Raw genomic sequence first — 234,396 nt, forward strand, 5'->3', positions numbered from 1 at the left:
ATTAAAACAACTAGAGAATGAGAACAAACTGATAAATGAGTCTTTAATCATTCTAAAAAAAATTAAAATTTTAATAAATCAACTTCAAGTCTAACAAGATTTTCTGTGACTTCCTGCGCAGACTGAAGGCTGCTGCGTCTCCTCATGCGTCCCTGGTGGGACGGACTGACGCAAGGAAATGAAGCAAGCGCATGGAGAGAGAGTTCGGATGCAACCAATATGTTTTCCCTGTTAGGTGACTCTATATGTGCAACATATGCCCCGCTGGTATTTCTCTCATTGACATCACAAGAAATGAAAGTAAAGGAAACGAAACCTAACTCCTTATCTGCAGCGCCACCCGCAGTGTCCTCCTGTGATCACCTGCTATTGTAGACTCAACACGAACAACTCATTTCAGTGTAAAGTCCATGCGGTTCTATTACTTTTAAATATTTCTTCACACGAGAGAAGAAGTTATCATCATCATGGCCACTCTGAACCAACAGTTTGAGGAGAAGGTGCGTCCCTGCATCGACCTCATCGACCGTATTCGCTCTTTGAATGTAGAGGAGCACTTTGAGCTACCTGCTATCGCCGTGATAGGAGACCAGAGCTCTGGGAAGAGCTCCGTGTTGGAGGCGCTGTCAGGGGTGGCTCTGCCAAGAGGAAGTGGTAAGACCCCCAGTAGCTATCAGACAATATTTAAAGCTGCAGATTTTGGCCATGATGCAGAACTACAACAAGCAGAAAAACACACACACCGCATTATTGCCTTATAAAGTCTGTTGTGTGATCTGTTCCCTAGAAGTTCATCAGACAGCACACAGCACTTAAGTGTTTTGACCTAAATACTAATGTCACCATGCCTACATGATACAAAGACTCACAATGTTGAGCAGGTATAGTGTTTACCATGTGTGCATGTAGAGCTGGTGATACTGGCCTTTTTTAACATTTGTGCTATGCCTGGAACATGTTTTTAGATGTTTTATAAAGATGATTTTCTAAGATAGCCCACTGCTTTTTATAATTTCATTGAGCATGTTGGATTTCACACATCATGTCCCCCTCATTAATTCAGGCATTGTGACAAGATGTCCTCTTGAACTGAAGATGAAGAGAAATGAAGAAGGACAGTGGTGGTCCGGGTGGATAATCTATCGGAACTATGAGGCAGACATAGAAGACTCTGAAACTGTGGCGATAGCAATAGTTGACCCTGAAGATGTGGAGGAAATGATAAGAGAAGGTGCAGTATGCAGCATTGTTAAAGGTCCAGGTCCAGGATTTAGGAGCGTCTATTGGCAGAAATGGTAATATACATAACTGTTTTTATGACTGCATACTCACTGGAAACTAAGAATTGTTGTGTTTTTGTTACCTCAGAATGAGCCGTTTATATCTAGATATGGAGCGGGTCCTCTGCCATGTTGTTCTACAGTAACCCAGAACAGATAAAGCAAACATATATGACCCATGGAAGCAGTTTCAGTTCTGCAACATCATGGCTAGAGGCCACTAAATCCTACACACTGGACCTTAAAATGTCACTATCAAAAGCCGAGTATCAATGGAATGACTATTTTTTTAGGTTTCAGTGATCTGCCCTTCCATCCTTCGTGATCATCAAACACCATGTCCTCTCTCTCCAGCTCAGGATAAATTGGCTGGGGACGGGCTGGGAATCAGTAATGACCTCATTAGTATGGAGATCACCTCTTCTGATGCTCCAGACCTGATGCTCATTGACCTGCCCGGCATTTCCAGGGTGGCTTTGCAGGGACAAGATGAGAACATTGGAGACCAGGTATGCTCATTAAGTGTCCCCAAAACACACTGTCAGTATCGACAGCAAGGTGTGTGGATTATCCATATTATCCTGAGGGGGGCAGTCACCCCCCCTCGTGGCCCAATTGTTGAAAAACGCTCCCTAAAATGCCCTCCTGGGAGCCAAAATGCGAGCTAAAGTGCCTTCCTGGGAGCCAAAATGTGTGCTAAAGTGCCCTCCTGGGAGCCAAAATGCGAGCTGAAGTGCCTTCCTGGGAGCCAAAATGTGTGCTAAAGTGCCCTCCTGGGAGCCAAAACGCGCGTTAAAGTGCCCTTTTTTTTCTTTTCACCCCTGCCCTTCAAAAAATCTGTGCACGCCACTGTAACTGGTGACTCTAAATTGTCCGTAGGTGTGAATGTGAGTGCGAATGGTTGTCTGTCTCCAACAGGGCAGGGTGGATTTTGCCATATTTTTGAAAAAAATAATGACACCATCCCTATTTAACACCAGACAGGGCTCCTGCTGTCCTATACTTATTCCTGAAATGTTTTTCTGAGTTCTCATTGCAATTGCTATTGGTTCGATGGCCAGGATGACTAACAATGGGGACACATTTGTCTTTTTATTTGTTTTTATTTTTGTTGTTTGCTGCTTTGTGGTGCTGTAGCCTACAGACAAAGTTAGTACCATTAATAGTCGAGTTTTAACTGACATGGATCAAAGATTTGTGGCAGTGTTTTAGTTGTTAAAAATACATTCATCCTCACAATAATTTCTAATCTATATTTCACATTTTATTTCACACAAAGCATTGAACAACTTCTGACTTAACATTGAACATGAATTAATACTTTCAGATAAAGCGACTGATCCACAAGTACATCTCAAGACGAGAAACCATCATTTTGGTAGTGGTTCCATGCAACGTGGACATAGCAACCACAGAGGCTTTGAAGATGGCACGGGAGGTGGATCCTGATGGAGAGAGGACTCTGGGTAAATAGAGCTGATTTTAAAAAAGAGCCGTCCAGCTCTTACGTTATGTTACACAATTCTTAGCCCCTCCCCCACACCCCACAGGTATCTTGACCAAGCCTGACCTGGTGGACGAGGGTACAGAAGAAAAGGTGGTCGACATTGTCCATAATGAAATCATCCCCCTGAAGATGGGCTACATGATCGTCAGGTGCAGAGGTCAGCAGGAGATCACAGAGAAGGTGTCTCTTACTGAAGCATTAGAAAGTGAGAAAGCCTTCTTCAGAGATCATGCGCATTTCCAGTAAGTTCATTCTTTTTAGGTGATTATGCAAAATCGTTATGTGGTCAAGTGTTTGATAGCTTGTGCAACATGTAGCTACTCTGTCACTTTTTGTTATTTTTGCTGTAGGATTCTCTATGATGAAGGCCATGCCACTATTCCTAAACTGGCTGAGAGCCTCGCCCTTAAGCTGTCGCATCACATCAAGGTAAATTTGTCTTCCTTCCTGTGTACCGTAAAAAAAATTGTCAATATAGACATGCTACAAGCTGTTAGCTCAAGCACCAAAGTATAATTCATTTAGATTTACGAACATGGTGCACAAGAGATTTGAGACTTCCTAAGTTTTAAGTATTGTCATGTGAAGTCCATTGCTCAACGTCAACAAGCATCACTGACTGTCGCAGAAGTGAATATCTCTGTCTACGATGTGCTGTCTGTTGGAGGTAGATCAAATTAATGATTTGGAATTGGCATGTTCTTCAATAGCCTAATTTTTATACTAATATCGATACTGGTTTCAGTAAACAGTTTCATTGTATTTCTCATCTTTCTCAAGAGTTTTGTTTGAAAGGAATTGAAGGCCTGTCCCATATAAATATTTTGTGATTTGAGCAAATAAAAGCTTGGGATACTGATTGAAGTTTTACAGTAAATTATGATTAGTCACCTTTTGTCACATTCTACCTCCCAGTCCTTCTCCTCAGCCACCTTTACCTTTCTCTGCCCTGTGCCCAAACATGCAATAGCCATTCTCCATTTATCCACTGAATGCCCTTGGTCTTTGCCTCATCTGCCTGGCTGTAATCCCTTATCCTGCAAATTGGAAATTAGCTAACCATTACCTGGAGGAGCTGTATTTAAAAGCACAAATGTCTGAATCAGTTCGATCAGACAGACTTTACCCTGCCAGCTTCTCGGTACGAAGTCCTAAACCAAACGGAGTATTTCCAGTAGGTGAGAACAGGTCTTATAAAGACAATCTCCTGTTGCTACATGTGTAAAAGGGAAACCTGATTCTCCAGGCGTTGTCCGGAGTTCATATGGGAAAACTGCGTAGGACTCTGCCCATTAAAGTTGTATTATTGTTTTCTGGCTTTGTATTATTGCTTACAAGCTTCTGTTACCTGAACCTGTACCTGGACCTGCCTGTAAACCTACTACATACCCTTGCTTTGACAGTAAATCATTGAAATATACCACGCTGTTTAAGTTTTGACCCATGTTTGATTCGCAGAGATCTCTACCTCAACTGGAAGAGCAGATAGAGGAGAAAATTGAACAGACTCAGGCAGAGTTGAAGACATATGGCAGTGTACCCCCATCTGATGAAGCTGGGAGGCTCGTCTTCCTCAGTGACGTGAGCTCCCTCACTATAACATTTACTTGGCTACAAAGACAAACGCTCACAACCATGCATACATTTTCAGTATTTAAATAAAACACCTGTAAACAACTGTTTCTGCTGCAGAAAGTGACAGCTTTCACTCAGGATGCCATCAGTCTGACTACAGGAGAGGAACCAAAGTGTGGAGACAAGCTCAATGTCTTTTCTACACTCAGAAGAGAGTTTGAAAAGTGGAACGCCCACCTGGACTACGCAGGAGAAAAGTGTGAGTGTATTATTTTGATCTGGTCTACAGTTGACCGTCAGCAGGACTGTGAAATATACTTTGTTTGTTGCAGTTAACAAGAGGATTGAGAAAGAGGTGGAGAACTATGAAGAGAAGTATCGTGGAAGAGAACTGCCGGGCTTCATCAACTACAAGACCTTCGAGGTCATGGTCAAGGAGAGGATCAAACAGCTGGAGGAACCAGCTGTCAAGAGACTCAGGGAAATAGGAGGTATATGATTGAATATATATGACAGATTTACTCAGTAATATGTTTTTCTTTAATCCTCAAGTTTTCTTTTCTTGCCATGCAACCACAAGTGAGTTGCTCGGTGGAGATCAAGCTGCTGTACCTTGTTGTATTTCTATTTCCTCCAGATGCTGTTAGGAAGGCGTTCATACAGCTGGCCAACAGTAGCTTCAATGGATTCATTAACCTAAAGAATAGAGCCACGGTAGTCCATGAGTTTATTAGTGACATTCTTATGATTTGATTTGATAGTTGTTATCAGTATTTCAATTTGCATCATTTTCTTGGCTGTGTTCAGACTGACCAGAATCTTGTTTTTCTAGGCAAGGATAGAAACCATAATGCGAGACACAGAGTCCACTGCTGAATCCATGCTGAGAACCCAGTTCAAAATGGAGCTGATTGTTTCCTCTCAGGACAGGATCAACAGCAGCAGTTTGAGTGAGAGGAAGAGAGAGGAAGATGAAGACAAACGGAATGGCACAGACTCCCATAAAGGAAGGAGTATTGTATACAACATGGATAATCATGCAACACTTCAGGAGCTGATGTTGCACATTAAATCATATTACCAAGTAAGTTTTAATTTAGAGGGGTAATTAATGATCAAAAGCAGTAACAACAAGGATTAGACAGAGGCTATGTCTTTCAGTTACTGGCCTCATCTGTCAAACTTTTCCTTTTCCTCCATCAGATTGCCACCCAGCATCTCGCTTACCAGATCCCGCTGGTGATCCGCTACCACATGTTGCAGCAGTCTGTTGTCCAGCTGCAGAGGGAGATGCTGCAGATGCTTCAGGATAAAAGGGATATGAATACATTGCTGAAGGAACAACCTGCCTATGGCAGCAAGAGAGCTGTTCTACAGAGTCGCCTCGAACGCCTCATGCAGGCCCGCGCACACCTGGTGGAGTTCTAGAGGAGGTCCAGGCCTTACAGCAAGATTTTGTTGTTCAGATTGTGTCATTCATTCATGACTGTGGAGTGGGCTTATTATCTGTCACACTGGGTTTTGAGTGTAGAATTACTATTATTATGTACAGCCAATATGTGAACATGTCATCATATCAGATCATGCTCTCAAAACCAGAAGTTACTAATAATAACTTGTTGTTATTGTGGCTGTCAAGGCATTTATGGCACAGTTGCTGAGTCCAAGACAAATTTCCCTTAGTGGGACAATAAAGTGTATCATGTCGTACTGCACTGTTTCATTATTTGGCCTGAACACTTGCCTGAACATGTACACAATCAGAGCATGGTGTCTTAAGTGAGTGCATTACAATGACTGAATTAGATTTATCTAGCATTATTTCTGTTGCTGTGATGCATCAAATCCATTATGTGAAAAGCACCAAGAATTAGAGAGTGGTTTGCAGCTGAGTGTGAAGCGGTCGGGATGAGAGTCAGCACTTTCAAAACTGAGGCCATGGTTCTCTGCCCGGAAATCGGTGGATTGCCTCCTCTGGGTTGGGAGACAGTTACTGCCTCAAACAAGGGGGTTCAAGTATCTCGGGGTCTTGTTCACGAGTGAAGGTAGAATGGAGTGTGAGATGGATCAGTGGTTTGGTGCGGCTTCTGCTTTGATGCAGGCGCTGCGCCGGACCGACGTGGTGAAGAGGGAGCTGAGCTGAAAGGTGAAGCTTTCGATTTACTGGTTCATTTATGTCCCAACCAACACCTATGGTCATGAGCTCTGGGTAGTGACCGAAAGAATTAGGTGGTGGATACAAGTTGCCGAAATGAGTTTCCTCCGTGGGATGGCTGGGCTTAGCCTTAAAGACAGGTTTAGGAGCTCGGACATCCAGAGGGAGCTGGGAGTAGAGCCGCTGCTCCTTCGTGTTTAAAGGGGTCAGTTGAGGTGGTTCGGGCATCTGATTAGATTGCCTCCTGGGCGGTGTTTTAGGCACGTCCCACTGGTAGGAGGCATCGGGGCAGACCCAGAACACGCTGGAGGGATTGCATATCTCATCTGACCTGGGAACGCCTTGGGGTCCCCCAGGAGGAGCTGGAAAGCATTGCCGGGGAGAGGGATGTCTGGGATGCTTTCCTTAGCCTGCTGCCCCCACGACCTGGCCCCGAATAAGCGGATGGAAATGGATGGATGGATGAATTAAAATGGCCACTGTGATTTTCATTCAGTTTTATTCCTAAAGACCCATCAGGTTAGTACATGTGAATTATTAACACAGGTGCCCTCATCAGAGACAGTGTTTTGTGTGGCAGCTCTGTTTCTGTTTTTATTGTAGGAAAAGCAGCAGTTTTCTCCGTGGCCTGAGCAGGAGCAGCATGGCAAAGTACTTGCTAGCTCTGGTCAGACTGGTCAACCAGTGACTTGTTGACCAGCTTAACCAGGTACTTAATATACATGACTTCAACGGGACTACAACTAAGTACAACAGTTTGCGCGCCGGTGACGTCATAGGTGATAGAAACATGGGATTTTGACTGTCAGCAGAGCTCTTCACACACATAAAGTGTAAATAAAGACAAATCAGTTGAGTCTTTCCCCATCAGGTGAAATGGCCAGTCAGGCTAAAAGCTACGGAGAGAGTTTAAGAGGTCCTGATCGCCTTAGGTACGACAAGAAAGTGAAAATGATAGGAGGAGTGTGCCCTTTTCAGTTGCCAGCCTCTGTGTGGACGAATGACCTTGTCAAGTCAGTCATTCAGTTCATGTCCTGTTGATTCATTACTTAACAGTCATTAGAATTAACTTCTTGGCTTTGAACATCTCATGTTATTGTTGAGATCAACTGACTTTAGCTAGCTAGCTAACGTTAGCCAACTAACCTGTGATGAAGTGCCTGCCACAGACATAATGTTAGGTGTAGTGACTGGCTGGATCCCACAGCTTTCCGTCTTTACCCTGCCGTTTGATGGCTGTGAGCCACAGATTTCTTCTTTCCCCATTCTTCACTCTATCCGGGAGCAAAGAAAATCAACTTTTTTCATTGTTTGCTGTGCAGTGAACAATGCAGCAACTTTTTGGCATTATGAACTCCTAGCGTCTCTTCCGGGTCGAGTTCAAAACTTTCACCCAAAAGGGGACGTGGCCATTATTATGGCAGTGAGTGATAGTGTGTTGAAGTCATGTATACTGCTTAGTGTTGTACTCACTGTGGGACATCTCAAATTTCTCACTGAAAACAGCCATGTTGTTGTTTTGACAAAAAGCCATGAAACTGACCATGGTGGGACTGCGCTGGCTACTGACTGCTCTTAACCTCATCCTCCTCTTGTGATGTTACACAAGGCTACCTAAAATACAAAAAGCACAAAAAACAAAACACAAAGACAAAAAAAAGAAAGAACATAACTAATTTCCCTTATGCCTTGTTAAAAATATGATTATCCAGGTTATGCACAATATGACCATCCTGCATCAGAGCTTACTATACAGTAGTGGACACCTGTTTAAGTAACTGTTACGTCTCCCTTGATGGCAAGGTAGAAAGGAGACATCAACACGACAATCAAAAATAAGATGGCGTCAGAGCGGGTGTATACACAAAGAAAATGGTTTATTGGATAATTAAATCTACTAACAAAAGATCACAATTGTGGAGGGTGGGACAAGGTGGTTGTGCCAAATAAACTGAAAGAGATACAATAAAACTGGACCTAAACTGAGTTTGAACTTGAAACAAAACTCAAACAAAAACCTGACTCTTATCTAAAAAAGAAGCTTAACCAAAAATAAATACAGAGGTGGCACCAACCTTAAAACCTAGTGTTTTACAACAATGGATACCTACGTGAATGAAGAAAGGTAAAGGGTACCCCGTCTTACCTATGTCCACAAACCTCACTCCACAAAACCTTGTTTTATGCACCCAAGTTCACTCAACATGTGCAGCAGCTCTAGCAGGCAGGGGAGAAGAGAGTGATCACTGCAGGCATGGTCCTTTTCTACAAGAGCTCCGGATGTGATTGGCCAGTCTGCAAGCACCCACACACTACAGGTGCAGGCCAATCAGGTTGATGGCACCTGGAGAGCAGAGAGGAGGAGGAGAGAGAGAAGACCAGGAGGGAAAAACACACACACAAACACAACTCCAACTTTGCCCCTGCCTGGCATGTAACAGTAACGAACACCTTTTAATATAGACCTATACAAGAAAGAATACAAAAAAATAGTAGGCCTACCGTTGTAACAGTAGCCCAAACTTACTCAGTTTAAGTCATACAAAATGGTTTCAGCAAAAACAAAATCAAGTGATGCCTCTTGCGTGTATGTGTGTGTGTGTGTGTGTGTGTGGTGAACAAACTGTTTAGAATGAAGAGGCTGATGATAATTGGTGGCAAATTGATACCTTAATTAATGTCTACAGCACTGTTCTACCTGCCAGGCCAAGTGCGTTATCATCCAACATCCTCCACTTCATGTCTGGTATTTCGTATAACAGGTCGTGTAAGGAATCGGCTCCGTGAAATGAAAGTCGAGGAAACGAAACCTAACCTAACTTTCACTTCCCTTCACCGCTGCATCCCTGAGGTGTCCTCCGTCGTGCAGCCACACTCTGTTAGGGCTTCCCAAGGAAATCGGTTGTCTACTGCTCTCTTTTAAACTCAGTTTCTTTACAGGAGACAAGAAGTTATCATCATCATGAACACTCTGAACCAACAGTATGACGAGAAGGTGCGTCCCTGCATCGACCTCATCGACTCTCTACGCTCCCTGGGTGTAGAGAAGGACCTGGCGCTGCCTGCTATCGCCGTGATAGGAGACCAGAGCTCCGGGAAGAGCTCCGTGTTGGAGGCGCTATCAGGGGTGGCTCTGCCAAGAGGAAGTGGTAAGTTGGAGCTGCAGTCATTGATTTTTGGCCATGGGGCATAACGCCGGGTTCACACTGGAGGCAGAAGAATTGGGACCTTGTGAATCGAAATCGAATCGATTCAGGAGATCAGTGGTGAAACCCAGCCCTATTTCTCTCCATGTGTGTCCAGTCAACTTGTCTGTACAGTGTAATAGCAGTATTACACTATTTCTCCATTATTACCATCTGTTATAGGAAATGTCCCCCAACCTCATCTAAAAGTGTAGCTATAACCATTTAGAATTGCTATATTTTGTGGCGGGGTGAGAAGCCTGTTGTCATAGCACCCTCTAGCTGCATCTGGCGACCTCTGCAATCGCTTACCAAGAACTTTGTGACTTCTGCTTTTGCATGTCTTTGAAGTATAGATGCAATGAATCCATTTGCTAACATGCTCACATTGGCTAACAGTGTTATATCACTGATGTTGAACAGGTATAGTGTTCATGTGTACATATAGAGCCACACTACATACATGTCCCTGTTTACATTTGGGTCATGGATTTTGCTCAGAAAATGTTGACATAGGTGTTTGATTTTTCTAGCACATGTACTATGCCTGGAACATATTTGAAGTTGTAATATTGATCCCATCTTTATAAAGATGCTTTTCTAAGATAGCCTACTGCTTTTATAAATCTCATTTACTCTTCATTAATTCAGGCATTGTGACAAGATGTCCTCTCGAACTAAAGATGAAGAGAAAGAAAGAAGGAGAGGAGTGGTACGGGAAGATAAGCTACCAGGGCTGCGAGGAAGAGCTAGAAGACCCTTCAGATGTGGAGAACAAGATTAGAGAAGGTACAGTATACAACATTTGAAATGTCACTAACAAGGCCAAGTATGGACTGATTTTTTTTTTCAGGTTTCAGTGATCAACACTTCTACTCTGTGATCATCAGAAATCCTGTCCTCTCTCTCCAGCTCAGGATGAAATGGCCGGGGTCGGGGTGGGGATTAGTGATGACCTCATCAGTCTGGAGATTGCCTCTCCTGATGTTCCAGACCTGACGCTCATTGACCTGCCCGGCATTGCCAGGGTGGCTGTAAAGGGACAACCAGAAGACATTGGAAAACAGGTATGCTAGTTAAAGCCCTGTTTCCACCAAACACTTTCAGTATGGTACCTCTGGAACCAAAAGTAACCCTTCAGACATGGTACCTAGACCCTAGTGTTTCCATCGCAAACAGTACCCTTAAATCTGGACAGGTGTTGTCACTCACTCCTCCGTCCAGCATTCACTGTATTTCCTCATTACCGGTGTCACAGAGGGAAGTCTGTGCCTTGTTTATCATCCACAGAACGAGGTTGCATGCTGACATTTTCAGAACAAAATAAAACAGGCTGCAGTGACAGTCTCTCTCCATGGGATATTTAAAAATAGCAGGTTTGTGCATTTAGTCCTTCTCAGGCAAGCTCAGGGTTTTAGTGTTGTAGCCCACAAGAACAACGCTCCATGATGCTTTTTTTTTTCCCTGAGTGAGGATTAGAATATATGCCGTCCCGGTCGAAATTAACATATATGTTATATAGAAATACTTCAAGATCCACTCATTACTAAAAGTGTATGTCATATAAAGTGATGGTCACATTGAAATTTAAGGTATGTTGAGGGATTCAAGTCGTCAACTCATGCATCAAGTAACAGTACAATAGGGCTGCACGATATTAAGAAACTACCGTTATATTATTTGGCGCTACGGACGCTTCATATCCAGGTCAATTCACACACTTGTGAGAAACCTTATAACGTGATGACTTATATTGTTTACACGACAGCATGTCATTTCTGTCTCTACATGGTTGCGCCTTTACAATTCTGTCTGTATCGCGCACGGCAGAATTGGGCCCCGATGCGCGCACACACACACACGCACACACACACACACAAACAAGTGAGCACACTAGAGCACGGCTCGGGACGCATTTTCCTGACCGAAGCGGACCCGAGTACGAGACAACGAGCCCGGCCCGAACCCGCAGCACGGCAATGTGCACCAGAGGTGGAAAAAGTACTGCAAAATTCTACTCTAGTAAAAGTACCTTTACTTTGACAAAATTTTACTTAAGTACAAGTAAAGCTACCCTTCTAAAAATCTACTCAAGTAAAAGTAAAAAGTAGTTCGTTTAAAATGTACTTAAAGTAGAAGTTACTTAATTACTTCCAACAACTTGATGTGGGTCACTCCTATGCAGTGCAAAAATGGTCCAGGGGTCATAAATCCAATCCGAAAACTGGTTATTTTTCTATGATGAACCATAGAATTCAATTCAGTTTAGGACTGCACAATATCATGAGAGCATCCTCCTCTGCTCTCTGTATCGGGCACAGCAGAGTTCAGTCCCAGTGCACACACACACACGCAGACACAGGTGAGCACACAAGAGCGTGGCGTGGATGGCATTTTTCTGACCGATAATTATAGTTACAGTCTACTAATAAAACTGTTATGAATAGTGGTTTCATGAACCTCAAAACCCGCCACAGCTCAGCCCTGAGCAGAGTGACTGTCCGCTATTGACCAATCAACAGACTGCAGTGTTCACAGCTCCACCTTTTAGTACCAGATCTGTGTGCTAGGTACCCCAACAGAGGGGGGACCAAAAATGGGGATGGTATGAAATGGTTCCATTGGCACCATCCACAACTTTTCACAGTGGAAACATAAAGTGTCCCCAAAACACACTGTCAAAGTTGTATACTGACAGTTTCTTTGGTAGAAAGTTGTTCCAAGGAAACAGTGAGATCTGTGGTAGCTGTACGACTTATAACTTGATATACAATATGGGTTAAATCTTTCAGATAAAGGGACTGATCCAGAGGTTCATCACAAGACAAGAAACCATCAGCTTGGTGGTTGTTCCATGCAACGTGGACATAGCAACCACAGAAGCTTTGAAGATGGCACAGGAGGTGGATCCTGATGGAGAGAGGACTCTGGGTAAATAGAGTTAACTTTAGAAAAGTACTTGGCCAAGTTACTCAACTTTTAGATTCACTGTCTGTTTGCCCTTTGCTCTCTCAGGTATCTTGACTAAGCCTGACCTGGTGGACAAAGGTACAGAGGACACAGTGGTTGAAATTGTCCACAATGAGGTCATCCACCTGAAGAAGGGCTACATGATTGTCAGGTGCAGAGGTCAGAAGGAGATCACAGAGAAGGTGTCTCTTACTGAAGCATTAGAAAGAGAGAAAGCCTTCTTCAGAGATCATGTGCATTTTCAGTAAGTTCATTGTTTTTGGTAATTTTATTTTCATGGTGATATACTACTGCTGAGGTTTGCGTTTTTACATGTAATATGACATGAACTCAGTGTCTTTTTATTCTTGTTGTAGCACTCTCTATAATGAAGGACAAGCTACTGTCCCCAAACTCGCTGAGAAACTCACACTGGAGCTGGTGCATCACATTGAGGTGAGTTGTTACTTTGTTGCCTTCACATATGACAGCCTTGGATATGACAGCTGTGGTAGATAATTTAGTAGAATGCTTAACAATTGAAATCTGCAATAAAAAAACCCAAGAATATCATTATTAGCTGTACATATACAGTACAGGCCAAAAGTTTGGACACACCTTCTCATTCAATGCGTTTTCTTTATTTTCATGACTATTTACATTGTAGATTCTCACTGAAGGCATCAAAACTATGAATGAACACATGTGGAGTTATGTACTTAACAAAAAAAGGTGAAATAACTGAAAACATGTTTTATATTCTAGTTTCTTCAAAATAGCCACCCTTTGCTCTGATTACTGCTTTGCACACTCTTGGCATTCTCTCGATGAGCTTCAAGAGGTAGTCACCTGAAATGGTTTCCACTTCACAGGTGTGCCTTATCAGGGTTAATTAGTGGAATTTCTTGCTTTATCAATGGGGTTGGGACCATCAGTTGTGTTGTGCAGAAGTCAGGTTAATACACAGCCGACAGCCCTATTGGACAACTGTTAAAATTCATATTATGGCAAGAACCAATCAGCTAACTAAAGAAAAACGATTGGCCATCATTACTTTAAGAAATGAAGGTCAGTCAGTCCGGAAAATTGCAAAACCTTTAAATGTGTCCCCAAGTGGAGTCGCAAAAACCATCAAGCGCTACAACGAAACTGGCACACATGAGGACCGACCCAGGAAAGGAAGACCAAGAGTCACCTCTGCTTCTGAGGATAAGTTCATCTGAGTCACCAGCCTCAGAAATGGCAAGTTAACAGCAGCTCAGATCAGAGACCAGATGAATGCCACACAGAGTTCTAGCAGCAGACCCATCTCTAGAACAACTGTTAAGAGGAGACTGCGCAAATCAGGCCTTCATGGTCAAATAGCTGCTAGGAAACCACGGCTAAGGAGCAGTCTTGAAGGAGTTCCCAGAGGTGTTTAGCACTTGTTGGCCCCTTTGCCTTCACTCTGCGGTCCAGCTCACCCCAAACCATCTGGATTGGGTTCAGGTCCGGTGACTGTGGAGGCCAGGTCATCTGCCGCAGCACTCCATCACTCTCCTTCTTGGTCAAATAGCCCTTACACAGCCTGGAGGTGTGTTTGGGGTCATTGTCCTGTTGAAAAATAAATGATCGTCCAGCTAAACGCAAACCGGATGGGATGGCATGTCGCTGCAGGATGCTGTGGTAGCCATGCTGGTTCAGTGTGCCTTCAATTTTGAATAAATCCCCAACAGTGTCACCAGCAAAACACCCCCACACCATCACACCTCCTCCTCCATGCTTCACAGTGGGAACCAGGCGTGTGGAATCCATCCGTTCACCTTTTCTGCGTCTCACAAAGACACGGCGGTTGGAACCAAAGATCTCAAATTTGGACTCATCAGACCAAAGCACAGATTTCCACTGGTCTAATGTCCATTCCTTGTGTTTCTTGGCCCAAACAAATCTCTTCTGCTTGTTGCCTCTCCTTAGCAGTGGTTTCCTAGCAGCTATTTGACCATGAAGGCCTGATTCGCGCAGTCTCCTCTTGACAGTTGTTCTAGAGATGGGTCCGCTGCTAGAACTCTGTGTGGCATTCATCTGGTCTCTGATCTGAGCTGCTGTTAACTTGCCATTTCTGAGGCTGGTGACTCGGATGAACTTATCCTCAGAAGCAGAGGTGACTCTTGGTCTTCCTTTCCTGGGTCGGTCCTCATGTGTGCCAGTTTCGTTGTAGCGCTTGATGGTTTTTGCGAATCCACTTGGGGACACATTTAAAGTTTTTGCAATTTTCTGGACTGACTGACCTTCATTTCTTAAAGTAATGATGGCCACTCGTTTTTCTTTAGTTAGCTGATTGGTTCTTGCCATAATATGAATTTTAACAGTTGTCCAATAGGGCTGTCGGCTGTGTATTAACCTGACTTCTGCACAACACAACTGATGGTCCCAACCCCATTGATAAAGCAAGAAATTCCACTAATTAACCCTGATAAGGCACACCTGTGAAGTGGAAACCATTTCAGGTGACTACCTCTTGAAGCTCATGGAGAGAATGCCAAGAGTGTGCAAAGCAATAATCAGAGCAAAGGGTGGCTATTTTGAAGAAACTAGAATATAAAACATGTTTTCAGTTATTTCACCTTTTTTTGTTAAGTACATAACTCCACATGTGTTCATTCATAGTTTTGATGCCTTCAGTGAGAATCTACAATGTAAATAGTCATGAAAATAAAGAAAACGCATTGAATGAGAAGGTGTGTCCAAACTTTTGGCCTGTACTGTATATAGAGCACCAGGCTCGAGCATAGAGAACTTCAAGGACTGGATGGAGGGCACGTTTTCAAAAAAGGGTAACAAAGCAGTTTTCATATGTGGAGATTTCAATATTGACCTGTTAAATCCAAATAATCACAAAACTACAGGTGAATTTATCAGTACAATGTACAGTACTAGCCTTTTTCCAGAAATCACCAGACCAAGCAGAATCACATCCCACTGTGCCACTCTAATTGATAACATCTTCTCTAATGACATCAATAATAGAATAATAAGTGGCTTATTAATCAATGATATCAGTGACCACCTGCCTGTTTTCACAGTCTTTGAAAGCATTGACAGGAAAAATAAACAAGCTAAATTGAATATGGAAGAGTGAGGTCTGACAAATCCATCAATGCACTAAAAAATGAGTTAATGCACAGAATTGGGATATGATATATCAAGAAAGAGACACTGATAATGCATATGAAACATTCTTAGAAACATTTAAATCATTATATGACAAACATTGTCCAGTAAACAGAACAGAAAACTAAAATATACTAACTGTCCATGGATCACAAAGGGATTACATAAGGCATGTAAAAAGAAAAATACACTTAACAGAGATTTCCTAAGAAAGAGGCAGAAAATATATACAAAACACATAAAAATAAGTTAACTCATATTATAAGGACAAGCAAAAAAGATTATTATAAGAAAATATTAGATGAAAACAAAAACAATAGTAAAGAAATATGGAATATACTAAACAGTATTATAAGAAACAGCTCCAGACAATCAAATTATCCTTCGTATTTCACTGACAAGGATAAAGAAAATTACAATTTGGAGGATGTAGCTAACAGCTTTAATCTTTTTTTTTGTAAATGTTGGACCTGATTTAGCAGAAAAAATCCCAGATCCAGGAACACCTGAAGAGGATCCATGGACAGAGAGTAATCCCAGCTCAATGTTTCTCAAAGCAGTGACTGAGAGAGAAATATTGGATATAGTTAAAAAATGTAAAAACAAAAAGTCTACGGATTGTAATGATATTGATAAGACTTTATTAAAAAAAGTCATTGAGGGGATTTCAAAACCATTTACATATATCTGTAACTTATCATTTCAAACAGGTTTATTTCCGAACAAAATGAAAATAAAGTCATACCTCTGTACAAAACTGGGAACAAGCACAACTTCACTAACTACAGACCTGTATCGTTGCTGCCACAGTTCTCCAAAATATTAGAAAAACTCTACAATAACAGATTGGACTCATTCATAGATAAACACAAATTACTTACCAAAAGTCAGTACGGTTTCAGAACAAACAGATCAACAGCAATGGCAATTATGGAATCAATTGAGGAAATCACTAACACAATAGAACAGAAGAAACATGCACTTGGGATATTGACACAATAAATAATGACATATTAATCAATAAACTAGAACGGTATGGGATAAGGGGTATTGCACTGAGCTGGATTAAAAGCAAGAGAAAGAGAAAGACAGCAGTTGGTGAGGTTGGGTTCTTTTAGTTCAGTATGTTTGGACATTGCTTGTGGTGTCCCCCAGGGGTCAGTGTTGGGACCTAAACTATTTATCCTTTATATAAATTACATTTGTAAAGTATCCAAACTATTTAGGCTAGTGCTATTTGCAGATGATACAAATATTTTCTCTTCTGGGGATGATTGAAAACAACTACTGGAGGACGTCACTACAGAAATGAGCAAATTAAAAGTATGGTTTAACAGAAACAAATTATCATTAAACTTAAACAAAACACAACTAATGTTATTTGGTAACTCTAGAATGAAAACACAAATTCAGATACAGATAGATGGAGTCAAAATTGAACAGGTTTAAGAAAATAAATTTCTAGGGGTAACAATAGATGAAAAACTCAACTGGAAATCACATATTCAACATGTACACAATAAAATCGCAGCGGTGCCTGGACAGCGTGACGTGTGTGGTTGTGCTGCTGCCGTGGTCCTGCCAGGTGCCTCCTGCTGCTGCTGCTGCCATCATTAGTCATTAGTCATACTTCTACTGTTATTATACACATATGACTATTGTCACACAAGTATACTGCCAGATATTAATATATACTTTCAACATATTGTACCACAGTAGCCAGAACTATAACTATAACATTATTACTTTCAATAATGTTGTAAGCTACTGTCATTACCTGCATCTCTCTCTCTCTCTCTCTCTCTCTCTCTCTCTCTCTCTCTCTCTCTCTCTCTCATTGTGTCATACGGATTACTGTTAATTTATTATGCTGATCTGTTCTGTACGACATCTATTGCACGTCTGTCCGTCCTGGAAGAGGGATCCCTCCTCAGTTGCTCTTCCTGAGGTTTCTACCGTTTTTTTCCCTGTTAAAGGGTTTTTTTTGGGGAGTTTTTCCTTATCCGCTGCGAGGGTCATAAGGACAGAGGGATGTTGTATGCTGTAAAGCCCTGTGAGGCAAATTGTGATTTGTGATATTGGGCTTTATAAATAAAATTGATTGATTGAAAATGTCAAGAAGTATCTCAGTATTAAATAAAGCAAAGCAGGTTCTTAATCACAAGTCACTCCACATTCTCTACTGTTCACTCGTGTTACCATATTTTAATTACTGTGCAGAGATCTGGGGCAGTAACTACAAGTTCTGAAACGGGTGTGTTTGTGGACCCAAATGCAGTACCAGGCTCGCAGGAACAGTTGGTAATGACTTTTATTAGCACCACAGCAAACAGGGAATGCAGCAGGCAGAATAAACACAGAATAAAGTTCGTTCTTCGGGCAAGTTGCCCTCACACAGTCTCTGAGGCTCAGATGAGGGAAAGAGATCAAGCTTACGGCAGCCAAAGGTGGCGAGGCAGACGCACCGTAGGCTGAAGTGCCGGCTGATCGTGCTGAGAAGCCGACGAGGAGTGAGCTGAGGCGAGGTCGGGAGCCGGTGGGGGGGTCGTAGCTAGAAGAGCCGTCAGCGAAGGCAGAAGCACCGTTGAGGAGCAGGCAGGAGGGTAGACGAGGCCGGGCGGAGGAGTCGAGACCAGACGAGCAGGCAGAAACCAGAGACGCTGAAGCAAAGCACGAGGTCGGGGACAGAAGGCAGGTGAGTTTACCGGGAGGCAGACGAGGGGAGCAGGTCGGGGACAGGCAGAGTTGGCACTGGGAGATCAGGCAGGAGAAGAACGCTGGAGAGTCTCGCATAATGCTAAAGAACAATCTGGCAGTGAGTGAAGATGCTGGAGAGGCTTATATGCAGGGCTGGTTGATGAGCTGCAGCTGTGTAGGCAGGTGAGCAGAGTTGGGCTGATGAGGTGGGCGCGGCTGGCAGGTAGAGTGAAGCAGAGGGAGGGGGAGTGGAAAAACACTGCAGCAGAGTGGCAGGAGAGGACTGAGAGACAGGGATTGTGACAAGTTCACTACATTCACTGTCTATTCTGCAAAGAAGAGTAATAAGAATCATTCACAATGCTGGATATCTGGAACACACCAACTCCTTATTCCTACAATCTCAGGGAAAAACACAACTTCAAACTTTACAGTGCTCGTACAAACTGGAAGAGATTCTGTACATCCATCTGTGGAGTGAGACTATGGAACAGTTTGAATGTGGAGTTAAAGCAATGTCCAAACATACGCCAGTTTAAGATACAGTACAAGTACAAGGTATTCACACAGTACAGGGAGGAAGAAGAGGGTTGACAATCACAGGGTGGTTATAGGGGTTCTTTTTTTGGGTCATCGTTTGCTTTGTATTTCTTTTGTTTACTGAATGTGTTCTTTATGAATCTATCTTATCTTTAGTATGAACATGCGTATATGTGTACATGTTTATGCAAGTATGTACGTAGGTATGTACAGTATACAGTATGTGTGTGTATTTATGTGCACATGTACAGGAGGTATAGGAAACCAATGATCATTAATGAATGATGGAAAAGGGGTGGGATTAAATAACATTTTTGCTTGTTCCCTCTCCTTTTCGAATATGTAAAATTGAATCAATTGTGAGAATATTTCTTTTGCTTTATGCCTATTGTTTGCTTCAAACATGAATGCATGTATATGCTTCTTATTTTTTAATTGTGTTGTGTATTTTGGTATTGACTAATATTCTGTGCTTCATGTCAATTTTCTGTACATATTTGAAATCAATCAATCAATCAATCAAAACACTTTAGGATTTGCCACCACTCTACTTACTCTAGTTGTTAAAGCTTTGACCTGTGTGTGATTTTCAGAGATCTCTGCCTCGACTGGAGGAGCAGATTGAGGACAAACTTGAACAGACTCAGGCAGAGCTGGAGAGATATGGCAGTGGACCCCCATCTGACGCAGCTGAGAAACTCTTCTTCCTCATTGATGTGAGCATCCTCACGCTATATAACATTTACCTGGCAAAATGCTCACCATCATGCATGCATTTTAAATACTTATCAGATAAATATAAAACACCTGTAAACAACTGTTTCTGCTGCAGAAAGTGACAGCTTTCACTCAGGATGCCATCAGTCTGACTACAGGAGAGGAACTCAAGTGTGGAGACAAGCTCAATGTCTTTTCTGCACTCAGAAGAGAGTTTGCGAGGTGGAACGCCCACCTGGATCTCTCAGGAGAAAAGTGTGAGTGTATTATTTTGATCTGGTCTACAGTTGACCGTCAGCAGGACTCTGAAATATACTTTGTTTGTTGCAGTTAACAAGAGGATTGAGAAAGAGGTGGAGAACTATGAGGAGAAGTATCGTGGAAGAGAACTGCCGGGCTTCATCAACTACAAGACCTTCGAGGTCATGGTCAAGGAGCAGATCAAACAGCTGGAGGAACCAGCTGTCAAGAGACTCAAGGATATAGGAGGTATATGATTAAATATGTATGACAGATTTACTCTTTATTCCTCAAGTTTTCGTTTTCATCATTCAACTGCTACAAAGTTGCTCAATGGAGATCAAGCTACTGTATCTTGTTGTATTTCCATTTCCTCCAGATACTGTTAGGAAGGCATTCATACAGCTGGCCAACAGTAGCTTCATTGGATTTCCTAATCTCATTAAAACAGCGAAGGTAGCCGTCTTCTATGAGTCTCGCAAAATGTATTTAGCATCATTTTCCTGGCTGTGTTCAGACTGACCAGAATCTTATTTTCTAGGCCAAGATTGAAGCCATTAAGCAAGAAAAAGAGTCCACTGCTGAATCCATGCTGAGGACCCAGTTCAAGATGGAGCTGATCGTCTACACTCAGGACAGGACCTACAGCAACAGTTTGAGTGACAGGAAAAGAGAGGAGGATGAGGAAGAAGACAAACGGAAAGGCCCAGTCTTTGCTAAAGAAAGGAGTATTGTATACAGAATGGATAATCATGCAACACTTGAGGAGCTGATGCTGCACATTAAATCGTATTACAAAGTAAGTTTTAATGTAGACGGATGATTCATGGACAAAAGCAATGACAGTAAAGTTTAGACCCTACCTTTGTCACCCATCTGTCAAACCTTTCTTTCCTTTTCCTCTTTCAGATTGCCAGCCAGCGTCTGGCGGACCAGATCCCACTGGTGATCCGCTACCAGATGTTGCAGGAGTCTGCAGCCCAGCTGCAGAGGGAGATGCTGCAGATGCTTCAGGACAAGGAGAACATGGATTACTTGCTGAAGGAGGATTGTGACATCGGCAGCAAGAGGGCTAGTCTGCAGAGTCGCCTCAAACGCCTCATGAAGGCCCACGCATACCTGGTGGAGTTCTAGAGAAGGTCCTGGCTTAACAGCTTGAGTCTACTATACCTCTTTTATTGGTCATATACAGGACTGTGGTTGTCTGTTGCTGTATTATTATTCTTTTTTACAGAGTCCGGTGTAGAATGGACACATCTGTAAGTCAAAACAGGTTAGTGTTGGTGCATGGGGACTTGTTTTAAATGTACTGTAGTATCTTCTCCTGTTGTCATTCCCAATAAACAACTCCAACGCCTGTTATTTCATACTGTATGTCAAAAAACAATCATAGGAGCACACCATGTTTCTGAGATATACCTTCTCTTGACATACCATCCCCAGAAAAGATTATTAACAGTGTGCCAATACTGTGATGCTTTGCCAGTGTTTACAGCTCATGACTGGACCTCTTTAAAGAAAACAGGTAGTTAATGTTTCTTAATGTACAACCCCAGTTCCAAAAAAGTCGGTACACTGTGACATAAAAACAGAATGTGATGATTTGCAAATCGTTTTCAACCCATACACAGATACAGTGTAAAGACAAGATTTATAATGTTTTGGTAAATATACTCTCATTCTGAATTTGATGCCTACAACACATTCTGCATGTGTTACAACAGCGTGACTTTGTCGTTAAAGAGTGCAGGTATCACACTGGCCTGCCTGCAGTCCAGACCTGTCTCCCATTGAAAATGTGTGGAGCAACTGAGGTCGTATATCAAGCAAGAACAGGAAAGAGTTTGATTTTCAAAACTTTGACTACTGGTGTCTTCAGTTCCCAGTTTTGTTTAGCTGAGTGCTGTCAAAAGAAAAGGTTTATCAGTTTAAATATTAAATATATTTTCTTTCTTCTGTATTCAGTTGAATACAAATTGAAAAGGATTTGCCAATCATTGCATTATGTTTTCGTTTGCATTTTACACAGTGCCCAAACCTTTGTCGAGTCAGGGTTATATAATCACAGACTTAAAAATGTTCCAGATGCATGTTTTTCGAATTTATTTGTTTAAATAAAGAAAAAATGGACTTGGATTTATTGATTATGTAATTTTGCTACTCCAATTTGATTTTACATGCAAGACTACTTCAGCTAACAATCTGTTTTCTTAAGGTGTCACACCCCAGGTGACAACATAAGTTTTTTCAACCACTGGTCAGTTTTGAGATTTTGGGCTATTTTGCGTCCATAACATGTTTTTTTTTTTTTTGTTTGGTTTTTTTTCCAGACAAGTGGGAAAAAATGTCCAAATTACATATTCAGTTGTTATTCCGATTTCTGTAGTGGAATTGTACATTAAATGCACATATTTAATTAGATAATACCTATTTTTTATATTTAAACATAAAACTTCTTAAAAAAAAATCTTAATGTAAGTAATCAAATTGGGAAATTTAATGTTGATATCTATATGTTAAAATGTTACCCGTATCAACCTGGTGTGTCTGGCTTTAAATAAAATACTGTCATTATGTACTCAAGAGTTACATATTCTTGATATGACCAGTTAGTTACTTTAAAGAAAACAATACATGAAGTGCTCTACTACTCCACAATGATCAAAATGAGAATTGGTACAATCCAGTCATCTTTTAGGACAGTGCTGCAGCTTCATGTTCGGCTGACCTGAGACCTGTTTCTGCAAATAGAGCAGTAAATAATGCTTTCTTATGAGTCTAACTAAAATCCATTATGCTACACTTTCTCAGGTTGTCTTACTGCAGCCTATACTGTCCCTAAGCCGTTTGAATGTTGATGGATGTGGTAGACTTTGTACATAAAACTTGCTCCTATCTATGCAGAAATACCGTGTATCAGTATGAAACTGTGTACTTTAGCTCCCCCTTGTGGTGTAAAATTAAATAGTAAACAAAATCCCAGTGTGACAGTAAAACACGAGTTGTAACATAAACCTGAAGTATTAGGAAAACTAAGAACAGATATTCTATCTTATTCCAAGCACACAGACATAACATCACTTCCTCCATGTCATCAAAGAGCTAATGGTGTCTTCCACCCTCAGCAGTGAAGGATCTGCATCAGTGATGTAAATACAAAGCTGATTCAGTTCTGACGTCCAGTCCGGTAACTGTCCACCAATCCCTAATAACCAATAATCATTGCTTTCCTGTCCATCTATAATCTCAATTTAGTTCCATCGCCAAACGCTTGTAAGCAGATTTTATGAGCTGTACAGACCAACATACATTTAAAAATCCACCATTCTGGTAAATACTTGAACAACACAGATATGGACAAGTCAGCTTTATTCAAAAATACATACAAAAAGTCTTCTTAGGCAAAAACAAAATCCTCTAAAAGCAGTTAATTTATTTCAGTCACGATCTCCACGAGTTCATTCTCCATTCTCTGCAGGGCTCTCCTGGTTGTTGTCGTCATTGTCCGATTTCTCGTCATCTGGGAAAGATAAAAATGAATTAGCGAGGCATAGGTTCCTCTACTTTTTGTAAACTTAACCCATGAAACGGTAATTAGAATAAAGGACATGATACAGGGACATCAACAGGTACAAACAATGCTGAGTATCACTCACTCTCAAGTGTCTGCTGTAGCTCCTGTATGGTGCTGAGGAGCACATGGAACTGCTTCTTCCTTAACTCCAACTGTGTCGCAGAGAAGAGAGGGAAAAATAAAGGAAATTATAACTACTGATAAGGACATTAGAGGTTAAAATAGAAGATGTGATCCGTTTATTTGGCTTTACCTTTGCATCTACGTTCTCCTTGATTTGAGAAAGTTGCTGGAGTTCTTTGTCAAGTGCCTCCAACTGCCTGTGAGTGATGAAACCAACATTGAGCGCTCAATACGGTTATCATTAAAAGCCAAACACTGCTCTAACACGAATGAGCACAACAACTCAGTATGTTGATGAACCAAAGGATAGGCTGACTCACTTTAGTGTTTCATGTCGGTCTGGGTGTTGCTGGATAACCTTAGCTAAAGCATCATACTCTGGAAGAAAAGAAAAAAAGTGAGAATGACAGACAAGCAAAAACACAAACGGGTCAGCTAAGCTATTCTGCAAAAGTTTATGTACACAGTGAACATGCAGCAGCCTAAAACTGAAAATAAGTGAAAGCAAGTGTTGGCTTATGGCTAAAAACAAATAGTCAACACTTACTCACACAGGACCCAAACCTTAATCGCCTGTGTAAAAGTCATGTGCTTAACCCATTCATCCACCACATCTTAGGTCCTTCACGGGCTGTGATGCTCTTAATACTACGTCGCCTGACTTTCTGGCAGTATATTTGAGTTTTTTTCAAACATAGATTGACCAGTTTAATTTCAGAGAATATCAAAGACTGGCTAGTACAAGCCCTGACCCTGACCTCTTTACCCTGATCCTAACCACTTCTGACTTCTGCGCATCACCATGACGAGTACTAGCCAACCACAGCAAGCAATGAGATCCATAATAATGAGTTTAGGGAGGGACGTTCATAGCTGAATTGCTGCAGTGTGACTATTCTCACCTGAGTGCAAACAGACACTCTGAATACAAATTTCTATTTCTACATTATTTTGACAAACTATACTGACACCAATTCTTCTGAAATGACTGACTCCAGTTTTTTTTTTCATACCTTTTGTACACTCAAAAATGTATGGCCTCGATTTAAATTGGCCACTTTCATTTTGAATTGCGTCCTCTGTCCATCTGTTACAACTGCTTAAACTCATTGGATGTCTGAAGGCTGCTGGGAAAATGTTGTGTGTACTGTTTTATTTATAAAAATTACAATAGTCATCCGTATGATTTATTATTTGTTATAACCCAATCTATGAGGAACTGTTACATGAATTAGAACTCATATTGAAGCAGTATACAAAATAAAATGTAATAACCTGTGTCAGACAGACATTACTGTGCTCCGCAAGGAAATACATTTTTCCATGTCAACAACAGATTTCAGTATTAATTTATCTGTCAATATTTTAATTAATAAGTGTAAGAAAGTAGCGAAAAATGCCTACCACAAGTCCCCAAAGCCCAACGCTAAGTTTTTAGATTGCTTGTTTAGTCCAGCCTAGAGTCTGAGCATCCAATCCTTATATTAAAGAAGCTGGCTGCAGAAAATGGAAGTTTTCCTTGATAAATGACTTAAATGACTCATCCACTGTTAGAATAATTGGCAATTATTTATTTCAAATTATTTGTTTTATGTCTGAAACCATGGGTGACACCTCCAATATCGCTTTTGGTCTTTCACAATCTTTATATAACACCACAAGCAATAAATCTCTCCTGTCCACAATTGCCTAAACAATCAAATATCCTCACCTTGTCGATTTTTCCGTATTCTCTTTGCCCTCTGAATTTCCTTTTTGCACTCTGCTATCTTCTCGTGTGCAGATGTGATGTTTTGTTCTGCAATAAGGACAAGGTGGAGATAAGGTCATACTGCAACACCTAAAACATGCATTGTGTTGTGCCCAGATCTTCTAGGTAGCACACAGACAGTATGAAATGCAAGGAAATTTAAATATAAAAGAATATAAACACAACAGGTCAGGTCAGTGATAGAAACCCCTCAGTTCATACCTATATTAGAGTAGATTTTCTCATAATTCTCCATTTCCCGTAGATTCATGTCATAAACCATCAACGTCTTTCCCATGGAGAACTCACACTGGGCCAATGTGCCCATCATCCTCTGATACTGCGTGAACCTGAACACAAGTACAAAAAGGTTTACGACTCAAAGCAAGCTCTTCATTACACCTTTATATGAATTCTCGGTGGCAAAGTCCAAGGCTGGGGTCCGCAGGGCTAACCTACCCTTCCTCCGGGGTCCCAGGCGAGTTACACCATTTGGTGAAACTCTTCAGCAGTACGTTGATGCGACGGTCATCTCCAGCTCCGTCCCCGTCAATAAGAAGACGCTTCCGTATAACTTCATCTATGATAAGAGCGAAAGCAGGATGAAAACAACCTCCCAGATACAGCAGGTAAATCCAACAGCCGCTGAGCTAGCTGTTAGCTAGCTAGCGAGGCTACAGTATGCTAGCTGTTTTGAAAGCTGTCTGCTTCTTCGTGTAAATCTGGTTTGTTTTCGACGGTAAAGCTGGGTATGTGTGGATACTTTAAGAGCTCCGACACACATTTACATTGATGGCTTTTCCCAGAAAGCTTATCATTAAGACGTTTCTTACCGTCTGTAACGGCTCCCATGACTGTAGCGAGCTGCGTAAACTTTATTGAACAGCCGGACGTGAACAAAGTAGCTCGCCCCGCCCCTGAAGACGGAGGGCGGTGATTGGCTGCAGGAGCCAGCTCGGTCTGAATTCAAAGGGTTTTTTTTTAAAAGCTTTATCAATAATCCTTTCCATAGCAATTATGGAAGACGATTTAGACATGAGAAAAGAAGGGTAAAAGATACGTACACGACGGATATGTACATGTCACACAAGGTATGGATGAAATAACAAGCAAATGTCGGTTTTTTTTGCCTGTTTCCCCAACACTTATGTTTTTTTTTCATTTCTTTAACATGATATTTGCCCCGTAATAATATGAAATTGGCTAAATTCGTCATTAATACATAAATTCTGTTTTATAGTCTATATGATTTTTCATTCCTTTCAAAAACAGGGACAGTGTCTATTTCAAGATGTAATTTCAGGGCTTTATACATAGTTTATCCTCCCATTAAAAAAATCAAAGAAAATGGTAAGCAAATGGTAAATGGTAAGTAAAGAAATATACACTGTTCAGGGTCAAATTGAAACCTTTTGTTCTAAAGGGTCTGTCTTTGTGTTGTGATAAGGTATTTAACTTTGAAATTCATGTTAAAACTGTTTGTGTCATTAGTGGGGCTCTTACTGAAAATGTACCCTCTGCATCAGTTTTTGTATTATGATCCAAATGTCTTAGCCCTTCATATGATACTTTTATAGTTGTTTTTTAAAATTATACTAGCTATATATTCTTTAAGGAGGGTTGTAGGTAGGCTATACAGCAGGCTCACCAACTCCCTCGCTCCTTCACAATATTTTGTAATGGGTTTAATTTATTTCATTTGATTTTATAACATCTCCTTCTTATAATTAATTTTCAGGCTACATCTGATTTCTGCTTTTTGTACGGTAAGTTACATGTCAATACAGCCAGTACAAATTAATGCATCCCCATCTTCTATGAGACCATTCTCCTCACCACATGTCTCGTGACAAACATCAAACAATGCACATGATCCAATCCTTGATCTTTTTGGAGTCATTTTCTTAACCATCAGGCTCTGCAGAAGTTGCAGATGTCCCAGCCATCTTAGCTTTACCCTCCATCTTCATTGATTTTTCTTTTGTTTCTTTTTTTATTTTAGCATGCTTCGTTATTTAGCCTATTTATTTATTTTTTTTTTTTTTTCGAGGCAGTGTTTGAAAAAATGGGGTAAGGGTTAAATAAAACCTTGTTGAAATATCTAGCCAGCTAACTAAATTTGTGAGGGGCACAAAAAGTGAAGTCAACAGCCCCCCCCCCCCCCCCCCCCCCCAAGTGATGGGAGTATAAACATGTAAAGATAAAAATGATAAAGCTTAACTGTCCCACTATACCATTGTAGTTTTCTGAGGTATTCCTGGAGTTTTTGTACCACGATCCACAATGACCGTAATACTTCAGTTAAAAGCCTCATCCCAATTAAACGCCCATTCCCTTTTACAAGCCCGAACGCCCATTCCCTTTTACAAGCCCGGTGTGGTGACACATTCTGACAAATAAAGGCCTGTCTCAATTAGACGCCTGGTCTGACTGCCAAGCAGTTCAATTTTTTATAGAAGTTCTGAATAAAGCCAGGTTGTTGGCTACCTCAAATTATGTGTCCATTCCTGTAAGTTATTCATATTCCTTCAGTCTGTAAGGGTCCTCAGATCAAAAGAATCAAAAGGGTTTTTCATAAAAATGAATCCAAGTTGTGAGTATTGTTGTGTTGTTGGGGCAGCAGTAGCTCAGTCCATAGGGACTTGGGTTGGGAACCAGAGGGTCGCCTATTCAAGTTCCCGTCCGGACCAAAATATGGAGCATGGACTGGTAGCTGGAGAGGTGCCAGTTCACCTCCTGGGCACTGCCGAGGTGCCCCTGAGCAAGGCACCGAACCCCCCAACCGCTCGGAGCGCCTGTCATGGGCAGCCCACTCTGACATCTCTCCACTTAGTGCATATAGGTCCAGTTTGTGCATGTGTGTGTTCGGACCTGTGTGTAATTGACAACAGAATGAAAAATTGAATTTCCCCTCAGGGATTAATAAAGTATATTCAGTGTCAGTATGCTGGGTGCAGTAATCCTTAAGTGCCACAGACGCACTGTTGGAGCTAGATCAACTGAATGATTCATGACTGATAGATTATCTGAAGCCTAATTTTTAAAAAGGGAATATTCATACTGGTTTTAATAAACAATTTGATTATATTTCCTGATGTTTGCTGAGTAACAGTTTTGTGTGAAAGGAATTGAAGGCCTGTAGTCTTGTTGATTTCAGGGATTTAAGCAAATAATAGCCCAGGCTACTAATTGAAGTTTTATGGTAGTTTTGTTTTTTCTAGTTGTGAGCTGCTCCTTTTATATTTTACAGAATTGTACTGTATTGGATTAGCCTAATTTACAAAGTAATTTCAATTCTTTAGCAGTCAAAGGAACATAGAAAGTGAAATTTGAAGCCATGACAACATAAATAATATTCACATTGCCAGGGGTGTTGCATAACAGTCATAAGGTCAGCTGAAATGTCATGTTGTTCACAACATAAAACAAAACATGGAGAAGGTTCAGATGTGTTACAATGTGGTGCACCTGTCAAAAAGTTTAAATCAACCTTTAAAACCTGGCGCAACATAAATTTTCCTTTTGCTTTTGGACACCTTTTGCAAGTATTTAAACCTTGAACCCTGAGTAAATTGGTGCAGTTTCTTTCAAAAACATGGGTAAAAGGACAGTGAACAACTTGATGAGTAAATTGCAAAAAATGAATAGATTTAGAAAATTATTAAAAAAAACTGAACTAGGGAAAAAGTTATATTTATAGTTAATATTATTACATATTTAAAATTTAAATGTATTTATTTTAAATTGGTACAGAATTATTATAATTTTTACGCACCTTTTCCAGGTCATTCCCTTGTTTGTTTGTTTTCAATTTTCTCTTTTTACTAATTTCTTGCAATTTTTTGAGGGGTCATTTCGTCTTTTTGCCCATGTTTTTGAAAGAAATCAAGCCAGTTTGCTCAGGTTTCAAAGGATTAAGGAATAAATATATGCTGAAAAAATAAAGTGGTGCTTTCCTTGACAAATCCACAAAATTTACACTTGTAATCTTGCATCTTTCACAGGATTTTTCACAGAAAGTTAAACCTCCTTGACCTTATTTGTAAAATAGTGCTCATTACAAAATTTCCAAGTTTTATGCCATTGTTTTTCACTCAAGATAACACACCAAAAATACTTTGATGATGGAGAAGCTGCTTTAACCCATCAGAGTGCGCGTGTGTGCGTGCGTGCGTGCTGGCGCGGTGACGTCCCTTTCCCAGAATGCAGTCTGGTAAACAGACATGGAAGCACCAGGTGAAGACCTCCACAGAGGCTGAGCACTGCACTCGCTCTTTCCCACCGTCTCCTGTCTTCTTCGTCCAGTGCATCCAGTTGATACACACCTGCCTGGTGTCACGTCTACGCCTACAGCACCCAGAGCATCGGTAAGAGTGGAGTTTTTGTCGACCCGTGACGACAGCTAATGACTTCTGCTGTGCTGTCAGCCTCCTGCCAGCTTCCTCGCTAACGCTAGTCATGGCTGGCTCCAGCTAGCAGGCTAATGTAGCCACCACTGCTCTCTAGTAACGTTTGTACCAGTCACAGACCTATACTGGATGGAGCCTGTTTCCATGACACAACTCCTCATAGACATTGTGTCTTTTTCTTAGCGTCGTATTTACCGTCAACGTTTGACTTACTGTGACTTTACTAGTTTTTGTTTTAAATGTTAATGTGCGTTAGTAGATGTGGGAGCAATGTTAGCTAGTAAAAGATGGCTAGCTAATGTCAGCTAACTAACAGTTGTGCACCGAGTTGTCAATGACATGTACCTAGTTCCTAAAGAAATTACATAATATATTTTGCCTTTGCTATAATGTCTTTGTAGAGCTCAAATGACAAGTACTGACATGTTTATATTGGACTATAGCAAACTGTTTGGAAGAACAACATTACTGTGTGTTCAGTATGTTCACCCTGATGTCACTAATAGTCAGTGTGTGTGTGTGTGTGTGTAAGCTGTGGGTGACAATTCAATATGATGTTGTGCTTACTCTCAGTTGAATCATATCGAAATATTATTACGATCATATCATGTTATGGTTGTACACAACTCTGTTGCCCAAATTACTTGTTTCAAGCAATTAATCAAGCAGTTTTGATTGATATCAACAGCAAACAGCAGACCAGAGACCATGGCATTTAATGCTAGTTTACTGTGATTGTCGTATATGTGTTTTGTTTCATGAAAAATATCAGGCCGTAGCAATATTGTGACACTGATTTCCAAATCGTCCATCCCTTATTATTAGAGGAATGCATATGCGTCACACCACCCAGGCATTGTTTTCATCCTCATGACCACAGAACAGTCACCATTCAACAACAATCCAAAAAGCCCTCTGTAGGTTAGGTTTGTCATGTTGGCATCTGGATGTAAAATTATCAAATATCTTCATTCTTTTCTTTTAGTATTTGGATGGTGATATAAATGCATCAACAACACACAATGGCAAAAATGAAAGGTCTGCTATTGGATTAAAGTTTTGGCTCAAAGGATCATCGACATGTTCATATCAGTGTTGTCTGAGACGTCAGGGAACCAAAGCTATTTTATGCGTAGCTCCCCAGTTTGACGACAAAACTGACTGAGCTGTATATTTGGTTGTAGGATGTAACATTATTAATATTATTAGGTAGGTTTGTGTTTGCCAAGATAAACATCTGCCACGAGGTAGATCTGTTGGTTACCATTTGGTCATGTAACATCAGTGTAGTCAAAATAACGGAGCAGGACTTTTGATCAGTGACAGTGGTAGAGGTGGACCTGACAAGAATTTATGGAAGTGGTTAATTGAGCAGTATTCCTCTGTAGTGGTAGTACAGGGGATAACAGACCTGTCAAGAAAAAGCACAGAGCTCCAGTTTACTTTTAATGGACTTGACCACTTGAGAATGAAAATACAGACAGTACTTACTGACCCTCATGCCGACAAGAAGTCCAGTGTAGTTTATTAATCCACAAAACTCGTTTGGGGTATCGGAGGATAACAGCAAGCCAGATTTTTCCATACACTTGAAGTGCATGGAACCCACGTCCAAAATCATTTTGAAAATGTAGTAAAACTCCGCTAATGCGTTTCAAAAACGTCAGAATGGCTCGTCCGTCGTAATTCAAGTGGCCTGAAGCTGCGGCATGCAAAATTGACTTGAAAAGACGTAATTTACTCCACGAGAACAAGAACGTCTCTGAGCGTTCTCGAGTCTTGCACAAGTTGCCATGTAAACACAGCATGCCTGCAGGCTAACTGACCACGGTGAGAAATGATGCTATAGAAGTGGAGTAAATGATGTCTTTTCAAGTCAATTTTGCATGCCGCAGCTTCAGGGCACTTGGATTACGATGGACGAGCCATTTTGACGTTTTTGAAATGCATTAGCGGAGTTTTATTACATTTTCAAAATGTGGGTTCCATCCACTTCAAGTGTAGCTGTTATTCTGGCTAGCTGTTAACCTCCGATACCCCGAACGAGTTTTGTGGATTAAAAAACTACACTGGATTTCTTGTCAGCATGAGGGTGAATAAGTACTGTCTGTATTTTCATTCTAAAGTGGCCATTTCCTTTAAGCTTGGATTTTGATCTACATTACCCAAGCTTCTCGGAGAGCACCAGTTCACTGGCTGAAGCAAGATATAGCGATATGCAGTACCTCTGATATTCTCTGTCTCCATGATCTTACCAAAACAGGCGCTGAATATAGTCACATTCAACTGCATAGCAAATTATTGGTAATAGACTTTTATTTTAACTGCTAGCACTGTCATACAAAGAAATTCAGAGTCCTTGTTGTATGTTTTCAAAAGATAAACTGATCATTCACATTGATCAGGCAAAACTTGCGTAGTAAAGTCAAAAATATATCCCGAATTTTAACTGAAGCGATCAAGCTGAGTTTGAAGTTAGTTAAACTGGTACTGGGCTTTAGCACCCACAGCAAGAGACTTAAAAGGCCACAGCAAAACCTCTGACAAACAACTTCTGACACATGCAAACTGAAACAAATCTAAAGCAAGTGGTTGTTATTCATACACAACTGTTATCACTGCATGGCTTTGTGTTTTGCGTAAGTCATTATCTACCTCTATATCTCGCATCAGTTATGAGGACAACAAAAACAATCAGAAAAGGGTACAGTGTCAGTGTTTCTAAGAGATTACAGTGAGGATGGAGAGGGTGGTTAGGGATGGTGCTTAATGGATTAGATTGCTGCATAGTGGTGAAGAACTCCACAACAAGGCCCGGGGAGGACAGCGTTACCTTCCAGACATAATCTTAGAATTGTGCATTCACTCTGTCAATAGAAAAAGCAAAACAAAGAACCTGATACTGATTTGTTTTCTCTCAATGTGTGTGTGTGTGTGTGTGTGTGTGTGTGTGTGTGTAGAATTCCTCTCCAGTGTGTGTGGCGGCCAACGATCACCCAAACTGATGAGGATCGGCTGATTGAGTTAGAAATAAGTTCCTTTTTTCTTATTTTACCAAGGTAAGATCTCATAGCCACTCATTAATCTACAATCCACATACAATTACTGTTTTCTATAGCTGTATAATGATCATAAGTAGTTGTCAAGTGTTCACAGGTGTTAACAGTTGTTGCTTACTTAGAGACAAATTGGAATTCAGTATAGCAATTTTATAGTAATTGTTTTTGAGCTAACTCACTTTGGATTTTCTTAAGCTTGATTTAAACACATATACAACCCAAACATTTGTATTGCTTGTCTGTGGGTATCAGAAACTATGGTTTAAAAACACGTAGTCATGATAAAATGAGTGTTCTAGAGGAAAGGAAGCTTGTGTCTAGCAAAAGGAGAAGACTTCTCACTGTTACTCTTTCAGTTTTATACATTCACTTACTTAAAAATAGAAATTCCTGTGAATTCATCAGTCCTGCAGTTAACACTATTCCTGCTTTGTCATGTGTCCGCCATCCCCAGTGACCAATGAGTATCAATCTATTTTAGAAAGCCCACACCATAATAGTATTAATGAGACATCATCAGAGCTACTGTGTTGATGAGCCAATGACAAGAGGTTTAGTTTTAGTTTTGTTGTCGACACTACGACACTACTCTCCTGTTTTGTTTTCACCATTGCACTTATGCTATCTTTGTTTATTAGTGTGGGTAAATGCTTAAAGGTCAGTGTGTTGTTATTAATAGCTAAAATGTAGATATCAGCATAATTATTTGCTAGGTTATGAGGAAAATGGAAAGCAACGCCACCACTACACAAGGGCAGAATGTTAATACAGACTTTTGTATTTTACTGCCTAATATCATACAGGTGTCTAGTTGTATATCATCAGTCTGTGATGTTTAATCTGTAGTGATTAGTTCATACACTGCACACAAATATGCCTTGTGTGAGATTACAGTGCATGCCTAAAAGGGCGCCTGGGGAAATCCTGTTAATTCATTTTGTTAAACATTAAGATTTGAAATGCTATGAAAACAAAAACAAAATAAACACCAACTACACTTGTGGTCCCATCCCGCAAATAGTCACTGCTGCTCATCAAGATGGACTAGCATTAAGGCATCAATATGTCATAACTTAAATGTTTTGCTGGCGTAGGCTATTAATGAACTGATATTGCTAAACTGGTAAGTTAAACATTACAGTGGAAAAAAAGATTTGCTATGCATGCCTCATGAAAATGACTGTCAACTACTTGAGTTGGGCCTGTTTTGTCAAATCATTGATATGGTGTTCAGTTCTGTGTATACAATGGATTATATATAGAGAAATGCCATTTCAAATCCCTGTAGATGTATGTTGACACACATAATCCAATTTTAATTTGTATATTACTTCCAAAAGAAAATAACAGGGCACTGAAAGTTGAAATCTAAGTTTCCACATGTTGTCACCCTCAAGCAACAGCATCTAGCAACATGAAAATCTAAGTTGTACAATGAAATGTCATTGACCAACCAGGTAACCTCAACATAATATACTTGGGTTTACCCTTGGGTGCCAGTTTAGATCCCTTCAGAATGATAACTGATGTGAAAGATAGGGCTGGACGATATGGAGAAAATCAAATATCACCATGTTTTTGACCAAATATCGATATTGTGATGATATTGTACGATTGACTATTGGTGCTTTTACTAAATATTTACACAATGAGATTTGTGATCAATAATAATCAGCAATGTGGATATAATTACTTAATGGATAAAAATTACCTCACTTTACTATAATGCAGCCTCTAAAACCAGAAAAAGACGACACTTAGGATATTAGTTTCTAAAATCTAAGATGATATTTAGTCTCATATCACAGTGTTGATATAATATCAATATATTGCCCAGCTCTAGTTAAAGATGCTACATCTGTGTTTTTCTACAGTCTGTGGTTCGACCATTTTAAGAGCTCTCACAGTAGCCAGTTTTCATTACAAAGGCTGCATGCTGAAACTTAACGTCCTCATAGTATGAACACATGCAGCTAGATTTCCTAAGTCAATAGTGGAGTCTGGAGTGTTCATATCTTTTGGAACACTTTGATACAATGGATCAGTTTGTGACTGAGGTTTACGCATATGCAATAAATACAGGCTAGAGGAAATAAAACAGTGAGATGCTGGCAACATGTTCAGGACACACTGCTTAATTTGTATTTACTATATTTAGTGTTGGTCCAAAGACAAAGCCAAGATTCTGAAATTAGCACCAAAGGGGCAAGGTCACTTTTGCTCAAGGCTCTGCAGGGTTCATGCCAAATGGGAATTCATTCAACTTTCTTTGCCATTTATTAGGAGGTTTTTTTTTTTCAGATAACCTTCATTTAATATCAGTAAAACAGAGTAGATAGCTATTTAAACTGGCCTTGTTTTATGTCAAACTGACAGATGGCTGTGTCTTCAGACTTTCTGATGATTTGAGATGGAAAAGATAAATGGTTACACAGAATCAAGCGCTAAATCATTCATATAAAATAGGAATGACAGCCAGATGAGGACTAGAAGTGTTTGTGCCTTTCATAAGTCAAGTCAGTCAGTTTATTACTTTGTGTCTATACAATCAGGAGTCTTTATGCTAAATATTGTCTGCGGCAAGACGATGCAAAGAGCCTCCATTTCTTGTTTTCTTGCCTGTCATCTTTTGTCAGTTGACTATATGCCTGATCACAAACATTTCATCTTGAAAGTGAAAGTAAAGACAACTTGGCTGTGGATAAATCTGTCTTTAGACTTCCTAAAAGCTTAGGAGCCACAGGGGAGTTAGTCCAAATCTGTTACAGATCTCATTAAGTGTTATTCTTTTGTAGACATTTTGTGAGCTATATAATTTGAGTCTGACTTTATTTCAGTGGCAAAATAACTGCGACCAGTCCATCATCCATGAAGGTCAACTTATCTGTAAATGTGTTTCTCCTGTGTTCTTGTGTGTGGACCCGGATCAAGTTATTATCTACAGTAGGGTTGCAAAAGTATGAGATTTTTCACAGTATGATAACCATCTCAGAAAATATCAGTTTCACAGTATGTGGTCATACACAATTGTTGTTATTATTATAAGTTACATGACCCTTAAAGGAATGAAAACAGAAGGTTTTGATGTTTTGGTTTAACTCGTTCTTCATGATAATTGAACCTTGAAACCATTTAAAGTATGTGTAAAAAATCAGACAATGAGTTGAGGAGGAAAGTAGGTGCACTCAGGTGAGATTCTCCGTCCGTATTGTAGGCAAGCAAATATACCAGGTATCACAACTATTAATTTTCATACCAAGTGTATTTCATGGTAAGCCCTGACACTGGTACACCGCTGCAACCCCAATCTACATGCAAAGTATAATACAAATCATAGTATTACACTGTCACCAATGGTAAGTCTAAGTATTGATCAGTACATCTTAAAAATATTGGACATTTGTCCATCAGTATGTTGGTTTATATCTGCGAAACTGTGAAGTTTGAATCTTGTTCTGCGTATGGTTTTGCCTCTTCATGTCTGGTATGTGTTACTTTTTCTTTGCATGGAAAGTTAGTGAAAAAAATCAGTGTTTTGCCCCATAAAAGTGCCATTGCAAGAAGATGTGATATTCAGGATTTGCATAAGCATGGCACAGAATATCAGGCATCCACTAATGTCACACAGATGGTTTATATATTCAGGAAAACTCTCAAAATCAAGTCCTCATTTACTGACCAACACATATAGTCAAGTCAGTGATTTTTTAATTTATTTATATAGCCCAATATCACAAATTTGCCTCAATGGGCGATAATTGATAGGATGTTGTAACAGAGACAGTGAATTTTTACAACTCTGCTGTAATTATTCTAAAATAATAGCAGATATGATGCTTTTGCAACAAATGCTGATGTGCAGACTTTGTTATGCATTTTAAGCCTATATGCTGCTGTATGTATATATACATACATATATATATATATATATATATATATATATATATATATGTATATATATATATATATGTATATATATATACACATACATAGAGGATGGGGGATGATGTCTGTGCACTTCCCTAAAAAGTTATGTCACAAACAGACTTTGACACAGCACCGGCAGCAAAGACACCCGAAACCACCAGCAGGTGCGTTACCATTTAATGTCATAATGTGATTCAATTCAATGATAAACTAAGTATTCAATTCTTTGTGTCAACACAGTGTTGGGAAGTTTAATTTTGAATATAAGAGGTTACAGACTACGAGTTACCCTGTTAAAAATGTAATAAGTAATGCAACTTTTTTAATTACTGACTTGATTACTTTTTGATTATGTCGCTAACAAACATTTGAAACTGGTCAATAAAGCTGAAAAGTCCTAAAAACACAAGTGCAGAAGTGTTGCAGTCAAATTCGTCCCAAAGGCTTTGCTTGCCCACATTGCCCGGAAATATGCAAAAGAAGGCCTTCCTGCATAGTAAAAAGATGCAAAGCAACACTATGAATGTTATATTCTACATAAAGTGAAAGCTTAAAAGAATACATTCAGATGTAACACCATTTGTATGCACCAATATTTTTTTATTAGTAACTGTATTTACTTAGGCTAATTTCTTATGTCAACTAGTTACTACCCAACACTATATATATTCACTTCTATTTAAGTCTATTTATAAAACCCAATATCACAGCATATGACATCCCTCCATCCCTCTGCCCTTGAACCCTTACAGCAGATAAGATAAAACAAACAAAAAAAACCTTTAATGGGCAAAATATGTATAGAATAAACAAAATTATTTAAAAAAAAAATCTAAAATAAAATTATATATAGCTGCTGTATAAATGAATCAGTAAATAATACCTACTACTAAATATTGCTGGTTAACCCGAGTGAACCAGAGTTTATTTATGTGTATGATCAATTTTATAAGCAAGCCAATTAGTTCAGTATTGCATGTAAAATAATAATAATAATAATAATAATAATAATAATAATACCCGTAAAGCCTCAGATAAACTGCCTCTCAGTTCGGTCCATGTCATATGTTGTATGAGGTGTGTACTTGTTGCTTGACCACACACACACACACACACACAGGTTACATTTTAAGGGGGCGGGTGTGGTGAAACAACACGCGTGTGCCCGTGTCAATCAGTGGGAAAGTCCTCCTATCCCGAGCGCGACCATCGCTGACTCTCGTGTTGTTACATTGTAGCGGAAAGAATGTCGGAAAGGGCCGAGGATGACGTCAGGGGGGAGCAGCGCCGAGCGGCCAGGCAGCAGCTGAAGCAGCAGCAGATCCAGCGGGGAGAAGGCTCCACAGCAATGGCGACTGTTGCGGAGCGGAGATCCTTGCCTAGTCCAGAAATAATGCTGGGACAGCCTTGGAGCAACTGGGTCGACGCCGCCAAACTCCACGGCAACGACGGTGAGTTCCCCCGCGTCCCGAATGTGCGCGAGGAGGCGAGGTAGAGCACGACAGTTGCCAGTCCTGTCCTGTTTTTTGGCCGATTGCATGCAGTTTTTGGTGGAATATGAAGAAACGCTACTGGTAGCAACAGCACGAGCAGGCAAGCAAGTGCAACTATTTATTTGTCTGTGTGTCGGATCGCCTCATTTTCAGGTGCTGAATCGGAGGAAAGTTTCAAAGACTTCGGGAAAAATCGAGAAGCCATGCGTTTGTGCAGAGAAGGTGAGTGTGTTTTTTTTCCTCTAGGGCCAAAGGTGTATTTTGGTTCTGGGGGTTTGCACACACACACACACACACACACACACACACATACATACATATGGATTGAAACACTTTACACGCGTCGTTCGGCCAACATGTAAACCCTACTGTATATCATGCGCATCATAAATCCACCGGACAACCGGATACAATAAGTGAAACATGTGTCTGTTATTCGTGTGGTGGCTGACATTTACATCTGTCCCTAAAATAACTTCACGGTTAACAACTTAGACTCGCTGTACTTTGGTACATGCCCAAACATAGTAATAACAATGGCATATTTTGTTGGGAGGATGCATTTAATGGACTTTATTTTAAGGAATCCACATTTCTGCCATTTTACACATGAAACCATCCACCATATTTACATGTGTCAGACCTTTAAACAACAGCAAGGATTGTTGCCTCGAGATTTTAAGGTAGTAAAGTTAATTAAATTGTGTGATTTCTCGAAATGAAATAGACATGTCACTGGTCAAACAGCTCTTAGTCATAGTGCTATTTAAATGGTATGAAGTTACGGTGTGGTGTGCTCCTGTTTTACATGCTCCCTCAACACAAAATATGACCGACAGTGATGTTTTGTGACCTCATATCTATAAAAATATGGCGAGCAAATTGACAAAATGCTAAATTTGAGATAGCCTCTTTGTGTCTTATGAAGCACTTGCCTACCAACGAGCATGTCAGTACATTTCTTTTTTTATTCAGGAAACAGTGATCAGTTACCTCAGGATTTCTCTAAAGCTAAAACATATCATAGGTTTCTCTACCGGCAGTAAAAGGAAAGGTTCATTCATAGCAAAGAAGACACTATTCGACACTGCTGATAAAACCTACAGTATCCGAAACACACATCATCTGGCTTCTGAGCCACAGACTGATGTTTCAGAGCAGTTTGAACTGCATTTTTATTTTTGGAAACACCTTGTTTAGCATTAGCTGATTTGTCCTGTTGGCAGGCCTGGATTTAGAATGAGCCACGCTACAAAGGTAAATTGTTATATCAATAAAATGGCATCTTGTTTCAATATAGATCAACAATCATGCTCTATTTCAAGGTTCGCCAAGCTCTGAGAGTGACATCAGAATGAGCAAGTCGACAGGATGAGTCGGAAACCTTTTTCGTTCAACTCGGAATTTAATGAATGACTAATGAATGAACTTCGGTACAGTAGTTATACAATGATTGTAGTGCTTCACTGAAAAATGTGTTTCTGTTTTATGTCCTCTAAAATGTCTGACCTTGATTGTACTGTCACCAGAGAGATTTTATTCATTGTCCTCCACTGAATGGGATGATGTCTGTGCGCTTCCCTAAAATCTGAGATTCAAACGTACGCTGGGCAGCAAGATTAGTTACGTCACAAATACGAAAGCCAGTCGCTGTCTAATACGGGGAACACATTGACAGGGAAACAGACTTGCAAAGAACCCTGAAACCTCCAATGCACTTGTCACCACAGAGAGTGAGAGTTAACGTTGCCATAGCGAAAGTTTTGACCGCAAACATGGTAGAGCATGTAGTATTTGGATGTAAACCAATATGAAGACGCAGTAACATCGTAGCTTATAGTATTGTATGTTTCACAGCCATTAACACTGTGTCAGTCACTGCAACTTACAAGCTAACAAGTAGAAGATGCTAACTACTCTTAGCATTCTGGTACGTCTGCTAGCCGCTGTTTTTTTTTTTTTTTTTTTTTTTTTTCCACTCAACGGGCTCCTCATCTGAGTCTGGGTCTGACAGAGGCTCAAACATGTAGAGTTTAACCTGTCAGTGTTCTTGATGCATGCTGCTCTTTCACCGGTCTTACACAGCCAGACCTCCCTTCACACTTTCTTTTAGCGCTGTGCCAGTGCTGAAAAAAGCAGAAATTGAAACCAAAACCTACCGTGCAGTGGTGATAGGAGAAAGCTCTCGGCCAGATTCAGATTCTCAATGTTAAACAAAGTATAAATTAATTACTTACAATTTTTACATACTTTAAAATATGTTGGGGGGGGGGGGGCGGGGGGCTTAAATGAAGTAGCTCCACTAATGTGCATTGTCTTCCACATCCACAGCTTCTTTGTATCACACTGTGGGAAGGATTTTTACCAATTGCTAAAGGACACATGAGCAAATCAAATGTGACCTTGCTGTTAGGGGACGCTGGTCGTCACAGCTACTCGGACTAAGATTAACATATAGGCGTTTCTTTGAGCTGTATTTCAGAACTAAGCACAGAGTGAAAATAATTGTATCCTCTGTTGTCTGTATAATTTGGCAGAGAAAAATGGCATTAAACAAAAACCTCAAGGATCATCTTCACCGCCATTAATTCTGCAGCCAACAACAAAGCGATCATTGTGGTGTAAATAATTGTCACTCAGTTTGACGGTTTTTAGACTTTGGTAAATCCTAACATAGAAACACCTTTGGACACTGATTTGTCCAACATTTTAGAGGCACACGTGTGTCGTTTCTGGATCTTTTTCATGCTGTCTGTTAACGTATTTGCAGAACAGGGAGTCTGTCTGAAGTCATGTCTCAATGAAAAATGACCTTTTATTAAAATTATTTTTTAGTTACAAGAATGCACAAACAATTAATTATATCAGTTCAATTGGTAAAGAAAGATTATTATTAGTTACATCAGCAATTAATATACTTAAATACATATTTTTCAGTGCTATTTATTAGTCTGGATTGATTTTGTGTGAGTTTCTGTGTTGGAGATAATCACTGTAGAGATGTCTGCCTTCTCTCAAATATAATGGAACTAGATGGCACTCTGCTTGTGGTGCTCAAAGCGCCAAAAAACTCTCTTTCTAGAAATCATGACCACTTACACAGGATAATCCACAGACCTTGTTGTGAGCAGTTTCATGTAGGGACTGTTTTCTCTCTACCTAATTACACCTGCCAACCGTATCACCATGCAGGAGTAAACAAGCATCAACTCATGGATGAGAGGCTTGTGCTCATGACAGCGCAAGATGTAAACATTAATGGCGTCCTCCTTGGCTAAAAAGTAACATTAGCTAGCTCAGTGGTGCTAGGTGAGCTAGCAGTAGATGCAGGCTTCCTTCTGAGCAGTGATACAGTTGCCAGATGCAGTTTGGAAAGGAAATAGTTCCTACATGAGACTGCTCACAACAAGGTCTGTGGATTATCTTGAGTCATGTCTTCTGGAAGGAGACATTGCTGTTGAGTTTATCAAATGTAATTTTTTGATGCTTGGAGCAACGTAAGCCAAGTGCCATCTAGTTTCATTACATTAGGAAGAAGGCAGACATCTCTACGGCCAACGCTTGACAAAAAAAAAATCAAGATTGATAAACAGCACTACAGGTAAGGGGAAAAACATGGATTTTTTATTTCTAGGTGAACTGTCCCTTTAATTATGATGGTTATACAAATAATATATATATATATTTTTTTATCACATTCAAAATAAGTAATAACATGTTCAATAACAATTACATGTGTTGATTTGCACAATGTATAATTCCTAAAGTCTTTCCAAAAATAAATCAGTATGTACAGCCATGCAGATAGTATGTTTGTTATCAACATATGTTTCAGTTTGGTCACATGATTTTGGCCCACACTTATGATATCATCATTGTGTCCAGTTTTAGTCTTTTCTCCCTCTGTCGCCACACGTTGCTGTAAAGGAAAGGGTTAATGCATTCTACTTGACAGGGCACTTATCTAATGTTGCATTTACATTGGTAAACAATGTGGGCCATGTGCATACCCTAAGACTGTTTCACAATGTGAGTAACACACGTCCTAGAGGCTCCCAGTGACAAGAAAAATAGAGCTTTCATATTTCATACTAAATATTTAAAACAGTGTGAGACACATGACACTGAGGTGGCGGCTCACCTCAAGAGATTTTGTCTGCTGTGTGCTGAAGAAGGGCTGTTTAAAAGAGGGTGAGATTGTTGTTTCTACAGGTCAAGAAAAGCATTTTCTAACAGGGTGGATGATTAAAATGTAAAATGTAAGGCTGTTGGGCCAACTGACGTGTAAGTGAAACATGTCTCTATCATGTAGCAGCGTCTGTTGGCAGTGTCTGTTGTTTGTGTCATGGGCCTGATCAACACATGCTGCTCGCGACAGAAGTGCGTGCTCATAGAATGTTATTCTGCGAGTCTGTGTGTGTGTGTGTGTGTCTAGTAGGGGTATTACAAGTGGATGACTACACCTCTCCGCCATGACTCACCACCAGATTCCTCTTGTGGTGTAACCGCCATTCTGACACACTCAGATGATTAGCACATTTTAAAAATGTATGGCAATTAATGACTGATGAATCCGCCCGTCGTTTGCTTCGCTTATTATACATTTTACAGTGGCTCTGTCACAGTCAGGGAAGCTGGGAAATGTAGTGCCAGTGTCAGCCACAGGTCAGATTCAGCCAGCGTGTGTGCTGCTCAGAGGCAGCCAGAGCTGCTACTATTCCACCTAGATCATTCATCACTGCCACGGATGAGGATGCTGAGATTAACTGGACTCTCATTTTCCTCCTCTGTCTCGTGCTCACAGGCTCTCTTTCTCCTCCTCGAGCTCAGGTCCTCTGCTCACTCTCGCTTTGTCTTGCCGACGCCTCGGCCTGCTTCCCTGCTTCTCTTTCTCTCTGCGTTTTTTTTTCTCAGCACTGCTTTCTTGGCCTCGCTCGGTTGTTCTGTCTCCTCTTTCTCCTCCACGGCAACTTCCTTTCTCTCTATCCTTTTCATCTCCTCCTTGCACAAGAAGAAAATGGAGATCAAGAATGGTGGCAGACACAGTGGTATTGGACCACTTTTCAAGTCAGGCTGTTTAAGTGGTACAGTTCAGACGGTGCCAGTGCGTTGAATGCAGAGTGGGGAGGCGATCTAGCCGGGCTGCTTTTATAGTTGAGCAACCCGTTTGGAGAACGCTCCCAAGTGAACAACAGCAGCAGTTTAGGAATGAATCTTGTTTGACCTTGCTATTGATCCAGCAAGGAAATGTGGTTGGCCTGTTGGACTCCGCATTTCTTGGCCTGTTTCAATAAAGGATCTTAGAGAAGGTGGAGTTTTAATGAAGAATACATGGGAAGTTATTGATTTAGCAAATATGTGTGCTCTCTTATTATAACTTCAATTTGTTCGTGGTGCAGGAGAATGGCTCATAGAGAGTTGGATGAAAACAGACATGTAGAACCGAAATGTTATCCAGAACTCAGGCCAGCCTCCAACTATTGCCTCAATGGCGTAGGCAAGTGGAGACCGCTGAGTGCCGCCCTCTGCATCACATTTCTGCACTTGTTCTCTTTGCATAGCAGTCCAACCCCTGCTTGTGCACATAAGCAGTGCGCTCCCCTACTCAAGTTCTATATAATTTACATGCCTTTGTCCGTTAAGTGAAGACTTTTGCCTTTTCTCCTTGGCAGACCCCAGCCACTGTGAAAAATGAGTCTTTTCACTCCGCTGCTGTTGAAGGAGATACTTAGCAGAGTGGCTTCAGACAATTGAAACGCATTAAGTAGCATCAGGCTTGTCAATTCATCCACACAAGACTGCCACTGACCTCCCTGAGAGGGAATCCCGCCAGGTAGGCCCTTTTCATGTGGTTTGTGCTTAATGGCCCTCATCCCTTCCAGAATCGTCCAGTAGTGTTTGAAGAACCCTTGACGGCCCTGGCAGAGTACATATTGAAGAGGGGCTCCACTTCTCTCCTCTTGTATCCTGTCTTCTGCTCATCTCATCATAACACCCCAGGCAATCTCTTAATTAGCCTCCCCAATTAGGTGGTTTCTGGTTCTTTGCGCCATGGTAAATTTTGATCACATTCTGGTGAGGAGCGGCTCTTCCCTCTGATTTTTCTGAGAGTGGCTGGAGTGGCTCATGAAGCACGGGACTTGGTTTGTACAATTGGGTGGCTCAAGCTGCTGGAGCTGCAGACACGGCATTCGTGTGCCCTGGCACTCATGCTTCTGTTGCTTTTAATTAACGTGCACCTGACAGCTGCATTGCGTAGTGGCACTACAGGACAGTTCACATCTTTGCACTTCCCTGAAATCGGCCGTGTCTTCCGGTGTCTCTTCATTTGAGTTAATCCAGACGGAGGCTCTACTATGAGTTGTATCCATGTCTAAATTGTTGGCAGGTCCGCTTTACATCAGCCAGTGTATGAAATGTCTGTGTGTGTGAAATGTTATTGTTACCATGCAGCAGTTTTTATATACTATAATAATTTGGTCACATCTTTCGCCTGCCTCCAGGTGCTTTCTCAGTCTCTCTTCCTCTCCCTACAGCTCTCCTACTCATACGACTAAAGTTACATCCGCTAACTTCTTAGACTGATTGTAGAACATTACCATCAGAACCGTTGGGTGTTTTTGCAATGTCAGTGTAGAGGATTATGATGTTTATTACAGCTTCAGTAATATCTGCTGTCTTTCGTTCATCAGGTGGCTCTGCTTGCTTGCTAGAGCAGCTCCAGTCTGTGTTCATCTTTGCTGTCTGTGGCATGGCAGCCTTCAGTGTTGAAAGGCTACAACTCGTGACATGTACCCAGTCAGATAGTGCTGTGGGCAGGACAGAGACAGGTGGTGAAATCAGAGCCAAAGTAGTGCATTTTTTAATGAATTTAACCAAAAATTGTGTTATTGTGGTCTTGTGGTTATTGTCACAGTCCTGCCCCCAACATTTGGAGCATGAAAGGGATTCGAGAAATTACCGAGTAGAGGAACAACATAGGAAGCATAAGGGGAAAAACAAATTGAGTTGAGTTTGTTAGTGATAGCCTCTTAACTCACAAATCATCTACAGTTGTGCTACATACATCCTGTATGTGCTTTGGAGAGATGTTAATTCTTTGCGAGCGGGTAACCTTTGGATTGCTGGCTTGGCCCTTTTCCTGCTTCTTATCATTAGGACGTTCTCAACGATAAATGGTGACTTGTACTTGGGAGTGATCTGTAGTTGCATGTGCAGGCTTTGCTTGTCAGTTTGCCTTGAGTGATCTCTTCAGTTTTTAATATTCTTGATATGGTTATGTGTTTTCATGTGTGTGTTGTGCAACGATGTCCATTTAATTTTATCCAGGAGGTGACCAATTTTCCCTCTCCATTTTAAGCACAAAAAAAAGGATGCCATAAACTGGAGTTACCCTACCTTAAGCTATTACGGTGTTATGACAACAAATGGATGTTTCAGTGAAGAGTCAGAGTCTGCTGCCAACTGGGGCACCAGGTGAATGTAGGTCTATTTTATTTGCCTCTCCTTGATTTGTGCCCTGTCTGGTTGAATCTCTTGTGTACAGACATGCCCATATTTGGCCAGTGTCCCGCACAGGACGACTTCTACCTGGTGATGTGCAGCCACTGCGGCCAGGTAGTCAAGCCCCAAGCCTTCCAAGCACACTACGGTAAGTGTCATGCACGAGCACACACATATATGAATATGCACGTATCGCATTTAGAGTCATTGGTCATGCAAAAGCCACGCAGAGCTGGCTTTTAAGAGTTTCTGAATCACATTGGATTACACCGTGCAAGTAGGGGAAGTAAACGTGAACAGTAGATGCAGTAGATAAGTTAAAAAAGGAAGTAACACAGTAGCCTGCATCTGTAGGAACCGTATACCACTTCAAGGCTGGTGGTGATATTTCACACATTAACACACTCTATGGCATTACCTCTCTCTCCGCCTTTGTCGTCCTCCACCACTTTTCCTTCTCCACACAGTAACCCGAGATGGTACGCCACAGACTTTGATTTATTTATTTATTTTTTTAACTCACTGTCTCACTTGTGTGTGTTTACAATTCCCCCGTTAATATTTGATGTGGCTCTCTTGTTCTTTGCAGCAATGTACTTTTTTTTTTTTACACTTACAGCTCAGATCAGATTTCTGTTAACCCTTAAGCAATATGTGTAATATGTGCTTCTCAGTGCATGGATTTCCACTGCTTAGTCGTTAAGCTGGATCTTTGACTTAAGGGCTAACGTAAATGGATGAATTGCAGATCTGTGAACAGACTGACTGCATCACTGTGGATCTCTGTAAAGTTGACAGTATTCACGGCAAGTTCACAAATGCCCACAGTCGCTGTAAGAAATAAGCCGTCTTTTCACTCCCAAACTCATTTGGTATTGCTAAAATGGTAAGGAAGGCTGCATGTTGGAGTGATACATATCATTTCCTGTCATTCAGGGCTGGTTGTTAAAAGTGAGAATTTTTTTTTTTTTTTTTTAGTTAGGGCTGCAACTAGCAATTATTTTCATTCTTAATTATCTGTCGATTATTTTCTTGATTAATCCATTAGTTGTTTGTAAAGCTGTCGCGATGACTGAATTCCCCCTGTGGTGATTAAGGGTGTCTCAAAAGTGTAATATGCGGTATTACTGCCATTTTTGTTTTGTTTTGCAAATTACTTCATCTATCCTATTTTAGTGCTTTGTAAATAAGCTGTATTGTCAGGCTATTATTAGGTAAATTGTTGCTTTTGAAATGACAGAGTTTTAAAACAAATTAAATACTCATTCACTGTTAAATGCAAAACACAAAAGAGCAATGAGGCAAAAGTGTTTTCAACTGAGACGCTTTGGTTGCTATGATACAGAACATCCCCGGAAGTAAAAATATCAGCACAGGGCAGAGTAGCCTACTTGCTCTGGATGAAGGGAGGGCTGAAGCATGTGTGGAGAGAGGATGGGCTGCTGGTCTGATTGGGATTAGTAGTATTTCTCCTCTGTTGTTTTTCAGAGATGTGATGGTTAGTCTTCGTGATGCTTGTCTCACCCCTCCACTGTGATTGGACAGCTAGGTAAAAAGTGACGGAGATGAGCGGCCACAGTTTTTACCCAAAGTTGAATATTTTACACCTCTTATAGACCAGAAAAAACTCCACGGTGCAGCCCTTAGTGCAGCGGCTTGTCGCAGACATGTTGGCATTTGTAGCAGAATGTTAATATGCCATGCTCCCGTGATAAAAAGAAAAAATATGAACATAGTGAAAGTGGTGGTTGTCTGCTCTCACATGCAATTGGCTTGTCAGTAGCTCAGTATAGCAATATTGTGGTTGTCGCAACAGCTGTAATTGTTTGGTCTATACATTTTCAGAAAATGGTGAAAAATGTCTGTTTCCCAAAGCCCAAGATCACATCCTCAAATTCAGTTTACTGTCAAAGAAGGATGGGGATCAATTTATGATTAATTGTTGCAGCTCTTATATTAGTCTTGGTTAGTGTTGTCACGATACCAAAATCTTTGTTTCGGTACCAATACCAATATGAATTTCGATACTTTTCGATACTCTTCTGTACTTTTCCTAAGGAAAAGTCCTTTTGGATACAGACCTTTAGAACAACAAATAGTAGGCGTGTAACGGTACCAAAAAAATCATGGTTCGGTAAGTACCTCGGTACGGATGTCACGGTTTGCTAACTCAAATGTTCCACCAAGTTTGTGTTGGCTCGTGTTGTCTCCCTTTGCGAGGCAGACTTTCTCTTGCCTTTTTTCACGTGCGCCAGCTGCGAATGTTGATACAGGTGTTGTCATACACACCACTTGCGCAATCTGTGCTCCAGTAGGAACAAGAAAGGCGTTTGCGTGCATAAATGAGTAAAATAAATTAACTAAATTAATGAATTGAATCAGTTTCAAAGTACCGGTATTTTCCAAATGCAGTATAGTACCGTTTGGAATACTCTAGTACCGCGGTACTATTTTAGTACCGGTATACTGTGCAACACTAGTCTTGGTAAATTCAGTTAATTTAAGAGGACAGGAATTGGTTGTGTGTTCACGTGAGAACCCTGAAGCCTTCAATCCTTCTTTGCACCAGTTTTTGTCCCATCCTACACTCTCACCCCCAGCCTCTGAATCACACATCTGATACCATCCTCTTCCTTTTAACTTGAGTTATAGCTTAGTCACTGAATTCCTTTCAGTGGCGAGTATTCCCCATGAAGTGTGACAGCAATTATAGTTGTTAGGGTCAGCCACAAGAGGGAGGTATAACAGCATATGGCCCCTACAGGAGCTGTCCTTGCTACTCTGTCAACAATATTCAGAGAAAGGGCTCCTCCCACACAGCTTAACAATACAGACTGATACAAACCTGTCTAGACCAGACTGGCACTCATGACTATTACAGTTGAGCTGTCATACCTACAAGGGGATTAAAGAGAAGTAGACAAAGATTGGAGGGCATTACAGTGCCTGTGAAGTAAAACAGTACTATAACAGCAGGTGACCTCCGTACATCTTTAACAGGGTGGTATCTGTGAATGCAGACTGTACAGAATCTGATATATCTGATGTCTGATTGATTAATTTATCTTTAATCATTATGATTGTTCACCATTACCTGTATGCGACTGGATTTTTGTATAGATTGAAGTATACTAATTGCTGAATGAGCAGCTAATGGGGTCTCCCTTGACTTACATTCAAGTACAAGTTCTAAGCACTGTAGTAGAGTTTTGGCATATGATCAGCTTGTTGTACAGATGGAGGGCAAGCAGCTGGAGGCAACGACAACCAACACTGCTCTCATGCTTATGGTTTGCGCTGTTTACAACTGTTGCAATTGATCAGATCAGGAAAGAATGAGAGTTTCTTTTGAGTCCCATAAAAAGGGCAGATGTGAATCAAAACATCCATGCTATGCCCGGAGGAGCGGAGTCAACAAATGTCAAATGTATATGGTGATATTTAAGTGTGGCATTATGTTATTACAATTTGCTGTGACAACTTCTCTGTGTGCTTTACCCAAGACCCAGGTTTTTACAGCATTTCACCAAACTTCTGGAAACCGCTGACATACTCGGAAGAAAATAGTACCTAAAGTTACATATCGTTGGTTAGCGGTGCATCCACGTACAGAGCTGAAATGTAAAAAAATCAGTAGTTCTGAAGCACATTTACTCACCTAGCCAAAAATACGGCAGTCAGGTTCTGAGGTTGCGGACACAACTACACACAAGTTTATTATCGTCCACTGGACTCTAGAACCTTTTCGTCTGGATAAATTAGCTGTATCGAAAAAGGGCTGAAGGATGAAGTAGTTTGTAACACGGATTGTATCCACACAAAAAAAAAATCACTTTCCTTCATTTTGTATGGATCACATCCAACATGTGTTTCAGTTTTCTGATACCTGCAGATTCGCCCAACCCTTCTATATAGTCACGTTACGCTAATTTTAATTCGCACAGTGTACAGATCTATCACTTCCCGCTTCCCATCTTATTTTCACCTATCATAACAGTCAAGTGCTTGCAAACAAGCTATAGATTGGCAGCTAATGATTATTTTAGTTATCAGTTAAACTGCTGATTATATTTTTTGATGCATGAATCCTTAAGTCTAGAAATGTCAGAAAATAGTGAGCCCAGTGTCAGGTCTTCAGATGTCTTGTATTTTCTGACCAACAGTCCATAGTCCAAAGGTTTTCCATTTACGACGATATAAACTAGAGAATGTTTGGCATATTATGTTTGATACTTAAACTGTTATTTCACTATTAAAATAGTTGTTGGTCCATTAAATTCCATCGAGTGAGATTGTATGGCTATGCTACTACACATGGCTTTACAGAGTAGGAGTGCTCTTGCAGTGATTTTCCTCCTGTCTTCCTCCCTCTGATGTCATCGTAGGAAGACCCCTTGTGGCGTGAACACGGGGCAGAGGCACTGATCTCAGCACCATTGAGATGGTCTCAATATGATTTTAGCGGGCGTCTTTGAGCCCATCTGTCTCCTGTTAGGTGTTTGTGCTTCTCGGTTGAGGCAGATCCCAGCAGGGGTGACACTCACCGCAGAATGGGAAGCTGCGAGCTCGGCAGCCGTTTTATGCTTTCGCTTATGAACTTGTGGAACAAAGACTTGTCTCCTTGCAGCACATTGCCTGGGCTGAGCAAAACACACATTTCTGGATCCTGCACCTTGAGCTTAAATAGCAAGAGAAACTAACCACAGTGTATTTGTTATTTTGACTAGAAGAACAGGTTTGTTATTGTTACACAAAGGCCAGGCTGTGCAACGGTTTGAACATGGTGCTTGTGGTGATGCTAGTGAGGCCTCGCGCTTGTACGTTAGGGTTTCTCTCTCACTCCCCTAGCCAGGGATTCCCCTCAGCACTCAGCCAACTGTTTGACAGTGCGAAAGAGGATATTAAGGCTCCTCCTATTCCTTGTGTTGGCTGTTTTTGTCCCCCCCCCCCCCCCCCCCCCCCCCCCCCACACACACACACACACACACACACACACACATTTTTTTTCAAACCCTCTTTCATTCTGCCGCTGGTGTTGGCTCTCTTTTCTCAGTGTTACTGCTTTGTGGACAGAGCACTGAGTATCACGCTGAGGTTTCCTGGTGTGAGTTTGTGTGCAGGGTGTGCTGTTGACTGTGACCGGGACAGGACAAGACAGCAGGGGAAGGAGGGGAGGGCAGAGGGGAGTCAAAGAAAGGCTGCTAAGTAGAAGGAGGAAAGATATCTGGTGTGTGTCATGAATGGGTGTGTAGAGAGAGGCCCTTAGGTGAGAAGAGGGCACTCTTAAAAGCATTTTCTCTCCATGAAAAGGGTCATTGGAAGAAGGCTGTACAGTTTGAAGGTGTGTGTATTTTGTATGTTTTTGGGGCTAAAGGAGACGGGGAGTGGCAGCTCTGCATGTGTGTGTGTCAGCATCTCATCCACTGTTTCTGCAGCAACAGTGTTGTTTGCAGATCACCTGCTGAGAGGGAGTTTTGGCCTACGGCCTGGTTCCCCACTACATCATGGAGTTAGCCCAGTAAAAGGTTAGCTAACCAGGCCCACGCCTCACCACATCAGCAGCTGCCAACACGAGGCTTTCTATGAAAACCTGATTGTTCTCCTGGAGCTGTTTCCTCTTAAATTTATTGTATGTCTGCTGGAAGGAATTTTTTTTTTGTTCTTTGCTGTTTTGCTCATGCCACAGTGTTGACAGGAAGAGGGTCAAGTTAACCTCCAGTCGCCTGTTTGTCCTCAGCTCAGCAGCGGACACCTCTTTCTCTCTTGCTGTATGTCTGTCGCTCTCTCTCTCCACTTATGGTCAGAGCAGCAGGAGTGTCTGTCTGTCTGTATGACCCCTCTGTGACCCCAGGGGCCCAGTGTATCTGTTAGGCCCTGTTTACACCTGGTATTAACATTCAACTTTGGTGCTCAGATCACAAGTGAGGCTTTAAGCACAGGTGTAAATGCACCAAACCGCACATGGCCACATTGTTTAAGTAGTGTCTGTGCCAGTGTGCCCTGGGCCACATTGAAGGTCTGGCTACTCTGCTGATGTCCTTGCTTATCTGACTCAAACTTACTGTTGCTGGCACTACACAGGTTAGACACAGCACTCAAAGACTGTTTCCACAGCCGCTTTCTTCCTGTGGCAGTGAATGGTCAGTTCAGCGTTTTGCCTGGTTAGCAAAAGCTAATACAGCAGCAGCTGTTAAACGGTCCCAACTAACTCATACTGACGCCGAAATGGCTCCCCTTCTTAATAATTGCTAGGTAGTGTTAGTCGTGTGTTTTTTCTGGTTAGCCCTGTCACTGTGTTTGTGCAGGCTTGTAGCACCGAGGAGGCGAAGGGACCGCTGTGTGCACTTGTCTCATGATAAACACAGAGAGAGCGGGGGCAAGGAGGGGCTTAGCAAATAAATGCAATGCACACAGTTCTACAACGAAATAAGATTTTTTCCATTTTAAGTAGTAAGGTTAAGGCTGTGAGTGTGCACATAGCATGACAACTGTCCCACTTGTTAGAAACAACAAGGCATTTGCTGTTTGCAAATGGAAATAATGTACATGTTTATGTCTATATAGAGTGGAGAAGTGAGAACCGATCACAAATTGTCACTCAGGATGCATTTGGAGGCGCATTACAATGCCAGGTGGAAAGAGACATACATAGAGTCATCTGTTTGTGATCCAGTCACCCGAGGCACATGTTAATAGCTGGCTTGAACAGACTTTTTTCTTGGGTAGTTTCTGGTGTGGTAGTGAATGAACTCTAGACTATGATGTGGAACTGTAGTGGTAATGTCAATGAAATTATTTTGAGTGTGCTATTTTGTTATATGCTGTTACTAAAAATAGCAAGTGATGAGAGCTTCCTTTGAAAACCCAAACCCTTGTATGATTATTGTGGGTGCACACGCAAGAGACCAATATTAAATGATGTTTGGAAACTGTAGTGCACTTCTTTTTTTTTCAGAGGAAATGATATTTAGTTTTGGATGCAAGCTCTTAGTGATGAGCTTTTTTTCTCCTTTAGTCTATTTTTGTCTTTCCATCCACATCTCCGTATCACCCCAACCTCTTCTGCTGTCATGCCGCCTTTTATCAGTTTGAGCAGTAGCTGTTCTTAGAAGCTCAGGCAGGAAATGAAGTTCTTGACCTGCTGGCTGCTTCTATTTCAGGCTGAGTTGGCATGAATCACAAATGCTGGTTATTTGTTGTCGGGGTAACCTGCTCACTACTGTCAGAGGAAAATTTCAATGCTCCCATGTGCCTTTTCTCCTGACTCATGGTCCAATTATTGCCACATTTACTCATATACATCAGTCTGTTATCATGTTTGCTCAAAGCTTTGTGATGCCTCATGCTGATCATCTTATTGAGCTAATTATTATGTTTTAATGCCTGCCTGGTATATCCTGTCACTCCAGAGAGAAGACACAGTTCAGCCAGCAAGCCAGCCTCCACCTCGCCCTTCCCCGTGTCGGGCAGGAACCGGAGCAGTGGCAGTGGACTTGGGCCTGGGCTGGGCTCGGGGTCTGTAGCTGGAGTGGCGAGTGGAGGCATCCTTAGCCGACCTTCCACCGCTGGATCCAGCTTATCGTCCTCTTCAGCGTCCTCCTCCTCCTCCAATCCCAAACTCCTCAAACCAGCCAAAGAGAAGCTGCCAGGCACTCCGCGAAGAACCCCCTTTACGCACTTCAGGACGCCGGACAAGATGTAAGTTCCACAGTGTGTTATTTGCAGTGTTGTGTGTTGCTAGGGTTGTTCAATATGTCTGTAAACACCACGACTGGGGCTGAACAATTAATCACTTAACATCAAAATAGTGATTAAACAGAGGGCGTTTAAGTCGATGATGGCTGATTTCACTGGCTGTAATGACAAATGTTTCCTGTTAATTTACTCAGCTGGAGCTAATTGACATAATTCCGTGAGTTCGCCAAGCAACAAAAAGTAAATCTTGGCTGTTGCCTGGTTATTATGCTCCCTGGTGACTGTACATTTACACTCAATCAGAAGTGGTTTTGTAGGAGAAGAAACACCACTCGGCTTCATTTTTAAAGTTTGAAAAAAAAAAGGAGTGAGCTGTTTTAACTGTTCATAAAAGACCAAACAATGCAGCACATAAATGTTCCTTATAGGGATGTCCCAGTCGAGTGTATTCAGCCCAGATTAATGGTCTTTAATATTAGGTATCTACTGATAGAGTCTGATCCACTTATTCTTTTTTTTTTTTTTTTTCACCTAAAATTAAACTATATTTATACCATGGTCTGGGTGAATATTCAGTTCTGAGTGTCTGTTAATTCCTGAGGTAGGACACCTACCAAGGAGTTCCACTTAAACCGTCTTGTCAGCTGTTTTAAGTTAATGTGCTGGCCACATATCATCAGCCTGTGTCTAAAACGAATAACCATAGCAACAGGGATGCAGTCAAAGCCTTTATAATTCATTCCCAACACTGAGTGTAGTCCGTCAGTGCCTCATCCTCTGAACACCACAGCATGGAGACTGCAACACACAAGCTCCAAGAAGTACACTGCCCCTCCTGCTGACATATGTCATTTGTTCATGAAAATCTTGATACTGATTTGGGCACAATAACATGGCTGGATAGCTTGCTCATCTTTGTATTAAACATAGTGTCAAATTATATTTAGTGTTTGTCAGCCGTATGCAGTGTTACTGACTTTGAATCTTGCTAGCATAACGTTGGATCTCTGGCTAATAATTGAGCCAAAGGCGTATATCTCCCATTGCTAAGTCATGTCTAAGGTTCATCCTGTTAACTGCAGCAGTGAACAATGTTTCCAAAGCATAAGAACCTTATGAGATGGTAATGATTGATCCAGGTTTTAGTCAAAACCTCAGGTGTTAGCAGGGAAACTGAGTTGCCGCTTGTGAAAGACTTTTTGATTGCACACACGTTCAAATATAAATGAATGGTTAATTTATTTCCTTGGCAAGCAACCATGGAGTAAGCATGATAATGCCCTTCAAGGTGTCCATAACCAGGAATTAAAGGATGACGGGGAGGCCAGAACATTCCGACATGCAGCCAATATCCCTTACGTATGACACATTCAAATAATAGTCTGCTATAGTCTGTGTCAGTTTACTCATCCATACCAAGAAGTGTCAGTCAAAATCACTGTCAGTCAAACACATCTAAGCAAATGTAATACCACACTTAATTTAAAACTCTTCCAACTCTTAACTCTGGTGTTCACATCACCTTGTACAGTTTTATTGTGATTTATTCTCATATTGATAATCATATTTACAACGCTGGCTTGTCTTTGATCAGCGTCAACGTGTGTTAGAAATGTTCCTACTCAAGTGATCGAAATGAAGAGTTGTAAATGCAGTGTGCCGTCATTATTGAGAAAAGAAATATATGTTGACACCTGTGCTTTTTTTGAGTCTTTGATAAATGATGGATCATGTTAGATTTATGTTTTGTCCCCCCAGCCCCCTCCATACGTGCACATCTGTCTCTTACCATGCGTTTCTCACCGGCTCCGTGTTTCTAACTCTCAGCTTCCTCCTTGCTGCCCTCTTCATCTCTGTAACCTTCTCTTCCAGCCTCACCCCGGCTGTCAAGGTGGAGAAGATGCATCTGAGGGTGGACTCGTCAGCTAAGCTGGTGCAGGCCCTGCCTGCCCCAGCCACCACCTCATCCTCCTCTACATCCTCCTCTAGCACCACTGTGAGCTCCAACACTACCACCATCACCACCTCCTCCTCCTCCTCCTCTTCCTCATCATCATCATCAGCCCTTAAACCAGGCCTTAACTGTCCCTCCATACCAAAGCCTCCATTACTGGCCCCGGGTCAGATTCCCAACGGCAAGGGCCACCTCTCAGTCCTCTCAGACAAGAAGCAGGACAGCAGCAGCAGTGCCAGTAGCAGACGCCACCTTAACAAGAAAGTGACAGGTCAGTTGGAGGGGAAATGGAGGGAAACTACTGTTCTAGTATTTTGTATTGGCAGATCTTATTTGTACAGTATTTTAATACTTAAATACTCATACTCTGTTTTTGTTTAAAGACCTCACATCAGAAATCCATTAAAGTTTACTAGTAAACACCACTTCTAAGAGTTACCAGCTAGAGCGGCTGCCTGTCGTCATTACGTCACACACACATCACCTTGAAAAGCTGAGGCCCAACTCAGCAAGTCACCAGAGCAGGTGATTTGTCACAGTGCATGTAAGTAACAATTTCTTCTCCTGTGCCTTCAGAACGTGAGTTCAATGCAGATATCCACTGTGGCGTTGTGGATATGACAGCTCGGAAACCATGCACAAGATCCCTAACATGCAAGGTAAGTGTTCTCTCTGCTTTGTGCCGTGCATTCAGAGTGTATAGACTTATACCTTTAGAATAAAAGGCTGGCAATGTTCTTACTGTCTTATCTTATATTCAGCAAATCCCATTAAAAGACCAAATCATTAAAGGCAAGCTATTTGTTTCTAATTGTCCTCACTTAACTATAAAATGTAGAGATACTGCAGCCATTGTGAATATTTTTCTATTTTTCAAAAGACATTACAACATTTTTGGACCCACTTGTGGAAACAATGTCTTAAGCATTATGTTTTCTATGGCAGTGGCTGACTGACATTTAAGGGCCAACATTTCTAGACACATTCTGTCAACTTGCGTGGTGCAGCACTGACTGTAGCATAACATAGTCCTTTGTAGTCTGCAAATGTACATACATAAGTTTCCCCTCAGGTTTTAACAATCCTGTACAGCACTGGTTATGCAGTGTTAGCAGTTTAATCCATCTGTCCCTTTATAACTTTCAGCATGTGGGAGGTCCTCTCCTGCTGTTTAGTTTGTATTCCTCACAGAATGTGAAGGCTAGCGAGCTAGGTTTATTGGCTTTCACTCGGAAAATGGAAACCTGTTTTCCACATGATGTCACTTTTTATTCATTTTACTTCAACACCTGCTGAGTCATTGGCTGCTCCTGCCTCAGTGTTGTTCGTCCTGCAGTATAGAAAGAAGGGAGTCTAGCTAGAGCTAGCTGCTTCTGTCACTGGTTCAGTTGTGGTGATGGCAAATCATGGCAGAAGTCACAGTAACTGTTGGTAACCTCAGCACTCCATATGCTACAGAGTTTGGAGTAATATATGGCATCACAGAGTAAAGCTAGGATGGCTCAAATCTCAGATGTGACCCAGCAATGGCTCTGTTTAACTGCCTTTATGGAGGTTGGAATTAGGATGATTTTGTGAACAAGTTCAAGAAAAAGGCTGAATAACTTCCTAAAAACAGCTGGGCACTGTGGGTTTTAGTAAAAGTTTCTCAAACAGGAATTAATTGCATTTGTTAAGGACTGTTTTACTACTAAAATATTTGAAACAGGAAAAACGAAAACTATTTTTGATGGACTTGTTGATCTTTGAAAGTGCCTTGACGGTGCTCTCTTTACAGTCATTGTCTCAAAGATGCCCCATATTAGATAAACGGTTGTGGTTGGCCTATCAGATCTCAAGTTGCTGGAAATCTGTCCAAACCAGAGGGGAACCAGACACAGCTACTGGAGCGAAAAAACAGGAGCTTGCACATTTATGTGGTTCTAACGTGTGCCAAATCCCCAAACATTTTCAGAGATGTAGTTGTCATGTACAAATAAAGAAAAAAAACAAACCCATCTACCAAAAAATAACTGACCTTTCTAATGTCCCACCAGACACATTCCTTAAGCCAGCGGAGGGCGGTGCCAGGGCGGAGGAAGCGCTTTGACACATTGCTGGCAGAGCACAAGAACAGAGCAAGGGAGCGGGAGAAGGAGAGAGAACTCCACCAACCCCATTCCCAGCAAAACCCCTCTCTCAGGGACCCACACCCCTCCTCCCACCTCAGCGCTGCCCATGACACCCACCAGGTCGCTCATGGCAACGGCCCCGCCCCAGACGCCACTAAGCCTTTGCCAGTCGGCAAGCCCAAATTTCACAGCCCTGGTCTTCCACGGTAAGTCCTTCTCCAGATCTATTTCTGAATTTAATTTTGTCTTGTATGCATGTATGGAGTGTAGTGACACCCCACATACTGGCCTTCATCACTGAGAGGAGAGGTCAAACAACAGTTACAGTTTTGCATTTGACACACGGTCACACTATTTTTCTGCCAGACTAAACAGCAGTCACGGAGGTGGTACCCCCGGAGACCCTGCAGTAGTCCACGAGTCACCACATCATGCCCAGACTATCCCCGATGGGTTATCCCGGCCCTCCAGTGATGAGGGAGAGAACGAGGAGCGGGAGGACAGCGCTGACAAACTGGACTGTCACTATTCAGGTTATCACCCTCGACCGGCAGCTGTAAGTGCACCCAGCCATCACTGGAAGAAACTGTACTGTAGATTTTTTGAAAGATAATATGTTATTTTTAAATACTATTTGCTCTGTATGATTGATTTGTACTGATAATTGATACCCCCTCTCTGTTCCCAGTACTGTACATTTGGAAGTCGACTGTTTGGGAGAGGCTGTTACTCCTTTGACCGGCGATGGGACCGAGTCCGATGTGCCCTAACCTCAATGATGGATAAGCATGTCAACTCTCAGATGTGGAAGTAAGTCTGTCCTGCTGAGATGTTATTATGACTGAGGGTGGGGCTTAGGGGTGTCAACCCGTTCACAATAATACCAGTATAATTGTTAATATCTGGCAATATTTCGACTTGTTGACATACTGGCGTCAAACTTTTACCACGGCAACAACAAGCATGGCTGAAAGCAGAACTATTACCAACTCCACAGAGGTTCCAAAAAGAGGAGCAGCTTCAGTCATGTTGAATAAACGGTTTGTCCCTGTTAGCGAGTTACTGCTCAGAGGGAACTCATTCAGCGGCTCCTCTGGCAGCAGCACAGCATATCGTTATCGGAAAAATACCCTGAAATATTGTGATTATTTTAGGGTCATATAGCCCACCCCCAGTAGGGCTGTCACGATGAGGGCAGTATTGTAATACGGCGCTATTCACAAGCCAACTGTAGCGGATGACGAGCAGCCCTCACTACTGTTATGTTCGTCTTTTCTTTATTTCATGGGGGCTTTGCGTACTTACACACTGCTACAAATGCCAACAGCATGACAAGGCGCTGAGCATCTATTCTGCTATAAGTGCAACTGCTCGTCACTGTCACTTTTTACTCAGCCGTCCAGTTGTAGTGGATGAGGGGCGGGACAAATACCACATAGAGCGATCGTCACATCGCTGAACAACAACCACGGAGAAGAAATTAATACTGAACCCACACAGACGGTGGGTCCGTCCTCTCTCCCTACGTGCTTTAGCCTTCCGTTCATCTAGAGCAAATACTCTACCTTTGCTAACATTTTTATTTCTGCGGATGTTCTGTATAATAGTAGTCTCGCCACCAGACAATCAGAGATCTCCGCCTTCTGATAGTCTGGGGACACTCCTTTCTAAAGTGTGTTTAACACACCGGCGAAAACGGCTGGCAACAAAGCAACGCCTCTTGCATTTTTGAAAAGGACACGCCTTCTCGGAAATGTGCGCTCCCCCTTTTCTCGTCTGCAAGGAAACAAACACTCAGAGAGCTTGAAAATGGATGCCGAGAGATTTAACTCCGTTATATCAAACGTGTGCTCATTCGTGAAGAAAATATTTTTTTCCAGCGGATGTCTTAGTTACAACATGATTGAGCTAACTGGAGTAGTTTCATGTCGTATCCGACAACGGGAGGCTTTTAACAGATGTCCCTGTCAGCTGCAGCCACTGATGCTTTCTAGGCATCGTGATTTCCCAAAACTGAATAAATACCTCACATAGCAACACAAAACTGCTTTGCTAGCTCAATCATGTTGTGACTAAGATATCCGCTGGCAAAAATATTTTTTTCACGGACCGTTTAATGAGTTATTACCTATTACAGACACCGCTAACGACTAAGAATTAGTAATGTTTGTTCAGTCATTGTGTTTATAGACTTTACAAACATCGGATTAGTCTAAACGGTGATACAGTGATGTGAAAAATGTGATATATATATATATATATATATATATATATATATATATATGTAGCTAAAAGCTCTGATGGTTTTCTACCCGGAAGTATTTGTAAACAACAAGGCGATTCCCTCTAACGTTATAGTCCGGGCGGACGGATGAGTCATGGCCTTGTAAAAGATTATGTTTGTTTCTTTTAGTTGTCGAGAATGTGTCACCGCAAACGCGACAAACATCCACTAACTTTGACGGCGTTTTCTGCGAGCACGGCTGAGCCATTTTGTACCGCTACACGTGTTTCTAGTGGGACTATGTTTACAAGCACAAGAGTTCAGCGAGCCACCAAAATACTGCCCTGCAGATTTACTATTGGTTCTGCAACGTAGGGAGTTTTTTTAAACTCTGAAATTGTATCTGCCCATCTAAACACAAAATCAGGGAGAAAGTCATCAGTCTTTAGTTAAGCAAAGCGTCTAAGATAAGATAAGATACACCTTTATTGATCCTGTCTAAAGAGTATAATAGCAACCAGGCGTAAACAAAGTGTTTCAGCTGAGAAAACCTGCCTTATTGCAGCTCAATGACCTTCTCTGTTCTGCATTTAAAAATGAACAAGTATTAAATGTGTTTCACACTGTGTCATCCTTGTCATTTGAAGGCAACAATTAACCTAATAATAGCTCAACAATAAAGCTTATTTACAAAGCACTAAAATCAGGTTGAATTAAGTAGTTTGCAAAAACAACAAAAAACGGTTTTAATACTACACATCACGCTGTTGAGCCACTCTTAATCACAGCAGGGGAAATTCCCTCGCCATGATGGCCCTAGCTGGGGAACATGATAATTAGCCTCCTTGTCTTTTATTGTCTTGACTTATTAAAAGCTAATGAATGAAATTATTCCTTGTTGCAGGAAAATCCCCTTGGCCTTGGAGAACTCCTCCTCTGTTGCACCTACCCATAGGACAAGCACAAATTCTCACGGTAGCACTCCCTCGTCTGGCTTCCTGGGCCCCCCTGCCACCCTGCCCCAGACTCCTTATAGCCAATCCTACGAGGGCAAGTCCGTGCTCTCCTATGGGACCACCTTAAATGCCCGCAGCTCCCCACAGGGCGGGGCTGAGCACCCGGCCTACGGCATTACGCAGGCCCGACAAGTGTCTTCGTCGCCGCAGATGCCTTCAGCCCACTCCTCCTCATCCTCTTCTTCTTCAGCTCCTTCCCTAGCCTCAGGCCGGGCGCTTAAGTCCCGTTCCTCCAGCAGCAGCACTACCAAGTCGTCGTCATCCTTCAGGCCCAAGGAGATCTCGTCTGGCTCCTCCACACCTGTCATCCCCAACTCCACTGGTGGGGGCAGCAGTGGAGCCAACAGTAATAGTAGCAACACTAGCTTCAGCTCGGGGAAGAAGAGGAAGAACAGCTCTATTCTCTCTTCGTCCCACGGTCCCTCTGAATCCTCCTCTTCTAATGCCAACTACTCTTCTTCCTCCTCCTCTTTCAAGAAGAACTGTGCAAACGTCGGCAGCTCAGGGAGCACCTACCACCATGGCTCATTAGGTCCTTCATCATCATTATCTTTCTCCCACAGTGGAGTCCACAGCATGGGGCTTAACTGTGGCCCCACTGTGCGGACCAACTCGCTCAGCCTCAAGGCCGAGCCTTCTGGAGGCTCAGCAGGCGGCTCCTCAGGGCCGCCAGCACGAGGCCCTCCCTCGGGCAGCCCTGCAGAATCTATCAAGCGCATGAGTGTGGTGATGAACAGCAGTGACTCCACCCTTTCCCTGGGACCCTTTGTCCACCACCAGTCCTCATCCTCGTCTGACCACCACACCAACTTCAGCCACCACTCCTCAGATGGGCGCCTGGAGGGCAAGAAGCGCAAAAGTTCTCCTGCCTCCAGCAGCATTAATAGTGGAGGTGGGGGAGGAGGGCTCGGAGGAGGAGGAGGAGGAGGAGGAGGAGGGGGAGGGGGACCAGGACCAGGACCAGGTAGACCCAAAGTGGCCAAGTCACCTGCCATTAATAACATCCATGGGAAGCATGGGCGGAGCATTCCAGGGACGCCAGGGCTACCTAACAACTCCCATTTACATCAGGTGGGTTTTGTACTCTATCAACTAACCAGCTGGTACCCCCTCACACACACACACACACACACACACACACACACACACACACACACACACATTCTCACTGACTAACTAATTGGCGCTGCTTACTTATATTATTGTGGCGTATTTGCAAAGGCAGCTGTAGCCAGTATCTCACTATCACTGTCCTTATTTATATTTTAAGAGGCAACAAATTATATCCAGCCACAAAATAGACCAGAAAAGCTGGAAAACAGAATTGACGTACAGAGAGTTGTAGCATTTAGACGATAAACTGCCGCAACTTGTTGCATCAGTGTGAATCGGCAGGTTTTTAGAAGGTTGCAGAGCGGTGCGTTGCTAGTAGTTACATGTTTCAACTTGTCTCTTCGCAAATCTGTGGTCTGACCTGGCATTCAATCCAGTATTACTAGCAATTTTTGGATCTCTACTAGTCAAATATGCATGTTTTGGCAGTTTAGAAAGTTAAACTTCATCTCTTTCAACCCATTTCTGTTAGACCTAGTTTACATTGAGCTCTATAAATGAAACAGACGCATCATTCCAAATATTATACTTAACACACCGTAATAGACTATCTCACATCAGGTAAATGATGAACATGTAGTGATATGCTAGAGAGGTGTTTTGAGCCTTAAAATGTATTAATATGATTTTACAGAATTTTTGCTTTTTATTGTAACAGCCATAAATCATACACCAACAGACAGAATGATAAAGAATACTTATTAATATTTTGGTTGTATGTTATAAAATGGGTCGTGACTTCATGGGCAACATCAAGTTTGTGTTCTGACATAAAACCAATTACAAAACCGCACAGATTTACATGTCAAGGTTTTTTTTCTTTGACCATGTGACCTCAGAGGAGCTCTGTAGGTTAAAGGGCGGAGAGAAACTCCCACTCAGCCGTCAGCAAAAAGTGGTGACATAGGTTACAGCCTTGTTGCCGTCCTCTCCAGCACACATGCCAAGTGTTATCTTGGAGGTGGAAGATGGCACCATTTTGTTAATATTAAACCTTTCATTTAACCGGATGAAGACACTTTAATAATACTGCATTTGTACTCTATGAACACATTTATAGAACCACAGTCACTATGTTACCTGATAGCTGATGTAGTCCCAGTTTGGAGAAGTAGACAGAAGACGCACACTGTAGCCTACTGTGGTAGATGTTGCTTTATTTCGGTTGCAAAAGTCACACAGTAACACAAACAAACTAATCCATCAGAGGCAGTAGTAACTAGTGTTCTGCAAGGTAAAGTTACTCTTTTGGTCAAAGGAGTCTCGCTGAACTGAAGTCATTACCGATGCTTTCTTCAAAGCCACCAGACCTCATTGACATAAAGATTAATTTTACCTCACAGCACACAGGAGTTGTCTACGGCTGACTTGATCATTTGTTTGTGTTATTGTGTGACTTTCAGAATCGAACTAACGTGGCATTTAAATGGACCTGCATTTGTATAGCGTGTTTCTAGTCATCCGACCACTCAAAGCGCTCTTTACACTGTCACATTTGCCCATTCACACACTGGTGGTTGAGGCTACCATACAAGGTGCCGCCTGCTACTTGTCCCCCCCCCCCCTTTAAAAACACACTCCCACACCAATGGAAGCCTAATCGGGAGCAATTTGGGGTTCAGTATCTTGCTCAAGGAGACTTCGACATGCAGGAGCTGGGGATCAAACCGCTGATCTTCCGATTGGTGGACAACCCGCTCTACCTCTGAGCCACAGTCGCCGCACACAGCAATGCTTGAGTTTATATGTAGCACTTGATATTGTGCAGATGTTTAGTCAGGTCACATGGGAAAAAAGTTTTTGGAAAGGTTTGGGAAAATAGCATTTTGATGCTAAATCATAGAAACATTTGTCAAAATGTGAATTCTTGGACTTGGATACAGAGGAAACACAACCTGAAACCTTAAAAAATATATAATAATAACCTTAAAAAATATATAATAATAATAATAATAATAATAATAATAATGATAATTATTTAGCCACCCTTTAAGCTTTTTCTACCAGGATAACTCAGACGTCAACTCAGACTCAGACACTGAAGTACAAAAAGATGAATTGATTAGATGACTTAACCATTTTGACATTGATTATTTTTTCTCCTTCCAGCCAAAGGCTCGTCCCTGACAGCGGTGTCCGGCTTCTGTGTATGGAACCGGCAGGCGGACGGGGAATAGCCCGGAGCAGTCCGCACACTGCTCTGGACTGCACGAGGCCTTCTAAAATCAAACCCACATTACTCTCAGCTTCCCACAATCCTCAGGGTGGAGATGATCTGGACTGCCCAGTGAAGTCAATGTGGTCCTTACTATTTCTCCCAAAGCCATGTGTGTGTGTGAGTGTGTGTGTGTGTGCGTGTAGGGGGTGCGATGGCACTGCGTGCACAGCATGGAGTGCCAGGGGTCTAATGAGCGAGCCAAGGACCCCCCCACGCAAGTGTTGTCCCAGTATTCTGGAAGGTCTTCCTGTCTGAAGTAGGAGGAACAATAGCAACAGCCATGGGTCTCTTGAGCTGCGGTTCCAAGCTCATCGGGTTCAGGTTAAGGGCTGCCGTCATGACGCTGAGCACTGGGGACACAACAAGTCGATCTCTTCCGTGTTTGTTAAAAGAATGAGTGTGCGAATGCGTGTGTGTGCGCGTGTGTACGAGTACTTTTCTCATGTCAGATTCTGCTGGACTACTGGAATTTCCAACTTAATTACACCCCCAGCGCCTGATCTCAGAAGCCTTGGACGGAGAGCAGGAGGAGCAGCAAACTGTTACTTGCAACACCTTAAACAACACACAATCACCTTGTCTCACTTGTCATCAGTCTGACTCTCTCCGGCGACACGTCTGAGTGACCTCGGGTTACACGCAGCAGCCCGGGAGGAGCCTGTAGGGACGATCTGGTCAATTCTTTTATTACCCAGAATAATTATGCAAGTGTTACCTTTTTATGATTTCTTATGAGCTTTTTACACTGAACTACAAAGAGTCTTTGTAGACGTGGTGAAGACAAGTTGTGCTTTCAAATGTGAAAAGGACGCCTGATGTGCCCATTCGATTGAATCCTTTGTCAGAGAGATAACTCGGTCCTGAGGACACCTGTTAATTTTCTGAATCTTTTCATTGTGCAAAACGATCGCCACAGTAGACCTACCCCCAACTGTGAACAGCACTAAATAACTACTTTCTCCACAGGCACTGCTTAGTTGTCCACAAGGCTAGCCAAAAGCTGCTATCAGCTTTGCCAACTACTTTTTTTTTTTAAAACTAAAAGGTGGGCAGTCTTGCTCATGAAGCGGTGATGGTGCATTGCCTGTGTGGATATGAAGAAAATCTGTGCAAACTCGTGTTATCGCCACAACTTACCTACTTTTTACCCACGCAGCTGTGTGGAATCCGCAGCCGTTGTGGGCAGATGTGAATTGTAATGTTTATTTTTCCTACATAGGGAATCAGGTATGGTACGTCTTAACTGGAGCAAACTTTTATGCACGTCACCTGTCTTCTGTGGGTTCGATTGTCCCGCCTGTGTGTAACCACTACCCAAGCTCTGGATGTTACAGTTTCAATGCCTCACCAGTAACACTATGTTGGTGTGTGTTGAAGAAAGATTTGTTGCAGTAGAACGTATAACCAGGCATTATACTCTATTCCTTTGTCAAAAATGGAGTCTTAAATCAGGCAATACTTGCCCATCTCGTCGGGATGTTAGCTTATTTCGAGCGGGTTTTGTAGTGCGAGATTCATGGAGATGGCTTCACGGGACTTTATTTAAACTTTTGGCAACACCTGTTGATTTATGGAACCGCCACTGATGTCAGTGTGGAAAAGTAGAGGAGACAATTTTTAAAAAAAATAATTTTAATTTAGCTTTTTTTTTCCCTCGTAGCCTAAGTATCAAACAAGTATTGAAGTATCCCTATTTGAGAATACATATTTTGTTAAATTGTACATAGTGAAATATGTATTTTTGCACAGGCATTTTTCGTGCACGCTGAATTTTTTGGTACAGTTTTAAAAGAAAAGTTGTTATTTATTTAGTAAAAAAAAAATTTTTAAAAAAAGATGATAAGTCAGAGAACTTGATTATTTGAAGTAGTTCACTGCCAAGTCTATATAATGCAATATGCCTACATGTAGAAGCCGAAGCATCTCATGAATCATGTACGGAGATCCTTTGAGGAACAAAAGGGTGAAGTGTTGCCACTGTAGCATGCGTCTGTATGACAGAGGATACCTTTATTCACTTTTCAAGGTCTCAATCACATGTGCTTTTACAAGACGTTTTATGTTGCCTATGAATCAACACAGAAAAAGTTACTCTATGACCCAATTAGCCTGTGATTTTGAAACGTCCTGCAGGCTTGAAGCTGTGCCCGCCATCTAACCCGGTTTCCACAGACTCTTCAGTTGCACACTTTGTAGACCTTAAACACATTTCACGATTCAAACGCTTACGTTTGTTTTTATAAAAGGCTGAAGGGACCTTAAGCAATCATTGCAAGGAAGAGGAACACTTCAAACAGTCCAACTGCTTGCATCATCGTTGCCAAACAAGTAATTTGAATCACAGCTTTTAACGAAATAGTTTCACAGCTTTTAAAAGAAATATCAAATTAAGAAAGTGCCTGAATTTGTTTCACCCTGACTGTTTGAGGACAGTATTCTTTGGGTTGTTTTACCTTACTTGAATGTTCAAAGTGTTTGAGTTTGCTTTTAAATCTGCCTATGAACCCTAAATATGGTAAAACCTGAGCTTGTCAGCTGCCCAGTATGAAACACTTTAGTGTTGTTTGTTTTTTTTGGGGTGGGGAGGGTATCTGAGTTTTCCAACCAAGATGTCGAGATTTTCTGTTAGCCTCAGTGTGTGGCTTAAGCCCCCTCTGGTTTACTGGGATTTTTATGTCAAAACAAAACAAAAAAAAAAACTTTCAATCAAGTGTTTTGTTTACCCTCAAACTCAACTGACATCTTCACATTTGTTCCCAGTAAATGGGAACATTTTTTTATTAGCACCATAGACTTGGAATGTGAACGTGAGAGAGGACACAGCTCGTGTTTGGGAGGGAAAAATAAATCCACCATTCATACTATGTAAAAGCGTGTATAGATTTTTTTTGTATACATTATCAGAATCATTTTCAGCTGGACTTATGTATTGGCTGCTATGTAATTCATGAACAAAACATAGGTTAGAATTAATATTTAAAGAAAAAAAGATTGTATAGTATATTTGTTTTGTAACAAGTTTCTGTAAATAAAATAATTTATACTGCTATTTATATGAAACGATGTCTCTGCCTCTTTCCTAAAATACAAAAAAAACAGCCTGGAGAAATGCAACAGTTAAACAAATTTTATTATATACACAATATAAGAGTCACTTTGTCAGACAAAGTACTGGTTCGGGTATACCAAGAAGAAGAATGCAAGCTTCCCTTGCGTGAAAATGTGGCCACCATGGTTACATGTTGATCACTCTCGACAACTTCTGGACTCTGTTCAGCAGCAAGTCTCCCTTCTTGATGGTCTCTTGGTACTGCCAGTTTTTGCTATCAGGTCTGGAAACAAGAACAGGAAGAGATTTAGAGTTCTGCCCAAGGTATTTCTGAAGTACTGAGGTTTGAGGAGTAGTGATATTACCTATTGGTTTCCACAATCTCATTCACTTTATCAATTTTACAGTGGAGACGGCCAGCAGCGATGAATCGGGACAGTTCCCTGAGGACAGAGGAGATAAAGTTTAGTTAATCAGAAGTCAGTGATAACATGACGCTTGCCTGAAATATTAACCTGAGCACATGGTGTACCTATAATAACAGGAATAGTTGAACTTTATATAATATGCTTATTCACGAGTGAGATGATAAGATCATTCATGAAATGTCAGTAAATCTTTGGGTAGATTTGCCCATAAAAAACCTTGGTACTAAAAACCTACTCCGGATTCATGAACCGCTGCGGAAAACTCATTTGATCGTAGGCACGTGCACATGTTTGTGATGCCAATCAATCGTGAATTGACAGCGCACTCCCGTTTGTCAATGCAATCGGCCGTAGCATCTCTGATGCAGAGGGGGAGAGCATTGGTTTATTTTATTTATTCAGAGAACAGCGTTTTCCAGTTTTGATTAAAGTCAACTTGAATAACTTATTCACGTTTTTAAGAGACCTTATCTGAAGCTCAAATCTGCTAAATGCCAACTAATTTAACTAATGTATTACATTTCTAATCTTTCGTCATGTTTAACCTTTAAATGTTTCAAAGACATCTGCATATTGTGAACGTAACAGAGCACAATGCAAAATAAAACTGTTATTTTTAATTATGACAAGAAACATTTATGTGCAATATCTTATTTACACGAGCACTACGAGCAGCCAGCAGCATGTGTAGATTTTATTGGTGCCTACAAAAACATCGGAGCTACTTATATATTAATGAATGCCGAAATACACGTTTCTTTCCTTCTGCCAACAGTTGACACACATATTCGTTCTGCTCTTGTTTCGTGAATGAGACCCAATGTGTTTTAGCACTATTTAGTTGTGCAAGTTTTCCAGTATAATGATGATGTTCAATTTGGGAATATATCAGCAGCCAGGGAAAAGTCATTTGAAAATCTGCAGGGAAGTCTGATGTTAGCTTTGTTTGCAGCTGTGCCAGCATCTTTGTAAATTGATGATCACAAAAAAATAGATAATCATCTCTGTTTGAAGTTACAGTTGAGCATGAGTTCTCCTGGAGGTTTAAATTTGGGGTTGAGGCAAAGATTAGGTTAATAAACATCTTTTTAGGTTATGGTTTTGCTAGCTTAGGAAAAAAGCGACAAGGAAACCCAATGCGAGCCAACGAGAATGCATCAGGCACATGACACTGACGCAGGATGTAAGACACAGCCCCCCATGGTGAAATACAAAGTTTTAAGGGAGCCAGGCGAAGCTACAGTCAGCAGCTTGTTAGCTAAGCTTAGCATAAAGACTGTAAATGTCCTTTAATGTTCCCAGGTAGCTTTAATAAAAACATGTCATAGTCACTGGTTCCATGTTGTTCAGACTCTATGCTGTTTTCTTTGTTTAGCTTTGACAATCCCTTCATAGAATTGGCCACTAACTCTAGCACTGAGTTTCCAACCTAAAGCTCAAAAATGCCAAAACAAAAAATATCACTTCACAAGATTTTTCTGGCAGAATTATGTACATGAACTCCAACATCACCTTGCTCTAAAATCTAAACTAGACTTCACTAGAACTCAAATGTCTGCAGTGACACTGAGGCTCAACCGGTGTACAAGATACATCTGTTAAGCTGTCTCCAGAGGATGTGGCGTATGGACATGGTGTACAGGAACTCACTGGTCGATGAACTCTGTGCTGACACCAAAGGCCTCAGCCATGTAGCCAAGGGTGAGGGAGCGGTAGGACTCTAGCAGCTGGCTGTAGGCCTGGATCCTCATCTCCCTCACGTAGTAGCGGTAGTGAGGTGCAAAGAGCCAGTCCTTCTTCATCTCCTGCTCCACCATGGCTGTGGCACGAAGAGAGCAAAGTTTCACAGTCGTTATCGGAGTCTCACTGTGTGGCACAGGAGGTAAAATACAGTAGCATGGAACACACATAAAGCCTATTCTGATTAAGAAATATTGTATCTTTAATAAACAGCACACTGGGAAGAACTGTTTGTGTTTGAAGTGATCAACAGCCAAACAACACTCTACAAGTGACCAGATGAAGTGTTAGGTTCGGCAGTTTTTCAATGTTTTTGGGTCAGTAAAAGAAACGGCTTCCTCACCCAGAGACTGGAAGAAGACAGAGTAACTGCACTCGTAGAGGGAGAAGAGATACTGGCGAACAGAAGGCAAACTGTGCAGCACCTCCAAGATCTCTGCACCCTTTATTACCTAAAGAGAAGCACATTTTATTGTAGTCACACTGCCAACATACGCATCACGTCTGTAAATATGTCATGCCAGCACCGTGACCTCAGTCTCCTACCTTTTCACGGAGGTCAGGCCTTTTGAGGGCGATCATGCACACGTAGACTGTGTAGGTGACGAAGGTCTTGTAGTCCATGAGCTCGTAGGAGGTGAAGGTGGACACTGTGTCGAGGAAGAGCTCGGCAGCTTGCTTGAAGTCCCTGATGGCAACGCAGTACAGGCCCTGGTAGACCTTCAGGCGATTCCTCCTGTCCCAGTCTCCACCCTCCTCAATGAGGCTGCGGAGAAAAGAGGTGCACAGAGAGATGAGCACTGAAAACATTACAGAGAGTGTTAGTGGAGATATTTGAGAACAAACATATCTGCGCATTTACCTCTTGGCTTTCTCTGAGTTGCGTGTGATGAGGTCGCTATCCATGTAGAAGAGTCCGATCCTCAGCAGGTAGAAGACGATGTCTAGTCTGTGACCCAGAGCCACTGTCTTGTCATAGGTCTTCCTGAAGGCTGTTAGGGCGCCCTCCTGTGGAGACACAAGACAGAAGCAGGCACTGTAAATTAATCTGCTACTGCAGATTTGTGCAACAACTTAGGCGGTCAAATGTAACCATTTCTCTGGAGGGTCAGTCGCAGCCTCAATGTAACATTTAAGCCTAGTTATTATAATCCTTGTGTGTCCTGCCGACTGATGTGCTTCAGTTTCTTTCTGAAATTTAATAATCATTTTAGTATTTTTTTAAAGCCAAAAAATCCAACATTTGCTGTTTTTGTGCTTTTGTGTGACAATTTGATGCTTTTCTTTGTCATACATGATAATAACCTCAATAGTTTTTGATTTTTAGACTGCTGGTCAGATAAAATGTACAATTTGAAGATGTCACCTTGGGCTCTGGGAAATAACAGAAAATGTTGCTGTTTTCAGACATTCTATAGATAAAACCATTCATCAATTAATTAGTAAAATAATGGGCAGATTAATCAATAATGAAAGTAATACATAATTGCTGCCCTAAAAATATGTTTAGTGGATTTTTAAGAGTGCAAACAATACATAAGAAATGTAACAGAAGTCATCGACCGGTAATCATGCTGGAGAGTGCTTGGATCTTGGCTCTGACACAAAGCAGTATTGATTTGGAAAAACATCAGTGAGTGATATGTTATTTAAAAATAAACTTGGCATTACCATGGTGAAGTGTTCGTGATATTAACTGGCACAAATACCAACATCAGACAAATGTAATATCTGAAAAGTGTATGAGTTTACCAACATTATAAGTGAGCATCCTTAGTGGATAATGTTGTTTAGTGTTATGAATTATGTCCATTATCTAATCAAGATAGAAATGTGTCGGTGCTAAGGAGACACCTGACACATTAGGTTTGTCTTAAAGGGAGTTTTTTCCTCTATACTGTCACCACAGTGCTCGCTCTTGGTGATTGTTGGGTCTTTGTAAATTAAAGGAGTATGGTCTAGACCTGCTCTATATGATAACTGTCTGAAGATTAGGGCTGCAACGATTAGTCGACTAATCGATGACTCATCCACTATTAAAATAATCGATGACTATTCTGGTAGTCGACTAATCTGTTTGAGTCTTTTTTTTTTTAGATTTTTTTTGGGCATTTTAGCCTTTAATTGACAGGACAGACAAGTGTGAAGGGGGGAGGGAGAGGGGGAGCGACATGCAGGAAATGGCCACAGGCTGGAGTTGAACCCAGGCCCCTGCGGCAGCAGCCTTGTACATGGGGCGCCTGCTCTACCACTAAGCCACCGACGCCCTGGTTTGAGTCATTCTTCATAGAAAAGTACTATAAAAGTACCCCAAATTACTCTTATTGCAGCTTCTTATGTTCAAATATTGGCAGCTTTACACACTGTCCCATGACGGTGAACTAAAACCCTTTGGCATGAGTACGAAACAAGACATTAGATGACATTATTTTGGGGTTTGGGAGAGACAGGCCAACATTTTCCAACATTTTAACACATTTTCGATAAAATGATTAGTCGACTAATTGAAGAAATAATTGACAGATTAGTCGACAATGAAAATAATTGTTATTTGCAGCCCTACTCATGATAACTTAAGTGATTTTACACTATATAAATAAAACTGACCTAAACATGTATCTTTTCAGTTCTGGTACTACAATGTACTTATCACAATGCAAAAGGTTATAACCTACTACAAAATGTGATGATACTAAAACTCTTATTGCTTAAAAAAAATGAAAGGCAGCAATATAGGTTTTTAAAGAAAGAAAAACAGTTCAGTCCTTCAGATAACTAACAATAATTTAGTCTGACTTTATGGCTTATTGGTTACTGACCTGGCACACACACACACTCTCCATGCACACCAAATGACCAATCAGTTATTCTCAGTATGGTGCAGAGATAAAGACAAAAGAAACATCATCACCTTTCCCAGATTAACAGATGATGATCTCTAAAATTAACCCTATTTTATTATTTATATCAACACGGCCATGAAGTTTAGCCTGGATTTGCTGATGAGTATCACTGTGTCATGTGTAAAAGCTGCAGTACTGAGCAGTTGTCTATCCTTCTCATATGTCTCTCGTAAAGGTCCAGTGTGTAGGATACAGGAGCATCTACTGGCAGAAATTGAATATAATATTCATAACCATGTTTTTATCCATTTATAATTACAAGAACTGTTGTGTTTTTGTTACCTCAGAATGAGCTGTTTACATCTACGTATGAAATCGATCCTCTATCACAGAGTTTGACATATTGTTGTATGCTAGCTCAGAACAGACAAATAGAACCCTGGCTCTAGATAGGGCCATTCACGTTTTCACATCGGTCACCGTAGTTCTCTTACAAGCTTGGTACACGGAAGAAATTTCAGTTCAGCAACCCCATTGCCAGACGCCACTAATCAGGGGTAAGCAACCTGCAGCTCAGGAGCCACATGTGGCTCTTTAACCCTTCTCCAGTGGCTCCCCTTTATCATTGTTGTAGCCCAGAAGTGATTATTACATTTTCCAACTGTATAAATGTGTAGCCTATACACTGAATTTAAAAACTGTTTTAACATCTCATTAAATATGTGTGTTATACATCCATGGCCTGGTGCCTTTTCCTACAATCTGCCAAATCTCAATGGCGATGGTAGGTCTTGAGTCTCTAGCTATTGATCCCAAATCCAAAAATGAAAAATCTTGGAGGAAAATAGAGAATTTCATAGTGAGTGGGCAGGTTTGTTTGCTTTCACCGTTAACACTGCAACGTGTAAGTACCAAACAGTCATACAAAGCCCACTGCAGAGTAGCTACTTTGTTGTTAAACATACATGAATGCTCATTTAGAGCTATTAGGAATAACTATAAGATAATTTAGATTAAATAAGCTGTGTTGCCATCACTATAAGGCATAAATGTGTATTGCTGCTCCAGACATATTTTTCCTTGGATAGTAAAGGTTGCTGACCCCTGCACTAAACCCTATAAATAGTGATTTGCTACACTAACTTAAAAGCTATTTAATACATGAAGCATATATAAAGCAATTTTTTGTTTTTCTACTGAATCCTACGTCACTGCATGCTGTGTTTCAGTGGTCTGAAGACAAAAAATGTTGCCTACAGGCTGATTTCTATTAGTCACTTACAGGGTTGGAAAGTAGCACCAGCCACTGCTGGTAAAATATATATGTGGCTGCTAGATTTGCTTTACTTACCAGCAAAAAAAAAACCAATTGTAAACTACTGAGTGGCTGGTAGAATTTGAAAGCCAACAGGCACAGTGGCAGGTGGACATTGAAGTTAATTTCCAACACTGGTCACTTCATTAAGACACATCAATAATACCTGCCAAACTGTCAGAGTAGACAGACATACTTCATTAAAAAAAACTCTCCCACGGGTGGCCAGTGTTAATTTTCACACTCTACAGGACATTATACCAAAGAAAGCATATGCACAGATGCTTTGAGTGTGGACTGAGGAGGACTTACCTTGTCTCCAATTCTGATGAGATATTCAGCTTTGGCCATCATGGCGTCCCGTATCTCGCTCTCTCCCAGGTTCTTCTCTGCATCCTCCAGGACATCATCCAGGCGCTTCAGCTCCTCCTCATTAGCCTTCTTCATCTTACTTAACAGGTCACTGTCCAGCTGCCACTTCAGGTCCTTACACAGACCCTCATAGTACGGTGCCATGTCTGGAGCAAAGAGAAACAACGATAGTTTAATCTGAAGACTATGACAGCCATTAGTCAAAAGTTTTTTCCTCTCACGTTTACGACACAGTGACGTTTTTAGGTTGATGTTTCTGCAAAAAAAATTACGTTACAGATTTTTATTTTCGATTTGTGCCTCGGTCATTTCATCCCATTTAAGTTTTAGTGGGAGGCCATATAAATAAAGCAGGACTTGAAAGTATGAAACAATATAACATAGTAATATTGCACAAAGTTTGACACACAACCCCTCATCAGCTTGTTGGTAGGATAGCTGACGCTTGCTGATAGCATTAGCTAGTATGCTAACTCATTGAGCTGAACGTCGTGTTTAATAGGGATGCATTTAGGGAATTTGTTAGTATTTAGGAAATCCTATCCACCAAGTGCAACACGTAAGTAACGTTAAGCACAATAATGTCAGCACCATGTTTATAATGGCTTGGCTTTAGAGGCTACCGTTACAAGTCACAGAGCACAGCGATATGCTAACTCACCGTTAGCTTTGATAGCGTCCATCAGCTCGGTCTTCACTTTAGCATCCTGTCGGTGACCGTCCATCGTGAGCAGGAACTTGAGCTGTGCTATCCTCAAGTCAGGGTTCTTGGGCAGACCCTCCTCCTCCAGGTTTTCCAGCGGCATTTTTGGTACAAAAAACAGAAACTAAGACACGAGCTGAGGTCTTCCTTTGTAGAGCTAACGTTAGTCAGCGATGACTACGGGAAACACTGGACTGTGTTGCTTCCGCCGGAGCGTCAGTCAGTGAGGGAGGAAAGAGCGGAGCACAGCCTGACAGTTAATGACAGAGTTATTGTTTACTGCCCCCTGCTGGGGAAGAGTCTGAACAACACCCCAGGCCAAAGTCAATACTGCACTCTTATTGTCTGTAGATGTGTGTACTGGGCTATTTACTCACCTTTGTTATATTTCCTGCTGCTTTTGCAAACATTATACAAAAAAATATATATTATACAATATGTGCTCTGAAGGATGTCAGTCAAATTGCAACTTTGAAATACCACTGCTACATAGGCCTATTTATACTTACTAAAGAATAGCTTTATTTGATGTTTGTTTTCTTCTTCTTTTTGTAATTCTTATTATTATAATTAATATTATTATTATTATTATTGTTATTATGTTTATTGCTTTTATTCCTACTATTGCATCTGTTTTTATTGGTACTTTTTTATCCCTTGTATATGTCTTTTTCTTATGATCACCTGTCTTTTTTTCTCATATGTTTGTTTGTTTGTTTGCTTGTTTAATTTTTTTTTAGTTCAGCTCCACTGTTCAGCTTTTATATTGTCTCTGTATCTTGCTTCTGCTGTCTTACTGTTCTTAAAGGTGCCATATAAATAAAGTCACTAAAATTCAACATAGATCCTTTTTTCATCAGTTGCTTCGTCAGTTATTGGTAATGACTGATGAAAGAATTGTGGGTCAGGGCATGAACTTTTATTTCAGAACCACTGCATTACACAAACCCACAAATCCTGATGGTAAAATCAATGAAATCCCTCAGTCACATCATGTGATTATGAGTATACATTATTACGACTGATTTCAGTTTTTGACAGACTGAGTGTACATATCATACAGTAACTGACTGTGACCAAAGCAAGCCTTATCAGACCAGCTGTCCTGCATGGTAACATCTGTGGACTCCACCGTGCAGTGACTCACACAGGCGAAGTGTCTGTCAGGATTGCGGGGGGATTTCTAGACACTTAATTTTTAGCCAGAAAGTCTGTAAAGTTAATAATAACCAACCTGAGATATGTAAGAAGAGAGGATATGCAGTCTGAGCAAGGTCTATGCCAGTAAAGACAGAATGGAGACGTTGCTCCAACAGCTGGTAGGCTTCTACTGAATTTTATTGACTCATAAATATCATTTTATATACATATATATTATACATATCAAAAATACCTGTATACAAATGTTCACAGAATGGTAGAAAAGATGATGTTAGAACTAAGATAATATATTTGTGTCAAAATCTTTAATACATGTTGCTTTCCTTTGTATAAACTTAACATTATGCTGTAGCAAACTTTTATCAATGGGGAAAATGAAGGACAAACAATTTCCTTTTGAGTTTGTGTGAGCTCAGAGACTCATCCGAACCACAGTTTTAGCTGAGTCATTACTACTCGTCAGGTTCTGACTTATTCTATAAAGTTGACATTCACCACAGGAAATAGAAGGGCACTCAGCACAAGTACAGCTGAGTGAAAGATGCAATTTATGATGTTTTTTTTTTAGCAAGATGTAGAAATGGGGTAATAAAGTTCCCAGTGTTGAGACTAAATGTATATTGATATAAATAATGTGACATTTACCAGGTAAAATAAATTAGGCTTTATTGAAACACTGAATTTATTTAATTCACTAGTGGACATTGGTCGCATGCAGATTGTTTGGCAGCAACTTACAGAACTGTGTGAAAGTAACACAAAGTGTTTATGTTGAATTGACACAAATACTTTGTGTTGAAACAAAGTTAATAAAATTTGATTCACCGTCCTACTTGATTGCCTAATTTATTTTAGTTGATAAATGTCATATAACCTACATCTATGTACATGTAGTGTCTTCTTTTGCTCAGCTGTAATTATGCTGAGTGTGTTGAACGTCAAGCTTAAAGAATAAGACAGAAACTGATGAGGTGTAATGACTCAGCTAAAACTGTGGTTTGGATGAGTCAACTCACACAGATACAAATGTTTGCCCTCTGCAGGGCACAATAAATAATTATGATAATAATACATGGATAATTTTACTCTGACACAATTTGTTCACTTTAATCCAACAAAATTCAATCAATTTTTTTCTTTCTATTTTAGTATTTTTATTTTAGTATATTCATAGGCTTGGTGTATATTATATTCCATATACTGTATATTTTACAGATTTTACATATACATCTTATTTTTACAGTTTATGCCAAAGTTTATTTTTCTGTTGAGACTTTATTTTCTCATCTGGTGATCTATCTATCTTTTATTCCAACACCATATTATCACTGAGCTCTAACAGTATCAATATGTATGATCAGTATGAATTCAAAATATTGCAATATCAGTGCAGTTTAAACAAGTCTGGGTTTTCCCCCTTTTTCTCCACTGATGGAGGGGACAGGTGTAAATATAGACTACTAAAACCTTAGAAAACACACTGAACCATCGGCCTTATGACAAATGCAAATTTTTTTACAGTCAAAATCAATAATTAAAGACAGATTAATGAGTTGCAAATACAAGTTCTGATTTTTCTTCCTCTCGTTTCATCATGTCACTGGACTGTTAAATGTCTCTCTTTGTAAGAGCCCTAAATAGAAATATTGTAATATACGTTACATATCTAACTGTAACAACAACACAACTTAAAAAACAGGAGGGAGGTACCAGTTCAAGTTCATGTCCAAAGCTGTTAGAATGAAAAATACATTGAGTCCACCATGAGCGATACTGTCCATAATCCAAGATGGCTAACATGGAATACTGTGTGTCCTCCTCGCCGTTTCACATTGATTACAGCACAGTGATAATCTTTGATCCTGGAGACTGTGTTTCTGTCCAGCTTCATGACAACCTCCCTTCAGGAGATCAGGAGGGTAGATTACCTTCAAACAAAATGACAGCCGCAAATGCAGTTATCCACATCTTGCAGCACCATCTTGAGGACGGTCCTGCTGTCCTCTGGTTTATACACTGGTGTCCTGGTTTTTAAAAACATGCCATCCCTCAGTGGTCTCCCCAGTGGATCCCTGGATGAGATCTCGGTGATCTGCAACCTGTAGAATGCACACTCACAGAATAAAACAATATGAGATCAAATAAAATACATGTATGCATTATAAATATTATACAAAATACCTACCTTCGCAATATATCAGATATAGTCAGGAATGTGCAGCTGCAAAATGAGGCGACAGGGTCTGAAGGGAGCTACTGTGAGTAAAACTCTTCTTAAACATAACACATGCTATATCCCTTTGTCACATGACTACTGTTGAGACATGGAGGATACAATCCATAGACCTCCTTCCAAAGTTCAAATGAAGATGAAATAATTTTAACATCTGCTGTCACCTAAAATGAAACTCTAATTTTTCCTCTGCTCTTTTTAACTTGTAAAAACGTATCACGGGGGTCAAACAGAGCTAATCTATGTCCCTCTGGAGAGAAAACATAAGTGTAAGACTTCCATAAACTACAAGTCTTCCGCACACATTTTGTTACACATTAACTTTAACAGATTTAAGCAGTTAACAGTTTATGTTTTAAAACATATGTGAGGGCATATGTTAGCATGTCTGGTAGGTCAGCAAACATTTGCATTAACATTACCAAAGGCTGGCTCAGGCTGTTTACTGGCATTTCAAGTTAAGCTGTGGTTTATTAAGACACAAGGAAGTGGGAAAGCAGTTCATCGTCTGTCTCTGTTCGCACCGGGCAGTTGGTGACCTTAATCAGCCAGAGAGTTGGAGTGAGACGGTGTGATTTAACGCCAGAATAGCTTACTTGATGTTCAGCTTAATGGTGGGTTATGTCCTAATTTAGCCTGGCTGTTTTGATAAGGTTTCATAGTGAATTAATGTCACAATAGAGATAAATAATGCCGAGGTTTAAGGCAAGCACTTTTGTTACCTGGATGTCCATGAAGGCAGATTAGGGAGATGAGGCTGCTGCTCCGCAGGGCGCTAAATTTAGTTAACTGTGGTGGCTGTGACAAGGGAAGTTTAAGAGGGGGGGCCAGGGGCTTGACTCAAATGCAGTTTTCAGGCATTCAACATGCTTTCGATTGAGAATCGATGCCATGGACCACGTGAAAAAAATAAAATGTAAAATTATTTCAACAAACTGAAAAAAAAAGTCTCGTAAAAAGAGCACTTATCTAGTCAGAGGCCAAAAGGGCAGGTGCTTGTGCGCCACCTGGGGTCTATCTGTGCGCGTGCCTGCTCGCCTGGATTTTTTACTACTGTATTTGGGTTCTTGTCAAATACACATAACTAAATATTATACCCAAAATATCCTGAATGATTAGGATAAGAGGATATTTTGAAAGCTACTTATAAATTTAGTGTGATTTTACAAAAATATTTTTTTTTATCTTTTCCACCATTTTATGCCAGACTATCACGGGCTGACACATAGACAGACAACCATTCACACTCACATTCACATTCACAATAATTCAAATACAGGATATAGGTGGGAAGTTACCATGGTGGAATATTTAAGCCCATTTACTCAAGTACTGTACTGTAGGTACAAATTAGAGATACTTGTGTTTTACTTGAGTATTTCTCCTTTATGCTCCTTTATATGTCTAATCCACTGCACACCAGAGGCAAATATTGCACTCTCTACTCCACTGCATTTGTCTGGCAGCTTTTGTTAATACTAATTATTACTCAGATTACAATTTCTCATACCCTTCCTGTCCGGTTAAAACAAACAAACTGAGGGATTTATCGTCTGTAGGTTTAATTGTATATAAAAAAAACCCTTGGATCAGCAGGAAAATGTTTCGTTACAAAGCTGAAAACAGGCAGTTTCTCTGACATATATATATGTCAGGAATACATTTTGACTTATAAAAATTGGTACAATCTTAGACATATACAGAGCAAAATGCAACATATACATTAATGCAGTGATAATATGAATACAACAACATCATTTGTAAAACACTGTCAGAGAACATTTCACTACAGGATGAGGTCTTTTATTTTTGATAGTTTAACTAAATATTGCTGATAATATTTACACACTTTAAAGTAAGGGTTTGAATGCAGGACTTTTACCTGTAGTGGAATATTGTCAGAGTGTGGTATGAGTACTTTTACTTGAGTAAAGCACTAATACTTCTTCCAACACTGCCTTTTGCACAACTTAAAAAAAGTCTGATATGTTGAAGTAACACAAAAAGAAGACTATGCCGTCATAAAAATCATGGAGGTTAAAGTGACTGATATTATAGACGTATCTGTGTCTAATCTCTGCTGATTTACTCTGCTTTGTAGACCCGGGGTAATGCCCTGTTCTTCATCCTTATTTTGGGAATTGGAGGAAGCTTTCATAATGGCTACCACATCAGTGGACTGAGTTCTCCCTCGCCGGTGAGACTCGCAGCATTGTTTTTCAATTTGTTGTTTGATACCTCAAACTCGTACACTAAATGTTCACCTGCAGTCACTGGTGGCTGCAGAGAGAGCATGTGTTTCAATGTGAGAGGTAAAAGTAGCTCTTTTTTCAACTTCTAATTGAGTTCAAGCTACAAAATGTTCCCTTTGCAGCACATTCAGCGCTTCATCAACAGCACCTGGTACAACAGATATGAAGAGCTTCCATCTCCACAGACCATCACAATGATCTGGTCACTTATTGTTTCCTTATTTGCTGTCGGGGGACTCTTCGGTAGCATCAGTGTCAAACCGATATCCAGCAAGCTGGGAAGGTGAGTACGAGAGACTTAATGCAGCATTCGATTCTGCCACCTTATAAAGATTTGAAAGGATGCGTTCCTCCTTCAGAAAAAAGTCCATGATGTGCAGCAGCTTTATCGCCATTGTTGCAGCAGGGATCATGTTGGCAAGTAAATATGCCAAATCATATGAAATGATTATTGTGGCCAGAATCGTCTACGGCTTCGCGACAGGTAAACCACCAGGATATATTTAACGCAACACATCATGTATTTACCTGACTGACTAGCATCCTCTCATGACCTGCAGGTTTGGCATCCAACACCCATGCAGTGTACCTGGGAGAAATCTCACCTAAAAAGTTGAGAGGGATAGTATGTCTGACCATGGTGACGTCTTTTTCATTTGGCAAACTGTCTGGACAGGTTTTTGGACTGAGGTATGCACTTACTGTCAACACACATGAGAAGACAACAGTTGCTCAGTGTATATTGAATGTACAAAGTATTACTGACACCACATGTGGTGGAGAATCCATGCAAAAGCATTGGCCTCTTATTCATTTTGCAGCCTAATAACCACAAAAAATATTGGCATTGTACATTTCTGCAAACCACAGGTATGTTACATCTGCATGTTCTTTTGTAGCAGATATGTTCAAACTTTTTAACAATGCCGGGGTTAAGGTGTGGCTATGTTTAAGCACGAAAACCACTTGGTTATGGTTAGGGAAAGGTCACGTTTGGGCTTAACATACCTGGTTCTGAGGAAAAGCAGCCATGTCTCAGATAAAAACAGCTTTTTGCACCGAAAATGTCAACACGTTCTCATCCTTACTCATCAAATACCGCTGCTTTGTCAGTGGAACCACGTGTCAAAATATGACGCTAGGTACCCTCCTGCGTCCGTTTGGACATTTGGGGATGGCATGTCAATTTACCTTCATAACATGCAATGTGTCTCTGCAAAATTAAGTTCCATTTTTATAGGAAGTGCAGTTTCTGCTTGTTACATACATTCAATCTAAGGTACACCTTGCTAGTACCAGGTTGGACCCCTTCTGCCTTCAGACCAGCCTTAATTCTTTGTGTCATAGATTCAACAATGTGCTGGAAACATTCCTCAGAGATTTTGGTCCATATTGACATGATAGCATCACACAGTTGCTGCAGATTTGTCAGCTGCACATCCATGATGTGAATCTCCCGTTCCATCACATCCCAAAGGTGCTCTATTGGATTGAGATCTGGTGACTGTGGAGGCCATTGGAGTACAGTGAACTCACTGTCATGTGAAAGACACTAGTGTGAGATGATCTGAGCTTTGTGACATGGTGCCTTATCCTGCTGGAAGTAGCCATCAGAAGATGGGTACACTGTGGTCATAAAGGGATGGACACGGTCAGCAACAATGCTCAGGTAGGCTGTGGTGTTTAAACCATGCTCAGTTGGTACTAAGGGGCCCAAAGTGTGCCAAGAAAATATCCTCCACACAGAATGGATCCATGCTTTCATGTTGTTTACACCAAATTCTGACCCTACCATCTGAATGTTGCAGCAGAAATCTGCTGTAGCCCATCTGCTTTAAGGTTGGACATGTTGTTGGTTCAGAGATGGTCTTCTGCAGACCTTGTTTGGTTACTGTTGCTTTTCTATCATCTTGAACCAGTCTGGCCATTCTCCTCTGACCTCTGGCACCTAGAGAACTGCTGCTCACTGGATATTTCCTCTTCTTCAGACCATCCTCTGTAAACTCTAGAGATGGTTGTGTGTGAAAATCCCAGTAGATCAGCAGTTTCTGAAATACTCAGACCAGCCCGTCAGGCACCAACAACCATGCCACGTTCAAAGTCACGTAAATCACCTTTCCTCCTCATTCTGATGCTCGGTTTGAACATCAGCAGGTCGTCTTGACCATGTCTACATGCCTAAATACATTGAGTTGCTGCCACATGATTGACTGATTAGCTATTTGCGCTAACAAGCAGTTGACCTACAAATTACAATGTGAGTAAGACCCTTCATCTTTAGGTTTACTGTCTTAGGTTTAAGAAACAAAAGTCCCTGGTTAGGTTTGAAAAAACCCCATCATGGTTTGACTTAAAATAATCATGGGACACACCTCATGTGACATGTCACTGGCATAGCATGCTACACAGGCACACTACCTTGTTATTAAATAATTCCATAGATTTTTGGTTTCACACAAATGCACAGGGGGCTCCTGGGTGAAAGACTGAGGTTTGTTTTTCATGTTTGGTGCCTAAAAAGCCACTGGAAAAACAAAATTGCAAGCAGTGTTGCAGGTTGGCAGGTGTCACTCACACCATCCACTCCACCTCCTGATGACAAATTAAGCTCATGCAACATCACTTCAGAAACATTTATATCATACATATGAAGCATGCAAATGTAATGTATTTGTGGTTTGCAGAAACGTACAATGCCAACATTTTCTTCTGGTGACTGGGCGTCATTTTTTACAAAACAGATATTTAGATAAAGAGAAGTTAAGGAACGATTCTCAAGCTTTGAGAATTGTGCAAAGAGAGCTTCAACACAGTATTGAATGTAAATAAAGATGTTATTTTCAGCACAAAAAAACCCCATTTAAATTATGCTGATATACAACACTTCTCTTTGTTTTTTGCAGTGAGATCCTTGGTCGCGAGGAGCTGTGGAACATCGTCCTTATTGTCCCTTCATTTTTCTCAGCGGTTAACCTTATAGTGATGCCTTTTTTTCCTGAGGCCCCCAGATACTTGTTCATAGAGAAAGGTGATGAAAAGGCTTGCATAAAAGGTTGGTATATTTCCCCATATTCATAGATTACTTGACCAAAACCGTCTTTTACAGTTTGAGTGTTAAAAACTAGATGAGCTAACTGTCTACAAAACACCCTAACTGGTAAAGAGCTTAGTTGGGAATGAAATGTTATTTTGTGGCATACAAATGACAACATCTGTTTTCTCCCTCTTATCACTGCATAAGAAACACCCATAATATATTAATTTTAAATGTCTTTGTCTGTGTCTCTGGTCTTTCTCACCCCAGCTCTCCAGAGTCTGTGGGGCCCAGGTGACTACAAACAGGAGATGGACGAGATGTTGGCTGAGCAGGCGGCTATTGAGGCAGCCCCGCAAAAAAGCAGTCTGCAGCTGCTGAGGGACAGGAATATGAGATGGCAGCTTCTCACGATCTCCTTCATCTACGGCTGCAACCAGCTCTCAGGCATTTCTGCGGTGAGGATGGAACTTATTTTGGGCATCTACTGACCACAATAGACGCCCCAACATGGCTTATTTCATTCATCCACATGACGAATAGCCTCTGAAAATCGAGTAAATGTTTCTCTCATTCCCAGATCAATACCTTCTCTTTTGACATCTTCCTGAAAGCAGGTATACCGAGACAAATAATCCGCTATGTCACTGTTGGTCTCGGAGTAACTGAAATCCTCACCTCCATCTCCTGTGTGAGTAAATCCCTCAGTCTGTATCTGAGCTCATCTCCACATCTAAAGGCCATCTACTTTCTTTTCTATTTCCTTGATTTTGCAAAGAGATGTTGTCTAATTCACTTCCTGGGCTGTTAATTCATAAACTGAGAAGGAAGAAAGGTGGCTTTTGTGATTTTTATTTTGCTTGTCGACTTAGAAGGAAGTGTGTTTTACAATGATAAAATTACTGGTTATTTAAATGGAGTCTGGTGGGTTTGATGATAACGATTTCAGGGCTGCTTCCGGTTAAAAAGGATCTTACTCTTTTACAAAGAATACAACATCTGTAGGAATCTTTTCCATAATGTCTCCACACACTTATGCCAGTCTGAGCTTGTCAATGGCAAAACAAGCACTTTAAGTGGACGTAAAACAATGCCTGTCACATCTTACTTTTAGAGATGGCCATCCAACCTTTCTATACAAGATGCAATAATGAGTAGAATAATGGTCCCCAGTAATAAATCTTTAGGACAGAGTGATAGCCTGAAACTAGTGGTTTATGAGTGGCAGAAGTGTGTCTATAAATAACATCACCATAATCCAAGACCAGAGGTTTGGACTTGAGACAAAATTTGAAGACTTTAAACTTGACTTGACAAAATCAATAAAGACTTGCAACTCCACTTATGACTTACAATGACTCATGACTTCACTTGGATTTGAAACTTTTGACTTTAAAACACTTCATACCTTCCCCAAAAGATCAAAAAGTATGCTGTTTAAAAGGTGTGCCATGAATCAATTTATTTCCCTCCATTTTGTGAATCAGCTGATGTTAACATTATTCACTCCCAGCAAGTCAAAAAGTTCCCATTGTTTGAACTAGATTGACAGCATCCAGTGAAACTGCAGAGGCAAACAATGAAGAACCAACATTACATTACTGAGCTACAGCTGGGAAAAAATTATAAGCTACCAAAGATAATTTTGGTCACGTGAAAAATGAATTGCAGTATGCAAAACATGCAGGTCAAAAGTAACGGAGATGCAATAATTTCCCAAAAAAAACCAAAACAGTTTTAACAAATAAAAACAAAAATTAAAAAAAACATGAATGAGTTTTGTAAATGTAATATATTATTATGATTTTATTAAAATGATATAAAATTTTGTTGGAGAGCACATTATCACTAGTTTAGGCCCTGAAACCCAAAGTTAATGACATGGGACTTGTCAGTCTTGACTTGAAACTTTACTTGCGACTTCATGTAACTTGCAAAACAAAGACTTGGTCCCACCCAGCCTCAATTATCTGCTTCCTACTAAGCATAGGAAAATTAGCTCTGCTTCTGTACAAATAATCATCTTTTGTCATTGCTTTCTGGCAAGTGGGACAATGTTAAATTTAAATGTTTTTTTCTTCTTTTTTTTATTCAGCCAGATACCACGGCATTTATACCCTGAGATCATCTCAACCCTCAGTTCATTTAGAGTGGTAATATGCAAACTACTGTCCACAAGTCTTTGGCTTTAGAGAATGCATACATTGTCTGATGGTACACCATTCTAATTCATATTATAGTCAAACAGTGACCTGAACACCCATAATAGCTCTGGTGAGGAGTGTTAGCATGGAGCAGCAGAACAAATGATCTAAAGGCACATTAGTGATTGGTGGAGTCAGCTGGGTTAATGAACTATCATACCACCAAAAACATTGTTGTTGTTGCTGCTGTTGTTGTATATGTTTTGCAAGAGAGGTGTTTTGGCAAAGATGACAATTTTTGGCGTATTTCTTTTAATAACCTTTCCCTCTCACAGGGGCTGCTGATTGAGCACACAGGGAGAAAGCCGTTGCTCTGGGGGGGTTATGGTGTCATGTCTGCCATCATGGTGTTGGTCACTGTCACACTCAACTTGAAGGTAAACATGTTACCTTTAAAAAATTCCTAAAATGTCCAAATTTTATGAGTGAATTGATTATAAGGAGGTGCTGTATTTTGATCCTGGTGGATCAAGGTGCATTGAAACAGTTTTTCTAAGTTCAGACCTAACATGTGGAGCATAAAGCAACATTCAGTCTGAGACATGAAGAAATTGTGAAAGGTAACATGGTATGGAGCTTTATCCCTATCTTTATTCAAGAGAGTAGTCTATCAGTTTGAGAGCATTATTTATTGATTTCACGTTCAAAAACCCTGCCCTTGCACTCAAATAGCCTCTGCTTGCGCTTGGATCTAACTGTGTGCTTGCACAGATTTCCTGCTCGAGCTTCGGCTTTTCTCCTCGCGTTCAAACTGTTTCTGTGCGCTCGCGGAATTTCTGCTCTCAGATTTCTGCCCTGCGCTTGGATTTTTTTGTGTAACAACCCTGTCAAAATCCCCCAATCAATACAATGCCAGATTTACTGTTGACCAGTGAAATGATCCCTGCCTCCTTGTGGGCGCACAACCAGGTTCATCCACTCCCACCCTCTTCCCCTGTCGGGAGTTATTTTTCAACAGTCACCGGCTCACTATACATTATCCCTTACATATATATATATATATATATATATATATATATATATATATATATATATGAAAGCAATATCTCACGAGAGGGAGTGACGTTATACTGTATAACGTCACAACCTCGAGTGTGATATTGCTTTTATACAACAGTTCAACAACAGCTTAAACAGCAATACTGAGTAAGGAAATGTTAACAAAAGGTGATGAAATAAATTATTTAAGTATGTTATGTAGCTCCGCGAAAAAAAAAAAAAACAGTTTCCTCGGTCTGTTGCCAGGCAACACAGCACACACGCCAGGAACTCACAAGCTACTTTGTATTTACATTGATCTGCAGCTGTGTAACTTCGTCCAGTTCGGCTGATTAAACATTGGCAAACCTGGATGTTGGCACGGCCGGATTCAAACACACCTGGAGGTCTGCACAGAAGAGTCCTGGCTTTCCTTTTCCTTGTTCTCTCCTGACGACCACTCATAATTTAATTCTAATGTAATTTGGGGGAAAATATCCATCTTCTTGGTGTAACGCTATAATGTCAGTTTGCGTCAATATAGCGAGTGTGACAGTTGGTGAATTAACGGTTGTATTTATATTTATAACACCTGTGAGCGGAGTGATTTTACTGTTACATGTTACATGATGGATGGATGGATAGATGGATGGATAGATAGATAGATAGATAGATAGATAGATCGATAGATAGATAGATAGATAGATAGATAGATATGGCACACGTGTGTAAATTAACAGTCCCTTTATTCCAAAAGTGGTAAAGAAAGCAAAGGAAGAACATTTAATAAAGCCCGGGAGGGTGGGAGTGGATAAATCCGGTTAAAGAGTAGATTGGCCAAAAAGAAACCCAACAGGGCTGGCAAGTGCCAACAGTGCCGAACACACTGCAAAAACTAGGGCAACAGACACTCACCAACAGCCCAACTTTGAACAATGGCTGACCGTTGGCTTGGTGTGTCGGGGCCCTTAGAGCTGAAGAGAATGCATGCCTTTAAATTACATCACAGCAGTCTGAAATAAAAACTGCTTCAGCAACACTTTTTTTCCTACAAAACATGGGGAAGATGGGGTTTTTTCAGCCAACCTTTGCCAACATTGGCACACAATGTTAAAGGAACGCTGTACGTTTTTGACTGCTCAATATACAGAATCAGCACTATGTCATCTGCGTACAGGTGGACATGACAGTTTGCCAGAGAAGAAACAATAGTGTTGATATAAATAGTGAAAAAGACTGGACCTAAAATTGAACCCTGTGGAGCACCTTTCACCACTGAAAAAACTCAGAATGGTAGCTTCCCAATTTATCAGACTGTTGTCTCTCTGAAAGGTAGTTCCTGAACCAATCACATGCATTAATATCAAATCCAGTCTTGCCTCTGCAAAAGCAGGCAATTGTCTACATTATCAAATGCTTTGGATTGATCAACAAAAAATGCCGCACAGTGCTTTTTTAAAAAATCCAAAGTGGAAACATTTACAACCAAAGTAACAGCAGTTGCAGAACTGTGCTCTGCTCAAAGACCAGACTGACATAGGGTCACAATGGAAGCTCTGGACACAAACAACTTCAACTGATCATTTACCAGAGAGTCCAGGACCCCTGCCAAGCAGTGCAGTGTGAACATGGGGCCACAGTTGTTAAGATTGCTCGTCACCTCCCATGTGCAGGAGTAAAACCAGACATGTGCAGAGGAAGAGGCTGAGGGTGCTTGAACACCTGCACTTTTGCCCCTTGATCTCCTAAGTGCCCTTTGGTCAAGGCATTTTTTGCAAGGGCCTTATCAAGAACATTTAACAGTTAATAATAATTTAGCCGTAAATAAAATTACCTTGCTGCTTACAGTCAGTTTACGCCACATAATCACATTTTACCTCGGGCAGGTGGTTACCACAGGAATAACATGTTAATTTTGATTAATTAATATCAGAAAAAATAACATGTTAATGGTGATTAATCATGTTCCGTGGTGCCCTATGACTCAGTGCGTCATTGAAGGCCATAATGGCTTTGTCACATGATGGAGGCAGATGAGATGACTGCACATTCCGCAGTAAGGAATTTCCGCACCACTGGAGTACTGGAAGTCTAAAATATCACCTCAACACAAAGCATTTAGCAGCGAACCCAGAGGTCCGAACCAGCACAGCCTCTGATACAAGCATTAGCAGCCGGGCTCGTCAAGCCACACTTGACTAGGCGTTCAGAGGCAAACTGAGGCCAGACTGCTCTGTTTTTTTTGCAGAATATTCACATATATAATATTGTCTCCATGCAGGACTTCGCCTACTGGGTTCCATACATTACTGCTGTTTTGGTCATCCTCTCCATCATCTTCTTCAACGGAGGACCTGGTGTGTGTCTTACAGCAGCTTGGTTCACATAGACAAGATGTTTGCATGCATAGAAAAGTAAGTGGATCACCTGTGTCATCTCTCTGCTTCACCCAGGTGGAGTTTCAAGTTCTATCCACAATGAGATCTTCATCCAGTCCGATCGGCTGGCGTCGTTTGTCCTCATGGGGATCCAACGCTGGTTTTGTCTTGGTGCTCTGAGCCTGGCCTTTCCATTCCTTATTGTGAGTGCAACAAACATAAAAATTAGCAACACACTGTAGCTTACACTGTAAACATTGCTTTGAAGGTAAACAGGATTTATTCATTGATAGTATGTTTTTTTTGTTGTTGAGATATCTTATGTATATCACAGCAGCTCTTTTCATTGACTAAAAGTTATGATCAATGGCAGAATATACTTACACTTTGTTTCTATTGTCCCAGAATGCCCTGGACTCGTACTGCTTTATGCTGTTCGCCTGTGTGTGCCTGCTGGCTTGTCTTGGCACCTTCTTCCTCCTGCCTGAAACCAAAGGGAAAACCCTGCTAGAGATCACCAAGGAGTTTAGAGCCATCACCGTCTGTGGGAGATCTTTCTCAAAGGAAAAAATAATGGAGACCAAGTTATGAGCCAGTTATGTTTCAAACTGTCAGAGGATTAATGAATGACTCTGAGTGTATATTTAAACGCTGCAGTTATGGTTGAAAAAGAAAACAGAAATCCCCAAATTTGCCTATTTCACATATCTCTGCAATTCAAATCGGTTTCCAGTTGTCTTTGGACGTTAAAATTGTTGTAAGCTCGACATTACGTTGATTTGGTCTATTTTTCGGCCATTTCCAGGCATTGTTCTTTAACGAACTCTTCCTTGATAATTAATCAGACTGACTTTAAATTTGGTCAGTACAATGCTGTTAGCTGTTATTCCCGGCTAGCTGTTATCCTCCGATACACCGAACGAGTTTTGCGGATTAAAAAACTACACTGGACTTCTTGTCAGCATGAGGGTCAGTAAGTACTGTCTGTATTTTCATTCTAAAGTGGTGATTTCCTTTAAGACCTTAATGTTGAAAAGTTTTTAAAATTCTAAGTGTTCGTGGAACAATGTTGTTGTGATATGGCAGCCATTTTACGTGTTTCATCATAAAACATGAAGTTGTTGTAACTTGAGCGTACATTATCCAATTCTCACCAAATTTTATGTTTTATAAGAATCCTGGCCTGATGACATCTGCATGCCAATATTGAGTCACACACATAGTCATCTACTGGCAAAAGGAAGTAGGCCTTGTGTGACAACATAAGTTGATTTACATGAATTTTACACTGTGTGGTCTTGATACGCAGCAGCATAATGCATGTAAGGAATGTGTATCAATCAATCAATCAATCAATCAATCAATTTTATTTATAAAGCCCAATATCACAAATCACAATTTGCCTCACAGGGCTTTACAGCATACGACATCCCTCTGTCCTTTGGACCCTCACAGTGGATAAGGAAAAACTCCCCAAAAAAACCCCTTTAACAGGGAAAAAAAACGGTAGAAACCTCAGGAAGAGCAACTGAGGAGGGATCCCTCTTCCAGGCCGGACAGACGTGCAATAGATGTCGTACAGAACAGATCAGCATAATAAATTAACAGTAATCCATATGACACAATGAGACAGAGAGAGAGAGAGAGAGAGAGAGAGAGAGAGAGAGAGATGCAGGTAATGACAGTAGGTTACAACAACATTATTGAAAGTAATAATATTATAGTTATAGTTCTGGCTACTGTGGTACAATATGTTGAAAGTATATATTAATATCTGGCAGTATACATGTGTGACAATAGTCATATGTGTATAATAACAGTAGAAGTATGACTAATGACTAATGATAACAGCAGCAGCAGGAGGCATCTGGCAGGACCACGGCAGCAGCACAACCACACACGTCACGCTGTCCAGGCACCGCTGCAATACGAGTTAATCTGAGAGACAGTGGAGCACAAAGGCTCCGGAGAAGAAGCCGAGTTAGTGACATCCAGAATGGCCGAGTTAGCAAGATGCAGTAATAGAATACGAGAGAGAGAGAGAGAGAGAGAGAGAGAGAGAGAGAGAGAAGGTGCCCGGTGTATTATAGGGGGGTCCTCCGGCAGACTAGGCCTAAGTCAGCCTAACTAGGGGCTGGTACAGGGCAAGCCTGAGCCAGCCCTAACTATAAGCTTTATCAAAGAGGAAAGTCTTAAGTCTAGTCTTAAATGTGGAGATGGTGTCTGCCTCCCAGACCGTAACAGGAAGATGATTCCACAGGAGAGGAGCCTGATAGCTGAAGGCTCTGGCTCCTGATCTACTTTTGGAGACTTTAGGGACCACGAGTAACCCTGCGTTCTCAGAGCGCAGTGTTCTGGTGGGGTAATATGGCACTATGAGCTCTCTAAGATATGACGGAGCTTGACCATTTAGAGCTTTATAAGTTAACAGTAGGATTTTAAATTCAATTCTGGATTTTACAGGGAGCCAGTGCAGAGAAGCTAAAACAGGAGAAATATGATCTCGTTTCTTAGTTCCTGTTAGTACACATGCTGCTGCATTCTGAATTAGCTGGAGAGTTTTTAAGGACTTACTAGAGCTACCTGATAATAGAGAGTTACAGTAATCCAGCCTAGAGGTAACAAAAGCGTGGACCAATTTTTCTGCATCTTTTCGGGTTAGGATAGGCCTAATTTTCGCAATATTACGCAGATGAAAAAATGCAGTCCGTGAGGTTTGTTTTAAATGAGAATTAAAAGACAAATCTTGATCAAATATTACTCCGAGGTTTCTTACGGTAGTGTTAGAGGCCAGAGCAATGCCATCTAGAGAAACTATGTCATCAGATAAAGAGTCTCTGAGTTGTTTGGGGCCAAGAACAATAACTTCAGTTTTGTCTGAATTTAACATCAGGAAATTGGTGCTCATCCAAGTTTTTATGTCTTTAAGGCAGTTACGGAGTTTAGTTAATTGATTACTTTCTTCTGGCTTCATCGATAAATACAACTGAGTATCATCTGCATAACAATGGAAACTTATAGAGTGGTTTCTAATGATGTTACCTAAAGGAAGCATATATAGAGTAAATAGGATTGGTCCGAGCACAGAACCTTGCGGAACTCCAAAACAAACTTTGGTACGTAAGGATGATTCATTATGAATGTCAACAAACTGAAAACGATCAGATAAATAAGATTTAAACCAGCTTAGTCCAGAACCTTTTAGGCCAATTAAGTGATCCAGTCTCTGCAGTAGAATTTGATGGTCAATTGTGTCAAACGCCGCACTAAGATCTAATAAAACAAGTACAGAGACGAGTCCTTTGTCTGAAGCAATCAGAAGGTCATTTGTAATTTTAACTAGTGCTGTCTCAGTGCTATGATGCACTCTAAATCCTGACTGAAATTCCTCAAATAAATTATTATCATGGAGAAAATCACACAGCTGGTCTGCGACTACTTTCTCAAGGATCTTTGACATAAAGGGAAGATTAGATATTGGTCTATAGTTGCCTCTGGATCCAGGGTGGGCTTTTTAGTAGAGGTTTAATTACAGCTACCTTAAAAGACTGTGGTACATAGCCTGTTAATAAGGATATATTGATCATATCTAATATATGAATGTTAACTAAAGGAAAGACCTCCTTAAGTAGCCTAGTTGGGATGGGGTCTAAGAGACACGTTGATGATTTAGATGAAGAAATCACTGCTGTCAATTCTTGAAGAGAAATTGGGGAGAAGCAATCTAAATATATATTAGGTTTTACAGCTGTGTTTGAGGTTAGATATGTACTATCTGAGGACAGGAGGTCATAAATTTTGTCTCTAATAGTTAGGATTTTGTCATTAAAAAAGCTCATAAAATCATTACTGCTAAGGGCTAAAGGAATACAAGGCTCAATAGAGCTTTGACTCTCAGTCAGCCTGGCTACAGTGCTGAAAAGAAACCTGGGGTTGTTCTTATTGTCTTCTATTAATGCTGAGTAATAGTTTGCTCTGGCATTGCGGAGGCCCCTCTTATAAGTTTTGAGACTGTCTGTCCATATTAAACGAGATTCTTCCAGTTTGGTCAATCGCCAATTCCTTTCAAATTTTCGCGATATTTGTTTTAACTTACGGGTTTGAGAGTTATATCAAGGAGCGAACTTTCTTTGCTTTTTTAACTTCTTTTTAAGAGGAGCTACAGAGTCAAGTGTTGTTTGCAGTGAGCCTATGGCGCTATCGACAAAATGATCAAAGTCGGTATAGGAAACCTCTGTTACTGAGGGACTTGGTATTGAATTTAATGACGGAGTAATCTTTTCCTTAAATTTTCGACAGCACTATCTGATAAACATCTAGTATAGTAATAAACATCTAGTAAAGTAATAAACATCTAGTATAGTACAGTATAGTATAGTATAGTACAGTGTAGCCTACTGTAGCGCCACATAGCTGACACAGGAGGTGGAACAACATTTCCAGCACCTTGCACTTCACCCAGGAAATAATGTCTAACTTGTGCGTGCAATTTCAGGTGCCCTGAATTTTTATCAGTTGCATCAGTCAATAAACGCACATTCATGATACAGGGAAAAACAGCACACTGAAAGAGCTGCAGTCTATCACATGTCTATTATTTATTCTTTCCTAATTAATCCTCGTCCTTACAATCTAAGTCACAGAAAAACCAAAGCAATTTTAAACAGCAGATTGTCATTATATATTGATGAAAATGTTTGTTTTGATCATTTTTACTCTCATCTCAAGCTGAGGTAAAGCTAAGTTTAAAGCTAAGTAAATTTAAAACTTGCAAAAAGAGAGCGACCAGCTCTAGATCACTGCAGCTGTGTTGTCATGTAGGTAGACTAAGGCATCCACACCTGATAAAACTGCACCTGCAGCTGCAATATGTTTGTCACTAAGAGGTCAGTGGTTTCCTTCCTGCAGCTCTCCAGTAATAAATCACCCACTGCTCCCTTTGGTCCCTTTGGGCTCTGCTGTCTGTTATTTGACCACAACAGGGAATGAAATTAATGGAAACTGTCCCACAACATTGTGAAACAACTCGCTTTGTCTCTCTCTTTTTTCTTTTGGTTTCCCTCAGGGCCAGCTGAGTGAGCTCAAAGAGGGGTGGCTGTTATTTTGAGGCATGTAGGCGACCTCGATGTTAATCGCTATCACTCTCACAAGTTCAGCTGTTTTTTTCACTCTTAAACGATATTCTTTCTTAAAGTGAGACTATGCAACTTTTGTTGAACAGCAGCAGCTACAGGTGATGGTTATGGGATAATGCTAAATGCTAAACTATTACTACTGTTTAGCAAATAGCTAAAATGCTATAGTATTGTAATGGTAGTGCAATTGGAGAAGAATCACAGAGTCATCAAACTGACAAGTACTTTATACAATAAAATTTAGTTTGCTAACATTAGCCACCATAAGCGAGTGTTCAAATCAGACCAAGTAAGGCTGAAGCAGCAAAATCTCTGAGAATATTAAATTGAGCAACAGTACATTTGATAGCTCATGAATTCAAATTTTCATTTGTTAGAGGAGGAATGCTATTTGTCCTCCCAATAGTTTCACTTTAAAGTGTACAGTGTCTGTGACACTTGTTAAAGGTCCAGTGTGTGGTTTAGTGGCATTTAGTAGTGACGTAGAACCTCTCCCCATGTGTAGGAGAACTATGGTGGCCGAGGCAAAAACGTGAATGGCTTTATCTACAGACAGTGTTTAACGGCTCATTCTAAGGATATGAAAACACGGTGGCTCTTACTTTCAGGTGATAACACACAAAAGAAAACATACTCATTACATTGCATAGTGATATGGAGAAATCCAATATTCGTCTTAATACCTCCCCAATTTCTGATGAGGTGGACATGATTACCCTTAACACACATAATGTTATTCATCCCTACAACAGAAAATACTGTTTCTCTAACCTGATTTGAAGTGTGCGCTGCACATGAAAGCACTGTTGATGATCGCCTCCATCCATTCCTTTCGTCTAATTGCATTTAACCATAGTTGTCTTTGTTTTGTTGACGGGCAGTGGCGGCTGGTATGTCATCAAACTTAAGTTTAGAGCCATGACTCCTTCTATTCAGGCTCCCAATAACACAAGAAGAAGACATTTTAAGACTTCTATGTAGCCTACAGCCCTGTGGTGGCCAGTCGTGTTTTGCTTCCAGCTAATAAAATGACGTCATTGTCACGTTGGCCCCAAAAGTTTCTATATGTCCCCCAAATCCTACATTGGACCTTTAACTAATGATGCACCTGATTCAGACTGAAGGATTTTACATGCTCTTTCTACTCTTTTAAGGACATCAGGTATTGCATTTCATGTATAGCCTTGCTTGCATAAGTATGCATTATGCTAATGTACCACACTGTGTCAGCATTTTCTACACCCTTACAACAAGAGCACTAGAAGCAGAATTGCCTACAGGGCAGTTTCTTCCTCTGGATATTTTCCCACTATCCATGTGCCTGTGTCTCATGTGGTCATTAGTCTTTCCTCCATCATTAGTGTGAATACTGCAAACTACAAGTCCTGGCCTGTGAGTCCTCCTCACTCTCTGTGGGATCCTTGAGTAGCTCACTGATTATAATTATATATATATATATATATATATATATATATGTAAATATACGGTATATACAGTCTTTGAAGGTCCTCCCTTCCTTATCACTAGCCAGCAGCTGCTAGCAGCCACAGGGGCTTCATTAGCTGCCAAACACACTCTGTCCACAGTTCAGCACTTTGGGGACGGGAGCTGTGATTGGCAGAGTCTTGGCTTGGCCGATCATCCTGTGCTGATGTCCTGCTGTGCCTTGTTAACACTGGAGGAGGATTAACTGGAGGATTAATGGGAGAAACCACCGTGAATGGTTTACTCTTGCAAACCTGGCCAGTCCCTGTTTCCAATTTGTGTTTTTAATGGTTGCAAAATGTCAAAAATAACAGCACAGACGATAAGCAGAAAAGATTTTGGTCCAATTTAAAGCTTGTCCAAGACGATCGCATGGATCTGTCAACACTCTTGAGAAACACACTGAATATGAATTCAGCATAGTGCTATTGTGTGTCTGGGTCTCTGTGGCTGTAGTTCACAGCTGTAATGGCGCCATGACATCAACAGATGGCGATGTTAACCTTCTGCTGAGATGCACCTCACTGATCAAGCTCTCACATGTACACTGACACATAAGGGAAATGAATCTAAACTCACCAATGCCACAGGTGGTGTGATCTCGTTTTATATTGATATAAAGGCGGTGAATGAAGCTGATAGAGTCCAAGTAATTAATTGCATCTACTGTTAGTTCTATTATTTATATTTTAACATTTAGCACGTTTTAACTAACACACCTACTTCAGAATATTAACTCTGCTGCCTTTCCATCACATTGTGTCAGAATATGTTGAGTTTTTATTTTATCTTATATCCCCCTTGTATGGCTTTTTTCTTTTATATTATTAAAGCAATCTAACATTTCCTTTCAGACATTATGTAAGGAAACCACCGATGATTCAGCAGAGGTCAAAAGGCAATTCAGTAACTTTCAGTACATGTACAGTTCTTAAATGTAATACTTCTAAGGCTTATTAACCAGTGTTTGTACTGAACTCTGCCTGGGAATATATAAGTATTCCATATATTTGCAAAAGACACTCTATAGTACCCTGAAACTATTTATTATCAGATTTTTTTTGTCTAATGGAAAAATATAAAAAGAGACTAACGTCAGAGGACTCTGCTCTGGGTGGTGCTTTAAAGCATCATTTCTACAGTGCCTAATGGTATTCTTGGGCCTTTTATATCTTTCATGCAGACTCCAAAAAAAGTAAAAAATCCTCCTCCAGTGGTGAACCCATGCATAGCAAAGAAAAAAGGTGAAATGAGGGCCATTATTCTTCTGTCTCTCCGCCTGGCAACACTGAGCTCACTAGCAGTGCTGCAAATCAGAGGAGAGCGAGCACAGTTGGATGTATTACAGATTAAATGAGTCACTGTTTCATAAGTCTCAAGTGTGTACATCAGTCTACTTGGAAGATTTCCGGACATGCAACAACTGTGCTGATTTCTCCGGTGTATAGACCTACACATGCAGCTCTGTGTTAGCCATGTGAATATGATTATAGAAGGACACAATGGCAGTCAGTGCACAGGATGCATGAAAAATTCTACCTGATTAAACTGTTCATTGTGTCTAAAGATTATCTACTTTGTCTAAGTGGAAGAGGATGAGTAGCAGATGTCAAGGGAATTAGCAGGTCACACTATTGCTAGTCAGCGGCCTCAGTGAGGGACGACTTCTACCAGTGAAACCTTTCTTGATGCTATAAGTAAAAAACATTTTATAGAGCTGTTAATTTGTGTGGGGATCCTCATAATAAACCAGTAACAATACCCATAGTTAGTCTGATATTCATCCTGAATGGCTATATTGTTGTGTTTAATCCACTTGTGGGCAACCATTCAGAGGTCTGCCACCAGGCTACACATAAAGAGAGTCATTTAAGGAGGGAAATACCTTGTGGTGAGCCTCGGTGTTGGGTGGACAGGCTGCAGGAATCCAGAGGGCGGAGTCAGGTTGTCAGGTAGAATTTGTCTCACCTGGTCTGATTGCTGCTGACTGGTATTTACATGTAGATAAAGCCAGCAATGTTTCAAATTTCATTTCTAAAAGGGGCTTTTCTCTCTCTACACTTGTCTCCACACTTTGGTTATGTTTAATATTTTTACCCTATCATTCAGTTTGGTTTAATTTAGATACTCTCTTTTCTCCTTTAGTAAGTTAAAAATAAACCTCATGTGTTCTCCCCTTCTTGTTCTTCAAATGCCTCTGCATTGAGAAAAATACCTGCCCACAATCTGTTTAAAGGTGACCCCTTTTCTGGCAAGATAGGAGCTGGCATGGGAATAAGATTCATTACTAAATATAGCAGGAGCTAAGTTACAATGCCTAAAATTTCAGTATGTCGCTGTCCTATAGATGTGATACATAATTTCAGAAATCTGGTCAAAATGAAACATGTATGAACAGCTGAGGGCAGAGAACAGCTTTTCTGTTGGAAATGCAACAGAAAAAAAGAAAATGTTTAGTGTTAAATAGTGCAGTCAAAGAAACTATAGGCTGAGAGAATGTCACATTGTTTAACAAAAAAAGACTAAGGAAGACAGCAGCGACCCAGTAATAGTGAACTTATGGCCATATATTGTTTTAGCCTTATGTGGCATGTATGTGTGCACAGGCTTTTATCTTATGTGTAGGCATGCAAAATTAATTCTATGTGCACTGAGCTGAACTGCCAATCAGAGTGATTTCATTCACGACTCACAATGCTGATTCAACTTGCTGAAACTGCCAAAAAAAAAAGCTGACAAGGGCCAACAAGTGCCAATAGAACCAAAAAATACATGAAAAAGAACCCATTGAGATTTACAACTTTTACATCTTTTTTTTTTGGAAAATAAAGCCACTGTAGAGGAAATGATCATCTTAAAATACAAAATAAACTTTTGTTAAATAACCAATAAACCTTCTCAAGTCGACATTTTCATGTATTTTGACCACTTTCTTCCGACATTTTTAATCTATTACAGCTACAACTGCAAATGTCGTGAAACAAAAAGGTCCATTTGCCTTTGAATAAATCATCATAAGTGTAATGATAGTTTGTAGGTCTTGGAAAGTCTTGTTAAAATGCGTTGCTGTAAAGTCAACATCACAGACCTTCTCTGCCTCATTTACAGCTGAAGGACTAATCGGTCCATCCATCATCTCTGCAAAAACACACGGACAGAGACAGAGAGAGGTGGGGGGAAGAGAAAGAAGAAAAGGCAGGAAATGAAGGGAATAGACATTTAAGTGATCTGCATGAGGAAAACATTGGAACAAATGTGGACGGTGTCCTGCGTTAAATGTTGCTATCGGTGGGGGTCTCGTACAGGTGGCACACAGATGGGACCCCTCCTGGGACCTGAGCTTGTTAATGAGCCACAGGGAGGAGGGGCAGAGTGGGCTGATATCATGAACCAGACGGAGCCCTCTGGCAGCGCAACACCAAGGCACCCAGCATGCCATTCTCCATTATGGCGAGGTGCCCCTCAGGCCATCGGAGCTGCGGATTAACCCAAACCTGGCATCATTGCACCGTGCCACGTGTCAGACTGAGCAAACACTGAAAATGAATTGTTATTTTCTCTCACTGTGGCTGAAAGACAACAATCAGGCCTAATGAGGGCCCCCATAGAGACTTATTATAAGCTCTAATTAATGGTGCAGAATGTGTTTCATGATTCCTATTTACAGTATTTAATTGCTTTTCAAAAAAACTTTGCAAAAACTTGAAGACAAGTCTATTGAAACAGGGATTAGTTTGAGAGGTGAAGCTTAGTCGGATACAAAGTGTCGAGCGGTCACATTTGAGGCCAGTGGAAGGGCAAAGGTCACGCTTAAGTGGGTGAGAATGCATTTTGAGATTAGCGGGTTTAGTCAAGGTCTACAAGTCTAATACTGTGCCTGACTGCTTAATCATTCACTGTCTTTTTTAGCGCACAAGTGGGAGCTGCTTGAATGAAAACAGCAGGGAACTTGTTGAAGATAATTACATTTTGGGTCTGGTATACAGGCTTGCAGTAAGAAAGTAGGAAGTAAAGGCATACTTCACCCCTCTAATGACCATTTATATGTCAATTACTCACCCCGTGTTACATTGAATTTGTGAAGAAAACTTTGCTTTTACTGCCTGCCTCCATGGTGAATGAAGAGTCCAAAAATGGAGAAAATTCGTAATAAATTCAAATCATAAGCGACCATGTTCAGCAACAGCAATACTATATCAAAACATCCATTTACAAACTCTCACACGACTCATGCAGTGTCATATATGTAGTCCCATGCTTAGTGCTACCTATAGACTGTTTAAAATAATTTACATGTATGTAGCTACTGTGATGTCACCCCTTGGTTTGTGGGCTTCTGTTTGGAAGCCTTGGGTTCTGCATTTCGACCGTCGCCATCTTGTTTTTTTTTTGGAGCCAGAAATGATCATATTTGGACAAGAGGTTGGAGTTGTTGAGGAGCAAGTGATGGATCTGACTCACACAGTGTAGTGACGCATCGCAGACAGGAAATGGTGAGTTTTATACAAATTCACTCCCCATATAGCTGTCACGACTGATTTAAAATAAGCTATGCTAGAAACTAAAACTGTTTTTGTACCATGGTGTAAACATGTTTATTTCTGATGTAAAGCTGGGCCTTTCAGCATGGGGGGTCTATGGGGTCTGACTCTGTTTTGGGGCCAGCCTCAATGTGATCTCACAGAAATACATGAAATGACCCCAATCTCTGAACCCCATATCATGTGATGACACGGCTGGCTTTAGGCACAAAAACCATTTGGTTAGGTTTACAAAAAGTGTGTGTTTTTGATTAAAATAGCTACTCCTTTAACATAACTACATCATAAAGTGATGTAAGTACATAAAGGACAAAAGTATTTCACACTCTTAATACTACCAGTGGGGTTGTAATATTAACTACCACCTATTGCGTGGTGTCACTGTGTGTCCGTCATGACAAAGGATCTTAATTGACTTTCCATTCAGTTTCAACACACTATATGCCACCACCACATGATGCAGTGTTTATCAGGTCATGGTTATTTCACGTATTTCTGTGAGACCAGGTTGAACTTACCTCCATTGACAAAAACAGTAATTTTCCCTCGCTGGACACAGGAAGTGCTGGTCTATCACTGCCTCGATCGGCAGTTTGTGTTATTTTGTTGAATCTGGACTGACCCTTCAGAACACCAAAGTGTGCTGCACAAGGTTGTGTGAGAGTTTGTAAATGGATGCTTTGATATAGTTTTATTGTTAAACTAACAGCCTATGACTTCAGTTCATCAAGAATTTTCTGTGTTTTTGGATTCTTTGTTCATTATGGAGGCAAATTCAGCATAACACAGGGCATGTCACTGATATACAAATGATCATTTTGGGGGGGGGTATTCCTTTAAGACAGTGCCGATGATCAAGAAGAGAAAAGAAGTAGCAGATGGACAACAGGGTTACTGTCACATAATATTAACACATCCACCTCAGGAGAGGAGTGAGCTTCCAGACATGTCTGGATATTGTGTCGGGGATATAACTCCCTCAGGTAAGAGACAGAGCCTCCCGAACACTGATAGTGATTTTGGAGAGTTGCTACGTTGCTTGAAAAAGTGATTATTGTCCCAGTCTCATGTATCTTAATGTCAGATTGTAGCTTACGGTGATATCTGTATTTGTGTATGTGTTGACATTGTTCTGGTGCATTCTTGCCATGGTAATTGAACACACATGATGTGGCTGAAGGAGGAGAGACTGCTGGTAAAGCCTCAGTCAGTCCTGTCACGCATCTCTTATTCACCAGCCCAGTATGTGTGTGTGTGTGTGTGTGTGTGGTGAGAGAGTTCGAGTGTACTTGCGTGCCTATGAGATCAAGCTGGTTGTGTATTTTTGTGTGCACGAGAACACACCATTGGCATTCTTCATTTGTAAATAATTGAATCAGGCTATTTTAGTTTGCTCATAGCGCAGCTGTAATTTGCAGCCGTTCTGCTCTTAAGGACCGGTAATTATGGCTTTTAGAGTCTCCCAAAACAACTCAAACGGCTTCAACTCATGACAGCTGTGCATCTGGGCCTTAACACACACACATACACACACAAACAGGCACCTAACATATGTGTGGCTGTTAATTAAACTTGTACATTTTCCAAATGAAGTGGATTTCAATACACAGGTACTACACACGAGTAGCACACTTTGTATACACACATTATATAAATGAATACAGTTTTTTAAATATATTTTGTAACAAATATTAATAACGATTTTTTAATTATTAGACTTTAATCCACAAGGCCTATGATATAGTCCACACAACTTCACAAAGTAGTAAAGATATGATTTTTTTTTCATGTCTCCAGTGAAATTGTGTCTCATTATTTCAGAAATGTCAGATTTTACCAAATTAAAACAAGCTGTTTTTTTTTTCCCTCAGAGCCTAGCAGCAGCCCTCTTTCTTTCAACCACCGTTACTTAAGTTGCTCCACTGTCCACCATTTCCACTACAGACGATAGTAACTGCAAAGAACTAAGTCTGATACTCTTTGGTAACTGGGGATAGCTGCTGATAGCTACCAGGTAAAATGAAAGCTCTGTCCTCTTCCTGTTTTGATTGTGCAGTGGTTAACACACTTCCTTTGTGCTTTAAATTGAACCTTTATTTTCCTGGGAGATTGTAGCCGGTGGCAGACAGAATTGCATACTAAAAGCGAGGCTTATAGAAACCAATTTAAACGCTCACGGTGTCATCATTCTATTGCCATCACATTGTCCAAACAACATTTACTTCAAGATAAGTTAAAGCAAAAAGCAAAGGACCTTTGTCTATTTTCACTTCATCACCTGATTTGCTTATTGTTTATCCAGTGCAGACACATACCTCTGAGTTAATGAAAAGATGGCTGCCTGTTCTTCAGACACTGTGCGTTCTGTCAGGCCTTAATACGCCAGAGAAGTCAATGTGATTCAATGGACCATTATTGAGGGGGGGAAAAATAAACAAAAGCAAATTCAGCCCTCTCAGTTGGTTTGTGTGACAGAACATCTTACAGTACAATGCGGTAATATGAGAACTTTATCATGTATCGTATTAGTTAGGAGACTGCAGCCTTAAAGACAAAAGGGAACAACCTTAGTTTTGCTTCACTGGATCGTAAACTAGTCTCTAATAAAAAGCTTCAGTCTGAAGCGACAGCTGCTTTTCAGGCTGAAAATAAAAATTTAAGACCCAACTGAAAATTAGCCTGCGATGAATTACACTGAACCGTGTTTCCATGCAACAGTTGTTTTATTCTGTTCAGAACGCTGCATTAATTCTCTGATCAGGCAGAACTTCTGCTGGGTAGCTCCATTAGTGATCCCAGTGGTTATTTTCAGTGTAATTAACGCCTGTGATTAAAATGCATACAACCCCCCTGCGCTCTATAAAAATACACAAGTTTTATACCAACATTTTATCATGCAACTGTCAGTATAAAGGAAGCCCAATGTAATAATTTTTTGAGGGGTATGTTGTGAAGAAGAATAAAAAGTGGCAAAAGCAATAATAAGGCTGAGGTTTGAAGACGTTAAATGTCCTGAATGCTGTGCCATTTTCTAAACACGATCATTGTACAATATTATAAGTTTAAAAGAAGCGATAGGCTGTGAAAATGTTCAGGTAAAGGACTTCAAACAGATAATACTGACAGTATGTTACACTGTCATTGTGTCAGAGTAGGTGTATCAGTTATAAAATGGCTTAAAAATGATTATCTTGTGTTGAAAAGAACCATGTCTTCAAGCTTCGTATCTCTCATATCCCCACGATCTGACAACAAAACCTCCTTTTCCTAACAATAACTTCAACAATATCACCAGACTCTTTGTGCATTATGTTAATCCTGGACCGCTCATGGATCTAATTTACTGGCAGTCACATCTTGGGTGACAATATGACTGTCACAACTGGAAGCATCCATGCAACTCGAGGATTATCTCCCCGTCATCCACCACCTTGAATATGGCACGGTCTGGGAAGCATATGGCTGCAATCTGTGGCACCCCTCACTGTATGGCCTTCATTTCTGTTTAATTAAACACATGGAGACACCCCACGCTTGGGTAAAGGCCTGGCAAGGGACTAATAAAGAAACAAACTAATATGGGTGAAGTTAATGATGATGTAAGCTAAACTCATGTGTCATGGTCAATATCCACATTACTGAAGACAGGAGTGTACGTGTTTCATTGTATGTCTCATTACACTTGGAGACACTGATTGCAGTAACACTCATCCAAACTCGCAGCTGATGTGAGTAACAGTCTGCAGCCGCAGTTTGAAGACTTGCTAAAAGCAGGGGGAAACTCCACATTTACAGACCAGGCCATCAGCAGTCTGACATAATGTATCTTATGTTTGTGCAGCTGGTTTTGTCGTATCATGGCCGACTAAATGAGGACTCTTTTCCTCCCCGTCTGGGAGCTATCAGAGTGTCCCAGAGTAAACATGAAAACTGGTGCACATGCCTTGGAAGTTGAGGTTAGGTGAAGTAAACGCACTAATGTGCCAATCATTTCAACAGCATTAGTGCTTGAATGTCTCTAATCAAGAGATTGGCGTTTACACACCTTGTTCCAAACGTGTGTGTGTTTGTGTGTGTGTGCGTGCGTGCCTGTGTGTGTGTGTGTGGATTATGGGGGCTAGCGGCAGTAATCCCAGGACCACATGGACGTCAGAGGCAATCCAATTTACAGTATGACACTGCTTAACTCTTACAGATACAACCTGTTATGCTGTATGCCAATATTTAAAGGGACAGTTCACCCCCAAATCAAAAATACATATTTTTCCTCTTACACGTAGTCTTATTTATTAGTCCAGATTGTTTCGGTGTGAGTTGCTGAGTATTGGAGATATCAACTCAAATGTAATGAAACTAGTTGGCACTCAGCTTGTGGTGCTCGTAAGCGCCAAAAATTACATTTGAAAAACTCAACAGCAATGTCTCTTTCCAGAAATCATGACCCAGTTACACAAAATTATCCACAGACTTTGTTGTGAGCAGTTTCATGTAGGAACTACTCTTTCGACTGAGCACCCATCACCTGTATCACTACACAGAAGGACCTACTGCTGCATCTACTGCTAGCTCACCTAGCACCCCTGAGCTAGTTAACATTACAGCTTAGCTGAGGAGGATGAAATAAATGCTTACATCATGCTGTCACAAGCATGAGCCTCTTGTCCACAATGCACACTTCCTTGTGTTTGGTGACATGGTTGATAGGTGTAGTTTGAAAATAGTTCCTACATGAAACTGCTCACAACAAGGTCTGTGGATTGTCTTGTGTAACTGGGTCACGATTTCTGGAAAGAGACATTGATGTTGACCTTCTCACATGTACCTCTTTTTTGACGCTTCGAGCACTAAAAGCTGAGTTCCATTTGGTTCCATTATATTTGAGAGAAGGCAGACATCTCTATAGCTGATATAAAATATCAAATATTTATTTATAAGAGGAGAGGTCAGCTTGTTTAGGATTTGACTTGATTCCTTCAAGTAGCCATGACTGAGAGGCTATTGCTATGCTTGCAGCTAACTGAGACTGTAAGTGGGAACAATGGTGCATTGAGCTAAATGTTAATGTAAGCACAATGACAGTGCTAACATACTGGTGATTAGCATGTATATTTTTTACCATGGTCAACATCTGATTTTAACATATTAGCATGCTAACATTAGCCAGTTAACACTAAAATGACAGCTGGGGTAGATGGGAATGTCCTAAGTTCTGAAGGTATTTGGTCATAACCCAATTTGACATGATGACCCTACAATAAAGAAGAAGAGGATCACCAAAGTAATTAAAGTTCATCCTTAAGGGAACATGAATATCTCTGCTGTATCGTATGGATTGCGATAGTTGTTTAGATATTTTCCTTAAAGCCACAAACAATATGAGGATGGTACAAGATGTTGTGCCAGTATTGCAGATGTTAAAAAATTTCAGAGAAGAAAAATGTTGACCTGCTATTGGTCCTACGGCAAAAGTTAAGTGATCACTTAAGTCATTACGATTCATCCTCTGGGCGTCATGAATGTTCATCCAAATGTTGAGATATTTCAGTCTGGACCAACATGGTGGACCCACAGACTGCCATCCCTTGAGCCAAACTGGTAGCATGCCTTACATACTTACTTATCCCTGGACCTTTGTCAGCTGTTTCCAACTTGTATAGGCTGATGCAATAAACCACAATGTCAGTGGCATCCGTTTCCAGGACAATGGAGCTCTGTGTGTTCGAACGTGATGGCATCCATTACCGTCTAAAAACTCAGTGGAGGGTGACTCTCCTAATCAACCTCTACACCACATTGTCATTCATTTATGCATTTAACAGATGGGGAAGGTGACTGTTGCTCACTCTCGTGAACACCAGACACATGTGGTCGTCCTCTGGAGAGAAACAGCAGCTGTCAGTCAAAAACACTCACTGAAATACTCCTTTATTCCAAATGCAGGACCAGGTCAGCCAAATAAAACATGCATAAGTTGTTTTTATCATTTTCTATCTCTACATCATAGATATTTAATACATAAATGATTCTATCCATACAAAATATAAAAATATGAGGCCTCATTTACAACCATATTTACATGGACTTCCTTAACTTAAGTGAAATTATTAATTCATTTATCTATGTACATACTATGAACTGAATACAATAGTACAGTATATCCTATATCTAAATCACATTGCATGAAAAGCTAAACTGTACCAAACCGACTACCTTGCACACTTGTTTGCCGCATTGAAATGAAGTTATGATTAAAAAAAAGAAAAAAATTGCACATCAGCTTTTGTTAAATGTTGTGACTTGATAGAACTGCGCATGTAAGTGTTAGCCTTAATACTCAGGAGATATTCCGAAACATTAAAATGAACAAACATGCAAACACTGTTGCTTTTTCACTGTTTACCGACTGTATTTCATCACTGACTTTCAATCACTTGATATTCAACACTCAACAACACTGAATAAATGGACTGTGAGTTTTATTTATTTTTTCTTTCCAGATGGAAGATGTTAGTGTACATAAGCTGGACAAAGAGTCATTTCCGTTGCCAGGCGACAGGATGTTAAGAGATAATGCAGTTCTTGCTTTTTCTGCGTTTGCGGGTGTGTAACTGCCCACTGCGGTTGGGTCCTCCGATCCCTGCGTTGTTGTACTTATGGACAAGCTCCTGGTTGCTGAGGTAGCGCAGCTGGATGGGTCTAGGGATCGGCTCACCCAGGAAGTAACCTTCATCCTCTGATTCGGAGGATGAAGAGCAAGTAGAGCACCAGCCATCATCATCATAATCATCCCAGGAGTATTGGTTCAAGCCAGTGCGTCGGCTGGCCCCAGGGTTCTGAAGAGTCAGGTCTGAAGTGGTTCTGGGGCACTGCCTGAAGGGTTGGGGCTGGTATCTTCCCCCTCCTCCTCCTATTCCGAACTGGTCCCTGGCACTCCTTGGCGGCGGGAAACGGTCATAATCCTCACGGACACACAACTGCGGTCTTTCTTGAGGTCTCACCCTTCGCTCTGCCACCAAGTTAAGAGCGTTTTCTGAACGAGACCGACGGGATCTCCGGGAGCGGTGGTGGTGGCGGCGCCTCTGGGGAGTATCATCCGGAGCATCTATCCGGATACTGGCTCCCCTTCCACCACCAACACCACCCATCCTTCGCTCACTGATGGGTGGTAGGCGGGCAGCATTGGCACTGCTCACCAAACTCACCCTGTCCTCCTCCTGGAAGGTGAAGCCAGGTGGTAAATGATTCATACCCATACCAACACCCATGCCTGGGGGGTCACAGTACTGCACCTGGTACTGGGAGGACCTGGGAGGATCCATTTCCATGTAGGGCTGATTAGCCGTGAGGCTGTGAATAGACTCAGAGCTACGAAACTGCACTGAGGAATTGAGGGTGTCCATGTTGCTTTTCTCTGACATGTTCATTCCAGAGTCTTTGCTCAGGTCCGGCATGGAGAAACGAGAAAGGTGCTCCTGACGCTTTCCTCCTCCATCTGCGGAGTTGCCTGCAGGGAAATCAAGTAGAAAAGTGTCAACTTTGCCTTTAATGTCATTCCATTAAGTTGAAGTCGATGCTTAAATACACAACTTCCCTTTGTCGTGCTTATTTGGCCAAGCAAAGGTCTAACAGCTACCACTGTACCTACCTGTTGCATTGGACAGGGCCAGGGACTCCATGGATCCTCTTGGGGTCTGCTCCAGAGGGGTCAGTTGCTCTGTGAAGTTAAGTGCATTGATGGGGTTCCTGCTTCTTGCCACCTGGGTTGCCGCTGGAGGCCCCACCTCTCTGTCCCTTTGAAAGCCGTGCAAACTGATGGAACGCTTGTCAGAAGAGAAGCCGTTGTGGTGCTGAGAGCAATGGGACACTTCAGTGAAGCTCTTTTGGGTCCTCAGTTTGGGTGGATAGTACTCCTCAGGAGCTGGCTGTTGGAACCACATCTCATTCAGGGAGTGTCCCTTCATGGCTGAGATGGGCGGTCTCTTTAAACCTCCGTTTTCCTTGATCCTGTGATCCTGCTGCTGATTATTCGGACCAGAGCAGGCGGGGTTATAGGCAGTCCTGACATTGCACTGGCTGAGGAGCTGGAGAGGGGTGGGGTTGGCAACTGGGTCTGATTGGGATTCATAATCATAGCCGTCACCTGCTTGTTCTTGGTTCTGCCAGGCAGGTGGCTCGCGAGTCAAACTGGGCGTTTGGCTGGAGAGACTCAGAAGATCCATTTGTAAAGACAGAGGGTCTACCTCCCCTGAAAATCTCTCAGTCTGAACTCCACCTCCTCCACTCTTCCCTGCTTTGGAGCTGCGTCTGGACTCTCTGGTGGAGCGAGCGCTTTGGAAGGCCGAATCCGAGGAGTCCGAGCCATTGGGCTCCTCCCCGAGACTGCAGGAGCGTGAGCAGAAGATTTGACCTTGCTTAGGCAAGAAAGGCCGACCCAGCAGAGAGCGTTTACAGCGGGCGCAGCAAAAGCAGCCCTCAGTGGCGTGCCAGTGCTGCCCATCATATGTCATCTGGCCTTGGTCAATGCCTGTGGGAAAGACACACATGAGTTTATGTAAAATGACAGGGGCCTTGTGTACAAATGCACCATTAAATTACAAAGCTTTATCAAAGAGCTTGAAATTAAATGTTTAATGTCTTTATTTAAAATGCTGTTTTATGTGCAAATAGTGGCATATTACAAGCTGCTTGTTGAGCTAGAAAATGGAGCTGGAGGCTGTAACTTAACTGCGCCTTGGGGCAAACTCATTATGGAGCTTTCCCAGCATTGTATAAACACATTGCATTTTGAGTATGCTTGCAGTTGATGCAGGAGGGGGGAAGAAAACCAGCTATTTGCTAATGGCTGCCATCTGGTTCCAGCATGTTTTCTGATGGTTTCAATTTATAATCAGTTGTGTTTTTTAGCCAAATACTTTTCTATATCCTGTCTAACAAATAATTACAGAGCAAATTTGTTGAGAGGTATGTGCCAAAATCACACCTGGGCATCCTGTCGGGGGATACACACACACACGCAGAGCTTTAACAGGAGGTGGCGTGGGGCCAAGAGGTGCTAATATGAAGTTTTCCCGCTGAAAAATACCCCAGTTTCTCCTCTCAGTGGGTTTGCTTCTAACACTACAAGTTGTGAGATGTTTAAATTAGCATATATCTGATGCCTGGTGAATGTGTCTGTAAAAAAAAAAACAGATTCTGAAAAGTATCTTGATGCAGTCATGCCTTTTCCCCAGGTGGGGTTCATGCTGCATGATATATGCTATATATATTTCTGCGGTCAGTAAGCTGAGGTGTGTGTGCTCCTCTGCTATGTGCCCGTGCTCCAAAAGCCTGACCATGACGTCATTCAGTGACAAACTGCTAAAAACCAGGCCACATCCTTTCTACTGTAGCTCTTTTCTCATCTGTGTTACTCGTTGCTAAAAAATGAGGTCACCCTTTCACACTTAAAAAAAACCTGCAGCCCAATAATGGTTGACTTAATTTTTCCATGTACCATGTATCTAGCATCAGATTTTTTTCCATTTACATGACCTTTTGGTGATTAATGCAGTTTGTATGAACAGTGATAGATGCCAGCAGCATACCAATGTGTTCCCCACAGGAGTCACAGTACTCAGCGTAGAGGGACTCGAAGCAGGAGCAGCAGTAGGGCCGTCCCTCCTTCATGATGTAGCGCTGGCCCCCCAGCACAGTCTCACACTCGAAACAGCAGAAGTGCTTCATGTGCCAGTGACGCCCCTCTGCCTCAGTGCACTCGTCCGCAAGGATGATCTAAGAAAGGAGAGATAAAGAGTATCGTTTATCATGGGTCCTCAGAGGTAAAACCTCGGTTGGGTTATTACTGCGCGCTGAATGACAGGACAAAGGCTCGCCCTCCCTCCCCCTCCATACGCACCACTTTCCCCTCTGCAGCTTAGTACTCTTAGATCATCCTCTTTGTCACTGACTTGTGTAGGAGGCTAATGTGTGTGGGGACTTGGTGAAATCTAGATGGTGCATTTACTTTTAATTACGCTGCTGTTAAAACACCGGGGTGCCTTTTAAGTAGTAACTGTGTCCTTGTCCCCATTTGCAGGGAGTGTAAGTCAGTGCTAATGGTTGGGAGATCAGGATATTGAGAGCCGACCCCATTAGACCAGAAAAACCCTTGCATGTGTTAACTGTGACAGTGTGTGTTGGGAAGCTTCTGAGTGTCATATGACAGCATGTGGAAAATCTGTGTGTAAATGCTTATTAGATAGCCCTACCAATACCGTCCCACATTACAGGCACAGTATTATCTGTGATAAGTGTGTCAACACATGATCACTTATGTGCAGGCATGTGTGCGTGCATGTGATGGGCATCTACCTCATCACAGGCTGTGCAGCGCGGCTTGAGCCTCTCAGCGTGGTGTCGGCCGCAGTAGATCTTCCCATCCTGGTAGAAGTAGATGAGGTCCACCAGGAGCTCGTTGCACATGCTGCACACGAAGCAGGCTGGATGCCAACACACACTGTGACCTGCCCGTGATGCGAATACAGCAATGTCGCCACCATTTATCTGGCCTCCGCACTAAAAAAAAGGAAGAAGAGGAAAAGAGTTCTTGAGTAACTGGTTGTCACCATACAGCTTTTATCAGTACTTGATACGACTTAGATCTCACTTTTTTTCTCCAATACCAATTCGGATACCTAAACTTAGAGTAGTGGCTGATACCAAATACAAATTCTATTCTGTGCTACTCTTTGTAGTTCAACTTGAGATCTGTACACCTGGGCACCCAGTGGCCACGTGGTGGAGCGTTCCTGCTCCCTATTTTTCCTGTCTGCCTCTTAGTGCTTTGATGTGCCAGTCCAATGGTCGGCGTGTCATTCTTTATCTGTCTGTCAGCGCCTCGTGCCCTTTTGTGCTGTGAACTAAACTGAGAGCACGAGGGTGTGTTGACATGTGTGGCCGAGGAGGGCAGCCACAGACACAGAGAGGAAGTTGAATTACTGCTGGAGGACGTTTGCGGGGCAAAGGCGAAAATAAAAACTGAGTGATATAGGGGAGGATAGAAGGGAGAGTGAGATCAGCACGGAGGTGTAAAGGTAGAGAAGCCGGAAAGATAAACGAGAGGGAGTGCTAAGGAGGCAGGGGGGAAAGGTCGGGTAGGCAAAGTAGATTTAGAGGGGTGGGAAGATGGAGACGAAGTGAGAGTTACAATCAGGTTATCTAACTGGAACGCAGCCTACTGCTGAAAGGAGGCCAAAGGGAAGGGGGGATTCAATCAATACACACTCTCCCAACAATCTGCTCCCTCAACGTGTGTGTGTGTGTATCTGCTGAATGAACACAAGCTATAAAGCAGCTATACACCGGGGGCACCAACACAACAGAGAGTGGCTCCATTTTGCTTGAGTTGTACGCACAGTAACAAATGACTAGTGGATGCTGAAGTGCGCTGGTTCATTGTTAAAAGAACACTCTCCACTGCACTCTGTACTCCCGTAAGACCACTACAAGAATAGATGTAAACAACACATTAAATATTTGATGGGACAGGAGGTACTACTGAAACACAGGAGGAGTTAGAGCAGGTTTAACTGTAGCTTAGTTCTCCGAAGTCTTATGTAAGGCTATGTTTTAAGACAAACAAACTGTTGACATTACTTGTTTGTCTTACACAAATATTATGTTGACAACTAATATGGCAGAGGGGGAACTGAGACACGACATACACATGCAACACCTCAGGATCCTCTCATGAACAACACTTTGAGGTGAGACTGACAAGGTCACAATGTTGTTATAAAAGCAGATTCTCTGCCCTTTATATGTCAACATGAAACACCTCTCATACATCATTACAAAGACCCGAAATGCCAGCAGGCTGTTCCGTATGTCTGTCACACAATTCATTGCTTTCATTCCACCAGCCACATGACACACCTTTGAACCCGACACACTTAATTTGCTCATGTCACGGGATGTGACACAGAAATGACATTTAGAAGTGAGACGACGGGCGGTTCTCAGATCATCTTTGATCTCGTCATGTCTCTTGCCTGCTCAGGGGGAAGCAGTACAAAAATGTATGTTTTTTGATATTTCTTTCAGCTACCTGTTCGCAGATTGCTCCCGTCATCGTCACGGGGAACGGACGGACGTTGCCGCGGCCCAGGTTCTCCCGTTTCCGTTGGTTACTGAAGAGCTTCAGTTCTCGCTTTTCCTCGTCATCCAGACCATTACAGTAGCGTACCTAGAAACACAAACACACACACATACACATTTGTAAATATTGATCTGTTACGCAAACACAGAGAGTTTATGATGGTTGTCTGTGTTTTTTAAACGCATACAGCATCGTCAAACTTGTCAAACTTTGGTATTGTTGCTGCAATAAAAGGCAGCACTTATTTCGAATCACTAGTGATAGCAGTTCATGATGAAGACAATTTTATTAATACTGAATGATGTTATTTCAGCCAAGAGTTCTCCATTCATTAGAAATAGAAATTAATTTTTCTATCAGCATTTTATTATTTCCATTATTTTCCATTTTTAGAAACGGAGATAGGTTCCATCTATTTTCTGAGTCAATTGTGAGTCACTGTTTGCATTGATTCAAATACGTCTGGTGTCGTGCTCATCGACACCATCCAATTAAAGCTAAATAGATGGGGTGACATCATCTTCCTACATCGCTAGCTAGCTACGCAGCTACACTCATGGAGAGCTGCAGAAAAATGGCCACAAAATAGAAACAAGTGTGGATGAGATAGACAAAGCTCTTGGAGTTGTTGTGAGCTAACTTACAGAAACAACAATTATTACATTGGCATGTTATCATGGAAAACATATAAAAAACATCAAGCTAACTTTTGCCATTTTGCCTTTCATGGAAAAGCTGACAATATAGTGGCAGACATGAAATAACAAGAGAGAGGGAGGTATGACATGCAACAAGGGTCTGCAGCTGTGGACTCTTAATGTTGCAGCTATGTGGTATTCATCTAAACTGTTTGGTGACCTCATGCTCACAAAAACATTAATTAACTGCTCTTGGCAACTGCTATCGCTGCGTCCCTGATTTCATTCCCTGCAAAACAAAATAAGCACCTTCTAAAACAGAAATTGGCCAACATGCTCATGATGTTACACTGAAGAGTGAAGTGAAAAAAGATGGCACCAGCAGATCTTCTTAGTGACACTGCCACATGTTTATGGCAATCACACTAATGTCTCAACATTAATTGTGGTTTATCTATGTAAACCACTTAAAAAGGAAGCAACACACACACAAACACCTTGCTATCTCTTTCCTGTCCATTAGGAAGACAGACTTCAGACTTTTTTTTTCTGTTTGTCCTCTCCCCTCTCTTATCTCTGTATCGCCCTGAGGGCGGGGAGGGAGGGAGGGAGGGGTAGATAGATGGATGGATGGACGGATGGAGGTGGTGGGGGAGGGGGTCAGATTGGACTCTCACCTCATTGTCGTGGGGTGGGAGCTGATGGAGCAGCTGTTTGATGCGGTATTTCTCTCCAGGGCTGTTCACATAGGGCACCTTGTCCTCGGGCAGGGAGCTGTAGTACTGGTGGACCTGAGACAGAGACGAAGATGAGGAGTGGGTGAGAGTGACGAACAACAAAATACCTGTAACATGTAAACTAGCTAACAAACCCAAATACACATGAGCTGCAGCCAGTCAGTAAAGCTCTCTGTTACTGTTTTTGATTTATTATTCAGTCTTTTAAATATCACAAAATGTCAAGAGCTCCCAAACTCTCTCTTCCAAATGCTTATTTTGTCTGTACAACAGTCATGGATACAGATTATAAGGATATGAGAAAGAGGAAAACTACAAATCTTCATTTAGAGAAGCTACAACCTGCACGTTTCTATTTGATAAATTACACAAAATGGTTAAATTATTATTCCAGTGCTGTCTATTACTCATTTCAGCACTTAAAAGGTACAACTGTGCAGAGACAAAATTAACAGGATCCACAACCTGGAGTGACCCACACACACACACACACACACACACACACACACACACACACACACACACACACACACACACTTAAAAGCACTTTGATTTATGGCCCTCCAGCGGAGACTTAATGGAACCTCACCTCTCTATCTTTGCACATTGACACGGGAATGTATTGCTGACCTGTCAAATGTGCACACACACTCACGCGCACACATGATTACCGCGCGGGAATGTATGCGACAGCAGGATTAATGCTAATCTGGCTATTTCAAATTGCTATAAACATTCCTTACATTACAGCGGCAGACAATGAGTGTCATCTCCGGGTTATTTATTGCAGTCTTTTTTATTACACTGTAACGGGGGGCTGGGGTATTACAGGGGTCAGGCGGTCATATATGAATGTGACTGGAAGGGGTGCAAACCATGAAAGCCACAGAATTTAAAATGGAGATTTGATGGAGAAAGAGGAGGAGGAGGAGGAGAGGTGTGGTGAGGGGAATAAAGATGAAAATGTTAGATGGATGAGGAGGGAGCAAAAGTAGAAGGATGGCCATGATAAAATTTGGTTAAATAATGGAAACAAAAACAACACAGCAGAAAACATAATGAATATAGAGAGACAACATGATCGATTCCTGCTGACGAGGTCAGGCCAATCTTAATGACCTATCTGTCTACAGAATGGATCTACTGACTAGAAGCCATCAGCTTTGTCCTTGGCAATAACACCGACTCTGTCACACAAAAACAGATTAACTTGAACAACGCAGACATGTGTTGGTACAGAGGGACCAAAATTGAAAATATACCTTTAAAAAACTCTTATATCTAAAAGTTTAATTGTCCTGATGCTGCTGTGTCACAGTCTACAAACATGTTTGTTGTTGATGATGAAGTTACAGCAGAACCTCTTGTTGTAAGTGTAACCTAATTCCTTCTGCCCTGCTTTTGTTGGCTTCCACCGGTGTTGGCGAGGGACACGGGATCCGTGTCCAGCAGCATGGCTCGGGACGCCAAGGGGGATCTCAGGATAGTCCATGAAAGACTGACTGTGGTCAAGCACTGATAAATCACACAGTGCCTATGCTTCCAGATACACACACACACACACACACACACACACACAGCTAATGATAAATTACGAAACAGGGTTCCAACAACAACAGGGTTACAATCTGGAGGTGAAAGGCACGTTGCCCCGAGGAAAAGATCTAAAGACAGATACACACGCGCACGCTTACATGCACATAATGGACACAGTCGCAGTGAGAGCCAGGAGGAGCAGCTTGTGATAATAACTGTAATCGAAAGCAGACGAAACTAAAGACAGGGCAGAATTTCTAACTGTACCGAAAGGAGTGTTTTTAAAAGCTAAAGCAAATGGTAGGACTGAGGCAACTGAGTGACAAGAGCGATCGCTTCACACAGCTGGTTTCTATTGCTGTTAATGGCCAGACAGCCAGAGGAAAAGACACCACCAGGCACCAGTCTAACATTCTCTCAACAAGCCACTTTACAGTGGTTAGTGGACATTGATATTATATTGTTGAGAAAACACTGGTAGCTACAGCCAAACATGGTGGGAAAGATGGTGTTTTCATAAGTGAAGTGAGCTGATTTAACGACCGTGTTTTGGTTCTCTGTCCTTCTCACGTCTTTGCCGAGTTGTGCCCATGGCTCAGCACTGCAGTCAGCACAGTTGTGGGAGAAAATTCAATGTGTTTGGAAGTTAAAAGGCCTGAGATTGGTTAATTAAGCACGAAAGGGAAGCTATACTGAATGTACTAAAAGTCTACAGCCCAGCTGGCAGTTCTGTGAAGTTGTATTTAGGACAGCAATGTGACTGCACCCTGAAAGTTGGAAGTCTGAATCATCAGTCAGAGACCCATCATTCGACTGAGATTCCATCATGTAGAGTTTTCTTTTATTTGTCAGTCAGTGTACTCTTGGGGATGTTTCAGTCTCCAGATTTAGCTGCAGAGTGAGCGCTCCTCGCTTTCATGCTGCTCTTTAGCACAGGTAGCTGCAGACACAGAGACAGCTGCCTGAAGGACGAGAGGCTTTGTACGGACAGGCTCGCAGATATTGTTGTCCTCTGCTGTCTGCTTAGAAATGGTGAATTTACAGCACACAGCAACATAATACGATGCAGTCTCTGGCTTTTGTTTGATATCTAGTGTTAGTGATGTTAACATGGTTAGCTTGTTTACTATATTATGTGAACATCACTGTCACACTGAACGTCCCCCTGAACCCCATTCAAACTCTCACACTCTATATGGGGACAAAAACGAATAGTTGAATATTTGTGCTGAACGGCAAAATCTGAATCGACTGACATAATTTGAGGCAGGTGCAGCCCTAAACATTAGCATGCTAAAATGCTCACCATTATTAAATTGTGGTGCTAGAGGAAGAGGCAGAGGATCACGTGAGTCACTGGACCTTTGCAGAGCCCCCCAAGGATTATGGCAAGTTTTTTTGTGTTCCCTTGCAGTATGTTTTGCATTATTCATTTATTTATTTTCAGTAGTATCCTGGTACAGCGTCGCAGGGAGCCGGGGCCTATCTCAGCTGTCACTGGGCGAGAGGCTGCATCACAGGCTGTCACAGGGCTGACACATAGAGACAGACAACCACTCATGCTGACATTTACACCCACGGGCAACTTAAAGTCACCTATGAACCTAACTTGCACATCTTTGGACTGTGTGTGCAAACTCCACACACAAGGGTGGATTCATACCAGGAACCCTCTTGCAGTGAGGTGACAGTGCTAACCACTGCAACACCATCTTTTGCCTTCTCTACCAATAAATATAGAATTCTCCCTTCTTCCATTCCTTCTGAGCCATATGTCTATTTCTGCTCAGCTGCTCCCAGCACAACGCCCCAGTGTGGATCAGCTCATTGAATTTTAATTTGAACTGGGCATTAAGCATGCTGATAGAGTACTACTGCTCAATATGCATGTTTAAGTAATTAGTGAAAGTAAACTTAAAACAAATCGGGCCGCCTGTCCTCAGCTTATGTGTAACTTTAGGCCGTGGCAAGATGAAATGACAATGTTGCATGGGAACGCAAAATTATTCCAAGAGAAAGCAAAGAATTGCAAGGTAACACAAAATGTAATGCGGGATAATAAAAAAAACCCTTAGGTGGCTCTGTACACTTAATCCTCTGGGGACCATGAATATCTGTTAAAAAATTAATGTCAGTTCATCCATTAGTTGTTAAGATATTTTAGTCTGGGTTAAGGTTGAGACATTTTCATCTCTTGAACCATGCTGCGAGCATGGATAAAATTTAGTTTGATTAATTTTCAACAGATCTAGTCTGACACGATCATTTAGTGGTGTGTGAAAGCATTTTTATAGCTCTATCATTTATCTCCCATTCACAGCTACTGGCTGTAATCAGGTCAGGGGCTGACAGTTTTGTTGGTCCTTGAACTCGGACGGGATTGAGTCTAATTGTATTTAGGTCCATTCTGGAACAGGTCAGGCCTCAGGTCCCTTTCAGACTGGCTCGTAATTTATCCACATCAAAGATGTGGGTCTCTCAGAACCTGGAAACACCTCTAGCTTGCATGAATAACCTTGAAGTCAATTTCCATTCAAATATCCTGCATGTTAACCGCCTGAAAAAGCAGACTTGATGCTCAAATGCAAATTTAAATCAGATCCTGGTACATGCTGAGTAGCATCTGCACATTAGACTGCAGCTCTCGCTACGTGATGAAGAAAAACATAAAATAAAACACCAGATACAGGCCAATGCTGAGTAACATTCTTGGCCTTGAAAAGCTGTAACTTGGCAACATTGGAGAATTTTATTTGTGAAGGATGGAGAGAGGAGAGCAAGAGGAGAGAATATTGGCAGGCCCCCCTTCACACTGCAGCTCAATAACATCTCCTCAGCACACTCAGTAATGGCCGAGTTTGGTGATAAAAATTCATATTCTTTTTATGAGTCTGTATTTCAGCGATTGTTGACAGAATTGCGAACACACACTGCAGAGTTAAACATTCCAAAGTGAGTGCTGAGCTATCCCTCATAATCCTCAGATATATCTGATTGAATACCGCAGTCCTGGTCTGAAATCTCTCGTTACAGAGTAGTGACTTTACACCACTGCTGGCTGAATAGCAGCCTCATACACAGCCTGGCTCCCTACGGGAAACCTAAACCCACAGTTTAGATCCTGGAGATTAGCTTTGTGTTTACCATCGCCTTCTATTCTCACTCTGTCTCTACCTCGTGCAGAGGAAGGCCGGGTGTTGAAAAGTCCCACATCAGGCGTACTTCCGCTCCTCCGTGAGAGGTCACACAACATGTTTCCACAGCTTGAATGACTTGGACGTCAAGTTGGGGAAAATAAAATTAACTGTAGCGAATGCACACTTTTCATCTAGGCTGTTAGAAATGCTCTAAATCATCACAAGTTTTCCACAAAATACAAAAATAGCCAATAATTTTCAAGGTCGTTTAGTATTGTGCTCATGCTACACTGCACAGTCCAGTTTTCATTTAACCCAACTGTTCCTGAGGTCCTATCACCGCCAGACGAGAACCTAATTGACTTCAGGGTTAGATGTGTGACCCTGGAGGGGGATGAAAAATAGCTGCGCTCAGTGCTTGGAGGTGAAAACAGGGGGCTGTGCTAATATTGTACTGACCAGTTCATTGCTTTCAGCTCATCAACAAAATGAAACCAGCTTCCATAAACGCTTCTATTGTCCTATAAAACTGGGAACCCTCCCACATGTGCACACCTATGGTTCAATGAGTATAGTAAAAGGGGATTTTCTTCAACATGCATGGGACCACTTAATGCGTTTGTGTATTACTCAGGCTTAGCTTAGCTGCCGTGAGGGCGATGAAACCCAATTTGAACATGTTTTCGGGCGGTGTGAATTGGAGATTAATTTGACTGCTGGAGCCACACGATCCTTGTTATCCATTAGCCTGCAGAAGGAGCAGTCAGCATAACTGGTGAGCTATCATATAGTGAGGTGCAGCTCTAACTGAACAATTACAGAATACAGGCATGAGGTGTTACATGATACACAGGAACTTTCATTAGGTTAACACTCTACTGGGATGTTTGAAATTATATAACAGAAATCTGTCCTTGCATATCACTGGAATCCTCCCCCCTTCTGTTTTTGGCTTTACATCCACACTAAATTGTTTTACACCTCTAAACGTGTATAAATTTGAACTCCCTGAACTCTCATTGTAGTGTGTACGGTGAAATCAGAGCTTTTTGATGATTGTGACTGTTATGTGACTCTCTATCATTTGATCCGTTTTTAAGAGTCTTGACGCACCACTCTGTTCCTAACACCTGCTGTTGGAAGACAAACAAACACTAACAAGCCTCAAATGCTTAAACTGAACCATTTTCTCGACTCTTAAGGTGTATTCACACCAAATCAGGCTTTGCAGTGATTACCCACAGGGCTGTGCAGCGGTGTGGGAGTGTCATTTAAATGGTGCATTTGTGGGGGAGTGGAGGGGGGACAGAAAGCCAATCTCACCATTTTTGCAACTGCAGATTTGTCTTCAGTTAGTTTGTTTGTGATGGCTCAAAAGATCTGAGAAATTTGTTTTGATTATGAGTTCTGTAACATCTTTGCTGATACAAAAGACCTGCTTATGCGCACACACATAAACAGAGCTAGTACACATGAGCTGTACTTTATTTCTTTTACTTAATATAATATTTAAAGACAGTCTGAGTCTTCCGGTCTCTTCGCCGGTTATGTGATTGGCCATCACAGCATGACATCGGTTTGAGTTTCTCCAAAAGTTGATTCTGTTTCAACTTTTTGCTTCAAGTTGCTGCATTTTTCCCACCGTCCCCCGTGGCCCCACTGCTGCAGCCTAGATGCACTAGCCACATTAAAATGAATGGGAAGAGTGGCATTTTTACAGCACGTCATTTGGTGTGAATGCAGTCTAAGTGCGGGCAGTCAAAGTTTCTGGTGTGGATGCAAAATTTGGGCACACAAACTGCATATTCAGATTTATTCACACCACAGCAGATAAGGCCTGAAGGTTGGGTCACTATGTGATGCCTACAATCCAGCTTGATTGCCAACAGCTGACAAAACTGCACAAGATGTCTGACATTAACCTCGGTAGTGCCGTCCAGTGTGACTGTGAGGTGGCCCAGATGAGTGTAAGATGCCAATACCTGCTCAGGTTTGAGTCCAGGTGGAACCCAGGCGTACTCCTCCAGGGCACAGCCGGAGTCGTCGTCCGAGGTGGAGTTCCTCTGGAAGTCGTACATCAGCTTGGTGACCGTCTTCTCCATCTCTACAGGCATGGCTGTCACAGCATGCTCCTCACGGCGACACTTACAGTGCACACAGATCTTCCTACCATGGAAAAACACAGAGAAAGAGCATCTGTCAAGCCAGTGTCGTATGTAGACTACACTTTTGTTCAACAGGCATACATTAATAAAAGGCTTAATGGAGTAAGAGACTCAGATTAGAATTGAAAGCTGTTGTTATTTGACCTCCTAAATGACACTGTTGAAAAGTGTGATTTGTGGCTTGCAAATAGCTTTCTTACACTTAAACTCATTATACCCCAGAATACACCACTGTTAGAGTGAAAACAAACCTTCAGTTTAATAGATCACTGTGTAAACAGAGATATATTTGGGCTGATAGAGTTTCAACAGAAACAAGACGTCATACTGCAGTTGCTGTTTGGGCCTCTGAAGCTGCCATTAATCACAGAAAATAAAAATAACCCAAATTGCTTCTTTCAAAGGCAACCTCAGACTACCTGTGAAAAAAGGAAAATCCGTCACCCAACCTTGTCTGTAGACATAATAAAGTAAAAATATGTGAAACTCTTGACTTTTGTTCAAAACCACATGGAGTCTGTTTGCCGAACCTCTACCCGTAAAGCATGTGAACTCCATTAAGTTCAGAGGTCAAGGTTTCCCACTGCAGCTCTCACAGTAAAATGAAGGTACCACAAATACAATGCTCAACAATCCTCCGGGGTTCCAAGAACAAGGATATAATCACAAACAGGCTATGGAAATTAGCAGAATACAGCCAATGACAGTGATGGAAAGCAGCACTGTACAAACACACTAACACACACACACACTCCCCTATGCACAAGGTTAGGAAGAAACACTAGCAGATGCTTAGCCAGGACAGTGCTCCACTCTCATTAGTCAGGCAGACCCACCCAGCTATAAAATGGAAAGTATCCATGTGTGACTTTCCACAGAAAAGATGGTTGGGAGTTATTTGACGTTGACACTCCTCCTGCTTGCTGCTCTTTCATCTCCAGTAGTGTCCAGAGAGTAATAAAGAGACTTGTTATATTTCATAGACTCAAACAACTATTCTGGAGTGTTGTTTTACAAAATATTGGGATTAAGAGACAGGAATTACTCCTTGGAGAATGACACCATGCCTGTGAGACGTCTCACAAAAAGCCAAAAGGGATGTGGGTTTAATACCTGAATGCATGGATTAAAATTAAAATATAGGCCACCTTCGCCAGGTCTGTGCTCGGATCTGGAGGGAGAAGACACTGCTTACATACAGATTCCCGTGTCCTTGACAGCTATAAGCTCCTGCATGAAGAGAAAACTCAGGGTGGCCAGAAGGTTGCATCCCACTAACCCTTTCTACCCCTCAGGCAGCCAAACCAGGGAGACAATCCCATTACCTTCCCAGACGGACGCCTGCTCGTCTCACAGACAGCCCTACGGAGGAGCTTAAGGACACTGAGGACACTGTTTGACAGACTGACAGCTTGGCCGGCTGAGGATCTGTTAGTATAAAGTGCTTGGAGCGCAGACAGCACCATGTGGAGAGCTGGCCAAGTCTCACCTTGTCTCCTGTTCAAAGGAACACTTCTTGTCCAAGGGTTGAGTCTTGCTTAACAAAGCACTTCAGTCTGTTTGGCTGAGCGCTGATGGATTTTGATGATAGAACGGACACTGGAAATACTTGTCGCTCTCTAAGCAAAACATCCCACTGACATGCCACAACGTGTGATCCTTAGAAAGAAAACTTACAAAAATATAGGCCTAAAGTTGAATTCTCCATCACCACTTGAGATTCTTTGCCATCCGCCAGGAACCTAAAAGCCTATTACTGTCAGCTCCAGCTTTCAACGCCGCCCTGCAGAGAGGCAGACCTCTGCAACTTCTGCGGTCATTGTGGTAGGGCAGGCAACAGGCTTCACAAACTGACTCCATGAATATTACGCAAAAAGTGGCCAGATATCGTCATAAATATTAATGTTATGATAAACAGAGCAGTGATACAGCTCAGCCAGACGAAGTCATCAAGCAGCTGTCAAGCAGGCCGACTGGTAAATCCCCGTCCCAGCGGCATGATGCTATAGCCAGGGGCGACACAGCTTGCCTCATTACAACCCAGCACCTTCACCATCATTACTAATTTAGGGCTGATTAACTGGCTGACACACACAAAGACGCGTGCATCCACAACAACACACACTGGCAGAGAGGATGATGATTGAAAGTGAAAGACAAAGACACCAAAGGTGAAGACAGAGAGGATTAAGCTCTTATGGACACCTCTTCCAGTCTTCTGACATTCTGCCAGGTGGTTATTTCTGCCTTGGGGCGAGGAGGGACTCTTGGAGATAAGAGTATACAAATAGCCAGAGCTGAAGGAAAGCATTTCACACCGCATTCCTTCTGAAAGGACACACTTTAACGTCCCTGCCCCGCACTCTGCCTGTACAGTCTCTGTGGGGTTCAGTCTGAAGGCAGAGACTTGATGGAGAAATGCACCTCTTCGACCCATTCTCTCAATCCAGATGTGCGATGATGACCTTCTCTTCAGTGATTCACCTCTCAAACATCTGATCTCCCCACATCAGCGCTGGCAGAGACACTGTAGGCCTACAGGGGCCTGTTGCTCCTTCCCTCCCCTTCTATCCTCATGATTTACGACACGCTTCATGCACATGCCTGGGATTTCCCCTCTGCGGAAACTTAATCCCCGAGCTTCCCCTTGTAATCTACATGATTTCAATTAGGGGAGATTTGGCGACTTTGGTAATACAAGTCAAGTGCATCACTGACGCCTCATAAATGACTGCGAGGTAAAGAGAAGGAAGTTAAAAGGCTTGTTCTTTAGTCAAACGTGACCGGGCTTTCATCCCCCAGGAGATGTAAATGCTGATGTATCACTGGTCGGTTGGAGTGTGAGGTTTGTTCAAGACTTGGGGGGTATTGTTGTTGGATAGTAATCCCTGTGACCATGATGTCAGTGGACAATGATTCACCGTGTCGGGTTAATTATCATCGGCTTGCTCCTCTAGATTAGCCTGTAACCCTGGTAACGTGTAGTTTTAATGCGTAACTAGAGTCTGTTAGGCCCCTCTGACAGTTACATAGACTTTGTTCAACTGCTTTAGGGCACTGCTGCAAGATCTTCAGCAAGCAAGTTTGGCCAAACAAGCTGTCTTAAAACTCGGATCAACTGTAGCATTTTAGTAAATGTGCTTCAAAGCAAAAGTTGTTTAAAAACTGCAGTTCCGATATCAATACTCGGAAATGCCTCCGATACTGCCTGGATTGGGTATGGGTGAGTATGCAAGTCTATACCCCAATCTGATACCACTTAATTTATCAATAAACTTTAAAGTAGTTTAACAGCCGGTCAAAACGGCAGTTGTTCACGGAAATCAAGTCTTCTTTGACGTTCTGAAACAGTAGCCTTCACAGCGAGTAATGCTGTACAGCATCTGGAAACTACTGTTTCAGAGCGGCACAGAAGAAGTGCTTTCCAGAACACCAAGTGGCTGTTGCACTTCTGTTTCACACTGTGTGAACTTTTACATGTCTTTTATTTACTAAGGTGTTGCTGTCACGAGTTAAGTTCTTATTTGTTCATGTTTAACAAAGGGTTGAACCAGAGACATGCCATACAACAACAGTTAGAAGTATACAGCTGCTATTTGTTTAGGGCAATGCTATTGAATCAGTACTCTATATCAGTTCAGGTATCAAAACCATTGTCACATAGGAAAAATGGTAACGGCACATCTTTCCACAAAACTGTCTCCGCAAGGCACAAACAAACAAACAAAAACTAGCGCAAAGGGTTCCTAGAGACTCTACTCAACCCGAGCTTTAGAAAAACATCTGATTCAACCATATCCAAGAGTCACCCGAGGAAGTGCAGCCTTGGAGAGTTTGCAGCAGACGTTTCATTCCACTCCCATTCCTCAGCAGCTCCCCAAAACCGCTGCAGCTTTTCCATGGCATCACTCTAGATGGTCAGATTAAAATCCCATCTTCAAATGGCAGCTAAGCGCAAAAGCGGAGGCTGGATGACAAGAGAGGAGAGCACAGAGAGGAGAACAGCTGGGAGCACGCTGCAGCCAAGTCTCGTCTTCTTTTTTCCTGCTTCTGCTTTTGTTTTCTCTGGAAGAAGTTTGGGGGGGAAGAGGAGGACAGACTCTTTTCTCTTTAGCGGCCTTTTTTGTTTGGTGAATAAAACATTTCCGTTCGGTGTTTTGAAGCTGTTGTTGGATTTTTCAGGTTCTTTGATGATTATTCCTGCTTTCACAAATGACCAGTACATACAAGCAAAAAAAGTCTTTGCAGCTACACCGGGCTGCACGTTGACTTCCAGACATTAGGAGCTAATCACAGTTGAACATGACTTGAGGTGTTCCCGACAAGGATCAGGCCTGACAAAGACATTTTCCATTAGTGGCCAATTAGTGAGAACCAGATGCAGTGTGTTGCAGAGGACAGAGATTAGGCCTGCATCCACCTGTCATAACAAATTATAGAAAGCCAAAGTGTTGCTCTATTTTCAGCTAGCCTCTGGTCAACTAGCCTCAACCTGATGATGTGTTTCCTCGCCTGTTAATGGACAACAACAAACAAGCATCTTTGCATGTTTATTTAAACACAACAACTACTTCATTACGGCCTTCACCTGCAAAACTTCGCTTAGGAAGAGACACAAAATGACCACAAAGAGTTGCAAACAACTGCAAGAGACACACAGAAAGAGGCAAGACGACCAAAAACAGACACAAAATGAGAAAACACACACACACAAAAACACCAAAAATACACAATATGACCATGAAGAGACACAAAACTCCAATAAAGAGGCACAAAGTGAGGTGGTGGGGCCTTCTGTGCAGCTGTGCCCAGGGGCCCACTGTCTCATAATCTGCCCATGACTCCACTAATTGTGCCCATGAATTGGAATTGGGCTTTAAAAGTATGTTTTTAACAGAAAGCCTACATTACAAACTGGTATGGGGTTGAAGAGAGGAGGGCATTTAGGAGGTCTAATTATAGATAATATTGAGCTGTATTGTGGTAAATGTAGGAGCCAGTGTTTTTGGAATTTGACTCATACTAATTACTAAAAAAAAAGACTGCAAATCTCGACCTCTGCTGCTTCAACTTCAACCACTCGTTTTTTAAGCCCTCTCTTGTATGCCCCCAACTGTATGGACATACAATGTTTCCTTCAAGCTCTAGTTGGGTAAATGAAAAAGTACCAAGTATCATAACTTCCCATATTAACGTTCTTGAAGAATTGAAAGTACTGGACTTATGCAGGAAGTGGGAAGAAGAAAGAAGAGAAATATAGGCTATTTATATGTAACATCAGACTGGGACGCTTTTCAGCTGCAGCCATGCCATGCTTCAGACTGGATCACATTACTTATTCATTCAGTGTTGACTTGTTCCATAAAGTGACACTACTTTGGATGGGAACACTGGGGAGTCATGGAAGGGACAGGCTTCCAAGGCAACCTCAGCACAGACTTCACAAGCATACTCTCATAACACAGCGCCAAATCACTGGGGATTTTTTTTTTTTTTTTTACCAGCAGCATATATTAAAAGGCTTTGGTCTAGTGGCTTATGGGGAATTTTTGAAGAAAATGTCTCAGGAAATCTGTCGGTCCTTCTAGGAACTTCATTGGAATAATATGTTGACATTTCTTCCTTGTCATTGGGAAAACCAGCAACCAGTACAGGGCTGATTTTTTCCCCCAGAAGCAGTTGCTGATGTCAGAAATAATGTTCACTTGGCGTTAGGGCTCCTGTCAGCCCAGTTAATGTTTGGGCTGCTCTCAGACCTAAGGAGCCCAATGATATTGCAGCCAGCTGCTGAAGCCACATTATTCATTATCCCCCAGTCGGTCCATTCATGTGCTAATCCAGTGACCCTTTACACTGCTAAAAAGTAGCCATCTAAATGGGTCAATTAGCCTGCATTGAGTCTTATAATGTTCTCCTTAACACAACTGGCATGGAGCTGCGATTATGCCACCTGTTTCCAGTGCAGTTTGCTGCAAACTTCAGGAAATAATTACAGCCGTTAAGAAGGAAGACTCAAATAATGACAACATAATAACACTTGGCTGGAGAGACATCATAAAACAAGTTGATTTAGAAGGCAGGCAAATGAAATATTATACTAAGGCCTGTTTCTTTTTATGTGCACCAAGCTGTCTATAAAGAATATGGCACAGATTCTGAACAACAAAGCTGTTTCTGGCTGGAAGGCGCACAGTAGCTTGACCATTGCGCCACAGGGGGTTGGGTGGGGGATATAAACCGTCTATAGAGGGAGAGCTGCGGTGAGAGTCCGGCAACTCTGCACTTTGGGTGTCATTTACATCCAAATACGCCCAGTTTAAGTCATAAAGGCGCAGAGTGGCGATTTAAGCCCCTTACTAGAATCCATGGGAAGGTGAAACTTAGATAAAAAGCCACCTGGTTTCAATATTTAGTACTGTGGTTAGTACGTTACGCACACATTTCAAAGAGATTAAAGTCGGAAGTGAAGTCGACTTCATACAGAGACATATGTGTTACAAATTTCCTTTCCATTACGCATTTAAAGCTCCAACATGGATGGTCCGTCCCGCTCCAAAACGTCTCCAAACGCAACATAAACACGATCAATAATGTACTGCTTACCTTCTTACAAACTGCGGCGGAGGGAAGCCATAGCCCTGACCTCGGTGCTGCTTGCGGTGGTGCGGTTTTTAAAACACGTCTTCCTCATTGCAGAATGTGTCACACAACTCCAACGCCACAGCTTTGCCACGAAAACACCCCACTCTCACCCGCTGCGTGGTGTCCGCACCCCTCTGCTACATTTAACCCCTCCGTTTAAAAGCCTTTTGTCAACCCCCCACCCCTCCGCTCTCCGCAAACACACTCGGGGAGTTCAGCAAACGAGGAGAAAGCGAAGACGAAGAGCCAACTTAAAGTGCGTAAAACCAGATCCCCGTTTACAGATCCAAACAAGAGCGCAGACTCCGACAAAATAACTGAAATCCAAATAAATAAGACAGAAGTCTTCCTCGGATGCGGGTTTATCTTACTGCTGTCGGCTGTGAGGGAAGATCCGGGCGGACTTTCGCTGCGTAAAAAGCACGGAGCGCTGGAGACGGTCCGCTCGCTGCTGACTGACCCACTGAATAACAGCGCTTTAAGCCCCAACCGGTGTCAAGTGGGTATAAATTACACCATCACTTCCGGTTTGCACTTTCAAAAGAAAAGCACCATTGGCAAACGGCTGGGGACATTATTCTGAATTAATGGTTATTTTGAACAAAAAATAAATAAATAAATAAAATAACATAATAAAAAACAAACAACAAAGATACCAGTGTCCGAACAGGAGTAGGTAGAAGTAAAACGTATATGTCCCTACCCCTTTCTTACATGTCTTATTTTAACTCTCTCTCTCTCTCTATATATATATATATTATTTCAACAAATTCCCAAATGTATTTACAACTAATACACAATTATCCCCAGTCTATTTACCAATTTTATTTACCAAATGAATACATAAGTAATAAACCCAGTTTATTTACAATCCAAAAAATACAAAATTTACAAAATAAGACAAAATAAAATAAAATAAAATAAATTTAGTTTAATCAAATAACTATGAAAAACAATATTCTACTTAATTAAAACTAAAACGTATTTTCTGTCCTATTAAAAGAGAGAATGCAAAAGTTTCAAAAGGAATAGCTAATTTAAATTTCTTATATTTTCACGTATCTTTCCTCTCTTGCAAGGAGCACCTGTAACATAAATCATTTCCCCTCGGGGATCAATAAAGTATTTCTGATTCTGATTCTAAGTGACAGCTAAACACTGCTGAGGAAGACCATGAAATGCGGCTGAAATCTCTCGAAAAAAACTGAATGGACCTTAAATTTCAATTTTACTTATTTTCTTTCTAATTATAAAATTGACTGTCACTGTCTGAGATCAATAATACACTTTCACACTTGTCCTCTAGTCGTTTATATGATAATCTATACAACCATGAAAGCCCATACACATTCTTTATAACCCTGAATAACATTAAGATGCGTTTTCCTGACCTTCCAACAGCCATTGGCTTCTGTTCATGTCCACACAGAGTGGAAATTAATGGTTAAATAAAACCTTTTATAGTTCAGAGCTTTTGTTTCAAGGCAAAGTTGCTTACTTCCTGTCTTAAGGGCCCTCTCTGGTTGACTTGACACACACACACACACACACACACACACACACACACACACACACACACCCTCCTCCCTGCATGCTAATATCCTGGTGTGATGTCAGCAAGTCAGCGTCCCAACACTGGTGTAATTAGCAGCGTGAATGGTTGGTGTTGGCGGGATTTGCATGTGAATTAAACCACTTCCCTGAATCAACTGGCCCAGGACAAGGAGAGGGAAAGAGGGAGAGGGAGGAGGGAGGAGGGAGAGGAGCTGCAGGGTGCTGACCTGCATGGGGAAATGGGGAGGTAAGCCCCTGTAAACACAACAGCAGTGTTTAACATAAGAAGCGGACAAAAGGCTTACAGACCAATGAAAATCCACTGAATCAAAAACAAATGTGAAGCCAATTTAGAAGGATCTTAAAACTCAAGTGCACTTATTGGGTCTGTTATTATTTTAGGCTGACTTGTTTGCCAGGGATTCATTAACAGAGGACAGCATAGACTATAATTATATATATTTACCATCTATGCATTTGTATTATGTCATTATGAGCATAAAATACTGTCGTCTCTACTCCAGTTTCTACTCACATGTTGTCACTTTTGCTGTGAAAAGTGCCTCTAAATAAAGTTTGCTTCCCACATTGATATGATTATCAAAATACAACTGACCAAAATTCCCTCAGCCACAAGAAAATTAAAGCATGGGACTCATTAATATGACCACCACATGGAGTCAGTTAGCTCAGCTATTAGCAACAACATAAACAGCAGCTTGTTCCCTAACAGATTGCCACCATCTCAGCTATTTTGGTTCCCCTCTAATCTCTCAAACACTTGCATGACAATAAGCTGCGTAATGCTCTTCACTTAGCTCCTACAATGAGTGGTGGGAGTGTTAAACTACGTCCCACTGATGCTCCTCATTTGTGTAACGCAAAATGTGTCAAGGAAAAAGGAAAAACAGCCAAAAGTTTTCTGGCAATCACAGCCGAACAGATTTGTGGAAGATTTCAAAAGGCAACTTGGAGGATGGATGGAAGTGGGTTAGAAAGTAATTAAATCAAGATTTGTGTATATTTTTTTTCCCAAAGTGCCCTGCTGCTGCCTGTTGGCCAAACACAAGTAAAGAAAATGTGGAGAGCAATATAAAAACGCTTGCTTTGAAATAACATATGCAAAGCTGCACGAGGGAGAATTTTGCTGTTGCGGCTGAAAACAGCCAGCAGCTTGAAACGACCTCCTCGGTTTTTAAGGACAGTGCTGCAGTCTCTTTTCTCCTTTCAGGAACTGTTCCTCTGGCTTCCCTGGAGTCAGACTCTGCTTTTCTTTTTCGTGAAAGCCGTCTTTCTGTCCTGGATTCTCCTCTCACACGTGGCGGGGCGACTCTCGCTATGACTTGGTCTCATACATAAGAACATATAATCGCAGCCCCTTTACAAACACAAGAATATCAATTACAGCTCAGGCTGTACTTATGGCCTATCCACAAGATTTTATGAGGAGCCCTAAGTGACAGTGTCCTCCGCTCGGAGCAACCACAGAATGGGTCAACTGGTTTGGGGCCAGCCATTTACCTCAATAAGTCATTCCCTTTTCCCCAATAAACCGTTCCTCGACCTGCAGTGTGCTGTTTTAAATGCCACGAGAGGACAGAATAAAAGCATAGAGGCCAGCTTGGGGGACATGCCACAGATAGCATTGCCTGCACGGACTCCTGGCATGCACCAAGAGCCTCTGCTTGGTAATTTTAGACAGTGAGCCAAACAGGTTTACTCCCTTCCTAAGCATGCATAAGCATATTGGGGTTTTTGTCTCTATCAAAGGACAGGATGAGCGATATTGTAAATACATGTTCCCCCAGGGCCGAAAGCCCTATCTGAAGTATGCAAGAAAGTTGTACTGCCTCAAAGGGTCTTATCCTACAAGAACATTATTCATATCTTACCAGGAAAGGAACTGATTTATACACTGCATGATATGGTCAGAAAAACACTCCTGATAAATCTATGCCTTTATCTAGATTTGAAACTTAGCCAACATCCCAACATGGCCTCCTCATCTTTATTTCTCATCTGCTTTTTTAGGAACACCAGTCTCCTCTCCTTTCATGTGGCAAATGCTGATGGCTATCACTCTAGAGTCAACACACGAGGCAGCTGGGACTCACCCCAACAGCTGATAGCTCAGACATGTTGGGAGGGAGGGAGAGAACCAGCTTCCTCTCCCATATAGCTTTCCTATATCACTGCTGCAGAAGTTTCTTTAGGCAAATTTCTAACTTTACACCACCCAGAATCAGATCCCCAGCTCGCTACTGAACTGTGTTGCAGCCCCTTGATCCAACTGGTCTAGAACTGAGGCAGCCATGATTTTTTTTTTACAATCACACCATATCATTCTTTGGCAACCAGACCTGTCTTTGGAAATGAGAAGGATAGCGAGCAGCAAAGGGATTTTTGAGGTTTAGTATGAGAAATAAAAGACCAAAATTAACTGTAAAACTGCAATCAGTGCTCTGGGAAATCAAACATAAATCGTAAAGAAGTAAAACGTGTACAGATGGGTTGAGATCAGGTCTACAGAGCCACAAAGCAGATTGTTATCAAGTTGAAGAATAACTTTAATAAAGACAACTGGAAGTACTAATGTACAAGCATGCCTTAAAGAGAAGTGCTTGTCAGAGTGTTGAAAGCTGGATTTATGCTTGACGCTGGGGGTTAACAAAATTCCTGCTGTAGAGACCACTACACCTACTCATGTAGCCACCATGAAGCTATGGTGTAACCCCTTACTTTACAACTATAAATATGCGTTAACAACATCTGAACCAACAGGTTATCTCCGGGTCTAAAAAGGGAAGCCAATGTCAAAGTGGTTTAAACCTGTGTTCTTTGTAATGGCCAGCAGGGGGTGATTCTACTGAACGCAAAAAGAAGTCCAACTTTGTAGAAGTCTTGGAGAAAATGACCCTACTTCTAACTTTGATTTATTACATCGGTAAACATTTTCCAAATCAGTTTATGATCTCAATCACTAGTTTCAAGTCTTCTTTAATACAGCATTAGTTCATTTTGCATGTTATGGTCCCATTTTTGAGTAAATTGATGATAAAGCAGAGTATGCTTTGAAGCATGGCTACCTTGTGATTGACAAGTTGCTATCACAATGTAGTCCTCATGTTTTCAGTCAGATCCACCCCTCACTCCTCTACAGCTCCACCCTCTTCTCCAAATATGGTCAACTATGGCTCCAAAAAAAAACCCAAGATTGCGACAACCAACATGCCAAACTAGGGGCTTCAAAATGAGCCCAGTCTCACTCCAAAGTCGTTGAAATCTGGGGCTTAGGCAGTGACTTGCGGCATCAGAAACCAAGGAAAAAGGCGTCCTTTATTGTCGGCATGATACGCAGCCAGTTGCTGTTATAATGTCACGGTGCCTAGCGGTGTCAGGGGGAAACGTGGTGGGACAAGGACGAAAGTTGAGGTGGCGAAAGTCCGACTGGGGTTTGCGGAGAGGTGGTGAATGGGTCCAACAAACACCAACTTTCACCCAAGAGAGCGGTGTTTGTGTATTTGTTACCTAAACCCAACCATGTGTGTTTGTTGTTGAAGGAAAAAGAACATCAATTCACGGTGTTGTACCAATGTAGTGTGTTTATTTTGAAAGAGACTGTATGCAAAACATTGAATGTCCTGTGGAAATGGAAGTGTATCTTGAAAGAAGAGAACTTGACACGGTGTCCCAGAGCATCAACAACCAACGCACCCAGGGTACCTTGCACATTGTATGTTGACGTGGAAAGTCCATGAGCAAAACGTCAGTATGTGACGAGGTAGGTGTGAGAGTGTGTTGTTCAAAACAAAGCACTCTCAGCACTGGGTGATGCCACGGCAGCTAAGTACACTTCTTTTATACAGTCTATGGTCTAAAGCCATGTCTTGTACGCCTTTTTTGGCTTGCGGATTAGTGGGGAGAAAGAAAGCATGATTTCAACTTTTCTCTCAGGCTCTCTTTTTCATTCTTTGCGCAACTATTTCTGTCACTTGTGTGTAATAGAGCGTAACACCATCCAAGTTTAACTGTTAATCACGTCTTGTCCGTCTCCATAAAGGAAGGATATTGACCCCAGCACCAAGTGTTGCCATTCAGAGCGGCTATCAACTCTTTAGCCTCTGGATGTGGTCTCTATTTGTTTTAAACACAACCCACCCAAAAAGAAAACCTGGAGCAGAACTGAGTTAATCTTTAATTGCAGACCAACACATCAAGCAACCAGGGTGTTAAACTCAGTGAATGGCACATTGGAGATGATGTGGAAGTTGTTGCCAACCACAGCACATAATCCTGGTAGGTTTGTTTGCGTACCTGCTGTTGGATAACTGTCCTTCTGCTACATTAAGGGTGTAATGATTCATGTGAACACTCGCATCCAGTCACAAAGAAGAGGAAACAGTTTGTATAAAGGTTCACTGGTTTTCCCAACCCATTCAGTGAGAGCTTTGTCACCCTGAAGACACACTGACCTCCCCTCTACCATGAACTAGCAGTACTTTGGCCCAACTACTCTGCCCAGAAAGCAGATTTAGTGTGACATCAGACCGGGGGCTCACTATGGGTCCTCCACCCAAGAGCCCCCTCTGAACCCATGTTCCCAGCAGATAAGTGGCCATTATTCATCCCGTGTTGAACATTAACTGGATTAATTCTACGCGGGTTGAGAGGTGAAATTGTATTTGTCCAAAGGGAGGGAAATGGCGAGGAAATGAGGAGAGTAGCCAGCTTGGCTGAAATTCTAATTAGCTTGGGGGTTCGTTAGCACACAAACTCAACTCTTGCTGCAGAGACCTTGCTGGTGCAGAGGCCTGGGTAAGCCATTAAGCCACAGAGCGGAAAACAGAGGGAGACAGAGAGAAAGAAAAAGAGAGAGAAAAGGGGGAAGAAAGAAAAAGTATGGACACTGAGTTTCACGCACAAAGGCCCAGGGCAAGGAGGTGACCTTGTGGAGTGACTCCTCAAGGGGACTGGAGCTATTTTTTGCCCCTCCTGGCCCACTTACACAAGGGCTCTTCAACACAGAGGAAAAACACACTCCAAGCCCTCCACCTTCGTCTATCCATTAGACCATCCATCTCCAACGTAGACAGCGCTCTCCAGGGCGACGCAGCTCAATTTCCAGCGTGCTGTGCCCAACAACGGCGGTTTGTCAATGAGCTTTTCTCAGCCGTACTGTACATGTGGATTCTGATTCAAAACATAACTAGGTCATGCGCTGGTTTGAAAAAAATGAAGAGGGAGGAACAGTTTAGGAAGTAAAGAAATACTGTAGCGGACGCAGAGGGATATGAGGAATGGCAAACAAGAGACAGTGAAAAATGAGTTCTGACATTATTATTCCTGTCTTCATGCCTTAGAAATATAGAGACATTTGGGAGGGGAGATCAAGCTTTCTGAGTGCTCAACCCTCCCATCTGTGCTGAAAAGTAATCTCCTTTAAAAAATGTTGTGAAGTGATACACAAAAATCTCTCATTTCTCTCACAGCAACACATAAAGCCACAGCTCTGATGCAGAATGATCTTGTGGCTCCATGAATGAACCACCCACCTCCGAACCTCCCACATTCAGCACCCTGCAGCACATTTCTCTGACTCAACTCTCTCATTCAGCCTCCACTGATGTTCCTCTTCCTCACCTTGTCATCATGACCCAGATGAGTGGTGTGGGTGTCGATACTGATTTGCTGACTCTCTCTCTCTCCCTCACCCTCTCAGTGTGGGTTTTTGTTTCATTCACTACATCGCTCCATCAGCTAAACCTCTCCTGACTTTTTATTTCTGGTGCTTTCTCTGCAACAAATCATCTCGCAGCCCTCGCCCGTGGCCACAGTCACATGCCGACTGACCAGATGTTCCATCATTAATAATGAATATTAGCATACTCATTAGACGGACCACAATTGCAGGGTGGCAGCCGCAGCCTTGATATATGGTCTTACATTTATTTTCAGAAGGCAAGCCAACACAAAAGCATTTATGTGGAGTTTGAGGGTTCGTACATGCTGGTCTTTGTGAAGAAGGCAGGTAAAACCAACAGATCCAGTTGGGGTGAGAAAGTGCAACAAAAGAAACACATGTTGAACGTGTATTTGGCTGGTAAGCCTCTGGAGCAGGCCTGATGCTCAGTAGGTTTTGGGCACTTCCATGAATTCTAAATCTATAGATAATATGAGATAAAAGTAAAGGAAAAGGGAAAGAAACAGAGGTTGTGTCAGGTATGAGCAGAGGAATAAGGAGACTGCAAAAACTCTTTGCCATAGCGATGTAAACATAGTCTGTATTTGCAAAAAATATTCTTTGCCAAGGGGAAGGTTTCTCCAGAGTTCTGCCATAATGGTTTAAACCCAAATTTCTAGTTAAATAAACCCCAACACTCAGCTATGCCCCGTTTAAATATTTAGCTTTAGAGGACTTGTGGGTAGAGCAGCGACAGACAGGATCAGTCCATCAAAAAGAGTTTGGCCTGAGGGCATTCGATCCACTCTGGAACAAACTAGAAAAATGTACATGAGCAGGGAACTGAGCTTATGAAAAACTACACCATAAGTTTGGTTTGCAATTTGTTATCAACGCAATGCGACTGGATGGAAAAAGATTCTTTCAACACACAGACTGGACGTCTGAGTTTTCCCAGCATGAGACAAGTCTGTGTTTTTGTATGAGGCTCCGGGTAAAATAATTAATAGCAACAGAGAATGTGAGTCATGATAGTCAATTATGAGAATACCCTCAGGTTCAATTTACCCTATTTATATTGTACCTTCAAACTGGCTACAAGTGGTAACATGTTTGTGGTGGGAAGAGCAGCAGGGCATTGTTCAAAGCATTTTAGGCTTTCCATGAGGAGCATTTAATTAGCAGCTGAAACTGGAAGGGCGATTTTGCTTCATGACAATGCACACACATACAAACTGATCTACAGATACAGGCATACCCATACAGGGTTCACAGGGTACTGGGCTTGTGAGGACAGACAAATCAAAAAGTATGCACTTTGTCTTCGAACACCTGTAATGTTCTGATGGTTAAAACAGTCTGATCAGACTTAAAGTTCCTGAAAACTTGGTTTCAAATCTTCAGTATTTCTCTATAACATTAAATATTCAGTGAATAAGCAACAACCAAAGTTAATATTTAAAGAGAGTTGCAAGAGTCAAACAATAGGGCTCTTAAGGTATGGTTTGATCAGATCTGATTGACAGTGAAAATGAAAGCAAATAACATGCCTTCATTACATTTTGACATATTGAAATATTGCTAAATCCTGATTGGTACATGAAAGTATGTAACATCATCTTTTCCCAACTGAGACCCTCATAGTTTAAATCAGTTAAAGTAGCCCAGACAAAAGCACAGAAATCTCTCATGTGAAAAAAGCAAAAGGGTTTTTTCAACTTTCATATTGTGTTCATGTAGGACCAGTCTCACGACCCACTGGCTATCACTCTGACAGCGATAAGCCTCTGGAGGCAACAGCCGATATCTAGAGATCCAGTGTAGGAAGCAGATATCTAAGCCAAGATGTCAAATTCTAAAATATGGATGCTTCACACACATCTTCAACCCTGCAGCACAGATTATCTATACAGTCGGCATAGTTTCAAGATGGACACCCAAGAGAAGTATCACCAATTCAGTATCCAACCACATGTCTCCCCCTCTGTTCCTGAGTTGTGACTTTGAGTAATGGCCCGAAAAGTACCAAAACATATTTTTTGTGAGGTCACATTGAACTTTGAGCTTTGACCACCGAAATCTGATCAGTTCATCACTGAGACCAAGTACACATTTGTGCCAAATTTGAAGAAATATCCTCAAGGCGTTTTTGAGATATCAACTCAGACGTACAAACAGACTGATGGACACACAGACAACTCGTAATCATAATGCTTCCAGCATCACCGGTGCAGAGACATAAAAAACAGAAAAGCTCATAAGAAACATAAATCATCGTCGGACGATAGCTAATGGGTTTCAAGATTGCAAGTCATCCAACACATTCTGTCTCTTCATACAGACTGTTTACTTACCATTCAGACATGACTGATCAATGCTACTCTGACTACAGACAGACACCAGAACACTTCTGACACCAAAACCTTGTCCTGTTGCTGACATATTCTTCATACATACACATATCTGTTTATAGAAGTTAATGTAGGACCACATTGCTTTTAGTAATAAGATGATTGAGAAAGTAGTTTTCAGCGCCTTTCCTTATTTTATTAAAGCTGCTTTGTTGTAAATTTTCTGCCCTAACAGGTGGTCTCACAGCAGAAAGTTTCACTTACATAGACAGATATAATAATACCCAAACATACTAGATTCTAAATGGCACTGCAACGGTGGAAGGGGACAGCCTCTCCTTCAGTTTGCTCCTTCTCATCCCAATAATCCAGCTCAAAGTGCATCAGTAGATATACATCTCTCGGGGCGCGACTGTGTTTATATAAAATAGCCTATTGGAGAAAGGAAGTAAATGAGTTGTATGAGAAAGACACAGATAATCTCCGGATGAGGTCATGAGTCTTAATAATGAACAGATGAATCTGAAAGAAGAAATAAGGAGATTAAACTTAAATCGGATTCAGACTAAGCAAAAAACCTGAGTCACTCGAGCTAATAGACTGGTAAAACCACAGACAACATATTCTGAAAACCTACACAAATTCTTCAAAGGTCGCATTTGTTGCAATAGCAGCGTTTCATCTTGAAATGATTTCTCTCAGTCAGGTTCATGCAATTTAATTTCCCCCTATTTCATCTTGTTACACTGTTTACCCTAACAAAGGGGGATAGATGATGAGCAGATCTCTCTCTCTGTCACACACAGACACACACAGACACACACACACACACACACACACACACACACACACACACAATACGCCATGTCCATGTCAATGAGACCACCACAGCCCTCTCTCCACAGGGTCTTGAAGGCCTGTGGAGATTATGGATTGGAACAGAAATTACCGATTCCAGGACGTGACAGACTGGCAGTGTGTTTCATCACGGGCTGATAGAGACGGCGAACCCAGGGCTTTATTGACTGATCGCTGCCGAGAGCTGGAACCGTGGGCAGCAAACACACATATATACACACAAGGACAGACAAGACTGCGGAGAAAGCATGGAAGGAGGAATGAGTCACACTGAGCGATCTGCACACGCAGACAAATCCCATTAAACAACTTTTATCAAACCGAGGTCAAACTTTCAGAGTGAGCACATTTCTGAGCAAAGACCGACTTTCAATCTGTCACTTCTCGTACCTTTTTTAAAGGACACTAGGCTTGTTTTAAAGAGCAGCTCTCAGCAAACTTCTTCACAAGGCAGTCACATTGAAGTCTTCATCCATCTGTAGCTTTTTTTTTCACCCACTTTATTCCCCACTTACTGCTGCTCCCCTACGTTCCCCATTTAAAGCATGGCCCATTAGGAAGCAGAGAGTGAGCAGTGCCCTGAGAGAAACTAAATCACCAAGGCCCACTGCTGTTTACACCAGACCCGGCCCTGCTGCTTGAGCCGCTGTTTATTTGAACTGTGAACCTCCATGTGAGGTGTGTATGAAAGAAAAAGTGTAAGCGTGAGTGTGTGTGTGAGGGAGAAAGAAAGAGAGAGCATGTGTATGGTGGAGGCGAGGGGGGAGGAAACTGTTCCACACAAAACCCAGTGTCTCGCCCTGCGATTTCTTTCACACCTCTCTTAACACGCTTTTCACAGTGCATTTATTCGCCCCGCGGGCTCCTGGCGCTCCTCAGGTTCTCCGGGCCACAGACGGGCCTCTGTGTTGCGCCACTTGGGCACAAGGAGCCCGAAAACAGGCCTCTTGCACCACCCGTGGAGCTCCAGACACAATAATGTCCTCCTGCTGACCCAGATATGACATCACAGCCTGTTTCTCACACATTCACATATGTTCATGCGGAAAACATACAGACACTTCTGCTACAGAGCATGCACACACATATGTGAGCAAGAATGTATGAAATTGTATGCTTATTTGGTATGTATGGACCTCCACGTGGACAGACACACACACACACACACACACACACACACAAACTGGGGAACAGTAAGGTTAGTGTAGGATCGGTTTAAACTGTCCAAGGCAAGAGCAAAGGATAAGAAGACCTGAGCATCAATGAAGCCACTGTTCAAAAAGGCGCAGACTAACTGGAGGAGTAACGTCGAATATGAAAGGCTGCCAAGTATCCAGACACGAGAACAAGGACACACACTGAGGAGACACACATATACACATGAAATAAGAGCACATAATATGTACACAAACACATATGCACAGAGAGTCGGCCTTATCTAAATCCAGGTCGAATGTTTTCAAAGCATTTTATCTGTGGTATTTTTAAAAAAAAAGAGAGACTAGCTGTTGCTCTCTCAGCTCCGTTTATGTGTGGGTGGCTCTGAATTAGCAGCACAGGCGTCACTGGCCATAAATACGCCATTCATTCTCATGATCAAACTATCAAACTAACAATAAAGATGATAAAACATCACAGTTTTTTCATCTGATTCCAACGTGTGTGAGGCATGAACACGTAGAAGACCACAGGGGAAGGAGCAGCCAAAGCCTGGTTTGAGTTGAAAGGATGACAAATAGGTGATCATCAGCATCATTTCCCTTAAGAATATTCACACATGCTCGCTAACTTGAAGCTAGTTCATGGACATCAGATAGAAAAAAGAAAACCCCTGTGGCTGCTGACGCGTGGAGCAGCTAATCACTGTGTATCATTCTTCTCGCCTCTCTTGCTGGGCTCCACATGTCTCCACATAAACACATGTTGTGGCCAGACAGAAACATACAGAGAGATAGTGCAAACACACGATGCTGCACAGTCATGCACTGGGCACGTGCGTACCAAAAAGCACATGTACGACATATTCCCTCACACACGAAACCAAACAATCGTATCAGTGTCCCTACAAGCTACTGTTGTCTCTAAAATGCATGCAAACTCAACAGCTCTGGGTCGCACAACAGAGGCTGACATGCTAATCTGTGAAAAGGCGCTGTCGATATCCTCCATGTCTAATCACATCACAGCACTGAAGCTCAAGTATGTTTGGTGCCTGCTCTGGCTCCTCTCTCTGGTATCTGGGGCAGCCAGTAGAGTAAACTCTGGACAGGAAAGGCTGTGTGTGTGTGTGTGTGTGTGTGTGTGTGTGTGTGTGTGTGTGTGTGTGTGTGTGTGTGTGTGTGTGTGTATCTGCATGCCAAGACTGTGCCAGCCACAAGACTGATGCTGGCGTCAGAATGAATCACACTCAGTCCGCTATTCCTTCCCCGCAGCAGCACACCAAGAGGTTAGCCGAGAGAGAAAGACAGAGAGAGAGAGAGATCATAAAAACAGATCATAAAAGCTACATCAATGGGTGATAGACCGAGAGAGAGAGAGAAACATAAAAGGGAGTGTGAAAAGCAGGAGGGCTTGTGAGACAAAGCTTGAGAGGGAAACACAATGAGGAAGAAACACAACAGGGAGGGAGAGCACATGGTAACACCAAGCCCATCCATCTGCAGCCAAGCTACATGCCAATACATTCATGCCTTCTCTGCATCTGACCTATGGATTTGTCTAATTGCTGTTTCACTTCCCATTGTATGTAAAACACCCACATTTGGAGGATACTGTTTAGATTGAGTGTATGATGGATCAGACCCCAGACACGAGGCTGATGCAACAGTATCAGCCAATAAATGGGCAGGATTTTTAAGACACTTATGGGAGTCCCATTAGTTGCCTGTGGCCAGCAGTTATAGCCCGCTCACACTGGCCATTAAAACATCCAAATTTTGTGGAAAAAAATCAATCACTTTCAATTTAACTGCTGCAATCAGATTCACTCGTGGGGTAGAGGTGAATTTGACCAATAACAAGCAATCTTAGTGGTTAACTTTGAGTCAGAGGAGAGCAACAGAGTCAAAACAGAACCTCCTCCAGATATAAACAGCTCTACAAAAGAAACACGGTTGGTGGACATTTATGTTGTAGACACCTATTGAATAAACTTTTACTGTCCTATTTACCGCTTGTAAATTTAGTTTGCATGCTAGCTAGTCCTGGGACACATTGTCATGAACCATCAGACTCCCTGAGTTCATGTTTATTTGTCATCCACGTGTTTCCTGTTTTATTTTGATAACCATTCTCTCATCTTGTTTCAGATCGCACGTCCTGTCAAGTTTCCCTACTTTATGATTGCTTGCCCTGCCCTAATGTGTTTCACCTGTGTCTCATTGTCTCCCTTGTCTTAACCCTATAAAACCGGCGGGAGCGCCCGTGATCCCATTTGCATATTGATTTTTAAATGCTGGTAGAATTGCAACCAAATAACATAGAGCAATAATTCTTTTTGCATTTAAAACCAGAGGAGTTACTCTAACTTACCATGCATTCATCATGTCCCAGCGTGCTGTTTCCTTGCACTGACAGGTTTGTTGAAAAACAGTAAAAAGCGCTAAGAACAAAAACATTATAATCCTGATCGCGGGTATTCACAGCACTTCCTATGTTGGACTAAACGTCATCACGTTGTGAGCATGAACTGTCACGTTATTTTCTTGCATGTCTTTCTCACGACACTACCCGCGGCAACAAGGAGTCATTTCCCGGGAAATTCCTCTCTTTCTTCCGCGGTAAATATTTCTCTCAGCTTGCAGTCACACACTCACTCTCATTTTGTATTTTACTCTTTCACAACAACACTTAGACACACACACACACACACACACACACCAGACACTCACCACACACTCGCACACATATATTTATGGAACCGCAACAACCCGGACGCGCGAAACGGCTTTTCTCCAGGCGCGAAGCTTTCAAGCTAATTACAGCGTGGGATGAAGATTCAGTCCACTCATCTGGTCCGGATTCTGCCGACAGTGGAGATGACGCCGACCTCATCCAAGGGAGAGATCCTTCCTATGACATGTATGTATATATTCATGAAATATTGTTTGTTTATGAGTTAGAGTAAAGTAAAGAAAATATACATGTAACACAACTGAAAGCATTTTGCACTAAATACGCACCATTATTGTATTACTCTCACGTTGAACACATCTAACACACTGTGTAACATCTGTATGCAGAGCTGACGATGATGAGGAGGAGGAAGTGGGGGGGTCTCCTCGCCCTGCACCCCGGAGGGAGGCAGAGGGGGAGGAAGGAGTCGGTCTCCAGCAAACAGAGGCTCCAGGTCAGAGACACTCCCTGGTGATGCAGCTGGCTGGAGAACTGAAAAGGAGCCTGACATCTTGCCACATCCCCTACCACATTTTCTGCCCAAAAGGAGGCCAGGTGTGCAGCCACCTCTATCACAGTATGTGGACAATCCCTCTCCATCTGAGCTGTTCAGGATGTACTTTCACCGGGCTGCCATCAAAACACTGTGTGCCAACACCAATAAAAATGCAGCAAAAATATTGCTCATCGTGGACAGGAACTGTCACAAGACCTATCACAGCTCCCCTGGTGCTATTGAAAAGTAATGTTTGACTTTGAACTTTGGTTGTTCTATTGTAAATAGTTTATTTTGATGTACATGTTGTATTTTTGCTAATTGTGCACAATGTGCATTTAACTTTCGTTTTTGTCACATTTTATAAAAATGAGTGTATCTCAAAAATTAAGTTATGAAAACACTCAAAATAAATTTTCTGTGGTTTGAAAGGATTTTGTGCAACTTTTTTACATTTACAATTTTGAGGGATACAGCCATGATATTTCTGTATTTAGAAAAATATGTGTAAAAACAAAAATGATTTTCATTTTTTTAGTGGTTTATTGCACTTTTTAGCAATTTCTTTCATTAGTATGGACATATGTCCACACATATTATTAAAATTTGGGATTTAAGGGTTGTATTGATGTATAGCATATTAAAATACTCCAAAAAATGGCCCTACAGCAGGTAAAATTGTAAAGATATGCTCTGGCGGACTTGTTCTATGGTAGGTCAGCCCTTTTAAACAGGAATTGTGCAAATTTGCAGGAAAGCCCAAGCAGTCTTTTTTCAGCATTGGCAGTATAAAAACAAAATCAGAGTGTGCGGCAAAATGTCACCTACCTACTTTTGTTTATACAGAATGTGCCTTTTTCGGGGCAGTGGGGGGCGTGAAAATAACAAAATGTGTAGCTCAGCGTGTGACGTAAACAGTGACATGGGGGGGAAGCTAGTCAGCCCTTCGGTGATTCTCTCGTAAGTCGGCCCGTCCTTCACCGTCCCTGTCATGTGATGGTTAATGGCCTCTTCATTTGCGAGGACAACAAGGGCATGCAATTCCTTGTCTCCCCAGTTGCTCATCTTTACAGTGTCTGTCAGGTTTGTGTTTCCCTCTTGCTACTAGCTTCTTGCTAATTCCTGCTATCAGCTGTTTCCTGTTTATCCACTGCCATTGGCTCATGTGTGGCATCTTCAACAGCTCCTCCCACAAGTCTTCAACAGCCCCTCTTGTTGCGGAAGGCCGCTTTGGTCTTTTTAAACTAAAAGGGTTCCGCCAATGACTACCCTACGAGGCGGAAAATTGGGCACCTCGGATCAACTCACCAGTCCAGCTCTGTGTGTCTAAATGCTCACAGCTTGTCAGCAAAACGTCCTAACATTCGCGGAAAATCTGGCAGTGTACAAGGGGCTTAAGTCCCTGTCTTCCCCTACTTTGTTGCCAGATGGTCTTTACCTTTGAGTTAGAGTTTCAGCCTTTTTTCCTAGTGTTTCTTGTGAGTTTTTGGCTATTTTTGCCTTCTGACCACCCTTTTTGCCTGTCGATTTGGATACTTTTGCCTGTGTTACTGATCACCTGTGTACCGTCCTGAGCCTGGTTAAGGACCCTTTACTTTCATCCGAGTCTCTTAGTCTGCTTTGTGAGTCCTTCTCCAGTGTGCCTGATACACACTGGCTATGTTGGAATGTTTTAAGAACACTATACAGTGCATACATTTACACACAGGATTTGGACTCTGAATTACGAGGAAAAATTGCGATCAGTAGATATAGTGGGAGTGATTTCGGTCTGGCCACATTCCTAGCTAGGAATGGGAGTTGATATGATTTTATTGTTACCAATGCCATTATGTAGTCTGCCAGATTTTTTATTGATTCCCTTACTGATTCCTGATGAAACTTCTGTGTGAAAAAAGTAGGCCTTCGCAGGTTTTCAGGATCAACCCCTCTGGGTGTGAACACAATGCTGATGTAATGAAAGAACATTCGTACAGCATTAGTGTTTATTTACGTTGCTTTAATCAAAGGGGAAACCTGCTAAGCCAGTAGCGGCAGTGTTATTATAACATGGTATTCAGCCTTGGTAACACTGCTGCTCGGTGGGGAAGCAGTGGCACATCTGCTCAATGTCAAATACATGGCATTCCTAGAATGTAAACCCATGTTGTGCAGAAGGATGTTTCAGCATATTGCTGGTGTTTCCAGCAATATGGTGTTGTCATTTTAGAGACATTAGTAGCGTCAGTTTTGGCATCTTTCTTGGTAAAATGAAGCCACGCTTCCGACCGTTTCTTCCTCTCTGCCTTCCTGTTGCAAGTTTGCAGCAGTGTAGATGCTTAAGTTTGACGTCATTGTTCTGCAACTGTCACATAAACATCCCGGCATGGATAAAAGGAATTGATGTGCTTGGAGGCAAACAATTCTGGTTGAGAACCAGTTCTCAACTGGAACTGGTTCTTGATTCCCATTCCCATTCCTAGCTGGCAGCCATATTTCCTGGTAGATAGCCAGCCACAGTAGTTCACCAACTACTCCTGTGAGTGGTCCCTCCACACAGAACTTTCTCACTTTCTGGTGTCGCCAGGCCTTAATCCCCCAGAGTCCTCACTCAATATGGCCAATAGCAGGCTTCTAGCCTCAAGCTGACTCCTTAACACAGGGACCTAGAGACAACCTGACTCTGATCTCTATTGATCATCAGCTGTTTTGCATTTAACTGCTGTAGCTGACCCTGCATGTCCATCTGATCCTCCAAAGGCCACAGATCTTACCAACAGATGAGGACGCTGCTTTGCCATGCATCGTGAACTCTATTGATTACACATAAAGATAAAGAATCAACTATTTCAATGGATCCCTTCAGGACAGACTTTCATTTTCTCGAACAATATCTGATCAATGCTTTGGATGAGTCAGCAGGTTTAAGCGAGAATAATCACAAGCTTCACCACATCTTAATAGGAAAATGAATAGATAGATGTATAGACATAAACAATAGGTTATAAAAATGTCTCCAATGTTGGGAAGCGGATGTGAGTGAGCACAATTTTTGATGACATAGCACAGATCTCAGGGTGCAGACAACACAGCTTGAACAACGCATGAACCCCTCGCATCTGGGACACATTTACTGCTCATATGCAATGTATTACATATTTCTGGAAACGAAGCCACGCTTGAGTCTGTAATCTGTTGATGGGAGTTTATTCCCGATGTTCATGGTTTGGTTTGTTGTGACCTCAGCATGGTAAGCAAAGTTTTTCGGTGAGGAGCTGACATAGAATGACTGAGGGGTAAAGAGGGAGAGGACACAGAGAAGAAATCAGAGGTTAAAGAGTAGAGAACGTCAGACAGAAGTGGAGAGAACTGAAAGACTACAAAACTACTAAGCAAAAACAATCTGAAACAGCTCTTCTAACACCAGGCTCTTCACACTCCCAGAATTCCCAGCTGCAAATGACTGTTTTAGAGCAAAGGGGTGAAAATCATCACCCTCATGGTCGGCAGGCTAGGTAAACTTTTAAGATCCTGTGTCGGCCTGCAAACTCTGATCATCAACTTGAGGAGTCCTGGCCAACTTGGCACTGTGATGACCTTCAACTGGAGGAGGACAATGGCCCTTCATTATGCCAACTTTGCTTTTTACACAGAACCAAACATCGCCGGCATCATGCTGCCCCAGTTTGTGATTTTAGATAGCACGCCAGTGTTACAGAAGCAAAAGACACAACAACATCTATGTCTACTGTGACATATAACATACATGCCAGACATTTTAAACAATAACAATGGCATAACATGGCAACAACAATTGTTTAGCCCATCATCCCTGTATTTTGCAAGTTGATCTCATCCTCTGCTCGGGGGGTAAGAAGCTCCTGGACCACACTGTCTCCCCAGTTTGTGGACATTTTCAGTTGCTGTTTTTTGTCTTTGAGTTAGCTGCTAACTGCTGGTAGCTGCTTTGTAAATCTCCCTGTGGTGGGTCACACACATAGCAGCTACCAGTTCTGCCAGCTCACACCTTTGACACAGACATCGATTCAGCACAGTTACTACCTCTGCTGCTGGTGTGAGGGCAGAACAACTCCGCTCCCCCATTATGTTTTCGTACTTATGCCAAGGCAGAATAACAGGGCAACATTCCCACCTTGAACAGGAAGTGTAAAAGGGGCTAATGAGAATTTTAGGCACCAAAAGATGGTCTATAATGTGTTAAATAATGTTTGGCTCTAAAAAATAGTTTGACATTTTGGAAATACCCTTATTCAGAGTTAGATGAGAAGATCAATACTGCTCCCATATCTGTGTCATATCTGAGCAACTTATTACAAGGTATGGAATCAGGGTAAAACAGCTATTTTTGCTCTGTTCATAAGAAAAGAAAACATATTAACTGTAGTACATGCTGGACTACGGACTATTTCTTGACCTTCCTGGACAGAGCCAGACTTCCAGTTTCCCCCCATGTTTCACAATGTTATGCTGAAGCTAAGCTAACCGTCTCATGGCTTATGACATGAGAGCTGTACCTAATTTTCTGCAAGAAAATGATTAAGCCTATTTCCCTAAAACTATTCCTTTAACAAAAAAATATATAATACACATTATTAGGTATTTTTAAAAATGGCGTTTCTTTGTTTATCCCACAACCCGTAAGCTCTAACAGTACAGTAATATGACATTATTTTTCCACTACACCACCAAAATTGGGGCTTGTATTCACTCTTGCATTGAAATCTAAGTATAACTCTCTTTTTGTTGTGCTGATGCATGAATAATCACAGAGACCATACAAAATTGATGTTTGGTTTTTCTTGGAATGCTTACAAAAACAGGGTTTTTTTAATGTTTTTTTTGTTTTTATTTTTCAGCTATGACAGACAACAGTAGGAAAAACACTGAGTTCTTAGACAAAAGAAGCTTGTGGCGTAGTAAGATGTAAATCTGAGAATTCCGGGAGAGACTAAAACTACCTCAGTAATTCATTACAGTGCTCGTCTTTTCTGAGGAAAAAGCTATAATTTCCTTGCAAAACATTTCTGAGTACATTACAATTTCATACTGTTAATAATGAGCAAAAACAGCATGAATTTATGGAGACTGCCAGGGTGTACCACTGACCCAAAGCCACATTAAATCCTAATGGGCTGCACACAAACCAACAAAGACATAAAGACATGGCTTTAATAAACCTAGTTAACATGAAGCTTTAAGATGGCCCGCCCAGCCCTCGACTAAACCTCAGAGCAAAACCTCAGTCAGCCTCTGTTTGGAGTCAGCACCCTACTGGTGGCTCGCTACCGTGTCCACTGGCTTTCTAGGCAGAATACTAAGCAGGCGAGCGGTGGTGAGGCTACTGGCCAAGCAGCCACTTGTTAGGTCTGTGGGGTTAGACAGCCACATCTGGTGTGCCTGCACTCACTTAGAGCTCCACCATGGTCTACTGTTTAGCCAAACCTCAGAGGTCACACACACACACAACCAGGGAGCGGGTGTGTGTATTTCAGTGTGTGTGTGTGTGTGTGTGTGTATGCATGTGTCTGTGTACCCCTAACCCTCTCATATACCCTCCAGGGATAAGAACTGGATGCAAGTTTGAAGGAGTTGTGCTCTGCCATAAATAGATATAAGCTATTCATCCAAATGCCTGATTAAAGATGGCCTTTCCTCCCTTATTTTTGAAGGACTGGATTCATGCTGACAGGGTTGAGATAGAGGAGAATAAAAAGGCATTGACGTAGTACTGCAGTTAAATAACTGCAACTCTGTCATACTCATCAAGGTGAGATATCACAGGTGACAAAGTGGTTGGAAGTGAAGGAGCTCAAGGACAGTTTTAGGCTTTTACACCTCCAACCACTTTGTCTCGATGCAAACGTCAGCAGCTGATGTCATACGCCTGCTGTAATGAAAGATAACAGCGAGCAATAGCTTCAGATGACGCACTCAAACATGAAATTATGATAAAGAGTCCATCATATTGACAAAAAAAACTCCATCTTAAATCGGATGTTGGCTCTGATCATTGCTGCGGGTAATTAGCGTATGAGGTTGCGTCTGTGTGTTCAAGTGAATTATACGTTATCTGGTCCAGTATGACACATAGCTACGGTAAAAAGATTACATCATGACGGTGACAAAGACAAGGCTCCTCAATGTGTCACTATCGGACTAATAAGGTTCTTCTCTAAGGGCTTCCAAATACTGACGGCAAAGATTGACAGAATTTAAAACATTACATGACCAATTTTAATTGCATTATGACTTGGTTTGCTTTGCCTCTGTACATTTCACATGTGAGAGACGTGGCTGTATTGGAGGAAAACATCAAATATGGCAACAGAACAAAATGACTTGGGCTGCCTCCTATGCATCAATGATTCAAATCATCCACTGAGGAGCCCCTGAGTTGAATATTTTGTTGTCATTCAAAACAATTTGCACACAGAGGAACACAGGAAAACAGCACAGCAAGCTATTAACTTACAAGCAGAGTTTTTCTGCAAATTTACCTAACGGCAACCGATCATTAATGGAAATAGAGAAGGATGATGGACAAGGCAAGGCTGGCACTGCCTCCTCTACTGCTGCCCAGTGTGAAGGATATTTTGGCTGAGAGCAGACACGCAGTGTGTTAGAATTTTATTACTGAACTGTGATCACACACTTTTCATGTCTTTGACCTGTGTGCAAATGTGATGTTTTCACATCACAGATGATGATCAAAAGTAACTAAACATGAGTCTTGCAGGTCAAATTTAAAACTTGGAATGTAGGTCATATGTTTAGCCTGTGATGGCTGCCCTTCAGCTGTGCTGGACTTGAATGTAACCAGGCAGAGTGTAGGTAGGTGGGAAGGCATGGCGTATTGACTAATTAGCAAAAACTTTCAGAATTAAAAAAATATCTATAGACTATAACCAGAAGACTTTTTTCCTACAGAATTTGGCTAAGTTTCATTCAAGTATGCAGCAGCCTTACTGGGATTTTTAACCAGCTTTATATCATAACAGTGTGGGCAGTATGTGTGAATGAGCTGTGGTTAGCTTCCCTCCATCTTCCCAAAACTCCCTGCACATTCTCTGCCTGGGCTGTTGCTTGAATTATGGATTGCACTCCCTCATTTCCCGCCGCCACCACGGACACAAAGAGTATAGAAGCAGATCAACAGACGGACCTGCTCCTTTCTCTGTCTCTCTTAAACTCAGACCAAACTCCGATCCAACTGTAAAACTAGACAGTGCTTATCAAATATAAACCAAGATTCTGTTATTCTATTGCCTATTTCCCCCCAAAATGTCTTCAGAAATGAAATGTAGTGCACTGTCTAGCTGTGATATGAGAATGTGTGAACAGGAAGTGTGCGCCATGTTGTATCCTGTAAACAGAGGCTGAAAAAAAACAGAGATCAAACGGTAAAACTAAGCAGTGCTGATCAAATATGAACCAAGATTCTGTTACCTAGTTGCCTATTTCTTGTCTTAAATGTTTTCACAAACATAATTTACTTGCTGTTCAACTGTATCATCATCCAACTGCCATGCTGCTTTTCAGATGAGCCGACACAAACTACTTCACCCAACAGCAGGAGAATTTATTAGTTTGGTGCGGTGCAGTGCATTCTTGTAGTTTAGAAGTTTTCTACCTCTTGAGCTTAAGAAAATGCCACAGTCATTTTCCTCTGTTTCTGTGGTCATTTAGCACCAATATCAAAAGTATTTGTACCTGTCTTCTGCACAGACAGCCTATTTTTATGAAAGGACCATCTTTCCAGCAGTGGAATGCTTCTTTAAGTCATCTATATGGTGGTGACAGATACACTGCTGCAAAAATATAAAATATTAAATAATAAAAAGTACAAAAAAAAGTACATCACATAAATGCAGAGGTGAGTACATTGCTTGCTAAGGAAGTGATATCATGTCCCATCTGTCAGCAGTCCACTTTAAAGTGGAACTGTGCTGCACTTTGACGACCACTCTGCACCTACAGTATCTGAACTGCACTGTACTGGCATGTAGCCACGTTCCATTTACCTGAGGTGGGCTGAAAACAACAACATGGAAACAAACCGTTCAGAGCAGCAGGCTAAAGGCCAGGATTACTTTTTCATTCTAAAAATACCCTTTTATTTAATCGAGATGCAGCGACCAGAATTGGACTCTGTCACTGCACAGATTGTGAACAATTAAGCCCGGAAGCAGGTGGTCGCTAATGTGTCATATCTAGGCAGACATAAAATCTGGCATTGGAAGATACATAAGCAAAGTATGGCATCTGCTGAATTTGAGCAAACAGTTAATTGAGAGGATGGAAAATGCAGACGAAGGACAGTGCTACAACAAGCAGCAGTGGAGGATGTGTTCGAGGCTGTCTGATCTAAAAAAGCTCCAGGTGGCTGCATCTTTGTTTAGTGTGCAATGTGACAGATTTGGGTTAAATAGGATGCTTGGAGGGGAGATATATGCCATGTTTGTGCCTGCAGGTGCACGTGAGAGAAATGGCCTGAGTGTGATTGTGCGTGACTTTGTGATAATTGCAAGGGGAGAGAGAGACAGAGAGTGCAGTCAAGATAAATAAAGGACATGACTGAGAGGCAGAGTTTCCCATCCCTGTGGCTCCATCTCAACGTCTTTCATTTCCCAAGACCACCCGCCTGCTGCACAGCAGCACGCATGTACACACACAGACCGATAAACACATGTATAAGTGGAGATGGAGAACGAGGGATGGAGAAGATAATCGCTGACAAATGGAGGAAGCTTTCCTAACACAAAACACTCCAGCGGCTCCAATGAGAGAAGCGACAAGTGAATTGTCAATATATCGACTTGTAGCCAAACATGAAAGCTGTGTTCTGTGGGAGTCTTGCAGGGAGTTCAACCAATGTTTGTTCCTTACAACATTGATTTTCTCTGCTGGAGCCATGCAGCCCACTGCAATATTCCTCCAGTTACTTACGGGACAGATAACTGACAGATTCAATGATGAACAGGGGAACTCTGACATGCGTGTGTGTCTGGAGGAGGGGAAGAACTTGGTGTGCCAGATACCAGAGGGTCTAACTGTATTATACAGATTAATTAATAGGCTAAATCTGTTTCCTATTATCTCTGTATGCTTGTAGATGGGGGTCTTCAGCCACAAGCAGCGCTGTGTGGGGGGTGCGGTCTGCTCCAATTACAGTAGAGACGGGGCCACTAGGGATCGTTTTAATGACCAAAATCTAAATCTCAAACAAATATCTCCATGATGCCCCTGTCGCCTGTGGCAACAACCTCCTGCAGGTCGACAGGCTGCAAAATAAAAACAAGTTAACTCAATGAAAAAAAACCCAAAACGATTATTTCTCATAACCACATACACATATTCATCTTTTTAAGCCAGCCAATCACACTAATAGGACTTTCCCATTGGCACTTTTGGCCTCGCCAAGTTAAACCATGCCGCATGGATTTGCATTCTTATTACCAGTATAAACATGCTGAGTCATGCCTCAACGTGCCATGCCCAAGATTGACGTACTCCAGAGTCAGGCCATCAGCACCTGACAGCCTCCAAGCGGTGTTGTGGTGATGTCAAATGGGTTTCGTCAACATTATTCAAAGTCAACATTTCAGTGATGATTTAGTGACATGTCAATCTCAATGTCAACTCTTGCATGACGTACAATTTAGTTATGATTGTATCTCTAAGCGCTTTAAACATGTATATGGATTTCAACCTGATTAGGCAATCTGCAAATACTCTATGTTCTTATTTGGAGGAAACATGTGGCGGAGCATTGTTTCAGTGCACTTCGGCAGCACTGCACCGATACTTCTGGGACACTGCAAGCAAGCTGGAGGAAATGGGCATCTGAAGTGCGTTCGCGCAATGCCAAGAGAAAATTAAAAAACTCTGACATCAGTACAAGTTGTCTGTTGAGGCAGACAGAAAATGTTCCACTTGTTCACAAGCACAAGTGTGTTACCAGTATAAGACACACCCTCGTAGCTCTGTTGTTTGGAGATGCAAATCCCTGCCACACTGGGCTGATGCGCCAAGTCAAACCAAGACAGTACGTACATGGAAAAGCCCCAGAAAGTGCATCCAGGAAGTGTCTCCTTCTGGGGTGTTTTGCAGCAGTGGGATGTAGTGGAAGTGTGTGTATGAATATTGAGAAAAGGGGGGTTGTCAGTAAGCAACAAGTTGGAGGTCATTGTCCACCTTCAAAGGACCCAGGCATCCACCCCCAAACCCCACTGACTTTATGTGCTGTTTTACGATGCAGAGGCAGACAGACACCGTTGAGTTTCTGGGAGTGTGTATGTTTCCTGGCTGTGGTCTCCTCTTGGTCAGGAACAGGCACAGGCTTGGATGGATGGATGGATGGATGGATGGGGGATGGGCAAAACCAACTTTCTCCACTAACTAACATTGACCTGAAGCAAACAGTGGAGCCCTTTTTGACTTCTGGGTGGGGGCTGGGGGTTAAAGGCAGTGGCTGCTTTTACACCTCGATGTCACCAACATTCATGTGTGTCTGTGTGTGTGTGTGTGTGTGTGCGTGAGTGAGGGACAAAGGTACAACTATAAAAGAACTTTGCAACCGTGAGAAAACACAGACAGACAGAGAGGGAAGAGGAAGGGGACAGAGCTGATAGAGAGGCAACATTTTGAGTTTTATTTTAAAAAAGAAATCTGTTTTGTCACACAGTAGTGGGTGTATAAAGATAAGAGCCTTCCAAAGCAACGACTGGGGCTATCTTATCTGCAGTTTGGGCTCTGTTAGAGACTGTGGGAACATTCAGGGGTGGTCTGAAAATCACTGTTTTTCCAGAGAGTGAAATCTGCCGTCTAAGACATAATAATGTGGCTTACAATTCAGCATTGAGGGCTACAGGTCACTGATAGGCCAGACCGCAGGGTGCTAATTCGTATATATAGAAGTGCCTTCACAAACACACACATGTGCTTCGCAAATACCAGTGCTAAGTGCCTGCAACATTTTTTCTAGCCTGCACACATGGAAAACATTTAGTAATTTGTTTGGTCATTTATTCATTTACATGTGAACCATAGACTATATATAAAGATGGGCGACATGACAGCTCCCAGAAAGTGAAGCCAAAACATCTCAGTTACCCCCTGGTGGCTGGCTGCAGTACAGCTCACAAACCCTGCCCTCCCACATTAGCGGACAGGACATAGGCAAAACTAAAACCTCTTAGTAAACGTCAAATACATTTTTTCCAGAGGTCATTTTAGGTAGTTATCATCATGCTGTTTGTTTTTCTGATAAGTTTGGTTTTAACTAGTTATTTGATGCAGTTTGACATCATGATTGACAGCATTGTGCACCAATCGGTGTGCTTGCGATCAATGACTCTGCTTGCAATTGGTTCGATGGGTGTATGGGCAGGCATTTGATATCGCAGAAACTGCTACTGCATAAACTGTGGCTCCAAATGTCATCCCCACCGTAAGATGCCATTGGCCATTTATGGGATATTTTGGCTTCATTTTTGTACAGTGAGAGGAAGTGGAGACACATCGTTCATATTTAAATACAGTACATGGTATAAACACACACATCCAATAGGTTTTGAAGTCATCCAAATATTACCCTCTGCACACTGGTGAAGATTTCAGTTTGTGTGCATCTTTGTGTCAGTGTATAGGCATTCATGTCTTTTGTCTACTCGTGTGCATTTGTGTGTGCGTAAATTTGCTTGGCCCTGCAGCACCGCAGCGAGGTCTGCGCTAAGCATTTATGAGCTAATTAAGGTCTGGCCAGGACTGGAAAGCTGGTGATAAGGCCTGTCTCTGGCCCTCTCATTAATGTTACACGCTCCGTTGGGGTTACACACACACACATGAACACACACACATACACATAGGAAAAGTCTGTCCTCCAAAACAACAGTGGCAGCACTATTCACTCATTATTAAGCAGGCTTCCAGACTGATTTGTCAGATTTTGCCTTTTGGGAGCCTGACTTGGAATTCTTAATAAGTGATGGAAACTGAATAAGGAAACTGAGAGGATGTGATAGTGTTGCATTAGTATGTAACTAATTTAACAAATAACTCGAGACTGGTGGCCAAATTCTGTAATGAGAAAGCAATGAGGAGCACACCACTCGCTGTTTCTGTGTTCCAATATGGAGTTATGGAAATGTGGAATAACTCAGTAATGTCACAGGAGGTTACAGAGGCAATATTTCTATTTAAAAAGGTTTCACAAACGTCTTTCTGCAGCTGCACCCGCGAGCAACTTTCTCCATCTCTCTCTCTGTCAGTCTCTCCTCATCTTCCTTCCACCAAACGAGATACTTTCCTCTCATCACCCCATTCTTCTGCTCCACATTCCTTAGTATTTGATCACTGCCGATGTTGATCTCTCACTCCCTCCTTCTGCTTCACAAATCAAACACAACCCAACATGCATACCCTCCCTGTAAGAGAGACACAACAAAACCTCAACAATTCACTGTGACAACGGCACACAGGCTCTACTTATGTGTATGTGAGTGTGTGTGTGTGTGTGTGTGTATGTGTGTGTATGTGTGTGTTTGCTTTGTGGGATTCCTTTCTGTATAGATTTGGCAAAACATAGCAGGAGGAGACACGGATCACAGACTGCCGGGAATCAATTTCTAAACCATTAGTGGCCAAATTACAGAGAGACAGAAACAAAGATGGCAAGACAGCAGAAAGAAAGTAGGAAAGAAATCCCTAAGATGAAGATATGAAGCAGGGAAAAGAACAGCTTGCAGCAGTGGAGGAGAAACAAGTTACAGAGAGCAGTATGTAGGCTGGGTTGCTGGAAAGATGACTTGTTTGGAATCAGACCAATCTACAGGCTGAGTGTCTGTATGAAGCGGAGCCAAAGTATACACCACACACACACACACACACACACACACACACACACACACACACACACACACACACACACAGCCATCACTCCAGTGACCTCCACCACCCTGAACATAATAAGCTTGTCCAGCACCAGATGGCAGGCAAAGTTTGTTACCAGCTAACTAGCTAGTGGAGCATTTAGCATTCCCTCAGGAGTTGGTGGAGAGCAAAACAGAGCTAAAAGGAGAGTAAATGTTGGATCTAAGTTCCTTGGAGGATCAGAGGCATGGTTCCAAGTGAATGCTTATCTTACCCTGTATCTGCTGACTGTGTAAAGAAACACCTGTCGCCAACATTTTTATTTTTATGCTATTATCAGAAATGAGTGATTGACTGTGTCTACTAAAACCAGCATAATTTATTTAGCCCACTTGGATACAGAATCTGTAGGCAACAGTACAAGGTTTTGCAATTGGTAGTGATTTGCGGTTGTAGTCTGATTAGTATTTTCACGCTTGAGTGGGAGGTAACAAGTCTGTGTGGAGAACTGAAATGCAATCTCAGAAGCCATTGGCTATCATCTGATGAAGGTTTTACCTTTTTATTAGCTTCTTTTGTATTAATCTACATTCATATACAGATATTTGTTTATGGAGATTAGCTGAGATGATTGCCGCACAGAAGAGAAAGTCTTGGCCTGGATACCCACTTGCTAATCCTGAACCCCTGAAATATTGGTCGTCGCCCCGTTGCCACCGATAGTTGATGGGTTCTTTGATCAGGGTTAAAATAAATACTGTGTTGAGGTTGCAGAATGATTGTAGTCTTGGTTTAAAGAAACTAAGTTTGACAGGAAGTAAAGAGTGATCTCCTATATTGAAGTCCTGGCACACATCAGTGATATGTCATCACTGGGCGCCTGCTCAACAACTGATACGGTCATTTCTCTTGAGAGGACAGTCTTAACAAGAACTTAACAAAAGTTTTGTCCACCAGAGATTGACCTGTGCTCTCCTAATCCTTTGCCCTGGTAAAGAAAACAGAGTTTCTCATCAGTCCAGTTTAAGAAATCATTCTGCAAGCTGCTCAGTGGTTGATATGTGGAAACTGGATCATTTCAGAAAGGCAAGCAATCCATAGTAGTGAACTGAACTCTACTTCCATACTGTTCCATCCAGTATATCATTAATTTAGACATTAGAATGGTAACCCATATGTCAATGAGATATTTTCTTTTATCAGATCGATGAAACAGCCCAGGCATGCATTTACACATGTAACGATATGAAACCTTCCACCCATCCTGCTACTGATTATCATACTGTATAGAGGCCCAGCCAACATGACAAGCAGCCTCCACTGTGCCAGGTTGGCACGGTGGGTGGGTGCCAGGGGGCTAGATGAAGTGTCAGGGGGTGGTATCCTCTGAAACCTGCTCCAACTGGTGATGTGTGAGCGGGCATCAGGCTGACTGTGGGTCCATACGGCTTTTTACATCAATACCACAGCGGGGGGTTAACTATTAATGTGTCACATCTAGGACACAATAGGAGGGATGTCGATTTGAGACGGGACATCCAGCATCAGACACACCTTATAGTTACTGTCACGCAGTCACTTTAATTTCAACATGGATATGTCTGCAGACATATGGAGTTATGACGAGTTAAATGATATCAGCCTGATTATAGCCCGACCCGGCAGATGTAGGGTGTGTGGGCTTGGATCGGGAACAAGAATGGGCGTCAGGCGCGACACACAAGTGTGGTGCGTCATAGTGGATGACAACTGGGATGCCTTACCATGTTCTGAATTTTTTGACCTTCCCTCACATCCACACACAACTGTAAACATGGCAAAGTGAAAGAGAATGATGTTGGTGCTGCGAGGTGGAACTGTGAAACAGAGGAAAGGTCACTGTTCTTTTTTCTTACTTTTTTGGGGGCATCATAAAAAACACTTTTGTTTGTTTACATCATTGTTCCTGGAAGTCCGTTCCTAGCCCCCCCTTTCTGATGACATTATGCACACCGCGAATGACGGCAAGCTTTGATTGGTTGGGGACTAACGCGAGTCTCTCATGTGTCTCAGCCAAGAATTTATGACTCTATAACTGCCTCATGTGACACAGTGACCATCGCAACAGACAAAAATATTGTGTAGTCTGAGCCTGGCATTAGATTTCAGGTAATGAATCCCAGGCTGCACTTCAACATTTGCTGTTTATGCTGCATACACAAGCACATTCACAACACACACACATGGATAGACACACAAAAACACACAGAGATCCTGTGGGTACATACAAAGAGAAGAGAGCTGGAGAGAGAGAGAGAGATCCATCGTCCCTGTCCTACTTTCCACCACAGTTCTCCTTCTCTCTCCCAGCTCCAGTCTTTTGGGAGGGATCAGTGAAAAACTGCCTGTCAGCAAAGTTCAGGCTCTACTGTACATCCAGTGCTGTTCCCTCCTAATTCAAAGCTTCCCCTCTGCAACACTATCAATGAAAGGGAGCAGAAATCCAATTTCAACAGCAGATACCAGATTCACAGGACTTACAGGCTGGCACAATAAAGCATTAACAAACACATAAATAGCCTACATATGAACATATCAGTGCATCCATCACAGCACAAAAGGATCATTTTCAGAAGAAGAGATTCTTTGTTATTCTGAACACACCACATTACATCAACAGTTTAATCGCAGTTTTCTACAGAGAGCTGTGTGTCATAGGGGTGAATGAGAGGTTTCACCTGTCTACATCTAGATACAGGCGTCACATAGTCAAGGAGGCAGGCAACCACACGCAGAGACACAGCCAGAAAATGACACTTTCAGATTCCTCTGAAGTGCATCACTTTGTTGACATTAATCCACGTAAAGATAAAAATCAAAGCGCTGTGAATTTCACTCAAAAAAAAAGTCTTTTTTTCCTGGTTGGGCTTCGGTTGGTTGCATCACTGCAATGCAACACAGATGAAAAAAATTCAATTCTGGCTGACTGTTTGACTTTGTGTTTGCTGTTTGTTTCAGCTGAAAATATCTGCATCTGAGTTGGTATAGACTTGTCGCTCTCATCCTTTGGGCCCTCTCTGACTGATACGAGTACTTGGATAACGCTGTTGTTTGGCCTCTGCGTGTACAGACACATGCAAAGGGGGGAGGAGACACACATTTACTGTTAGCCATTGTCTTCCTTGCATACTGAACATGCACTGTTTGTGCACCAGTGACAAACTGGCAGGCTGACGTCTCAGTGTACTGGAGACAGCGGCGGAAACCGCAGGACAGCACGACTTGTTTACTGCAGAGGAGGAATTTACCATTTGTCTTGACTTCCATCACTCGCTGTGTGTGTGTGTGTCTGTGTCTGTGGAGAAACACTGTGTCTTGTGCATTACCAGCCTGTCATGCTGAACAATAGGTTGTTTTACAAAACCCACACTCCTGCCACCCCTGGTCTGGGTGGAGAGACAGAAACACAACGAAGGTAAAAATGTGTGTGTTCCTGTGTGTGTGTGATGGGGATACAGTGCGTGGTAGGAAGAGACAGATCATCTGTCATAAGTTTGTGTGTGTAAATGTGTGTGTGTGCTTTACAATGCAGGAGCTTGTCACAAACTCTGTTATGTGTGTGTGGATCATTCAAACTTCTGTGTGTGTGTGTGTGTGTGTGTGTGTGTGTGTGTTCTCCTTGGCATGATTGAGCGGGTCTCGCGGCCGTGCCAAGGCTGCGGTTATTCTCCAGCCAGAGGCAGATTCAGAGGAGCACAGATACTTCATTATGGCCTCATTCATCACCCCTGGGACAGCTTGGCACCGCTCTCAGCCCCCCTCCTCCTATCCCTCCTCCTCCTTCTCCTCCCTCCAACCTTGTCCCTCGCTCCTCTCTACTTTCAGCTGCACAGGTCCCTCGCTCAGCATCTCCTCTACCTTTTTCACCTCATCTCCCTCCCTCAGTGTACTGTTCCTCTGTGCTTATTACTCTTCTTTCCTCTGGTCAGATACTTCCCCCCTCACTCTGCTGCCTGCTTGCTTCGCTCCAGTGTTTCCCCCGCTCTCACTTTACTTACCTTTTTTTAAGCTTCACCCTATACCCTCTTTCTCTTTTTTAATTAACTCTCTCTCTAATCCTCAGTGTCCCTCTGTCTTGACCCACCCTCCCAGGCTTTCATTAACTTCCTCACTCCCTTTTCTCTCCTTCTTCCCATAAACTGGGCTAATTTTTCATTCCTGTTACTCCTCCTGCTCCTCCTCCCATAACTGATCTGAGAACCACTGAGACATAATTGTGTATGTGTGTTAGAGTAGGTTGATATTCTGGGAAATACGCCTTTTTTCTGAGAGTTAAATGAGAGGGTCGATACCACTCTCATTCCTGTATATTACGTAGAGAGCTAGAGCCAGGAGGCTATTAGCCTAGCTTAGCATAAAGACTGGAAGAAGAGGGAAACAGCAAGCAGGGCTCTGCCCAGAATTTAAAAAAAGCTGCTACCAGCACCTCTAACAGCCAAAATACATGGGGCACAGACGCAGCATCTCACGTAGGCAGAGCGGAGCAGGGTTTTTTACCTGCTGCATAGACTCTGTCTCTCCAGCGTGTGGTTGCTGCCAGCTTTAGTGTGTGTGTATTGAGTTTTTTGCCAAGTGATACTGCAGTTGGAAGTGTCTAGAGTATATTGGACTCAATTAACTGGACCATTTTGACAACAAGATGCATTCATTTGACTGATTTATTTTAATGTGAAATATAAAAACACACAGGGCTGCTCTGCTGCTTTGTATCTCTCTGGTAAAATAAGGTAATTGTTTTTTATCATTTTCAAACAGATTGCGCTAGTTTTATACACAATTCTATGTACTTTTTACCTGTTGGAGGGCTGTGGAGCTGCACACAGACGGGGAAAAAAGACCAGCTGCATAAAGATATGGTTGAGTGGTGTTGTGCCCGCACAGGCCAGCACAGCTTCCAGGTTCAGTGTAGCAGCTTCAGTCGATTATAATGGTCAAGGTCTGCTGTGGGCATGCTGTGGCTGAAGTGTCACGCTGCGCCCATGTCCCATGTATTCTGGCCATAAGGTACTCCCACAAAGAACGCTGTGTCCATGCAGTACTATTTGCTATTGATGATGGTTGAACTTTTTTGCTCTTGCTGCTGTGGCTTGCAATATAAGCATGGCAACCACAAAGATGAAAATGATAGCAGGAGCTAACTTTAGTAGTATCTGAGCCATGAATGTAAAAAGACAACTGGATACAGCATTGGAGATTAGCTCCCATTCATTACTAAGAAAGTTTCTCAGTCAGGTAAAAAAGTTTGACTTCCCGGGTATAAAATGACTCCGATCATGCCCATTGATGGACACAGAAAGCAGGCACGCTACAGACTTCCACAGGCTGAGCGACTAACTTCTGCCAGCTGAGCAGCTAACCTCCGGTTCACCCCTTTGCTAACTTGGATAGGAATTAAATGATTTAATCGTGCGGCTCTTCTAGACTTTACAAATATTATTGGACCAGATTGATGAAATTTTGATGAGCAACAACAAGGCTCCAGGCATAGAGCTGGGCTTTGAACCCAACTTCTGTAGTGGCCAAACAGTGCAATTACACCTTCACATGATGCCCTGTGGCTCAAAAGACTTGTTCCCACTGACTTACATTGTGAAAGGGACGCCTGTAAATCAATGGATACAGTTTTTCGAGCATCACAACCCCTGCAAAATGACTCATTTCATTATCAGAATTTGATCCATTCAGTCCAAAAACATATGGAAAGTCTAGAAGAGCCGCACAATTGAATTATTTTTTATCCCTAATCAAGTTAGCGGAGAGCCTAACCAGAAGTAGCCAGGTTGGTCAGTGTAAGTCTGTAGTGCTCTATGGGCCACACAGTGCAGAGGCAGTGACGGTCATCTGGGTAATTTTATAGGCATCAGTTTAACTTTTTTGGCTTCATGCACCCCTGAGCAACTTTCATAGGAATGAACGGGGCCCTGCCTCCAACGCTGTATCCAGGTCTGTTTTTACATCCATGGCAACAGCCAGGTACAGCGACTTCCAAGAATCATGTTGTCACAGAGAATAAACTGGTTTTCATCAAGAAATAGTTACACCACTTCCTCTGAAACCACAAATGACCATTTTTACATTCCTGTTTGTGCATGGATTAAAGAAATACGAGATAATATGTTGATTGGTGAGCTTTAGAAGTGTTGGTAGGCAGATCTGAGCCATTTCCCCTGCTGCAAGTCTTTATGCTAAGCTAATCTAATGGGCTTCTGTCTGTTCACTGTTAGAAAGAAAACAAATAAGCTTGTCACAAAATGTTGAACTATCCCTTGAAGAGGGAGCTGTTTGAGTTTCATATACTGTCAACACCTGGGGAGGCTTCAATCTTTTCACTGACATAAAAAACATAAAAAGGAGCCTACAGCACAGAATCTGGTGTTTGGCCCTTTACAGTTCTTTTCCTTTACCCTTTGAATCTGTACAGTGTGTGTGTGTGTGTGTGTGTGTGTGTGTGTGTGTGTGTTTGGACCACACAAGTGGGGAGCCTACCTGCTGTCCCATATGGTTGGCATTCAGCCTAATTAAAGCTTTTGTTGCCCCACAAACTGGGTGTATCACCATAAGTGCTCCCTGAAGTCCTGTATTTATGGCAACTTGGCATTATAAACAAGGATAAAAGGAGAGTGGAGACGAGTCTAAATTCTCTGCACGTCGCCATAGAGACAGAGGAGAAGTTCACACAGCAGCTAACCAGCAATGCCAACTCACATGCCCACGTTATGACCGTAAATAGTGCCACTGTCATGTGAACTGCTCGGATTTTATGGTCATACAGACATGTTTTTAAAAGACATGGAATAAAAAATAAGTGAATTTGTTGTCATGTAAATGTATTCATATCATAGAAAAATCAAAGGCAGTCAAAGCAATGCTCTTTGGGAAGATAACTGATGTGTCTCTACCTATTTGTGCTCGCCATCTACGACACTGATCAAGCTGACAGTTATACAGTCCACAAAGCACTTCTCGACTGCCTTTTCCACTCCTATCCCACATAGCAGTCATACCTCTGGGACTAGCTCAGGGTGACCTGAGCAGAAGACATATGACACTGAAACATTAACACATGACCCTGCGCTCACTGGCTGAGGTCAGTGCGGAGAAGCTGCCCTCACACAGCCTGAAAAATGGCCACGCTTTGCTACACTATCCAGGTGAGAACCACACACAGTAAATGAAGATTGAAACCTCAATGAATCGGCAAACATGGAGAAAATGCTCATCAACTTAGCATGAGAAAGCATTGCTCTTGCTGCAATTCAGTTCATAATTATCCTCCATCAGGACTTTAATGAACTGTGTGAGAGCTGGCACTTCCGCTGCTCGCTGTGAAACCAAAAATAGCTCTGTTTTGTGTGGTGCATGCAGCAGATGGATCAAAAACAAAGAATTTCGACTGCCAAATTTTCCACCCTGAAACTTTTTTTTTTTTCCCACAGACAGAGGTGGTGTGTCGGGCTGTTAGGGAGCTCTGTGTTCTTGACCAAACATGATGGAAAAACATGGGAGGTGTGGAACAAAATCAAATTAGCTTGTCGCTAATGCTGCGGCTCAGCTGTGTGTCTCATTTCCCTTATTAACCCTTGCAAGAGATGTAAGGCCGCCCCGCATCCCATGAAACTCCAATCCATCTCTTCATGTGTAATGAATGCTGCAGGACGGGAGGCAGCCCTCAGCTAAATGAACGCTACTCGGGCCACTTTCACAGCAATGTCAAGAGATGGTGAAAGGAGATAGGTTAAGAACAACATCTGGGGCCTCTTTGATCACTGATGACTCCACGTGGGAGAGAAAAGGAAGGAGGAAAGAAAATGAAAAAAGACAGAGCGAGTCTGAACATATTTCTCTTTGTGTATGTGTTATCAAGGACGCAAATGACTCAGAGTGATGCGTCCATCCGCTGTTGAAAATACAGCATGGGCAAAAGCTCATTTCCGTCTTCGTCAGCAGAAAAGTTCTGACAGAAAAAGTTCAACTGGAGAATACAGAGGGCTTCGACTCTTCACCCAGTCACCTCGAACTGATGCATCCTGTATAAGTTGCTGCTATCAGGCAATTTTTTTTACATTTTTGAATCGGGGTTGTGTTTACAAAAAATGCCTTCCATTGTGAACCTTGAACAAAGCGCTATTGTTGCGTCCGGGTCTCAGCATGACAATGACTTGATTTCCATGAGATTTTTATGGTAATTGACTTAATCTCTGTAACCTAATCAAGGTTTCAGGCAGTAAACAGCAAGAAAATGAGAACAGAGAGTGACGTTGTGGTCGAGATAGAAGAAAATGGAGAAAGCTGTTCTGTATGGCTTGACTGACATAATTTCGACATGCTGCTACAGTGAGGAGCGTTGTTAAGGGTGGTTGGTTTGGCTGCCACATGACAAGATAGTCACATTCTTTGTAGACATCGCCCCTCTTGTTCTTCCACAGTTTTCCACTTCCTCCTCGTTTTACCAATCTTTCATGGTTTTGTGGATTCTGTCCTGGTCCATTTTTTTCTCTCCGACCCTCCTCCACTCCCTTTCTCTTTATTCATTTGCCTCAATCCTCTTATTCCCAGGCCACTCTATATCTGTCTCCCTGTCTCTCCATCTTCCTCCCTCACACTCCTCCCCCCTAATCATTCCCATCACTCTCTTGTGAAGAGGGGAGGGAAGCAGGCTCTTGTGTTTGACAGACAGGTCCTGAGTGCAGACATCTCCCCGCGGTCGACCTTATCACTGGCCAAGCCTGGCAGAGTTGAGTGGCAGCCGGCTTTTTCTGGCCGCACTTTTCGCCTCTGGTCGTCTCCAGAGGTCTCTCTACAGTGTGTGTGTGTGTGTGTGTGTGTGTGTGTGTGTGTGTATTCCAACACATCTGCGAACAGGCTGGTCTGATATAAATGTCGAAGTACACAAGAGACTATAATTGCAATCTGTTGTTTAATTCAAATTAGGCTGCTGCTTTTGTATTTCTTCTTATTTGAAATGACCTTCAAAAGTCATTCAGTGCTTCAGCGGGGCTGAAAGAGCTTTTGTTTCAGTTAAACCCCCCCCCCACACACACACACACATATATATATACACACACACACACACACACACACGTTAAGTCTGTCATAACTGTGACACAACCCAATTACCCAGTTACTCTGTTATTTCATTCAAGTTCCATCCTGTCTGATCCCTCAGACAGCCAACCTGAGCGCTTACTGTAAATGTCCCGAGACTGATGATGTCTGGCACTGGGTAGAGATGAAGTACAGGTTCTTTACGGTCCCACGATCCATAGATCGGAAACAGCAAGGAAGGATGCAACAAAAAGGAAGAGAGAATGAGGAAAAGAAGCAGATGAAATACATGAGGGGGCTCACGTTTTCTGTCTCCTCTCTCCAAAGTCATCTTCAAACTTTCTGTCTGATGTCACAATGATACAGCCTTGTCTGTGGTTACATTAGCCCAAATGTTTGAGGTACCAATATTTATCCATGATAGTAGCACGTATCTCAGTATGGCAATGTTGGGTCAGTTGTTTTGTCTGACGGTCGTTGGGCCACTGCTTTGATCCAGCCTGAAATATCTTAGCAAATATTGGATGGATTGCCATTAAATTGTGCACAGACATTCATGATCCCAAGAGGATGAATTTTGCTGATCTGGGTGATTCTGCACTTTTCCTGTAGCACCAGGAGCAGGACGTTTTCATTTATCCTTTGAAATATCTCAACATATTGTATGTTCATGAACAACTTTTCACAAGATGTATGCTACTGACTGCAGTGACTTTTCCTCTAGGGCCACAATAATTTTGTGGTTTTGAGAAAGATGTCTCAATAACAACTGGATAGATTGGCATGAGAATTGGTACAAAAATTCTAGGGCTGAAACAGTTCCTCGAGAAACTTGAGTAACTCAATTATTGAAAGTCATCTATACAAATTATCTGCATTAATGCTTTGTTTAATCTATATCTGCTGCACATTGGTTTTGCACGGATGATTATTACTATGGTACAACGCGTTTATGCTGCGGACGTGTGACCGACTGAAGATCATACATCCATGCTCTAAGTAGAAGATGTGATTTGAAGGCACGGATGGCAAAATAATGGAAGAGAGAGAAAATAGCAAGGGATGAAGAGAAGAGACTGGCCAGAGACAGAAAGTGTCCAAACTTTGTGAAATTTCAAGCTGAAACAAAACTAAAACTCTGTACAGTGCATCTATTGTAAAACCAAACCAGCTTACCACAACAGCATTATGTCAGTATATCAATTTATATTTACTATTGCTCTTTTATAAAGCAAAAGTATTTCTTATCCAATTACTCGATTAATAGATGGATTTATTGGTAGAATTTTCAATTACTAAAATAATCTATAGCTGCAGCCTTAAAACAATCCCGCTCAGGATATAATAGCTTTGAACTTTCTGAAATTACGTTGGTTCATCACTAAATACATCACTATCATATCAAGTACAGCCCAACAGTGTTGCTAGCATGGCTAGAGTTTTAGTGTTGTTATTTAAAATGGTCCTCTCATCCAAGCAGGAACTACGCTACACTGCCAGGAGATGACGTCTCACTCTGAATATGTGAAGAATATTGTGGGAGGTGAAAATTCACAGCTAAAACGTGAATATAGAGTTAAAATAGAGTGTAATATTCACAATAACAGATCCTAGATTTGTCATTTAATAAATTTGATACTGATCAAACAAGAGGAGGTATGATTAAAGAATTCATAGCACAAAAAGAAGGAAATAAAGATGATATTGACAAACAGGAAGAAAATACCGTGTTTTTCTGAATCTAGTGAATGAAAAGCACAATAACAGCCCTTTTAGAGATTCAGATGATGAAACATAATTAGGATTGAAATCAATGGAACTGATCAATGCAGCTTTACGTTGATACACCGCTGTGAGCCAGCTCCTTGACATCGATCGGTTGACAGCATGCGAATGCAGGCGGTGGGTCTGGGAGCAGGAGGAAGAATGGGGGGTGGTGAGGTGACCACTCACTTACCAAATCAATTGCCACTCTCACCGCCTGAGAAGCAACTGAAGATCTACTTGCAGAAGCTAATTCATTCATCCCTGTGTTTTCCATCCCCCTCCCTCCCTGACCCTGAAACGAACGTCTTCCTTCTGCTTTAGTGAGCTCAGCAGATTTTAAATCTTTCTTTACTCCGGCGAAACTTTGAAATGAGGGATGTTTGTCTTGAGGTCGGGAAGGAAGCGGTTATAGGATGAGAGGGCAGGTCTTTCCATAACTGTCAACAAATCCACTTTATCTCGTAATTCTACTGATGAAATGATTTTCCTACAGACATACACAAAATTCACATTTCGTTCCCTAGCAACACGTTTAAATCAGTCAACGCGGAGGCCCTTTGCTTGTAGGTGCAGGCGCTGTGGGTGGGTGCTCCAAGCCCAGGTGCAGAGACACTGCAAGCTGCATGAAGCGCAGGAAACTGCAGGACTCACTGTGCTCTAAATCCAAGCCTCTTTTTTTTTCTTCCCTCCCCTTGTTAGTCTTTTACCAGCCGCTCACACAAGGGTGCCATCAACAGAGCTGGCAGCATGTCTGTGTGGAATGCACTCTGGCAATTTACGGACACACTCACACGGTCAATAAAGACTGTTGAGCCAACGCTGGATCTCGCACATGTAAACTGTTCTTAAACTTGTCACATATGACATGATTTGAGGAAGAATACACACTGGAGGCTTTAGGGAAAGGAGGAAAGGAGCCCTCGATTTGTCCGGCAACTCATGGCACTGACATATATAGGCATGCACTGATACAGTCACACAAAAGACACAGGGTCAAGCACACACCCCCTCTGGCACACGCAGACCCAAACACATACAGAGTCTGGGAGACAACAGTCTGCGCGCTGCCTGGACCTGGCAGCCTAATATAAGTGTCCGGGTTAAAAATAAAAAAGGGGAAGGCATGTCGCACAGCTGTGAGATGCTGGGAGATTTCTGTGCTGTCAGCCTACTTAAATCGCAACAGCTGAGATGACAAGGCAACTGCCTTTTCCTCTTCTCCCTTCTGTCGTTCACTTGCTTTTTATTCCCCTCTCACTCTAACTCAATCCATCACTACACCTTTAGCCATTTCTCTTCCCCTTCTTTCTCCCCTGACACATATTTTCTCACTTCCATCTTTCTCTCCCTTGTCTAAAGATATCGCCACCCACTCCTGACAACTGCGTTGGCAGCCCAACAAAGCAGCACCCTTGGGAACGGAAAGACAAGATTCAAGTGACGCTTTTACTCAGTTGTCACTCGTCAGTCGTAATTCACTGTAAAAATCTCACAGGCGGGATTGCGCACCAATGTGCCGGCACAGTCGCTAAAAATTACTCTCACACTTGTGAAAGCACAGATACAGTCAGACATGAAACACACACGCAGCATGGATTGCCCAAATTGCTGCAGTATGCATGCCCTCCCGAAATTAAAACATTCCATAATGTCTCAATCATCAAAATAAGTCAACAGTGTTCTTAAGAAAACTAACCAATCACTGAGGGGATTAGCTATCCAGAATGAAGGTGTCAAACTGCAGAATTTACACCACCCAGGGGAAAAGTCTTGACTCCCTGCCAAAGACAACTCCTCTCCTCCAATCAGCGCCTCAGAAGCCGGCACGAACAAATCAGCAGCTGAACAAAAAGGATGAAAATTTTTAAAAGTTACTCACCGCTTCCCACTTCCCCCCTGGCTGAGCTGGGAATGAAGTGGAGGGGGGGAGAAACACACTAAACGACAGGAGGATCTCAGGGGGGGCAGAGAGCAGCAGCAGTGCGGCAGCCTGAAGCAAACACTTTCAACAGCTCCCCCTAATTGAAAAATTCTGTTTTCATCTCTCTCAGGTTGAGAGGGAGAGAGAGAGGGGAGGGAAAAGAAACAGATGCCGTGAGCTGAGGTGATGAGGAGGAGAGGAGCGGTTCTGCCTGCAGACGGTCAGCAGGGTGAGAACGGTGAGTGCGAGTAAGAGACCAAGAGGAAGTAAGAGGACGACAGAGTTTTTCAACAGACGCATGCAATCAGGGGTGACCACCAAGCTGGTTGCTGAGAGGGCAAACAGTCCACAACATTAACCCCTCCCACTGCCTGTCAACAGCAGTCAGCATTTCTTCCCCTAAGCCCCTTCCCCACATGTGATTAACCCGTAAATGTTCAGGCAGTCTTCTGCGCTGACATCATGTGGGAACAGGAAGCCCAGTCGGCTTTCCACGTAAGAAGGTTTACAGCAACTTGCAGAGTCAGAACCAAGCAAAATCACTGGATGAAAGCTATAAGTTAAGAAATTCTTACAGAGGAAGCAATCGCAACAGATGCAGACAGTTCAGAAGCTCTGATATCAAACACTAGAGCTGGCTGTAGGAGCTCTGTCATGGGATGATATGTGCAGCAAGACAAAACACAGAGGGAGCAGCAGAGAATTTGCTTCACTGTTTCTACAGAAGTAATGACCTCTTTCAACTGACATAACAATCCCAACTCAAAGACCACTTGGTTTTCCCAGAGCTTTCAACATGGTCATCATCACTGGATGGAGTTGGATGTCATCGACATGCAAGCTCAGTAGCTGTTATGATTTAATCTATAAAACTTTTATGACTTCTAGTCTGTGTTAGCTGAAAAGTTGAGCATTAAAGTTCATTATTGACTTCAGAAATAGAAGTTTGACTCAACTCAAGGTCCACTTATTTGAAATTATCTTGAGTTTTCAGCTGTATTACACACAGTAGCTAAGCTTGGATGTCAACAGATCTGAGCAAACTTCTAGTAAATCTCAAGTTGGTTTTGCTTATTGTTTATTTGTTGTTATATTACATTTTTGCATCAATTTCATTAGAGCTGCAACTCTTCATTGATTAATCAATAGTTGATCGACAGAAAAAGTAATCAGCTACTTTGGTAATCAATTAACTGCCTAGGACTGAAGTAGAAATGAGAAATTCCTTGGTTCTAGCTTCTCTAATGTGAGATCTTGCTGCTTTTCTTACACCAAAAACACAAAAAAGTAGTGGTGCAGTGCAGCCTGCAGCTAGCTGCCATGCAATGGCTATGGAAAGCTGCGGCGGTAGCTCTGAGCTGTGGCCCTTTGATTCTGCTGCGAAAAGCAATGAAACTAAAAGTTAGGGATAATTTAACTCTTCATGGTGAATTAAGGCAAGAGAATAACCACAGTGAACAAAGTGAAAAGAATTTCTTCCTGCCTAAAACACATAAACACTCCTCCCCACTGCAGAAAAATGTGATTCTTGAAGAAAGCCCAAATTTGGCGTTGCTTAGCGTGTTTTTGGTGTTAGTCATGTGACAGTAAACTGACTATCTTTAGGGTTTAGGAGAGTCAGGCAACAAAACAACCTGATAGCATCCATTTTGGCTTTAGGAAACTGTGACGGCCATTTTGTCTCCCACTTTTTGATATTTTCTTAGACTAAACTATGAAAATAAACATACAGCTCTAAATTTAACAGCTTTATTTGTCAGGTAATAGCCAAAAATGAAGAATCCCAATGTGTCACAGTTGAATATCCAGAAGTAGATTCTCAAGTTAAACATAGAGAAGCAGCCCAGAAAACAAGTAATAAGAATTGATGTAAATAATGTTGATATCTTATTGCATTAACAGGCTACAAAAATTAGTGTGGCTCACTTCCTCGTGTTTCTAATTTATGTGGTAGCACATAAACCTATCAAGTCGGCAGACTTTGGAAGCAGTGTGAAACAGTGATTGATGTTGTGTCCTGTCTTTTCCACACAGCAGCTCAGTATTTGAGCCTGAAGGCATTTGTATTGTACTTTAAATATGCTGCGTGCATGAGCACAAACTGTTTCACTGAATCAATTTTTAATGCAAATTAGGTGTCTTCAGTTGTACAATGACTGATCCTTACATTTTTAGAGAGTACGAGTGTATTATTCCCTCTTCAGCAGTCAATCAGTCTACTCTCCCTCCTCTAAATCCACAGGGGCAACAGTCTATGGAAACATCTGCTAGAGCACTTTCCAAAAGCTCTCTTCTGTAAAAAGTTGGACTGATGTACATTCAGTGAGCAGCGGATAACTTAAATCAGCCCAAGTTGACTGCAACCTTGTAATGGGTCTCTGGGTGCCAAATCCTAAACTAACCATAGCCCAAAATGGACGACTCTGAAGGGAGGTTCCTCCCCTATCCCTGCCTGCCAGTCATATGTCAAATAAATACAGGAAGAGAAACGGTGAGAGAGAGAGTAAACGCAGGAAAGAGTGATCTATCTCGGCGCAGTCCGAGGTCGAGGTTTCTGGCACCGTCAGTGACTGTGATGTGGGCAGAATGTCATCACTTCTTATGTGGCACTCACACTGTGCACCTACTGTTCTCAGGAGTGTGGGGTGGCCAGACTCACAGCTGTAAATATTGAGGGATTTCTGGAGAACAAACAGCGCTGCAGCCAAGAGAGGTGGCTCCTGTCCACACCTGACAACAAAGACTTGTGTTGTTCCTGCTGAGGACATGCAGGTATTCATGGGACATTTACATTTCACAAGAACAGACACAAACACACAAAAATAAAGCAAGACAAAGATGCAAGGACAAACAAAAAAGTCGCTCAGGCTTGGAAAATAATGCGTATACAACGCCAGTCACCAGCCCTGAAGACACACACTGTCTCACAACATTTATGTAGATTAAATCAGATACAGGCAACAAGCCACAACGCCTCATGTTTCCTTTCCTGCTACTATGGAAACTGAACTGCTGCAGTCCACATCTCTCAAATCTGGTACAAAAGCTTACCATCATGCCCCAAATATGCTGAGAATCACCCTGCTGTGCCAGGCAAAATTGGTCCCATTTGTACTGAAGAAAATAGCAGGAATGACCAGGCACCACCTGACCGCATGCAAAAGCTCTCTTCAGCAAAAAAAAAACAAAAAAAAAACACCTCACTTTCCTAATGACCGACCTAATGCTTTTCAAAAAATGAGATCATTTGTCACGGTTAAAAACAAAATGTGCGTGACGAGGGCCTGAGGTGTGTCCAGGAAGAGGAAAGGAAAAGGAGAAGAAAAAAAAAAACGCCCCTTCGTCCCCACACAGAGAGGATAAGTCATGTACTCATCCCCCTCTTCCCTTCAGGAACAAATGAAGTTATCAATCAACCCCACGGTCCCACGGAGAGAGGGAAGAGAGGGCCAGAGGCACACAGAGACTAAAGCTGAGGCGGCCAAAAACACTCCATGAATACAAGCTGATTGTGTTCAGGAAGAGCCATAAAGCACAGTAGCAGACAGCTGATTCTATACATGCATATCAGTTCTTATGTTTGCACACATCTGTATATGTGAGAGTGTGAATCACACAATGACACACTGCTGTGACAACAAAAGGGGCTCCTTCATGTGTACATATTCAGAATCATCTATTGCTAATAGAGAGGCGAAGTCCCTCCTCTTACCGTGGACACATTTATCAATTTAAAAGATAATTTTGCAAGTCAAGAAAGTCACTGTTTGTTGTACAAGTGTTGAAATGTAAGACTGTAAAAACACATAATTAGAAAGATGAAGTAAAGTCGCACAAATTACATCATAACTGCCTGTCTTACTTAAGCTACAATGCCTGTGCGTTTCAAGATGGGATGACCTCATACAAACAATGGGTCTTGCTTGTTCTTCCACTTCCCAGCTGATAAAAAGACCAAGAGTTGCTGGATAAAACACATCAGGTAAGAAAATGTTAAATTTTTGCATGGAACATAGCTGAGTTACCTAGCTAGCTATCGATCTGGTGTTGGTGACGTATGTTCTGCAAGACAAGAGATGTAGTTCACTGAGCAGTTTTACATGAAACTAAATGGTATTATGACAAACTGTGACTTTCTTGACTCCCATGTTTTAAACTGACAAACATCATATGTGTAAAGGTGTGTTTATAGTTGTGCATCAGCTCGCCGTAGCCTTTACACGTGGCCTACACCATTGTGAGCACTTGTACTTGTGCGGTGGTGTGTCTGCTGCAGTTACACCTCCAAAACAATAGTCGACGGCGGGGTTTCTGTGAAGTGCTGTAAAGTTTAGTTGAATCAAAACACACCAAAACACATTTTAAACATGGCGACAATTTCAAACACAAGTACACAAATAGAACATGCTAACAATATTAGCACAAGCCTATGGCATTTTACATTGTATAAATTAGCCTAGCGACAAGCGGCGATTTCCTCTAAGTAATTTAAGTAAATAAAAGCTTTGTTTCCACCGAGGGAAATAGTTTCAGCTTACAAAAATAATCAGGAGGTTGCCGCAATGTGTAGTTACATTTCTGGGGAGGTGCACGTAGGATACAGCGTAGGGTACAGCATAGGCTCTGCATTGACGTAGAGCCTATGGAGAAGTATAAATCCCGCATAAGTCATGGCACAGTTCAAATGGGATAAAAAAATGATTTGTCTCTTGCCGTTGATTATCATACATATACACGTCCCATGGGGGACACCACAAGGAGAAGGACTTTGCCTCTCTATTACGTCATTAATTAGAAAGTCTGTATATGTAACCATGGCTGTCTGAACATAGCGTATTTTTAGCAGCTAAAGAGCCAGATATTTCCCTCTGGAGTTGGCAGGGACCAAAACAGAGCTAAAGGAGAATAAATATTGGATTTGCATTGATCAGAAAGACACCAACATGACTCCTATTGAATGTTCAAATGTTGCCTCCTGTTTTGTTAATGTGTGAAAAAGCTTAAAACAATGCTTGTTCAAAGAAGTCATAGTTGTTTCAAGAAAATGTGTTTTTCCCTCATGAATATGCAGATTTATACTGCAAGTTGCTCCAAAAAATAATGATATCTAAAAAAGTTTTGGCTTTGGTTCTTAAGGTATTGTATGCATACCAATGTAAGGGTTTGTCTAGAATCAGACACATGTGCTACACTGCACCAGACTGCATACCCTATAAAGACATAAAAGACAATACAACTGTCAGCACAGAATCATTACTGTCTATACACAGCAGAAACTGGTTTTCCCTGAAAAGCCAGATCCTTTTCAGAACATTAATTTGATGGAATCTATGCAAATGTAGAGAAAAGAGGTGCAAAAATCATCAGTTGCCATGCCTACCTGTGTGAATCAAGGTTTCTTTGGTAGTCTTACTGAGCAACAAAGAACGAGCCGGCTGCAGAAAGCAAGTAGATGTCGCACAAAGAGAGCTGCAGCTATTTCGATCAATAGTGAAGTCACTGTCATGTTGAAAATGGGCTTTGGCTAATTACAGGCAGAGCAGAGGATGATCAGCATAAAAATGCCGGTCTGTGTTGTAAGAGAAACACTCCCTTCTCTGAAATCCTCAGATGGAAATGGATCATCATAGGATGAAAAGGTAAAGACAAGCTTGCAATAATGGAATTTCTGCTTCATGAAACTAAAAAGTCTCGGTGTGCGCCTCCTCTTCAAGGCCACGCTTATCACATGTAACCACAAAAAGGCCTGGAATTTGTCTTGTGACCTGGGATGTACACGCAGCTCAGCAGTGAACTCATCATCTCATGGTTTCTGGCTGTCAGTTCCCTCAGCTCATGGGCTTGGCTGCGTTTCTCTCTCAGACAGTGTGGTGGGTGATGAGAGGAGCGGTGAGGCCGAAGACCACGAGCTGAACCTCAGCCAAGAACAATGCAAGAAGAGAGAGAAAGATGAAAGGGGATAAAAAAGGGAAGAGAAGAAGGAGAGACAGACTGAAATATCTGAGCTTTTGTTTGAAGGAAAATAAAAACAAAGAAGGATGAGGAGGGAGAGTGGAGAATAAATGGACTGTGTGGCTGGGAGAGAAGTCAAGGGACTGAAATAGAGAGGGATGAGAAGAGGGAGTTTGCACCCGCTCTTCTCCTCTCTTCTCTACGGCCTGGCAGTCAGCCTTTTGGCACAACCTGTGGTATCCATTGCATATGGGTAACCCTGTACAGAGAGAGACACACACACACACACATACACACACATGCAAACAAAGGGACCAAAGTTAAAACAACACTGCAAACTTTGAGAGGATTTTCAAGGCGGGGTGCTTTTTTTTCTTCGTGAAAAACAAAGTCTGAGGCATCGCACCGCAACTAACTGAGAAGCCAAGATTGGCCCTTATTAACCAGAACAATTTTCACAGCTGTTTCCGATCTGCTTGAGCTTCTCGTGGACGGAGAAGAGGAATGGAGGGGAGAGGAATGGAAAAGCGAGGACACAAAAGGAAGGACGCAAAGAAGCACGGGCAAAAAGAGATCCAAAGAGGAGAGGTCTACGCTGACAATAACTCAATAGCCAGTCACCATTTAACTACACACACACACACACACACACACACACACACACACACACACACACAAAGAAATACACACAGTGCCACAGGAGTTAACTACGTCCTCAGTGAGCTCTTGAGGGACAATCCTTCTGCTAAGAGGAAGGCTTGGATTTCACAACATCCAGCTGTTTCACTTGCACAAGTAAAGCCCATGAAAATTCCTGCTTACAGTGAAGAGGCATCGCTGCATGTGCGCACACACACACACACACACACACACACACACACACACACACCTCCAATGTACAGGGGAATGAGCTCAAGGCAGGGGAAGATCAAGCCATTAAGTTCATAAGGGGTCCTGTTTCCTCTGTATCTTTAAATCCCTTCTTCTCTCTTTCCGTCTCATCTTTCAATCTGCTCCCCTCTCATTCTCTCAATAGATCTTAAATCTCTGGGGAATAGTGGACACACACACACACACACATTTATTCACGACACATTCACACACACTCCCACACACTCCCACACACACTTTCATAGTCTCCCCAGTTAGTCACTGTGTCATCATAAACTGTCCGGTCCAGCTCCAGCAGAGTACACAGCAGTTAATAACCTGTGTGCACAGTGGCTGTCAGAGCTGTCAGTCAAACCAAACAGGAAGACAGCGCATTAAAATGGAGCAAACAACAGCTGTCTGCTTGGTGATAAAGAGTTGCTGCAATAGGTTTGTTATAATAACTGCGTCTTTTTTATGAAAATGAGGGATGAAGGGTGCAAAGAATGAATATAAAAAGGTCTGCAGACATCATAATGAGGACACAGTGAAAATAGATTTCAGCTTGATGGGGAAGAAGGGGGATAGGGGAATCTAAAACGATATAGTTAAAGTAATTATCTGTCACATTTCATATAAATAAATGTAAACTTCCGCTGATTGAGATTAAATACTTCATCTCGAATTTTCAATAGTGCTTCTCTGGCACACAAGGATACTGAGCCATTACACTGGACTCACTGGGTAGTGCAAAGCAAAAGCACCACAGCAATGATTGCCAAAGATAATATTTGGCACCTGGTGGGTTACCACTTTAAGATCTCTACCTCTAAAACAACATTCTTCTTCTGGGCAATTATCAAACCGTAGAAGCATCTCTCCTGTTTCCACCTCTGCTGGGTCCTTTTCTTGTTGCCCCATTGATAAAGCACATGCTGCAGAGAATGGACGCTGGCTTGCCATTCTCACAAAGCACTATTAAAATGCGGTGTTCCGCAGGGGTCCATTCTTGGGCCTCTATTATTTCTTATTTACATAAATTATACCAAATGTGCCTTACATATTTTTCCCTTAATGTTTCCTGATAACACAACATTAGTTTATCAAATTATGCAGAATGAGTGAAAGCAAACAACATGTCAATAAATATTTAAAAAGAATTAAGATATAAAGACAAAGATTAATTTTGAAAGATCTCACTTGGGAATAATATAATTACTCAAATCTCACTGAATTCCTCAGAATTGTAATTGATAAAAATTTATTCAAGAGAGAACACAATTAATATGCCAACAAAACATTCAACATATATTGATATAATTTGGAAAATATATTTGTAGACAAAGAATGTGTTTATGCTGTTTATCATTCCTTAATGTATATTTTTCATACAGCACCTGGCAAGTTGTGTACATTTTCCACAGAACTTGGTAAAATGTTCTCTTTCCAAAAAATATTGTTAAAATTGCAACCCGATCGATTAATTGTTGCAGCTTTAATGCAGATCATATTTTAATATCAGTTTTATGATCATGTTTTTATGTCAAGTATATATTAAACAGTGTCAACTTATTTTGTATATTTAGGTAGATGTAAGAGTAGAGAACACACGCAAACTGGCCAACAGCTAGAGAAACTCTTCAGGAACACTGAGAGGTTTGAACTGCCAAATCTGTCCTTTAACTGCCAAATTTGCAGTAAAGGTCCTCGAAACAGTTTAGAAAACTAATTTCTGTTGTTTGTGAGAAGACAGTCTGCTAAATGTTTAAAATGTTAATTGCCTGCTGAATCAGATTCCGGTCAGGATCACTGCATCATCATCCACTGAGGAGAAGTCCTCAGCGGGAGTCCTAAAGACAAAGTAAACCAGACACACACACACACATTCATGCGCACACACTTAGCTGAGTAATCAACCACTGGCTGTGATTGCAGACAGTCCATCTGCAGTAGGTTTTCATGTTGGGAATTAAACACCATCTCATCACAGACAAAGAAGGTATCATGAAATCAGACACAAGCCCTAACCCAGCCATGTCTGATTAGGCCATGACCTGAGTGAACCCTGATCTGTTTGGATTATCTGTGTGTGGGGTCATATTTGTGTGTGTGTGTGTGTGTGTGTGTGTGTGTGTGTGTGTGTGTGTGTGTGTCATGGTGATGCACAAAGATAGTCACCACTTTCTGAATAATGCCTGAGTGACGTAAGCATCTCTTGTTTAAGCTGTAATTCATGATCCAACCACAAATTTCTAAACAGATTTTTGCTTTTTACAAAATTCTCCATAAAAGTTTGTGTCATCTCAGCACAGTGTATTCATCTGTGTCAGGTTGTGTGTGTGTGTGTGTGTGTGTGTGTGTGTGTACAGCTGTGGGAGTGCGTGGGAGAGATGCTGTCTTTGTTTATCACCACAGCCACATTGATGAACTGTGGCTGAAAAGCCTCATGCCATGCCAATCCTAACGAGGAGTCCTCACAACTTAGAGGGGGGAAAAACTGGGGGAAACCTCACTCAATAACGGGCTCCAAGCGTAACACTCCAAAACTAAACCTCTCACCATACACACAACACATGCTTTGCTCTCCAGTCTCATTAAAAAGCCATCGCCTTGTTCTCTCATGCGCCCCAAACAAATACAATCGTAAATTAAGAACAGGGTGGAGGAGCAAAAAATTCCCCACAAAATGGAGGCACTCCCTTTGTGGTGATTGTGGCTTCACAATATGGGATTTCTGGAGTGTTTCCAAAACAGGCGCGTGGCCCCCTGTTCTCACAACAGCTGAGGCCCTGAGCCCCCCACCCCTTCCCTCCACACACGCACACACACACACACACAGTCTCCAGGGATCAGCTCAGTGCGACATAGTGACACAATCAATCAGTAGATATTGCTTCTATTGACAGTCCCCAGAAGAGTCTCCTTCTGTTTGATGATCTGTCGCCCTTGTTTCTCTCTGTCTTTTTACTTCTTACTTAACTCTTTTGTTTCTTCATCCTTCTTTTGATTCGTACACCGACCTTTGAGTCCATATCCATTTTCTTTCCACTCTTTCATCCTGTACTTCTCTCTGTCACCACCAACCACACTGCCAACCTATCTTTCTTTTTTCATTTCCGCTGCCATTTGGAGAAAACGCCACACACAACCACCCACCCACCCATACACACACACACACACATACACACACAGAACAATTCATTGATCCTAGCCCCTAACACAATCAGACAACACAAAATGATTCCTTCCTTTGGGGGGAAGGAATGAGGGGATGTGGAGGGGAGTCACAGGGGCTCATGCATATTTCATATCTACTATGATACACTTTCTGGTCCATGCATAATGCAGACACTGTTTAAAGATGAGCATTAGGGGGCAGGGGGGATTTAAGTTGGGAAAATTAAATGGAAAATGAGATAGCACCCACTAACAGCCCATCACTCCATAATTTGAACACAGCGTGTCTGCACACAAACACCAGACGTCCAGACTCAAAGTTTGCCTCTGAGCTATTCATCACAGCAAATAGATGATGACTAATTTGAAATGATCCTTCCACTTAAATCCAGAGGAGACTTCACATGTGTTGTACAAGTTGTGTTAACTGGACCATCATCTATTCAATGGAAAAGAGGAAAAGGTCAGTGATTGTTGCTCTAAATCTGCAGCTTTTGTGTAGATGTTTTAAGGTGCAGCAATTCCAGTTTTATTTAAACTGCTTTTAGCTGATACATGGCTCAAGAGACAACACTGCTGGTCAGTTGGTCGTCCGCCACTTTGGTCTGGACTGAAACATCTCAACAACTATTGTTTGGTTTATAACTAAATACCAGCATAACTAAAGACAGTTCCATTGGCCTCAGCTGTACTTTGTTGTTTTTCCACTGCAAGGTTCAGCTCAACTCTACTTGACTCAACTCACTTTGGTAACAGGTTCATTTATCGATTTCATTTTCCACTGTGAATAGTAGGGCTGTTACCTTCTGGTCAGTTGGTTGATTGGTTGGTCCATATGCTCTTGTCCAACCAAATTCTCATGGGTTGGATAATCACTAATGTTACTTAAATAAGGCCGTGTGTCCACTAAAGTGTTTCTTTTCCCAGCTGGAAATAAGAGTTCTTGTTGTTCAGCACTTGTATTTGTCCTCTGTGACAGTTTGTCTTTGTGGTATTTGTCCCACCCCCTCTGTACTGCAATTAGATGGCTGGTGACCATGACGAGTGCAACATTTAACCCAAAGTTAAACATTTTTCAACTTTCATTTTTAATGGTAAAATGGATAAATAATCACAGAAGTCATTGAGGGGCGGATTTATCATTATGGATTTATGTTATTAAGTCTTCACAAAGACACTGCAGTTCAAGACTGGATTATGAAGCCTCAGAAAGTGACACGATCACACCGGAGCCCTTGTTGGAGGGGCAGAATGGCTGATGTTGTCTTCTGGGCTAAAAATAGAAAGTCTCTCTCTCTTGCATGCAGCGTTACAGAGATATTTACCATTAGTAACTTCATGTTGTATATGACATCATCAACCCCAGAGTTACCCTCTGTAGTGTCCAGTAAGTCAGTTTTTTCTCATCTCACTCCATTTAAAGCCTGTGTGTGTGGTTAATAGCCTACCCCTCAGTGTAGGTGGGATTCACAGGTGATTGTCATAGTGACACCACATTTTAACTAGTCTGTAGTGTTTTAACTCCACCTTCTCGTATTGACTTAGCTTGCCTGGAACCTTGATCGAGATGGTACCAGAAAAGGTGCCAAGTAGGCCACAATCCACATCTCTGATGGAAAACCAAAAAAATAGCAAGTCGGCTTGGGCAGAGCCCTGCCATACCATGCAATGGAAAACCGGCATAAGATGTTGACCATGTTAAGCATTCCCTGCTAGATGACAATGCTAATTATTATGATAGCACACTGACTTGTGCTGAAAAACAGACCAACCAGTGGCAAAGTGCAGCCCGCCAAAATAATTATATAATGACAGTAACATAGGCCACAGAGGAGCTATACAATCAGCACAGTTTCAAGATTAGTGTCACCAATTCAGTATCACAGTTACTGATGTACAGTGGTTTTACATTGAGTAACAGCCAGGAAAAAGTTTTATGTAGAATATTATGATGTCACAGTAAAGCCAACCTTTGACCTTTTGAATATAAAATGTCATCACTTCATCATTATATCCTATTAGATACTGGGGGGGAAGTTTTGCCATAATCAGTGTAGGAATTCTTGAGTTACAGCCAAAAACATGTTTTGTGTGGTCACACTGACATTGACCTTTGACCTTGGACCACCAAATTCTAATCAGCTTATTCTTCAGTCCAAGTGGACATTTGTGTCAAACGTGAAGAAATTCCTACAAGGTGTTCTTAAAATATACACACAAGACTGAGACAGACAAGGTCACAGTGACCTCAACCTTTGACCTGTGACCACCAAAATCTGTTCAGTTCATTGTTGAGTCCAAGGGGATGTTTGTGCCAAATTTGAAGAAATTCCCTCTAGGCATTTTTGAGATATTGCGTTCACAAGAATGAGACAGATAAGGTCACGGTGATCTTGACCTTTGACCTATGACCACCAAAATCTAATCAGGTCATCGTTGAGTCCGAGGGGACGTTCGTGCCAAATTTGAAGAAATTCCCTCTCGGAATTTTTGAGATACTGCGTTCACAAGAATGAGACAGACAAGGTCACGGTGATCTTGACCTTTGACCTATGACAACCAAAATAAAATCAGGTCATCGTTGTGTCCAAGGAGATGTTTGTGCCAAATTTGAAGACATTCCCTAAAGGCAGTCTTGAGATATTGTGTATACAATTATGGGACAGACGGACAACCCATAAAGATAATGCCTCCAGCTACGGCTATCATTGGCGCAGAGGCAAAATAAAACAAAGACCATCTGATTGCTGGTATTTCTTGCTGATCAGACTTCATTGTTGCAATATCATTGTGTTGCTAAATCTCAACAGTTACTTCAGTGCTGACATTGTTATAATAACTGACAGAAAAGTATGGCCAAAACTAAAAAATAAGACCCAAGGTGTAATAAAATATAAAATGGAGCTATCCTTCAGTACGAGGAGGTGAAGCAAATTACAACACAGAAAATTCCCTTAGCAGTAGCTAATGTTCTTCTTCCTTGAATTCCCCTTATGTGCACAATCCAGTTCCAGTTAACCAGATGTCTTAGATCAGCCTCTCTGTGAGGAAGCCAAGCCACTTGTCCCATCAATAAGGCTTTCAAGGCATATGGTCTGAACATCCTCTGTATTCTGACTTAACATTCAACAGAAGACAGCGAGTAAAAAGGGGGTCAATAACTTCCCCGTGACAAAGGAAATCCCTTCTCTTTAGTGGCTTTAACAGAAAGCTGCTAAAGTGCCTAATTCCTCTGCTTTATCAGTGGATGTACATTTAGACAGGAAACAGAGTCAAAGTGGATGCTGGAGGAAGACAAGAGTTTAGGGCGGTCTATCACTCAGATGGAAACAAGGCAATAAGCTTTCTGGCAGCAGCCTGTCAGTTTAACGAGGCTTGATGTTGGCCTTCCTCTCTCTTTATGGTCTCAGTTTTCCTCCATTTCTCATTGAGCGATTCTCTCACACTCTCTGTTTCCATATTTCTCTGCTTTCCTCCTTCTCTCCGGTCTCTCCTGCTGTCCCTGTCAGGGACTTCTTAATAGTTCAGGGAGCCATTTCAGTGGTAAATGAGTGAGTCCTCTTTCATGAGTGATTTTTAGTTATTTGTTTTTCAATCCAAACCCCCGCTTTCCTCCCTCTCTGCAGCCCCATCCCTCAATCCAGATGCACGATGCACGGAGAGAATACCAGAGATGCATTTCCGTGTGCCACTAGGGATGTCCACAATCCAATTCCAGTCAAACAGATGTCATATATCAACCTCTCTCTGAGGAAGCCACGCTGCTAGAGAGACGGGGAGGGAGAGGCGAAGAGGGGTGGAAAAGAGGAGGAACAAAGGAGTGACCAGGGAGGGCAGCAGGCTCAAAGTCAGACCCCACATGCTACAATGCGAGCCAGCACGCACACAAACAAACACACACAGAGGGATTGTAACAATAGTGAGGATGTGGTTACCACACCATTACGCAAACCTCTCCTCTACCTGTGTATCATCTTCTAACCCCCTGACTGTGCACACCTCCCCCTCCTCCCCCATCCCTCCCACTGCCTCTAGACTTTCTCTGGTAAACAATAAAGAAAGTAATTTGCGGTGAATTTACTCGCTTTTCCATTGAGGGACTTCCCATTGTGCTTTTGCTTTCAGGCTAAAAGGCACCATAAAGGTTGTCAGATGGGCTCATTATGATTTGTTGGAGCTGAGCAGAAGCCATCAGTCACAATGGAGGGTGGGGGTTGGCTGCCTGTATGGCTAGATGGCGGTAAGATAGATATCTAGATTAATGGACAGATAAATGACCCCTATGCATCTGGTATTAACATGCATTCTGGGTAATTAGGTTCTAATTAGAGGAACCCTTCCACTCTGCTAGAGTGGAAAATGTATGAAATTCAGCTCCATCTGAGAAGCTCAGAAGATCAGATTATTCAAGTAGTCAGAAGTACATTGGGCAAAATTATTGACAAAATGTATATCTAAAGTGAATATGCAATATTATAAATATATGGGTGCTGTAAATGGAGTGAAAATACACAGCCACCCTAGCGGCTCCGTGAGGCTGTGACATCAGCATGCCATCATGCTCACAGTGACGATGCTAACATGCTGATGATATTTTCCATTTTCATCATCTTAGTTTAATATGTTAGCATGCTAACATTTGCCATTTGCAATTAAGGCCAGTGGTGTAATAGTAGCTCATAAAGTGGGTGTATTACTATGTAGATGGGTAAGTTACAGAGGGAGAAGTGGGTATACTCTCTTATATGTTCCAATGGCGTTTTGGCTGATAAATGTATACAGTAAATGGCCAGGAGAGGCGGTGGGTATATCACGTATACCTGCTTATACCCTTCACTAAACCACTGATAAACACTAAACACAGGGTAACGCTGAGGCTGTCAGTTTTGCAGCATTGGACAAATCAAAAGTCTAAGGATCATGAACGTTTTCAGACCATAGTTCTAGAACATAGCTCTAATAATCCCCCTGTTTTAATGTGTGCACACCGCAACAACTCTGAACAATCATCGTTCTTGGAATGCTGTTTCGAGGGATTTTTTTAAGCCCCTTTTTCAGAGTAGGTATTTTTCCTGCACAAGAGGAACCTTTAGTAACTTAAGTGTATGGTATTTGGTTGAACACATTAGCCAAAGCAGCACCGGCAACCACCATCTTAAAAAAAACAATTAGCTGTGTAAACAACAGGCAACAAAAACACAAACAACTACACGTAACAAAAGAGACATGGTAAAGAAAATATGGACAAGTGGACCAACAGTGAATTCCATGATTTTGACTTGTATGTCATGCAGAAGTGACACTGCTATACCACCATGGCTTATGTCACTTTGCCATTCCTATTGGTGGTGCAAATGCAAACATATAAAAATCCCTTGAAGGTATGTAGTTCTCCTGGGAGCTCCCCAGTGGGCAGTTCCTCTCAGGGAGCCCCCTTCACAGTTTGGTCTGAAAACACCTATTAAGGCACAGTGTCTGAGGAACATGAATAAATGACCAATCCATCTAACACTTGTAGAGATATTTCAGTGTGGACCAGAGTAGTGGATGACAGATGAACCAACATTGCTATCCCTAGAGACACGAGAATGGCTAATACAGTCACACCCACAAGCCCATATGAGACAGAATAACATAAAATAACTCAAGACTATGGGGCAAGCAAGACAACCAGACATCCATTTTGGCAATGTAAGGTCGAATCAAATTTCAGCGTGTATACCAGCTTTACAGATGTGTTCCGAAAAACAAGCTGGTTCCCTAAACCTGAAATGCAGGTAGAGCTAAAGGATGGTTGGATGGATGTAAATACAGTCCAAGTATATGAGCTCTAGACTGAATCTAGATATTATGGATGAATAATAGATGGGTGGAGGGATGGAGCGTGACATGTGTTACAAATCTAAGATCTTTCTCTAAATCAATTCATATTAATTCTGAACATCGCCTTGACAACCCACTGAGCTGAAATGTACTGTACATGACATAGAAAGATAATTGCAAAGTGCTGAAATGAGAGACATCAATTATGCATAGTCATGAGCTGTTCAATGTAACATCCAACACATCAACACTCATGACCAGCAAACTGCAGCTGATGTGTCAGCGACAAATACTGTATCACCTCATGTTGATATTCATACCTGAAACTAACAGCAGGACTTTGATTGATACTAGTTAGGCCAAAAGGAGAGGAGGAGGCATCTGTCAGTGTGTGACAATGATGAAAATTTCTCCCTTTCTTCCATTCCTCCTTTCATTCTCCCCGCCTTCCCTCCCCTTCTCACTCCCTCTCTGTCTTAGCACTGGTGTCCTATCTGTGTCCAGGCCTTTTCTGTTCATGGTTCAGGGCTTCTATCTGCCTAAAATGATTCCCTTGTGGCGCCATGAAGCGAGACAGAGGGGAGAAAAAAAAAAATCTCATTAAAGAAAGGATCATCTGCTGTCAACTGCCGGCCCCGGCCCCAGCCGAGCTCGGACACAGAGAAAATACAAATGGCCAGAAAGACCCACCATAATTTGGAGCGGTGCCATGCTGCACACTGCTTTGTGTCATCTGTATATTGGACAATGTTCTTTATTAAATAAGACAGACTGGGAAACCTCAAAACAATGGAGCATATGAAAATCTGCTGATGGAAATATGACTGCCATCAGTATTTTTTTGTTTTTGTTACATTGCACGTAATGAAACACACTGGGGGCAGTTAGAAGAATGAAATGTGAGCTGCATCAGGCCGCAGAGAGCCTGCACGAGAAGTGGAGTGATCTTCAGTCTGAAACACTACAAACTGAACAAAGACTTTGCCAAGGCAAAAAATAAAGTGGTAAATAAGGAGAATTGTTTTTCTTTGTAAAAAAAAAAAAAAAAAAGAAAAAAAGTGAAGCTTAAATTAATTACTTGATTTGAGGCACTGGTAGAAATTGGATGCTTGATTAGATCTCATGAGAAGCGGCATATTAGAACAGAGGAGAGAGGAGCGCAGTAATTGTATTTGGCCTGCAAATGAGCATTTTCGTTATCGATTAATCTACTTTATTTCAATCTAAAAAATGAGGTTAAAAAACAAAGCTATTAAATTTGCAGTGTTATGAAATTAAGGAAAGCAGACCAATGTTCTTATTTGAGCAGATGAAACAGCAAACATTTGCTGTAAGCATTTTTCATTGTCTTTTGACATTTCCCAGCAGAAAAAAAGCACAGGTGGAACTAATAACCATAACGCTGGTTCCATTAAAGCTGAAGTGTCTCAGTGAGCTGACGTGCACATATACCTTTTCAATCCACTAAGGGCATGTTCATATTGGGTATAATCAATTTGCACCAAGCCCAAGATCGATTGTACCTTCTTCCACTCCTCTGCTGCTAAACTTTCACATTAGTAATGTTTTTCCATACTCAAGTACAATTGTGTTGATGATTCGTTAAGTTGTCTCGTGGTAAGCCTGGTATACAGTGTGTGATTTTGGGTTGCCCCAGACAAAAGATGACCAACGTGAAAGAAACATGACGATTTCATTGGTCGTGGTTCTAAAACAGTGGCTCTAATGTCACACAGTAAGAGAAGTTCAAGGCTGGCTGTTGTCATGTGATCAAAGACAGCCTGGGTTTAAATTCTGACAGTGTCAGAAATTCAGGATGACCATCTCAATGTGTGACCACTGTTACGACCTACAGTGCGTCTACTAAGCAACCAACAGAAATGCAGCATGGAATGACGCAATGATCAACACGACAATGCTAAATGGTAGTAGATGCTAATTAAAATACTTTGAGCTCTTGTTGCAAAATTGGCATGCCAAGTGACCATCTTTTTCTGGCCACGACCACGTCCACATCCCCCTCTAGCCTGGGATTCAGTAGCCGCCGTCATCGTACAGTCTGCATACATCAAACTTGAAGTTATACCTAAGTTTATTAGATCGATGTCGCACAGTGTAGCTTGCACTAACCCTATAATATTGCCAAAGGAGTCTATAGGAGACTTTTGACTGCTCGTGTTAAATAGTAGCACACTTCTGGTCTTGGCACAGTCTGTTTCACACCTGATGTGAACTGTCCCCAGGTACAGAGGAACCAAACTTGAGACCACCTTTTCAAGTGGTCCCAGACACAGATCAACATACTGTACCAAGGTACGGCACACAGTGTTCACATTAATCAAATAAACTGAACTCTGGGGTTGAGTGTACTCGGGTACGGGCCCAGGGATTCTGATGTAAAAGCTTTCTTAGGTCTTCCATCATTAAAGGGGTACTCTGCTGATTTTACACATAAAGTTATGTTTACTTGTCCTGAGGAGCTCTACTCAACCTGTGAGAACAGCTGTGTGATGTCTTCTGCAGCTCTGGAGGAGCTTTCCAAAGTTTGAAAAATCAACTCTATTAATGTCAGTATTTCACATTTAATAGACTCGAAAATTACCATTGTATGACTGTACACACAAAATAATTATGATACATTATGTCTGGAATCTTAATCATTTTAAGATTTCTGCCATATAGAGTAATCTATGAAGTGTTTATTACATAGGGATTAAACAATGACTGAACGAGGGAGTAATTTCAGCTACAGTCCAAGGAATATGTTCACAACCTATCCTTTAAGACTTAAAGTAGAAAAATTAAATCAAATAATCAATAGATGAAATTATAAATGTCATGTTATTTATGGCAATTTTTCAACCTTTAGCCTCCTGATATACATTCAGATTTGTTTTTTAATGTGTATTTCTTCCTGTTTTTCATTTTATTTAATCTAATTTTTAAATTAAATTAAATTAATCAGAAATTTTAATTTAATGTTTTATTTAAATGTAGTTTAATTTTTAAATCTAAATGTATCAATCCATCTTTTCAAAAAATAAATATTTTGTTTAAATTAAATTAAAATTTTAATGACTTTTCATCAAATTTGCTCCAATGTGGTTCTTTTTCATGCTCCAAAGTATGATTATTTTATTTCACATTCACTGACCAAAAGAGCAAGTTGATTCAGCAGCATGATGTCATCCGTGGCAACGGGGTAATAGCTGCCCCATTCTCTCCGTCTGTCAATAAAAGGTTCTCTCAGCAGCTTTGCTCCTAAGAGGAAACTCTGCTGTGAACTTTTTTCACCATTTAGGAGGCCTCCTAACAGTGAATACACTTTTTGTTGTGAACATAGCCCCAGGTCTTTACCAGGATCCTGGAATTGGCACACCTGCATGGTTTACAGTAATTCAAGTTATCAATTATACAAGTGCTAGTCCCTTTCTGTTAAACAGCTAATGGTTTCAGGAAAATATAAAACGACTTCACACTTAGATAGACTAGACTAATAGATGAATTCATCTTCATGACATTTATAGTGGACGCTCGTCATCAAGTATTATCATTCTCTCACTCTTTCCCTGAATCACCTCTCACAAAGTCTCTGCTGTTATGACTCCTGACTCTTCACTTTACAGCTCGAGCCTCGTCTTTTAAAGAAGAAAAATGACAAGCCTCCATGAAAGTCCTTTGATGGTTTACTCATTGTTTAGTCAAACTACAATAACTTTCTAATTGGTAATATTTTGCCAACTTTATAATTTCTCCTCTTTCTGTGAGCTGTGAATGTAGAAGAAAGAACTTCTTCAAACCGAAAATAATCTTCCAAATGCTTCTTGCTGCCCTATTTTCCAAATGATAGTATCCACACCACTTGCATTGCAAATTTTCACCTGAAAAAGGTTGCCTCATCCCGAAAAAATATCCCTTTCTAAAATTCAGCCCTCATTAGCTGAAATTAAAGTGAGGTTGCCTTTTGAACTACAAAGGTATGAAGATGTAAATCAATGCAAAAGTGAAAACAGGAGAAAAAAGACGGACGAAAACAGAGAAAGGGGGACTTCAAAGTGTTGCTGGGTGGAAAAATAATCATTCCTTCTGGTGATGGTGCAACAGGTCATCATCTCTGTACACCACCTGGAAACCCAGCAGATACACACACACACAGACACACTTTTTCTCACCCACCTCACTCCCGCTCCCTCCCTCTCCTCTCTTGTGGAAAGAAGAAACTCTCACTAGTTTAGCGTGCTGAAACGCCCTGCCTCTGCATCTTCTCAAACTCATTCAGCGATGATGTGACCTCTCCTCCCTGGTGTCTCCCAGTCAAGCCTCATTTCCTCCACATCAAAGCCCCACCCCTGTGAGGTGCTCTGGTCGAGCAAACCAGCGCTCCTCTGAGGTGGTTAAATCAGAGGTGACGCTCTAATAAAGCCAACATGCAACACAGTTTTGGCAGAGAACAGATATCCACAGAAACCCCATGTTGTTTCCCACCTACATCTCCAACCCTCCCAGCATCCTGCATTAACCAGGAGACCGTACGCTGTGCAGAGCTACAGACAGGCCCGAATGGCAGATGAATCCCATGCGGCTCATTAAATCCAATCTTGCAGATTAATGCTAGTTGATGGGGACAGCCAACCTGCACCTTTCCTTAGAAACTGCACTGTGATAGGCATGTAGAGCGCATGTGGCCCAGTTTATATTTGCAGCTTGAAAGAAGAGACATGGAATAAAATAGCAGGTGGGGTTAGCTTTGTGTATGTGTACTTGTGAGTCAGTGTGTACGGAGTATCAGCCAATATGTTATGTGTCTGTGCATGTGTATGTATGCGCCATACGGAGAACAAATTAGACACCACACAAATCACTGGGAAGTCTGGTGTGTGGAGCAGGACTGGCCTTGGATGCTTCTCCCTCTGTGGGATTTGAACAATGCGGAGAGGAACTGTCCGTACCTGCCAGGACTGTAGTGCTATTGTGTCAAGGCTGGATGTTCTGTATAGTGTTTCCAAAATGAAAATGAATACATCTTTACTTTCACCTATGTCTTTGAAACCTGTTAAATGAAACTTATTCATAACAAAGCCTGAAGAAGTGGTGTTAAGCGATCTTCTTCTACAGGTATTTTAGGGTCCTATACCAGCCCAGGTTGTTCACATGCACTGTTCGTACATACACGTACCAAAGTAATGCACCAGAACTCATATATATAACCCATGTAATCATGAGCCAGTAATCCAGGTATAACCCATTGTAATCAGGAAGGCTGCGATTACGTGACCAATGCATGACGGGAGTAAGTAAGTCTATAGTATAAAAAGCAAAGCTCCATGAAAGAATGCAGATTGAAGAAGAAGAGGAGGAATAAGATATACTTTATTAATCCCTGAGGGGAAATTCAATTTCTTCTCTCTGTTTGTCATATACACACAGGCCTAAAATACACACGCACAAACAGGACCTGTAAATGCATTAAATGGAGAGATGTCAGAGTGAGGGGGCTGCCCATGGACAGGCACCCCGAGCAGTTGAGGGTTCGGGCACCTTGGCAGTGCCCAGGAGGTGAGCTGGCACCTCTCCAGATGCCAGTCCAAGCTCCATATTTGGTCTGGACGGGGACTTGAGCTGGCAACCCTCCAGTCCCCAGCCCAAGTCCCTATGAACTGAGCTACTGCCAGCCCCAAGAATGGGGTGGTGGATGGGTCAAACAAACATGGGACACGTGTGAAACCAAATGAACTTTGAGTTATTTTAAGGCACATCATCACTGTCTCGTTTTCTAAACCTAACCTACATAACTTTACTTGCCTAAACCTAGTCTAGGTAACTTTATGTTGCCCAACCATGTTTCTTTTCCTAACCCTAACCTTTGTAATTTTGTGTTAAGTACTTGACATGAAGCACCTATTGTGACCACACCATTCGTTGGGCGCTACTTGGTTAGATAACAAATGAACCATTGTATGAGGATACCTCAACCAGCCAATGACCTCTTAAAACTATATTGAAAGATTTCTTCAGAGGACATAAAGACGATAACTTGCAGAAGAGAAGCTGTCAACAGCAAACAGTACACATCCCACACAGCAGCTCAGGACAGGACCTCATATTATGCCTGCCTCCACACTACCACAACTCTGCTGCAACCTTTTTCCATTACGGAGCTAAAAACCTGTCTCCCAAAAGGACTAAAATTGATGCTGTCGCAATTCAAACCTATTTCCGGACAAAACTGCAGTGAAATGGGATGACTCATGGCACAAAGACCGTCAGAAATATCACTGAGATGAGCTGAAGAACAAGCTGCCGTGACGCAAGAGTGGAAAAAGAGTGAACAACAGCAGCAGGGTGGGTGTAAAAATACAGCGATTTGAACCGAAGATATACTCGTTTTCAGCATGATGATGAGCAACCATGCCTCATAAAGGCTACTGACCTCAATCTCTATAAAAGCTGAACACATAAAGATGCTTTTTACCTAACAGGGCTGATTGCTCTTAATAAACACACTGACCATGAGACAATATAAAAATGTTAGCAGCTCTGGACTGTAACGGTCAGGTTAACTTGCCCACTCAGAGCACTGTGCTGGCTGTGATTAATCACTCCATACAGGATCTGGGCAAACTGCTACAAGTCAAGATAATACTGAAGCCAAGAACACAGAAATAAGTGCTTTCAAAGGGTTTCAAGTTGTGTGCCCACTGGCCAGAGGTGTTTGTGTGATTTAGTGTCTGCTACCGGCCTGAGATCACACCCCACCAGAGCTTTCTTTCTGTCTAAATAAACTACACATACACTCAAAATAAACTGCTGGGTCTTTCCTGTTATCTAAATAAAGAACAAAACGTGTGTTGTCATAAGATTTGGGGCCACCAGAGCAGCTCTAAAGCTACTTGGCACCCAGTCTCTTTGGTGTTTTTATGAGAGCGCTGTCTAACATGTCACTCCAAAAATCAACCATAGGTGTTCAGCTGGGTTGAGATCCACTGAATTTCAAGGCAACATCATACGATTCACATCATTTTCACACTCAGAGGAGTTCATGACCCCTTGTGGTCACTATAGAAGCATCTGCATTAGCTATGTTTCTCCACTCGAGTATTTCTTTCACGGGTGTAGTTTTGGGAAATACTGCAATCACGACAGTAACAGTTGCCATGTTGCCATTGGCAACCTGAGAATTTGTTGACCTTTGATGCCATCAGTGGCAACCAGTTTTTAACATATGAAAAACAGGGACAGCAAACAACAAAATGTACACTACAAAATAAATATTTTTGCTAACATATAATTTGTTTGAATTGTGATATTTCACTATTGCCGTTACAGTCAGAACCAGAACCAGACATACATTGATGCATTTACTTGTGTGGGCACAGGCATCTGTTTTAGCAACAATGGCGACGCATACTAAGTTGCACTCATGATTCAGTCCTCAGATAAAACACTATCTGCTAACAGTTTTGATCCATCACTGTAATAAAGCTTTTAAACATCCCTTTATGTCAGATTTTTGTAGTAAGTTGATGTATATCTGTATCTTAATTAAGTCGATGCCTGTTAGCCAGCCCAGTGTTAGGGCTGCTGTGAAACTGCACCTACTTAGGGCAAAAAAAGTTTGTCTTGGGTATGTCAGTACAATGGACAACCCAGAAAGGATGGCAAAGGAGATACCTGCACACCAATACAACTTAACTGCCAAACGTTCTCAGCCTGTGAACCTTTTATGTGGCTGTCCAGCCCAGTTGTATCAATGTGCAGGTATCTCCTCCATCGTCCTTTCTTTGTTAGCCAGCCTAGCAACCACTTTTAAAAGTTAGTGTTGAGCCCAGCAACTTTTATTCAATTTCTTGCTGTAATGACAAAGTCGATAGTTCTCTCATGGGTGCGAGTAGCTGGTAGGCTTGGCACCGGGGCTTTCAAAGTCTGACACTCTGCACAGTTTTCAATCTTTTTGCTAAGCTAAGCTATCTGGCTGCTGCTGGTTGAGTGGTATTGAACTTCTCGTCCAACTCAAGAAAGCAAATACATATAACTTATATTGCAGTTTCCTGCAGCAAACCATACAGACCGTCTTTGGTTTGTTTGATAATAAAAGACATATAGTACAATATACAGGACAATTATAGAGAGGCAAATGGAGTGAGACTGCCAGAGTTGTTGAATCATGCTGCTGGTCAAGATGATTTATATTCCTCAAATGCATCAAGTTTAGTAAGTAAAGAGCAAAGAGATAAAAACCAGACAGACAGATTTTCTCCATCCCTTCTCTTGTTTGAATGGAAATCAATGGAACACAAGAGTTATGAGGGTCAGTCAAGACATGAACAGTGAACAAATCCAAAACTCTTAATGAAATAGGAGTTAGAAGCTTTTTCATTCAATAAACCTGACTGAAACCCTGAGGAGGAATTCATCATCTCAGTGCCAATTGTTCATTATTCCTTCATACTGGTTTTTCAGATTCATGGGCTGAATTTCAATCAGCTTCCTGAATTGTAATGCCTTAGATACCATGGCCTTAAATCAATGAATGAAAGCATTCTGAAATATGATCATGACAGATGCCCACTGAGAAAGTGAACCCCAAAACTTGCCGCCTCCCCCTCTGCCAGGCTAACCTCTGGACTAAAATAAGTCCCACATGTTCACATTTGGCAGGAACATGACCTTATTAACCCTAAACAAGACCTTTACTAATGACACCCCCCCAAACCTCCTGCCCTCGTCTGGTCCATGATGGCTGACTGACAGTCATGGTCTGCACACACAAACAAACATAACACATTATTGAGCATGGACACACACAAACACACACACACACACACACACACACACACACACACACACACAGGACCTGTGGAGGCTGGTTGTGTGTCAGTAAGGAGGAGGTCAAACAACAGATGGCAGCCAGAAGATTAGTCAACAGTCAGCTTTTGGTTTAACACAGCGGAAACCCACACATACACACATTGTTGTGTTGAAGTGGTGTTAGAGAAGTCATCATTAAGTTTCCTGAATTATACTTTCTAATATAGCTTCATCCACAACATGTCATATTTTAACTAACTAAAACCGTAAAGACTTTTACCTGCAGTAGTTTAGCCATGCTTCACACATGACTTAGACTAGTTAACAAACTGGGGACTGGAACCCCCACATTGTCAAAAGATAAATCTCAGGATCACAATATATACAATATATAATATTTCGTTATTCTAATGTCTCTGAAATTTTTTTTTTTTACTGTCAAATCTAAAAACTGTCCACATGAACCAATCTGAGAAAGAAATATTGCTCTTTAGTTACTCTGCAACTCAAACACATATGCATCCTATGGCAATGGGTCAGAAGTTGACGTTACTGTGCTGTGTCACAAGCCAAAAAGGTTGGGAACAAGTGCCCTTCCTGAACTCTAGCAATCAAATAAATTACAAATTATAAATATCTGAGACAAGAAAATAGAGAAAGGGACAAATAAAAAGAGAGAAATAGGAAAGAGAAAAGAAGCAAAATCAAAGTTACAGTGTTTACATATTTCAGTTTCACACCTTGTAATCACAATTTTTCATAGATCAGAAATTTGGAATTTGAACCATAAAACATAGAAACAAACTCACTTACTTCGGAATGTCAACAATGGAAAAAAAAGAAGGAATTATTGTAGTTATTCACCTCACTGAGATGAAAAAGTTAGACAACAAATATGAAAACAAGATAAAGAGTCTACAGCTGTGCTACAGCAGCTCTGAGGCTGACTGTACTGCCATGTTTACCATCTTAGTTTAACATGTTCACATGGTAACACTTGCTAATTAGCACTAAATACAAAGTATAGCTGAGGCAGATGGGAATGTCTACATTTTTAGGTATGTAGTCATAAAGCACAGTATCTGACACATTGGAGTTTTGACCTGATGGTAGCACAAAAGTTATTACAAATTATCCTGAGGGGGAAATGGATGTTGGTACCACATTTCATGGCAATCCATCTGATGTTTGGCAAGAGATTTCACTCTAAACCACAAATATCATCCTCATGGAAATCCATCCAGTAGATACAATACACAAACTCTCTACAGGCTTCACTGTTTTTCTCACAGCCTATGTGTTCAAATAGGTGGGTATGTATTTATACTTATTTTTTCTGGGTATCTTATCTCATATCACTGTGTTTTTTTGGTTCCTTCCACTATATAGTTGGGGCCACACCTGTGTTTTATCTTATGAAAGCCCTGATGAAGACCCGCAGTGGTCGAAACATGTTGACCCTTTTAATGAATTAGCCACTACAATAAAGGCTTTTTAATATTTCCTTCCTCATTTTTCTATATTTTTCAGTCCCTGGATTGCCTTTCTGTCGATCCAACCAGTAGATGTTGACATTTTTCAGTCTGGACTGACAACAACCAACCAACTGAACAAAACAGCAACTAAGTAAACTAAATGTGTGATCGACAGATTGGCACTGGTTCTGCTTCCTCTTCTTATTTCACATACTGTAATGCATGCCTAAACCAAAGAACTCAACAGCAACAGAAGAATGAAAACATCACACAGTGTGGACAGAGGAAACACACACAAAAAGTTGTGTGTATGAATGTCATATTAAGCTGCAATGAAATGCCACTACATTTTCAAAGTTACGGGAGACTAAAATGCAACCTACTGATTGCATAGATAAGAGACTGAATGATGACGAGATAAATGATGGACATTAACAGCATGCCTAACTGACTGGTGGTTACACACAGATAAACTTGATCATGATAATCAGATAAATTCATCAGTCTTCCGGGAAAGGGGACTGACAGATGTTCCCATAAATTGCTTCACACGTATTGTGCAACCATAAAACCAAGCACTATAAAATTAAGCCAGTGGGGTAACGATATGGCAGTTACAATAAAAACACCATTTCACCAGTTATGAAACTGACACTTCCAAGCAACAGAGGGGTCAGAATCTCCTTACAACACAAGTGATGCTTGACATGAGCGTGTGTAGGCATTGATGTTTCTTCTCCGTTGTGCAAGCACGACTATAAACTTTTTAGGCCGAGCACGCTCACGCTCCGGGAGCCCTGCCAAATACATGGAGTGCTCTGTGGATGCTTCGCAGCTGTCAGGCAGTTATCATCACAGTCGCTTCCACAGAGACTTGTGAAGCTCGATGTCGACCAACATTATGATTCAGTCGCCTCTGGGGTGAATTTCCAATTCAGTACAGACAGACTTCTAAGGATTAGATGTCTATATGTACAGCCATATGCATGGGTAAGTCTCTCGGTGTCTCAGGAAGTTGGCAGAACACACACACACATTTCATTTTTTATCACTCTCGCCCGCTATAACCTGCTGAAGCACACAGGTGTCGGCTAACCAAAAATCCAATTGCATCAGGCAGGCAGGCAGTGAGGCGAGAGCAAATGACTTGTGTGAGTGTGTGTGTGTGTGTCTGTGTGTGTGTGTGTCTCAGTGACAGTCTAGTGTAGGTCTATTGTGTTTGGGGAGCAGACTCATTCACTCTCCCTCCTGTTGTCCCACATCATTAATCAGACAGACAGAATATAGTCGCTGTGCTAATAATATGCACCACTAGCTCAGGAGCTAAACCAGTGAGGACAATGACAAGGTCTTTCGACTCAGTCGACACACAGAGAACAATGTTTAGTTTAACTACACATATACATTTTTCTTATTGTCAACAAATCCCATGAAACAACCAAAACAAAAAATGTCTTTTTACCTGCACAAAATATTCCCAAAAAGATAACATTCCTACTAAGCTGTTTAAACGGCTAATGCAAATAAATATTCCATTGATATTCCCATTTACACGCAGCCATGCATACACCAGTTAATGTGCTCTAACATGTCGTTTATCACCTCAATGTATGGAAAGGGAAACTGCTGGAGCTGCTTGTGCCATTTAGCATTTTTTGTCAGAATCCTAGTCAAACAGGGATTTTTTCAAAGTGTGACTGACTGACGGTTGTGACTGACTGTTCAAACTGTCTCCCTTTCTCATTCCTTCAACCACCTTTTTGAAAAGGTCGGTGTTGTGATATTTGCACATATCCAAAAACCTGTTGATATCCAAGTCTTTCATAATGTTTCTTCTTTCAACCCAAAATATGGGCTTTTCTTTTGGGCATGCATCACTACCAGAACCTTACAAAATGTTGGCTAGTTAGTGTACAACGTATTCATGACAACGCACAGAACAGACCATAAATAGACAAGAAGCCCTGCATTGAAAAGTCCGGTAGAAACCCCAACTGAGAGGCATATTCTGAATGCACTGTGTACATGTCCGTGTTTCTAAAACCCACATAATATCCGTGTATCCAACGTCTTAATTGTAAAATGCTACATTTTGAATAAGGTCTAATTCATAATATCTAAATGGAATATGCTGTTTACATGACCCGCAATTCAGAATATTGTCATATTCAGAATAATATCAGTGTGCATGTAAATGTAGTCTCTAACTAGCCTACTTTCCAACTCCCCCACCCTGTCAGTGACACCCAAGCATGTTCATTCATAATAAACCTAAGTTTTTAAACATAGTTCATAAATGTGTTGTTTCACTTTCAAAAAAGGCAAAGTGCTGTCCTAAAAGAGCTGGGCACTGTAGTTTTTAGTACACGTTACTCAATCTGGAGTAAACAGTGAATTTGCTGGGGACTACTTATTGCTGTGGACTAATATGCATTTGGTAAACTGAATATTTGCAGCAGCAGAACGGTGTATGTGCGATTGACTCAAACTAGACATGTGAATCAGTGCAACAGCATGGCTCAGTTAGAGTATGTGTTTTAAAAAGGGCTGTACCCAACCCAAAATTATGTCAGTCTAATCAGATTTGGCCGTTTAATACAAATATTCGATGATTTGTTTTTTTTTTTCCATATAAAGTTTTAAAGTTTGAACGAGGCTCAGCGGGACGTTCAGTGTGACAGCAGCATTCAGAAGCTAACGGCACTAACGACTGATTGGAAGCAACATTTTTTTATATCAAACAAAGGTCAGAGACTTTGTCGTATTAAAAATCTATGAGGTGCAAATTCACTACTTCCAAGCAGAAGAGAGAAGATAATGTAATCTTGGAGCCTTGCGGTGGAAGGTTTCTCCTCCTCTGTGCTGCTGCATCACGTCTGCAGCTGTCTGTACCAAAGAGTAGCATAAAAATTAAGAGTGCTCAATCGCACATCAAACTGACTAGCAAAACAAAAAAAAAAAGAAAGAAAAAGATGACTACTCGACTTCAAGCAATCTCAGTCGACTGAGGGGTCTCCAACTGATGATGCGAATCTCAGACGTTCAAGAGCCAGCTCTAGTTTTTAATTGCTTAGCTTTTTTAGGAAGTAATTCAACATTTTAGGAAATATGCTTGTTTGTTTTAATGCCAAGACTTAAATGAAAAAATCAATACTACCTGTACTTGTCTGTACAATCAATATGAAACTGGAAGCAGCTCCTCTAAAGCTCACTAATTAACACGTTATATCTCATCTGTTTAATCTCTCCAAAAACTGAAGGATAAAAACAACAGGTTGTTGTTTCATTGGACAGAAACATCAGCAGTGAGACAGCTTCTTCTGCCAGAGCAGCAACCTGACACTCACAACAGCATACTAATCAAGGCTAACACACACACACACACACACACACACACACAAGGAAACAAGCAGAAATCCTCCAACAACAGACACACTCATGCTCCCATCAACCATTCTCCTTGTGCTCGGGATTCATTATTCAGGGACTTGGAGCACAGCTTGTCTGAGTTAGAGCATCTGCAATTCAAACAGGCCAGAGGTGGAGCTGGGACTCAGCGAGCAGCCCGTCTAACATACCTTCAACAGCCCCCTCACACACACTGAGACGTGACCGGCTTACCTAGAGAGAAGGAGGGGTAAAAAATGGTGAAGCAGCTGAATTAAAATTTCATCAATTTGACATCCCTGAGTGTGTGTGTGTGTGTGTGTGTGTGTGTGTGTGTGTGTGTCCTCTGAGTGAATGTGTAGGCTTGTCTACTTGTCCACACACACACACACACACACACACACACACAGACACACACACATGATACAGAGAAGGAAAGGAAGGAGCCTCGAGCAGCAACTGATGGGTTTTTTTCTTCAGTCTTGATAATAAAGGTCACGATTTAGAGAACAACAAGGTCAGTGTGTCATGTCTAGATAAACAAAACACCATTTAAACAATGCACACATGCTTGGAGTCTGGCTGCAATTCATCCCATCTTTAGGGTTGGGTACCAAACTCAGTACTTTTAAGGGTACTGACCGAATTATATTGGCACTACCGAGTACTGATTTGCATTATCAATTGGTGCCAAATGTTGGTACCTGAGAGTGCATTTGTTTTAAAACAGGCTTAGACAAGAGGCAGATGTGCTGCTAAGCACCTGAAAGCCAGCCATGGAACTCCGAGGCTGGTATTGTATTGAAATGTGTTTGCTCCGTCAAATAGTGTTCTCCTCCTGTTAATGCGTAGCGCCCCCCTCTGTGGTTAGGGTTAGGCCTAAGGGTTTGGTTCAGGTTTAGGGAACAGTCTTTGACACAACATCAGCAAAGGAACTCCATGGACCCGCCAGGTTCAACATCAAACAGGAGGCAGCAGCACCCTGCAGCCCGAACACCAATCACGGAACTCCGTGACCGCTCTATTGGCTGGTCTATCGGCCGCTCTGTCATCTGCTTCGTCAGCTTCCCAGCAACCAGTAACTATCACTGCAGTGCTGATCTGTTGCGATAGTTTTGGCGTCTTGTCTATTTTCTTTTCAAGATAGATAGTAGTAGTCCAGTATCACCACTAGACGGGCGAAACACACACATACACACATAAACACATACATTTCACATAGACAGAGACAGAAGATTAGTTCTGTGTGATTAGAAACCATCAGAGGAGCAGTTTTGCCTTTTAGTCGAATACCTCACCCCTGCAGCTTGTTCAAAAATTACATTTTGTTATTCCAGGGAAAGTAAAGTACCAAAAAAAATCTACTGTAGGGTACCAGTGCTGAATTACAGGTTCAGGAACTGGCATCAGTTCAAATGTGAGCAGTGCCCAACCCCACCCATCTTACTTTGGAACATGAGATTTTGGGCTGAACACCATCTGACAATAAGACATAAACTGAGGCACGCTTCCTGGCTCAGGTGGCAAGCTATTAAATATTGCAGGTTTAAACTTTTAAACAGGCTATTCTTTGTATGCTGCCGAGCATGGGCTGGCACGTGTGGCAGCATGCACGCACATATACGCACACACAACCACACACACACCCACAGGTGTTAAGGTGTTGCATGGGCCACACCTGCCTCAGGACATCCCTTAGTTACACAAAGAGTCTCCAGCATTTAGCACCTGCTGTCAAACACTGGCCCATACCTGTCACCTCCCACATGTCTTTGACACACACACTCCGTGTGCCACCTGTGTGAGGACGCCAATATCAATTTAGAGAGCAGAAACAAGAGGAGAGTGAGACAAAACATTTCCTATTTGTTTCCACATCCCCCACCACACAAACACATTATGTCAACACTGCCTATCCCTATTGTCATTACAAGACATTTACTCTCATGTGTCAATCAGAGACAAGAGGCTACATCTTACTGGCTGGAGACCAGATCAGGAAACAAACGGGGCATCAGTATGCACAGCCGTGACAGATGCGGATCAAACGTCGGCTTAAACACATTAGATGATAAACAAACAAACAAAGCCACGGGTCTCATAAGCCGACCAGATGGGAGTTAAGATGTGCCATAAAAAATATACAGGCCCCAGCTCGGGCGGTGTGATCTCTGTGTTCCCACATGACAGGAGACAGGACTTTTCCATACACTGCGGGTAATCTGTCTTCCTCCTGTTTCATCGCCAGAGCTGCAGGCAAACAATTTACATTTCACTCCCAATGTGCTCGCCCGGCGTTCATTATATGTCAATTAAGTCTGTGCTCGGCGAGGACATTAAAGCGGCTGTAATGAGGAAGAAGAGGTTTGGTTTAAACAGATAAATAAATAAACACATAGATAAATAAAAGGGCAGACGGAGAATGGTTTCGTCAGTATCAAACGAGAAACAAATTACACCCCAAGACCACTTATAAATAGTGGAGTCTTTGATCTCCACACCAAATGAGCGATTGGGTTTGTGGGGGAAATGATCAGTGTCTGTGTGTGAGTGTGTGTGTGTGTGTGTGTGTAGTGTAGACTGTGTACGCCCCAGGCCACCTTATTTTACAGAGGGGGTAGAATTGAGGCAAGGCTAAGCTCACTGTTAAAGAATGCAGAGATACACAGTGCAGATCACAAGCCTCCCTGACTAAGCAAGTCCAGTCAGCTTTACAGGCCTTAACTGCTGACTCGCTGTTAGAGCAAATGTGGACTGATGATACCACCAGTAAACAGAAAGGTGGAAGAGGCTCCTAAGGCACAGATGTGTTGCTTTTCTTTATAGGATACCGCATTACCTCACATAGGAAGAAGGCCTGGGCTATAAAACGATAGCTGCAGAGTGCTTTGGTAGCAAAGTGGTTACTGCATATGCCACATTATTGCAACATGCAGGTTCCATTCCCCCCTTGGGACCTTTGTTGCATGTCATAACCCTCTCGCTCCTCCATTTCCAGGTGACACTGTCATCTATCAGATTAAGGCAAAAATGCCCCCCAAACAAATAATCAAATAAGCGATAGACACTTTGTCAATAGCACTACAAAAACTGTTTAATAGAATGTTCACTCATTTCACTTAAATTAATTAACAGGCAGGAAAGCGCATAATAAACACGCAAAGTTCAGTTGCATAAACCAACCCCAAGTGTGCTCTCTCCCTGGCTCATAAACAGCCTATCATATTTCAAACGCAATCAGCCAATCATTTAACAGATTATTATTATTAGGCCTATTATTATTATTTTATGCCTTATGTTTTTTTGGGTTTGGGTTGTCCGTCCCATTGTTGTGGATGCAAATATCTCAAGAACACCTTTAGGGAATATTTTTAAAATTTAATAACGTCCACTCGGACTTAACAATGAATGGATTAGAATTTGTTGGTCAGAGGTAAAAGGTCAAGGTCACTGTGACCTCATCAAACATGTTTTTGGCCATAACTCAAGAATTCATATGCTAATTACGACAAAATGACACGCAAATGTCTAATAGGATAAAATAAAGAAATTAGGACATTTTATTTCCAAAAGGTCAAAGGTCAACTTCCCTGTGACATCATGATGTTCTACCAAAACACTTTTCTGGCCATTACTTAACGTCATATTTCAGGAGCAGAAGGAGAGACATTGGGGCGGGTACTAAATTGCTGACTCCAGTCTTAAGTGTCAGCCTAGAAGCTGTGGTGATTGTATAGATCTTCTGTGCTGCCAAGCGATGATATGTGTGAAGCATCCATTTTTTCACAGACATGGATGTTAACTGCAGTTAAACCAAATACTGTAAAACTTTAGCCACAGAAATGATTTTGCAGACAGTTAATATTGTCTAAATTTTATGCCAAAGCTTGTCATCAATTACTGAGTTAATTTAGAAAATCGACAACTTTTGCTGTCACTGTCAGCAGGCAGCACGAGACACCGCAACTTGCCACCACAGTAATGGCATCACTTGATCGTGGAACACACAAAGCAGTCACTGGATTTGTCAAAACCTGCAGGCCAAAAGATCTTTGTTGTTTGTTTGTCTGTGGCTTGTGTGGAGCCATCACGCCTGTCTGTCTGCGGTCTGCTTGGTCCGAGATGAGCCCTGTGGTGTGGGAAAACCCCAGGGCAGAGGATTAGATGGGAGAAAAGGGGATTTGCTGGTTAAAAGCTGACCTCTGACATGCATACAACAGCCTTTTGATTCAACAGATCAGCTCATTCTGCTTTCTGCCTCTGGACTTTGCAGTCACGCTGTCACTTAACCAAAGTCACATTCATTGTCATGGCCTGGGCAGGATAACACGGGGTTTATATACGGGGTCTGTTATGTGACCGACAGGATGGTTGACGAGACAGCCTGGGACGCTGCCGAGAGCACAGAGAGTGTGATCACACATTACTGGCGTTCCATCAGCCCCTGAGACTAATGTGTGATACAGCCACGCTGCTGATGTGAATCATCCTGTGATAAACTGGACCAAGTCAAAGGTGAAACTGAAGGCTCCCATTTTGATTATATTTCCAGGTGCACATGTAGTTTTTCCAACTCTAACCTACCACGCCATACATGCTTCCAGGGTTGGGTATCACAATCATAGTCAAAGCTAATTTGAGCTTTTTCAACTTCAAATTCAAGAATTGCTACAGTCTGTCTGCTAGCCATAACTACAAGAGTATCAGGTTGGGAAATAAATCACAGAGGGGGTTTACAATGGAACGATACCTTGCTGGTGAGTTACTCTGCTCTCTGGTTTCACAAGATTTTCAGACTTAACAAATGGAAGGCATACCTCCACAGCTCGAGCACTCTGGGGCTGCACTACTCGGCGAAGAATGAATCAGGGACATTTCTCTACACACTATATCTAAGTATTGCACTCCACAAACGTCTGGTTTTGATTCTTTCGACGCATGTGTCTGTTTTATGTTTCAGAGGGGGAAGTCAATCAAATGTCACTGGCAGAAATGCAAACTATGTGGTATCTATTAAAGCACGAGACTTTCCTGTTGACTGGAGCATCTATTTGAGTGAAGCCAAAAATAAATCAACAATCAAACCGAAACAAATGAGCACTCCGTTTGGAACTTATAACTTCAAAATAAGGAAGATAAGCGTGACAAATCGAGGTTATGATTTGGATACTGTGATTTGTTTGGGCTTGCCGCATCCGAACGCTGATATTCTGATGCTCAACTTAATTAAATTTGACACTTTTCATCAGAAAGAAAGGCCTGCAGTGTTTCCCAGAATTGTATTCTTAGTAGGGGTCAAAAAGCTTTTCAAACAACTTTCAGATCATGGAACACAACATGTCATTGAACCACAGCCAATAAAAACCTCAAAAACAATGTTAATTCTCTTTGGGTATCAGCTCTGCCCACACAGGCCTTAGCTTCTCTGTATTACTGACCACAAGGAGAGAGAAAAACACTCAGCTAAGTCTTACGTCAAGTGAGCAACAACAACCTCTTTGTTTCTCAGTTCTCTCTTTCTCTCTTGCGTGTGTTCACTCTGTCTATCCTTATTTGTTCTGCTACTATTGTCATACTGATAATGCAGTACTTGTCTGGCCTGTTGTCAAGGCAGCAGCAAACTTACAGCACACTCATCGTCTTGGCAACCAATCAACCTGTACAAATAAACTTGGCCAGATGAGTGATAAAGAAAGAGAGAATAGCAGAGCTTTAAGTAGTTAAGCTGAAGCAACAGAGACATTATTTTGCACAATGAGGGCGATGATGGCTTCAATCTGAGGTAACTCTGTCAGGTGTCTGCATTACTGGCTCCCATTTCCATCCATCTTAATCCAAAATGACTCAATGTCTGTGCCCACGCTGTCTCTATGCAGCACGCAGGCCTTAAAAGTACATGTCATGGTACTTCACATCCTCCTGTCTGGACTGGCTGCTGCATGCACCTTGAAAACGTGCTTTGTGTGGTTGAATTCAGCCTTCGTCACATTATGTTATCTATCCATCTGTTTCTTCGATCTGAACTGTACATTAGCAGAGACATACAGCCTTCGAAAATTAACTTTCAAAATGGAATATGCAGAAACTGGAGCTGGACCGATAAATCGTCCGAGCTGATATATTGGGTTATAGCTTAGTGCAGGTAGGCCAAGAAGAAAAAATAAATTGCTGTACAGAAATGCCAAAGATATGTAAGAGGGAGTTAAGGTGTCATTCCTGCATTGTTTGTCCACCAGACAAAACTAAACAGTACAGTCTATCTGTAAATGCTAGTGACTCAATGAGATTTTTCTAGGGCACAGTGGTGCTTTGAGATAAATGCTAATTATATGAATTTATATGAATGATAATGACATGAATGAGCACAGTAAAAAAGACATGCTGATGTTTATCAGGTATAATATTTACCATGTTTGGCATCTAGGTTTAGCGTGTTAGCATGCTAACAAAAGTTTTCAACAAAGATAGATTTTTACGTGATGATGATGCCACATGAAAGGCTGAGGTATCACCAAATAAATTACAATTTGTCCTTCAGGAAGGGATAAATATTGGTTCCATGTCAATTCATCAAAAAGATATTTCGCTCAAAATTTAAAATGTCAACCTCATGGTAGTGCTAGAGGAAAAAAGGAAGGGATCACCAAAGTAAGTGGGATTCATCCTCTGGGGAATATGAATGCCTGTTACAAATTTTGTGCCAGTCCATGTGTTGGATATTAAGATATTTAAATGGTGGTGGGCCTACATCATAACGCAAGATTTTAAAAACTCCCACAAGACTTCATGTTTTTTTTTCATTTTTATTTAACCAGGTGAAGTCCTATTGAGATTAAAAATCTCTTTTGCGAGGGAGACCTGGCCAAGACAGGCAGCAACAATAAAAAATAAAAGCAGTTCCAGACAGAACAACAAAAACAACAATACAGGGAATTAAACATAAAAACAATCTCAAGAATACACATCATCAAGCATTTATGCATCAGTGTAAGGATTCAGACTCTATTTCTTTCATTTTAGATTTAAAAGCAGTCAAAGTAATAAGATTATGAAGTTTTAACACATTCTGCAGTGTGTTCCATGATGAAGGAGCAGAATGCTTGAAAGCCCTTTCACCATGATTCGTGCGTGCAAATGGCACATTAAGCAGGAAGAGGTCTGGTCTCGAGAGCACAAAAAGTATGTTCATGTTTCAACTGAAAATTTCAACCCAAAACGTCTTTCCTGAACCCTAACCAAGTTCTTTTTGTGCTTTAACCTAACCAGACCTTAACCAAAGCGATATCACACCAAGACAAGAATATTCTAAAGTGACTTGCTCAAGTTTTGCAAATCTAGGTTTACCATCTAGCCTTTACAAAAAGTCAGGGGATCGCCAAGTTCACAGAAAACCCAACAAGCAGTGACGAAGTGAGGGACACGGTGAGCTGCAATGCAGTGGCTATGGAAAGCTGCGGTGGCTGCTCCAATCTACAGCCATTCAGTTCTGCAGTGAAGTGCAGCCAAACTAAGAGTTGGATATAGTTTAACTTTTAGCAGCAAATTGCAGCCGGAGAATATCTACAGCCAATCAGTAAACAGAGTCTTGTGACTCCTGTGACATGTTGGAACTAAATTCTTCCCTCCTGAAACACATGAACACATCTCCCGGATGCAGTAAAATGTAATTTTGTGGCAAGCTGCACCTTGCCACTGCCATCCAATAGATGTTGAGATATTTCTCTTGATCAACCGACAGGCTGACACTGTCATCCCTGGAGCCATGAGTGGCAAAAAAACGTTGAATATTTTACAAACAGGTTTTTCTATACTCTCAAATATTGATATTGGTCATGGCCTCAAAAATCCAGTATCTGTTGGGCTGTAGCAAAAGCCACAATCGATTATAACTGCAGCCTATATATTCCAAATGTTCATGAATTGTTTCAGATGAACACTCCAACATAACACAGAACAACCATAATCATGACTGTAGTCTCCCTGTTTTCTCCCTGGTTTGTGTGTGTGCTGACCCTAACGTCTCAGTGAAGCAGTGTGTTACTTCAGGCCTCTATCAGAGGAAGCTGGCCATGCTTCAGAGCCTTTTTTCATCTCCTGCTTCCTGCCCCCCTCCATCTCTCTGCACCCAGATCGGTTGATAGATACCTGTACAGCTTGGCACTGAGAGCCAGCCTACTCTCTCATCCATGAGCTACAGCCTTCACTTAAGAGGCTCTCTGCTATTAATACTTACATAGACACACACACACACACACATACACACAGACGCATGGTTCGGAGAAAAAAACTACACAACAGAGACAAAGTGTTAGTGAACCAGCTGAACATAAGCAGGAACAGCATCACAGCTCATCCAGCCTATTAGATTCAGCTTTGACTCATGCAGAGCTGTGAGCAGAACTAAGACGACACCTCGCCCACTCCTCAGATGACGACAAATCACAAACAGAGACAGACAGACAGGGGGAGGAAGGCGGAGAGAGAGATGGAGAGAGATGGAGGTTAAGAGGAAGGGTCAAAGCTGTGATGATGTGTGACGATAGATTAAAGAGTTTATTTGGTAAAAAAGACAACCAAGTGCAGTTTAGCAAACAGACACACACTTTACAATTTGTTTTCCAGCTAACACATCTGGTCTTGCGGTATAAAAATGCTCCATCAATACAGCAAATAAGCCTTGTGTTTTCTCCTCAGTGCAGTTTGATGGAGTGGCTGTCTGGACCCTTTCTTCAATATTAGACAGAAACAGTCAATTCTCTCAGGTCAATATGCCACTTAGGCCGACCAATAATCAGTGGGCTTGCCAAATCAATAAACCAATCAAATAATTTAACACTGCAGAGTCATCAAGCTCCTCTTTTGCAGTTTGGACAAATGAGGCTTTGAGTTCCACTGGGATTTTGGGTCTGTAATGAAAATAGGACAAGTCATTAAAGTAATGGGGAAGTCAAAGAGAACCTGTCAGCATGTCTCTTACTTATGAGGTTAACCTAAAAAGCAAAGTAATGATCTCTGTCCAGTTTCATACAGTAGCTCTGAACATCTGTTATCATTCATTTATTCACTCTTGGTCATTTTGACCATCACATACTCCAGCCTATTCATGAACCAATGAAACAAGGTCGATGGGATAACACTACTTTGCTGCTGTACAATGCTGACCTCTGTTGGCTGCTACAATCTGAAACATAAAACAGGGCACTCTTCTAACAAAATAACCACCACTGAGGAAGTCTTCCAAACACATGAAATCCATCTAGGACTGTGTGCTCAAACCTTGTCACTGGTACGGCTCTGATCAAGGATTTTTTTTTACTTTACACACACCACTACCCCCCCGGATGGGAACAGGTGGCTGGACAGAGAGAAAAGGGAGGGGGATAAAACAAGAGGAGGAGAGAATCAAAGAGGTCTTTGAAGTGGTGCAGTGCTTAAACCACGCTGCACTGGGCTGGCAGTCTTTAAACGGGATAGATGAGGAGGTGCACGGGTGGATGGATGCAGGGAGGAAGACAGAGGGGGCCGCAGGGATGTAGGGTTAGTGAGGCAGCGATACAGAGGGTATGTCAGAATCAGATGAGCGAGCACAGCTCAGAGAAAACAATAGAGACATTGGGGAAATTTTAAAAGACCTAAGTAACACTGGTGTAAAAAGGGAAAGTATGGGAAGACAGAACATAATAGCAAGAAATATTTCCTTTTTCTGTCACTCTTTTATTTTTCTATCAATCCGATTTTCCCCTTACCCATCCATCTATTGCTGGATTGATTTGTGTAAACAAATTAACAAGTAATCAATTGTTAAGGTCATTTATTGAACAAAAATCCAAAGACTTGCTAAGTCCAGTTTTTAAAATGCTATCTCTGGTTTTTAGCCACGCTAGCGGCATGTCTCTAGTCCATCAGTTGGCCAATCAACCACTTTGGTCAAGACTGAAATATCTTAACAACCACTGAATGGATTGCCATTAAAAACACAATCATGGTTCCCAGAAGATGAATCCTAATGACTTTGCTGAGTCCCACACTTTTGAGGTTGAACTGATGGATTGCTGTGGAATTTGCTTAAGTAAATAGACCTGCGCCTTTCGAGTCATCCAACCATGCAAAGCACTTTAACACTACATGTCACATTCACTCTTTCATGTGCACATTCACACACCTGCTACTTAGGTTTTTTAAACGTACTCACACTACACTGGAACTGCAATCTGGAGCAATTTGGGATTCAGTATCTTGCCCAAGGATACTTTGATGTGCAGACTAGAGGAGTCGGGGATCAAACCACTCATCTTGCAATTGGTGGACAACCTGCTCTACCTCCTGAGCCACAGCTGCCCCCTAAAGATATTCAAGGTCCCCAGAGGATAAATTCTAACTTTGCCTCTGGTTCCCTTTTTCCTAAGCTCCAATAATTTCTCAGCATCTATCGACTGACATCAAATTTTGTACAGACATTCAAGGTTCCCAGATGATGTATTCTAACAAATTTTGTGATTCCCTGACTTTTCCTCTGGCACCACCAGCAGGTTGACTTTTTTAGTTTTCACTGAATTATCCTAGCAACTATTGTATGGATTGTCATGACATTTGGTACCTACATTCGTGGTCCCCAGAGGACGATTCAATATGTAAAAGTTTTGATACTCTGACCTTTCATCAAGCACCATCACCAGGTCAAATCCTCCAATACTTTGTGACTAATACTGGCTGACCTAATGTTAACATGCTCAAAGCACTGCTGTGCAGAGCTGCTAGCATGGTTATAAAATGGAATCTATTGGAATCTATTTGGATTTTTGGACAGTCAGCTTTTTTTCAAAATTTTATAGATTTAATTTTTAATCACAAATCAAGATAATTATTAGTTGCAGCCCTACATCTGTCTCCTCCAACTCTATACCATTGCTATTGCTATTGTGTGCCACCACACAAGCAGGGCTTGATTTGAGAGAGACTTTAATGATTCCAAGGAGAATCTATTCCACTAAGTGTTTTCAAGCTACCCAGGAGTTGGTGTGTACTGTAGCTATTAAGACTGCTGAGAGCTTGTGCATCTAGTGGGAGAGCATAGAGAGAGCTTACACAACAGGATGTGGATGCGAACTCTGAGCAGGTGTGTGCTTGAGTGTGTTTGTGCGTGTGTTCTAACATAAATTGAAAAGGGGCCAGCGATAATGTGCTTCACACCATTCTTAGTCACTCTGTGTTTATGTGGGTGATGGAAAAAGCAACGGTAGATTGATGGTGTGTTAGAACTGCTTGCACCAAATGCTTTAAGCACAACGCAGTAAATGAACACCTGAACTACCACAACAATAAATGGATGATGTGCTTTTGTTCAAAGAGTGCAGCTTTAGCGAGCAATGATATCAGTTAGCTGAAGTCAAAAGCTGAACATTCCACCAGCCAAAGTGCATGAAGTAACTAACAGGAGAAACGATCAGGATGACATGAATGAACTCTCTACCGGGGTGGGCGGGTTGGAATTGTAGGCCTGAGCACAGTAAATGCTAACTTGCTGCGCATATGACAGCAATGAGCCTGCCTCCCTTTATTTCCAGTGACAGTTCAAAGGAAGCTTAGCACGCTAAGCCTTCATTAAGGCATGGATCAGCACCAGGGCAAAAATCTGGGTGAATTAACATCGCTGGCGCACAGGCCGGGGAGAATCACAGAGGTTTGCTAATGTGAGAAGAATGAAAACTAGCTGCGAGCGGTACAAGGCTACAACCATGTTGTGTTAATTTAGAGCAACTGCATCACAGTTGTGCAAAACAGTGTTTAAATTCAGAGTTTTTACATCTAATTTTACTCATATGTTAATCATTTGCTGCATTTATGACTTCAATGTTCTTTTTCTCTCTCTGACAGTAGTTTTATTTTCCTTCTGTTTCAAAAAGAACACTACTTTTTACACTGTGGGATTTACATATGAAACACTTGCATCTTAATCCCTTCATTCAGTCATCCAAGCTCTGAACTCTCATTCCCAGATAGTATCTGACTCCTCCATCACAGATGCCACTCATCCATGCACAATGACTGACATGTGAAGAAGTTAGTCAAGCATGAAAAAAAACATCACTTAACGCTGATACTGACCTGCATACATACTTTTATTTGCACCTGTTCATTTCTGAGTGCAAGTCTGAATGGCTTTATGCATGAGCTGACGTGAGAGCGTATTATGCTTGAAATGCACACATCCACAAACACATACCATCTTCTTTGAGGGACTAAGAGGACTTTTCTGATGCCTATCAGTCTTAATCCAAATGCATGAGCACCTGTTAGAGATGACCTTGATAAGAGAAGCAGAGAGAATACTGGAGCTGTGGATCTGAGTAAAGCTGCTGGCTTTATTGCAGAAGCTGCCAGAAAACATTACAGAGACTTACACAGCTGTGCTATACAATAAAGCTCCACTAAGACTACATGAAAGAGAATATGTTGGGTTTGATTAGATAACAGTGAATTATTCAAAACTGCTGAAGTACAGCAATGAACTTTGTGCAGAACAAGACGATACTGTATTTAGGTTTTTTAAGATTATAGATTATGGATCATAATGTTGATGCTTATTTTTGTATTGTGCCTGCTTTCTAAGCCTAAGAGTAGTCAAATAATGTGGTGGCTCAGTATTATGGTTTATCGTTACATATCTTTCTGTTGAAAAACGCAATCATCAGCCTTGTTGCCACCACAGAAATGAACAAAAGGATGACTTTATAGAAGACACTTTTATGCCAATGCACCATTTATTTATTTACTTGCTTTCTTGACATGTCTCCTTTTTCTCTTAACTCCTTACTGATTGTTTGTGCTTACCAACTAAGACTCACCCACCCCACCAAAAATTTAATCAGATTAAAATTAAATTCCCTGTCTCTTCTGCAACAGATTTCATCTTGGACCTGGGGAGTGACCTTGTTACAAACAAGTGGCTACTGGAGTTCAGTGTGTCTGAGTTGGACATGTTTGCCTCCTGCTGGTCAGTTTTGTGTCCTTCACCACCAGAGAGGAAAACAACTCAGGACAGAGCAATAGAGCTTCCTCAAAACAGCTTGGGAGAGCAACTCATTCTCACTTCATGTGTCACACCAGGACTTAATTTGATGTTTTGAAAGTTTTTTTCAAAAATGTAAATCAATGCCAAATCAGTCGTGGAGAGAAAGGCATTTTAATGGAGGATTGCTAGTAAGATAAACAGAACATTTTTCATTTCACATTAAAATAAAAGCTCTGGAAATATTTGGGATAAACGGGAAATATCAAACCTCCTCTCTTCAACACTATTTATAAATCTGGTATCTACAAATAAATCATCTACAAACAAAATAAGATGTGATACAAACTATAATACTGGGGTATAGGACAACAGGCAAATATACAGACAATCAAACTAAGACTAGAATTTCTACCTCGCAGTTGTTTGCCTCTGCTCACTAGTCAAGTTGAAGTTACAGTTTACATCCATGTCTGTAAAAACATGGATGTTTCACACATGTCTTCAAAATGGAGCACAGAAGATCTAACTGGCACAGCTTCAAGCAGGTCACCCAAGATCAGTGCCACCAATTCAGTATCAACTGTTATGATTTGGATATAAAATGTCTTTACTTCCATCATTTTGTTCTATCAGACCTTTCTGTGAAATGTAGTCATAATAAGAGCATGAATTTTTGATTTTTGGCCAAAAATACTTTTGTAAGGTCACAGCGACCTTGACCTCATCAGTTCATATTTAGTCCAAGTGGACATTTGTGCCAAATTTGAGGAAATCCCCTCAAGGCATCCTTGAGGTATCACATTCACAAGAATGAGATGGAAGAGGTCACAGTGACCTTCACCTTTGACTTTCGACCACCAAATTCTTATTAGGTCATGTTTAGTCCAAGTGGACATTTGTGCCAAATTCAAAGTAATCCCCTCAGGGCATTCTTGAGATATTGCATTCACAAGAATGAAACAAGCGCAAAGTCAGTGTCCTTGACCTTTTACCTTTGACCACCAAAAACTAATCAGTTCATTGTTGAGTCCCAGTGGACAGTTGTGCCAAATTTGAAAACAAAAAAACAAAAAAAAGGAATCCCTCAAGGTAGTCTTGAGATATCGTATTCAATTCAAGAGATGGACGGACAACCTGAAATCATAACACCTCCAGTCACAGCTAACGCCGACACAGAGGCATAAAATAATATAACTGCCACAGTCTAAATGGCAGGAATAATTATAATGCCAGCTGACACACTGACCTTTGAATAGCTCAGTTTGAATTAAGTTTGCAACTGTATGAGATTTTCACAGGTAACTGTCTCAGGAATGTACTTGGTATTACACAATTATAATAATTATTATTATTATTCCATACCACTGTAAAGCCTAAAAACAGGTGTACCACTGCAACCCTGCCCTGAATGTAAAGAAAGAGGGGCCACAGTGGTGAGCATGCAGTCACTATGTCTGTAGTGAGGTGGGAAAATGGCCCTCACTTAGGCGTCTCTATTACCTCATGTGGTGCTGTTGTTCAGGGACAACACAAGGACGACAGTTTCTTCCACAGGCAAAAGAAAACGGAACTATATTCTACTGACTGCACAACAATACTGGATTCTTTTAGTTTCACATGCAGCTTGAATAAAAAATGAAAATACACATGGTTTCACCTAAACAACTCATTGAATACTAATAATACAGGAGCTACAGAAAGTTACAAAAGCAATTACAAGCATATAGAGCACAAGAGCAACCCAACACCTCGCAGGATCTCCTGTTACATGTCATGAACCCATCTGGTGGATGAGATGACTCTATCTACTGTTATGCCTTAAAGCTCTCTGCTGACACATCCAAATTTGTTTTAGACATGAGGTCGAAAGCCTCAAACATGTATGCTCTCTGTGTCTCCAGCTCTGGCATCTGCTCCAGAGGTGTCATATGTGTGTAATTACAAGCTACATCTAAACCAGATGAGGGGGATCATTTCCTCTCGTGATAGGGTCGACAAACACTCAGCCAGCCAACATAACAGCCAACACAATGCCGCTCCATCGCAGCAAATCAAACAGAAGAGGCGTAAACTGCTCTGCCTGGAAAAGCAATAAATTGTGTTGTTATCGGTGCTTGAGGATACATTCATGAATTCTAATAAAATGATATCACAGAATCACAGCGTACTGTCCTGCCCAGAGTAGTGAAACACTGTGTGCATTCACAATGGCAAATCAGACAATATCTCAGGATGGTGTGCTTGCTTATAACAACTGTTTCATTACCTGTGCTTATTATTAAAATCCCAGGCAATCTTAACCACGGGGAGAGAGGAAATGAGGAATACTACTGGAATTCAGCCGCGGTGCCTTCTGTGGCTTTGACCTCTGTGTGTGTTTTTGTGTCACATCAGACAAGCTCTTGAATTTTTATGCCGGGATTTCATTGGAATTCAGCAGCTGACCGACAGGCCCCTCAGGACCTCAGCCGGCTGCATGCGTAGACCATCTTTGTCTCTGTGACTGCCATGCTTAATCTCCACAAAGTCCGAACCATTACAGTAAAATCAAATGCTGACTTTTGTGTATTTACCTCAGTGTTGTGTGGGGTGATTCAGACAGAATAAGATGGAGGTAAAACAAGGTGAAATGGCAAACAGGAAGAAACAGCAGCAGAGAGAAGACCAACAGAGTGAGAGGGGAAAGATGGAAAGCGACAAGTTGAGCCCAACCCTGTCTGAGAACCCAAAGGTCAAACTATGATTTATATCAGGGCTCCACAGCTCCCTGGGTTTGCATTATCTGTGAGCATCACTCATACATCACATGACCCTACAATCCCGTCAAAATATAACCCCTTTCAAAACGAATCTCCTCCAAATGACAAAGACAAAACGCACCCTTTACACAATAAAAAGGCCCATCTTAACAAGCCATTTGCCTCCTGACCCGTACGAGCGCAATCACAGATGTTGCTGCTGCTTTCCGCTCCAAAACAAGCCCAGGGAGGGAGAGAAGACAGCAGGGTAGGGAGTGTTTTCTGGAAGAGATCAAGCAAGGATGCTTACCATCCCCATGCAAACACACAGTCACAGCTTTAGTGATAAATCTGCTAAGTTTCTATTGTGTAGCACCGACCACCAATGGATTCTTCTTTTCTCTCCCCCTCCCCTCACCTCATACTGAGTCTTCTTCTCCTCTGCCGAAACAGCCTTTCATATGCCCGGGCGCCCTGACAGTTTTATTTGCCAGGCCATCTTGTTAACACAGTGAATAGAGGGGCCTGCTTGTGTTATGCAGATCAGACTGGGTTACCGAGGGGACAGACGTCAGCAAGCCATTCAGGGCTGGGTTAAAACTCAACCTCAGCCCCTCTTGTTCTGCTGCAGCCTTCCTCTTTTCTCCTCCTCTTCTAAGCCCCCCCCACTGCTGCTTTTAGACAGCTACAGTTACAGCTAAGGCCCTTCTGCATACAAGGATGGGCTTTGTCGAGTGACAGTCAGCTCTAGAAACCTGAACTTAACTTGCTGCTCTAAATGAAGTTTTACGTCAGGCTGCTGACCGGAGGAAATAAAGGAATAGCAAATGGTAAGATCTCATGGCATAAATCCTCATTTGTAGTCTGATTGGTGTCTGAGCTGACCTAACCCTACCATCAGGTCAAGTGTAACCTTTTAAGCGCACATTACACGCAGCTCTAAAACACACCGGCATCATGCAGAGGAGGGTCATGTGATCGGGCTGATCAGGTAGCACATTTACACTCAGGGCACATGCTAATAAGCCTGGTAATGAGTCTCATTAGCACAAGGAAAATCAATCGAGCCAAAGGCAGGCATTAATAATTCACGAAGGAGCATGTTGTGCAAAGAAAATCTACTCCTATGCCCAACTAGCCCAGAGCAGCCCACTCAGCTTACTGGGTTACACAGGCACACTGACACACAAGCAGGCAGGTAACTGAAGCTCTTCTTTCATTTGTCCACTTTTTTTTTTTTTTACCCACATTGGGTGAGCAGGGCAGTCAGGGTGTCATTTTCCATGGCAACTTCCGCCACCTTATCCAGAGAGATCTCAGAGGATGGTATCCTGAATCTTCTACCAAGCCTTTCAACATGCACCTCCACATCCTCCAGATCCAGGAGCTTGCGTCTGTCATTGTAAAGAAGCAGCAGCTCTTTAGAAAACTTCCATCACAAATAATGAGACTGAGCGCTGTGCAGAGAATCCTCATTGCAGCCACTAGGAAAGAACTTTTTGTACTTTAAAGTTTGCAGACACAGGCCACTGCGTTTTACATTCACATTTGAGTCAAATAACATCTACAGCAAATTTTTGAGGGTAATGTTTTGGTAGGCCTGGGTGATTTTAAATACCCAGCACTAGACTGGCTCCTCTCTTGACTCCGACTGGTAAATGCCTCAACACACTCAGTCAACTTACTATAAAAGAGCAGGCCGAAACACCCCCGGGAGTTTAGCTCAGTGGAAACATCTCATACAAAGGCAGTACGGGAGAGGAGGAGAAGAAGGAGAAGAAAGGAAAGGGAGGAAAAACAGTGCTTGTACTGTATATTCATCTATTGAATATTTAGAGAATCATCAATATTTCAGTGAATTTTGAGACAAACACATGTTGAAAGTGTGGTGAACGGTGGGGTTGTGCGGTGGAGCACAGTAACTTCAGTTAAAATTCATTCTCTGTGAACAACAAACAACACGTCTGGCAACACGCGTGAATTATATGTCAAAGAAATGGTGGAAAACTGGTGTGAAAAGACCCACTTGCAAGAGCTTGATACAGATTTCATTATGCACATGAACTCGGTTAATCAAATTTAAGCGCCATGCAGTGATGGTTGCTTTACAACAGAGGCTCTCAAGGGTTGGGAGACTCCAAGGGGTCCCATTATTTTTCACTTTGTTTTTATAATTTGCATTAAATACTTTTACCCATACTTGCCAACCTTGAGACCTCAAAGATAGGGAGGAAGGGGTATGGGCATCATCCCTCAGAAAACATTGAGTTTTACAGACTGTTATCTGCACTCTGGTGACAGAATGAATATAACAAAATAATAAGTATTAAAACAGCATTTTTATGTTAAATACTTTTATTTTTTAAGCTTTTGGTTCATGCCCCTGGTACCCCAGCACAGTACCAGGAGGAGGGAGGGAGGCCCACACCCTGGCGCACGCACCCCTGGGTCCTGGGTGCCTAAGGTGGAACGAGCGCCTCACAGTCTCTGGAAGACACTTTTCAACGACACAATTCAACACAATTCAACCTTGGTCAAACAGCTAAAAACTCATGTCCACACCAATGCCATAGCCTGTAATAAGATGACAAATTAGGCTACTTGTTGGAGGTCACATTGGGAACCACTGCTTTACCTCCATGTACATCAGCAGCTGGTGCTCTTAAAATTTACCAGCTGCAACATTATTCTTGCCAGCCGTAATCATAATGTGGCTAAATTGTGGTCTGGGTAGCTAAAAAATAAGAGTTTCAACACCTGGATGACAAATGTTAAAACAGGCCTCACAATAGGCAACCCTGCAGCCATGCTAGCAGCTTTATGAGGCTTCTTAGGCACAGCAGTGAGCTAAATGCTAATGCTAGCATAGAAACATGACAATGCTAACATGCTAATATTTATGATGTTTACCATATTCACCATTTTAGTTCAGTGTGTTAGCATGCTAACAATTGCTAAACACAGAGTACAGCTGAGCCCAGCGGAGATACAGGTTATGCAGGTACTAAGTCCTGAACCAGTATTGGACAAATTAAAATTTTGACTTAATAATGACACTAGATAAAAAGTTAAGGGATAACCAACATTAAAATAATTCACCCGGGAAAACATGACTGTCTACGACAAATTTTAATGCCAATCTACCCAATAGTTTTCACTCAAAACAACACGTCGACTTCATAGTGATGCTTATAGTCATTAGGATGCATCCTCTTGGATATCTGCATCAAACGTTCTAACAGTCCATTCAACAGTTGTCAAGACAGACAAACATCGCAATCCATAAAGCCACACCGCTAGCATGGCAAAAAAAGATGCAGTTGATTTGGTGACTGCCATTTCCCCCAGTGTTGAAGGACACAAGATAAAACATACCTTGTGGGGTGGATGTGAGTTTGAGAATACCATAACAACTCTTAATATTTAGGCTGCATCAGGAAACCAAATCCATTCGAAGCTGTTGTTTTGCTTAAGTCAACTGAGCAACAGACAAACAACATGTGGTATGTGACCAGAGAACAGTATCTGCACACCTGCCTCTTTCACCTCCATATCTCTAACCTCGAGGGTCCACCACATTCAAACACACCATCACTACACTACCTTGCTAAATCAGCATGAAAACACATTTGTTTTTGCTTGAGAAAAAGAAAACAAAACAACAACAAAAAAACAACAGGAAATTCTTCAAGTTTTCTCCGCAGGAACAAAGACCTGTTGGAGCCATAAAACAGCCTTTAGCCTCGACACAGAAAGTCAGGCTCCTTAAGTCTGTGTCCACTGACAACGTTTTATCCCAGTTTGTCAGAGGGGAAAAAGTTGACTTTTTATTGTGGGACTGCAAAGACAGGCAATTAAGGGCTGCATTCTTGAGCTCACTGTTGCCCCTGTGATAGTTTACTTTACAGCAAAGATGGTCTTTACGGTTCAGACCCTCCCCTCCTATTGTGGATTCCCATTACAAGGGAAAATGCCTGATGAATCCATGGCTGCCGTGTTAACTTCGGATAAGCTGGCTCCAACCTGGCTGACCTCTCTTTTACTAAAACACTGTAGTTTTCTCCACTTTATTCTGTGCTTACGGAGGAAATTGGAGAAAATGGAGGTATTAAGAGTAATGCTGGTGTGTTACAGAATAAAGACATAAAAGTGGAAATTAAATTAAAACTGAATTAAACTATTGTGTTGTCTTCCTGCTGCTCAGTTTTGTGGATCTTATAATTTTGGACCTCTCCTCTCCAAATTATCCTGAGTGCTCCAAGTCAGGCAGCTTATTGTGTCCCACGATTACAATGTGGAATTTGTAAATCAGCACATAATGTGCCTTTAGGTTTTGTTGTTTCCACAAGATGAGCTTCAGCAGCCACTAAACAGAGAGCCACCAACATAGCTCAAATTTCCCTTAAGCCACTAATAGCATGACTTTGTTACGGAGCGATAAGTAGTTATAGGAATCAGCTGATACAGATAAACTAACAGTGTTCAGCACTCTCTTCATATATACAGTATATGATGCTATTTGTCCTGCATTCCTCAGACAGAGTTGCACATCAGTCACACTCTTTCACACACTAACCCGAACCACCTGTACTCCATAGCAGGATCACTTCTTATTACAATGTATGGTTTGTTTCAAAACATAAGTAAATGTATGTCCTCCTGGTTGTGACAGAGGGACTGTAGAGGCTGCAGGCTTGAATCCTTCCTGCTGCATGAATGGTCTCTACAGTAAAAACTATTATCTTAGAGCACACAGGAGCAGAACAATGGTTTCTTCACAGCAGTATGGGTGACTGATTCTATTCAAAGTACCTGAAAGGGTTCCTCAAGAGTGCAGGAGAAATACTGCCATTGCATGTCAATGTATATCATAAAACAGAATGGTTACCTTGCCAAATTGATGTTGGCTTTTTCAGCTGGTTATATGTATGTATCAGGTCATGATGTATTAATTCATTGCTGACTACAAATTCACATCTGCAAAAATGGTTTCATATTAATTACACTCCTGCTTTTGGCATGGAAACATCTGCACAACAGAAAGGAAGCCGACTGTGTGGACATCAATGTGAGTTTGGTGCATGGAGTAAAGCAACGCTGTTACCTCCATTTGTGCAGGGCAAAACCAGGACACTGCTCTCCACAGTTGACACAGGGCTGTCCTCTCTGAGGCTCATCTGCAGGGTTCAGCTTGGGAGAAACAGGAAGAGGAGATGATGGGTCATAGTTTGCACCAGCATTGTCCATTTAAACAACACTGCGTCTAAATGTCAGAATGTCAGGACTTCTTCCATGAGCTGCTTCACTAACTGTATCCACAATCTGTGACTACATTGTTTTCAAAGCACCACCACATACAGTATAATGTGATAATGTAACACATATTTTAAAGGGGAGGTTCAGCCCATAATAAAAAAAAATACATATTTTTCCTCTTATCTGTAGTGCTATTTATCACTTTAGATTGTTATGATGTGAGTTGCAGAGTGTTGGAGATATCAGCTGTAGAGATGTCTGCCTTCTTTCAAATAAAATGGAACTCGATGGCACTCAGCATGTGGTGTTCACAGTGCCAAAAAATGTATTTGAAAAACTCAACAGCAATGTCTCTTTCCAGAAATCATGACCCAGTTACTCAGCATAATCCACAGACCTTGTTGTGAGCAGTGTCATGTGGGAACTATTTCCTTTTTACCGAAGCACACCCGCCAAGTATCAGAAGGAAGTGTGCAACTATTGCTTGCTCACCTCACACCACTGAACTAGCTAAGCCAAGGAAGACGCTGTTAAGGTTTACATCTCGCACTGTCATGAGCATGGGCCTCTTGTGAGCGGATGCATCCTCCTGCATGGTGATATGTTTGGCGGATTTAATTATGTAGAAAGAAAATAGTTTTTACGTGAAACTGCTCACAGCAAGCTCTGTGGATTATCTTGTGTAACTGGGTCATGATTTCTGGAAAGAGACATTGCTGTTGAGTTTTTCCAAGGTTTTTTTTTTTATTTTATTTTATTTTGGGCACTTTGAGCACCACAAGCCAAGTGCAATATAGACCCTTTTAGGGCCGACGTCACAATGACGTCATTTCATTAACTGGAGGCAAAACACAACTTGCCACCACAGGGTTGTAGGCTACATAGGAGTCTTAAAATGTCACCTTGTTGTGTTATTGGGTGCTAGAATAGAAGTCATGGCTCAAAACTGACAGCGTTACGAATGTAAGAACGGTCCAGTTTGTGCCAGGGTATGCTCTGACACTCGGAATGAGTATTCCTGAATGCACCACTTGTATCATCTTCCTCCAGTGTCTAAAACAAGCCAAAAGAAGTCGTTAGCTAGCGCTGGTTAATGTCTGTGGAGAATTGTTTTGCCTCCAGCTATGCCCCACCCACCAAAAAATGTCATACTGTTTACTATGGGCGCATTCACACCAGGATAGTCTGGGGTACTCGGTTCGATTGGGCATGGAATACCGAAAAATTTCACACCTTCATTTTGTTCGGTTCACTTTCACACTGCACTTTTTAAAGTGGACCAAACCACCTGGACAGCTGCTTGTTTGGGGGCGGTATTGCCCGAAACGCTCACTGACGCTCTATGTCACCTCCTCTCTTTGGTTCACTTCCTGTCTTTGGTTCACTAGATAGTCCGTTTGCATTTCCCACTGTAGGCGAACCATACCAGGGTTCACTTGCAAGTGACCCGAGGCCCCCAGTTTTCAAGCGGACCAGGGTTCGCTCGTTTGGGCTGGACCAGACTTCAAATGAGCGTTCACACCACTCCAAATGAACCAAACTATCCGTGGAAGTGGATCAGGGTTCGTTTAAAACGGACCAAATGCGTCCTAACAGTGAAAGGGTCTATAGTTTAATCATATTTGAGAGAAGACAGACATCTCTACGGCTAATATCTCCAACACTTGGCAACTTGTGCCAAAATAATCCAGATGATAAATAGCACCACAAGAAATAAACAAAATGTATTTTTTCATTTTGGGGTGAACTGCCCCTTTAAATTGAGCTCTTCATATAGCCTGCATTAATTACAGTTCACAATAAGAAACTAATATATAAACACCTACAAGCAATAAACATTTTTGCTCTGAACACAACTCACTTCATGTCTCTATTGAAAAACTAAAGCCAGTGTTTGAAACAGAGATATCTTTCATCATGTTGCATGCTGTGTTGTTAATGAGGCTCGTGCCAGCCTTATCATCACACAGCAGATGTAAGCTGATGCCCTTAGCAACAGGACAGAGCAGAAACACAACAGGGAAAACTCCACATCAAACAAACACAACTCGCGTGCGTATTTATTAATTAGCGCGCAAAAGCGAGTCGATACGTGCGCCACATCAAACCTCTAACTTTGTTTTGCCTACATACCGATCTGCTGGAATCTCTCCTCTTATAGCTGCGGCTGAACATGACAGGCTGATCTCAGGACAGTGGAGGTACAGGCGGATACTGGTGGTGACAGAGGAAACTGGGAACCAGAGCTTATTTGTTCAAATGTCCTCACGACTTTTCCAAACGCACCGAGACCAGGCTGCAGTCCTATCCTATTTACCAGCTTCATTAATGAATGGAGCTGTTCCGGATTACAGCTCCACCCTTTTTCTCCCTCACAGCCAATGGAGGACTAGAAAAAATACTTTTGGAAAAAAAAAATGACAAACTGTAATTACACTTGGACAAAAACAGTGATGCAGTGGTTAAATGACGGTGTGGGCGAGTAATGACGTCCAGTCTGAGAAAATCTCAAGGCAAATAACAGACCCTGTAATCATTGAGGAAATAAATGTTTTCCGTCACACAGTCTGTCCTTATATAACCAGTTTCCTATTATTCGCTATAAATTGCCAGGCCAGGAGGTAAAAGCCAAAAGAGTCAGTTTGAAAGAGGTGAATGCATTCAGAAAATACTTTCACTTGTTGAGTCACAGTATAACAGAATGCAACCCTGACCCAGGGACAACACAGTATTCTTTCCTCCTGTTCCCACTTACAATGCATTCATGCCCATACTTTCCTTTTCTCTCTGAGCATCTCTTACTTCACATTTGTTCAGATTAATTCCTAACCTCTGTTCACTTCACAAGAAATGTCTGCCATCTGCCCCATGGGGCGATGTGTTTTTCTTCCTGGTGGTCTGACAGCGTTGTCTCTCTCCAGCAAGTGCCTACCATTCATCACCAGAGAAAAGGCTTCGGTGACACAGCCTCGGTGTGAGAGAGCTCTGACTCAGAGGCACTCTTATACCAAGATGTGCTAGACACACATTATGCTCAAGGCTCTGCTCTATAGCCCACCATATGCAGCCCCGTCAGCCTCTCTAAAGTGTAGGAATGCATGATAATGTGGGGTGGATGACATGCATTTGTGGATAGGTTTCTTTCTATTGGACACACCACCCATTTTCTTTTTAAGTGGAGTGGTACTAAGAGGTAGTGGTTTTTAAACTTTTTGTACCCAAGGCACACCAAAAGGCGAGCCAAAATCTCAAGGCACACCTGTATTTACATTCACCGGCCACTTTATCAGGTACACCTGTACATCTGCTCATTAAGGCAAATAGCTAATCAGCCAATCACGTGGCAGTAACTCAATGCATATAGGCAGGTAGACATGGTCAAGACGACCTGCTGAAGTTCAAACGTGGCATGATTGTTGACGGGCGTGTAGACTCACAAGTCAGTCTAGACACTTTGCTTAACTAAAGACTGATGACTTTCTCCCTGAGTTTGTGTTTAGATGGGCAGATACAGTTTCAGAGTTTAAAAAAACTCTCTACGTTGCAGAACCAATAGTAAATCCGCAGGGCGGTCCTTCGGTGGCTCGCTGAACTCTTGTGCTCGTAAACATAGTCCGGCTAGAAACACGTGCAGCGGTACAAAATGGCTCAAGTCGCTGTAAGTCCTTCATTTCCACAATCTTGTGGACTGAGCACACGTTTGATAAAACAGAGTTAAATCTCTCGGCATCCATTTTCAAGCTCTCTGTGTGTTTATGTCCTAGAAGACGAGAAAAGGGGGAGCGTGTCCTTTTCAAAAATGCAAGAGGTGTTGCTTTGTTGCCGGCCGTTTTCACGTGTGACTGTATATCTGTGCACAAAAGCCTCTATAATGTGTGATATGACTCTTATCACAACATAAATGTTTGTTTTTATCTACTAATATCAAATCACCATTGACAGCCAACCATTACACATGAAATATTTATTAAGAAAATTATTCAAGAATTCATTTTAAACTTCTAAAAATGACATCAAAGCACCAATAACACACCCATTTAAATGGGAAAGATAATGTGATGTGTCACGCACTTATAATTCCCTCGTGTGAACAGTGACAAATAGGTTTCCCATGAAGGTTTTTCAAATGAAATGAAATTAAATGAAATGAAATGAAATTAAATTAAATCAAATCAAGAGGGCGGCACGGTGGTGTGGTGGTTAGCACTCTCACCTCACAGCAAGAGGGTTGCCGGTTCGATCCTGGGCGTGGGAGCCCTTCTGTGCGGAGTTTGCATGTTCTCCCCGTGTCAGCGTGGGTTCTCTCCGGGCACTCCGGCTTCCTCCCACAGTCCAAAGACATGCAGATTGGGGACTAGGTTAATTGGTAACTCTAAATTGTCCATAGGTGTGAATGTGAGCGTGAATGGTTGTCTGTCTCTATGTGTCAGCCCTGTGATAGTCTGGCGACCTGTCCAGGGTGTCCCCTGCCTCTTGCCCGGTCAGCTGGGATAGGCTCCGGCCACCCCACGACCCTCAAGAGGATGAAACGGTTAGAAAATGAATGAAATTAAATCAAGTTAAAAAAATAATTTAATTTTTATTTAAAAAATTTCTTTACACATGACATACTGATACAGTCAATTAAAAATTCAACTTTTTGTATAGGCCCAGTTGAATATTTCAATAATAATGTGTGGTTAGCACTAAATCTCACAGCACACCCTGATTAGCATCACGGCACACCATCTCAGAAACACTACTATAGACAACCCAGGCCTCTAATGCACTTTCCTGCTTTAATGTGAAAGGGTGAAGCTTCTGAGTAACCAAAAGAGTGTGAATTGTGCTGAGTGAGTCCTAAGAATAATCACAAATCAAACCACAAGTCACATTTATATAAATCCATACACAGCATGTCATGTGGTGAAATTTCTTGTGCCTGTAGCTCCAGAAAGCATTTAGAAAAGTAAATAATAAAACAGTCCACTGTAAAATAAAATATTTTACAAAAGAAACAATAAAACAATATAACAGTGCGTTTCAGAGAAATGAAACAGTGGACACATATGTACCTCTTCAGCTAAGACAGACAGTGTTTTAAGTTGTTGAATTAAAAGTTGAAATCAAACGACCTTTCCAAAATTCATTTTAACATAATGACTATAAACCCTGGACCAGTTTTTCGACAGATAGCCAGTTGGCAATACAACCTCTCACCACAGTGCCAACAATCTCACCACAGGGTCCATTCAGTAGCTTTTCTGGAGCTTTTGATTGTTTCACAAAGCAGAAACAAGCTGTAAACACAACACTGACATTGATTTTTACTGACTTATCACCCTATGAGTTGGAACAAATACTTGTCAGCAAACAGCTGCAGGTTTGCACGTCCAGCATACAGAGCAGCATTATTCATTTGGGATTATGTTTGTGTCCATCTGGTGTAATGTAAGTCCAATAGTCCCTCTGTGTAGAGCTCTGTTTTTTAACTCCTAACAAAGAGAATCTGGCTCTTTAGCTGATGATTCTTCACTATGTTCATCTTTTCACTGAAAAGAGCTGTCAGCTGCGGCCGAAAACAACACTATGAAAGCCGTGAGAGTGAACCAAAATAGTAGAATTATCAGCTGGAAAACCCAAACATCTATACAGTGATTGCTTAATTAGGTATAGGCTAATTAGTGTCTCTTAATTTGCTGTATATAGTGTAAATAATCAAAATTCTACTTGCTGTGTATGAGAAAATAAACTGATTCTAACTAATCACACTGGTCTGATTCCATATGAATATTTTCTAGCGTCATTCTATCTTTATTGATACCTGTCCTCATCATGTAAGAGGACATATTAATATTAGAAGTGGTAGCTGTATATTTCTTTAAAGTTAGAGTACAGAACATTTAATTCCTCTTCTAGCACTGAGAGTAATTATATACACACTGTTGACGTGTGCTGATGACGTATGCCTGCAGGTGAGCTCCCAGTATCCCTCGCACCCCCAGGAGCTCTCTCTTTAAGTCTTTCATTGATTTTAATCCTTCCTCTGAGTACTGTGTCTCTTTTTTTCCAGAGCATCCACTCCTGAAACTGTTCTTGGATGTTTCTCAGGATTTTCCACCACAGCTTCCGCCATACTCCTAGCTGCTGCTTAACTGCTATGGTCTCTCCCATATCTATGGTCTCTCTGGCATTCTTTCTACATTAGGGGAACTAATGTTTTTTTCAACCTGGGCCCTATTTTCTGATCTACTTTTGTCTAAATGAGTGACAGGGGTTTTCAATATTTGACATTTCTCCAGTATGAAGCTAAGGCTGACCTGCCTGCAGCCCGTGAGCGTGCGCTATATTAAATAATAGGGCACTCAGACAGCGTCAAACAACGTCAAAATACGTCCACTAAAAGTGCATTTTTCACACAGATAGGCTCGGATTGTTGGTATAATTATCCGACAACATAACGGAAAGGAGAAATGAACGTCTGTGTTTACCTTTAGCTGGATTCTGACATGTTCCTCTGCCTGTTGCTCACGTCTCGTGAGATTTCAGAGCCAGACTTTCACTCTCTGAGTGAGTGTTTTGACTTGCCACAACAAACATGTCCGAATTATTACCCAATTTTGACCAACTGGATCTGGATGAGTCATTTGAATTTGATCACCACCCGTATTTATTTGAACACAGAGTACACGAATGCAGAGCTCATTGAAATTGAAGAGCGGACGAGGAGAGAGAGGGAGCAGCAACAGGCAGAAGAACATGTCAGAATCCAGCTAAAGGTAAAGACAGACGTTCATTCCTCCTTTCCGTTATGTTGTCGGATAATCATACTTACAATCCAAGCCTATCTGTGCGAAAAAAAATGCACTTTTAGTGGACGTATTTTGACGTTGTTTGACGTTGTCTGAGTGCTCTATTATTTAATATAGCGCGCTCTCACGAGCTGCAGGCAGGTCAGCCCTAGCGTTGTACTGGAGAAATGTCAAATATTGAACATCCTATTACTCATTTAGACAAAAGTAGATCGTAAAATAGGGCCCAGGTTGAAAAAAACATTAGTTCCCCTTCAAGTTTATTTCAAACCATCAACATGAAAGTGTCAGAAGACAATCAGTATCATGCACATACAGATGAAGCACTGAAAAAGCAAAAACAATAATGAAACAAATGAACTGTAAAATAAATAAATTAGTTTCTCCCCCCTTTAGATCTGGCTGACTGACATGAAACGCACCACGTCCAATGCACCTGTGCATAAAAGTCACCAAAGCACCCGAAACTAAAATTCCTGTATGCTGTGAAATAGAGAGAGCTTTCTCCTGCAGTGATAGGCTTAAACAGCAGTGTATGAATTAATTTGGCAAAGACTTTAATGTAACAGTTGCTCATTTATATGTAGAAGTCACAATCTGGCTTTAAAAGCCTTTATCTGTCAATCTATCAAAAGCAAAAAGAAAGTCTGAAATCAGTTTTCTGCTCTTTTCTCTCTCCCGAAGAGTTATGGCTTGCACAACATTCATCTTTGCTTTTTTATTTTCTTTCACTTTCTTTGGAGCAAGAACAGAGATTGAAGGCAGCAGCAAGTGTTGCTTTGTCAAAACAAAAATGTTGCTGCCCTGAATCGAGACAAAGCGGCAAGTCTCAAGGACAGACCTTTTACTCCGAGACACTCAGTTGCACCAGTGGATGGAAGTAAAAAATCCAAAGCATCCTTGTCACACATAAGCAGTCCGAAATCATATGATGGCAGAGAGAAAGACACAGAAAGGAGTGGAAAGAAGAAAAACGCACACACACAAAACAGACGTGCAGCCATTCCACATTCAGATAAACACATACAGTATCTGGGCATCCAAATTATTTGTGTGTACATGTGGGCCTGGGGCTTACCACTAAGCCTCAGTTCAAAGCCATCCTAGATTACCTTGAGGAATGATGATGATAATGATGGCAGAGGGAGCTGACCCTGGGGACTCATGACTTTAAAACTCCCCTCATTAAGTCTTAAAAAAGCTTAAGCACTGGTGGCAGAATCAAAACCAGCTTGTGTGCAGCTCCTCAGAGCAAAATCTCCTTTTTTGGTTGTACAGTCAACAGTGAGCGTTTGTGAAGCTGATATTGGGCTTTTTAGTTTTTGCTACTGTCATTGAGGAAAACAACAGTCTTCATAAATGTGGGATTTCTGATGCCGTGCAGTTTGCATCGTATTATCTCAAATATCTCGCCGGTGAACTTTGGACCTGCAGAAGTCCGTCAGGGCTGATTTGGTTTCAGCAAGTGGCTGCTTGGAAGGTGGCAGACATGACGTTCAGAAGTGTTGGGAACGTCTAGTACAGCTTGAAACCTACAGCTGCTTTGGTCTAATCCTTGTGGGAAGGTCTGTGAGACTAGCTGCACCCATCAGAACACAGATATGGAAATACAGTGGTCTCTGTGAGTATGTACATCTGTATCTTTATGGTATATCACTAATATTCATATCACCTGTTTTGCACAGTGGAAAAATCTGATATTCTGTCTCAGTTAGCTGAGCTAGTGCTGTCAACACTGGTGTCAAATATTCCCTGTTCCCACCCACGCCACTCTGTCTTTTTCACAGACATGCACCTACACACACACATCCTCACACCTAACAGCACTTAGAGATGACAGCAACCTCTTGCACCATTAAAAGCAGTCAGAAAACCCGGCTTCAGCAACCTTTCATTGCTTCCTAATTCACCCTCACTCTGTTCCTCAGTCAGCAATAACAGTACCTATGTTTTCTGCCAGGGACACATATCAGTGTGCTTTCAGACCCCACTGTGAGTGGAGGTAAATGATGGCAGTGGTTGGTGCCATTTAGCTGCAGGAGGGCCTCAGATCACTTTAAAGGACCCAGAGGAGAGGAAAAACTACAGGCCAGTGAAGAATACCAACAAGAACACTGAGGTGAGGCACTTTACCTGCACTGCTCCCATAAAAACAATGAATGTACTCACTTAGTTACACAAACTGAGTGGATGTTATATTTACACATGAGTTTACACATGTCTTCAGAGCAAAGATCTCCTAGCCTGGTTCCAGACCATAGACCCCGCCCACTCAAGTGATTAGGCTTGCATCTCTGGTCTGGCATACTTCAATGAATTTGCGATCTCGTCCAAACGCTGGACGGACCAATGAACGCCGGGGGTCTAGCGATTAGCCAATCAGCGCCACGCTAATGTCAAGCTGTACGCCGGTGGGTAACTGGTGAGGATAGCAACAATGGCGACCGCTACAGATCCTACAGACCACACTGACGATGCTATCGAGGTATTTCGCCACTACTCGCGTTAATGGAGGACCAAATTAAGAAAGCTGCTAAACTGGATTTAACGGAGATGCAGCTGGGCGTGCACGACGAGGGAGACATTTTAAACGGGCAATGCTCGCTTGTTTTCAGCACCCCCGAGGCATGGATACTAATGACGTCAGATTCTGGGTGAGTCGTTGATCTCTACTGATTGGTTAGGGAAAAAATCAAATTCCCTCCCCCTTGTAAATCGCCTTCAGTGGAAGCCATGTCAGACTGAAGGTTCTGGGAGCTTCAGTCTGACACTCAGGCTAAAGATCTCCTAATTATGAGAAAAATATCTTGTAGTTATGAGATCCTGATCTTCTCTTATAATTTTGAGATAGTAAATCATAATCATGAGATTCAGAAGTCATTTCATTTGGAAATAACGTGGTAAATGCAATAAAAAAATTAACGTTAAATTCAACTGAATACATAGCACATAAATATCATACTTCAAAAAACATGTATTTGATTTTATGTGGTCTGAATTCTCCCTCTTGAAATGTCAATTTTAATTTGCACAATTTAAAAAACTTTCCCCCCATTTAAGTTCACATTATTAAAGATATATATAATCTAATTCATAACAATCATTTGCTTTCATACCCGCGCTCTAAAATGAATCCACTGCCTCAACAAAAAATAAAACAAAATAAAATAAAATAATATAAAATAAAACAAAATAAATTAAATTAAATTAAATTAAATTAAATTAAGGTAACAATTTGCATACGTATTTTTAAGTAATTCCAACTCTGGCTTTATTGAGTAAATCCTAACAGTGTTTTACAATCTGACAAACCCAATTATTTTAGCACAACCAACATGATTTGCTTTGACCTCAGAAATCTAAATTAAGTTGAACCAACATAATTTAGTTTTGGTAAGTTTTGGTGGTATTAAGTGTTCAACTTGTTTTATTTAGAATATTCTAAATTATTTATTTTAATTCCATCCTACCCCAAAATGCCAAAAATAACTAACTTGCTGTGTAAAAATAAGTTGTCAACTGACTAAAACAAATTTTTTTTAAACTGGCAAACACCATGAATCATTTTTTAGAATGCATGTAGTGTGGGCAACAAAAACTCCTATGCTGAAATGTTTTGCACAGATCACAAATGCACAGAAGAATAAATAAGGCCAATTCACACATGCATGGCTGGAAAAACTCATTCATGCATATTAAGATTATAATTGTCTTTTGTTTTGAGTTGGGACACTTACCTCTGAGGTGTCATAAGTACTGGTTATATGTTCCTGCTTTGAACCACCTGCCCAGCCTGCATGCATGTGCTGATGTATTGTGTCTAACAAAGCACGCCCCTGTGAGGTCGCCATGGAGACAGATACCCTCAACAACCCACACAAACTCACACAATCACACATTATATGGATGTCACATACACGTTAAAGGTGAATCTAACGCTATTTGACATGTACCATTGACTGAAATAAACCATGTCCCTTTCTACTTGAACCACTGATTATAAGGTTGTTATAATTCATACCACAGGAGCTAGGGTGCACTTAGTCTCTGAGTCACAGTCAATATCTGCACAACAGATCAGATGTGTCAGATTACCAGTGACCGTGACATCTTATCTCTTGTAATGGAAAAAATGAATATCTTCCAAACTATGGTTCACCTGAGTTCCTATACACAGAGTAAGTGCTGATGTCACTTTGATCAGATATGCACTGAAAACCTGCAGTGAGGAGCCGATACAGTCTTACAGCAAGAAGCCACTTGTCTTTGTAATGTTAAACCTGCATGCAGCATGCTTGGAGGAATTCATCATACCTTTCAACAGTGATGCAACTATTTATGAGCGGTGAGGCAGGGCTCTTTGCATTACATTTGGCTACATCTGGAGGAATATTTCCCTGTAAGTCTGTCTTTTCTTTTTCAGGAATATCTGATGTAATACAAACCTGCTGACACGCTGCTGTCATCGAGCTACTCTGAAGAGCAGCTGTCTCACAGCTTTCATGTGTGAGCAAGAAAGGAGAAGGGAAACGCAAAGAGTTTTTCAACAAACTGACCCCTGGGATGTTTGAAAATCTACTTCTGAATCACGTCCTTAAGTTAAGACAAGCCCTCTGGAGCTGTTGAAAGCTCCAGACTCCCCAACCCTCCTTCTCTCTCTTTCCTTTCCTCACTTGTACTTACCCCCCGTATAACAGCCGCTCTCAGACAGCAGCTTACTCAAACTGTTGACAGATATTTAAGAAATCAATCCCCAAACGATGTGTCGGATCCTATTGCTGCAGCTCACCTGAGATTAGCAAAACAACATGAAATAAAAATCTGGTACGCTTGTGTAAATTAGTCAGAGCTATTGACATGCATATTCATTCTGCCCTGCAGTCAGCTGTAAAATCTGAATCCCTACTTGCATTATTATTAAAGTGGAAATAGCTTTATTATTATGTTATGTTACTTATTATGAAATAACTGTTGATTGCTCAATGTAATAGCTGTAGATAACAACACCATCTGCATTTGGATTTGTCCCCTATAAGCTGTGCCTGTAAGAACCCATGGTGCTCAAGCGGGCCGATGGTGATGTGAGTTGGATTGCAGAAGAGGATCTAAGAGTACGGGAGGGTGTGTAGATATTAAGGAGTTCAGACATGTAGGAAGAGGCTTGATAATGAAGGGCCTTAAAGGTGAGAAGCAGAATGTTGAAATCGATTTAACAGGAAGCCAGTGAAGTGAGTCAAATACTATGCAGCCCAGAAGCTCTCTTATTATTGTATGTTAGAAAGCACAACACTGTGTAATGTAAAGCTTGACGGCATCCACTCCAACTTCCAAGGTGCATTTGCAGTTCTGCCAAGCATTTTTCATGCACTTGCTACAGCTCCACGTCCCTGACTGAACACTAAGTGCTCCTCAGTGGACCTGGACTGCACACAGGTCACTAATTATTCTTCTTCTTTGCTCCAAGCGTCCTTTCCTTTGCCCCCGGTCTGTGCCACTGGCTGGTTCTGCTGCCCAGCTTACATTCACCACAGCCCAGAGAGCTAGAACACGTGTTTTAGCGACACAAAGACCACACAGACAGTACTACAATGTAGCATTCAGAAAGTATTCATATTTGGTTAGACACACATTTTGGACAGAGATGTCAGTTATAATATTCGTATCACTGTTACCTGTTCAAACCACAACCAGATCTGCCCTACTGAATGTGGGTTTTTTAATCAAATAAATAATTTATATGTCAAGACATTATTTCTTCAGTAAGCCAGATATATTTTTCATTACATAAACTTCTTTCATTAACAGAAGCCACACCTCGTGATTATGCATATCTTCATCAATCCAGGCTTTCTGGTCACAGTGGTGTAGCTGTGATCTATAGAAATGATTTTTTAGGTTTTGTGCTAAATGGCTAATACCTGTGTTGTCCATTATAGTCTACAGACTTCGAAATATCAGTATGTATCATGTATCACACTTGGCTAAAAAATGATCTGAACAATAGATACCAATATATGTAAATAAGTGATGTGAGGTCCAATATTCTTAAAATAACTTGTGGAGTGCCGCAGGGTTCGATATTGGGGCCCAAGTTGTTCATTCTATATATAAATGACATTTGTAGTGTGACTAACGAGTTCAATTATGTATTATTTGCTGATGATACAACCTTATATTGCTCAGAGGAAAACTTAGAATCACTTCTCAGCAAGGCAGAAAAAGGGCTACAGAGATTAAAAAATTGGTTTGACCTTAATAAGCTTTCCTTGAACATAGATAAAACTAAATATATTGTCTTCTCCAAATGGCAAATTAAAATTCAATTAAAACTGGCAATTAATGATATTGAATCAGAAAGAGTTTATGAAAATAAATTTCTTGGTGTGATTATTGATTATAAGCTCGCCTGGAAATCACACATAAGCAATGTTAAAAACAAAATATCTAAAACAATAGCAATAATATATAGATACAAATATATATTACATAAACATACTCTATACATATTGTATTGTGCTCTTTTTCTGCCTTACATATTATTTTGTGTTGAAGTATGGGGCAATACGTATATAACTAATATAAAACCCATATTCATGTTACAGAAAAAAGCTATTAGAATAATCAATCATGCTGCATATAAAGACTCAACAAATCCACTTTTTATTAAATTGCAAATACTGAAATTTTATGATTTAGTTGAATTGAACACAATAAAGTTTATATATAAAGTTAAAAATAACCTTGTTCCAAACGCTATACAGACTCTTTTTGAAAGTAGAGATAGACACTATGAGCTCCGAGGAACTGAGATGTTTAGAAAACCAACAGTCAGAACAAACACTAAAATAAACTGTATTTCCGTTAAAGGAGTACGTCTGTGGAATAGTTCCACTGATGAATTAAAACTTAGCACTTCTTTATTACAATTAAAAACATTATATAAAAAGTCAGCAATTCAAAGATACATGACAGAGATCTGATTTGGCTTCATTTTTTGTTTTGTGGTTTTAAACTGTTCTTATTTCTCAGTTATCAGCCTTTTGTTGGCTGCATTGTGAGCCGTTTTTTTGTTTGTTTGTTTGTTTGTTTTTTGAGTATGTGCGCATGTGTGTAAAGAGGGTGAGCTAAATAAGCTTCAGCTTCAGCCTACACCTTTTTGGTCAATATGTACATATTAGTGTGAACGAATTATGTATATTTTGAGATGTAAGACTGAAATAAATTCATTCATTCATTCATTCATTCATTCATACCAGTATAATATCAATTGAGTCCACAAGCTGTATTCAAAGGCAATGCTGGAAAGCAGAGCGTAGAGATCTAAAAGATGGATTCCACGTCTCCTATGAAATATATAAGGAAGCTAAATCAAGAGCCAATCCTCTGTTAAGCATGCAAAAGCAAGATACCCCTCAGACATCGTCAGCAAAAGCCATCACAACTCTGGGATCCTTTTCAATACCATACGCTCCTTGGTTACACCTCTGTGTACCTCACTATGAATTTGTCACCAATTAGCTGTAAGCACTTTAAAGACTTTTTCCAAATAAAACTGACAGCACTAGATCGAGCATTTCGCATCCTATCAAAGATTTTCCACAGGCTATTGAGAACCCTCCTGCTTTTAATAATTCCTGCCCAGTCACTTTACCTCTGCTTAAACGCATAATTGCAGGTATGAAGCTGACTGGTTGTCAGACTGATATAATTCCAACAAAGCTCCCAAAACAGTGATTTGAAGCAATTGGTCCAAGCATACTGATGATATTCAACAGCTCTTTAGCCACAGGTACAGTCCCATCTTGTTTTAAGCATGCTGTAGTCCAGCCACTCCCTTAGAAGCCTGGTCTTGTTTGGCTATTTAAGTAAGTAAGTAATTTCAGGCCGATATTCAATCTTTCCTTTTTATCTAAGGTTTTAGAAAATGTTGTTTTAATCAGATTCTGTCCTCTTTTCTTAAAAAAAAAAAACAATGTCTTTGAAAAATGCCAGTCAGGGAACACCACCGTACAGAGACAGCTCTCCTAAGAGTGAGAAACGACGTGCTCTGTGATGCGGATGTTGATAAATGCTCCATCTTGATCCTTTTAGGTCTCAGTGCAGCATTCGATACTGTCGACCACACGATCCACCTGGAGTGCTTGACATGCTGGGTCAGTATTTCAGGGTCTGCCCTTGATTGGTTCACTGGACAACTCACTGTTTCATTGGAAGCTCATCCTCCACACCTGCAAATATTTGATGTAGGGTTCTGCAGGGTTCAGTTTTAGGTCCTCTTCTTTTCTGTCTGTACATGCTCCCATTGGGGAACATCATTCAATCTTGCAACATTTCTGTTATGCTGACGATACTCAGATCTACCTTCCCCTCAATTACCGCAATCAAGTAGACTTAACTGGATTAGAAAACTGTCTCCAGGACATTAAAGACCGGTTGGCTCATAATTTCTTACAGTTAAATGAGGACAAGACAGACATCCTACTCTTTGGCCCCCCACATCTTACCGCTGTTATTGCCCGCAACCTCAACCACTTTTTCGCCTACATCAGACCACATGCAAAGAACCTTGGTGTTATCTGAGTTTTAACAGGCAGGTAAATTCTGTTGTTAGGTTCAGCTTCTTCCAGCTCAGAACCATCTCCATAATTAGATATTTTGTATCCCTCACTGATCTACAAAGACTCATTCATACACTAATATCATCCAGGCTGGACTACTGTCTACCTAGGCATTTCTTAGGCCACCATCTACCATCCACAACTAGTTCAAAACCATTTTTATTCTCTGGCTCTTAATTGTATTTGACCTGTTTTTCTATTTTTCTATTTTTTTTCTCTCAATTCCCTGTGTTTAAATTTTGTTTAAACCTATTTTGCTTTAAATGAAATAAACCTAAAACTTCGTTCTGATAGTACTTTGATAGTACTATCTTGATAGTATTTACTTTGCTTCACCTAGGTGACGTAATTGGAGCCGCAGTATTAGTTGTGGTTGATATTGAAACAGTGTTTTTCCTTGTTTATTGCTGTTAGTTAATGCTTACAAGTGAGTGTGTTGATATTTATAATTGATTCCCAGATATGGGTGTGATTTGCTGCTATGCTCTGAGGAAAATGGAAAGCAATCCCATTATCTTTGCAACAACAATAACACCACTTAGAAACACTCAGGGGGGAGTTAAAAAGGTCTGTCTGTCTGTCTCCTTCTTAAGTTGCATACAGCTGCATACAGGCAAGCCAACTGTGTTTTACATCTAAAGTTGCACCCCAAACTGACTTTTGTTAAACAGTGACGACTGTGGCCCAAACTGACAATTATGGGATAATGGAAAACACTGAAACGTAGTACAATAACAGTAGCACAAGTAGATTAGAAAAGAAGTTAATGAACTGACTCAGTAATGTCTGTTATCCGTCATCACGGATAGTTTGCCACCATATGCTACTGGTGATACCAGACCAAGTTAGACTATGGCACCAAAACTCTTGCACATATGGAGATGAGCAAGGATGCATTTTCTAAGTTATGAATCCAATATTTCAACTTTTAAAGAAGACGGTGCTATTTCTACTCTCAAAAGTTACATTATCTCGTTTCACAGTAAAAGTAAAAAGTGTAAAATAATT

General features: G+C 41.7%; 7 protein-coding genes across 12 annotated transcripts; 4 read left to right on the forward strand and 3 right to left on the reverse strand.

The window, feature by feature from the left end:
- Positions 1 to 332: 332 nt before the first annotated feature.
- Positions 333 to 6,072, forward strand: LOC117256327 (interferon-induced GTP-binding protein Mx-like). 3 transcript variants are annotated; one of them, XM_033625682.2, is made up of 12 exons: positions 333 to 654; positions 1,064 to 1,231; positions 1,635 to 1,789; positions 2,608 to 2,746; positions 2,831 to 3,029; positions 3,138 to 3,216; positions 4,246 to 4,368; positions 4,480 to 4,621; positions 4,695 to 4,853; positions 5,000 to 5,076; positions 5,195 to 5,446; positions 5,566 to 6,072. In XM_033625682.2, the coding sequence occupies exons 1-12, from the start codon at positions 468 to 470 to the stop codon at positions 5,788 to 5,790; spliced, it is 1,905 nt and encodes a 634-aa protein (XP_033481573.2). In that variant the 5' UTR covers positions 333 to 467; the 3' UTR covers positions 5,791 to 6,072. The 3 variants fall into 3 exon arrangements, with proteins under 3 accessions (XP_033481573.2, XP_078023352.1, XP_078023363.1); XM_078167226.1 differs by having other exon boundaries at positions 519 to 654; positions 1,096 to 1,231; XM_078167237.1 differs by lacking the exons at positions 333 to 654; positions 1,064 to 1,231 and adding an exon at positions 1,275 to 1,295.
- A 3,274-nt stretch (positions 6,073 to 9,346) lies between these two features.
- Positions 9,347 to 22,131, forward strand: LOC117257348 (interferon-induced GTP-binding protein Mx). The gene is made up of 12 exons (XM_078167239.1): positions 9,347 to 9,666; positions 10,354 to 10,491; positions 10,615 to 10,769; positions 12,495 to 12,633; positions 12,718 to 12,916; positions 13,029 to 13,107; positions 19,632 to 19,754; positions 19,871 to 20,012; positions 20,086 to 20,244; positions 20,375 to 20,451; positions 20,537 to 20,794; positions 20,905 to 22,131. Exons 1-12 carry the CDS (start codon positions 9,480 to 9,482, stop codon positions 21,127 to 21,129), a joined length of 1,881 nt encoding a protein of 626 aa, XP_078023365.1. The 5' UTR covers positions 9,347 to 9,479; the 3' UTR covers positions 21,130 to 22,131.
- A 1,216-nt stretch (positions 22,132 to 23,347) lies between these two features.
- On the reverse strand, positions 23,348 to 26,361 carry thoc7 (THO complex 7). The gene is made up of 8 exons (XM_033627402.1): positions 26,276 to 26,361; positions 25,902 to 26,022; positions 25,665 to 25,792; positions 25,404 to 25,490; positions 24,013 to 24,070; positions 23,823 to 23,889; positions 23,652 to 23,721; positions 23,348 to 23,515 (listed from the first exon to the last, which is right to left on the reverse strand). Exons 1-8 carry the CDS (start codon positions 26,292 to 26,294, stop codon positions 23,454 to 23,456), a joined length of 612 nt encoding a protein of 203 aa, XP_033483293.1. The 5' UTR covers positions 26,295 to 26,361; the 3' UTR covers positions 23,348 to 23,453.
- Positions 26,362 to 29,669: 3,308 nt separating this feature from the next.
- On the forward strand, positions 29,670 to 67,224 carry atxn7 (ataxin 7). Its single transcript, XM_033626755.2, has 13 exons — positions 29,670 to 29,809; positions 32,812 to 32,910; positions 38,076 to 38,288; positions 38,484 to 38,552; positions 45,877 to 45,981; positions 53,243 to 53,531; positions 55,401 to 55,753; positions 56,059 to 56,141; positions 57,519 to 57,799; positions 57,960 to 58,149; positions 58,282 to 58,403; positions 60,722 to 61,904; positions 64,056 to 67,224. Exons 3-13 carry the CDS (start codon positions 38,084 to 38,086, stop codon positions 64,071 to 64,073), a joined length of 2,898 nt encoding a protein of 965 aa, XP_033482646.1. The 5' UTR covers positions 29,670 to 29,809; positions 32,812 to 32,910; positions 38,076 to 38,083; the 3' UTR covers positions 64,074 to 67,224.
- A 52-nt stretch (positions 67,225 to 67,276) lies between these two features.
- psmd6 (proteasome 26S subunit, non-ATPase 6) lies at positions 67,277 to 74,819 on the reverse strand. The gene is made up of 8 exons (XM_033626757.2): positions 74,573 to 74,819; positions 73,852 to 74,057; positions 70,244 to 70,389; positions 69,928 to 70,147; positions 69,725 to 69,833; positions 69,292 to 69,460; positions 67,579 to 67,656; positions 67,277 to 67,496 (listed from the first exon to the last, which is right to left on the reverse strand). The coding sequence occupies exons 1-8, from the start codon at positions 74,715 to 74,717 to the stop codon at positions 67,400 to 67,402; spliced, it is 1,170 nt and encodes a 389-aa protein (XP_033482648.1). The 5' UTR covers positions 74,718 to 74,819; the 3' UTR covers positions 67,277 to 67,399.
- Positions 74,820 to 75,883: 1,064 nt separating this feature from the next.
- Positions 75,884 to 90,619, forward strand: slc2a9l1 (solute carrier family 2 member 9, like 1). The gene is made up of 12 exons (XM_033627493.2): positions 75,884 to 75,933; positions 80,110 to 80,205; positions 80,383 to 80,543; positions 80,620 to 80,744; positions 80,821 to 80,950; positions 83,164 to 83,312; positions 83,565 to 83,752; positions 83,875 to 83,985; positions 85,774 to 85,875; positions 88,758 to 88,833; positions 88,930 to 89,057; positions 89,260 to 90,619. The coding sequence occupies exons 1-12, from the start codon at positions 75,910 to 75,912 to the stop codon at positions 89,443 to 89,445; spliced, it is 1,476 nt and encodes a 491-aa protein (XP_033483384.1). The 5' UTR covers positions 75,884 to 75,909; the 3' UTR covers positions 89,446 to 90,619.
- A 15,302-nt stretch (positions 90,620 to 105,921) lies between these two features.
- Positions 105,922 to 222,533, reverse strand: prickle2b (prickle homolog 2b). 4 transcript variants are annotated; one of them, XM_078167249.1, is made up of 9 exons: positions 222,193 to 222,533; positions 217,828 to 217,913; positions 120,182 to 120,365; positions 113,467 to 113,580; positions 112,101 to 112,238; positions 110,366 to 110,569; positions 109,600 to 109,786; positions 107,661 to 108,539; positions 105,922 to 107,519 (listed from the first exon to the last, which is right to left on the reverse strand). In XM_078167249.1, exons 1-9 carry the CDS (start codon positions 222,319 to 222,321, stop codon positions 106,576 to 106,578), a joined length of 2,865 nt encoding a protein of 954 aa, XP_078023375.1. In that variant the 5' UTR covers positions 222,322 to 222,533; the 3' UTR covers positions 105,922 to 106,575. The 4 variants fall into 4 exon arrangements, with proteins under 4 accessions (XP_078023375.1, XP_033481443.2, XP_033481445.2 ...); XM_033625552.2 differs by lacking the exon at positions 222,193 to 222,533 and adding an exon at positions 220,113 to 220,263; XM_033625554.2 differs by lacking the exons at positions 217,828 to 217,913; positions 222,193 to 222,533 and adding an exon at positions 167,440 to 167,573.
- Positions 222,534 to 234,396: the final 11,863 nt, after the last annotated feature.

The sequence above is a fragment of the Epinephelus lanceolatus genome, chromosome 1, assembly GCF_041903045.1.
Source record: "Epinephelus lanceolatus isolate andai-2023 chromosome 1, ASM4190304v1, whole genome shotgun sequence".
Lineage (NCBI taxonomy): Eukaryota > Metazoa > Chordata > Actinopteri > Perciformes > Serranidae > Epinephelus > Epinephelus lanceolatus.

Excerpts from the sequence above, each read along its gene's own strand:
- thoc7 (XM_033627402.1), bottom strand. Across the intron at positions 23,890-24,012 it reads GACCGACATGAAACACTAAA|GCAGTTGGAGGCACTTGACA; the intron begins GTGAGTCAGCCT and ends CATCACTCACAG. Across the intron at positions 23,516-23,651 it reads GCTACAGCAGACACTTGAGA|ATGACGAGAAATCGGACAAT; the intron begins GTGAGTGATACT and ends TATCTTTCCCAG.
- prickle2b (XM_078167249.1), bottom strand. The coding sequence starts at position 222,321 with ATGTCTTTGGACTGTGGGAGGAAGCCGGAGTGCCCGGAGAGAACCCAC. Across the intron at positions 217,914-222,192 it reads GGCAACCCTCTTGCTGTGAG|CTGAACCCTGCAGATGAGCC; the intron begins GTGAGAGTGCTA and ends GTTTCTCCCAAG. Across the intron at positions 112,239-113,466 it reads TCCCACCCCACGACAATGAG|GTACGCTACTGTAATGGTCT; the intron begins GTGAGAGTCCAA and ends TTGTGTTTCTAG.
- psmd6 (XM_033626757.2), bottom strand. The coding sequence starts at position 74,717 with ATGCCGCTGGAAAACCTGGAGGAGGAGGGTCTGCCCAAGAACCCTGAC. Across the intron at positions 74,058-74,572 it reads GGACGCTATCAAAGCTAACG|ACATGGCACCGTACTATGAG; the intron begins GTGAGTTAGCAT and ends TCTTTGCTCCAG. Across the intron at positions 69,834-69,927 it reads GGCCTGACCTCCGTGAAAAG|GTAATAAAGGGTGCAGAGAT; the intron begins GTAGGAGACTGA and ends GCTTCTCTTTAG.
- slc2a9l1 (XM_033627493.2), top strand. The coding sequence starts at position 75,910 with ATGGAGACGTTGCTCCAACAGCTG. Across the intron at positions 83,753-83,874 it reads AGCTCTCAGGCATTTCTGCG|ATCAATACCTTCTCTTTTGA; the intron begins GTGAGGATGGAA and ends TCTCATTCCCAG. Across the intron at positions 83,986-85,773 it reads TCCTCACCTCCATCTCCTGT|GGGCTGCTGATTGAGCACAC; the intron begins GTGAGTAAATCC and ends TCCCTCTCACAG.
- LOC117257348 (XM_078167239.1), top strand. The coding sequence starts at position 9,480 with ATGAACACTCTGAACCAACAGTATGACGAGAAGGTGCGTCCCTGCATC. Across the intron at positions 20,245-20,374 it reads GAGACTCAAGGATATAGGAG|ATACTGTTAGGAAGGCATTC; the intron begins GTATATGATTAA and ends CATTTCCTCCAG. Across the intron at positions 20,452-20,536 it reads ATCTCATTAAAACAGCGAAG|GCCAAGATTGAAGCCATTAA; the intron begins GTAGCCGTCTTC and ends CTTATTTTCTAG.
- atxn7 (XM_033626755.2), top strand. The coding sequence starts at position 38,084 with ATGTCGGAAAGGGCCGAGGATGACGTCAGGGGGGAGCAGCGCCGAGCG. Across the intron at positions 45,982-53,242 it reads AGCCTTCCAAGCACACTACG|AGAGAAGACACAGTTCAGCC; the intron begins GTAAGTGTCATG and ends CTGTCACTCCAG. Across the intron at positions 58,404-60,721 it reads GTCAACTCTCAGATGTGGAA|GAAAATCCCCTTGGCCTTGG; the intron begins GTAAGTCTGTCC and ends TCCTTGTTGCAG.
- LOC117256327 (XM_033625682.2), top strand. The coding sequence starts at position 468 with ATGGCCACTCTGAACCAACAGTTTGAGGAGAAGGTGCGTCCCTGCATC. Across the intron at positions 4,622-4,694 it reads GGACTACGCAGGAGAAAAGT|TTAACAAGAGGATTGAGAAA; the intron begins GTGAGTGTATTA and ends TGTTTGTTGCAG. Across the intron at positions 4,854-4,999 it reads GAGACTCAGGGAAATAGGAG|ATGCTGTTAGGAAGGCGTTC; the intron begins GTATATGATTGA and ends TATTTCCTCCAG.